Genomic DNA, 227,544 nt, shown 5'->3' with positions numbered 1-227,544 from the left:
ATCTATGTTCATTGTAAATAAGTGAAATATATCAAAGATTTCTTTTGTTTGTTTTGTTTTTTCCACATTAATTTAGATGACTGTGTCTTATAGCTCATCCCAGAAAGTTGATTCTGTTCATCTGGATGAACAGAATGGGTGGGAGGAACGTTTAATTTCTCATCCAAGAGGAAGACTAAGGAAGTCATTTGAATAAGTAACAAAATAAGAATAATATTTCTGAGATTTTCCTACCTTCTTACGGTAGGCTATTAGAATATTTTCTAAGATCAGTCAAGTATTTTCAATACAGCAATGTCCAACTTCTGAAAAGCATGTTCATTTACACACTCAGTACTTGGTTGGAGTTCTTTTACCATGAATTGCATCAGTTGTATCAATGTAGGATGGCATGGAGTAAGCAGGCTGAAGCTGCTGAAGAGAGTGAAACCCAAATACAGGTCGTCTGTGTTTTTCCATTGGGTGATTATTTTTTTTAAATATAAAAATTCCTCTTGACAGTACTCCATACAGTCTCTGTGGGTTATATGTGAGGTGAATTAGCTGGCCAATTAAGCACAGTAATTACATGGTCAGCAAACCATTTCATAGTACTTTTAGGACCATGGGTAGGTGCTAATTCCTGGTGGGGAAAAAAGTAGGCATTTCCGTAAAGGTTGTCAGCAGATAGAAGTGCTCTAAAATATACTCACCTTAAATCACCACAGACTAGGACCATGAGTTCCCAAAAAGAGGCAATTTTCTTTTCATCTGAAAAGAGAACTTCGTCTGCTAAGCAGCAGTTCAGTCTTTCAGTGCTAAAGTCTAAAGTCCCCAAGCAGGACAACACAATCACCAGATGGCACACCCAACTGTCCCCCACCTAGTGACTCCAAGAAGATGGGGGACAGTTCTTTTTATAAGTTGCAGTAGATATTTGATGCATAAAGGGTGTAACTAGCCTGATGATGTTCACGCCCCTGCAAGTCCACTCGAACTACATTTTGACTCAACTACTGTTTCAGTTATGAGTGCTCAGTAGCATAAAAGAATAAATCATGTTTTCATTCACACAGCACCAATGCTGCAGATATGTTTAACACTTGAGCACTTCACCCTATAATTTACACATCAATCTGAGCAACTGCAGGCTAATGGACTGGGGTTGGGATTTGGTAATGGAAATGACATTTCCTTCATTTGCAACAACCCAGCGTACATTTATGAGAACCATTAAAAGTGTTTATCACTAAATTATTCAAATCAATGCACTTGATTAGCAATATCAGGAAGTTAGATGTCAGCATTGATCTGTTAAAATCAATAAATTTTAAGTTGGTGCTTTTAGAACTGTTTTTGTAATTGTTACATGTCAGTGCTATGTGTCTTAGTGGTATACATTTGGTAGTAATAGATGAGAGGGATAATGCATAAAATGAAAGAAATGATATAAAAACATTGAATTAGCTAGGCTTTGGGGAAGGGACTCAAGAGAGAGTGCCTGGCAGCCAGGTCTTAGCCCATGGAGCCCAGTTGGGCGCAGCCTGAAGAGGCAACATGAGATTGACAGATAGTCAATCAATGTCTGCAGTGATGCAGATGCTGTATGAGTCTATTGTAATGAAGAGTGAGCTAAGTGTGATGGATGGATAAAAGACATTGCCTCATCTAAACTTTACTAGTGGTACAAAGTTAGCTGGAATTGTCCTTTATTCCAGTGAAACATAGTATCAAATGATTTAATAACTAGTGAACAGTAAAATAAACTTTAAAAAATTATAGTATTTTTGGTCATCTGGTTCCTCAGGACAGGGGGCTACAGCAGTGAGTTTAAAACCCTCAAGTTCTTTTGGTTTATCTGTACACCTTTCTGTGATACTTGCAGTCCATTACCTGATTGACTCTATAACATAGTTTCTTGTAGCTTTCTAGCTTTGTAATCCATTCCAGACTGATAGATGTCAATGACTCAGCTATTCCTCAGTTTCTTTAGATCATGGCGTTATGTGTTAACCTTTAGAATACTTCACTTAGTTAGACAGGTTTCATTTAAGCGATTTCTTGATTCAGTAGGTTTAACAGTGATCAGATATGTGTGTGGTTAATGAGCTTGAACACAGCTTTTCAACAAATGTGGTTAATTGCAGTTAATTCATTGCTTAACAAGGAAGGAAAGTGATTTTTTTTTATATAGGGCCAGAAAGGTTTGGGTAGCATTTTCCTTTTAATTGATGAATTTGAAAACCACATATTTGTTTTGGTCATTTTATCTTAATATAAACATTTATTTGAGGATCTTAAACATGTAAGTGTGCTAAGTCCACAAAAAAACTAAAATGTTGACAATCTGGCACTGAACAAGTGAGAAATAGGATTGCTTCTAATAAACTACTGTGCAATCTTTTTTGCAACCACAAGAGTTACCCCCTGCTGTCAATTACAAAGAAAGCAGTTTTTAAGCATTCACATTCATTTTTCATACACTGAATGTGAATATAACCATTCAGTTCGCACCGTGCATCCCCTTTCAAACACTGAACTCAATAGGCCTTTTGCAGTCACAGCATGGATTGACAGAAAAAGCAAAAGGTCAAGCGCACATCATTGTGGGTGGAAGTTCCTCATTTCTAAGTCATAGCTGCAGCATTCATGATAGCTCAGTAGGTAAAGTGGTCGCCCCATGATCGGAAGGTCGGCGGTTCGAATCCACTTAACGGCTACCCTGAGGTACCCCTGAGCAAGGTACCGTCCCTACACACTGCTCCCCGGGCGCCTGCTTAGTGGGCTGCCCACTGCTTCACTGAGTGAATGGGTCAAATGCAGAGAAAAACAAGTAATTTCCCCATGGGGATCAATAAAGTATCCATTATTATTATTATTATTATTTAGCAACCCAGTACTGACCTCTCGGTTGCATAGGTGAGTTTGATTTTTATCACTTAGTGAGCTCTTGCATGAATTGATCATTTGTGAGGCATAAAAACATAATGACGCAATTTTTAAACTTACTGCATGGTTGTGCATTTTGAGTGCTGTTCAAAAACTGCTATCATGAGTTCCTGCTCATTCTGACAGTCAGCAAATGACAGTCAAGCATGATGAGCACTGAGCATCACTTGAGGTAAGATGAGCTCAGAGCTCCACTCGCCATATTTCTACATGGATTTTTAAAAATTGTGTCCCGCAGCACTTGACACATAACTTTTTCTCTGGTGCAATTCCTGATTGACTTTCTTTCCATTCTTCTGTGGCTTAATGTGAGAATTTAACTGCAGCTTAGCTCCAGTTTAGAGCTTAAGATAAAAAAAATAAAAAAAATCCAAAATGATCCAAAATGAAAGTGATATAAAAGCATTTCACTGAGGTTGTGTTGTGGTTCCCCCTCACCTTCAGAGTTGTATTCTATAAAGGAAGTTCAACACAACTAAGCTTTCTTTGCTTAGCTAGCTCGGCAAATCCTGTAGTCCCAGTCAAAAAACAGTGGTTTTCAACTTTCTCTGTGAAGTCGGCTTTGTGTGTACGCTCCACAAAATTAGTGCCGCCTCCAAGTCATAGACATTAACAGATGATGATGATAAAATGGTGATTAAAAATGTATGAAGAAGATAAAACAGTAAAATGCAACACTTTTGCAAACAAGACAAGAGATTAATGTTGCAGAAAACTAATCTAGTGATTTAGTGCAGTGAGTGGTAAAACTAACATTTTAATTCAAGTTATTTCAAGTTGCACTTTCTGAAACTGGATACATTTAAACATTAAAGGTTACTGTCCCATTGCCTTACAGAGAAGCTGGGGGCATAGCTTTGACTGACAGGAACATGAACAGGTACACTTGGGGTGAGTTCTGTGTTGTAGTACCTGTAACTCCAGTAAAATAACAGACTTATGATTATGATCAAGTATAATAGCATTTATGCATTTTCTGCATCACAAAATTAATACACAATTTGCATGCATAATACATCATTTGCACATCCTTGTCAATACAACACACAGTGTGCATTTCATTCAAAGGTTTTAGCAAGGCACACTTTGACAACTCAAAAAACATGCATCTCTAGCACAGAATCTATCACCCTATTTTATATTATATAGGGAGTGCAGAATTATTAGGTAAGTTGTATTTTTGAGGTATAATTTTATTATTGAACAACAACCATGTTCTCAATGAACCCAAAAAACTCATTAATATCAAAGCTGAATGTTTTTGGGAGTAGTTTTTAGTTTTAGCTATTTTAGGGGGATATCTGTGTGTGCAGGTGACTATTACTGTGCATAATTATTAGGCAACTTAACAAAAAACAAATATATAATAATATAACATCTCCACATTCACAAATATACGTTTCTGACATTCAAAAGCAAAACAAAAACAAATCAGCGACCAATATAGCCACTTTTCTTTGCAAGGACACTCAAAAGCCTGCCATCCATGGATTCTGTCAGTGTTTTGATCTGTTCACCATCAACATTGCGTGCAGCAGCAACCACAGCCTCCCAGACACTGTTCAGAGAGGTGTACTGTTTTCCCTCCTTGTAAATCTCACATTTGATGATGGACCACAGGTTCTCAATGGGGTTCAGATCAGGTGAACAAGGTGGCCATGTCATTAGTTTTTCTTCTTTTATACCCTTTCTTGCCAGCCACGCTGTGGAGTACTTGGACGCGTGTGATGGAGCATTGTCCTGCATGAAAATCATGTTTTTCTTGAAGGATGCAGACTTCTTCTTGTACCACTGCTTGAAGAAGGTGTCTTCCAGAAACTGGCAGTAGGACTGGGAGTTGAGCTTGACTCCATCCTCAACCCGAAAAGGCCCCACAAGCTCATCTTTGATGATACCAGCCCAAACCAGTATTCCACCTCCACCTTGCTGGCGTCTGAGCCGGACTGGAGCTCTCGGCCCTTTACCAATCTAGCCACGGGCCCATCCATCTGGCCCATCAAGACTCACTCTCATTTCATCAGTCCATAAAACCTTAGAAAAACCAGTCTTGAGATATTTCTTGGCCCAGTCTTGACGTTTCAGCTTGTGTGTCTTGTTCAGTGGTGGTCGTCTTTCAGCCTTTCTTACCTTGGCCATGTCTCTGAGTATTGCACACCTTGTGCTTTTGGGCACTCCAGTGATGTTGCAGCTCTGAAATATGGCCAAACTGGTGGCAAGTGGCATCTTGGCAGCTGCACGCTTGACTTTACTCAGTTCATGGGCAGTTATTTTGCGCCTTGGTTTTTCCACACGCTTCTTGCGAGCCTGTTGACTATTTTGAATGAAACGCTTGATTGTTCGATGGTCACGCTTCAGAAGCTTTGCAATTTTGAGACTGCTGCATCCCTCTGCAAGATATCTCACTATTTTTGACTTTTCTGAGCCTGTCAAGTCCTTCTTGTGACCCATTTTGCCAAAGGAAAGGATGTTGCCTAATAATTATGCACACCTGATATAGGGTGTTGATGTCATTAGACCACACCCCTTCTCATTACAGAGATGCACATCACCTAATATGCTTAATTGGTAGTAGGCTTTCGAGCCTATACAGCTTGGAGTAAGACAACATGCATGAAGAGGATGAAGTGGACAAAATACTCATTTGCCTAATAATTCTGCACTCCCTGTATATCTATATCATACTTAAAATGTGCTATAAATAAAAGAGTCAGTGAATACAAAGTGTTTCCAGCTGGTTTTAAAATTTAAAAACCTGGAGCATAACCTGCTTCCAAACAGATTATGTGTTCAGCACAAGTTACCACGGTGATTAAGCCAGATAAAAAGAGATCCACTTTCATGACACAGAAAACTCTCACTTTAAGGTTGACATAGCTCACTAAGCCATTCATATTGATTCATAGTACACCCCTCAGGTGCAACCCCACCATCTCCCCATCTCCCTCCAACCTACTGCGTCTTTTCTCCCTGTATTGTGTGTGTGGGTGTGTGCTTACCTGGCTACCTAGGCTTTAGGTGATGCACCTGCTGCTCATTATACATGAGAATTTTTTTTGTCTTACATAAGCTGTTTGTCCTCCTCTGTCACATACCCCTCCCCAGTGTGTCAACCTGTCCCACTCAAAACTTCCCAGTGATTATGTCTGTGGAATCCAGGAAAGCCTCAGCTGTGTTGAAGTCTGAGCAAGCTGGACTCAAAACTAGAAAAGACAACAGAAGATTGATTTTCTAAAACTTGAAGTAGAATTCTAAGTTGCTATACTTACTTGTGTTAACAATTAAAAATCCTGTTGAATTTTTCCTGTTGCATCCATCAGTGGGTGGCATGGCATCGGATTTTTTTTTTTGCATGGTAAATGTAAATAAAATAATGCAAAATAGCACTGCTAGATTTAATGGATTAAATTTCCTTTTTAAACTAAATTACATGGATTAATTACAGTAGTTAAATAAAATTATCTGATTTCATTTCACGTATCAACACTTTCGAATTGAGCACAAGTTCATGCGTAGTTCTGTGAGGCACAAGTGGAAAGCTGTTTGTAAACAGTACAAGCCTAAGGGTGAATAAAGAATTTCATAACACTTTGTGAATAATAAGGACCATCAGAATTTTATTTTCACTTTAAAGTCTCTCTAGAATTTAGGAAGTTTAGAAAATGTAAGCCAATAAATAATTACATCAGTGTATTGGGAAAACTGAAAAAGAGCCCCTGTGAAAGTATGCTGTCATCTTTTTCCAGTTACATTCCAAACCAGAATCTATTTTTGTCTCTGTTGACCTGATATATATTTAGATATATTGACTCATATTTGGCTGCTTCTGCTGTCAACAGCTTGTGCATCTTTGCTGCTGATACAAGAGCAATAAATCCAGTCAACTCATGACAACTCAATCAGAAAAATGTGTCATCAGTGCCGTTTGAAGGTCTTGGATAGTAGACTGTATTGTTATTCCACAGAATCAGTTCCAGAAGCATCTATTTTTCAATCCCAAGTCAGGATGCCAAATTTTAAGTGCCAAAACAAAATGGAAAAAACAACAACAACCCCAAAGCAAACAAAAATCATTCGTCTTTTCTGCGGTGCTTTTGGCAGTTGGCTGCAACTGAAAGAGACATGCTTCCAACACTTCATTAGTACGAACTATGAAATTAATCCTCAAACGCATTCCACATACACAAACGCATGAAAGCATATTTTATGCACATAAACACAAACATGTAAGCAAACATAAATGCATGTTATGTAGTGTTTTTGTATACACTAGGAAAAGAAAATGGGATGGCGCCATGTCTGAGACATTAATATTGCACCATCTTGTAATATTTAATATGTTAATTAAAGTGCCCTGTGGGAATAGAGTCTTAAACATGCTTCATCAAGCTAGTGCAAAATCACCATCTTTTAACACAGCAAGGTCTGTTCACGCACACAGCTACATGGGTATAATAATCATTGTGTATGTGCTTTATTGTGTGATCAATTTTGTGTTGGTTTTACACACTGCGATCAGACCCCGTTAGCCACGCTACAATGCTGTGACTATTTATGTAGCCCCCTGTTGTATTAATATAGGATGCTTATTAATACAAGCAGTGAAATTAATTGTTCTATGCATGGCATGTTTGGAAAACAAATACAGGATGACACAGCTAAGCAATGTCATATGTTGCTCAATGAATTATGTATGTATAATAGATAATCCACGTTTTTAATTTTACCTCAATATTTTATAAATATAACCTTTATTATTTGTTACTATAATCTAAAAATATTGCCTATCAATCATATAACTAAACAATACATACACATAATGCAAAATGTTGAGAAACAAGCTTAAGCTTAACAAGCAAGTTAGCTTAAAGACACAAAAAAGGCTCAAAATTGCAGGTCTTGGTTTATTTTTTAATTATTTAGATGAATTTGATCGTCCATAGACCTGTTTAACTGACTGACATTAGTCTTGAATTCAGCAGTTTGGCACTGATTTCCAAATGGCATTAGCTATGCTACTTACCAAACTTTGTAACCGACTTTGAGGGCTCACTCGAGGCCTGGAGTAAAGCTTACATGGGGGGAATAAATTGCACAGACTTAAGTTAATTCTGTTCCCATGAAAGTCAATAGCAGTTCTGTCACTTTAGTTTATGCCTAGTTTTGTTTCAGTTGAGTGCACAGAGCAGGCTGCTCCTGTGTAATCTAAAAGAACAGAGATGCCAATTGCCCTTAACACCTACTGGTTTCAAGATATTTTAATAATTTCCAGATATTATTTCCTATCAAAGTGCAATCAAAAAGTTCCATGACTTTAACCATAGACATAAAAAATACTGGCATCGGCCTGTAGTATAAATTTGAAAGTCTTAGGTTTTTTTCAGAAAATGGTAAATGGCCTGTATTTATATAGCGCTTTACTAGTCCCTAAGGACCCCAAAGCGCTTTACATATCCAGTCATCCACCCATTCACACACTAATGATGGCAAGCTACATTGTAGCCACAGCCACCCTGGGGCGCACTTACAGAGGCGAGGCTGCCGGACACTGGCGCCACCGGGCCCTCTGACCACCACCAGTAGGCAACGGGTGAAGTGTCTTGCCCAAGGACACAACGCCCGAGACTGTCCAAGCCGGGGCTCGAACCAGCAACCTTCCGATTACAAGGTGAACTCCCAACTCTTGAGCCACGATTGCCCCTCGTGAAAGCTCCTTAGTATCTGTACTTGTGGGATGAATTTGAAAATACATATTAACCTTGACCTTGAGGTTGAGCTCACAAATTCATATGAGATTTTTAGAAGTTGCAGCTATGGGATGAAGTTGAAAATCCTGCTTCACCTGGTTATAGAGTTATCGCATTTGCAAACTTGGGTGTACATGCCACCCATCTGAAAGGGTGACAAGAATACCCCATCAGCCTTTTACTGTTGAGGGGTAAAAACCATAAGATTTTCGGTTTGTTTTGCCTTCAAGGCCATGTCCTTGTGGAACACTGTTAGCATGACAGCTACCTTTAGAGTACTCCTCAAATGCTCCATAATTATGATTCATTATGTTTGCCTACTATCTCCAACTTTCATGGTGAGGATTCCTAGTCATACATTTTTTCCAGTTATGGACCAGAAACCAGACAGGAGTTTTCAGAACAGTCTGCAGTGGCAACCTTCAAGGAAGGTGCATCATGAATGCAACCAGAACCATGACTTCTTATGTTCCACTTCAGCACCCTGAAGAAACTGAGGAAGAACGAGCTGAACTATGGTGAGTACCAGTGGGTTCACACGGTATTATAAAGTTACAGGACTTTTTTTTTGGGCACAAACGATACTAACTCACTTCATTCTCTGTCACAACAAAATCCAATTGTGGGGTTTGCTTTTATGACACTTTTTGTGCCTTTATGCAGAAGATGCAAAGTGCAAGTGGTCAGAAAGAAATTTCCACATAGCTATCAAAAGATCTAAGAATATAATCTCCAGTGAAAGCCACAACTGAGGAAACCTATCAGGAACACATAGGATCATTTTAAACCAAATATGGTCATCATATTATTACTGGCAGATTTGTGAAACTTTGTGATTACACGTCATTCAGAAAGGGTCTGATCATATACACTGACACCAGATTTGATAGATTTTGAGCGTGTTAGGTTGCTTTCATACTGCTGTGATTCTCACAGAGCAAGTAAGAGCTGTGGTAACTCTTACCAACGTCTATTCCATATACAACAGTTCAACCACTTAATTATTAAAGTTGTTTTTCTTTTTTTTTTAAATCGCTGAATTTAGATTTCAGTTCAAGACTTTATGATCATTGAGGATGTTCCACTTTACAAAAATCAGTGCAGCTGATCCATTTGGCACCCTTCTACAGCTCCTAGCTGTAAATAATCCAAAATAGTTGCTGCAAAGTCTGAAATAGTCTATGTTGTCAATAATGGGAACAGTGAGAGCAACATCAAATTGAATTCTAGCTAATAATGATGAATAGCCACCACACAGAAAATAGAGAGAGCCTGACAAGAGAAATCTGGAAACAGTCTGTTTTCTTTGTGCAGACCTGTTAACTGCTGCCAAGAAGGCCACCAGTGATTTTAAGGATGGAGAACACTGGAGCCTGCCAACATGGCAGCCCAGTTATTACCGTGTATGAAACCTGAAAGCTTAGTGTGGCTCTGTGGAGAGCGTAAGGGGTCGTTGTTAGGTTGGCAAGGTGAGTGCTGTTGAGAATAAGATACACTCAACTCCCCAAGCATCAAATCAGGGTCAGCAGCTCAGAGCAGACAGCTTCAAGCAGACAAATGTGTTACTTTTTCATGCGGAGAGCTCATTAGTTCTTTAACCTGTTGTATAGTGGTAAGAAATACAAAATTAATGTCAACTCAAATCCTTACAAATTGTAATCACAGCAGAAGTTCTTTTTTTCTCTCCATTATGGTGAAAGGCTTTATAATGAGCAGAAAGAGGCAGGGCTGGACTGGGACAAAAAATCGGCCCGGGCATTTTGACTAGAGACCAGCCCACCAAAAATCTGACGTCATTCAGGGGTAAAACCGCAAAGGATTCTGGGAACTTGTGGCAAGAGGTACTAGCGCATGCAGGCTTTCAATTGAACTCAGTTACACAGCGATAAAAAGAAAAACAAAAAATGGCAAGAAGCTGTTGTATTATTAACTGCAATAGCCGGTGTTGTGCCAAAAAGTGATTGTCTGCCAAAAACTGATTTCTGGTATTGGCCAAAAACTGATTGCTCGTATTTAAATTGCTATAAGTAACTTGTTGGGTTATAATATGTGAAACATATTATGAGACAAACTACAACTAAATTGCCACTATGACCGGCGGCCGCCTCGGGTCTCTCCTCCTCTTGCCTCCCCTTTCCCTTATCCACCTGCTGGCCTCCACCACTTGCTGATGTTGCTAAATCTGTGGAAGCGGCCGCCGGTCATAGTGGCAGAGGAACTGAACTTCAGGTAAGAAGTTATGACCTGCTGTCTATCTGTGTCAGATATAAACCAAGTTTAGTTGTAGTTTGTTTTACTTTTTACAGTCGCTTAGAATAACTGGTACTGCGTTCTAGCTAGCATGACGGAGTTTATATACTGCTGGGCGGGTGCTATGAAGTTACTGATAGTAAATTTTATTTTATGCTTAAGGTTAGTTTCTCAAACTCCTCAAAATATTAACAAATTGTGCCAATCCTTACATGTTGCACCAGGCTGATTTATCATCTAAAGTGGAAAAGTCTGTGACAGAGGAGACAGAAGAGCAGCAGAGAGAGATGGAGCAAGAGAGAGAAATAAAAGAGCAGGAGATGGAGATTGAGATGGAGAGATGACTTTATGTCATCCATGAGGGATGCATTTGACATATGTTTCACATATTATAGCCCAACAAGTTACTTATAGCAATTTAAATACGAGCAATCAGTTTTTGGCAAATACCGGAAATCAGTTTTTGGCAGACAATCACTTTTTGGCACAACACCGGCTATTGCAGTTAATAATACAACAGCTTCTTGCCATTTTTGTGTCTCTTTTTATCGCTGTGTAACTCAGTTCAATTGAAAGCCTGCATGCGCTAGTACCTCTTGCCACAAGTTCCCAGAATCCTTTGCGGTTTTACCCCTGAATGACGTCACATTTTTGGTGGGCCGGTCTCTAGTCAAAATGCCCGGGCCGATTTTTTGTCCCAGTCCAGCCCTGCTGACAGCCCTTTGTGCCAGTCAGCCATGTAACAGAAATTTCAGCTTCCACTTCTCTTTTTTTAGTTACTAAAAGTACTGAGTCAATGATTTTAAAATGACCTGATACTTGAGCCCGTTTAAGTAGTTTCTGAATTGTAAGCCAATCCCAAATTGCTGGAAAACTTTGGGAGAGCTACAGTTAGGTTTTTTTTTTTACCTGTTTACTGAAACATATTTCAGTTATAGTTATATAATAGAAATAGACATAATGTGTAGATGCTCAGCCTTCATTTGAGGGTATCCACATTCGAATTGGATGAAGTGTTTAAAGGTTTCAGCTCCTTAACATGTTCCGCCCTCTTTTTAAAGGGACTAAAGTAATTGAACAATTGACTTAATGCTTTCATGAGCAGGTGTGGCAATTCTTTCATTATGCCATCATGATTTAAGCAAACAAAAGGCCTGGAATTGATTTAAGGTGTGGTGCTTGTATTTAGAAGATTTTGCTGTGAACAGACAACATGCAGTCAAACGAGTTCTCCGTGCAGTTGAAAAAAGCCAGCCTTAAGTGATGAAAAAACAGGAAAAAAACATCTGAGAAATTGCTGCAATGATGTGTAAGTCACTCATAAGCCTCCAGAATAAAAAAAAGCTAGATTGGACTTTGCTAAAAACATGTAAAATGATGATGGACAGAAGCAGCCGAATTAATTCTGGGGTGTTCAGAGACATACTATCTGCTCAAATGCAGTTAAATGCAGTCAAATTGATTGGGCGCATTTCATAATAATAATGGATTGCATTTATATAGCGCTTTTCAAGGCACCCAAAGCGCTTTACAATACCACTATTCATTCACTCTCACATTCACACACTGGTGGAGGCAAGCTACAGTTGTAGCCACAGCTGCCCTGGGGCAGACTGACAGAAGCAAGGATGCCATATCGCGCCATCGGCCCCTCTGGCCAACACCAGTAGGCAAGTAGGGTGAAGTGTCTTGCCCAGGGACACAACAACCAGGACAGAGAGCCCAGGGATCGAACCGGCGACCTTCCAGTTACAGATGCGATTCCCAACCCCCTGAGCCACGGTCGCCCAAATACAAATGGACAATGACCCAACACATACAGCAAAAAAGTGTAATATTCCTGAATGGCCAAGTCAGTCACTGATCCTGACCCAGCTGAGCACGCATTTTACTTATTGAAGACTACACTTCGGACAGAAATGCCCACAAACAAAGAGCAACTGAAAGCCGCTGCAGTGAAGGCCCGGAAGAGCATTAAAAAAGAGGAAACCCAGCATCTGGTGATATCCATGAGTTCAAGACTTCAGGTTGTCATTTCCAGAAAATGGTTTTCAATCAAGTATTAGAAAAGACCATTTTAGTTTCAGTTACTTAATTTGTCTAATTACTTTTGACCCCCGAAATGAAGAGATTGTGTTAAAAATGCTTTAGTTCCTCACAATTTTATGCAATCTTTTTGTTTAATCCACCGAATTAAAGCTGAACGTCTCCACTTCAACTGCATCTGAGTTGTTTCAAATAAAATTCATTGTGGTAATGTACAGAACCAAAATTTGAAAAAAGTTGTCATTGTCCAAATATTTATGGACTTAACTATAGAGTGGAGAGAATAATAATTTGATTCCCTGCTGAATTTGTAAGTTTGCTCACACAGACATAAACAGTCTAATTTTTATGGTAATTTTATTTTAATGGAGAGATGATATCAACCAAAGATAAAAACAAAAACACATTATACATTACATAAAAGTTATAAACTGATTTGCATGTCATTGAGTAAAACTGTTGTAAGTATATAAGCAGTGTTGGGTATAACGTGTTTCTGTAATCTGTGCTGTTCTCTAGAAAAACTAGTTCCCAATAGTTTCATTCTTCTGGATTGTTAGTCTGCTTGCCTATCAATTCTGCTTATAGGTTCTACTTGCTAATCAGCTGTCCTGAAAGAGGAACATAGCTGCCTAGTCTACAGCGTGGATATTAACATTACTTTTATTTTTATTGTACATCAGGAGGAAGCCGCAATGGTAAAGTGCAAACTGCATTCGGGACAGAAAGAATGGGATTTTGCTGCTAACACAACTTCAGGTATTTGCAAGTATCTGCATGCTAATGCTAAGCTAGCCAAAAACCCATTGTGATGTTAGCTGAGTGCATACCGAGCCCAGCCCAGCAGCTAAAACCCTGAACTTTAATGAGCAACAAAAGTTTTGGTGAGCAGTCAGACTGAATCCTCTGTTTCTACACTGATTTTAAAAAAATTGTTCTGTGCAATATTGGTAATACATTGTCTTTGTCATGTCTTTAATATGCTGCCTAGTGATGGTGGTGACTCTAAAAGTAGAGCCAATGAGAACTCAATGAAAACCCAATAAGAATTGACAAGAGAATTGATAAGGAATTGATTCGATTAGTGATATTGATCATGAAATCGAAATCTTATCAATTCCCAACCCTTATTACCACATAACACTGAAGCATTAGCAAAGAGGCATTTTCCACACATTAACCACATTTGGCTTGGTTAAGTTTACAAGTACAAAATAAAACCTGCTTTTTTTGACATTCACCATTCCTAGGCTGTTTCGGTATTAACAATGAACAATGTGTTTTCATTTAAAAATAGACAAGACTGGACAGCTACAGTGCCACACCATTAAACCCTTGGAAATACCAATTAGGTTTATTCCATTCAGTGGTTTCACTGCCCTCAGTGTAATGCTGATAAAAATGAAGCTTTTTAATGGCAAACCAACCCCAGGCACCTCCGACATGTGATGCTTTCTTGCTACCACTGAGTGACAAATCGGACATAACAGTGCAAACTATTACGATAGCATGGCTGAGCTCTCATTTTCATCCATCCGTTTAAATTGGCTTAGTCAGGAATGAGATCTACAAGAAGTTAGATTTATCTGCACAAATTCAGCCAATCACATTTAATGTATTCAGTGATTAGGTCTGTACCCTAAAGAGATATGAATGAATGGAACAGACATTTCTGTTGACAAGGCTTCAGTGTTGTGGGAGAAATATTATAACAAGGCTTAACCCCATGATCTCCCCAATCCAGATGCCTGGGTTGTTGAAATTATTTTCATGGTTCTGATTCCATTTCAAGCTATCTTTCCCAATGTTTCTGCCAACTACCGTAGGACACCAATGCACTATGCCAAACAGTAATAGCCCCATGTAACACAGCCATTTATAAAAAAGACTTATCATTATTCAATGTACAATTTCCGAGCTTTTAGATATGTATTGGATAGATGACAATCCTTTCTTAGATGCCAGAGCAAATGGTTTCAATAAAATCTACCTTTTTAAATAACTGTGGTTTATTACTTAATGGTCCTTATTTTCACAGTTTTGTGTTTTTGTTTTGTTTGATGTTTTAATTACCAACGTAATTGGTAGTCTATGAAAAATCAAGGAAAACTCAAGTGAAAGTTTATTTTAATAAAGCATCTGAAACGACCTCAGATGACCAAAGTGCTTTGAAAATTATGTCAAATATACATATAATTAACAATCACTAAAACTCCAATAAGTACACTAAAATATGCAATAAAGCTTAATAAATCATCATCTGATAACCAATAGTAGAAATAAAGAAGACTGTTTGCACGACAAAAGTCAGAATACCCTACTGAAATCAAGCAACAAGTACATTTTTAACAGTGGTTTAACCCTTACAAAAATAAACAGGTCAAATTTGCCCTGTTTACAGATTTGACAAAAATAACCTAAATTTAATTCATTTTGCCTGAAATGTTATGACTTTTCCTAAAGTGAACCAAAATGCACAAGCCTGAAAACATTTTAGTATATTTTAGTATATTTTGCCTTGATGCATCCTCAGTCATCCAGATAAGTAAATCCCAAAAGGTTGATTCTGTTTATCTGGACGTAGCGTTTTGAGTGGGAGAAACGTTTCGTCACTCATCCAAGTGACTTCTTCAGTCTCAAAGAGACTGAGACTATGATTTGCTATTTGTCAGGTCACATTGCTGCACTCACTATCCCGGGTTTGTTTGTGTAAGCGTTCTGATGCCGGCAAATCAAACAGTCTGTAAATTAAGGCAAACACTCAGTTACATGTTTCTTTATATTTTATTATATCACAGATTAAGTAATTTGTTCATACTTACTTTGTTCTTTCTTTTCAGTCTTCATGTGGGTCAGGTGTGGGGAAATGCCCGCCTAGCATTTCCTCATTTTAAGTTCTGATGATGTCACGCATGACATCAGCAGGTCGAACCAAGTGTAGGGGTTTCTTTTTCCATAAAAATGCTTCCATTTGTTTGTTTCAAGGTCTAAAGGGATTTGTTGGATCTTTTTCTTTTCGTTAATACAGCCATTTAGTTGTGTAAATGTGCTAATTAGAAGTGTGAGGATTGTGTCTTTTTTTAATCATCTGTGTAGAGTTTTAGATCCCTCAGTTCAAGTGAGTGGTACTTCCTGGGCTAATTGAAGGGAAATTGATGGCCCTGTTTAAAGCCAGATTCAGCTAAGAGAGGAGAGGTAAGCTGTGTTACCAGATTCATGTACAGTTGAGTTTTGTTAATTGAGTTACTTTGGGTGGGAAGTTTTGTTAAGTTACACATTAAACTGAGTTCACTGTAAATAAATTGCTCACCTCTGGAAATCCGAAATGTCTGCATAGTCTGCTTCCCTACCACCTTCCTTGACGTTCAAGTCCGACTACCTCACAGTACAGGTTCAATTAAGGTGGCACCAAATTATCGAGTCTATAAAGACCAAGTAATACAATTTTTAAACTGGATCCTGAAATGGACTGGAAGCCAGTGCAGGGAGACCAGTACATGTGTGATGTGATCTCATTGATTCTTTATTCTAATTTGTACAACCTACAGGCACTGATCAAGATTGATCAAGGCCAACATTGAAGCAACTTAAAGACTTAACTGAAAAAAAGCTTGTCTATATCATCTGTTTATCAAGTTCTAAAAGCACAGTTAAAATCAAGTAAATTCAGCTCAGTTCGGTTTTATTTATATGGTAGCAGCTCACAACAGCAACATTAAGGAGCTTGATCACACCAAGGTTCCTTGCAACTGAGTGACAATGAGAAGCTAAAAAACTGAATGCACCATTTTACCGATGTAAGAGGGTTCTCCAAATAACATACATTTTTAATTGTTCAGGTTAACTAAGTTTATTTCCATCCACAATTTTACATGGCTAAGATAGTTTACCATGGAAGCCTGGTAAATAGATGAGCTCGATGGTGATTTGCTGATTATAATGCTACTGCTACTCCTAGCTAGCTAGGTGGACCCGGGTTTGTTCAGATTTAAATGTGTCGGGGTATACTTTGGTGTTTATGCATGTGAGAGTGTAACTTTTATTCTAGAAGAACTCAGTATTATGCATGCAGTCAAAGCCTATTCACACAATACAGCTGCTAGCTTAACTGACTGACTGGTAAGTAAATGACTTGCTGCATTCAGTCTAAAATAAGGCATTTTTAAAATATTCACAAATTCCACAGTAAGTACGTTATCTATATAACTAAATACATGGAAGTTCAGATAATCACAGAATTTCAGACATAAAATAGAGCGATACACTGTCCAGTTTTCTTTCTAAAGCTTAAGTGCTAGCATTCTATCCTCAACCTTATTCTTTAATGTATCTTTTTAGTTACAGCAGTTTGTTTCCATATCTGTGTTGCGGTAGGTGCATTGTCCTAGATTTCTCTGAATCTCATGTAACGATAAAAGTTTAATATGTTTTCATTTACATTCATGAATGAAACACTAAGCCACTTGTTCCTGTGGGCAATGGCTTGTAGTTTTACCAAATATTTTAGATTTCCCCACATAATCTCTTACCTGCCATGGGAAAGTAGGACATGTTTTTACTTTGTTGTACAGAAAATGGAACGCAAAAAGATGAACAGTGCAGTGTATTGCATTTGGCATTTGGTGACAAATACGTTATTGCTTTGCGCACAGCAGCAAACAATCCAAGTGCTGCTTTGGAGAGTGAGCTGTCACAGTCCCCGCACCCAGACAGCATCACACCATAAATATCAATAAAAGAGAGAAAAAGAGTTGTCCTCAGGGAGAAGCAACGAAGGTACATGAATTAAAAATGTCACCGATAACTTTTGGAAAAGGGGAGCAGGTCTGCGGCATGTCTCTCTATTCATTCATGCACAAAACAGATTTTGCCTTCAGGGAGTTAAAATTGTTGAATGCGAACACCTGTCACCTATAATGGGAACAACTGAATAACCATCAATCAAGAGCTGATTTTTTTTAACTAAATAAATTTAATGAACAAGTTGTCACAATAATAAACCACTCAGCTAAGCAGGTTATTATTAAAAAAAAAAAGAACACATATTGCATTGAGAAAAACTCATCATGTAGCCATTTTCACATGCATTTTTCTCTAATGGTTTTAGCTCTGCAATAAAAACTTCATGTGGACATGAAAATAGAATTGTTTTGTCAAATGAGAACATGCCCAAAGCACGATAAACAACTGAAATTAAATTTTACATCATATTTTATTTTATCTACAAATACTGTGACTAATGGCTAAGCTCCTAGTGGAGTGTTATATTAAACTCCAATTGAGATGCCGTAAAATAATGATGATTAACGATTGTCAGTTTGTGTATCTGGAAGCTTATTAATCAAAGTGTAACTCCACTTGCTGTAATGTATCATCTTTAAAGTCACAGACACAGGCTTTAATTAATAGCATGCTTGCAGGGCTTGCCCCTTCTCCAAAGGGTTAAATGCAAAAGCCCATCAAGATATGAGAACAGCTTGAACCCAAAGACCTTATCAATTAGCCGTGTTATTTCCCTCTTAGGCTCAAAATAAAATGGCATTAAGAGTCACACCTGGTAAGACAGATGTGTTGATGACAGTTATCTGGCAGCCTTTTGTCTTCCTCTGGTGACTTCACCTCTGAGACACACTCATAACTGAGACAGAGCAGCAGGTCGACTGGTTATTTATCAAATGCACTGTAACTGAGAGGCTGGGAAACTAAACCTTAACCTGTTCTGTTATTGGACTAAAGAATTACATGTCTTTTTCCTCTCAAGGTAACTGGCACACTTCGATATTACTGAAATGAACTGGGGTTAAAAATCACAGCTTTTAAACTGGCTGGTCGAAATGGGTTTTCTGCAGATTAGTAAGAATTTCATTTATCTATTTAGAAAATCAAAACATTTCTTCCCTTATGATTTTGCATTGGCCAGGCTAGCCAGAATGCAAAAGGACTATGTGAGTTTTTTATGTCCCTTGACCTATTTCTCCTTAGCTATTCATTTATTAGCTATCCACAGGAGAAATGTAGCTGCAGACCTCCTGACCTTTGCACCATTTTTGTTGTTAAGTCTCAGGCTTTTCCTTTCCATGTGGTTTCTCCTGTGGTTAACAAGCCATTTATTACGTTCTGTGTCCTTTCCCACTGGGAAAATACATGCAGCACCTCCTGACCCACAGCTCATTTTAGCCCGATGGACTCTGGGCCTAAAAAGAAACCTTACCATAAATTCATAACAGAGATGGTGGACTTGTAGGAGGGTATTTATGAGGCTCAATTGTCTTCCAGGCAGACAGTAGGGAGGCTTCGAGAGACACCTTTCTGACCTGCAGATTGATTTAGCAGTGCAGCCTACACTGTATACCCAAACTTCCAACAGCACTCTTCCAGCACAAGCAAACATGCTTAAAATGGGAAATAGCTCTTTTGTTATAGGAAGAAAAATAACATATATGTCCTGAAGTTTCATCTCATAGACATTTTGTTTCCATTTGAACAGTGTACCTGCAGTGCTTTGACACTGCACACTGTTTACAGCTCAGTCAGCTCCAACCCATTGCATTTATAGTTTTCTGTTGAATGTAATATAGGGAGTTTTTTTTTTTCTTCATGTTGAGAAATAATGTGTTAGTTTGTGTACTTGGTTCTTATTGTAGATTTTCACCCTATAATTATCTTTAAGTATTTAAGGTTATTTCAGATTATTTGTACACAATGTACAGACTGGAGACAGGGGAAAAAACTGAAACCTTTATCGCTAGACTGGTGATTTTGTAACTATGTTATGCTTTGGGACCATGTCTCTGTAAATCAATGCAAAGTTATTCTAAGTTATCGGTTTTATTGAATGGCTCCTTATGGAAGTCAGCTCTTCCAGTATATTAATGGCCACATCCATAAGTCACAACAGCTCAGATCTCAAACCCAACTGAAAACCTATTGGAGATTTACCACTAATATGTTAGACATTGCTCTTCACCACCATTATCAACACATTAACTGTGTATATGTCTTTGGGAGTAAACATCTTTAAAAGCTGCAGACTGGCCAGATCAATGCAAAGGCTCAATGAAAGTGTACAGATGCAATTTCTAACATACCTTGAAAACACTTTACTAATTGTTGCTAAATGTAATAAACTAGATATCTCATTTAGTGTGCTACTGATGGGTAGCAGTCACACTCACCCACTTCAGTTGATGTGTAGCAGCCAGTTACTGGCACCAAGGTGTGTAATTATCTATTTTAGCTGCCCCAGATAGGAGAATGAAGACAGCACCAGTACCAGCCATCTGGCTGTGTGAGAACTCAAGTCTCTGCTGGCAGAAACACAAATGTGTTTTCACCGTCCCCACTCAAACACCAACTGTAAAAACCTCCGCTCTTCTTGTTTTACAGATTCTGCATTTGTCACGGTCACTTGGACTGTCTCAGATTTTGTGTGCGCCTTTATTCCAGCTGCCAGTCAAATGGCCAGCGAGGCTTGTTTTACTTCTCCTGGCCTGACAAGCATTTATACTGTAGAATAACACTGTAATTTGCAGATGAAAGGCAAGTTCTTTTATATCTTTGCCATTCTCAAAATGATGTCCCAAATTGATGTCTCTTTGTTAAATTTTGGCAACAATTTAAATGCATGGACCTTATGGTACATTGTGTTAGTTCTCTATCTGCCCGTTTTGTGTTAGGTTACGCTGTCTCTTTCTAGTAAAACTTAGGGGCATCCAGAATGTTGGGTTTTCTCATTAGCATGCAGCCCTTCTATCATAGTCCTAAACTCATTCTTGAAACTGACTTTAATTGGAGCACATCTACACATGTAAATAATGCATCACCACATATTGCATAATTTCTGAGGCGGTGGCCGAGAATAACGTTAACTAATTCTAGCCTGCACACAGGCACTTTACATAGTTTCACTCAGGGGACTGATGTAGAGACCCAGAGGTCTCAAAATATCACATTATGCCAATAATGAGACCTCCATAGAAGCTGTGTTTTTTATTTGCAGTGGGATTTGGAAGATGGGGGAACATCAGCCTCGAAGACTCACTGTAGCCAGCTTCTCCACAAAACTGTGACATGGTTGACATTTTGCTGCCCATAGATGCCTGTAGTGGGGAAGGTTGGCACTGTCCAGGACTTGGTGGTGCTCTGGGACATTGTCATTGCGAACACTACATCACCCTGTGTCAGCATGTGGGAAATGAGGGTGCCTACAGAGCAAGATGTTTCCTGGCTCTCGCCTTCTGGTGGTCACCTCTGCATATCCCGGCCCACTCTTTCCCCTACACCCTCATGCAACACATCACTCATACACAGAGTCTCGATGGAGGGTTGTGGGTCACATAGGTCACAGTAGGTAGAGCTATTCACGTGACTCTGCTGGCTGAACTGCGTGCCAACCTACCCCTGTCCATGAACACCACAGCTTGCCGTGCAGCAGTGTGACATGCAGTTTCATTTCTTTAGATTTTGTTTCCAAAGAGCAAGACGTTTGGCATTTTTAAAGTGATATTTGAGCACTGGCTGCTTTTTCACTCTTTTCAGTGCAGTTCTTGTACCTGATCATTTTCAGAAGAATAATTTGTTTATTTGTTGAACTGACCTGTGATGCATCCACACTTAAAAAGGCAACTAACTCAAGGAATGAACCAGTGAATATGTGAACCAGTGGGGAAAAAAAGTACCTTGAGTATTTTGCTGTCAAATGCCAATGCCAAAGATATCACTGCTTGATAGGAATAAAAAAAGTATTTTTCCACAACAGAGATGTTTGCTGAAGAGCTATTACCTAAAATATGTATATCTTCCCATTGTGTGAAACGTGTTCTTAAAAAAAATCTGGACAAGTGGAGGACAAAGACGAAATGGCAGGCTTTCAAAAAAAAAAAAAAAATCTATAGCAGCTGAATAGAAATATGCAAATAAAAAAAAATAAAAAAATCCCGCTATTCCATTCACTGTTAACCAAAGTCTCACTGGAAAACATCTCCAAGGATGGGTGGCTGTCAAGAAGTGGGAAGGGAAACTATCTGAAAAGACTGAGGGATGCCAAATTACACAAGAACTGAACTAATCTATATACATATATTTCAGTTGCATTTTACTCAAAATTATTAATAGTCAGCATCTAAAGCCATCTGTAAAACAATGTGGAGCTCTGTCATGGTTTAGTTTCCATTTCAACCTGTGGTGTTGGAGGTCTGGTCAAAATTGGGAAAATCATGAATGCAGAAAAGTACATTAGGATTTTGATTCACTATTACCATATCATCTGGAAAGCATCTGATAGGTGTCGGCTTCATAACAATGACCCAAGCACACTCCTAATGTGTTTGGGATCTTTGTACACCTGAATAGAAGAACACAACTCCCCCGACCTCAGCATTATTAAAGCATTGTGGGATCATCCTGACAGAGAATGTCACAAACGGCAGCCAGAATCCAAAAAAAGAGCTTTGAATGTCCTTAAAAAAGCTAAGAAAATATTCCCAAAGACTACAAAAAATAAATCAAGCAAATTTGTCAGAATTGAACAAACTCTGTTTTTAACTTCTGCTTTTACCTTATACACTGTATTTCCATATAAGTTTTTGCATTTCAATAAATCACTGCACCTTTTTCCTAGCAAAATATAAAGAAATGAGGGTTGGCTCAAAACACAGTACTGTAATTCAAAAACAAACTCCTTTACACACAGGAAAACACAACCACTCACTGACATTCACAAGACCAAACTTGCCATTTTGATTGATCAACTTCTCTCTTAAGCTTTTCTATTGAAAGCGCTGATCGCTGAGTAGAATCAACTGCATATTTTAAATGCCTACACAACAAAACAATCTAGACCTGCTAGGGCTGTAACACTGACTCATATCCTGTAATGGTTAATGATAAAGTATATCACTAAAAGCCTTATTTTATCTGGATAAATGCACATTAGTACAAATATACCGCGTGGGTGTAATGTGCAAAGGTCTTTAATTCTAAATTAGATAGATACAAAACCTCCTGTAATCATTCGGCTTAATCAAATTTAACCACCACAAGTGCTACAAAATTACATTTGACACTTTGACTACATATTGATAACAGTGTAAAATGTAAACTTCTCTTAACGGTTTATCATTTTAAACTTACTTCTATATATTATGTAACATTAAGACAGCGTCTTTCCTTCAGTGACGCTTGCAGCATTATTGGTGGTTTATGAAAATGTAGGTAAGTCCCAAAACACTGTTCTTTGTACTAAGGTTTAAAATAATGAGGTAAACCAGAACCACTGTTTATTGAATTTCACTTAATTTGTTCACAACTCAATCAAATTGATGAGTTTTACAATTATTTTTACAATAACCACCACTGTTACAGAAAATGGACAGGATTATGTAAAAGTTTCATTATTTTCAGTCATCTTTATGGTGTGGGACATTTGACTTAAAAGGTACTATAATAACTGAAGACCTAAGCAAAAATCGAAGAAGGCAGGTAATACCAAATGTCAGATGCAGTAGACCTGCATTCCTGCATTCAGACCTGGGTAAAAGATGGATGTTGCTTTTAACCCTTAAATCCTTCAGAACTACAGTGAGGAAGATAAGCTGGAAGTGAGAAGGTTACAGGCTATGCACTCACAGCCACCATAACTGTAAATGCCACTACAGAACTGTGATTTTACTTGACCACTTGAAGGCGACGTGATGAAATGTCAAGCACTGTTCTCATTACCTTGATGAGGCAATCAAAAAGCCGTAAAAGTTTCTGTAATCATTTTCTTCTCTTTAAAAATCCATCAATCATCAATTACTCTTGTGTGTGTAGTATACATTGTGGATGTAACCAATATACCGAGTCTCTGCTGATCATAACTGCAGATGTTCTGTCATAAACTTCAGACGTAGACTTTCTTGCTTATACCGTACCAGGTGGTTGTTGTCTGTTATCAGCAGCAGCTGCCAGTACCCAAGCAGTCTGGCAGATGTTTCAAAAAATAAGAAAAAAATATCCAAATACTGGGCCTGACACCTTTAGTGGTTTTGTAAGAGGCAAGGAGAATGTTTCACAAAGTGAGCCTACTGAAAGTTGCTATATACCTCAGTCTGACTGACCTGTCTTAACAAGCAAGTTTCTTGTGAGTCTTCTTTAGTAATTTATCTGCCTGTATAAGATATTATCATTACTTCTCTTGCTGTACATATTAGTAGTGTCTCTTACCTGACAAAGTCCTTGTGGACACATTTTTTTAGAATGTAAGATGACAGTAATCTGTAAAAAGGTTAAAAAGACCTGTCAAATTCTAGAGTGAGTGGTCTTCTTTATTAATTAAAAAATGTTTTGCACAGCATTTGGCTCCACCAAATTGTTTACAGCAGAACAAAACCATATGTGATTTTTATGCTAAATTCTTACACCTGTACTAAGTTGCATACTCAAAAAAAAAAAAAGAAAGACTTTGACATAACCTTCAACCACAGTAGTCCTCAGGATCCTTGTCTCAAACTCTCTGACCGTCTTGAACTCCCAGTCCGAGCTGAGGTGATTTACATAATTACAAAAACTCATCTGACCCAGTGAAGGTGGTGTGTCAACATAATGTCAGAAAATAATTTCCATCTCAAAGACCAATAACAAGGGGAATGGAAGAGAAATAGCAAATTATACAAACGCCTTGTAAGAAATTAGATTATAATAAAAAATTGTTTCTATGTAAAGTTACATGTAAAGTATATGTGATATATATTACAGTATATTACATATAGTTTCATAAAATGAGTCACTAGTATTTTACATGTTTTCTTATTACATTTTCAATAAAATGATCAAGATTTTTCACATAAAATTATAAACAATAAAACACAACTAATATAAACAAACATCTGAGCAATTACGTTCAGGATCACAATCACGATGGCTGTTTATCATTAGATTTTATAGACCTCTTTTGAGAAATGTTTTCTTTTAAGCTGAAATTGATATTAAATGTTGTATGTAGTTTTTTAGTATCAAACAGGTCTAATAAATTTTCCAAATTTTTTAACATTAGGTGAAAAATACCAAATCTGGACAAAATAAAAAAAAGTGAGAAAATAGATTTGCTATTTAGAAAATAATGTTTTTGGAGTTATTAAAGTAAAATATTAAACAGATTTTGCAAGGTCAACAAATATGGCAGCTTCACATTTCATTCAGCTGCTGAATGATGATCACAGATCATTTACGATGAAGATGTTTTTTTTCTTTGTTGGTTTTAATGATATCAAAGTCTTCTAGAAACAAGTCGTGACACAATGCAGAAGTTTTGGTAGCACCTTTGGTCTATTTTTTTTGAGTAAAAGTCCCCAAAAGGCCAAGCTTTTATCTAATAGAAAGAGAGGATTGCTCTCCCCCCGCTTCAGGACACCTACACCAGGAGATGCCGGACTAGAGCAGCGCAGATACTGAAGGACCCGTCCCATCCTGGCAACAAACTGTTCCAACTTCTGCAATCTGGTAGAAGGTTCCGCATCTTCCGGGCAAGGACAGAGAGACTCAAGAGGAGCTTCTATCCCCAAGCCATCCGTGCCCTAAACACACACACCCGCCCGCTCACATCATCTATAATTGACTGAGACAGGACTCTCTTCCAGACACTAAACCAAGGAACAATGTACATTTCAAATTCCTTTAATTTTAAATATGTTTATATTGTCTATCCTGTAAAATAGTCAGATGTCTATTCTTATTAATGTACAGAATTCACCTGCTTGCTGCTACTACTGCACATTCACCCAATGTATATACCATATATATATATATATATATATATATATATATATATATATATATATATATATATATATATATATATGTTCTTCCTCTACAGCCCCCCCCCCCCCATTTTTGCACATGTCGAGGAGCGTGTCAGGCTACATTTCACTGTGTGTTATACTTGTATAACTATGCATGTGACAAATAAAGAACCTTGAACCTTGAATGATATGTTGTGTAATTAATTCTTGTACATGACCCTTTAAATAAAGATGGATCATTCAAAATTACACTAGCCCACATTATACTCTGTTGTGGACATGGATAGCTGAGGACAGGATGGTCAAAAAGTCATTACTGTTGCACTTCTTTGAAGTCCACCACCTAAGATGCACGAGTATTTGACGTATTCTAATGTAAATTGTGTGGTCACACAAAACAGGCAGGCACACGGATATCCACACAGACCCACACACCCAAAATCTGAGTGATTACGTCACTCTGACCCTAAAGAAGACTCACGAACATGGAAGGTATAATCAACCCTTAAGTGGTGGTCACCACAGCCTATGTAAAAATAAATTACTGCATTTTCCAATGATGCATGCCTTGTCAAATATGAGTCTGAGATTTTTTCTAGCTGAAGACCACAAATGGCTTTGAATTGAAACTCGAGTGTTAAATTTCATGTCACTGTCAGACTTCTGTTGATTTGCGTTTATTCCAGCTACTTTCCTTGTGATTAGAGAGGGCGCTGTTAGCAATGGCACTTAGTCCCTGAGGCTGCTACTGCTAATGATTCTGGTTCAAAAGGAGCAACACTTTCATGTCTCTTTTGATTAGTCAGGTTAGCTGTGACTCAGAGCTAGAAAACAGAGTGAAAGTGCGATGGTGTTGTGACCTGGATTATAATGTCCTTTTGGGCTGTCCCAAAAATAAACACCGTCTGCACAGATTGTTCAAAGTCACATCAGATATGCAGGCGTTCCAGCATGAATAAGCATTTTTTTTCTCTTATGGAGCTACCATATCTACTACTGCTTTTCTTCCACCATTAGTTATGATTGTTTACACCTCCAGGATCACAATTCGCTCAGTTCTTTGACTCGACTGAATCTTAATAAGCTTCAAGAAAAATTACTATAATATTCTTTAAACTTTTTAAAATTCCTTCGAGTATTTCAAAATATCAGTCATTGTTGCACTATGTTTGCGGGGTTGTATCCACTGTTTATTTGTGTCTTTCTAAATAAATCCTCAATTTCTCTTCCAGAGAAAGTGATCTGCTAAAATCAATGCTTAGACCCTTGGGTGAGACACACAGATGAAGGGAATACAAAATAATGTCTATGTTTATGCTGCTTAGTGTAAAATAAACCCTGGACTCCCAGTGGTATCAGAGTGCACAGTCAACACTGCTGTCTGAGAACTGTTGTAGTTTATCCAGTTATTTATTAGCTAGGTTTGACTGAGAACACATTTCTTTTCTCTGAAATGCAGATATCAAGCTGAAAAAGGTGAAAAGTTAACAACATGAGACACTAGAAAGAATTTAAAACCATTTCCCTTGATTGTGTTCTGCTTAAGGACATTGTGATTTCAGTACTTGAGGAAGAAAGATCAGAGGGGGGGTCTCTCTGCCACTTGATCCACTTTCCCAATACAACTAAAGGTCCAAAATATATATTGAGAACACTCAAAAACGGCAACGTAGCAGTCCTGTGCTACACATTTGCTACATAGTGGTCAGTCTCTGTAACACAGTTCATGTCTCACAAATTCTTGTAAGAATATTACTAATGTGGTTCAAATCTCGTCTTTTTTTCCAGCCCATCATGCTCGTATTTAGAATGAGGTGTGATTGTGTAATAGCTCTGTCAAAGGTCCTTCATGCAGTGAAATAATCACTCATTTGCCATTTTAAGCTGCCCTAGCATAAGAAAGTTCATGAATTATTTTTAGCCAAGATTACTTCCTTTTTAAATTAGTGCCTTCATGGTCAGGACACATAAGGTACTGTAATAACTCAAGACCTTACATAGTTTTTAATTTTCTTATATGGACGTGACTGTGTTCATCCAGTATTACTGGAGAATTGAATTTCACAGAGAGAATAAATTGAGATTGAATTATTCTTTATTACATTTTATCCTGAGATTACCTGAACCAGCAGAACAGAATAGATATTTAAAAGTGTCCGATCCATTCTCCTCTAGGCCCTGATATGTCATTGATATTGAAAGCTGCGTAATGTAATAGATTCAGCTAGCACACCATAATTGGTTCCCCTTGAAAACGCCAAATGGAGAAGAGCGACATGTAAAAGAAACACAGATGAGTTTATCTTCAGAGTCAACGAATTTGTGCCATTTTGCATTGCAATCGTGTATGTGTGTGTTTGCTTTAATCTTTCAGGGTTTCTCCAATCCAGAACATTTTCAAACTTCAGTATGTTATCAAAGGCTTTTGGACAGTTATTTTTAGAAACAAATGTGATATAATGTGAAATAAGTTTTTGATGGTTACATGAAGTAGCAGGTCCAGGTTGTGCTTATGGTATCTGCAAAACAAAAGCAGCTTCCAAGACCTTCCACTTGTCCTTTGGAGATCTGTAAAGCCCAAATGTCATTCTCAGCTTGTCCACTGAGATGATTAATTGGTCACATGTCAATCTTTTTAGTATATTAATTTACGCTAGAAGTGAGATGAGGGATTCACTTTTTTACCCTCTCCTTAAGATAGCACATACTGTATATGTAATATCACATATTAATAATAATGGATTGCATTTCTATAGAGGCCCTCAAAGCGCTTTATAATTCCACTATTCATTCACTATCACAGTCATACACTGGTGGAGGCAAGCTACAGTTGTAGCCACAGCTGTCCTGGGGCAGACTGACAGAAGCAAAGCTTCCATATCGCGCAATCGGCCCCTCTGGCCATCTCTAGTAGGTAGCAAGTGAAGTGTCTTGCCCAAGGACACAACGGCCGAGACTGTCCGAGCCAGGGCTCGAACCGGCAACCTTCCGGTTACAAGACGAACTGCCAACTCTTTGAGCCATGATTGCCCCGTAACATCACATATTACATATACATGTATTACAGTACATGTACGTACTGTAATAAAACAACTGTATAAATACAAATGTCTCACATTTAAAATGCAGAGAACCCAAGAAGGTATTCTAGAGGCATTAATTATTCAGTGGCTTGAAAAATGGTGAGGCAGGGGTCTGTTTAAGTGTTTGAAAAAAAGCTTGTAAAAACATCTGTTTCATCTAGAAATCCAAGAATGGACTTTGCAAATCTGTTTCTTCTTCTGGCAGTTGCTTCTTAAGATATCAACCAAAGGAAGTTAATTTGAAAAAAAAAAAAAAAACACACATAAAACCTAAAAAGCTGTAACCATGTTTGGGAAACAGTTTTCATTTTGTGCTTCTTTCCAGCTGGGCTCACAGCAAAATAATGAAAAGATTTAAAAAGAGAGAGAAAAAAAAGAAAATATTTTTAGGCTTATGGTGTTTCTCCAGCACTGGTAAGTAAAATGTTTTAAACTCTTTGAAGACATTGGCTGCATCCCAATCTCCCAACTTTACTAAAATAATATGTAATAAAATAAGATTTTCCATTTTTTTTGTGATGCTCTTGAAAAAACTGGAAAGACAAAACATAAATGACACATAAAATACAAACACAGACACATACACAGAGAGAGAAACAAATAAATGAATTACATTTTTCTCATTTAGTGGCATTCAGCATCCATGGGAAGCTGCACCTGGTATACCTGTAATGCTCTTGGAAACCACAGCTGTTACTGTGTAGGTGAACAGTATTGATGTTGATGTGGAAATGAGCCGCAAGACAAACTATGCACGTTCATGGGTCCCTGCATTTAAACATGACTATTGTTGTGGAAGTTTTCCATTTAAATAAAGCCTGCAGACGAGCGATGAGCGGTAGCTAATATTCTTTAATCAAAACAGACAAAGAACAGAAAACCAAGAAGGAGAGCCTACATGACCACGGGGCAGACGGTCAGCAGAGTCTCACTGAGCCTAACATGGCCCTCAGTTAAATACCTTCTCCAGGAACAAAAGGCAGTACACAGCTGTTTCACGCCTTAAGGTTCAAACTCCCTTGCTACCTCCCAGAGTCCTCGAAGAGACAAAAGATTCTTCCTGTGGAGTTGTCTGCTTCCTCCCCAACTTCCTTACTAGACCCCCACCATTTGTCTTAATGTATGAGTGTGAGACTTGTTAAAATCCAGTGGCACCAAGGCATTATACAATAAAATAATATGATTAATACATAAGTAAAAGAAATTCCTATACACTATCAGAGTACCAGAATGGCTGGGTGCATGGATGAGCCAACAGACATACAAAGAGAAAGAGAGCCTGAGATCTGATGCAGATCCGACAGCCACAGTTGAAAGATTAACTGTACTGCATTGTCTTAGAGATTATATTCATAGATTTTTTTCACCACTGCAGCCAACAGTTTTCACTGTCAACTCAGAGGCCAATATTATCGTCTCCTTAGAGCAGGAACAGGGAGTACTTTAGAGGACAGATTGAGCTGAATAGATGTCATGGCACGTGATACGATGATGACAGTTATTTGCAGGTGTGCTACAGGAGATAGAAGTGTACAAGGGGCTGTGAACAGTCCACATATTGATGTGTTTGTTAAGGTTTAAACACTGACAGTTTCAAACTGCAGGCGGATCAGAAACCGCTTAATACGCTGCATGGTGTGACACATTTTTCACGGCTACTAACTGAAAATAATCTAACTGGACTGCAGGATAATTAAACAATGTTGTACTTAAAACTCCTGAAAGATGATATGACCTGGGATGCCAACAAACATCATACAGTGAACAATTCATGTTATGTTTCAGGCACCGGGCAGCCATATGCATGAATCTAGTATGCTAATTATTAAAAACATGCCCCGTACATCAAAATTTAGTTGATTTTTAATTTCGAACATTTAATATTGTCCCACTGAGCAATTTTCTGTTGCCAAAATATGTCCTAATAGTACTGAAGGCAAAACATGCTAGTGACAATACCTTTTTGTGCTTTTCTAACATGAGTGGTAAAAATGTCTGTTGTGAAAATAAGGTGGTAGCTCAGTATTACCATGGTAATGATAGTAAGTTAATAATTACTACCCAAATCCAAGAATTAAGCACTTAAGCATTTTTACTATACAGGGTGGGCCATTTATATGGATACACCGTAATAAAATGGGAATGGTTGGTGACATTAAAGTCCTGTTTGTGGCACATTAGTATATGTGAGGGGGCAAACTCCTCAAGATTGGTGGTGACCATGGTGGCCATTTAGAAGTCGGCCATCTTGGATACAACTTTTGTTTTTTCAATAGGAAGAGGGCCATGTGACACATCAAACTTATTGGTAATGTCACAAGAAAAACAATGGTGTGCTTGGTTTCGACGTAACTTTATTATTTGCAAGTTTCTCTTTGTTCACAGCTATTGACATGTCGAAGAGGTTAACACGTGAGGAGCGGATCGAAATTGTGTTGATATGTGGTGAATGCAGTAACTGGGTCATTGCAGCAGATTTCAATGTAAGACACCCTACGAGACCACCCATCTCCCATGCTGCAGTTAGTAAACTGCTTGCTAAGTTTCGTGAAACTGGTTCAGTGTTGGATTTGCCAAAATGTGGACGCAAGAAAACTGTCACTAATGAAGAAACATCAGTGGCTGTCCTAGCTTCTTTCGGCAAGAACCCACAGCGTAGCACTCGCCGCATGTCACTGGAGAGTGGCATTAGTCGAATATCCCTTCAGCGGATATTAGCTACTCACAAATGGCACCCTTACAAACTCCAGCTACTGCAGCATCTCAACGAGGATGACCCAGATCGGCGCACAGAATTTGCAGAATGGGCAAAACAAAAATTGGAACAGGACCCTCAGTTCACGCAGAAGATTTTGTTCAGTGATGAGGCAAACTTTTATGTGAATGGTGAAGTTAACAAACAAAACCACCGCTATTGGTCTGGCACTAACCCACATTGGATGGATCCCTCCAAGACTGTTGGAACAACAAAAGTGATGGTTTGGTGTGGTATATGGGGTACAACGATAGTGGGTCCATTCTTCATCAATGGAAACCTCAAGGGCACTGGATATTTGAAATTGCGACATGATGATGTGTTTCCCTCTTTATGCACTGAAGCTGGCATGTTCCCTGAGTTTTTCCAGCAAGATGGTGCACCACCACATTATGGGTGCCAGGTCCGAGCATTCCTACACTGTAAAAAAGAAAAAGTTGAGAAAGCGTAAAATTTCAAGGCAACATGATGCAAGAGATTTTTGAGTTTTCTCAACTTTTGCAACTGTTGTTGACTTAACTAAGATTTACAAGTTCTGCCAACTTGGTTCTTCTTTATAATTAAATTATAAATAAATTAGGACAGTCTTACCTCCTCAGAGTAAAACAGCGCAGGTCATCTCTCCTGGACACACACACTGGACACCATAGGCTGACACTCTACAACCTCTCTCCGCCTGAGAGAAAATGTTTGCAATAATGAAACATTTCAATATAACAGAAAACAAAACGAGTTACGGATCGGACTCCCTGATCCTTACTGCGCATGTGCGAAGTCGGACCGTACAGATCGCGTCTACCCGTGGAATTGTACATAAAATCAATACTCCACCAACAAAAAGGCTCTCAAAACAATACCATACTTTCCACAGCTTTGAAGGATGGGTCAGGTGTATCCTTCGTGGCCCACCCTATGCCAGAATTCATAGCGCAGTCCAGCTGATTCTAGTCTCCAACAATGGCGGAAGCCACTTAGTTTTAATATTACTCTCATTACCCTTTCTGGGTCACAAAGTAAACTTTTAAGATATTTTCAGGCGAGAATGTAGCTGTGTAAATTTCAAATATCTGCTCAGTTTATTAAGACAACACATATTTGCAAACATGCTTCTATGTTTTCGGAGATGTCTGTTACCACCGGCTATGGTAGCTAGCTGGTATATCATTTTCAAACCCCCCACGCGGTCCTTCGCTAGCTTAAGCATGATATATAAGTCACTTAGATAACTTAAATATGTTATTGTTTGGCTTTTTTTCAGTGTTTTACTCATTCCACCCTCCTGGGTCCTGAGGAGGATGCAGCCTAGGCGCTTGTAGAAAATCCTAATAATAGATCTCGTTAGCTTACCTGCTAGGGCAAATAGTCAGCTTGTCCTGTTCAAAAAATACACTCCAACTTCAGACCAGGTAAAATCTGTAATGGTCGAAAAATTTTAATTTCCATCCAACTTTGGACACGTGTCTTCAAATTTTCTTAGCAGGTTTTCAGTCCAGAACACATTGACAAACCACTATCTATCACACAGCTCAGGTCTGCTCAGGCTCGTTTGGTCTAGTTCAAACTTGGCACAGACCACGTGTGCCAGTCATCTACGGGGTTTCCCACTGGTTCCCAACTTGACTCGAAAAATCTACTCAAAAGATGATAATCTTTGTTATGCTCTCTAGAAAATCTTAGTTAGGACAACAATGGAAGAAATTTGTTGGGCAGACATGCTTTTTCAGGTTGTAAATGGAAAGTTTTATTTCTAAGTCAGTTTAATTTGAAAACTTTAATCAAATCAACAATTACTAGTTATCGTTTTTACAGTGTAGATGAACAGTTTCCTGGAAAGTGGATTGGTCGTCGTGGGTCAGTTGAACGGCCCCCAAGGTCTCCCAATCTGACCCCCTTAGACTTTTATCTTTGGGGTCATCTGAAGCCAATTGTCTATGGTGTGAAGATACGAGATGTGCAGCACCTGAAACTATGGATACTGGATGCCTGTTCTGGCATTTCTCTTGCGATGTTGCTATCAATGTGTGAAGAGTGGGAGAAGAGGGTTGCATTGACAGCCCAACACAATGGGCAGCACATTGAACACAGTTTATAAGTGGGCAGAAACTTGTAAATAACTCATGAAAGAATAAAGTTACGTCGAAACCAAGCACACCGTTGTTTTTCTTGTGACATTACAAATAAGTTTGATGTGTCACATGGCCCTCTTCCTATTGAAAAAACAAAAGTTGTATCCAAGATGGCCGACTTCTAAATGGCCACCATGGTCACCACCCATCTTGAGGAGTTTGCCCTCTCACATATACTAATGTGCCACAAACAGGACTTTAATGTCACCAACCATTCCCATTTTATTACGGTGTATCCATATAAATGGCCCACCCTGTAGTTACTATAGTTAGGATTTTTCAATAATTATTTATCATTTATTCATGGTGGGAGGTTTTTCTTTATCTTTTGAATGTCGCTGGCAATGTCTGCCCCTCTTTCTCCCACCCCTCCCAAATCACCCGCCATCCTTCAGTTGACTCTCTCCACTTCACTTACCTACTCCTCCCTCTAGCTTTAATAAACCCCATCAAACCTCTCATAAACTTTGATCAAATACTTCAAACCATGTCTTTGACAACCTGCATACACAGTCAAGTACCATCAGTTGGCAAATGCGGTCATTCCCTTAACTTATTACTAGTCTATAATCCCCAGAAGGCAGCTGAATGGAGATTAATGTCTTGGTAATGGTCATTCAGGTATCACTCTGCATTTAAGACTGTAAAGAGGGGGGTATCCACCTTGTAGACTCAATCTGTTAAGGGTCACACTAGAGGGTTTAAATTGCTCCTTTCGAGAGATATCATCTGGCTTGAGAACAGTCACATGACTGATTGTGTTGTGGTTATTTTAGAGTTTAGCTCCTCTGTCTCTCTCTGCTTTCATCATTTCAGTTTTCTTAGATACAAGAATATTTCATTATGGCGTTATCTAAAGCCTCTAATTAAAAACTAAATGTTGAGTACTATGAAGCTCTATTTTGAATACACAGTAGTGTAGTTGTTTATTTTTATCACATAATCTGAGAAACCAGAGTTATGTATGAAAAAAAAATATCTAAAAACCTGTATTTACCCCCTGACATTTTAAAGCGTTTGTGGTTAGCATAGCAGCTCTGAGCTTTGGTTAGAGGGTTCAAGGTTTTAAAGCCAGAGCAATCTGAGAATCTGAAGAAACCCTTTGGGTTGAAAGTCATGCAACAGAAAGGTTCCAGCAGACCACTGGGACCCCAAATTTATGATTGCAGAGGCGAGCATGTCAAAAAGGACATGTAGAAAAAATTTCAGTTCTAAAAATTGTCACATCACTCAGCAAAAACATCACTTAATGAGTATTTGGACTTGTCTGTTATTATAAATGGAAGAATATCAGGTGATAGAAGTATGACCTTAAGAATCTCAAATCCTAATTGAACCCAGTAGTCCATATCTCTTTGTGGCTGAAGCTGAAGCTGTTTCCAGATTCTTGGCAGAGAGGCAAGCATGCTCTCAATACGCCTGGCTTTTTGAACACAATCTTGTTACTTAATTTATCAGTGAATTTCATGAATAACAGAAATTCGAGGCACCGCCAAGGGCTGAAATGTGTTCACTGCGGAGTTTGGGGTTTTTTGCATTTCTTTCCTTTTTGCTGTAGTTATGTGGCAATACACATAGTTTTATGATTTGCTGAGGATCACTGTCTCTAATTACTTTAACCCAGCCTTAAAACACTGAAATGCCTCCTTTATGTTTAGTTGAAAGCTTTGGTCCTTGTGGAGTTTCAGCTCTACAGTTACTGTAGGTGGCTGTTATGGTGAAGGAAGGACTGAACCTGAAAGTAAAGATCCTTTTTTACTGGCAATATACTAAAAGACACACAATTTGTGTTCCACTAGCTGATGTGTTTGTTTACTGAGTTAATGTGATTTGTAGTACGTACTGAGATTTGGTTTTCAGCCAGGTGTCATCCACATACCTGAACCAATGACTTAGAGGTGTTCTAGGGTAGGATAACAAAGCCCTCTTTTTCACTTCTTCCATGTAAAAGTTGGCCACAGTTGGTGAAACTGTGGAACCCATGGTACACCCATGTTTTTTCCTGTAGTAATGACCCTTGTATGTGAAATCTGTGGAATGAAGACACACTTGGTCCGTGCTGAGAGTGGTCCTGTTGCTGATGTTGGGGTCATCTGGTAATCTCTTATGAACTACCTCCAACACTTCAGTTACTCGAACACAACTGAGAAAAGATGTAACATCATACGAGACCATTGTTTCACCTGCCTCCATAACGACACCTCTCACCTTCCCAACAAAATCCAAAGTGTTCTGAATGTGGTGTTTAGAAATCCAAATTAACCACTGATTAGTTGTTATTGATAACTGGTCATTGATCAGTGGTTGTTAATCAATGGTCATGACCATATGCATATTAATGATCAAGAAACTGACCTCACAGCCCATTGTTCGTCAGTGGTGTTGGTTTCAGTCATTACCCACATAGCAAGCAGGTCTGGCCCGGATCTGGTATCAAGCCGGCACTGCTGGGTGACTTCTGGCATGATAAGATGTATGTCATGCAGATATGGGCCAGGCCTGGCATAGATGGCACTGTCTATGTGATGGCATTTCATATCTGGCTCGATTGTGGTTTGGGTTATGTGGCCCAGGCTCATAGAAAACAGGCCTAGCCCGGATCTGGCATCAAGTTGGCACTTCTGACTGACTGGTGTCATGGCAGGGTGTATGTCAACCAGATGTGGGCAAGGTCTGGCAATGATGGCATTATTTATGTTCCTATTTTCTTATTTTAGTTAGAAGACCCAAATGCCATGTTGCAATACTATACTTCTATGGTAGAAAATGTTTCAAATCCAGGTTTGACATGTTTGTGAGTGTACACTTTATCCAAAACCTAGTGACAGTTTACTCATCGTTGCCAGTGCGTGGCTGTAGCTCAGGCGGTAAAGCAGGTCACCGACTGATCAGAAGGTTAGTGGTTCGATCCCTGGCTCCTCCAGTCTGCATGTCAAGAGTGCAAATGTGTATGAATGTAGTTAGAAAGCTCTCAGTTAAAAGAAAGTGTGTGATTAGGTGAATGTGGCATGTTGTATAGAGCACTTTGAGTAATCTGGGAGAGTAGAAAAGCTCTATATAAGAATCAGTCCATTCACTGTCTGAACAGATTTTTGTTATGTTACTTTTGCATGTTCTGGCACATGTTGTTATCACATGGCTTGATTAAGATACACATTAGGCTGATATCTGGGGCCAGAGCTGAAACTGTTCAGGGCCAGCAGTGTGTCTGCAACTGGCACCGTGGCTGCACACCACTTACAGATGGCTAACATACCGCAAAGAATGACGGCCCTTTGGTGGCCCAGATCAGGTTTGCCTGATGTAATCCACACATGGGCCAGCACAGGACGACCAGTGTGTATGCAACTGGCCTTGTGCTGGCCCATGTGTGGGCCACCTCTGGCACACCAGGTCTGGGCCACCAAAGGGCCGTCATTCTTTGCAGTATGTGGGCCATGTGTAAGCACATTGTGTGGGCCAGATCTGGGCCATACCAATTTTGCTATGTGGGTATGTACTGTTTATATGGTTGGAGAAACATGCAGTCAACTGAAACTGAAGAAGTCACTTGGATGAGTGACAAAACGTTTCTCCCACTAAACGTCCAGATAAAGAGAATCAACTTTTTGGGATTTCCTTACCTGGATGATTGAGCATGCATTAAGATATACTTAACAGACCTTTGCTTAAAGCTGAGTGCTTCAGAATTGTGAAATATTTAAAAAGTCTACCATAACATTATTTAAGGTTTTCCTTTTATAGCCAGCATATAGGTTTGAATACTCTGAAATATTTGTCTTTGAAGCAATGAAGAGTGAAATGATCAAAATTCCATTATAGAATATACACCGAACATACTTTGATTTTAACTACACACTAAGCAAATATTGGTAAGAACTTTTACGCATCTTATCTCTGCATCCAGTCTCACTTGTCAGTGTCCTAGGTTTCTTCACATATGAGTGAAAATCAAGACTTATCAGTAGAAGTCAACCGATTAATTAACTAAGTTTTCATACCTATGGTGAAATAATACTTGCTTCAGATAGCTTAAAGGTGAAAAGATCTTCTAGGGAAAACTATGCCTATGTATTCTCATTAGTGGAAATGTACAAGCTACCAAGATTTGCACAAAAGCTGTGCCCCACTCTGAGAATACAAATAAGAAATACCAATAGTCCAGAGTTCATATACTGCAGGGAAAAGAACTTTCATGAAACATGTGAAGTAACGTTTAATTAAAAAGGAAAGGGGCCTTTTAATAACAAATCTAGTAATTAAAAAGCCAAGCCCCCTTGGAAACGTGGTGAAGAATGTTCTTGTGAAATAGCTGAATCCATACATTTACTGTGACAAACTGACACATACACACCGGTGCATGGGAAGAGGGATAAGACTGTGAGGGGATTAACATGTAGTGACATGAGGGTGCTTTCAAAATGGATTGTTTATAGTGAGAGAGGGCTGCAAACAAAAGAAGAACATCACATTTCTGGTGTATTGTGAATGTGTTTGTTTCTTAAAAGAGTGACAAAATTATGGTAAGTGGAGACAACAGTAGTCAGTGAGGCACGCCCACACTTTATTAACCTCTGCTTTTCTGTGTGTGATTTGAGAGATGCCACGGAAGAAACCATGTGGATCTCTGTGGGATGCTTGTCAAGGCACAAAGTCTGTCTCTGCATAAAGAAACAAAACTGAGAACAATGTGTTTCTCAGAGAGAAATATTGATTTTTGATTATTTCATTTATGAATAGGAAGCCATGATGGCAGGTGCTTAATTATATTGCATGACCGACTTTATGACTGATCCTTCTGTTTCTTGTTAGACAGAACTTTGCCTGTAATTATAATACTGCTGCATTAAGTGTTAACAATTTCCGTTAAAACTCAAACATTTCCAGCTAAGCTGCAAACAATAAGAATATAAACAAGCAACAAATATGTTTGCCTTATAGTTAAGTACCATTTAAATCCTTCTTTTTATATTTAATCAAAAAGATGTCTCAGAAGTTTTCTTGTGCAGGCTGTGCTTTGAGCGATTAAACCCCTAAATCTGTAGAATTAATTAACTCTAGTGTGATTTTACACATTGATTTAAACCACCTTAAGACCTTAAGGACTTTTACAAAAAGGATTGGTCAGTGCATTATAATTATCACTTGTGGAGGGATATATTGAGTATTAAATAGCAGTATTATAAATGCATGTTTGTTTACTAAATCCCTTTGTTTATGTTGCACCCTCAGAGAGACATGACTCCATTCTCCTTTTTCTTGCAACTTTATTCTCCTCAGTTCAGGTTTGGAGTTTACAGGCAGAATAGCGTATCATCAGCAAAACATCGCTCTCTCACGTCTCAGACACTGTTTTTTTTCTGCGCTTACTGATGACATCACGCATCTGAACTCTGACCTCCTGGAGCCAGTAAACTACAAAAATTAACTAGAAATGTGTCCAAAAACAAAAAACAATTAAATAAGAATAGTCTTTAAAGATTTTCCCCACAATTCAGAAAAATTTAAGTTTTATAACTACTTTTAGAGCGCAATATTTACAAAACTCCAAAATTCACATAAGTGATCATATCGGTGGTGATTTTTAGAAAACCAGTGCTCACTGACAACATGCAATCAATTTGGCCTGAAAAATAACGTGAAATAGTCATGAAAGAGCAATCTATTTGTTCAAATTGTCACAATGTTTTTCCTAAAAAAACAGCATGCCTTTGAAATTGAATTCTAATGAGAAGTGTACAACCGTTGCAAGAGCTTGGATCGCATTGCCGGCAATAAGTCGGACTCGTTCCTGGTGGGTGATGGGCTTCGCCAAGGCTGCCCTTTGTCTCCGGTTCTGTTCATAATTTTTATGGACAGGATTTCTAGGCGCAGCCAAGTGGCGGAGGGCTTTCGCTTTGGTGGCCTCAGAATCTCATCTCTGATTTTTGCAGATGATGTGGTTCTGTTGGCTTCATCGGGTGAAGGCCTCCAGCTCGCACTGGAACGGTTCGCAGCCGAGTGTGAAGCAGCGGGAATGAGGATCAGCACCTCCAAATCTGAGGCCATGGTTCTCAGCCGGAAAAGGGTGGAGTGCCCACTCCGGGTCGGGGATGAGTTCCTGCCCCAAGTGGAGGAGTTCAAGTATCTCGGGGTCTTGTTCGCGAGTGATGGGAGAAGGGAGCCGGAGATCGACAGACGGATTGGGGCTGCAGCTGCAGTAATGCGGACGTTGCACCGGTCCGTCGTGGTGAAGAGGGAGCTGAGTGTAAAAGCGAAGCTCTCAATTTACCGGTCGATCTACGTCCCTACCCTCACCTATGGCCACGAGCTGTGGGTAGTGACCGAAAGAACGAGATCGCTGATACAAGCGGCAGAAATGAGCTTCCTCCGAAGGGTGGCTGGCCTCTCCCTTAGAGATAGGGTGAGAAGTTCAGCCATCCGGGAGGGGCTCAGAGTAGAGCAGCTGCTGCTCCACATCGAAAGGAGCCAGCTGAGGTGGTTCGGGCATCTGACAAGGATGCCCCCTGGGCGCCTCCTGGGTGAGGTGTTCCAGGCATGTCCCACCGGGAGGAGGCCCCGGGGCAGACCCAGGACACGCTGGAGAGATTATATCTCTCGGCTGGCCTGGGAACGCCTTGGTATTCCCCCGGACAAGCTGGAGGAGGTGGCTGGGGAGAGGGAGGTCTGGGCCTCTTTGCTTAGGCTGCTGCCCCCGCGACCCGACCTCGGACAAAGCGGATGACGATGGATGGATGGATGGATGGATGGATGAGAAGTGTACTTCTTCTTTGCAAGGTGTATTTTTCCAAAGATTTAAAAGGAATAGCAACCATTGAATTTTAACCTAAAATTTAATGCATAACTGCATATTTATGGTGTCTAAAACACCAAGATTCAAGACACAACAAAAGGGAAAAAAAAGAAAACTATTATCACAGAAAAATAAAGCAGGTGGAAGAGACACCTGTGTCGCTTAATTAATGGCATGATTTGTGATCTCAAACTGCGAAGATGGCTTTGTAGCACTTCTGTTCCCTTTCCCCAAAAGATGACTGAGGAGCAACACTCTCTTTAGGGAAAAGTTGACTTTGCACTTTCCATAATTACCTCAGGTAAGATTCTGACCAAATGGTATGCCAGCTGACTTCACTAATTATCTTCTTTTAGTAGAATGTATGTTCTAAATGAACATTGCTTGGTTGACAATGTGCAGGGCACTGAAAATGAAGACTGAAGTTCATTCCTTGTCTTGTTAAGCTGTAATAAAAACCCCCAAAAACAAGCATTCTTTACAACTGAGACACGAGGCAGAATCAGATTGCTGTCTTACTATAGCAAACTTTTTAGATTAATCAAGGTTTAAAACCAGATTGCAATAGCTGCTACATTAAGCTTTGTGCATAATGTAGCAGCTACTGTAAATACTGCAGTATAAAGTAGTTTAATGGATTGCAGCAAGCCGCAAGAACTTTAGTGACAAAGAAAAGGAATTTCCTGAGCACAAACTTACTTATATCTTAGTGAAAGCGACTTTCAGCTACTCCCTTATTCACAAGGGGTTTTCACAGTGGGTAGCTCCACAAGTTTGATTTTGCAGACTTTTAAATCGATGCCCTTCACGATATAATGCCAAAGGAACTTGTACCCAATCCCAGATTTGGATTGGGTACCACTCGGCACATGTGTAAACACTGATTCATTGTACTGATGTTAGAACAATGGCATTCAAATAGACAGATATGAAGGAACAATAGTGGTTCTGCTACAATTAAATTAGTGCTAAAATGTTTGTAAGCAAATATCAAATTATGACAACAAAGATTACATTATTATTTAACTGTGTACTAATTAAGCACCTATAGTACATTTAATGGATGAGAAATTATAAAACCAAATTCAAAGGAAATGAGTCATATCAAAACATCTGCATTCTCTGTAAAATGAGAGCTGACATTTTCAGACATTTGCATTTTCCTGTCTTAATAAACGTACACAGCTTCTTACACAGGAGATGTGATATGGCTGATAACTGTGCATTCGCTTGATGCACAGCAGGTGTTAGCAAGGCAGCCTTTTACCATCTGTATAACACGTCCGAGATTGTGGTGACGTGCATTAGCCGGACAACACAATTCCTAATATCCCAGTGGCACTGGCCTTAACCATGTGCATGTTATCCAGCATTTAATTTCTTGAGTACTGAAGATATTTAAATCAGAAGATTAAGAGTCTTTATTTCATGGTAATTGGAACTGGTCTCTGCATATCTATCACTGAGTCCCACAAACATCAGTGTGGTACAGATGTTCATCAGTCAGCAGAGAATATTAGCGTGTACACTTCTTTGCTCAGGGACATTATTCTGTAATTAAGGAAGAATTGCAAACACATTGCACAAAAACATCATAAATCTGGGCTTTTATTATTTAAGAAGAAGACATTCAATGCAGTTCGTGTCCCAGCTGCGTATAGACTTTAAATTGTATGCAGCACTATGTATCAGTGTATTTGTGCATTACATATGCCTTTCACAACTGTGTATTCTGTATCAGGGCAACTGGGAAATGCAGATAAAGGGAAAAACAAATGTTCAATGTTTTCTTCATTGTGTAGGTGATGGGCATAAATTAAAATAGAAAAGGTTGGAATAAAGAAGATAACCTGCAGATAATATCCCAAAATACACTATTGGGCTATTTAAATGACATATGCAGTGAATTCAGAGAATAGTATTTGGGCACCAGTGTTGGTCAAGTTACTTGAAAAAAGTAATCGGTAACTAATTACTGATTACTTCCCCAAAAAAGTAATCCCGTTACTTTACTGATTACTTATTTTCAAAAGTAATTCATTACTTAGTTACTTCAAATCAAATCAAATCACTTTTATTGTCACATCACATGTGCAGGTACATTGGTACAGCACATGTGAGTGAAATTCTTGTGTGCGAGCTTCACAAGCAACAGAGTTGTGCAAAATACTTAGTTACTTAGTTACTTTTTAAAAACACGATTTACAACCTGAAGAGGTGATAAAGCGATAGATCTTTCAGCCCAATTCTACCTTTTCTGCATAATCCATCATACAAAATGTAATCAAATGGAAAAGTCTCTTTTTTTAACTTGTTTTATCAGTTTTAATCTTTTAACTTTATGCATCAAGCAAAAATTTAATTATATGCAACATTCTCTGACTGGAAGAAATTAGTTTAACATTTAAACCTATTTTCTGCACATTCCAGCACACAAAATAAAATATTTTTTGTGTTTACACTCACTCTTTCAAATAGATGCAAGTAAAACACAGCAGAACATAAATAAAGTCAAAGACTCAGCGGTCCTGTTGCTCTATTTTCACCTGTAAAGCAGGACTACGGTAGGCGGAGGTTTACCCTGGTGCAGGTGTGCCGCAGTCAGTTGAAGAATCCGCGAGTTTCTCTGTGAGTTTCCCATTACGTCGTAGCACACTCGGTGCTTGCTTGGAAGTTTAGGGGGTTTTTTCGCTGTAAAAAGAAGTTTTCTTCCCACGCACGATGGACGCTAATGTTTTTGTCACTTTTTATGGAATCAAACTCAAAGTAAGGTCAGTACTTCCATGCTTTAAACGCTGCATGCTCATACTCTCTCCCACAATCGATACGTGATCCATTGTTGATCTGCACACAGCTGTTGTCACAAACGTCGCACTCGCTTATGTCACTGTCATGAGACTTTCTCGCAAAAAAATCACGGTTTTAGTAACGCAGTAACGCAGCGTTCCTACGCGAAAGTAACGGTAATCTAATTACCGTTTTTGCAATAGTAATCCCTTACGTTACTCGAAAAAAGTAATCAGATTACAGTAACGCGTTACTGCCCATCTCTGTTGGGCACTTTTGTCTATTATTATATTATTGTATAACTTAAAACTGATATGCCCAAGTATCACTATCGATCAGCAATTAATAACCCATAACAGATTTTTTTTAAATTGGATCTTCAAGTTTAAAAATAAAAAAATTCAAATATCTAATAAAAAGTGTATTCATACCCTTTGCTGCAACATGCCAAATTGTAGGCAGGCAAGACTGAGAGGAGGAGCAGAAGAGAGTGCTGAAGCTTTCATTTATTAGTTCAGTCTTCAAAGAACTGAATCCCTAAGGAGAACTTCCAGGGAACTAATAGCTGTGAGCTCCTCTAAAAATGAAGATAGTGCCAGTGTTTTGATGACATACACAACAGCCTGCTACGAAGGAGGGAGACAGAAGTGCTAAATTATACAACAGCCAAGGCCCCGCTGTCAGGGTACAGAAAATGAAACGATTTCTTGCATTTGGTGTGCAAGAAATCCTACAAAAAGATGCTTGTCTATAAAGGGAAAATGTAAGATAAACATCCAGCAAAGAAGAGTTTGATGTGTTTTGTTTTTTTCATTATTTTCTAAGTGACCTGTTAAAAAGCAGAAGAATTCTTCACCGACAGAATGAGGCGAACAGAAAGATGAGTCAATCACATTTCTCTTTAGTGGTGGGCAGTGAAGAAAATACACCAAATGTTCTTCCTACATTAATTAAGCTTCTGGGCATTCTTTGTCTATTAATATTACTAATGTACTACAACTCTGTAGCATCAAATAAGGGAAATGCATATATCACAGTTACTAGTGGGATGAGTGCATTTTTTGCAAAGTGCATGAATCTTACCCTAAACCAATCAGGGTAAGTATGAAAGATTTTCAGTAGCACAAAACAATCCTTTGTTTCAATAAATTTTAAGCGCACAAATTGTTGAGAAATTATTACCGTTTTCATACTAGCTTGCTTTTGTGTTGCAATAAGGGACTTTGTGATTGGAAGACATGAAATAGGCAAGGTTGAATTAATAATATTTGCTAGTATTTCTAAATAAGTAGATGTCAGCAGAGCTGATTTACAGTGGAACTGTAAGTTAGATAGGTAGAGGCAAAAACTGAATGGGTTGATTAGTGAACTAATTCTATCTTGTATATTTCTGCTATTTTTGTTAGCGTTACACTCCCCTTCAAAATCCTGGAAAGCAGCAAGAAGATCACATACAAACTGTATAAATTCTTTTTTTTTGTTTTTTCGCTGTTCGAGAAACAGAAAACGATGCTTCCTTCCACAGAAAGATTATTTTGTCTTTGTGTTGGCTCTGTTGTAGTAGTTTAATATTTGTCAAAGTCCTTGAAGGTTTTCCATGTCTGGGGATGGGAAAAAAAGTATACACATAGACATTGGAAGACATCTGCCTTTTTTCCCCTTGTCTACAGTGAGGAATAGCACTATGAAAGTTTGATATAAAGTGAGACACACAGAGGTGTGAGTTCCAACACGTTTATTTTATTCACAAGGAAGCAAAAGCATACACAGTGAATGTCTATGCAATTGCTCACCAGGGCAATCCCATGAGTTTCATTTATATACTTCTCCGAATGTTATCATGGGAACAGGTATGTGTGTGATGCTCTTACAGAAAAGCAGTTACATGGTGTACTTGTACATGCCTCTAAGTGTGCTTTGGATGACAGACAGCAGACGAGCCACAACAAGGCCTGAGAAGAGGACAGATAGAGACAGAGAGAGACACATTCCTTTAGCTTACTATGAAGAGTGTTGCATAGCTTTAATTTCAGAGAGTATAACTTTTTTTTCAATGTATCAGCTTTGGTTAGCCACTGAGTGAGATTCCCTTACCTGTATCTGTCTGCATATGATCACTATGATTTTTAATGTCAGTTATTTTTATATTAATATATTTAGTTCCCAGTCCATGCTCGCAATGAAAAAGCGAATAACAATGAATGAATAAGAATCAAAAAGAATCTGGTCGTCTTGAGTAACTTATACTTAGTTATTTTGAGGCAAAAAGTTTGGATAGTTTAGTTCTGGGAACTAATTAGATTTTACAGTGCAGCCACCCAGTGACCCTAAATTGGATAAGGAACAAAATGAGAGGATGGATGGATGATGATGCTATAAATATGTAAATACAAACACTAATGACACTTATGCAAACAATTCTGATAGAATTTTTATCTTACAAATGAATATCTGCTGGAATATGAGATTTTACCCTCTGGTGCATCACTACTACAATACTGTAAGAAGTAGGGCTATTTATAATAGATAGAATACATTATAAATTACATGCTGTATCATCCCTGAAAAATTGAGTACTAAAACTTTTGACTGATTTTGTACAGCCCTCTCAAGTTGTTCTAGTGGATTGGCAAGCACATTGTAAGATGGCAATGAAGTGTAAAACAAAGTGATTTATTTTTAATAGACTTTGTCAGTTTGAGCCTCTAAAACTGCTTTTGGAGTTTGTTTTAAAAAAGCCTGTGTTACTAAACATGACTCGACTGATGACACTACCAATAATGCTGTGCTTCTGTCTTCAATTCTCCAGAAGTTTGAATCAATAATGAAACAGCGGAGGACCACAAAGTAGATATCATGTCAGTTGTGACCTTGACTTCCTCTTGCCTTCTGTATGTTTACTGAACTGTTGAGATCTGATCCAAAGGCTGATCAAAGACCAAACATTGGAGATGGTTTTAAGGAGGACTTCTGGTTTCAAATTATTCAAGATGATCTATGGGACATTAATGCCACACACAAATTCACTCCTCCTCTATTCCTTTTCCTCCTTTTGCTTTCGCTTGGCTTCCTTGGCAGTGTATCTCTGCAGCATTTCTATTGATTTCTAGGCAATTCACATACTCAGTTTATTGCATCTATTGATGTAGATGAACTGCATATCTGCATGATTATATATAGACTCACTGGCTACTTTATTAGGTACATCTGTTCAACAACTTGTTAATGTTACTATCTAATCAGCCAATCACATGTCAGCATCTCAGTATATATAGGCATATAAACATGGTCAAGAGCATCACAATAGGGGAGAAAGATGATCTAAGCAGCATGGCTTTAGATACCAGTCTATCTGGTCTGAGTATTTCATGAACTGCTCCTCTACTGGAATGTTTCCCATCCAACCATCTCTATGGTTTACAAATAATGGTCTGAAATAGAGAAAATATCCAGTAAGCTTTCTCTGGGTGAAAATGTCCTGTTGATTCCAGAGGTCAGAGGAGAATTGCCAGACTACTTCAAGCTGCTAGGAAGACAACAGTAACTCAAGCAACCACTTGTTACAGCTAAGTTATGCAGAAGAACACCTCTAAATGCACAATATGGTGTAAACAACCTGAAAATATGTTTAGATCCTGCCTTGTATAAACAGGTTAGGGTGCTGGTGGTGGTATGATAGTGTAGGGATATTTTTGTGGCACATTTTGAGCTTGTTAGTACTAACTGTGCATCATTTAAACAAATAGTCTGTCTGAGTATTGCTGCTTACCATGTCCATCCCTTTATGGCCATAGTGTACCCATCTTCTGATGGCTGCTTACAGCAGAATAACGTTTTGTGTCACAAGGCTCAGATCACATTAAATTGTTTTTTGAACATGTCACTGATTTCACTGTACTCATATGGCCTCAGCAATCACTAGATCTTAATGCAGTAGAGCACCTTTGGGATGTGGTGGAACAGGAGATGGATGGATGTGCGGCCGACAAATTTGCAGTAACTGTGCGATGCTATCTGGTATATGTGGACCCAAATCTCTGAAGAATGTTCCAGCACCTTGTTGAATCGATGCCATGAAGAATTAAAGCAGTTCAGAAGGCAAAAGGGGGCCAACCTGGTGTTGATAATGTGTACCTAATAAGGTGTTATAATAATAAGACTGTTTAGTGTATAATAAAATGCATGAAAACCACATGGAAACTGCATTTGCAATCGTATGGAAAAACTGTTGAAATGAAAACTTTTTGGAGTACTGGTACTGGTAAGAGCACCATGAAATTCAGTGTAACTGTCAAATGTATTAGTTATTTACACAGAACTACTGAGCTGACTGAGGCATCTGCTAAATGTGCCTTATTTAACTCTAAGTCTCAGCTGATAAAAAAGTCATTGGGTTCACAGTGTTTTTCGCTCATGAGTTTCTTCTACAGTCACACATCATTGTCTTTTACCACAGATAATTACTCCCATTGCTGCCCTTTATTCTGGTCTTAGCATGATGGATGCCTCTCTCCTTCTACAGACAACAGCACCATTTGGTTTTCTATTCTGCAGTATTGCCACCATAATTCTTAAATCATGTGAGTACAGCCCTGAAATAAGAGAGATGCATCTATAAAAGTGGCATGGGAAATAGCTCAGTGAGCAGCAGGATGGAAAAACATTGAATGCATTAAAAACAGAGAGATAGAAAACAACCCCTAAACACACTATGTTTATCTCTCTCCACAACATAGCATGAATTCAAACATCAGATATGGAAATTACTTCTATAAGTATGCACAGTGTGCCTTTGTTTTCACCATCTTTTTGTTATCATGATGGCAGCAAAAAGACAAGCATTTTTCCCCATTACAGTCTAAATTGGTGCTAGCTGGTGCTACATTGTCAATGCATATATATGAGAAGATCTCAGTGTTGTGTGTATGTATATGAATGGACCAAAGTATTTGCATGTCGTTGTACTGGAGAAAGAATCTATGTGTTCAAGAGGATTTTGATTTATTGTGAATGAGGTGATATGTCAGATTTTTGTATGTTCCTCATCTGCTGTTTCAGCATCTGTTTTGTTTTTGTCAAATGCCAGCTAAGTATGCCTCAAACTTAAGGCAGCATATCTATATAGTACAGCTGGGCGATAGAACGATAACGATATGTATCGCGATATAACTTTTACTCGATAGAGAAATTAAGCTATCGCGATAGACCTCGCCGCTCTTGTCCTCTTAAGAAAAAAAAAAAAAAAAAAAAAAAAAAGGTCAGCCGATCCAAATTCAGTAGCGCAGAGCTGAACCAATCACAGCCGCAGCGTCACGTCGCGTGACTTGCTACGTACAGCACAAGTGCCAAGCCGCACGTGTGTTTGTTTGGGAAGCAGCCAGCACATAATGGAGGAAATGAGTGTGCCGACTAGAAAAATCAACCGAGCGTGACCGAAGAGAAAACCGATGATGGTTCCAATGCCGGAGAGATTGTCGAACGGAAGAGCCATAGAAGTTCCGTAGTTTGAAGGTATTTCGGCTATTTCAAGTCTGACAAAAAACAGAGTAGCGTGCACTGTAAATTGTGCCGAAAGCAAGTCTGGAAATACAATAAACTGGTGCATGCATCACACTGTGCGCCGCGTTATTGTTTCGGTGAAATGAATTTCTACAATACTGTTACTGTTAATTCTACTCTCTGCAGTGTTTACATGCTTACATATACACACAGTTACTGTCCGTCCACACATACGACTCGGTTCTGCTTCTATGCCGCAGCTTTGTTTACTTTTTCCCACCGAGGCTTCTAGACTTCTGATTGGCCAACATTTCTGCACGGTTAGGAATCTAGCGCCACCTGCTGCTTTGGCATGTTCATAGCAGCGTTTTCCTTCATTTCTGCCTTTACATGTGAACGGGATTATTTTTTAAAACGAAAACGGAAAATCTCAGTTTTCAAAAATACCCGTGTACGTGTGGACGTAGCCTCAGTCTCTGACTGGAAGCGCTAATTCGTCATTCGGCTTTTGTCAGACTAAAGTAACTGTTAAAACTGTTTGAAAAGCTAAGCTATACAACAAGGAGAGATTGAGAATTTCCTTTTAGTTCTCAGTTTATTTGATATTGACAAAAGTTAGTCAGTTTTGTCTGTTCTTCTGTAAAACAAACTAAGATTTATTTTTAGAATTAATATTTTGTTTCTAAGTGGAATTGACAATTTAGTCTGTTTCATTTGTTCTATTTTGAAACTTAAACGCTTTAGCGGCTGCCTTTTGTGTAGTTTGCAATATTTGCCTTTATTTATCTGAAAAAGTCTCATGTTCCTTAAGTACATCTACCCTGTTGAACTTATTATGGGAAATAAATATTTAAAAACAAGCTGCTGATTATTTCACATTTTACTTGTGAGCAACGGCACATTTAAATCTTACAAATATAGTTATTTGGCTTATATCGTGATAGATATCGTTATCGCCTGAAATGAAAAAAACATATCGTGATATGAAAAAATCTCATATCGCCCAGCTCTACTATATAGTGTGAAGTACATATTTAGAGAACCAAGATTGAAAACTAATAAGTACTTTTTATGAGCAGTTCAAAAGTTTGGTAGAATGAGAAAGAATGAAATGTCAGCGTGGTGGAAATTTTTGGCAAATATGAAAATCTTTCATCTTTTCGTCTGCGTCTCAAACCAGTTGACATGTTCTGACATGTTCTGCCCATTCCTCCAGTAATTAGCCTCTGTCTTTAGCCACTCTTGACTCTTAAACTACTACAGCATTCTGCAGTAACTTTGCAAGACTGTTTATGCATGTCCTAGAAGGTGTTCTTTGGAGAATGATGCCTTCACACACCAGCCTGGAGATAATGACTCTGTTTTACAGGCTTACAAAGTCTATATTTGGAGTCTGGAGGGTAGCAGTTACAGGTCCTGATACAGTCAAGTTCTGCAAATCAGATGCACTTGATAAGCTGTACTCTACAAAACCAGAATTGTTTGGTAGTTCTGTTCATGGTAGTTTTGGTTTTGCTGGTCTGGAGCATTTAGTTGTGCGCTAACACAATGCCACACTTTTTTTCAAGAGTGGAAGTCCCAGTAAATTCCCCCCAAGGTCAGAGTGTGCAATGCTTACAGAATTTACAAAAAAACCCCAAGAAACCTACATCTCAGATGTAGCTCATTTAGCGTGTTATATGTTCATGACAGCAAAATTAGAAAAAAGATTGAACAAGTACACTCAACAAAAATATAAACGCAACACCTTTGTTACTGCTCCCATTCCCCATGGGATGGACGTAGAGACCTAAAATTCATTCCAGATACACAATAACCATCCCTCCCAAACAGTGGTCACAAATCAGTCCAAATGTGTGGTAGTGGGCACATCTGCTATATTGAGATAATCCATCCCACCTCACAGGTGTGCCACATCAGGATGCTGATCTGACAGCATGAGTAGTGCACAGGTGTACCTCAGACTGCCCACAACAAAAGGCCACCCTGGAATGTGCAGTTTTGTCTCACAGCAAAATGCCACAGATGCCACAAGCAATGAGGGAGCGTCCAATTGGCATGCTGACAGCAGGAATGTCAACCAGATCTGTCGCCCGTGCATTGAATGTTCATTTCTCAACCATAAGCCGTCTCCACAGGCGTTTCAGAGAATATGGCAGCACATCCAACCGGCCTCACAACCGCAGACCTCGTGTAACCACACCAGCCCAGGACCTCCACATCCAGCAGGTTCACCTCCAAGATCGTCTGAGACCAGCCACCCAGACAGCTGCTGGAACAATTGGTTTGCACAACCAAACAATTTCTGCACAAACTGTCAGAAACCGTCTCAGGGACGCTCAACTGCATGCCCGTCGTCCTCATCGGGGTCTTGACCTGACTCCAGCTCGTTGCCGTAACAGACTTGTGTGGGCAAATGCTCACATTCGATGGCGTCTGGCACGTTGGAGAGGTGTGCGCTTCACGGATGAATCATGGTTCACATTGTTCAGGGCAGATGGCAGCTGAGAATGTCCCAGTTCTTGCATGGCCAGCATACTCACCGGACATGTCACCCATTGAGCATGTTCGGGATGTGCTTGACCGGCGTATACGACAGCGTGTACCAGTTCCCACGAATATCCAACAACCTCGCACAGCCATTGAAGTGGAGTGGACCAACATTCCACAGGCCACAATTGACAATCTGATAGACTCCATGCGACGATGTGTTGCACTGCATGAGGCAAATGGTGGTCACACCAGATACTGACCGGTTCTGGGTCCCCAGACCCCCAATAGCGCAAAGAACTGCACATTCCAGGGTGGCCTTTTGTTGTGGGCAGTCTGAGGTACACCTGTGCACTACTCATGATGTCAGATCAGCATCCTGATGTGGCACACCTGTGAGGTGGGATGGATCTCAATATAGCAGATGTGCCCACTACCACACATTTGGACTGATTTGTGACCACTGTTTGGGAGGGATGGTTATATTGTGTATCTGGAATGAATTTTAGGTCTCTATGTCCATCCCATGGGGAATGGGAGCAGTAACAAAGGTGTTGCGTTTATATTTTTGTTGAGTATATGTTTTATTTGGAAAGAAAGAACATAGAAGCACACCTCAGGTTTGCAGTTGCGTCTGAATAAATCACAAGACTTCTGGAACAACGTCTTTTGGACAGATGATGCCAAAGTTGAAAATATTTGACCATCATGCAACAGCACCATGTTTGATGAATGCAAAACATGTATGTCACCACAAACACCTCGTGTCAACTGTCAAGTACAGCCATAGGACCTGTGTACCTTGAGTCGTCCATGAACCCCAAGCATCCTAGAGTCAAATGTGAGCCCATTGGTCTGACAAGAAAAAATTGGGCCAAATTGGGCTATGAAATATGACTGTAATCTCGAGCACATCAGCAAATCTACAACAGAATGACTGAAAAAGAAAAGATTCAGGGTGTTGCAGTAGCCCAGTCAAAGTCCAGACCTCAACCTTTCAATGCTGTGGTAAGACCATAAGAGAACTGTACATAAACAAATGCCCATAAACCTCAGTAAACACCTTATGAAGATGAGGGGGCCAAAATAAAAAGTCAAACATAAAAAAACCAACAAAAAACTTCAAGGGTACATTTTTTCACAGGACTGCATAGTCATAGGAAAACTTTCTTTTTCCACATGACTGTAGCTAACAGGTTTATCAGCCTGGACATTGTTGTTTGCATCCAATTGGGACTTTACTGTTTTTGACTTTGTTTTGGGAGTTTTCTTTCCCCATTTGCTGATTCCACTCAGTTTCTACTTTATTGTTTAATTTTTATTCAGGAAATTTATATTTATATTTATCAGTGATTTTTCAAAAGAAAAACATTATGGGGTAAAATACTTTTAATCACAGCAGTAACCCTGAACATTTAAAAGCGACAAATTAAGATGAACCCATATCACTGATGCCATAGCCTGATGTCACGAACTGTAATCTTTATTATCCAATCTATAATTTGCAACATATGTCATTGTGAAAGTGTTTCCACTGGTTTTAATGTTTCTCTGAAAGGTGCGCTCTGAGTTCCAGCTCATGAGGCTTTAGATCTTTGTGGATAGTCCATTCAACCAAATGATTAATTACAATGGGAAAAAAGACTGTGATTCTAACCATATGCTAATTATATGATCTATTATTGGTCTCAAATGAGCAGCCTACGTGACAATCCCATTCATTATTATTCTTTTCAAATGGACTAATTACATGATGGCTTTTCCACTTTTTCCCTTCAGTGAAGTCCTGCAGAGAAAATTTCAAAGTTCTTTAATTTATTCCTTACATGCTGCTCCTTGCAATGTTACTTTAATTGATTGGCAGAACAATTGATCACACTTTGTATTAGACGCTTGATCCTTGTGGTATATGTCACTGCTGATACCAAGAGTTCATCTGCAGTCAATACTCGAGGATTACCTGTTCTACCCTCCTGCCATCCAAATAATCTATTTCTCATTTATCCTCTGCCTGTTCACTACTGTATATGTAAACAGATGTCTGCTAAAAGACATGTAAACCACAAGCTGCGATGCATTAATACTTTTAGTCCACACCATTTAAAGGTTGAATCAAATCAATGTTGAAGGGCTCTGTACCTTATATATAACACTTGTTGCTTCAGCTAAATTTTTAATTTTGACGAAGCTCTTGCACAGGATAACCAGATTTTCTAGTCATTACTATTGAAAACAAAAGCTTGTCATAGCATGTAAATACCATCTGAATTTATCATTCCTGCTCTATAATTTATTTCTAGGTGAAATCTGTAAATGAGCACCAGTGGTGATGGAAATGACTTGATCATTTTCACTCAGTGGAGCCGCCAGAGCCTTCGTCCGCCATCTCTTTTCACATGAATTGTCTGGCCTGTTATGAAGCAGGAAATATTTATGAATTTGACTTGATAGCTAATAATAATCCTCAAAACAATATGCACACAAACACAAATACAGGGCAGTGAGACAAGGGAAGGAGAGCAGAAAAGGAGACAGGATGCGGGGGGGAAAAACAGTATGGTCGAGGAAAAGAAAGATAACAGAGGGAAAGAAATTCCATTATCCACTCTCATGGCAGAAAATAACATCACATCATTTCTGCAGAGAGAGGAGAAGCTCTTGCTAGTGCTGTGGTGTTCATTAGCATTTTCTTACCACAGGAAACAAGCATCAAAATGGACCGGTAAATCACAATATGAGACTCCCAGCAAGACACACAGTAAAACGCAGACAGAGAGGCTGGACCTTACTGAGAGAAACAGAAAAGTGTATTTCAAAACACATAATTAAAATAGTAATGAAGCAATCAATTCTTTTAATAACTAATTCCTGCTACAGCTTTGGGATTTTCTGTCATTATAATTTTTGCCATAACACATTACATGTGCAATTTTTAAATATTTTAAAGAGAAGAAATTCTTTTTACCTCTGTTGTGAAAGAGAGCTGACAGTGTTGGTGTCACAGTGGAAATCGAAACTACCTGTGATTGTTTAATACATCCATCCAGTCACTTAAAACTTAATTTTGAGCAAAGATTATTCCATCAAAGGACGTGGAAGTCAAGCCGAAAATCCTACCTGTGAAAATGTATTCAAATATGTAAAAATGTCCAAGAAAGGATTTAGGTGATACAAAGACTGCATTTCAAGAACTGTAGTCACTACATGTGACTGAGCAGGTTTAATTAGGCACAGAGACAGACACTCAGCTGCAGTCCCAAGTACACTCTTTCCCTCTGCGACCACTTCTCTTGCTACTAATACTAATTAAGTGATGTTTCAATTATTTCTATACTAATTCTGTTTGCTCAGCTGCAAACATGGTGCTGAAAGTTCAAATTGTCTCTCTGTGTTCCTCTCCGCCAAATTAAATACACTTTAGTGGGACGACTGGATAGCTGAGTGCCTTGGGTGGACATTTAAATGCTCTGAAAAGAGTTGCCAGTTTGATTCCCAGATAGCTAAAATGTGTTCAGTGTGTGTTTTCTCTTATTTCTAATCATTAATGAAAATATAAAATACTGAAAAGATAATCTCAGAAAACACATTAAGTCAAAAGCATTTGTCGATTGTACATTTAGGTCCATCGTTGTTTGGACGATGAAACTGTTTTTGTAGTTTTGTCTCTTTAAACCAACATGGTGGATTTTAAACCAAATGGTCAAGTTTCAGTTTATGTTCAGACTTTCAGCTTAATTAAAGAGACTTAACAAAAGTTTTGCATTAACATTTTATGATTTGGAGGCATATTTATACGCAGTCTCAAAAGTAATTGGACAATTGACTGAAAAGCAGTTTCCCAAAGCAAGAAAATGTCACAGAATCTTAGCCCAGCAGAGTGTCTTTTCAGTCAATAAATACAATATGCAATAATGACCCACAAATATTAAGCTACTGGCCTGGCAGAGGATTTTAAGGGAGATGCATTTGGTGATGTCCACTGGTTCTAGACTTAAGGCATTGATTGATTGTAAAATAAAATGCAAAAGCATTAAAACAAGCCTTTTATCTTTTGTAGCCTGTTTAAAATTTGGGGACTATGATAAAAAATATTTTTAAAACTTGTCAATAAACTTTGTGAACATGAAGTTTTATGCAAGTTTGCAGTTAAATCTATTTTTTCTTTATAAAGAACTTCTAGTTTCTAGTAATTCCATTGCATATATCCCTCATTTACTATTTGTTAAGCCATTACACTCTAGCAGCAGTTCTATACTTTCTGTGGTGGGGTTAAGGATATTAATTCAATTTTGTTTGTCAAAATGCAAAAAAAGAATTATGATACTAAGATTATGGATTCAAAGATATTTAAATACTGTTTGGTAGCCATAACTAACAGCCACTGCAACCTGACTATGTTTATGTAATTAACTTATCTTGCTTTCTCCTTTGTTTCGGTCATAAATATGATGGACACTAGAGTCAATGCCTCAATGAAATGTAACTGTGTGCTGAAGTAAGCTGCTCCAGTCTGCAATGCAACCCAGCAAGAATCACTATGGCAACCATTACCTGCACCTGGACCTGTTGACATCCAAGCAGCGTGACAAAGCCCACTATAATAACTAGGGTTACGTTGAATAACATTTAACAGTGACTTGTGACATTACTGCCATTAAAAAAGTACATTTCCTTACAATATAATATTACCCAACTGAGTAAGGTATTTTTTTGTACTTTTGTGTTACTGAAAATGAACACTTTTTATGCTTTCTGGTTACATTGTCTGGAAGGCATTACACTACTGCACACTTACCTATAAATGTATTGACTCTACCTGATTGCATGGACTGTTGATACTGCCAGCATGTCCTCCACCACATAATCAAGAGCACCCTCCTTAGTTTCGCTTGAAGTGACAGCTTTCGCTGAACTATATCCTTGCTGTTGCCATTTCAAAGCTGTATCACCAACATCATTCTCCTCAGTCACCTGCCACCTGCTTAGCTTGCAGGTGCTTCTTCATCTTTGAAGTAGAGCTCTTCGCAGCAGACAGACACTTATCACACTGGCTCAATTTGTATTGTGTATTGTGCCACTGTGATGTTGTTCTTTTCATGTGAGTACTTCCATGACGCAATGACTTCTCTCTGTCATTTTTGCTAGCTGGGGTACACGTGCACTGACACATGTGCAAGATAGGATACCTTCCACTACTGGACACCTACTTTCCAAGGAGTTGAGGGGAAATTGTATCACCAAGTGAGTGTCACCGGCCAGAAAGAAGACACAGTTTGATGATGTAGATTGAAAGTCAGAGCAAGACATAATAAAAAGGAGTGAGTAAGATAGGATATACGATACAGAACAATATAGTAAGCAGAGAGAAAGAGCTATAGAATATAGAGGAAAGAAAATAAATTGTTAAAGAACGAGAGAAAGGGAAGGGAGAGAGCGAGAGCGAGTCAAAGGCCAGTATCTTCAGAACAGCTGAGCAGCAGGTTAAGACAGAGGCAGCCTTCTGAGACTGAATGTGTTCTCCAGCTCTGGTGCCCTCGCCGCCTGCTGTGTCGGCCCACACAATGAGTGCCTGGTCAACCATAACGTTCTTCATCTGAACACACACAAACACACATACACACACAAAGTTCACACGGTTGTAGAAAAAGACTTCACTGCTTCTCTGACTTACAAGTTACCTCCAGCTTCTACCATGATGAAAATAAGTGTAGGCCTTTGTTCAGACCCAGGGGGACTGGTGTTTCTCTCCTTTCACCCTTCTTTCTTTTTTCCTCTTTTTCCCTTCCCAGTGTCTGCTCTGATTTGTTCTCATTTATTTCACTCCCTGTCTCTACTTCAATTATCTGTTCATTGTTTCTCAACTCCAATCACTGCTTCTTTGGTTGCAGCAACAATAAACTTTGAGCAGAAACATCACCGTATCATTACATTCAACTTCAAGTCACTCCAAAGGTGTAATTATGTGCGCACAATGTGTGACCACTCTGGAGCAAACCCACTTGAGACTCATAAGCCTGTCATGATTAACTTCAGGGCTCCCTTATTGTGAGGCAACACTGTTATCACAAACTATTATACAAAATATGTGGTTGTTCTTGGTGTGCATTGGTCTTCACACAATGAAGGTACACTCAGCTTATTTGCTTAAAACTTCTTTTAAATATTTAAGGACATGTTTTATAGAATTTCTTTTATCATATCAGTTAATTCAGTTTTGATCTATAACTAGACTGAGGACTGTTGAATGCACTGGCTGGGTGCGGGGAGGAGCGTTAAGTCTTCAGAGTGAGTGCATTTTTCAGGATGATTGATAATGAGAATAATATTCCAAAATCATCTAATTTTGAGTGTGTGTGCGTTTCGAGCTGTGACCATATTTATAAGCTTTGTTGAGTCTCTCATTCCTACGGGCCCGTGGTTGGTTAAATACAACTACAACCACTTCACTGACTTCTAAGACACCAACATTAAAATATAGCAGTCGACCTTATCACTTGATGCTTAATTCAGGTGTGTATGCAAATCTTTGTCCATTGCACGTATATTGCATTGCATTTGTGATGCTAGGCCTGGCTGCACGCTCTCTTTCTAGGTGAGATTATGCAGCCTGTATCCCCATATGGGTCGGCCCTGCCCCAGAAAAACAATGTGAAAAGGCCAGTGCATATCAGCAGTTTGGTAAACAACCTCCTAATTAGACTCATTGATTACACACACCTGGCTCAGCCACCCGTGAGATAACAGTGCCTGAGGGGTGGGCCAACATTCTGTCAATCCAAAAGCTTTCATACTGTAGTTTCTGATATAATGCAACATCTTAGAGGATGAGGAAGACCGAAAGGGAGATGTGTGTCTGTATTGTTTTCATAAGGGTATATTCAAATCTCTGTTTGATCACAAACACATTTATTCTTTGAGGATAACCAAAAGGGAAGGGCAGCAGTTATTAGTTATCCAACTACATAACCTCCAATTATACTTTCCAGTGGAGATTAAAAACCAAAAGTACCATTTTTTATTGTGCTTTTCTACTCTTTGCCTTTAAGCACTTTTTCTAGCATACACACACACACACACACACACATGCCGATGAACATATCAGTGGCAATTTGGGGTTCATTATCTTGGCCAAGGACACTTTGGCATGGGGACTGCAAGAGCCGGGGATGAAACCATTGACCTTCCAATTAATAGACAACCAGCTCTGCCTCCTGAGCTACAGCAGAGGCTACTAACTGTTTAAAAGGAATTATAAAACACCCACTTTTTTTTCCAGTCATGGTGTGCAAATTATGCGTTTGCACTAAAATCCTTTTTTTTTTTCTTGCCAAGCTAATCTGTGCCTCACATTAGAATTTTAGAGTTTTAAGTAGGTGAGTTTGCATCCACTGTCAAATACACGGACAATTGCAGGGAAAGGCCAAGCTTTTAACTATTTTATTAGCATGAAATGCCAGTATCTTTTTTATACTGTACATAAATGATGAAAAAACCAAGGGATGTGGCTCATACAGTAGCGAGTTTTTAGTTACAATATAAGCTCATCCTGAAGCATACTCTGCTTCTTTTTTGATCATGTTGACAAACATGTTGTATTCAGTGGAATCATATTCATCAGTAAGTGTTTTACTAAGCCCATGGCATTGTGGTAACCTAGTTTTGTTCACGTCACAGTATAACACAAAGAAGGTTAACATTCAGAGATATCAGCGATATGTCTTCCCAGTAATGAATCATAAATCACTGTCAATCAATTTCAACTGCTTTGGAGTAAGTGAAAATTACCAAAAGTGGACTGGAGAGGCAAGGCCAAGACAACAAGACCCCAAAAAGGGCAAGTTTTTGCAGGTAGTGGCCACAGACCATTGCTCTCTTTTCAGTTCTCCAGACTAATTTTTCTCTAGTTTTGCTTTTTGCTTGTGTCACTGTTGGTAGACTGAAATGGTAACTATAACTCATTAAGGTTGCACAAGTAATCCAGGAGATGGGCCATTACATGAGGAGACCTTAACAGGACCGTAAAAAGGTCTCAACCCAGCAGCAGCAGCACCAGTAACAGGAGGAGTGCTGCCAGTACCCTACAAAATAACCTCGACAGGTCGTGTGCATCTTCATGCTTTGTAACTAGACAGGTTGATTATAGTCATCCCTCAGCTGTTAACCATTATATCAGATTTGTGGAAAAATAAAATATATTTCAACTTGTTATTATAAATAATCAACTCTTTACTATAAATGCCAGAAGCCATCAAGTTTTTTCACAGCATGCAGAAAAAGCTACACACATATTTGACATTGTAAGGATTTACTCAATTTTACAAGGCAAATACATTACAGTATAATAAGCTTATAATAATCTTTGAGATGTTTAATTTTAAAAGACAGGAATCCAGGCAAGATATTAATCTGACCTCCCACTGATATACAGCAAAGGTGCGTATTTGGATATCTTCTTAGACAGCAGCTGGCTCAAGTTATTATCTTTCTCATCAGGGATTAGTAGCTAAATGTCCCTGGGAAAAAAGGGGCTCTATAGAAATACAGGACACTAAAATCTAATGTCCTTTGGTCAGAAATGCTTCATTTTTTAATGTAAGTGAATTAATGCATCGATCTGCATTTACAGTTCATTGGTTTGTATGTGAATACCTGAGTGAATGCATGTGTGCATGCAACACGCACGCACACACACACAGGTCACATATGTCTTATACTCATAACTAGGACATTGTTGTTGTTATACTATAGATAGGTAGCTAGGCTACTGCCCTGAAGCTAGCAGTAGTATAGAATAGTGTCACAGGAGGTAAAAGTTACCCATATGAAACAAGTCACAGTTATATTGATGAGTGCCTTCGGGAAGAACACGTCTTTGTTTCTCTCAGAGTTCAGATTTTTGAAGAGCAAGTATGGCTGCCTTCCAATCCAGTCTGCCATTTAGGTTGCAGTGCTTGCAGAAAATCTAATAGGCCTTTCCTGTCAGGTTAAGACTTTTTAAAATATATGTAGGTTTTTGCCAGAATTAAATATATATATACACACACAGAGACACACATAAATGTGTATTTTATGAATTCTTTAATTCCATAGAGGCAGATCTGTCTTTCCACCCTTTCCTGGAAAAACATAATTACACATGACCTTGGCACTTTTGTGTAAACCATACACAGTACAGAAGATGGACATGTTATTGTGATATCTCTCATTGATTGCTCATTTTTCTCAAGATAAATCATTTCGCCCTTAAAAAGTGGGGAGGGTGTGACTAGGAAATCATACACTCATTGGCTAACAGCTTATGACTGACGATTCACTGGCCAACAAGCATGAGGTTTTATACCACAGATATTTAATTTTTAACAATAGTATGACCAAGATTTATAAAGCAGGCCTAATTTTTTACTTAGTATGACCCAAAATAAATGACTTAGCCCATCAACTCAGCAGGAAAGACATTCCCTAATACTTCTAGGACCAGAAATCTTAACCACAGCTGTAACCATAACTATTGGTGGCCTGCATTTAGAATGCAGGTCTAAAGTGCTTAAGCCTATATAGGCTTAATTTTTCTGACCCAGAATCTATTTCGGTGTTTTATACCATCTAGGGTCTAAACTGAATTCACCCTTGTGACTAAGGCTACGTTCACACTGCAGGTCTTAATGCTCAATTCCGATTTTTTGATCAAATCCGATTTTTTTGTCTGCTTGTTCACACTACAAATAAAATGCGACAGCAAATGCGCTCTACTGTGAACGCTCAAAGCGGCCCGCATGCGCAAAAGAAGCGGTCACACACAACGCGCTCTGTTTAGACCCAGAGCAAACAGTATTGTTTGACTGTTTCAGACTTTACGTTTCCCAGTTTTGCTTTAAGTTATAAAGTTATTTTGTTATTTACATATGGCCTAATAATGATCCTTATTGCTGTTTTAGAGAGGAGCGGTGCTTCAAAGGATAGCTGCAGATTTCTGTCAGAATCTGCAGATTATACAGTACAAATAAAATGTTCACGTTTCTCCAACTAACATCTACACTGGATGGCCAGGAAGCGTTCACGATGTCTTCTCCGGCGCTGATAATTGGCGTGTCTTGCGTCAGTGACGTAAAAGACAGATTTAATGCGACTTGACCATTCAAACAGCAGTCGCTTTCTACAACATCGGATATGTATCGGATTCAGCACCACATACGAAAGTGACCCAGATCGGATTTGAAAATATCGGATTTGTGCCGTTCACACTGTCATACCATGATCGGATATGGGTCGCATAGGGTCAAAAAAATCGGATTTGATGCGCTTTCGCCTGCAGTGTGAACATAGCCTTATTTTCCTTTAATCTACAGGTTGTGTTTATTCACAAAATTTTAATCCTACAAAGACATCCATCGCACTATAGAGATGGCAAGTCATAATATTTCCTCTGCTTTATTTCACTGTCCATAATCATCAAAGATATTACATTGCCTCATCACTTTATAATGCATTAGCTCCACAGTTTCCTCCTCCTCTCTGCAATCTCATTATGAAAGCTAAAATTGTCATGGTCCGCGGCCCGGCGTCCGGGGTGCTGTTGGGATGCCCACGCCCACGGGCGTGGCTGCTAACCCCACACCTGCATCCCATCCCAGGCGATCACCAGGTGGACTATTTAATCCTGCCCTACCTGCTGCTCCACGCCAGTCCGTAGTCGCCTCTCAGCGATCACAACTCGGCGTTTTTGCGAGCCACCTGCCTGTCCACCTGTCCGCCTGAGATTCGGAGCACTATCAGCCTCGCCGTCTCGACCCCTTTGGAGCTCCCCCCCTCTGGTTCACTCAGCCCGGCTACCTCCGTAAGACGCATACTCCACCTTCCCTCGTATGCTGCCTTTTTTCCGCACCCCAGTAATCTGTTTCTCTTTTTGTTTTGCAGCTTCTCACAGCCCCGCTCTCGGCGTTCCCTGCGCGGTTCACCTCCCCAGTCCCTCGGTTTCTTCTGGTTCCACACGTTGTTTTTTCGGCTACCCTCACGGGACACCTTTAGTTATAATAAATTTGCTTTCTTTATTCCCTCCTACCCTGGTGTGTGTGTTCTGCTTCTGGGTCCAGCTTGCGCACGGAACCTCGGTTCATGACAAAAATAGCCATTGCACATGCCTTCAAAGCATGTATCAGCCATCAGTTTTGCCTCACAACTACTCAATCATGTAATTGAATATCAAGTCTACTGGGCTTTCATAACTGACTGACCCTCTGAACACACATCATTGCACACCCAATTGCAACTGTGGAAGCAGACACGTGCAGATGCATTTAGTTGGCTGCCTGATGCTCTTATCCACGGTAGCTTATAGTGAGTGTTCAGTGTCTTGCTTAAAAGCCACACGAGAAAGACGACATGAAATCACACAAGAGAAAGAGCAGGATAAAGTTGAACAGTTTTTCCCACATAGGCCTTTGATCTATAGATAGAAAAGTCCAGATAACTGGGCACCATAATACCACCAACAAAATAAAAATACATACAAACAGTGTCATTATCATCAGTAACATCAAAATCATAAATAGATTTGACATTTTAAAACTATCTAAGGTTCAAATGAGTGTATGGCGTTTTTGGCTTGCAAATGTAATCCCTGGATGAACCACAAGGATACAACTATCATATAGTTTGCTTTAAAATAAACTTGTGTACACATTATGACAATATGATTTCTATATCATTTTAAACAACCGAGAGTGCTAGTTAATATTTGTGTTTTAATATAAATATTAAAAACTGAGAAAATATTGAATCTCAATTTGCAAATTCACTTCATGTATATCTGACATGACGGATTTACATTGCCCATCTAAGCATAGTTTAGTCTTGTACAATTAATATAATCTTTAAGACTATTCAAGAATGAGTCAAAATGAATAAAATGACTCATTTTGAAATAAAAATAATTGTGTTTTTGCAAGCTCCACCCCTGGGAAGCACTGTGGTGAATTCACAATGAAGCTCTATGTTGGACGAGCGCTCTGTGACTGTGGTGCTTATGGTCAGATTTAGGTTACATCAAGTGTAGCAGAGTTGTATCTGCATTTAAGGTGCTTAGATTCATTCACTGAATTCTAACTTTATACCAACTGTATACTGTCTAATTTAAAGATAATATAAACTTAACAGTTTCAGTGTAATGGATCAACATCACCCACGATAGCTTGTGAAAGTGCATACTGTACATATATGGCAGTTCGTCTTGTAACCGGAAGGTTGCCGGTTCGAGCCCCGGCTCGGACAGTCTCGGTCGTTGTGTCCTTGGGCAAGGCACTTCACCTACTGGTGATGGCTAGAGGGGCCGATGGCGCAGTATGGCAGCCTCACTTCTGTCAGTCTGCCCCAGGGCACCTGTGGCTACAACTGTAGCTTGCCTCCACCAGTGTGTGAATGTATGGGATCGGGGGGGTTGTACTGCACTGGGTGAAAAATTATTTAAGTGACAGGAAACAATTTGTGAAGCTGGGTGTCCATTCCTCATCATGCTTGGACATTGCTTGTGGTGTTCCACAAGGCTCTATACTGGGTCCAAAATTATTTATTATTTATATAAATGATATTTGTAAGGCATCTGATATATTAAAATTAGTAGGGGAGACCGGGGATAGTTGTAACATTTTTGACATTTCTGTCTGTAAATTGGAGCTCTTTTAAGGTAGTGGTTTCATAATGTAATGCAAAGTATTTACATGTCTCGGCTATTAAATAGTGCAGCTATTTTCTCTGCAGCACAATTACCCACTGCATGGTATGGTCTCAAACACAAAGAGTGAAATGTTACAATTAACCCCATAGTCTGGGTTAGTTGTAACATATCCTGGGGTGAAATGTAACACAATGAAATAAGGGTACTAACAAAATATTAACATGTAATCTTTGTTTATTCAACACATGAATGCACTTAGAGCCATTAATGTAGATGTGTGTGTGTGTGTGTGTGTGTGTGTGTGTGTGTGTGTGTGTGTGTGTGTGTGTGTGTGTGTGTGTGTGTGACAGAATGCAGAAATCTAGCTTTTGAACATATTCCAACCCCCCAAAAAAGACAAATTATGGAATTTTCTGCAACTGAATATTTCATTAATTTTGGTTGGTCTTCCTTGAGTTTGGCCTCATTGGCTCAGTGGGCATTATAACCTACAACTCTTGCACCAATTTTAAACATAACAATGAAGCTGAAAAAATGTAGTTGTGCACCAACATCGCAATTCCATTACTTTTTATCCTGGCTTACCTTGGTGTGGTTTTCAGAGTGCTTCAGAAAGATGAGTAAATCTGTTTCTTGCACCCATCCTGATTTATTTCCACTACCAGTACTTCCTACTGGTCCATCTCTGACACAGAGGTCTGCATAATGTATGTGTGGGAACACAAACAGGCATTAACCGCATATACAAATGCGACCAGTGAACCTCTCTCTGCTGATGTCGTTGCCCCAACTTGTTTAATATAAGTTAAAGTAATAGTGTGGTAAGTTGTAACATCTGCATTATTGTTACAACTAACCCAGACTGTTGCTGTTACAACTGACCCAGACTCCTATAGCCATGAACTAGCTAACATTACAGCCAACGGCTAAAAGATTAGCACTAAAGACCTACACAGAATATATCCCCATAGACATACAAATAACATAATTTAAGTTTGATGAGTTTAACTGCTATTAGAAATTGAAATAAAGTAGAAAAACTTACTTTTTGGCATACAAATTACTTTTTTCGTGTTAAATTGTCTGTGTTTGACGAAATGTGCTGATTTTTCACATGTGATAGCAGAATTGAATTGGGCATGCACAGGATGAGTCACATCATTTGAAACTTAGCCCTGATTGGAGAAATTGGAAGTGTTACAACTGACCCACGTTACAACTATCCCCGGTCTCCCCTATTATTTGCAGATGACACAAATATTTTTTGTTCTGGGGGGAATCTAAAGGAGCTGCTGGATACAATTACTTCAGAAATGTGCAAAATTAAAAAATGGTTTAACAGGAACAAACTATCGCTAAATCTAAGTAAAACTAAAAAAATCTTATTTGGGAATTCCCTTAGAAAGGCACAAGTGCAGATTCATATAGATGGTGTGGAAATTGAAAGAGTACTTGAACATAAGTTTCTTGGTGTGATTATAGATGATAAATTAAACTGGAAGTCTCATATAAATCATATACATAACAAAATTTCAAGAAGTGTCTCAATCTTGAGTAAAGTAAAACACATTCTGGACCACAAATCACTCCACATTCTCTATTGTTCCCTGATTGCACCGTATTTGAATTACTGTGCAGAGGTGTGGGGCAATACTTACAAATGTTCGCTATCATCAATCTTTCTATTACAAAAAAGGGCCATAAGGATAATCCATAAAACTGGTTACAGAGATCATACAAATCCACTATTCTTAAAATCAAAAATTCTAAAATTCACAGATCTGGTTCATTTTCTCACTGCACAAATTATATATGAAGCAATAAATAACCTGCTTTCGGACAATATTCTAAAAATGTTTTCTAAAAGGGAACAGGGATACAATTTGAGGGGGGAATTAAATTTAAAACATCCTCGTATCCGTACAACATTAAAAAGTTTTTGCATCTCTGTGTGTGGAGTGAAGCTGTGGAACAGACTAAGTAAAGATATGAAGCAATGTCCGAGCATGGCACAGTTTAAAAAGCGGTTTAAGGATATGGTTTTTACAGGGTACAGGGAAAAGGTAGAGATTTGATAGGGTGTTCTTGTCCAATATTTTCATGTGTGTGCGGGTGCACGGGTATGTTGGTATGGGTATGTATATATCTGTAGGTTGTGTATCCTTTGAGGTGTTACTTGGGTTACTGAAAATGTGTATATGTGCGTATGTGTATATACGTATGTATGGATAGATAGAAACATATATGTATATTTATATATTTTTTTAAACATGAACAAAAATTTAAAAAAAAAAATACACATGACATATAATGTAATTGCAAGGAGGTATTTCTGCAGTGGAAAAGGGGTGGGATTAAATAAGCTTATGCTTCTTCCTGCTCCTTTTTGAACATGAAAGTTATTTGTAGTTGTGGTTGCTCGTTTTCCTTTTGCTTTGCTTTGTTCATTTGTCACTTTTAATTTTATGTTGTTGTACTTTTTCAACATGTTCAAAATAAAGATTCAATCAATGTGAGAGTGAATGACTAGTGGAATTGTACAGAGCTTTGAGGGCCCCGAAAAGCGCTATATAAATGCAATCCATTATTATTATTATAGATAGATAGACAGACAGACAGACAGATAGATAGATAGATAGATAGATAGATAGATAGATAGATAGATAGATAGATAGATAGATAGATAGATATGGTAATCAACAAATACACCCTGCTGGTCATCACATAACCTGCTGGGATAATAAGATGGCCAAAGTTAGAAGTCACTGACAACCTTACTAAATTAAATTACTATGTGTAGGGATGGGTATTGAAACCCGGTTCTTGTTGAGAACCGGTTCCCACTGTTTCAATTCCTTGGAATTGTTTGCCATTTTTCCCTTATCGATTCCAGTCGCCCCGAATGACATCGCCACGTTGCGGAGCGTCATTTACCTGACAGGAAACATGGCACCTAAGCGGCTCAAACGCTCAAACGTTTGGTTATACTTTATGAGAATGGCTGACAACAGGGCAACTTGCAAAGTAGATATTTCATTTAAGGGAGGAAACACTACGAATATGCAAAAGCATTTGCTCGCAAAACACACGATGACCTTAAATGAATGTCGTGTTTTAAATTCCGCTCCGGACTCGTGAATCTCAACCCAGCAGCAGCGGTAACGTTTGCACGTCCTCTCCTGTTAGTGCGGCAGGTAAATAATCAACTAACAGTGCATATTATGTTAGCGCGATCTGCCTTATTACAAAACCTGCCATTACTGTGCATTTAGGTGACCATGATGAGAGAGACAGACAGAGCCTGGCTGGCTCAGATGCTGGCAGTTCTCGCTGCAGTCTACCGTCAGCATCTCCTTTCAGGCCAAGATAGACGAATGTCACCGAGCAGTGACTAAGTTTGTGGTAAAAGGCTTGCACCCATTTGCCACAGCAGATGCCCCCGATTTTCGGTAAGTGAATGTGTTTCATTGTAGGCAGGGACATTACTGGATATTCTTGTGTAATTGCTACAGAATAATTTATGTTATACTATTGCTACAGAAGAATATTTATTTTATTATTTTACATTAACAATTTCTTTCCTGGGGACCCTGTGACACCCCATTGAAGAGCCGTAGGCTGTGGATCTCTCCCAAATGTCTGTCTTGTTCAAAGAGAAGATATAAAACAAAGTTCTAAGCTAATCGACATTAGTGTTCTCCTTTTTTAAAAATAAGAATCAATAAGAGAATCGATAAAGAATCGAATTGTTAAACAGAACCGAAAATGGAATCGGAATCGTGAAAATCTTATCAATACCCATCCCTAACCATGTGTGGAGGATTTCACCCCAAATCCAGCACCCTGAGACTGTACACTAAGCAGAAGGATAGAAACCCAGGACTAGTGAGAATCAGAAGCATGATACGGGATGAAACAACAAAGATCCATGAGTACAATACAAAAACGGTCAAGGAGCAAGAACAGGAACCATTATGGGAGGACAGGCCCCTGCACAGCAGACAGAAGAAATGGCTGAGATAAAGAAAATGACTGGACAGATTTGGCATTTGTTTGTTCCTTATACATTAAAGCAGTCCATATCAGATGTCTATATAGCTGCAGTATATTTGTCTGATCTTAAACTGTCCCCTTATGGGCCGTGTAATATTTGATCTTTCTTCTTTGGTCCAGCTTCTCTGCCTGAAACTCCCATGCTGTATGCTGCCCCCTGCACAAAGCCTCCAACATTTCACTATGCACAGTCAGCTGTAAGTGTAATTAATTTCTCATTAGTGTGGGCAATAATAACTCTTGCTTGCCCTTTCTCCCTCATGCTTCCGCTCTCACCCTCTCCCTGCATATGTATTCCCCCACACCTTGCCACACCTCCCTCATTTTTGCAACGCCACCGATTCCATGCTGAGGGGGACTCATGTGTGTACTCACATTTGTGGGGGAAAAAAAACACGCAAACAGACAGCAATTAGCTTCCTGTTGACATGGAGAATAGTAGACTCACCTCCTGCAAATTACCACTCACTGAGGAATAGGCAAGAGGGGCTTTTATTTTAGGTGTTTTTAATGGCCCACCTACATGGAAGCTAATCATGAAACTACACACACAGGGAAAAAAAAGCATCCACAGTAAGTAAGGCACCTCAATAAAATTGCTATCCTAATTGCAATCATTTTAAACTACTTGTAAAAGCTTATTAACTTAATGTTACTTGTAATTATTCTTCTTGGACCACTAAGTATCTTGCTTAAAGTCAGCATTACTGAACAACTTAAATTCACTTATTTGGTATCAGCAGAATAACAAGTTAGGCTGTAACGCCTTATTATTTAGGGTCAATGAGATAGTGCCTACACATTTATCACTATTTTCTTTCATTTGCTAAACCACACGCTGTCTCCTCATGTCTGGGGCAAACTCTGTAATCAGTTAAATAACTTACTGATGACCGAGTTCTTTCTCGCAGAAGAAGGGTTTACTTGTGTGAAGAAATATCAATTTTCTGGCAATCTTTAAACATTTATGCTTCAATACCATGACATTTGGAGCAGAAGAGCATGAAATGCTGTTCTTCCTGTGTTTCGCAGGCTAATGTGCCTCTCTCTCTCTCTCAATGCACATAATCCATCTACTGCATATTTTAGCTCTTTTTCTCTTCCTTCAGTTTCCTTCCTTCATCCTTACTGGTGTGAGTCCTTCTGTCCCTCGCTCCAACTGCAGTAATATGTCAGATAAAAGTTAGACTTTGATCGCTCTTTGACTTCGAGCACAGCTGTGCCCCTCACTTTTCATCTAATAGATTTACCATTTCACCACAGTCCAATTTCAAATCAGCTCAGAGCTTCTTTTCCACTCGTTCATTATGCATCACTGAAAGTTGAGAACTTTTGGGCTTCCTCTTGAATACCAAGTAGTGTCACAATGAAGCAACTCATTAAATACAACTTTTCACTTTGAAAGAGCAACATTTTTGTAGTGACACATTTTGAATTTGGTTGTAAATAACACTTTAGCTGTTAATTCATTAGATGCTAAGTGTGTTAGAATAGAGAATTAAGTAGTGAAACGCGAAAGAGAATGTTGAATCAGCATTTCTGTGTCACTTATCACAGCAGCCTCTATCCGTGTGAACACACCCGAGCTGAACTCCAGTAAAATGCGTGGTTTTAGAGGACCATAAAATCTGTTTTAACCAACTTCAAACATTTTCAGTGGGATACTACATTTAAACATGTAAACTTGCTGCATTTTAATATAGAAATGAATAAATTGTGAGCTAATAATTACCCAAACATGGATAGCTTTAAAAAAAATCCACATAGGCACAAGTAAAAATATGTGGATTGCATTTTTTTTCTAAAGGCTGTCCACAATAAGAGTGAAAAAAATCCAAAACTTTTACCTTATGATCCTCAAGACTTTCATATATGGCAAACGAAGGAAAAGATAGAAGGTGTCTAAGGGGAGGCAATGAAACAGGGTCCATCACATCTGAGCTGCTTTTATCCCAATTAAAAGTGGTACTAACGTGCACCCACACTATACAAAGTTAAGAATGCTAAATAATTTAACACCTTGCCTACTGTTATCATTTATTGATGAAATGCAGAAACATTCCCTATTATAAAGCCCAACCTTTGATATTACAGTGAAATGCTTTCAATCACTGTGTGCTCTCTTTAATTGGGTAAACAATACTGAGGCTTATTACAAGAAAGATCAGCCTATTAGAGGGACAAGGAATTAACCTGACATCGTTACCATTTCTTTTTCTCTTTGTACTTATACAGACTGAACACATAACACAATCATATGTGAAATCTTGCATTAAAGGATGAGCATGTGTCAATCAACCAAGGGAAAAGTAGAAAATAAGATCTTATATGAGCGACGGCAGAAATTACAGGTGTGACTCTCGGATGATAATGACTCTTTGTTCCTCCCTCCCTTCATTATGTAGACTTACATGTGTAGGAATCCTTAAAAATGCTGTTATTGCTGGTTTGTTATATGCTCCTGTCACTGAGTTTCTTAGCATATATACTATACATCCACCTCTCATTTTCTTGTTTGTCTTGTACTCTTGTTTCCTTACTCAAGCTTTTCCAGCTATTATTTCCCAGTTTTTGTGTTTCTGTTGCTTTGCTTGTATTTTCTCATGTGACCTTTGTTGTTTGAATGCTCTGCATTTAGCTCTGTCTGGTATGACCACTGCTTGTTTTTGATTAACTATAAGATTTCAGATTTTACACAGCCTCCATGTGTCCTGCACTTGGGCCCTCTCCTGTAGTGTGTTCGTCACACTACATAAACAAAAAGAACAACACATGCTCATGAATGCCAATGCATACATTTACATACATATATCCCTGTTTACACATTTATCAATGCAAATTATAAGATAAAAGTAGCTCCTGAGCTATAAATCAGTCAGAACAGTCAGAACAATCACGTTTAGCATCTCCTTTTTTCCATTTTCCCCCCTTTCCTTTGGATCCTACAAAGCTAAGCTAAGAGCACACCTTCACCCTGTGGGGAAAGGCTCCTCAACCCAATAGCTGCAATCAGAATATTCTTTGTTACTGAGAAAATCTTGGAGCTAATTGTGTAATCTTCTGTGCTGCATGTTGAATTTGCAAACAATGGAGAACACTGCGTTCTGCTCACAGCTGATCTCTGGGGACTGTTCTTGCAATAACCATTGCTGTCTTGTGGCTAATGGAACGAATAAAAGATGCATTAAAGAGGTTGTGGGAAGAAAAGAGAGAAGGAAAGGAAAGTTACAAGTGCTGGAGAAACAAAAACGAACAGCAGTTGAGTGTAGTCTCCAGCATACTTGATCAGTATAGGTCCGAAATCAGGGAGGGGTTGGAAAATGCCAGTATGGGCATGATCGATTGCGGCTTTATCGCCAGGAAACCAAACGGAGAGAGAGAGAGGAAAGCATCCTCTGACTACATTTGTAACTATGAGACTCTAAAAAGCAGAACTGCCATATAAATGTTACCTCAACCAGAAAGGAGTGATTGATTTTAAACAAAAAGAGAAACCCAAGGTGCTCTGAACTTTCTACCCAAAAGTATAAGAGTACTTCTTTTTACTAACGTAAGCAGCACACAGTCTATATTGAATCCCCAAGCTATATTTTTTTAATTTGACATTTTCCTTTTCTGGCAGTTTCACTTTACAAAGCCTCTCTGGTCAGTTTTCATCTGTGTTCTCAAGGACTGATTCTCTGAGTCAAAGAATTAGTAAATAGAATGACACAATTTATTTCATTACAAAATGACCTGTCAGTGTAATAATTTCTCGTTGTCGATGGTGAACGGTTAGGAGATTTTAGATTCACATTGCATTGCCACAGTGTTGACATGCAATTCAACATTCCTGCTTATTTGATTTGAGCCTCGGCAATACCTGCCCCCTCTCCTACACCAAAAGCCACAGTCTGGTTGTACATAGACTGCACACCACCAGCCTCTCAGCAATATAACTCTTGCTTTTTGTCTCTTCTGTAAAAATTTACTGACACTATGTGCAGCACAAAATCTAATCACGGTTGTTAGTGGCGTTATGGAAAAAAGGAAAGTTATTGGCTTATATCTTCATTAAAGCAATGAAAACAAAGTTTGTTTGGCTGCACTGTCTACATATATACAAACTGGTTTTCCGATGCATTTCTCAGCAGTATCTGAAAACCCATATTATAAACAGGAACCACAGGTGTTGACAGATCTGTCAGAAGTATCATCTTTTCTTTTTTTAGAAAAAGAACATGGTTTTTGAGGCCTTCACATAGCAGTTGGCAACACAGCAGATGTTGCCACTATGTTACAGTTCAAGAGCTTTAAAAAAATTCACACGGAACAGTTTTAAGGAATAGAATTTGAAAGCATATTGTAATAAAAAGTAGGAAACTGATTTAGGAATACTCCTTAGAAAGACATCATGTAGTCAACAACTGCAAAATCTCAGATGTGATTCCAGGTTTCTGGTGTTTGTCCAGGAACTGACAGCAAAATGATCTTGTATGCTATCTGTTAGTCATTTTGCATGTACACGGTGACGCTGCCACAGCTCAAGTTACTTGAAAAAAGTAATTAGTTACTAATTAGTGATTACTTCTCCAATAAAGTAATCCCATTACTTTACTGATTACTTATCTTCAAAAGTAATTAGTTACTTAGTTACTTTTCAAAAACATGATGCATAACCTGAATATGTTATAAAGCAATAGACCTTTCAGCCCAATTCTTTTTTTATGCATAATCCATCATATAAAAGTGAATCAAATGGAAAACCTCTTTCTAAAATTTTTTTATTATATATAGTTTTCCTTTTAATTTTATGCACATTGCATCAAGCAAAAATTTAATTATATGCAACTGTCTTTGACATTTAAACCTATTTTCTGCATAGTCCAGTATATAAAATAAAATAATGTTTTGTGTTTTTGTGTCAGTGGGGAGATTCGGGGGTTTCTCATTCCTGTGGCGGCTTGCAAGGTGCTTGCTCAGATTTAAGGTTTAATTTTTCTTTCTTAAGTTTTCTTCCCACGCAGAGTGTACAGCGGACGCTAATGTTTTTGTCACTTTTCACGGAATAAAACATAAAGTAATGTAAGTGCGTCCACGCTTTAAACGCTGCACGGTCATACTCTCTCCCGCACTCCATATTATCCATTGTTGATCTACACACGTCTGTTGCTACCGCAGACGTCGCACGTCATTGTCATGAGACACTCTCACAAACAAAATCATGGCAGTTTAGTAATGCAGTACCACAGCGTGTTAATTGGAAAGTAACAGTAATCTAATTACTTTTTGGCAATAGTAATCCCTTACATTACTTGCTACTTGAAAAAAGTTATTGGATTACAGTAACAAGCTACTTGTAATGCGTTACTGCCCATCTCTGCTTACAACAACCCTGGTATATGAGAAAAACTCAAAACTGGGGACAAATTAATTGCAGTTTTTCCAAAAAAGTCTCATCTCCTATAATCTATGAATCTCTGCGGTTCTGTTCTAAGCCATTAAAATGGAAAATAAAAAGAAATAAATTAAAATGGAAATAAAAACTGACACAATTTTAACATTGTGTCTTTGATCCAGCAGTGGCCTGCCAAACAATACAGTCTAAAATGGCACCAAAGCACATTTTGTGAGAGCGGATTTGATATCACTTGTCATCCAGTGTCATTTGCAACAGCAAGAACAGCAAGTGTAAATTGGGAATTATTGAGAGGTAGCCATACATTTACGATGGCCTTGTTTTTATTAGGATAACATTAGGATCTTTCTTTTATGCTTTTCTGCTTTTCTGTTAATGTTTTTATGTCACTAACCTGGGCAGCACAAGGCTTGGTGATTAGCACTGTTGTTCAGCTCCACCACCTGGCCAGACCCTTGCTGTGTGCATGTTCTTCCTGCGTCTGTCTGGGTTCTCTCCAGGTACTCCAGCTTCCTTCCTCAGTCCAAAGACATGCAGCTAGTGGGGTTAGGTTAATTGGTGAATCTAAATTGCCCATATTTGTGAATATGAGCGTGAATGGCTGACTGTCTCTCTGAGCCCATGCCCTGCAACCTGTCCAGGATATACCCTACAGCTGCCCCTCCCACAATCCTGACAACAATACGTGGAAGAAAATGGACAGATGGATGTTATGCACCTAAAGGGGTCCAAAAAGTCCTGAGATGAGCTAAAGCTTCCTGTTAGAGGCTAGATTTACTCAAGTTTAAAACAAACCTATTTCCCTCTCACACCCTATGACAATATGACAATACGCTGAAAGGCTGTTAAGGACTACTTCCCTGTCCAATGATCCTAAAACCATGTTGCCTACCCCTGCTGTAATGCACTCAGTGATATCATTCAGAGTTTAATTTAGATACAGTATATTGAGTACTTGGCGAGCTAACAGTTATGATTGCTTTGCTGTCTTCCCCCATTCAAGTACTATACCATCTACTTTCACTAATAGCGTTCATTTATAAAGCAAATGAGTTCATACCACTGCTGTTCACAAACAGAACACTTAAGTGTGTGCAAACATGCACAAACAGAGGCATATTGTCATTCATGTCACGGGTATTAATACATTTGCAGCTAATAGTCACACACACCCAAACTATAGTCACATCACTATTCTACAAACCTTAATTAATCACTTGTGTGCTCCTGGTCACAGTGATTCTTTGACCATCTGCACTGTCACTCGCTTCATAAAGAGGTCCGCACTGAGGAGAAGACAGGAAATGGGAGTCTATTCAGCCACGCAATACTAGCAAATGATGGTCTGGTGCGTTCCTGCAGACACTGGGTAATATGACCACTGCTGAAAATAGGATTCTAAATGAAAAATATATAGCACAATGAAGGACAAAGACATCAAAATCGAAGGACCACAGATGAAAAGAGTTTGAGAACTCCTTCAATTGACCATTACTAGTTTTATGCTGTAGTTCTAATAATACATTCCGGTTGTGCTCCTGTTGTTATTCACAACAGCAGTTTATGATGTGTCATGAATGTTCTCTCCTTCTCTTGGACCTGACAAATTTTTGTATCTTCTTACTGTCTTTATTCAAAAGAGACTCATTTGAATAAAGACAGGCACTGGACATGACAAAAGCCTGTTCTGTTTCTAGGAATCCTCTGCTTTTATTTGGCCCTTAAAATAAGGCAAAAGCTGAGACATAAAAAATTCACATTCAGCTTTAAAGTGATTATGTGGGGAATATGAGTATCATTATATATTGGTGTCATTCTGTAGTTATTTCCCATAAGGATAAAGGACTTAAAATAACCACTAAGGGCATATAGAATTCACCACTTCAAGTGGAAAAAAAAGTGCCAAACATACGCAAGAATGGACTTTAAATAAATACAGTTAGGGGTCATAAATATTAGGAGAGAGACAACTTTTTTGGTTCTGTACATTACCACAATGAATTTTAAAGTGAAACGACTCAGATGCAGTTGAAGTGCAGACTTTCAGCTTTAATTCAGTGGGATGAACAAAAAGATGAGGAACTAAGGCATTTTTAACACAATCTCTTCATTTCAGGGGCTCAAAGTAATTGGACAAATTAAATAACTAAAAATAAAATGTTCATTTCTGATACTTTGTTGAAAACCTTTTGCTGGCAATGACATCCTGAAGCCTTGCAATCATGGACATCAGCAGATGCTGAGTTTCCTCCTTTTTAATGCTCTGCCAGGCCTTTACTGCAGTGGCTTTCAGTTGTTGTTTGTTTGTGGGCCTTTCTGTCCGAAGTTTAGTCTTCAATAAGTGAAATGCATACGTATGTGACTGACTCTGCCATTCAAGAGTATGCCACTTCTTCACTTTAATAAACTCCTGGGTTGCTTTGGCTATAAATTTTAGGTCAACATCCATCTGTATTATGAAATGCTGCCTTATCAATTTGACTCCATGTTTTACAGATGATGTGGTAATGCTTTGGATCATGAGCTGTTTCCCGCCTTCTCCATACTTTTTACTTGCCACCATTCTGGTAGAGGTCTATCTTGGTTTCGTCTGTCCAAAGAATGAGTTTTTGTTTTTGTTTTTTTAGCAAAGTCCAATCTAGCCTTTCTATTCTTGAGGCTTATGAGTGGTTTGCACTTTGCAGTGAAATCTCTGTATTTACTTTCATGCAGTCTTCTCTTTATGATAAACTTGGATATTGATTAGGGCTGAACGATATATCGCATTTGCGATAATATCGCGACATGATCAAGTGCAATTTTCTAACCGCAAAGGCTGCGATTATACTGCGATTATATTATACAATTCATGGGCTGCATCCTCCTGAGGCCGCATTTGTAGACCGATTACGTCACAGCGACGCGCCGAAGGCTGTCCAAATTACTACCATATCCCAGAATTCATAGCGCCGCCCAGCCAAACTCCAGTTTCCAGCAATGGCGGCCGCTACTAAGTTTTAAAATTACTCATACTAATCTTTCTGGGTCACAAAATAAACTTTTAACATATTTTCAGGCGAGAAAGTAGTTGTGTAAACATCAAATATCTGCTCGGTTTATCAAGATATCCCATATTTGCAAAAGTGCTTCGACGTTTTCAGAGGCGTCTGCTACCCACCAGCTCGACAGCTAGCCGGGAGCTCGAGGGTTACTGATGCGGCCGAGAACGGCACAACTCCCGGCACATCATTTTCAGATCACCGCGGAGTTTCGCTGCTCGGGTTAAACGTAATATATAAGTCACTTAGACAACCTAAAAATGTTATTGTTGGGCTTTTTTCAGTGTTTTGTTTGTTCGTGAGTAAATCGGTTTGGCTGAGATTAAAGTTATTAGATTAGATAAAATAAAACTTTATTAATCCCCCGGGTGGGTTCCTCCTTGGTTTTCACACAGCTGACTAAACGTCAAACAGAAAACTTATTAAACAGAAGTATGAGACAGTCGAGAATTTACACCAGTGTCTGGTTATATTTTAGATAGCAAGAAGCAGACGGCCGAGTTTATTAAACTCCACCGAGACAGCGGTGACGCTAATCAGAACTAGCCTTCTGATTCAGAAGGCTAGACCGTCCAATTTCACGCCTTTAAACTTTAAAGGCGTGTTTGTGTGTGTGTTTATACAATTGCTATTATGTTTGCACTTTATGTGTAATGTTACTGACTGCAGAGATCAGTAAGATGTGTGTATTTTTTATTTATTAGTTTTATTTATTTAATATTATTTTTTAATTGAATGACTGTCTAGTAGTTCACAGATGTCGAAAAACTGAGTGTGGTAAAGCCACTGATTTTTTTTATGTATATTTCTGCAATCTGCACATTGTACTGACTTTCATTTTAATGTTTACACCAGGGTTCCTTGTCAGCACTTTATGCTCAGATGTTTGTAAGCTAAAAATAAACTATTGTGTATGTTCAAATATACTGTTGTGATTGAAGAAGTTAAATAAAAATGTCAGTCATCAATTCATGCATCACCTCATGTCATCATAACAGAGGTCTGTCTTCCAGGAAAGAACAGTTTAAAATTAATGTAATATAGTATTGGCCATACTATATGATGTATTGCTTGTCTTTGTTTAATAATACAGAAGACAAATACCTTAAAAAATAATCGCATATCGCATCGCAATCGCAATATTGGGGCAAAAAATCGCAATTAGATTATTTTCCATAATCGTTCAGCCCTAATATTGATACACCTACCTCCTGGAGAGCATTGTTCACTTGGATGGCTGTTGTGAAGGTGTTTCTCCTCTGTTGTCTACCTTGGAAGTCTAGGTCATTTTGCGTTGCTGAGTTCGCCAGTGAACTTTCAGTGAACAGGATGTATCAAACTGTAGATTTTGCCACTCCTACTATTGTATATACTTGTATAGTTTTGTACATACTCCTAATATTGTAGCAATTTCTCAGATGGGTTTTTTTTTTCTGTTTTTGCAGGTTAGGGATGTTGTTTTATCTGTATGGGGAGCTCCTTTGACCACGTGTTGGCTGTTCACAGCAAAATTTTCTAAATGTAAGCACCACACCTCAAATCAACTCCAGACCTTTTATCTGCTTAATTAATAACAACATAGCAAAGGAATTGCCCACACCTGCCCATGCAACAGCCTTTGAGTCATTGTCGAATTATCTTTGGTCCCTTTAACAATGCACAATGCACAACTCCTAAACCCTTTATCCAATTTAAATTTGAATTTGGATACCCTCAAGTAAAGGTCTACAGAGTCTACATAGCATGTCCATGTCCATTATATAACTATTACTGATATGTTTCTTTAAACATAAAAAAAAACAAAAAACTTGTCAGCGTCTAAATATATATGAACCTAACTGTATGCAGAACTTGCAAACACTGACAAATAACTTCTTTCATATGTCATATAATTTACCTTTTGTTAACTATTTATAGAAATTGCAGTCAAACCTTGTTTTGACCAAAGTTACAGGGATATTGTGTTTGCTGTTGGTAATGGAGAAATGACACTGTCATTGTTTAGCTTGGTTGCCTAGAAATCTTTTTTGAGGAAGTGTGTCACCAATTACACAAACCCAAAGCTCTACATTTTATCTTTATAATTTTGTAAATTGTTATGCTTGTTGTTGTCATTGCTTATCTGTATTCTGCTGTGTACAGTGTCCTTGAGTGTTTTGAAAGGCGCCTTTTTAAATAACATTTATTATTATTATTAGTATTATTATTATAATTATTATTATTATTAGCTGATAAACTGCAACCTGGAAACAGCTAGCCGTTAGCAGCTAACTATAGGTTTGCCTAATGATGTGAATTGTTTTCAGAAGCCAAAACAGAGCAGTTACTTATTATATAAAAAATTTTTGAGAGTCACTCATCAAGGTTAGGATGTTCCAGTGAAAAAAACAGAGAAGCATTAGTAGGCTAGTACTTGTTGTATAATATATACACAAGTGTGTTGCATTTTTGTTAAAAATCCATTCTCTGGATGGTGCTGGTGCTGATTTTTCTAAACAAGAAAAGGAAAAAAAAGAGATTTTGAGCTCCAAGCAGGGTGAATATCATGGTTTGAGCCGGGAGTTGATGCTGAATCATGGTCGGTTTCATCCATATTTCAGGATGTCAGTGGGGCAGTTTGAGCTCTCGTTGGCAGAGTTGGGACCACATTTAACAAGTCTGGAAAATAATTTGAGAGAGCTGATTGACCTGGAACGGCATCTAGCTCAATGCTTGAGGTAAACTAGTTTTATTTATACTATTTGTATATTCAGTAGCGGGGCATGCTTTGAGCTAGAGTGCAGTTGTTGCCAAATGCAGTGGTCAGATCAATTTATTCAGATCTGAAAAATCGAGCTTTAAAATTTGTCCAGAAAATTAGTCTAGCACCTAGCATCATGTGTCCAAAAAATATTTGTAACCCACTAAATATTTGCACAAATTTTATGCGTCTGGTGTGTAAATGATTCATATTTTAGACATTTTTGTTTTATTTATTTCCTTTTTTTTATTTGGCGTATAGATAATACATTTGTATAGTTAGTAAATATAAAGACACATGGACAGCAGTTTTATTATAAATGTATTTTAATAGCCCGTAATGAACAATACTCTTTATCATTATGGTAAACTGTCGTCCACTTTTAGAAAGTGTGTATTATGTCTCTCAAAGGGAACTTACTACATCATCTATCTAAACTCACTCAAGAAACCCACATAGGTCTGTGTCAAATCCAATGCCACAAGCTGGTTACTAGGCAAGGTAACCAGGTGGCGTAATTGAAGTGAGGCTATTATCCAATCAACGAAAAGAACAACTGAGCTCAGCTTTCTGTTACAAAACGTGCTACAAAAGAATTCATACATTTATTCAGGTCCTTTGGCAAGTGGAAAAGAGATCCCAGCCCACTCAGAAACACCCAGATAACACCACTGGATCACTTCTGGTACCAAATAAGTTGCAATTTTATTTTATTTACTGAACTTTTACTTGTTTTTTGCCTGTGGACGAAGGAGATGATTAATCTCAAAATGGTTAGTTATCTGTACTGCTAGAGCATTATCACTATAAAGCTGTATTTTCCAATGAAATTAGTACTCGAACCCTAATTTATTTTTTAATTGATTCTGTTTTTTTATTTGATCATTTGTTAATAAGGCCTAAGAATTTATTTAAAAGTTTGGTCTTCTTACATACCCAATGCCTCCATGGTAATGTCAAAGTAAAAACACGGACCAACAAACTTATAAACTTATACCTGATTTGAAAAAAAATCCTGGAATCAGACTCAAAATTAGAATTTCTATTTTTCATGACATTATATTTTATATACTTATATGCTTTTATAAAAAACTGCATTACTTATAAGTGATAGGCGGCACGTTTTTTTGAGTATTTGTCAGATAATGATGTGACCACTATCAAAAGCTGTTGCAAAAGATCACAGAATTTGGATAATTAAGTCTTTCTATCCTGCAGTACTGCGTAAAAAGAACAACACTTTGGACAAACTCAGGAAAGTGTTAAGTTCTCAGGATATATGCTAAAGAATATTACTGGCTTTCTGTTATATTTACATCGGCTACTAAGAAATTAAATTGAGGCAAAAAAAAAAGATAGACTAGCTCACCAGCTTCCAGAAATGTGAATTGCTCATGAAATTTTAAAACATAGTAGCTTCTGTCATGAGAAGTCTCTGATTGAATCCCACACCAGCTCTGTTCTCAGAAGTAACTCCTCCGCTCTCTCAAGCCTCTTCTGCTGTCACTTCAGATCAGCTTGCAAGTTCACTTTTAGCTGGATAGCTGGAGGTTAACTTGCAAAAGGGAGAAGTCAGAGTCAGCAGAGCACCCAGAGTGTCTGCAGACAAGAAGTCCATTTCTAAACACTCACACAGGGACAACACTCCATTCCTCGCTCGCTCGCTCTCCTCTCTCTCGCTCTTTCTCTCTCTGTCTCTCCTTTCTGCACCCCCTCCTGCTCTTTGAAGTATATAAAACAGATTCCCAACTTGGCAACTTAATTTTCCCAATTGTATCACACACTGAGCCTTGAGCTATGCATAATTTTCATAATGCACAATTTCACACTTAAAACTCCAGATGAATCTTAAACCAGAGTTGATCAAAAGTGTTGCAGTAGCCTGTGTGTGAGATAGAAAAGGAGAGTATATGAAGTTTTTATTCTTCCTCAATTTATCCATTTTATAGTCAAGTGCATTATGATGTAAGAAGTATTGATTGGACCCTTTTATAAGCGATGATACCATTCGATCACCCAGTCTTTGTTTACACAGCTACATCGGACAAATCACGATGCATGCTGGTGGACAGACTGACAGACAAGACCGTGTAAAAGTCTCTGTGAACTGTCATGTTAGCAGATGACTTTGTGATCCGTACTGAGAGCAGGAGTGTGTTTGATTGAGACTGAGGACAACAGAATATAAGGAACGAAAGTGGTGAAGGTGGTTGAGTTAAAATAGTCCACCTCTCTTCTGCACACCCTGAGGGTGCAGTCAGCGTTAAGTGGATGGATAAAAATCTCGGGAGTGATTTGGGGCAGAAAAAAAAGAAGCAAGAGTAAAAGAAAAAGTTGAGGCCAGCTGTGGTATACGGGTTGGAGATGGCACCTTTGAAAATAAGACAGTAGAGGAGCTTAAAGCAGTTGTGTTAAAGATGCTAAGATTGTCACGGTCTGGGTTGAGTGTTAGGTTTTTTGGTGTAATTTTCCACTTTGGTTCCTGTGCCAGGATTCGCTCTGTGGGGCGGAGTTCTGCTTCCCGCTCCAGCCTCCTCTCACCTGTAATGGATCAGCCGTAATGAGCAGACCTGCATTTAAGACCAGCTCAGTCTTCCACTCCCCACCGGATCATCTGCTAAACCGCGATGGTAAATCGGCCTTCGTGTTGAGCTCATACCTTGTTATTCCTTGTGTCTCCAGTTTCCTCTGCGTTGCATCTGTGACCCTTCTGGTTTCGCTGGTGTACTCTGCCATCCCACTACTGCTGAACACTTCCCTGCCAGCCTCTTCACTTCTCTCTTTGCTCAACGCTTCTCCACAGCACTCAGGATATAGCATAAGACTTTTCCTGCCTGCCTTCCTGCTCGCCGCTTCCCCTTGGAATGCTGGGAAAGACAGAGAAGGTCTGATATCTTGGTTCTTCATGCTCTCTGACACTCACTCCACCTCTGAATTTATTGCTCTACGCTTCTCTTCTAAGCATTCCTCACCCACGCTCTGAAGAAAAGGCTACCTTAACAGTCTTTGCCTGGCAATAATCCTCCTCTCCCTCTGTTGCAGTGGACTCCACTCAAGTGACACTCGCTCCCTGCCTCGCTTTAATCATTAAGACTCTTGAGGAGGTTTGTACATTGAGGTAGTTGGCATAACAGAAAAGACAGTAGGAAGTGTTCCCCTATGATCAGCTTTCATGGCCAATAAGAAATACCAAAAGAGAAAAAGAAGATGAAGGTGATGTCACTATTGAAGACAGGGAAAAGATAAAGACACTTAAAAGATCATTAGCACTCCACAGCCTTCTCTGCAGAGCAACTAACATCGCAGACCCCAGAGGATAGATACCCCCACCCTCAAGGACCCTACCTACCCTGACATGGGCTGTATACTTCTATCCTCAGGCCGAAGGGATAGAAGTGTGAAATCTAGAACCTGTATACTAAAGAACTCATTCTTCCTCACTGTCATTAGATTCCTAAACACCTGACAGGGGTTGATAACCTTGGTCTACCTCAATCTACGACTGTCTGTTTCTATGTTTGCACACACATAATTGTGCAGTCACTCCTGTCTACTCAGTGTGGTTAATTACATAAACAAGTACATCTCTTATTGCAGCTCAGAGTTTTTTATTTGTATAGTTATATTTTGTGAAGATCTTATATTTCTTATTTGCTGTTTTTATTGTTTTTAAATTAAATGATAAATATCATTTATTCTATTTATGTATTTTATATATGGAATTTTCTGTTACTGGTTCTGGACAGCAAATTAAGAGTTTCACTGTACAAGAAAACGTGTGTCTTTACAATAAAATGTTTATGACAGGAGATGAGCGGGTAATATGTCATACAATAATGCCATTTTGCCGATTTGGGTAATCTAAAATTTTAAAAAAAGACCTTAATTGAATTCAAAGTTTCCTCTTTCATCAGTAATTAAAAACTTGAATGCAGATTATTGTTCAAAAAGTAAACATTGCCAAACGTGACATCACATTATGCTAGCAGATAAGACTTACTTATGGGGAGGTATTGTGGAAGTTTGGATATATAATAAATATAAATAAAGACTGAATAATTACATCCATCCAGCACTGAACCTGGATAGAGGTGGTCTGTTTGTGTTGACTGACTCAGTGATATTAGATCTGAACACAAAATATTCTAGGCTCAGCTAGCTCCTCCTCATCGGTATCTTAGCATATTTGCTAAAAATAGGAATGATCATACTCTCCAGATACCAAGGTAGAACTTAATGCCAATATAGTCTAGCCACAGGAAAAAAACTGCTGCATTTGTGTAGTTTAAAACATAAATGAGACCGTTTGAGTTTGACAGTTGTTTGAGTAGCAGCTAGGTAGAAAATGCCACATTACGGCTGCAGGCTATCTATATGATACGATCGATCATCCTGTCATCATGTAAGACATTTGGAGAAGTCAAAGCTTGCGTCCACTCTGGCCTTCCTTTTATCTCCTTCTCTTTCTCTTACACACACACACACACACACACACACACACACACACACACACACACACACACACACACACACACACACATCGTGATTCACACATTATTTCATTACCTCCTTGAGGAGTTGTTAGATAATGAAGTCAACAGTCTCAGGGATAACTAGTGGGGCTTGAGTGTAAACAAGTCACTCTCACGTCTACTTTAGAATTCTCTTTATTCTATCAAGGATGTCCTCTAAAGGAGTCTGCAGGCTATAAAATTGGCAAGCTAGAAGAGCTTGAAAATTCACTTCAGTGCTATTTAAATTTAAAAGAAACTGAACAATTACCTGATTCGTGTGTTTGTCTCGATTCTAGATTAACATCCTTTAGTGAAGTCTTTCCATTTCCAACTAGTTGTTCAGTCAAAAAGTATATTTTTCTGTCACCAGTTGAAATACCACAGCTTGTCAAAAATCAGTGGATAATTTACGGTACTTTGATCAATAAGAAAAATGCTGTTTCTGCTCTTCAAGTACAGATCTAAAGATGGTAAACAGTCTCTAAACATTTTCCACAACAACATTTTCCCACTGCAATGGAAATTAAACAAACAGCCTAAAATCTATGTCTGACTTCATTTACAATTGTTAAAAATGAAATTTATAAAAAACAAAAACTAAGTACACTTTTACTGCTTCCATAAGAAGTCCACAAGTTCAAACTGATCAGAATGATCAGAGAAATTGCAACAAACCCAAGAGCTGCATCTTACTTACTCTCTTACTTTGCATGTATATGGTAAACGTCATGACAGTATAGTTAAAAAGAACATGCCAGAATACATCTAAGCAAATCACATGACTTGTGGAACAATGTTCTTTGGACAAGCAAAACCAAAGTGGAGAAGTGTGGCCATAATTCACAGTGCCATGTTTGGTGAAAACACAATAGCATATCTGCACAAACGCCTCATACCAACTGAAAATTACAGTGGTGGCAGTGGTGGTAAGACATTCATGGTCATGATTTTCAAAATATTCTAGAGTGAAGAAATCTGTACAAACACTAAAGCTTTGTACTAATTGGCTCATGCAGCAAAGCAATGATCCTTAGCACAGCGGCAAGTCTACAACAGAATGACTGTAAAAGAAAGGGAATAAAGTTGTTGCAATGAGGTCAAAGTCTAGATCGCAATCAGATTAAAATGCTGTAGCAGGAACCTAAGAGAGCTGAGCATAAACAAACACCCACAAACTCCAATGAACTGAAACAACATTATAAAGAAAGGTGGGCCAAAATGCCCACTCTGCAAGATGTTTCAGACTACATAAAGTCATGATGAAAATAAGTACTGTAATGGCCCAGTCAACAGCCCAGGCTAAAATACTGAGGTGGGACCTCAAGAGTGCTTTGCATAAGTGAATGCCAGTGGGTGAGCAAACCATCGATTGTATCATGATAGCGCAAGTCTGCACGCAAAACCACCACACACTTGTGCCCTCAACAGCTCCCCCAAAACTGTTCTTGTTACAGTCACTGCAATTCCCAACTAACGATCTTTCTGTATCAATCAGCTTTTCTCCCATAAGGTAATCTACTGCTACAGCTGCTTCCACCATCACAGCAACTCTCAGTCTCTGTGTTTCCACCAGTCTGCCTCACACTGCCTCAGTCCAAGACATGTTGGAGAGCGGCCCAACAGGGTGTGAATTGATGCCTCATACCCATCTCCTTTTCTGATTGGACTCCAGCTCTTCAAAGATGAGCATCTTCTCAGCAGCCGGGCAGAAGCTGCCAAGGCTGCTGTGATGGGATTATGGTGATTATTGTGTGGCACATGCAGCCAGTGACAAATAATAGCTCGGTTGACTGACTGTCGTTCAGTATGTGGCCATTTAGAAAATTGTTTTACAGGTACGATGTAACAAAAGTTTAATTTGTAAATGTATGTTATCATTTTTCCTTGTGATCCAGTCTTAAAAAACAAACATGACTACGGGAACGTTGTTTTCTGTTGTTCTCACTTCAAAAGTGTGGTGAGCTCAGATTAGTGCCAGTATTCTAATACTATTTCTCTTTAAATAGCAAAGTGTGTTGCTGCTTTATTAAAGTTTAAAATCTTATTTATAGAACCTTTAATTCGCAACCTTGCACCTACCCACACAAAAGCACTAACCTCATGCCTAATCAACTGAAATTAGGTAGGTGAAATTGCATGGTGAGATATACTGTTATTAGCTTGTCCTCTATTATAAATATTTTATATTTTTTCAAGCTGTGCACCATTTTCAACAACATGAAAAATAAAGAAAAACATTTAGCTTCTGTTTATTCACATTGGCAGCAGAAAGTGCCATTATTTTTCTTCTTTTCTTCTTCTTTGGTCACTTGATCACTTAACAAAAGAATGAAATCCTCAAAGAATGAAAATCTGTTCCTCTTTCTAACCTGCTTATCACAGCAGGTTTCAATGACGGTGTAATTAATGACCAATCAAGGTGTCTTCTGCTTCATATTTAAGTAAACATCAATCATTCACCTCTTTAATATTAGGAGATATAGTACTTACATTTCAAATTTGCCACAAAACTATTTAAAAAATAGTTTTTTATGTATCTGTTAGCTATATTTACTTACCCCTCAATTATTAGTAACTAAAAAGAATACGTGAACACGCTCCTATATGCTACATTAAATGACAGGATAATAAAAATAAATGATTTTACCTTCCACTCGTCTTTATCGGAAATACACTTTACACCATATTGCTACCATCATTAATAATCTATAAGTCTTGCCACATTTATATCACTGTGACACCAACTTTATACCAACCATCTTTACTGACTGTCTCAATAAAATAGATTGACTAAGGACCAAATAGATTTTTCAGCCTCTTGTCTTCTTGTTAGGAATGAAACGGTCATATTTTAAATACATTAAGTGCATTAAGGGGGTCCAGAAGAGCCATTACTTGCTAGCATTACCTGCTTATGTAGCAAAACACTATAATTATTTAAGCTGGCTGTAAGCCAGTGATCCCTTTCTTCTGTAGCCTTCTTTGTTGCTTTCAGTAGAAGATGTGCAGGTCCACTTATAAAGGGCTCACATTTGAACACACACAGTACAGTTGGGCAGTCTTTGATACAATTATCCTAAGCTCATGCAACAGTGATAGTTTTTTTTTTTAATTTAAGAAGATTATTTATTGTTATGATAGATGCATTTCCATATATACAAGCAAAACGTGTGTAATGTAAAATAAATAAATAAATAAGAGCCATGCATTGTGCTTTCCGGATCCTATTTTGGGATTTGTACACATTTCTAACCATAATGTAATATTAAGTAAATTGTAAAGAAGGCCAAATGTAACATTCTCAGAAGGAACAGAAAAATAATATAATGTATAGAGGAAAGAACAATAGATTTGTTTTCACAAGATAGGGTGAAGATTGTGTGTTTCTTGTGATTTTTATGATTTGCGCTTAAAAAATATTCCAACAAGTGAACACGCCAGATAGATCTGCAAATGATCTGATTTTTTTGTCATTGTTAGTAATAATACTTTTGTCATAGTCAGTAGAGCCGTAGGACTCAATATGCAGGACTTGGAAGGATCAGTTACAGTGTGTTTATTCACAGAGCAATAGGGAACAATGTTAACAATGGAAGGTTTGTTAGTAAGTGGGTCCAGGCCTCCAGTATTAACAGGTTCTACAGAATGAATGTTGAGCTGCAGTCCACGAAGAGCATCCTCAGGCCTTCAGACAGGTGGGAACCGTGGCATGAGTCAGGGAGAAGTTGAACAGCCTGATGAGAATCCCTGCCAGTTGGTCTGGGCAGGCTTTAACCACAGCCCCTCGGTCAGGGCAGGCAGCTCTCCTGGGGTTCGCCACTCTCAGGGGGTTAGGGGGCTCTGGGCTCTTCAACTTGGGTGTTGAAGAGAAAGTCCTATATCCTCCTCCTGTAGCTCTCCTTGCCTTGTTTGAATCCCCTCCTCAGGTTGGCTCTGGCAGTGCTGTACAGAGAACTGTCCCTCTGCCTGAAGGCTGAGTTACTTGTTTTGATCAGAGCTTGTACTTCACTCATCATCCAAGGTTTCCGGTTAGGTTTTAGTCAGTGTCAAATCCTCTACAGAGCACTTAATGTAAAAAAGGACAGACTGAGTGAAGGTCTTCAGGTCCTGCTGTTCAAAGCTGGACCAGTCTGTCAGATTGAAACAGTCCTGTTACTGGAGGAGAGCATCATCTGGCCCCATGCTTTAATGACCTGGGTGCTTGGTAGGGATGGGTACCGGTATCCGGTGCCATGATGACGGTTCTGACATAAACGGTAGTAACCAGACCGAAAAGCAGCGCACATTTCGGTGCTTTATTTTCCTGAGATGTCATACACTTTGAATTCTAGGCAATCATTTTACGTTTCCGAGGATAGTAGGCGGGTCCAGGTACATACGTTCTTTTAGAGCAGAGCTACAGATTAAAAATGGCCAAGGCGAAGCGGTCAAAAGTCTGGCTGTACTTCACAGCAAAATATGCAAACTCAGCAGCCTGCAACAAGTGCTTTAAGCTGATACTGTGATACTGTCAAAGGAGGTAACACCTCAAATCCGATGAAACACCTGGCGACGCATAGCGTTTTTTTTAAAAGCCGAAAAATGCGCCGTATTTGATAGCTTACTGCGAGACCTCACACCGAGCGCATCTACTGCGGGTGTGGTGCCTGTTATCGGACCCGGAGTTAGCAGCATCCCCCAAAAACCCGAAGAGGAGAGTCCTGGCCCCTAGCCCTGCCAGTGTAGCAGAAATGATGACGGATGATGATGCAGCAGCAGCCGTTCTTCTCTGCGTGAGTAGCTTAATGTTGTTTGTGTATAATTTACGTTGAGTAGGTTAACCACGTTATTACATTAATGCATGTAAGGTGAACTAGCAAACACCATGGTAGTTACATGCAGCTGTCTTTTTGTGGAAAACAAATCAAATCAAATCACTTTTATTGTCACATCACATGTGCAGGTACATTGGTACAGCACATGTGAGTGAAATTCTTGTGTGCAAGCTTCACAAGCAACAGAGTTGCAAAATACAAGAATGGCTACATCTGAAACTAATAAATATATGTACAATATATAATAGTATATGCATTTCTGGATGTGTATACTAAATATTTTTCTACGTGTGTGTGTGTGTGTGTGTGTGTGTGTGTGTGTGTGTGTGTGTGTGTGTGTACACATATTTTACAAATTAAATAGAGTCAACAATAAATAAAATATATAAAAATATACAGAGTGAGACATGTGCAAAACAGTGGTATTACTGTACAGTATGGAGTGCATAATGTTAAAGTTCCAGTAGTGAAGCTGAGGTGTCTATGACGTGTTCAGCAGTCTGATGGCCTGGTGGAAGAAGCTGTCTCTCAGTCTGCTGGTACGGGACCGGATGCTGCAGAACCTCCTTCCTGATGGAAGTAGTCTGAACAGTTTAAGGCTGGGGTGACTGGAGTCCTTGATGATCCTCCCCGCTTTCCTCAGGCACCGCTTCCTGTAGATGTCTTGGAGGGAGGGAAGCTCACCTCCAATTATCCGTTCAGAGCACCGCACTACTCGCTGGAGAGCTTTGCAGTTAAACATGAGAGGTTTTTGGACAAAGTTTGTGTTTTTTCCATTGTTTAAGCACTGCTTCCAGCCAAGAGTGATACCATACAGTATATGCCCTATAGCTGCAGAAAAGGCTAACATTGTTATCTTTTTACAAAAAAAACAGCTGAACATGAGAGGTTTTTGGACCAATTTTGTGTTCTCCATTCTTTAAGTACCGGTTTAAGCACCGTTTAAGCATCGGCACCGTTTCAAAAGTACCGGTTTGGCACCGGTATCGGATAAAACCTAAACGATACCCATCCCTAGTGCTTGGAGGAGTTTGTTTCCTGAGAGGGGTGTGGCCAGGGATGAGAAGCAGAGAGAGTTGGTCAGGTTGTCATAGGTGGGGGAGGGGTGTCGCTCTGTAGGTATGCTTGATGTTACTGTACACATGGTCCAGTCTCCTGCCCCCCTGCAGGTCACTTAACATGCTGGTGGAATTTGGGGAATACAGAATGCTGAGCTAACATTAGCACTGGTAACAATAGCTACCGTTAGCTAGTAAGGTTCAGCAGGAAGACGCAGTGAAAAGGCATGAGAAACACAAAAAAGGTGTGCAGTATTTCTTGAGGGCACAAACGTGTGCTGACATTAAATTTATAGTGAAGTAGCAGGTAATGTACAACTTACCAATATAAGACATGAGCTACAGGCAGAAACACAAAAACAAAGACGTCTCACTTATCTATCTCACTCATTTGCATTGAATGAGATAAATAGTTGTGGGACCTCATATAATTTGCAGTTTAGTAATAAAACAAATGTAAAATTCTTCCAGTAAGGCAGCATCAGAGTTAATAACATATGAGCCATGACAGTGATTCTGAAAGAGAACCGTAGTCACACACCTCAAGCTGATCAGCGTCAGGTGAAACACAGTCGTCAATCACGTTCAAACAAAACCAGTCTTCATCATCAGCTTTCACTCCCAGGTAATGGAACCCTTCTGGTGATTTTTTATTTATTTTTTGATTGGCATGACTGATTACTCTGTCCATCAGTGTGCCTGTTTCAGTTCTTATTACTGCACTGAGTGATCATTTCTCTCACTCTGTGAATTTTGTGTATCACATATCTCATGTGACACTGAGTCTTTTGGGCTCTGCTCCGCGCAGCACAGTGCAGATTGCTCCAGCCCTGGCCGATTCATACTCTGTGTTTAAACACACTGGGGAGTGCCTTCAGGAGCAGAGCCTATTTCATGATATGAAAAGCCCCGCCTTTCCTCTATATACATCTCCCTCTCTGTCTCTAACAAGAAGGTTGTGTGAGGACCATTTTTGTCTTAAATTATAATTGGTAGATTTAACTTTGCCTTTACTGTGTTGCTCAGTGGTATTTGCACAAGGTAGTTTGTAAACAACAGGAAATCGACAGAAACAACATGTGGCACAGTTCACTTTACACTAAAGGATTGTTTACATACCGAGAAAGGAATTAATTCTAGTTTGCTGTTGCATAAATGTTTGCTTGCTAGCTTCTCAATTCCACTTGGGAGATGCTTTAGGACTATAAATTGATTTCTGTTCTGACTGATAAATATTCAGTATATGATGAAATGTTTGCATTTGTTTCACCCTGAAGCAGCAAAGCTAGTTCAGTCAGGGAGATATCATGCTGGTCTGCATTTGCCTAAGGGAGATATTTTGCTGTCTGGCTTTTTAAAGAGAAACGATTAAACCCACTGTTTGGATTCAAGACACTCTGCATGTTTTAGTTGCCCTTCTAACCGCTTTGCTGCATCATAAAACCTGCAGTGTCTGAATTATTTCTTTTTAATCAAATCATGGCTGTGAAATTAGTTGGAAACGCACTGGATGGTGCAAAAGTTTTCGATGCTTTGGATGTTGAAATGTTGAAAGGCTTTTGAGTCGTTCTAAATTCGGTCTGCAGCATGACAATGACCCTAAACATCTGTTGTCTATATAGAAAGAGACAGCAAAAGGATGACGAGGTGTCCCACAGACAGTGGAATTGCCCCCACAAAGCCAGTCTGGAGCTAAATGAAGATGCCACTGAACCCACCGAGACAGCTTAAAGACGAGCTCCGCCAAGTTCCCCAGGAATATTGTACATTAGTCAGTCACCACCGAAACAAAATTTCCTGGAGTTAACATGAAGTTAAATAAGAAGAATATTCTTGATGTGACTTTAAAAAGCATCCTCACTTTGTTTTTAATGGCAAAAACTTTTGTGTGCTTGCTAATATAAGAAAATGTACAGGCTCTGAGCGGCAACCTCGAGAATCTGCTACATGGATGAAGTACTTCTTTTTTTTTTCAATCCCTTTAAATAACTGCAGCTAAATGTGGTGATGACTAGCTAGTGAAACTTTTTTAAAAGTCCTAACTGTATATGAAAGTTGGCTGCTTCCCTCTTTTCTTTTCTTTACTTTTCTTTTCTTTTCTTTTCTTGAAGGCCAATAGGGTGGAGTGGTACCTGTGTTATCAGGTTTATGAGCAAGCATTACACAGACATATACAAAAAATGCTACTTGGATACATTTCAAGAATGTCACTTATTAAAAACAAAAGTGAATAAACTTGCAGTCATGTGTATATATCGTTATTTTCCATGTTTCAAAAGTGTTGCTACCACTCAGCGAGTTGCAGGCAAGTGTTTGTAGACACGTTGCCATCTTCTATACAAACTACAGGCTGTTGCAACAATTTGTTTGTGACCAAAGTATTCACAGGGACATTTTTAGTCTTTGTGACCATTTACATTTCAGGATATACACTCTTTCCTATTGCAAGCTGAGCTATAGGCCTGTGTGACTGGGCCCTAAGAGATTGCTGTCACATAAAGTGGCTGTGCACCTGTTTTTGATTTATATAGGTTTCAATCTTATAGCTCAAGGAGCTATAAGGTTGTCATTATGTTTCTTTAAATTTAAATCTAAATTTGGGGATTTTGACATGGAGACCTATGGGGTTTGACATGATTTTTGGCCATTTGAGGAACTTTTTTTTGGCGCCTCACACTGGCTTCAGCTTTCAGCCACATGGTTTAAACAGACCAAAACGCATGTACCACAATAACGTGTTAGTACTTCTCATTTGTGATGCCACCTTCCTGAAAGGTGCCACCTTCCTGAATTAAAAATTATTACACTTTTGATTTAGTTTAATTCAATTTCATTTTTATAGCATCAGTTTACAGTATTGGAAGGTAAAGACTACAATATTAGAGAGACGTCCCAACAATCATAATCATTCCAATAAGTAAACTCTAGGTTTTAAAGTAATTTCTATCTTTCTGTTCATATTTTGCTGTTGCACAAATGACCATTGCCACAGGTCTGCAGTGTAGTACAGCGGCTAATACCTTCACCTCACACTAAAACTCTAAAAAGGAAAGCAGGTATGGCTAATGCTGTGGTACATTTGCCTTAGTGCAGACTTTTAAATCAGTCCACTCTACTGAATTGACTTTTTTTTTTGATGGATATGTTATGTAATAAGCTGAAAATTCTCTCTGATATCAGGCAATTTAAAGTGCGCTGCAGCGCTTGTAATGGAATAGGTCAACAGTTTTAGGAATTCAGTCCATGAACTGCAGAATTCCCCATCCTCGGTGTTTTGCGGTAGTTTAATCTTTTGTTCCTAATTCCGGTGAACGCGAAATTTGCCAGCAAAGCCTCCAGAATGAGGAATTAGAGGCAGCAAAAAGAGCCATGCTCAACTGTCGTTGAAAAGCCACAAAAAGACTTTAATTTGTTCTCTAACTTTCTGGATCTCTCCCACACATGCATGAGCAGGTGCGCATGCTGGGAATGGATAGAGTCATTAGAAGTTTCCACAAACTTGGAGGTGGACTCCAGGGATGTAATTCGAAAGATTCGTCACAGGTTTACTGTCTCTTTGACACCACAGTCTAAGAAAGCTTTTAGTATTCAGGATGTTTCCATATAGACTGCTTTGGGTGGCAATAGGCCTGGCCAGCCGATAAGGCAGGTGGAAATCACATGACACAAATTTTTATGGGACTGATTTATAAATTCGGGTTTTAGCTGCACTCTCACCCTTAGGCAGTACCGAAAGAGGGCTTTGGGTGTTGGACATTTGATGGGTTTGTACAAACAGATTTTTATTTTTCTCATTTGCTAACACAAGAGGGGGGGAGAGTGCTGTAGACTACTGCACATAAACTGAAACTAAGTTGCAGCAGGACACACAGGAATACATAGTTATATATTTACATGATCTAGCACTAAAAACAAACAACTACGGGATTCTGACTTGATGCAGGAATCATCCATGGATGCTGGTGTTCTCAGACAGTGCCAAGAGCATTGCATGAAGTCATCCTGTTTTGATGGTGTGCAAGAAGAAGACCATTGCTCACAGAAGGGGAAAGAACCCTGTTGGACACTCCCATGCTTTGGTCAGATGGAACCAAAATGAATGTATTTGGATTAAACATTAACATGAGGCAAAAACGTGATCTCAGTGACTTACCGTGGCATTAGTGTTGGATCAAAGATGTGTGACACTCTTCTTTGATGCTTTCGTTTTTGGATTTTTAACAGTCCACAAGGTTTACTCAGAAAGGTTTGGAAAGAAAAAAGAAAGAAACACTTTGTTGATGAGAGAGGCCAGAGGAGAATGGCAAGGCTGGCTGAAGCTTAAAGAAAAGCTACGGTAACTCAGATAACCTCGTCTTATAAATGTTGTGAGCAGAAAAGCATCTCAGCATTCACAACACATCCTTGAGGCAGATGGAGCTTCAAGAGAAGTGGAAGTTCACTTTGGGTTACACACATGTCAGCCAAGGAAAGAAATCTGAGACTGCAGCTGCCAAAAGCTCGCCGAAATCGGAGTTTTTATCCGAAGAAACAGATTAAATTGAGATGGTTGTAGCATTAGATATTTCCAGATAGATTTAATTTTATTGTACTTTGCTAGAAATATGACTATCATACTTATTGCTGATGGTAATTTTTACTTGTTTATTTCTTTGATTTATAATCACTAATTGTTGTGTTGTTAAATGTTAATTGTATTTGAATACTTTTTGTAATTAAAAGGAAAATGTGATTGTTACTCTCCCTGCAGAGAGGTCAGAGGTTGGGAACAGCTAATAGACACTGAAGCCAGGGCGAGTGGGTTGGAGTAGCATTTCGCCTGACAGAGTACATACTTGCTGTGATGAAGGTTTAAAGCCACAACAGCTTCTCTAATCAGCTTCTCTCTAATCACTACACAATCACTATCCTGCTGCTGTGATCTAATAAAATGAGGCTGTAGCCAGATAATATTCTAATATTTAGCTACTGTTAAGACATTATGCTGGTAAATGGAAAGGAAAAAAGGAAAAAAAAAGCACCAAAATAAAGCACCGAAATGTGCGCTGCTTTTCGGTCTGGTTACTACCGTTTATGTCAGAACCGGTGCCAGATACCGGTACCCATCCCTAGTCAGCATCGGTGTCCTTTTTTCATACCCAGAAGTTGCTCCTATTTTTCATAAAGTCTGTAGTCATGAGGCATCACAGACAAAACACTGTGATTCAGTCTATGAGTACATGAATTGAATAAGTTCCCAAACCTAATCAGACTCAATCATACAATTATGATTGTTTCGCTAAAAATAATTTTTTACACACTTTGATTTCCTGCGCTCAGTGATGCCAGAAATTTGAGTGATTGGGACAGGTGAAGTGGGATGATATTTATCAGACTTAATGGGCTGTATTCCTGTTTTTGGGTACCTATGCATAATTACAGTGCATGGAGGTCATCACTAATTCTCGGTGACTGGCTGGAGCACGCGTCCAGCTCATCTATATCCCTATAGAAATCTTTTAATAATTATGTCTAAGACTCAATAAGAAGTGCTAATTTTTATTTTTGATTTTTCTTTTATAGTTTCCTTAGTTGTACTGCAATAAGACCTGATAAACATGACATTTTTTGGATATGTGTTGATATTACCTCACTAATACATCCTGGGACATATAATCAAATGTACAAGGGCATTTTCTTTACCGAACTTTTCTTTACTTTTCTACACTTATTAAAAGTAACACTTGTACACACAGCTACCCTTTTTGAACTTACAAAGTGTGTGATTTCCATTCCCCAGTGAATATCATCTGTCTCAATTCCCCTTTCTGGAGTCCTATAAACTTACGGTATTTAGTGTTACACTTGAGTGTTTTTGCCTTCTCCCTTATCACTGTAGGTCCTGCAGGATAGAGGCCAAGAACAGTGGCAGTGACCCAGTTTCCCCTCACTCTGGTTTACCCCGTGGAATACTGAGTGAGAAGCGCTAAAATGACAACGTTGGAAAAACACAATTTTAACTTCTGCATGGGTGGCAGATTTTTTAAGCAGAGAAAGAGAGTGAGACAGAAAAAGAGAGAATATAGAGTGAAAAAAGAATAAGAGTGTGGATTTGGGCTACCGTGGTCATCCCAGAAATAGACAGAATCTGATTGCTGATGGGGCTTTTGACCAGGCTGTTGCTAACCCTTATAGTTTCCTTTTAAACAGAATAAAATAGTTGAAGCCCAAGCACAAATATAGGTGCAGAGGCAGGGATAGAGGGCTCTAATGGTGCTTGTCTGGCATGACTTTTTGCCACTGACATCCCAGAAGATGTGGTCAGTGCTATTGAAAAAGAATTTGATTGATCATCTCTGCCTTGCCAAATAAAGGTAGTGGTGAAAAATGCTACTTCAGCAGCCACTAGAAAATGTCCTGGGGATCATTGCAGTTCAGATTTGATTATAAAGGCATACTAAGGGGAACCTGCTGTTTTGAACTGGAAACTATAGTCAAATGCACAGACATGAGAAATCCTCTGATTTTGGACTTTAAAGTTAAACTTTAAAGACTTGAAAAAACCTCATGGGTAGATTTTATTAGCGCTTGCAATGAGTTGATGTAACCTTGCAAAAATCAAATGCATGAAGGTGATCACTCAAAGCTGACAACAGCAGTGTCAGAGCTATTAAAAGCCTTTCCCAGTGAGGCAAAAAGATTTAATTTTGTTAAATCATCCTCAAATGTCATGATAGAAAGTAATATGGTTGATTGCCTTTGATTTGAGGTGCAATGAATACGATGCAGAGACTGGGGATTATGTGGCGTGTTGCATGTTTCCTATTTTTCAAATTTGTAACAATAAACAACTAACTCACAGTAAAAACAGCCATCTGAGGAAAGACTTTAAGGTAATCATACATGTATGATTGGAGACAGAGAGTGATGCATAAGGCTCAGTTAAAAGGCAGGAGACTTTTAGGAATAAAGTCAATAAAACATATGCTCACTGCAAGCGTCACTGTTTTAATAGATGAGATCTGAAATGTTGCCATGAAAACATGTCTCCATGGGGACCCTGGGATGTGGATTATACAGAGGACAGAGTAATCTGATCCATACAACAATCCTTTTTGCATCAAAAGCTAAACTTTAAAACAATAATGAATAAAATTAAATAAAAAAACATTGAAAAGGTATTCAGGTATTTTTATTTAATTAATTCACCCCCCAAAAAATGTGTAGACATATCTTTAAATGATCTAAAAGTGTTACAAAACAAACCCAATCTCCTGAGCTGGTCTACAATAAATCATTTCTGTCATTTAAATCATTATTTTCATTCATATTTTCATCCATAACACCTCTTAGACTTTTTATTATTAACACACCATCTGAAATCAATACTGAGAATGTCAAACATTTATTATCTGTTGAGATGAAAAGTGGTTTAAAAAGTTTGCATATTTACCCCCCACCAACAAGAAAAGCACGCACATCTGTGTTGCAGTAACAACGTTATTTGGGGGGAACTCACATTAAACATCATCTCCTGATTATTGCTGTCGCCGTTTATCAAACAGTCCCATTTGTCTCATTCCTCTCTGTATTTTTCTAAAAAATAATAGCATCAATTATCCCGGTACAACCCATTATGTTCAAGTGAAAAAGGTTTCAGTGTCTCTGGTGAATAGACAGGGGAGCTATGAACAGGGAACCCTTCCCAGTAGACACAATAAACTGTGAAATGTTTGCATCATTTTAATTAAAATGATAACTCTGTTGTGGAACCAGGTTTTATCAGGATGAAGGCAGCAGATGCAAAGTAACGTGACAACAACAAAAAAGCGATTATGTATTTGTGTTATCGCAAGCCATGTTCACTGCACACAGTAATTGTATTTTATGATTTTGTGCCCACAGTCACAATCCCCCTCTCCAATGTCCAATGATGGCTTATGTTTCCTAGTAGTGCACCCCACCAAGAACGTTTTGGATTAGAGCAATACTGCCACTGAGACAATTCTGACAAACCCGTAGCACACTGGGCTTACACTCACTCAGCCACACACTCTCATTCACTCACTCACACGCTCGCTCTCTCACTGCCAGATATGGGTGTCAGCCAAATGGTGCTATTTATTGGAGCAGGACTGGCACTTCTCCAGACCATAGGGGTAGCAGGCTTGGCAACGCAGATCACTGATGGACTCATTGAAGCGGTTCGCCAGCATGGACAGCTTGCTACCGTGACACAGAGAGCAGGGAGCGGAGCCTGAACCACCACAATGCTGGCAGCTGTCAGCCTCCTGGAGACAGAAAAAACACATTAGGAGATGGAAGAGGGGTCCTGTGAGGTGAGCAAAGGGGTCACAAAGGGAGGAAGGGGTGAAAAGAAGAGGGGATGCAGGGATAAAGATTGAGCTGAAAAGGGGAGTCGGTCAAGTTTGAAGGAAAGGCTCACGTCCCCCATATCTGAAGGCCTGTATGAAAAATGTGCGCAAATGTTTGTTGCTTTTGAATTACAAACATCTGTTTCTGATAATAAAACACATTTTTCCACTTAAAGTTAACACAAACATTTACAGTGCCACCAAAGGCCGCGTCATAATCAGCAAACATTAACGCCGCTATCATGTATAACTGACGTGCCTGCTGGCAAAACACTAGAAACCTTAATGATACAAAGAATTTTTCCAATAATATTTCTAATTAAATGGCTGTGGTAAGTAGCTGTGCTGCAGGATAATGTCCAGCCAGTCTGTCATTTATTATACCCAGTTGGTCATTATTGCAAAGTTTACAGTAATGAGCAGCTGCTCTGTATGTTATCAACCGAATGATGACTGAACAGAAACAGAAGCTGAGCTGTGAGGTTACATTTGAAACAGGATAATTAAAGAAAACAAAACATATTCACTTAGATCCTTCATGAGTCCCAAATTGTTGTAAAAGGAAGAGCTAGACAGCTTGGTATGCAAGGGTCAGCCAGAAAAAAGTCTATAACACAAAAGAAAAAAAGTCAACAACAACAAAAAACCCTCTAAAGGTGCTGCTTTAGTAGGGCCCATTATTTGCTTCTATATGAGTGCAATACAACAGAGTCGTATAAAACAGGACACGGTATTTTGCAGCAGAAAGCAGCTACAAAAATAAAATGGTGCTGAAATTCACAAGGCAAAGGGGCAGGTAAGGTTTGTCTTTCAATTACAGTTTATGTTCTCACTTATAGCTTTGGTGACTCCAAGATAAACATAAGGATGCTTGTATATACAGCCATTATTATTTCACAATCAGGTTCATGTCCAGATTGTTGTCCAACAGTTGCAGAAATTTTTCATGTATAAAATCAAGTGTGAATCTAAGCTCTTCTTGGAAAAAAATGAAGACGGTGAATATAATGAATTGCCGCTGCTAAAGATGGTGAAGAAGAGAACGGAACAAACAGGAGTGAGATGACGAAATATAAAACAAAAAACAGGCTGAGAATGAACTTGTATGGAGGCGGAGAAAATGCGAAAATAACAAGAGAGCTGAGAAAATGATGGAGGGATAAGAGAGAAGAGAACAGTAATCATCCAAGGAGGTGAGAGGGAGGGAATAATAGCGACCTGGGTATCCTTGCTGGCTGGTAAGCAGCAGGCAGATGCTGCAAGGGCAGAGTAAAACTGTGGACTCATCAGTATTTGTTCACAGTTGTCAGATAACACTAGGACAATAGGTTGGTGGCTGTTGCAGCAGGACGGTAGAAAAGAAAGCGAATAAGGATACAAACAAGTTTGCATTTACAAGGAAACAGAGGAGACTTTGGTGTGAGGCAGAAACAGAAGAAGATCCTGCAGTTGTTTTCTTGAAAGCAAAGATAAAGTGAAGAAAAGATGGCTGAAGACACATGCAGAGAAAGTGGGATGGGGAGGAGGACATGGCGAGAGTGAGAAAAGCAAGAAACAGAAATGGGGTGATAAAACCTTACCACACCACTGAGAATAATTTGACCAAGGATCATTACCTTGGTATCAGTGTCGCAGATCTGTTTCTCCTCCTTCTCCGCCTCCTCCTGTGTGAAAACTGCTTTAGCCCTCCTCCTGCTCCCCCTTTCCTTGGCCTTTGGGTATCCTTCCAAGTCAATGAGAGGCACTGTGTGCTGCCGAAACATTTCAGGCTTCTTCTGCGGTGCTTTAATAATGCGCAGATTGCTGGTATAGATGATTATCTTACCAAAGTCCAACACTGGGGACTGAAAGAAATGTAAAATATCAGATAATCCTGCATCATTTTCTATTAACAACATCAGTGCCATGTTGTTGTCTGTGTCTGTCTATGTCCATATGTCTCTCTTCCAGAATTATGAGTTTTGTTGGTTCATGATTTCTTTTTGGTTTTTAGGAAGGAATTTATGATTTTTAGTTTTTGTGTATTCTTGTAAGCTACAACATTAAAGTTGATTTTATTTCATTCATTCACATCTCCCCAGTCCTGCATCTGAGTCTGCATTCTGTCTGCCACACAGCTGTTTCATGACAATTAGGCCCAAACAGACAAATAATTTTAATTAACTTATACATATGCTAGATGTCATCTACATTTCCCAACTCCAACTGCTCTCTGATATTAAGAAAAAAAGATTTCATGTTGAAAAGTGTCATCGCTTGTCTAGAAAAACATGCACATCCGTAGTGGTTATCTAGACAATGAAACAGTGTATCTGAACAGGGCAATAGCCCTAATCAATGCTAACAGCTGACCTAATTGTCTACCTACCGGCACTGTTTTGGGGGCAATAATGTGCAAATATTTATTCTTTAATCTATTATTCATACCATTTTTGTACTTTTTATCCACTTTAAAGTTTACTGTGTTGTGTCTGACGTGGGATAGTTTTCCAGTTTCACTGTACTATTGTAAGTATGACTGTGCAATGACAATAAAGAGTTATCTTATCTTATCCTATCTGTAATAATGACAAATATTGATACTTTTTACATACATTATATTCACTGGCCACTAGTATCTGCTTGGACCCCCTTTTACCTTCTGAACTCCTTTATTCTTCATGGCATGGATTCAACAAAGTGCTGGAAACACTCCCCTGAGATTTTGGTCCATATTAATCTGACAGCATCACAGAGTCGCTGCAGATTTGTCAGCTGCACATTCATGATGCAAATCCTATTCGCTCTGTTGGACTGGGCTCTAGTGTCTGTGCAGGCCATTTGAATATATCAAACTCCTTGTTACTGTACGTTTAAGATTCCAGTTTGAGTTGATCTGAGCTGTGTGACATTTTATGCTATACTCCTGGAAGCAGTCATCAGAAAATGGATACACTGTGCCATTGATGGACATGGTTAGAAAGAATACTCTGGTAGGCTGTGGTGTTGGTACTAACGATCCCAAATTATGCCAAGAAAAGATCCCACATACCATTATACCACCCCCGTTTGGTTATGCCAAATTCTGACCCCTATAATCCGGATGCTGCAGCAGAAATCGAGACCCATCAGACCAATCTTTTATCGCACAGTTTTGGAGAACCGCGCAAATAGACTCTGTGTTTGCAGCTGACATGACTGGATCCCAGTGTGGTCTTTATGCTTTCCATAAAGCATCATTGAGATGCTAATGACTCAATTTCGTTGCCAGTATGTTTTTTTGAGAATAAAAGTTAACTAAATCGTTCATGAAACTCTTAATAGCGACTGACTGTTTTGGTTCCAGCTCATTTAAACTGACAAGGGAATTAGAATCTTTCAGAATTTACAAAATCTGAATTATCAGAACCAAATGGACAGTGTCCAAAAACGTATTTACTAAATTAATCTTTTTTTTGGCAAAACCTCGAACAATTATATACAGTTTGCATATAAACACATTTTAACTGCAGTGTGTCATAACAGCAATGATGGGTGGCAGAAAACATGCAGCACAGATGCCATTGCATTTAAAAAATGCTACAAAATTGTTCACATTTGTTGCTAATGACATGATAAAACCAGTAAACACCAGTTTGCAGTGCACAGACAGCAGTGAAAATAAAAAGACACTAAACACTTATATTAATTCATTAAAAAGAGCATGCTGCTTAAGAGATTAAGTGGTGTTGTATCTACACATCACAGATAACTGATGTGCTAGTACAAAAAAACATGCATAGTTACCATCTCTTTTTAAACAAAACTAACAAAGTTTCATAGCATTTCTGCACCAACAATGTGATTCCCATAGAGCCATTGACTGAAAACTTGTCATGCCATAGCATGGAGTGCACCCAGATTAATGTGAAAACCAAACAGTTGCAGTTTCACGACTTTCAGTAGTCCATAAGATTAAAAGCAGTCACACTGACTTCTGTGTTTTCTCAACCCTTTAAACGGACTTAGACCCAAATTTCAGGTCCTTATGTAGATTATTGCAGGAACAAGCAATGTTTTTTAACGTTTTTTACACATGTGTACAGTCCTGAAAGTACTTTGACACACTCAACCCCCTCAACTTTTTTCTGGCTGTCCTTCAACTCAAGGGGGGGCACTCATTAAGCAAGTGTAAAACACAAACTTAGAACGATCAAAGATGGGGTCAAAGCCTTTTCTCTGGTATTCTCTAGCTCAAAAATGTGACGCTGATGAATAACTATCTTATTTACCATATGCTGTAAGATGCAACAAGTCAGTGAGTCAAAAGTGAATGTTTTACTTGTATATGCGAGTAAAGCATTGATCTTGACCGTCATATATGATTTATTTGTAAGTTGGAAAATAATCTGTAGTTCAGCAGTTAACACGTTTGCTTAATTCACAAAAGTTTCCCAGCTCAGGATCAGGGAGAAGACACGAATGCCTGGGAGGCTTTCGTCAGAAAGGGCATCCGGCATAAAAAATCTGTGCAAATCAAATATGCAACCCCTTGCAAAAGGAGCAGCTGAAAGAATCTTTCTTTTTTTTCTCATGACATCTTCTTATGTTACAAATGAAGCACCTTTCATGAAATCTGACACCTCAGCCTAGACCTATGCATAAAGCACATTCCTAGCCTCACAATTCATGCCCAAACATAGAGTTCTTTAAATTAATGTAGTCTGAAAACAATGTGTTTAAAATTTTGAGAAAAACAGACATATATAATTGGCACTGTTAGTGAAAAACCTACAATAACTCAACTAAAATATAATATCAAATTCTGGATTTTTACCTTGCTGTCTCCCTCTCCTTCCTCAGTCTGGCCAACTGCAGGTTTGTAGCTGCCCATTCCTCTATATACATTTATTCTCTGGGCTATGAGCCCTGTTGGAGGATAGACACCTGGGTACAGAATAAAACATGTTGTCAGGCTAGAGTGAGAACTTGTATACAGTATTACAGACTCAAGTGCAGTTTTCATCTGTAGCAACAGCATGTGCTCTATTTCTAACACATCGATGTGCAGTGATCACATAGAGCCAACTACTGAAACCAAGCCTATAAACAGTGGTATCCAAAGTGGCTGGTGGGAGTGTGGACCAGCCAAAGACATCCAAAGTGGTAGAGTCCATTTCCTTAGAGCTGTTTTTCTTATTGGGTGTGGATAAGTTGTGGAACACTTAAAATATTGCGACCGTGTCCAATCAACTTGCAATCGCTCTGCCTTTGAAATGGTCGCTTTGAAGAGGGAGACGAGGCTTGAGGCCACTCTAGTCAGTTGCCCTCTTCAAACCAACTCTGTTGCATCAAAACAGTGATAAAATGGTGATAAAGTGGCAATAAGATGGGTTCAGATTGCTATCTGATTTCCCCAATCTATTTGTGATAATACAGCAATCGGCTGTGACAAATAATGCATTTGTTGCCATCTGTTGCAATTCTTTTGCCCTCTGATGTAGATGGCAACCAGTAGACCATGCAGAATTCACAACTCTCTCAGCCACAGACTGAGACAGATGGAAATAGGACAATACAATTTATAAATTTAGAATATCTAAATTTATGTAAAGTACAATCAAAGATGAAGATACTTCATTTAATCAATGACCATAAAAACTACTTAGAGAAGTGTACAGTTGATCTGCATAAAGCTTCAAGATCATCAAGCAAGAAACAGATGACTAACAGCTGACTAATCAGCAAAGTTAGGGGGTGGCTGTAGCTCAGGAGGTAGAGCTGGTCACCTACTGATCGGAAGGTTGGTGGTTCAATCCCTGGCTCCTCCAGTCTGCATGTTAAGTATACTTGGGCAAGATACTAACCCCAACTTGCTCTCTGAAGCATCCATCGGAGTATGAATGTGTGTGAATGTACTTAGAAAGCACTACGTATAGATAAAGTGCTTGTGTGATTGGGTGAATGAGGCATGTTGTATAGAGCACTTTGAGTAGAAAACCGCTATATAAGAATCAGTCCATTTAGTTAGCTGGTTATAAACTCCCATTATACCAGCTAATCTTAAACTTAAGTGTCCTAAAAATAATCACACTTTTCCTCTGATAAATAGTGTGATTACATTCTCAGATCATAAGTTTATTTGTTAAGTGTTTGAGTCCCACATTGTTAGCTCCACTTCAAAAAGAGTTTTACTAACGCCAGCTAATAGCAGCAAAACCAACAATGCTAACCGACATAAACGTTCAGGATATTCTCAACAACTCACTTCAGTATCACTGTCATGAGACAGAAATGAGCTTCATCTACTTGTATTGTACACCTTTCATAAAGTTTTACAGCCTCCTCCAGCACAAATAGAAGTGGAAACCTGGCATATTTGCAGGTGAGGTAACACTGACACCTTACGATCACTACAGATGAACAGCAGCCAGAGAATTCTGCACTACAGCAGCCGCTATAGTTAGGACTATGCATTTGAACTGGGAGGGTAAGAAAAGAGAATTCAGCTGACTGAAACTACTGACATCTAGTGGGGAAATTTTACACACAGTACCTTTAAATACATTGATTAGGCAGTCAAATAATCATCTCGGTCACCAACATCAAAATGGGCTTTAAATTCATTTTATGCTACTGGATTCATGCTACTGGATTAACTGTGCATGTTTTTACTTTAATGGGGAAAAAAAGATCACTTTATGCAAACTACTACACCTTGCTTGCCTTGCCTGCTCCCAGTTTACATGCAGTACTGCCCAAACAAATAATCCTAAGGGCAACCATGCATATAAAGTAAAAACCCACTCTGTTGGTCTCCATGAGTGTCCTCAAATCCGCAGAGCTGCTCCATCTCGAGGTGGCTGGGAGGGATTTTGCGGTGGATAAAGCTGTGAGGGTATTTCTCCTCGGGGCTGTCCAGCTCTTGACCGTCCTCGTACACGTGCTTCAGCACTCGGCCACTGTAGGATGATGCCAGCTTGAACCTCACCTGTAGTTTGGAGTGGAAGGTAACATCTTTGATTCCACTGCTTGTTGTTGCTTGTCACACCAAAAACATTAATTAGTAACTAATGAGTGATTAATAAGTAACTGTAGAGTTTCTTTTATCTTATAGTACAAAGCACATTGAGGTGATTGTTGCTGTGAGTGGGGCTATATAAATAAATAGAATATAGGTAGGTTCATAAGCAGAAAAATATGGTATCTGACCATGTGTGCAAATATTTGCAGAATGTTAATACACACATCAACAGTCCTGTGTCATTCTCTATTTGCAGCTTCACAACATGAGCTGCAAACAGAGAACTCTTTAACTATGTGCTTAGAATCACCTGCTAATAGTTTTGCAATTGTTTAGAAAAAAGAGAGAAAGAGGAGGCTTGATAATTGAAACGACCTTAACAAGTCTTTTCCTCTGAAACATTTATAACGGTGAAACCTATAATTTCAAAATAAAGTGGTGTCATAAGAACTCACCTTTCTTGGTTTGGTGTCTTCGTAGCGCTGATTCAGTTTTCTCTGGAGTTCCTCCATGATGGCTGATTGAAGAGTGGATGCAGAAAGGGGGTCACTCCATCCAATGAGCTCCTTACCTTCTTCTAGCTGGACAGCGTGGAGCCTGCTGTGCTGAAGGGTTGTTTGTAAGGATGGATAAATTCAAACTTGGATTAATATACAGCTCGATGGAAGCACAGCAGCCGGACTAAAGAGCTGTAAGTAAGGAGTGGGCGGATGACAAAGATAGGATGGCAATGCTCTCTCTCTGTGTCCTGCTTCCAGAGTTTGCCTGTACCTGCTGTTTTAAGGGACCCACCTTTCTAGCTCTCAGTGCTAAATTATTCACAGATAGATCGAGTGTACAAAAGGGTGGTTGCGAAACCAGAAGCCCTGTCATCAAATAATTATGATCACAAAAATAGAAAGCATTTGGAGCCTGCGTGTTGCTCTGTGTGTTTGTGTGCAAAATGGAGAGAAAGAGAGAGTAAGGCAGTGAGTATGGGTACATGTGGGAGTTGTTAGATAGTTGTAGCTGCAGCCTGTCATTGGACAGGAGCCGAGAGTATCTGTGGTGGAAAGTAAACATGGCATTTGATGTCTGTTGCTGTCATAAAGAAAACATTTAGCCTTATCAAAATATCTCTATAATTAGCGAGCTTCAAGTGGCATCTGACTGAAATAACATATTACTTTTGTAATGTGTCTTCACATTATTAACAAATTGAGTGGCTCATCCCTGAAAGTCTAATCTGAAGTGCCCTGGAAGTGAAACACTAGTGTTCTAATTTATATGTGCTTGGGTCTGATTGATGGAAATTTCATCAACAAAGAGTGAACACAAGGCTCCAAGAAGACCTCTGTGTGACCTCTCAGTGTGAGTCTGTGCTACCTGCAATATGAAGGCACCTTCTACATATGAGTCTTTCAAGTGGACTATGCAATAGGATTATAAGAACTTTCCCATTATATCTGTTATCCATGTCTGCAAATTGAGGGAATTCTGGCATGATGTGCCCAGAATCACCACAACCTCAAAATCACCTTTGCTCCATGAGTTAAGACTTCACAGACATTCCAGAAGATTTTGGATACAGAAATATCAGCTTAGGCTGCTGCCCCCGCGACCCGGCCTCGGATAAAGCGGATGAAGATGGATGGATGGAAATATCAAATATCCCAAATGTTAGTCCTTCACAAAAAATTGAAGGTTACTTCAATGCAGACATGAAATAAATATTACTAAACATTGGTTTAGGCTTCAACATTGTGATTTACAGACATGAACTTAGAGCAGCGGTCCCCAACCTTTTTTGCACAACGGACCGGTTTATATCCAACAATATTTTCACTGACCGGTCTTTAAAGTGTCGCGGATAAATACAACAAAATAAAACCCAGTACCGGTACCAAAAAAACAGATTTGTTTTCATAACACACAGGAAAAAACCCAGGGAAACCGAGTTAACGATAAAAATGATTTAAAAAATAACGATAAAAACTCTGAAAACCATAAATTTCACATGCGAGCCTCAACACTCGTGGCCTGGTACCAAGCGACTCATGGGACACGGACCGGTACCAGTCCATGGCCCAGGGGTTGGGGACCGCTAACTTAGAGCACTCCTCTGTGCCTTTTCTGGACAAACGTCAAGCATGAGTAAGTTCAAATGGTACAGAAAAATGACCACAATGATTTTTTATATGAACATTTTATTGATAAAGTAATATGGGATTCAAATGTTTTGCTTTATTGATGCAGAGATCTTTTTGCTACCTATAGTTATAGTATAGTATAGTGGAAAAAAGTTTTCATAGAACTCTGTGAAGTCCAGTGAAAGCTAACCCTGCTGCTAAACAAATGAACTTGATTAATTGGTCATCTGCAAGTATGAACATACATCTTTTTTGAGTGTATGATAAAACAATGTCACAATCAATGAACTACATCACAAACTCTACAGTCCCTTTTCTTTAAAAAGAACATGGCAACATAACTTAGGTTTGCAAAGTTGCATCTGAACAAACCACAAGACTTCTGGTATAATGTCCTTTTGCAAACCAGAGCAAAGTGGGAATGTTTGGCCATAATCCACTGCACAGTGCAAAAAAGAGCACAGTATATCAGCACAAATACCTCATACCAACTGTCAAGTACTGCCATAGGACCTGGGAACCTTGAGGTCATCGAGTCAACCATGAACTCTTCAGTTTATGTTCCAGAGTCATATGTGATGCCATCTGTCCAATAGCCAGAGTCATGTGACAGTACGATGACCCCATTATTAACAAAACATCTATAATAGAATGGCTGAAAAAGGCCCAGGGAAGGTGCAGACCTCAACCCAATTAAACTGCATTTAATCAACAAGATTGATAAGCATTAGTGAGACCTTAGAGTTGTGAATAAACAAATGTCTGCAAATTTCAGTGAATTCAAACAACATTGTAAAGAATAGAGGGCCAGAATTCCTCTACAACGATGTGGCAGAGTGATGAGGTCATACAGAAAAAGATTGCTTCAGGTTATTGCCACTAAAGATTGTTCTACAAGCTACTGAACCATGGGTTGAGTTAGTTTTTCACAGAACAGCACAGAGCCCTAAAAAATGTTCACAACTTGCCCAATTAAGCAGTGCTGTGGAAGTTTTCCTTTTAATAGATATTATATCAAATCCAAAACAGTACATTATGTTACACTGTCCACCAAACGGAGCCACACACTTTCTCAAGCTTAAGCCTTTCTAAGAGGGTCTTTGATATGAGCAAAGGAATACACTGCTTTCCAGGAGAAACTGAATTTTACACTATGTACAAGACTGATATTTGATGCCTCTCTAATGCCTTTGATAAGCAATGTTTTTCTGTTTTTCAAATGATCCCATCATATAAAGGGGTCACTCATATCTCTAATTGTGTTCTTCATCTTTTCCAGAATTGGCCCATCAGACTATTATTAGGACTAACTGAGTGTGATCAGCATTCATTTAAGCTTTATCCACAAATATAAAGAGTAATTTAAGATTTCAGCCACAATTTTTAATGGGGATGTACTAAAAGAAAATTCTGCATCCCCTCTGTGGGACCTTGTGTGTATCTGTGTGTCAGTGAGTATGTGCATCTATTTTCCAAAAACCTGTGTAAATCCTATGTAAACAATGGATCTGGAATATACCGATAGCTATTTGAATTGCTCTGTTTACACAGTTTTCTTATTCAAAGTTTGAAACTGCTGACGGCAGTGACAACTTTTTCCCTGCATCTTCAAGAAGCGATTTTACAGAACAAACACTAATCTAACAAATGGATCTCATTTACTCCATGCATATCGAGATCAATCTCACAATTATCCTTACAGATGACTGTTATTAAATCGAGAGGGAATGGATGGTCTTAAAGTAGGGGGTGAGAGCATTCAGATCACACAGAGAGCCTCCCTTGTCTCTTCCGTGACCGAGAGTCAGCTTAATCAGACTGCAGAACAAGCAAGTATGCCTACTCAGGCGAGAAATTGTTTTGGGTGCATCGCAATGAAGGAATCATTTAATGTGCCAGGATTCTTGCTGCTTTCGGTTTAAATGATTGCCACTGTAAATGCGTATCTCTGTGTCTCCACATTAACAGTTCATGTATATTCTATTATCCCCATTAAAGCTCCCCCAATACAATATTCAGTATGAGCTTCATCACTCAGGTGCAATGCATGGTGTCTATCTATAAATCACCTAATTCATTTTAGTGCTCTAAAGACAGTGATCAAAACTGGGAAATAACAGTTTTGTTTTTACTGTACTGGTGATAATGCCCTTTGACTCAGGTGAATAAAAGAAGCTTCAATTGAAATCCAAATAGAGGACCAGCCACCCAGATGGCCTGATGCAACATCTATGTACTAAATTTGGATTTGTAAATTAGAACTACAACTATAACTTGTATTGCACCAACAAATCAGTAATTATTAAGATGAATGCATGTTGTTCCTCTGCAGATCTTTTAATCTAATTCTGGTCTGTTACACCCCGTGTACATTTAATGGCCTCGTCTCAGTTGTTTATGCCTCAAACCCTGCGCAGCTATACCACATCTTACCTTATGCTACATCAATCATAGACACTTTGTATTTAAGTTATCGTGTGTGGGCTAAGTTCGATTATCCACACCCCCAAACCCAAAGAATCCAAGCGCACTCAAAGGAACTTGGTGTGTTTTACTAGACAAGTCTCACTTTCAGGGCCTGAGGGCAGCATATGTCCTTGCAACCCTTTTTTGTATACCCTCAAAGTTTCCTCATCTTTGTCTCTCCAGATGTAAGTGCAACAATAAAATGGAAAAAAAAAAAAAAAAAAGAGAGAGAGAGAGGTGAAAAACTCACTCACAGGAGACATACTCATTATTTTTTCTTTTTCTGACACCCTCCCAAGGGGGATGTTATTGACTGACTCTCACACGAGCTGCCTATTTTCAAGCAACAATAGAATTTCTCCACCCTGGTCGTGATCGTGAAGGCAAATGGTTAGGGCAAGGTGGAATTAGTGACATTTAAGGAGTATATAACTATGAAAAAAAAGGACAGGCGCTTTGCCATTTTTAATGAAACCACTTATATTCTACAGCCTCGCTCTCTTTATCTACCCGTTTCAGTACCAACCTCACATTTTAACTCTACTGCTCTGCCCTTAGCAGACTAACAGGCAGGAGCATTGGAGGAGGAAGAGAAAAAGACAGAAATTAAAAGAATTGAAAGGCTGAAATTAGAGATGGATGGGACTATGAGGGTGGTACCCAAGAAGAGATAAAGGAGGAGTGATGAAGCTACAGATGAATTTGAAAGACTGTATTTATCTTCAGACATTTCCCAACACACTAATGTCACATCTTTCCTGAAGGTTACAGACAAAAAGAAAGAAAAAATGGACCCCAGACAATAGACTGGGACAGTTTCTTCTGTGTTAACTGAATGGAATACAATTATCATATGTTCACTGTAGAAAGAGATCACATTTACGATTTGCAGATGATATAACATGTTGTCTAGACACATGAAATAGTATAACTAAAATTTGTCACGGCTCGGGGCAGCAGCCGTGTGAAGAGTGGAAGGAGGACTCAAACGCAGCACAATTTCAGATGTGAAGGGTGATTTATTGACAATACTGAACATAAAGTGGAGATGGCAAACAGAACTAAGGACGAACTAAACTGGGAGAAACTACACAAAGGAGTGGCAAACCTGAACATGAAGGGAGACCAGCAGGGAGAGCACGCAGGGAAATTCACCGGGTATGAACACAGACGACGCGACGAGGAACAGAGGCAAACACACACTATAAGTACACAGAGAGACACTGGGAAATCACACACAGGTGGGAGACACAGCTGGACCTGATTAACCTGACGAGACAGGGGAACACTAACACCAGGGACCAATAGAGGGAGCACAAACCCAAAACCCAGTATCTAAAATCCCAAAACACAAACCATCCCAAAACAGCCCAAGAATAATAAAGAGAATAATAACAATAAGGAACACAAACACAAAGTCACTGAGTCATGGCCGCAGGACCATGACAAAATTACTGTGTGAGCAACTTCTTGTTTTCTTCATTTTTTTTTGATGAATGTCATTGAGTACATCAGGAAAAAACCCTGGTTGATAACTTCACACCACAATTTTTAGCCTAACAGTAATAAAGGCAAGTGTATATTATAAGAATCACATTTTTTTTAAAACACATGAGAGCTAGTGGTCCAAGGTTACAAAAAGACTTGATGACAACGCATAAACCTTTAACACTTAATTTAATTAAGATGCTATTTAAAAAAAAATCTCTTCCACAGCAGCAATGCTTTAAATAGAACTACTTATGCATTTAAACTTCATTATCTTAATTACAGTGTCTATCAAATGATAAATGTGGCAAGTAACACTGAAATTAATATTTAATATTTCACTGGGACTGATTTTCTATCTCGTTCTAATTAGCTGTTCGCTGGTGATGATGGTGTGTGCAGCTTTCATAAAAGCTTATGCACATGCAGAAACACATGTCTGGGATGTTTCAAAGGCCTCCTTCTGTGACCTCTCCACCCCACTCTAATTTCATCTTCAGGAAGAAAAAAAAAAGTCTCTGGACTCTGAAGCTGGACAGGAAACTGCAGGATCTAGGACTGAGCAGCTCCCTCTGCAGCTGGATCCTTAGCTTCCTGTCTGACAGACGCCAGGTGGTCAGACTGGGCAGCATCACCTCATCCCCCATCACACTGAACACTGGTGCTCCACAGGGGTGTGTACTGAGCCCTCTCCTGTACTCACTCTACACCTACGACTGCACAGCCACTAACAGCTCCAACATCATTGTGAAGTTTGCGGACGACACTACAGTGGTGGGTCTTATCACCAACGGTGATGAGACGGCTTACAGGGAGGAGGTCAGCGCCCTGACCCACTGGTGTCAAGACAACCATCTCACCCTCAACGTCGCAAAGACAAAGGAGTTGATAGTGGACTTCCGGAGGTGCAGAGAAGTACACACCCCCATCACCATCAACGGCGCTGCTGTGGAGAGAGTGAGCAGCTTCCGGTTCCTTGGCGTACACCTGGCTGAGGATCTTACGTGGTCAGTACACACAAACAAAACAGTGAAGAAGGCCCAGCAGCGCCTCTTCTTTCTCAGGAGACTGAAAAGATTCGGCATGAGCCCCCACATCCTCAGGACCTTCTATCACTGTGCCATTGAGAGCATCCTCACTGGATGCATCACCACCTGGTATGGCAACAGCACCGCCTACAACTGCAAAGCTCTCCAGCGAGTAGTGCGGTGCTCTGAACGGATAATTGGAGGTGAGCTTCCCTCCCTCCAAGACATCTACAGGAAGCGGTGCCTGAGGAAAGCGGGGAGGATCATCAAGGACTCCAGTCACCCCAGCCATAAACTGTTCAGACTGCTTCCATCAGGAAGGAGGTTCTGCAGCATCCGGTCCCGTACCAGCAGACTGAGAGACAGCTTTTTCCATCAGGCCATCAGACTGCTGAACACGTCATAGACACCTCAGCTTCACTACTGGAACTTCAACATTATGCACTCCACACTGTATATAAATGCCACTTGTTTTGCACATATTCAACTCTGTATATTTTATATATTTTATTATTATTATTATTATTATTATTATTTTATTTTATTTTTTTACTATTTAATTTGTAAAAATGTGTATACACACACACACACACACACACACACACACACACACACACAGGAAAATATTTAGTATACACATCCAGAAATGCATACACCATTATATATTGTACATATATTTATTAGTTTCAGGTTGGCCATTCTTGTATTTTGCTCGTTTGTGTTGTTGTGTTTGCACATCTCTGTTGCTTGTGGGGCTCGCACACAAGAATTTCACTCGCATGTGCTGTGCCAGTGTGCCTGCACATGTGATGTGACAATAAAAAGTGATTTGATTTGATTTGACAGCGGCAGGGAAATCATGGCCAAGAATAAGCATTCCACTCGTACTATGCTTTGTATTTTGCTGCAAGGCCTATTTGATTACATTGTCCAGAAAATAATTGAAGGTGGCTTGAGGTGGTGCCCACAAGCAAGACAAGTTAGTCTCGCAAGACAAGTTAGTTCAAGTGGAAGAGGGAAAGAATTAAAGTACAAAAGTTCAAATATATTTAGACGCCTTTTACACTATACTTATAGAGAGAAGTGCTGCGAACAAAGATTTATTATAAATCATCACTATTTATTTGTCACCATCTCAGTTTAGTGTGTTAATGTTAAAAGCACAGATGGGGCTGTGATTAATTTTGCACTTTTTATTTTATTTTATTTTTAATATTAATATAAAATACTGGCTTTTTTACTTAACCTGCATGAACTCACTCAAATGATGCAACAACGTAACAGCAAGCAATCCATCTGACAGAACACTGTCGCTAGCATGGCTAAAAATACAGAAGTATTTTGAGTAATTGTTACAAGTTGTTTTTCTTAAGCAAACCTATTGATGTGAAGGCTAAGAATCCACCAATAGAATTATGTGTCACTGATAAATCAGCCTTGGCTGACAGAACCAGCCCAGTGGGACCTTTTCAGGTTGTCTAGCTAAAGTCCTAAGTAACTAAGTTAAGTATGTAAGCAAAATTCATCATAAAGCACGATTCAAGACACCTTTTTACTGAACAAAATGTGGTACATAGTAGTAGGAAATACGGTGCTTAGGAATAACTCATTTACAGAAAACACAAATATTTTACAAATCTGTCAAAAACTTAATAATTAAATTGATGTTTTGGCACACCGGACTTCTCTGAGAAATGAGAAATTATTCAAGCATCACACTCAACCACAAAAAACCAACTAATTATTCTGTTCAGGAATACAAATAAATAACTGTAATTTGGCATCTTGATCAAAAATGTTAATGTGCTTTACTGCTTTTTTCAGCTTGTAAAGCAGTAAATTTGAAAATTAATGAATGACAATAATTACATGTCAGTATTAAAAATATCATTTTGATTAAAGTGACTGCACATGCTAATATAGTTAACATTACAGAAACATGAACAAAATTATTTTGGTTATTAGCAACACTGTTGATTTAGTGCAGCTGTGACAGAAACCTTACATTGACTGATAAGACAGACAGACAGACAGACAGACAGACAGACAGACAGACAGACAGACAGACAGATATCCATAAAAATATGAAAATATTATAGATAAATACATAAGACACAGATTAAGAGACCTTCACCAGTATACTGACAGCAACAACCAGAGAACAGCGAAGGAGAAGCAGAGTTACAGACATAACAACAAATGGGAGATTAGTGGGCTGGAAAGGACAGGGAATAACGGTGAGTGTTGAGCCTAGACTTAAAAGCAGAGATGGAGGCAGCACTGAGGGAACATGGAGGGAACTTTTGATTTGATGCGTGACCTTGGGGCATGTAACTTTCCCAGTGGAGCTGAGAGACTGGAGGCAGAATGTAAACAAATGGGGTTGGTGGTATATATTAGAACCTGCCTGTTAAGAGCCTTAAAAACAATTAGTAAAATATTGAGAATATTGAGTTGAGTGCAGAGAAGCCAGGATACGAGTGATGTGCTTCTATTTTCTAGTACCAATGAGTAGTCTTTTGCTTGTATTCTGCACCATTTGCGGGGGAGACCAAGGTCTAAGAAACTGTAATAGGTGACTTTGGCATAGGTGACTTTTTCCAAATCATGATGAGACAGAATAGACAAACTTATCTGGTAAAGTCATATAGAATGACCTCATACCAAAGCCCACAAGACAACCTGGACATAATGTTGTTGGTACATCCCATAGAAAGGCAGACATTGTGATTGAAGTTGAAGTTGTATATAATCTGCAGAATATGACAAGGACACCGGAGACTGAATGAATTCAAACTGACTGAGATCACTTGATTTTAAACCATCTACATAGTAAATACAGTTTTTCTCAGTCATCTTGGTGCTTTTCTCAGATCAGAATAAAAATTCTCAAAACCATTAGTGCAACCTCCAAACATTTAGTCGTTTTTGCACATCATAGTAGCAATGTCTCCTTCCTCTGAACAAATTGCAAATGCTCTTGGACATGTATCACTTGCTTTCATACAATTATCTGGCGTCGACAGCATTATCATTTGCTTATGTCATGTCAGTCAAAATGAACTATACTTCTGGATGCTGAATAGTCATTCCCAATAAAACTAATAGTCTTTATTTCATTGCTTGAGGCATCACATACAAAATTGGTGAATTCGTTTTCAAATGCTGTCTAGCAAATGTTATAACTTTTTTTATCATTATTTTTTCCTGGAAATGACGCCGAAATTGAACAATTTCTTCAACTTCAGCTTTCACTGACAAGGAGGTGTGTGAAGTATTAGTTGTAACCAATGACAAGCCACTTGTTCACAGTCACTCATCGATCAATCCCATGAACCCTTAATTGGAAAGCATATATGAATCGAGCAGGACATAGTGTGTAGGTCAGCATCGTGGAAGTGGGGTGAGGATGCGCGGGGGGGAGGAGAGAAGACGTCAAATACATAGGCAGATCCATAATGAAATTAGGGCAACACTTGTTGACCATGTTGTCAATCACGGCCTCACAATGGATGATGCTGGTCGGAGGGTGCAACCAAATCTTGGAAGAATCACTGTGAATTCAATCATTCAAACATTTCGTAGGGAGAACAGGTATGCATAGTATTGGACAGTAATCCAACATCTCATAATATCTCATGTTTAGTGTACATTACTGTAATTTTACTATACACGGCTGTACAAAAAGTGTATAGTGCTGTCTTGAGCATTTTCAGGTAGTGTCACCGAATTCTGACCTTTTTTTGCGTTGGAAAACACTGAGAGAATACTGTGAACTGTCATAATGGAAACATGACAAAGCCATTTGACTATCTTGTTCATCAAGATGATGTCAAGACTTCTCATTTTGATGACAATGGCAGTTTCATTGACATAAATACTTGCTTTTGAAGAATGGATTATCGATTTTGAGCAAGTGACCTGCTTTTGCAGGTTATCCAGTAGGTTTTGCAGCTTGCACCAATTGTTTTGCGAAATACACTAACTGCTGTGGAAATGTTAATAGTTATGTGAGAAAATCACCAAAGCAACTGAGAAAAACTGTAATACACTTTCATTCCCCCTTGATAGATAGATAGATAGATAGATAGATAGATAGATAGATAGATAGATAGATAGATAGATGCTGTGCAGAGATACAAGAGTTTTGTTGTTTATTCTCTTGGTTCCAAAAATAACTAAAGGAGCAAAGGAAATTGAGGCAGCATGTGACTGCATCAGGCTCCATCTAATACTTGTCACTACTTTGGAGCAGCCCTTCTTTTCAAGAGGATCTGGCTGTACAGCAAAGAGAGAGATGGCCATGGCAGATGTCACTTGAGTAGAGGGAATTTACTTTGGAGTGAAATCAAGTAAACAGACAATTATTAATCCAATATAAACACAATGGCTTCACAAAAAGCTAAGAATTAAAACGAGGCTGTGCACCACCAAATGGAGGCTTTGAAAAACCAGAACCGTGTTATACATTATCAGGAAACTTTAAAAAAAAATGTGTTGTGCAAATTCTAAAATAACTTTTTTTTAGTATGTCTCATCAGTTTCCAGTTTCCATCACGGCAGGCATGGCAGGTGGTGAATAAGCTCACACCCATGTGTTGAAGTGTATTTTTGAGATATTTTTAGACAAGTGACACACACGGATTGGCTGCATCCACTGTTTATTAACCCATCACTAAAGCTGTGTGTAAAATGATTTCTAAAATCAGATTCATGACTGAAAGAGACTCTTTTTTCAGGCTTACATTTTTAAGTCTCAAATGCTCATATATAGACATAAACGCAACTGCAACTCCTCACATCTTTAAAAAGAAAATGCTGTTCAGTTTTTAATTAATGCTTATAGGAATTTGATGTTTTCTGTGTTAGTTTAATTAAATAAGAACCCATCAAATGTACCATGTTTTCATTACAAAACCTGTTACCATGCCTCCAGAGTAGGTGCAGTAGGTTAAGTTAAGTGAGCACATGGTGCAACTGGCTCCTGATGAAGAGATCCATGTACAAGGAAGCGTTGCACAATGAATGGGAAATTAAATGTCAGAAAATAATTAACTTAGTCATGAACTCCTCATACCTTTTTACATTTCTCTTCCTATTGTTGTGCATAATGTACCATAACAAGTCTGCAAAGTTCTGGAAATGTAGTTATGATTATGCAATTTTTGCAAATGAATTCCCCGAGGTGTCACATTTGTTTTTCATCTTTGCTGTCTTCCCCAATCTCTCTTCCCCCTTTCCCATCCAGCATGATAATTGGACTAATAATGGCGTAGACAGCCTGTGGCTGTGACTCTGCACTCGGTGTATTCACTCTAACTCGGTGCTTCAACCTGTCATAGATTTCCATATTCCTATAGGCAGAATTCATAGTGCTCTCTGTGCATGCCCCTTTGTTCAGATATTACTTCTCTCTGTGTGAGTTCACTGACATAAAACTCATGAAATTCACTCTCTTCTTCTACTCCTTGAAAATATTGGTGAGTGGTAAAATTTTGGATTAGTTTTCTTCTGAGGAAAAAAAGGCAAAATGTGATCATGGATCTCACAGCGACTGAGAAGAAAATGTAATCTGAATACTCTTCTATGCCACACGAGCACCTAGATTCTGGTGACTCCTGTATGACGCAGCAAATCTAATGGTGACCTTTAGAGGGATATCACTGTACATTTATAAAATAGGCACATAGGATAAGGCCAGAGAAATGTCAAAATATTCCTCTCCTCATATTTATTATAGCTGTCACTGTTGAATATTATAGCTACAGATGTTAGAAATTAAAACCTCCACAAAAACTTTTCCAAAGCCCACTGCAAAATAGCCAACAATAAAAAAGTACACCAAGGTAAACTCAGTTACTTAATGGAGCAGGCTAGACGGCCATGCATTGTCTAATGTTATATTATGTATGATATATAGCATAAAATTCTATGCTTGATCGGTACAGCAGAGAGGCAGCAATAGAGAAGCGCTGCTGAAGCCCTGAACCAGGATGCTTGACTGGTTTGCAGAGCGAGCAGTGAGGCAAGCAGTTTACTGCTTTTTGTACTCTGTGTCTCTCTCACTTGTGCTCTCTCTCTCAATCTGTGTGTGTGTTCCCGTATGTGTGTTCTGCTATCTATCTTTTTTTTCTGCATAACAAAAAGCAGCTTAACATCATGGCTGGCTCTGTTGTCTGCCTGCACAGTCTGGTCTACTTAGCCTGTCCATCTCCTCCTGAATCCTGTATGATAAGCACAAAACAAGAGAAACATTGCCAAACAAACGCAAATACACATGCACAAAAGAACATTTGAATGAAATAATTCAGAGTCCCACAACAATACAACCACTGGAAAATAACAATTTTGACATGCCAAAAACAAATTGGTGCATCTGCAATCAAAAGCTACTGCTTAACAGAGCAAACAATGCTGCTGCTGACATACATGTAGTAGTTCTGCTTCTAATAGTAACAAGAAAATGTACAAGGACCTCAGAGACTAGAACACCAAGCAATGAAACCTGAAGACAGTGCAGTGTAAATTTGAAAACAGTCAATATGAATGTGAAAGAAATAAACACATATCAGAGGAGTCGTGATCTTCGTTTTGTAGAAAACTGACAAAACATGCTAAGACATGCTAACAAGGGAGTTTGAGAACAGCCATGATGCAGTTTTTACCTCGTGCGTATCCATTTGCACGTGCTTGTGTGCATTTGGTCATTTTTCCACGACAAATGAATTGATTTAGTCACCAATGGCCTTTGAGCAAATGTTTATGCTTCAGGCATCATATTGCAATTCTGTCAGCGACTTTGGCATCAAAGCAGTCTTTAACAGTCTCGAATTCACAAAATATATGTACGGCATTTATTTCACTTACATATTAATGTCACTTACACTGAAAAAAATGAATTCTGTCAAATAACTTATATAAAGCTCAAACTCAGTTTTAATAGACATTCAGTAATTCAGTAAGTCTTGATTGGATCCTGCTTCTAAAATCAAAATCCTGGCTTCTTTCCTTCTGGAAAACTTTGTGAAAATCCTTCTTCTCCTTCTATTTCTTCTTCATCTCCTTAGGGGTCATCATAGCATATTATCTGACCCTAGTATATTCACTTGCTGCATAACCTCTCTAACTGCATCCATGAATCTTCTCTGGGGTCTCCCTCTCTTCATATTCAACATCCTTTGTCCTCTATATTCACGATCCCTTCTGGGCACATAACCAAAACATCTCCAACTTACCACTCTAACTTTATTTTTTTCCAAAGCAGTCGGCCTGTTCCTCTCCTCATCATGTCAATCCTACTCACTCCCAACAAAACTCCAAGCCTCTTAAACTCTGTCAATGAAAGGGTGGGCTGGCGTTCAGTTATTAACTTCTTCTTTTTTAGATTAAGTTGTATTGTAATGTTATTTCCAGTTAATAATATATGAAAAACATAATGCAGAGTATGCATTCTAAAATCCTTCAAGCTCCGTTATAAGTAATTATGATGTAATTATTATACATAATTCTCTTTGACCCCGTGGAGCTTTGACCCAGGGAGAGTATACCCTCATATCAGCTATAATAGGCTCCACCCCCTCCACACCGCTAGGTTAAATAGCCAATATTAAATAGTAAGTAATGACAAGCCTACCAAGAGCCAAAAGAGTCAAAATTTCTTAAGATTTAAAAACAAATGCTTATACTACTAAGAATATATGTTAAAATTGACACCTGTCTGCTTACATTTCTTGAAGCTGATTACAAAATGCTGCTGTTTATCATCTTTCCAGGCCACTGATGAATTTTGACAGCGCTGAGCTGAACACACTCATGTAGCACCCTGGCGGATGACATCGTCTCCTAACTCTTTTCCGCTCCACACTTCCTCCCCCGCATTGACCTCCATCTCTGCTCCCCCTCTCCCTTCAGTCCCTGATCTTCCTCTCTTCTCCTCCCTCTAAGCCTGATTTGTCTGTCACACTGTCACGTCCCCCCGGTCTCTCTCTTTCCTCCCTTCCTCCCCCAACGTATTCCACCTCTTTTTAACTCTCGGTAACACACAGCCACTCTGCCTTCCTCTGACTTAGCTAACAGATTTATTTGATACCATGAGTATTCTTTTACAAAGCAGAGTCTTCCTGAACCAAGGCCAAGCATTACACATACAACTCTCCTGCACAAGCAGCTTTAATTGCACACGGCTGTCTGCACGACGACCGAGTGCATATAGAGCATGACACAAAGCCACAATGACAGAATATATAAGGACGGGAGGAGGGAAGGGTGAGGGAGAAATGAGGAAGGGAACAGCTAATAAAGAAGCAGTAAAGGATGGCTGATGGAACAACATGGAAATATCAGGTAATCTTGGATCACTTCAATTTTCACAAAACAATATACAGGGTTTGGCACACCTGCTCAGCAGTTGAGGATATTTATGTCTCTAAAACTGCATTGACAGCCACTCTCAGCAGACTGAGACAATGCTCTAATCATGGCAGACATTAATATCACCCTAACCAGATAAAGTTATTTGAATTAATGAGAATATATTGATTCTGTCAATTACTGGCATTCAATTTTTAGCACATCATGGCGGAGCAGGTAGACTGGTGTCTGGAAATAAAAAGGAAAACACAGCATTTGTCTATTGTAGCAGGAAACAGCTGCATTTACTTTGTTGTTTTGCTTTGCTCTGCTTTTCTTTTGGCAGGAAAAAGTAGCAGAAGACATACTTTTATGGAAACCTTCATATTAAACATAATTTTCACTGTGTTTGTGTTTTACTTCCTGTGTGTGACAGTCAGAGATGGGCAGTAACGCATTACTGTAATCCGATTACTTTTTTCAAGTAAGGAGTAAAGTAAGGGATTACTAAGTAAGTAAGTAAAACTTTATTACTATTGCAAAAACGGTAATTAGATTACTGTTACTTTCCCGTAAGCACGCTGCGTTACTGCGTTACTAAAACCATGATTTTTTTGCGAGAGTGTCTCATGACAATGATGTAAGCGAGTGCCACGTTCGTGACAACAGCTGTGTGCAGATCAAGAATGGATCATATATCGAGTGCGGGAGAGAGTATGAGCGTGCAGCGTTTAAAGCGTGGAAGCACTGACCTTACTTTAAGTTTGATTCCATAAAAAGTGACAAAAACATTAGCGTCCGTTGTGCGTGGGAAAAAAACTTCTTTAGTCTAAGTTTAGAACCCCTTAGCTTCCAAGCAAGTACCGACAGTACGCTACGACGTAATGGGAAATTCACAGACAAACTCGCAGATTCTTCAACTGACAGCTGCGGCACATCTGCACCAGGGCAAACCTCCGCCTGCCCCACTCCTGCTTTACAGTTGAAAATAGAGCAACAGGACTGCTAGTCTTTGACTTTATTTATTTTCTGCTGTGTTTTACTTGCATTTATTTGAAAGACTGAGTGTAAACACAAAAAAATCTTTTATTTTATGTGCTGGAATGTGCAGAAAATAGGTTTAAATGTTAAACAAATTTCTTCTGGTGAGTGAATGTTGCATATAATTTAATGTTTGCTTGATGCATAAAGTTAAAAGATTAAAACTAATAAAACAAGTTTTAAAAAGAGACTTTTCCATTTGATTACATTTTGTATGATGGATTATGCAGAAAAAGTAGAATTGGGCTGAAAGATCTATTGCTTTATCACCTATTCAGGTTGTAAATCGTGTTTTTAAAAAGTAACTAAGTAACTAAGTAATTAATTACTTTTGAAAATAAGTATTACTTTTTTGCGGAAGTAATCAGTAATTAGTAACTGATCACTTTTTTCACCAACACTGGTGACAGTATGGATTGTGACAAAGACTTCATGATCTTTGCAACAGTGAATATAAATGCTAAAACTGAATATATTGGATAGTGTTCCCCCTGCACCATTAACAAATGGTTCAGCCCATAGCATGACCGTCTTTTTTCTTGTTTTCAGTAGCAAGCCATGCTTATGACTGTGTCAGAGCACATTTTGAACAACACCTTGGGAATTTTGCTTTTTACACAGGTGGTTGGATGTTACACTCTGGAAATGGAAGGAAGGTGAGTGTTATTAACCCTCTGTGGTCCACCGACAGGCTGCACCTCCAAGTCACATGACTATTTTCAGCTGACTCGATGACGCAGACTGGGGCATGTTCAGAAACAGCTCCGACGATGACGTCAACGTGTTTACGGAAGCGGTTGTGGGATTCATCGGGAAACTAGCGGATGATACCGTGGAGACAAAGACTATCACAACGTTTCCCAACCAGAAGCCGTGGGTGGATAAAACCATCCGCGACGCTCTGAGATCCCGCACCGCTGCCTACAACACGGGACTCAAGACGGGGGACATGGACCCGTACAAAGCCGCGTCATATAACGTGCGGAGGGCGGTGAAAGAGGCGAAGCAGCGCTACGGGAGGAAACTAGAGTCACAACTCCAACAGAGTGACTCTAGGAGCCTGTGGCGGGGACTAAGGACAATAACGGACTATAAAGCACCAACAACCGGTATGACGAACGCGGCCGTGACTCTGGCAGACGAGCTGAACACTTTCTATGCTCCCTTCGAGGCTGCAGCTAAGGCAGGGGTGGGCAAACTTTTTGATTCGTGGGCCACATTGAGTTCTAACATTTGACAAATGGGCCGGAACAGGAGTAGATAGATGGCATGCTTTGAAAACATCACCTCATTGGGGGAAAAATACACATCTTGGGATATGGAGAAAACATGTGCTTTAATTTCATTTTTTTTAAATGAAGAAAAGCATTACAATAAAATCTCTGACTTCGAAATGAGCCTTTAAACACTGAAAATCAAATAAATGAACATTTTATTTTAAAGCACTGAAAGTTCTGTTATCCTTCAGGATATCACATCACTCTCCTCCTAACTTTTTTTTTTTTTTTTTTCCAAAAACGGTAGGAGATGCAGATGTACTTGTCCTGTTCCTTTTATTCAATTTGTTTCCCCGGTGCCAAAAGTCAACAACGACCAGTGCAAGTTCGAAACAGTTGCAGCAAGTCAGTCTTGTGAAGCGTTATATTTGATCTGCGCGCACTGTTCATTTTAACAACGTGCGTATCACGGAGACACACATTTTAATGGGAGCAGTGTTGTTGGTCTCCTTTTTTAGCCAGCGCATCAAAGTCTGGAGTTAGTTTTGTTGTGGCGATTCTCAGGATTGATCTGAGGTGTAGGTCTGTTAACTTGGATCTGTGGCTGGCTTTGTTGATGTTCATGACGCTGAATGTCTGTTCACACACGAAGGTAGAGCCGAACAAAGCCAACATCATCTGCGCTTTTCGCCTTAGATTTGGAAACGCGGCATCATTGAGTGAAGCATAGAAGTCATTTAGTTTCAGAGAGCTGAATTTCTCTTTTAAGGCAGGGTCGGACTGAAGGTCGATGAGTTCGAGCTGAAGCTCCTCTGGAGCTGTTTCGGGGTCTTGTGACAGAGGAAAGGCCACCAATTGAAGTGACTTGTCAATTTTATCGAAATCCAAAAACCGACGGCAGAATTCTCCGTGCAGTGCATCCAGTGACTCACTGTATTTCTTTACTTTTGCTCCGGCCTCTTTCAGCGTGGCTAGTGTAGGAAAATGAGTGAATGACTTGTTCAAAATCTGCCTGGAGAATAAAGCCAGCTTGGATTTGAAGGCTTTCACGTTTGTGTGCATGTCATGCACAAACTGCTCCTTCCCCTGCAGTTTCACGTTGAGCTCATTCAAGTGTGAAAATATGTCCGTAGCAAACGCGAAGTCACACATCCAGCTCTTGTTGCTCAGCTCAGGAAATTCATCAGTCTTCCCCTGCCGCTCCAAAAACATGCCAATCTCCTCTTTGAGCTCCCACACTCGTTGAAACACTTTGCCCAAACTCAACCAGCGGACACGGGAGTGATAAAGCAGGTCCTGGTGATCCGCATCAGTTTCCTCCAGGAACGCAATGAACTGACGGTGCTGAAGTCCCCGTGCGCGTATGAAATTGACAAGTTTCACCACAGGATTCACAACATGATTCAGCTGTAACACCGATTTACATAGAGATTCCTGGTGGATGATGCAGCGGAGGAAAATCACATCCTGGTCAGGGTTTTCATCTTTCACTTTATTCTGGATTCTCCTCAGCAGGCCAACGTTTTTTCCCGTTAAATTTGGAGATCCATCTGTGGTGACGTTAACAAGCTTACTCCAGGGAAGCTTCATGTTTTCGATGGCAGCAGACACCCGTTCAAACAAGTCCTCTCCCCGTGTTTGTCCTTTCAGAGACTCCATTGTCAAAAACTCCTCCGTTATTTCAAAGGTTTCGTTGATTCCTCGGATAAAAATGAGGAGCTGAGCAGTGTCTTTGACATCATTGCTTTCATCCAGTGCTACAGAATAAAAAGTGAATGACTTCGCCTTTTTGTTTAATATGCTGGTGATATCTTCATCTATTAGTTCTACACGGCGAGTCACTGTCCGCCGTGATAAACTGATTTTCTCAAATTTGTCTTTGGTCTCCGGGCACAAAATACCTGCTGTCTCTACCATACATTCTTTTAAAAACTCGCCCTCTGACAGTGGTTTGCTGGCCTTTGCTATTTTGAATGAAAGCATAAAACTGGCCTTGGTACTTGATTCTTGAATGGCAGTTTGACGGTGAAAAAAACTTTGCTGAGCCTTCAAATTAGCTGCCAACTTCTCAGCAGCAGCTTCCCGTTCTTTTGTTGAGAGCTTGCTAGCATAATTTGTGTGCTTTGTGGCAAAGTGACGGCTAATATTATACTCTTTAAAAACCGCCACAGTTTCTTGGCATATCAGGCAAACAGCAGATGATTGGTGTACAGTGAAAAAATATTTAGTTGTCCACTCCTTTTTGAACACTCGACATTCTCTGTCCACTTTCCTTTTCTTGGGTCCGCTCATCTTCATAGAGGGGCGGTAGGTCACAGGGTAAAGTGCAAACGTGGAGTAATAGGCCTACGCCGCTTCACCTCAACAAAGCCAATATATCTAGAGTGCGCCATCTAGTGAGGAAACATCAGAATTGCAGGGGAAATAAAACATTAACAAGGTTAATTTATTACATTTTTTTTTCAAGTTTCAAAACGTTTAACGGGCCGCACGTGGCCCCCGGGCCGTAGTTCGCCCATGCCTGAGCTAAGGTCTCCAACAATGCTAGTGTTAGCGGCGCTAACGGCTGCAGACAGGAAGATACTGCCAGCACCGGAAACGTGCTCGTCATCTCCGAGCATGAAGTAAGGAGAGCCTTCAAGAGAGTGAACACCAGGAAAGCAGCAGGACCAGACGGCATCCCAGGTCGTATCCTAAGAGACTGCGCATACCAGCTAGCTCCTGTGTTCACTGAGATATTCAACATCTCTTTATCTCAGTCGGTGATCCCCACATGCTTCAAAGAGTCCATCATTGTTCCTGTCCCGAAGAAACCCCACCCTGCTTCTCTCAATGACTATCGCCCTGTAGCCCTCACCTCAGTAGTGATGAAGTGCTTTGAACGCCTGGTCAGAGACTTCATCATTTCTTCACTACCAGACACACTGGACCCACTACAGTTCGCTTACCGTCCAAATCGTTCCACAGACGATGCCATCTCTCATCTCCTCCACACATCACTCACTCACTTGGACACTAGAAGGGGGAATTATGTTAAAATGCTCTTCATAGACTACAGCTCTGCATTTAACACCATAATTCCCTCCACACTCACCACCAAGCTGGAGCATCTGGGACTCAGCTCATCTATGTGTCAGTGGATCTCCAACTTCCTAACTGGCAGACCACAGGCAGTAAGGATGGGCGGACATGTCTCAGCCTCCACCACTCTCAGCACTGGAGCCCCCCAGGGGTGTGTTCTGAGCCCCCTGCTGTACTCTTTGTACACATATGACTGTGTGGCCACTACCAGCTCCACCACCATCATCAAGTTTGCTGACGACACCGTCGTGGTGGGCCTGATCTCTGATAACAACGAGACGGCCTACCTGAAGGAGATTAGGAATCTGGAGAACTGGTGCCAGAGGAACAACCTCCTTCTAAACGTCAGTAAGACAAAGGAGCTGATAGTGGACTTCAGCACTAAGCAGGAGAGGAACTACAAGACCCCCGTCATCAACGAGTGCCCAGTGGAGAGAGTGGACAGCTTCAAATACCTCGGAGTTCACATCACGCAGGACCTGTCATGGTCCTGTCACATCAACACCGTGGTGAAAGGCCCGACAGCGTCTCTACCACCTCAGACGCTTGAGAGACTTCCAACTGCCCTCCATGGTGCTCAGGAACTTTTACTCGTGCACCATAGAGAGCATCCTGGCGGGAAACATCTTAACCTGGTTCGGGAACAGCACCATGCAGGACAGACGAGCTCTACAGAGGGTTGTGCGGTCAGCTGAGCGCACCATCCGCTCCGAGCTCCCTGACCTGCACTCAATCTACAGCAGGCGGTGCTGGACCAAGGCCAGGAAGATCGTGAAGGACCTCAGCCATCCCAACAACAGACTGTTCTCTCTGTTGAGGTCAGGAAAGCGATTCCGCTCCCTGAAGACCAACACAGAGAGACTGAGGAGGAGCTTCTTCCCGCAGGCGATACGGTCTCTCAATCACACCACCACACAGTACTGACCCACACATACAGTTCTTACACACACACTGGACTTTCTGGACTTTGGTTTTGCACAACACTGGTCACTATATTCTTCATTTCCGGTTAATACTTGTACAGCTGCTGTTATTGTGTATATATTTATTTATATTTAGATTTCTTCATACATTCTTATATAGTTCTATATTGTGTATTGTGTATTTTGTTGTAGAGATGGACCGATCCGATATTACGTATCGGTATCGGTCCGATACTGACCTAAATGACTGGATCGGATATCGGAGAAAAATAAAAAATGTAATCCGATCCATTAAATATCACGAAAGCACCTCACAAAACTTGCAACACGCCATAACTCACCTCAGAACGTTAGCATGTCGGAGCAGTATGCATCACATGATAGAGCGGCTGTGGCATGCGGGACCTGTGGTCTGGATAGCATTTGGAGCTTCGCTAGCAACCTGGCATTTCATCTCCGACAAAGTTATCCCCGAGAGAAGTAAAGCAAGTGTGTAAGTCCATCTCTGAATGTTTGTAAAGCATTCCTGCGTTAAGCTTAACGAGCGACTGCCTCTCGCTCTCCGGCTGCTACTTCAATCGTGAAACTGCTTAAATGATCAGCTGATCGGCTTTTCTGTCGTGAGTCCCTCTTTGTTTTTGGCCCACTTTGCACCAGAAAGAGGAAACCAGCGGCTGAACAACAGCAGCACGTTTAAGCTTGATCAGCTGTTGTTAGAATTTATTTAATATTACTTTCTACTCGAGGATCTTTTTCTACGTAGCTGACGCTGGTAACTGTGCAGGGGCGGATCTAGCAAAGTTTAGCCAGGGGGGCCGATAGGGCATTAACTGGGAAAAGGGGGCACAAAGACATACTTTTCTTTCTTATTTTCATTTAAAATGTCTAGCTTTTAATAAATAATTATCTGACACACAAAGTTTTAATTTGATGTAAAATGAATAGAAGTCAATTACTGTATATAGTGACTATTAAGTCTAATATATATACCCTAGTAAGCTATAGTACTTTTTCCTTTGGGAAGGTACCATCTGTGCAGTCTGCAATTTTGTTGAAGAAAGATGTTGAATCTATTTAATATTTCTTGAAAAATAATTGATTTCTGTGCATTTTTTTTCACACTGCATCAAATTAAGGTTGATTACGTCGATTAAGCATCATGAGGTGGCGCGTGAGGGGTGGTTCCCTATTTTTTATTTATTTATTTTTGTTGTTGCTGGGAGTTGGAACCCTATTAGTTAGGTTGCTTAATATTTACGCTAAGTACTCTTTAAAATACCAGAATAGGGAGGATGGTGTAGGTCTAAGTTTATTAGATTGATCAGTATTGCTGAACTATGAAATATTTTTTTTGTATACAGGTATAACAGAATAGCTTTAGTGTAGTTGTTGTTTTAAACTTGAGTATGAACTTGCAGACTTGCAAAATGCAGCAAGATATTTTAAAAAACAGTTTTGTTGATTAAAAAACACTATATCGGATTCATATCGGTATCGGCAGATATCCAAATTTATGATATCGGTATCGGTATCGGACATAAAAAAGTGGTATCGTGCCATCTCTATTTTGTTGTACAGTTATTTTATTTTCAACTTTAATTTATATATTTATCTTTATCTTATTCTTCCCAGTTAAATTTACCCTTCATTCTAATTTGTGTTGTACAGTTATTTCATTTTTAACCTTAATTTATATTTTATTCCTTCCTAGTTAAATTTACCCTTTTTAATTTTTCATATTTATTTCCTATCTTATTCATAGCCTTTTCCTTTTTTGTTCTCTTTAGGTCACGAGCAGTTGTCCAAGCATTTCACTACATATCGTACTGTGTATGACTGTGTACGTGACAAATAAAATTTGAATTTGAATTTGAATTTGACATAGCAACAAGCTGCAGCCACGCTGAGTCTCTATTTCAACCCACACTGAAAGTTCGGACTTCAAAGTTTTTAAATTTTAATTACAGGCCAGTAAATCCAGAGTTATGATAATATAAATAAGCCCCGCTTTTTTCTAAATACTGTCCTGTTTTAAGCTTTTTCTAAGGACAGCGCGAAAACAGTAAAGAAAGCAAAAAAAGCCACCTCTTTCCTATCGGTGGAAAAATGCACCATGTCGACCAATTAGAAAAAAAGTAAACATGTGGGATTTGGTTGTTCAGGAAGAGGGAAAAGTTTTGGGAGTGACGAGACAGAGCGAGCGAGTGTGTGTGTGTGAGAGAGAGAGAGAGTTTTTAAGTGTGGGAGATTTGTGACGTTTACTGTGGAGTGTATACTTAGTGTGTTGTGTTGTCTTGTGTAGCTGTTCTGTTGTGTAGTCGTTTTGTTTTGTGTGTCAGTGAGGGCACTAATGAATGTCACAGAGGCACATTGCAATGTAAACACTGTCACTGCGTAGAAAACCAGCGGAGTGATACACCTCCTCTTGTCAGGCCTGCAGGTTTATCCCTGTGCTGTTCTCCTCTGTCTTTTGGTGGACAAACTTCTTTTTTTTTTAACTGCCACACGTCATTTGTGGGGCATCTTATTGCAACACCGGATTGTTCTCTCATTTTAGTTTCAGTAATATTTTTAAATGGTTGTACAAAATGAAAAAAAAAACAGCAGGTGTATTGGCTGCATTTTTAGATAAATAGTTGTATATGTTTACAAAATGTACAATTTATATTTGCATTTCAAGTTATAAAAATTTACTCAACATGTCTGTTTTGTTTTTTACAGTAAAAAGGATTTTAAGTTCTTTGTGTGATTTCAGATCAGTAATAGTACTATTAATAGTAATAGTAGTACTAATGCAGTATGTCAGTGAAAAAAACAACTGAATTCAGTTGAGCTGAAAAGAATGATACCAAACAAGCCAAGGAGGAAAAAATAAAATGAAACAATCTGAGGGTGAAATACAAACGGTTGTATTTCAGACCTCAGTGGGTTAATCCAACAAATCATGGAAAATTAGGTTTAAATTTTTGTTCATGACAGTGCAGATTTCTGACATTTTGTGTAATTTAAGCATGTAACAATTTGATTGTTTTCTAACAAAAAACAGTGTGAAACTTAAGTTAGACTTGTCGTTGTAAATAAACCACCCCATGTTGTGTAGGTTTCTGGATTTTATACTTATTGGGCTACATATTTATTTATTATACAGGCTATACAGTACATAACATCACAACTCACATGTTTTATGTAACTAAAGTGTGTAATTATGTGGAGTACAGACAATAATTAAGTTATAGACTATATTTATATGAAAAACGTGTATACTTACTGCATTTGAATCATTTTAATCATATGTAACCACCTGCATATGTATTTGGGGGGGAAAGGCTTTGATTTTGCCACCCCATTTGATTTCTTTGCCACCCTCACGCCACCCTAAGAAAAGTTCTCTAGACCCACCCCTGATCATCTGATGGAACTGCAGGAGAGATGGCTAATGTGCACATCAGACAGATTTAACACTAAATGGTATTTAGCCTGTCAGCTGCCTAGTACAAACAATGTTGTTCAATGATGTTAGTTTGTGCAAATGTGAGAATCCTGCCTCCCACATGTTCAATTCCAGCAGCGAGAGCATGTCTGAATTCGACTACCGCTTGCTGTGTGCTACATGTGAAAGAAAAATGATTTAATAATGTCCCATCCTGATTCTCTCGACATTATCTTGATATTATTGTGCATATTTACACATGTATATTATTTTTTCCAGCAAGTCCACAAAATATCCCTGCATGACAACAAATTGCTGCTGTTCTTAAAACTTCTTCTTGGGTTTTGATCCGTTTTTGTGCACGTTTTGATTTATTCGTCCTCACATCCTCTCTTTTTTTCTTTTACGTTGACAGATCATACCATTAGTGTGCCTTTAGCATCTCTGCCAACATCCTGTCCCTCAGGAGCAGGACTGGGAAGGCAGTATTCATATTTATGGAGCTCAACAGAATTCTGTGATACACTGCTAAAGAAAAAAAGATGAGTATCTAAACCTAAAAGTAATAAATAATATAGTAGCTGTACAGAAACAGTCTGTCGAGGTTCCAGGTTCTCTGCTGTGTAGCTGTGCCAATCCTCTGCAGCATAATGCTGAACAAATCATTGGGGCTTGTGTCAATACCTCTAGTCCTTCTCCTTTCCATATTTGTACATGTTCGTGGATGATGTTACCCTACAGAATCAGCAGAGTACAGTTTGTAAGAGTCTGTGTCGCTGAACTTAGATGTTAGCAGTTAACTCCGACCTCATACCCTTAAAAAGCACCTAACCTGACCGAGTAATTAGGGTGGCTAAAACTAATCAAACAGCCCATTAAAGAAAAAGTAAGCAGTGCTTTAAAAAAGTAGCTGAAACAGATGAGCCATGAAAGACACATGAAGCTACTATTACATACTGGCAGCACCAGTCAAGTGACAACTATGCGCTAGAAGGCAGTGGAAGCAGCTTAAAGACAATATGCATGAGACTGATAACTAAGAACACCCATTTAGTGAGTTGACAACATTTGAAATGGGGTTCCTATACACCACACACCTATGTGCACTCACTGTACACTTTATTGAGTACACCTGTCAAACTGCAAATATCTAATTAGCCAATCACATTCAAGCAACTCAATGCATTTAGGCATGTAAACATGATCAAAATGGCCTGCTGGGGTTCAAACTGAGCATCAGAATTTGGAAGAAAGGTGATTTTAATGACTCTGAACATGGCATGATTGTTGGTGCCAGATGGGTTAGCGAAAAGTTGTTGATCTACTGGGATTTGCCGACACGACAATCTCTAGGGTTACAAAGAATGATCGGAAAAAAGAGAAACTATCCAGTGAGCTTGAATCAAATGCAGCCTACAATAGCAGAAGACCACACTGGGTACCACTGCTATCAGCTAACAAAAGCTTCAACAAAATTAGACAGTGGAGGACTAGAAAAATGTTGCCTGCTCTAAATAGTTTAAATCTGCTACTACATTAAGACGGCAGGGTCAGAATTTGGCATAAACAATATGAAAGCATGATCTTTGCAGTATTAAGCCTGCCTTGTATCAGTGGTTCAGCCTGCTGGTTGTTGGGTAATAACATGGGGAATCCCATGACACAGTACCAAGTGAGCATTGTTTAAACCCCATGTCATGGACATGTCGGCAACATTGTTGCAACCTTGTTGGTGACATGTCCACACCTATGACCACAGCATACCCATCTTCTGATGGTTTTTCCTGGGTTTTTCCCAAGTCTGCCCTTGACAAAGAAATATCTTGTGTAAAATCTTGTACCTGTGCTGTGACTGCTGTTTTTCTCCAGTCTTTCTTTAAGTATCTGACTCAGCTAAAAGACAAGTTCTTCAGGCTCTTCTCACATACATTTCTAAAGAAAAATGGGTAAAAATCTGGTCAGGACCTTGGTCAAAGCTGTTGTTTCTCACATGACACACACAGCAAGAGAAATCTGCATCAGCGCAGTTCTAATGGACATACTTTGTTATTCCTGCCAAAACAAGCCCAGGAGGTACAGACCTCCAGTCAGGGAGGCAGAAAACAGTCAACATCCTGCATGACAAATAACACTTTCTCATCTTTTTGCTTCTAGTATCTTTTAATTAATGGCACTTGGCACAGAGAGTAATTATCTAATAACTACAGACTACACATGATTTCAAGTGATGAGCAGTCTTTTTTCTCTTTATTTTTAAATTTCCTTAGTTCTTTACTGTCTGTGAGACATTGCACTAATTTGTGGCGATGGCAGGGGACAGACAGCCAAATGTCTTCAGATGTCAGATGGCCTTGCTAACACTGCTGCTTTGATTGCTGAACACCAAATGCGCTTTTTCAGGAACTCTACTTTCCAGTTATTTGTGAAGTTTTCCACTGTGATTTGTGATTTTTTTCCTTTTGTTTACAAAGATGCATCTACCTGATTGTAGTAAGTAAACAGCACCTTAATTTTATAATTATATGTGAAGCGGAAGACAACAACATGTACTCCACACACTTTTCTCTTTTCTGTTTGTCAGAAGCTAGCTCACCAAGCTATGTGTCATATTTCATTTTACTCGTCTTCACTGACTGAAAGGTTTGGCACAAATACACTATCATTTAAAAAAAAAAAAAAAAAAAAAAAAAAAAAAAAAAAAAAAACAAATACACTATCATGATGCTTACACAACTTTGTATAAACATTTATCAGTCAATAATCTGATACATCTATGTGATTATCAATCATTTCATTAGCATATTGTAGCCAGTAATGCAAATTCACACACATATAGATATATCACTGGTCAGTTTGATTAAGCTAGTTTGCTAGTTTTAGTTGCTCCCTTGTTTATAAGAGGTCACCAGACTACACCAGATGCCCTTCATGACAGAACATCAAAGGGATTTGTTTCTTCTCCCAGAATCACACCGATGATCGTGTGTTAGGCAAATTTGTCATCTGCATTGGGGAAAACTCTTCTTTGATGTTTATTTCAGCCAAACTATTCCGATGTTTTCAAAGATATGTTTCCATATATGAGAGTGAGACCAAAGGTGATGGATGTCATTATTCACAAAGAGCTTCCTGCACTATAATTGTCATGTTCATGACCTTACTTGCTGAAACAAATAGTTCCCTTGTATCACCTTGCCATGCCACCAGATTTTATGTACTGTACAGCTCTGATACAAACCCTGAGAATGATAATCCCATCAATGAAACAACTGCATTTAAAGCACTGCATGCAGAATAGTGCATGCAGAATGAAACCCAAAGGTATTAAATGTGTTTATGTCTTCACAAAAGCAGTTCCTAATGAAATTGAATATGTACTCATAGCTTATATTTAGATTTTCAATTCAATTCAATTGTCAATTCCACCTTATTTATACTGTGCAAAATCAGAACAGCAGTCACCTGAACATGGTTTATTTTGCCAGGCAGAGACAATATAACAAAACCCCCTCTGAACAAGGACATGGCAGCATAAAAATTATGGCAAGAGCAGGTTTTCTTCAGAAAGGTGAACAGCATATAAATTCATACAAATACATACATTATGGAAATTACTTCATATCAAGGGACTTACACTATTATTTGTGTTACACCAGATATCAACATCCCCATTGAGAAGTCATAATCTCACACAATTTCCCACACCCCATCTGAAGTCTACTCTCCAGATAACAAAACACAATGCGCATGTCAACTTTCAAAAAGCAGCTCGACTCTCCTCAAGACCCTAAAAGTAGACAAAACAAATATTGCCACACCTAAGACGAGCTCCAAAAGGTTCCATCATATCTGACCATATTCAGTTTCTCACTGGATATTGAAATCTCAACAAATACAGGGATAACCCAGAAAAATCCATTTCCCTGACCACTTACACTCGTGCAATGAACACTAAAACTCCTTAAGTGACTTTAAGACTTGACTTTTTGGCCAGTGCCAAATGTGGCAATGAGGGTGGGTTTTAATCAAAGAAAGCATGAAATTTGTTTTCAGTGCAGGTGATAGGACATCAGGAGCACATGGACATTGCCCAGGGGCCTGAGGGTCATTTTGGCCTGCCGAGCACTTAAGCAGATAATATAAAAGCAGGAAAGAGTAGACGGGTGCCTCAGAATGCACCGATCAGGCTCAACTCCATCACACCCCAGAGACGCACATGCATGTGTACACAAAGCTTATCTCTCTCTTCTCAACACATAGTGTTGGACAAGTCCCTGGTGTAATGAGTGCTCAAAGAAATGTTGGAAGTGAGAGAGAGAAAATCATTTATTTTTAAAAGAGAATGATGGAGCTAAATGCTGAAATGTCAGTCAGAGACCAGGCCAGTCAAGGAAAACAATAAAAACTACCTAAAGCACAATTGTCTGTCTTTACCACCCACCACTCATATATTGTGTGTCATTCATTTTCCCAAAATAGACAAAATCAACATCCCATAGGACTGTTTTTTTTTTTAGTTTTTTTTTTTTAATAATAGACATCTGTAATATCACAACACATAAGTGGCTGTGAATGGAGTCAAATTCCCAGCCTGAGTTACTGTTTCAATCCATCCCTGAGCAGTTAATCTGGTTTTAGTCCTGACCTGAGGCATCGCAGTCAGACCTGGTAACTGTGGACTCTTTAACTGAAAATTTCTCTTTGGTCTCTGAATCATAGCCTGAGACCTAGCTCTCATCACCGGTGATGATCTTCAACACAAAGTCAGATCAGTCTGACAGAAGTTGATGTTGGCTCTCATAGTTGTGCAACTATAAGTCGTGCAGACGTGTCTCCTGGGGAACAATCTAAAAATAACAGACTGGCTGGAAACTGTCAAGGGGTGCACAAAGATACAACTTTGAGGAAGCCAAAGTTAAGTCAAGAGATGTTTTTTTTTTTTATTTGTTTTAGAGGCAGTTGTTTCACTTCATTTTTTAAAACTCACTTTATATATTGTTTTTATTTACTCTGTACGATGTTTTGGCAGCTTTATGAGCTGAGATTTGCAATTTCATGTCTCTATTTTCTGTCAACATTTATAAAAAATAACAGTCAATAAGTGAACAAGCACAAGTAAGTATAATACTTTATTTAACAAACACTCAAGAAAAGATATAACCATACTTTACCCTTACAGAAAGATGCAGTTATAATAATTTCTTTCTAAAGGGCTAATCAGGGTAACTGCTACAGGGATGAAAGATCATGTTCAAGGAGGAAGAGAGAAGATAAGAGTGCTCAAGGACAGACTGTTTGAAAGGTACTATTTGAAGTTATTGATTTTAACTGCCTGTTTGAATGACCTTGTTGTGCCGTCGCATCCAAGAAGGAAGTGGTCATCACAGGATGCAGATCCCCATGTATGTTAAGTATAAAAAATTTAATTAAATGATTCATCTCAGCAATTTTTTTTTGTCAGCCAGCACACCCTCTGACACTTTAATATCAACATCTTTCTCCACTTTGTTTATTTAACTGACCTCTCATCAAATAAATTTCTTATTCTTTGCCCACCTTTTGTGTATATCTCTCTCAGTTCACCATTACTTTGCCACATTGAGGGGAAAGGTGATTTCATTGTAATATATAACAGAATAGGGCAAGCCATAGAAGCATTAGTCTAACATATCTTGCAGCAGCAGAGCAAAATCCATATTTCTGACATGGTTGTCTCCAATGGAAAATAGACCTGAAACCCTTTGGTGCCACATTCTCTCAGTTCAGCTACATTTGTCATGGAAAGTGCAGCAGTGCAGTCTTGCAAGGCCGGCCATATCAGTGAGTGTGTTTGCAGTTGTACATCTGGAGTCAAATGTGGCTGATTTTAGCCCAAGTATGGGTGGAAAGGGCTGATTGGATATTTTATGCAACACCTGGAGAAAGCGGTACAACATAAAAAAAGAGAACAAACCTATTCCATGCCAGCTGTCTCCCAACAGATTTCTTTACCTTAATCGTATATCTAATTGAATTTCACGGTGCTCTGTACTTGGTGCAGCATGTTTGAGCAGCTGACAACGGCAATATTGCGGAATCGTTTCATGCAGTCACCATGTGGCTAATCACAAAATGTGAGTAATTACATTTTATCTGGTTTATTATCAGTGTTTCAGTCTTGACCCATGCAACACTGCATCATAACCATACACAACATCAAAGATCTACTATTGCCATGTAAGAAATACTGGTGTAAGTTAGACTTCGGCTACCTTATAGTATTGGAATTAAAGAAGTGGATTCTCACAAGTCAAGACTCTTGTTTTTATCATAATTATGAGATAACTTCAAGTTGTGATGGTGCGTGGGAAACAGAGGAAACTGGAGAGTACAATCGCAGAATCAGCTTTGTTGACGAGCTTATTAAGTAATTGGGTTCCAGCTCTTTATTTGTTCTCAATGTAGGTAACAAAATAGACAACAGGATTTACTGACAATAGTAACATGGCACAGACAAGAACAGCACATATAGCATGTTTATATATAAGGTGCAGACTTCAAAGACGTTTGAATAAATCATGGAATAAATAAGAGATCGATTACTTGTTATTTTATATACAGTTTATACATGTGGACTGGCTATAAATATACAGTATATAGACATGTACAGAAAAGCTGGTCCGGCAACAATACCTGATCACATCTTAAAGACTGCTTAGGTAAACACTGACTCTCATCATCATGAAGTCCTGGTCATGCCACACATATGAGCCCTCCTTCCTCTGTCCCCGGACCATTTTAGTTTTCATATCAGGCTAACTGGTCAATACTCTTCTTCTGTCCTCCTCATCCCTTGCCCTAGACATGAAACATCCTATGTTGGACTGCTGTTCATAGATTTTAGCTCAGCATTTAATACACTGATCCCGATGAAGCTTATACACAAACTGGACCAGCTGGACCTGTACACCTCTCTCTTTAACTGGCTGCTAGACTTCCTCAGTGAGACACCACAAGAAGTTCTGGTCAGCAACAACATCAAGCACCATTATGCTGAGTACTGTTGCTAAGGGGACTAAGCACTCAAGTATGTGTGCTTCGTCCCCTGGTCTTCACTCTGCTGACCCATGATTGCACTCCACACTACAACAATAATATCTTTAATAAATTTGCAGATTAGACAACTTTTGTGGTCAACTTAAGAGCAATAGTGAGACACATATAGAAGCAAGGTGAATCAACTGGCCATGCGGTACAGTGACAACAATTTCTCCTTAAATGTGGAGATTATCAGTGATTTCAGAGTGCACCCAGCATTCCCTCGCTCACGATCGGTGGTTCTGCTGTGGAGAGCACCAAATCTTTGGGTGTGCACATCACACTCCTCTCCTGGACACACAGCACTGCATCACTGGCCAAGAATGCAAAGCATGCTTCTACTACTCCTGCAAACTGAGAAGAGCGAGGGCCCCAGTTACCCATCATGTGCTCCTTCAACCGAGGCACTGCTGAAAGCATACTGACCAGCTGCCTCACTGGGTGATTTGGAAACTCCTTTGCCGCCAACCACAGAACCCTGCAGCGCATAGTAAATACAGCAAGAGAAATCACTGGTGCCTCGCTCTCCTCCCTCCTGGACCTTTATAACACGCACCAAGCCTGCCAAGCTATCAGTATTGTGTGCCAGTCCACCCACCTTTCATACAACTTTTCCAGTCCCCTGCCTTCAGGGAGAAGGTCCTGGAGTCTCCATGACTCCTCCAGCAGACTGAGAAACAGCTTTATCCAACAGGCTGTCAGGATATTGAACTCCCTTTCCTCTCTACCAGCTCCCCATTCTCAAGAAGACTCACACGCACACACTCACAACAGCCACTTCACTTTACATAAAGAATATTACTGCATCGGCTGTACGGACACTGCAACCAGTTTTTAGGGATTTAATATTTTATAATATTGGCTGTATATATCAATAACAATAATTGTATATAATAGTTAAATAAATCTTTTGAGCTTGTGTACTGTACTCTTATTTCCATATTGGTATCACATAATTTTATAGCTCTCTATTTTGCTTAGTTTTATTTTTGATTCATTCTTGTTCTACATCAGGGGGAAGTGGCATTTCGATCTAGCGTATGTAATGTACATCTTGTAGCATTGACAATAAAGTTTCCTTTGACTTTCTGTTCTTCACCCGACTTTTATTTTTTTGCAAATTGTTACACTGAATGACAGGGTCAAATTATTCTCCTCTTCAGACAGTCAGAGTAACCCTGAGAGTTTGGTGCATTAGCAGTTTCTTTCTTTACATAAGTATTTGTCTGGTTTTGCTTCTGCCTGCTTCCTTCCTTGCTATTTTTATTGCAGCTTTTTTTTTTAAATTTCAGTCTTTTCTATTGGTCTCCCTTGTCACTTTTCTGTCCTTTTCTTTGTTTCTCTCAATCCTTGCAGAGCTCTCAGTGTACTAATGAAAGAATGAGTGATGTGGGTGTTAGCTTGGAGATGGAGCCTGTCATATCTTTGCCAGTTATCTGGAGGGCTTGCCTCGGGCCAGGCTCACCTCGACCACAAAGGCTGTTACCGCCAGAGCGTTTCGTTCATGCTGAGATGGCACATAGATGTAACTAAGGTACAATGTATTCATACATATGCACATACTGACTACACACACACGCGCACACTCCTCCCATCCTGCTGTTGACACTGACAGACTGATGTTTGCCGGTGTCTCAGGGAGTGGGAGTCAGAACAATACTCTGTAATTGAATCCCTGTTGCCACTGTGTACCTTCCTCCCTCTTCCTCATTGTGGCAACAATCTCTTACATACAGTCAATCTCTCTTGAAGAGTGTTTGCTTCTTGCATGTCTTTGATTTTCTGTCTAAATCACCTTTTTACATGCTCCTCTCTACCTGTCCCCTTTCCAACCCACTCTTCTCCTTTTCCTTAAAAAGTAGTGTTCTTCCTGTGCATGCTTTTCATAGATTCCAAAGGATAGAACACAGAGGAGTTCAGCGTCTTGGTTGGGTAACTGTATTTAAATCATTGTGATCCTTTATATTATGCAATTTCTGAGTACAATATACAAATATACAAATTGTCATATGTTTGTTTGCATGCTTGTATCCTCTCCCTGTGTATCCTTTGTGCACTGACTGACACCTCAACCAGTCGATCTCCTCCATGCCTCATCGCTTTTCATTGTTTTCCTGTACGTTTGACTGACATGTCATCCTCAAAAGATGTTCGCATCGTCTAGGCACTCTAGATTGGACACGCTTGCGTGATCCCAGCCGGAGCTGCGTTTGAAGAAAGACAGGCAGTTTGGTTCTGGTTTATTTATAGTCTCCCATACTTGTTCACACTCTGCAGACTATGTTTTGATTAGACGCCTCACATGGGGAGATCAGGGCCTCAGTTGTCTCACATTATCTGTAATATTTGTTGCAGTGTTCCAAGATTGCTGAGGTGTAGCAAATCAGGACAAGTCATATAATTTCTTCAGAAGTTTTTCCTTATTGACAAAAAGCACTAAAGCACAAACATAACTCCAGTGCATGCCATATTGCAATGGGACAAACCACGCAAAATGAAATACGTCATTGCAGTTAGGAACTATATAGAGCTATAAAAAGAATAAATAAATTAAAAAAAACATTGCAAGTAGGCCACGGACATATAGACGGTAGACGGGGCCTGAATTTTCAACATCCTCATTCACTTCACTTCAGAATATGAAGTGTCGAGGGAGATTAATCCAGGTCAGTCCCAAGATGCTGAAAGATAGTACTGAGCCTCATTAAAGAATATTTGCTGAAATTTAACTGAACTCCCAGGAAATTACTGCCAGGTTTGTAGTCTTTTTTATTTTTTTGTAGATCATCCCTGCAGCATTTTGCTGTGGATGGTGATTGGTTAGAAAGTCCACCCCTCTGGTCAAGAAGGAAAAAATAATAATCTTGATAGATTACGATGAAATGTTTCCCAGGGACATCTCCACAATATGGACTATCATCACATTATGATTGCTATTCCCATCAGGTCAAAATTCCACTTTTTTTACTTTGCTGTGGTAAACTGTGCCAGCTACGAAATGTTTTTATAAACTAGTTATTTTCATGCATGTACTGTAGCTCTGAACTTTCCAATAGATTATCTGATAGAGGTACAAAAGTACCCAATCAAAATGTTTTGTGTCACCCACATTTCAAAAAGGAGAGATAATTTGGAAGAACTGAGACTGATTTATTATGATACAGAATTCAGCTGTGCTATTTGGTGATTAGACTCTGATGACCCAACATAGTAGAGCAGAAATTATAGGAATTTCTGGGGTCTGGATGCTGGTTTCACAGTTTCTGCGTTTTGAGATGCTGTGAGTTGATGTTTCTTTTTAGATTGTGAGAATGGTTTATGTTTTACTTTTATTCCTTGTCTCTCTGGTGAATAGGGTTGTCAGCTTCTTTATTATTTATTGTTACCGTTCCTGTAGCCTGTTTGTATTTTGCCTGTTTATTGAAGTCCTGCATTTTAAGTTATCCTTGGGCTTGAGTTTCTGTATTCCTTGGTTAGCCTGTATTTAGTTATTATTTAATTATTTCGATTGTTATGTCTTTCATTTTCAAGTTTTGTTTATTTCACATTTTGTATAATTTCTTCTGTTTTATTTAATAGCCTAGTTATTTGGGTCCAACCTGATATCAACTCGAAGCGTGTTATAGACCCACTGGTCCAACATGTGGATGTCACGCATGGCCTCTCCAGATGTGAAATGGACGTACATGTTTAAGTTGCAGTGCCACATGACAGATGGTTGGATCTACACTGTTTGCCCTGATCTTTCTTTTTTACATCGTTTGTTGAGGCTTTTCTTGTTAGTTTTAATTACTAATGATATTTGCTTTAGTTGGTTCCCTTTTGTGTTCTTTTTTGTTTCAGTCTCAACTGTGTTTTTGTCCTTTGCCTTTCTATTTTCATCTGTCTAGTAATTCTGTCCTCCCCTTTGTCAAGTTAACCCTTGTTCCCCGATTGCTTGTATCATCCCGTTTTATTCTGGTAACTGTTATTCTCTGTCTTGTGTTACATTTTATTTCCCTGACTTCATTATGCCTAGAGTTTCTAGCTTTGCACCGCCCCTGCGTCTCTCCTCTTCTTACCCTGAATATTGTCTCTGGCTGTCTCGTCCCTCATGACTTTGAGCCCTGGTTCTGTGTATCCCTGTTCTGAGTTCCCCTGTGTTTCAGTATTTCCTGGCATTTCAATACTGTTATTCAGGTCCCCATTTGTTTCTGCATTTTTAGACTAATCATAATTAAATTCTCAGTTTGGGTTTACTGCTGCTTCCTGTACTTTGTGTTTAGCTCACATATCTCCATTTCACAGCTGGAGGTGGTGAAGATAAAAATGGAGGCTTGGGCGGGACTTTGAGAGACCAGGTTGAGGCAGAGATGGACAGAGGATGGTTGTATGAATGAGAGTCTAAAATGGAGACTGGGAGAAGAGTATTGATATTTAAAGTAAGCAGAATGGAGGATGATTGGCCTGAAGAAGGTGATGATCGGAGATGATGATTGGATTAAAGCAATGATGTCAGAATTGAGTTTGAGAGTGTGGGAAAGTGAAAGAAATGTAAAGAACGCCCTGACAACCGAACACCAAGTGAAGCAGCCAGATGAGCGATTACAGAACTGAACCTAAACATAATCTACATATCTTTATATTTTGCTTCCAAGGGGCCAGACTTTCTTTAATTTTTTCTTGTCATTTGACCTTGAAGAGGCCTTCTGATGGTCCTTCAAAGTTTTCCTTTGGACATTGGCTGCTTTTTCACTCACTTTGTACCAGTCCATGTACTTGACCACTTTTAGAGGAAGGATTTTTGTTTTGTTTTATTTTCGTTTTTGAATAGTTCAAACATTTTTTAAAAAGGACACCAAACTCAAGGAATGAACCAGTGTTGTGTCTGCACAAAACAGACAATTTAGCGAGGAACCAATTTTAAATTGTTAATTTAAAATTAACAATTTATAGTTAATTTAATTTCTTTAATTGAATCTACGAATATTGCCAAAGTCAACAGAGTTTAACAGGTGCAAAATAGTTGGGTTTTTTGGTTTGCTTTTTTTTCATCAACAAGGTGATACCCAGAGAGCTATTAGCTGAAAACTTGTTAGATATTGGCATGGTGTGCAGCATCTCCGTCCGTGGTAACATTTCTGCCCTTGTCTAGGAATGGTTCCATCAGCCTCATTACTACATTTTCAGAAAGTCTCTCCCCACTGGGACGATTGGGGTCCTTGCCAAGATATGGGAAGACATTGCAAATGTACTTGGATTTTAGGTCGCAAGCCACCCAAAACTTGATCCCAAACTTGTCAGGTTTACTTGCAATATACTGCAGGAAACAGCACCAAGTCTTTGATGGGAAAAGCTGTTCATCAACGGTGATATGTAGACCAGGGTTGTAGCACGTGATGCAGTTGGTGACAAATGATCCCCACACACTGGAAATGCAGACTACAGATACCATGGCAGTGCCAGGATTGTGAGTGATTGCTGAAAATGTTGAAATGTACTCACTCACTTTTTATTATTATTTGTAAATATGTGTACAAATGGTCGGTTTTTTGTACTGTTTTTATCAATAAATCTCAGCAACAAAGGACATACACCCATGTCTGTTGATTTCTCCCTAAGATGGCAAACTGAAACACTCCAAGTTGGTGACTTTTGGAGATTTATTTCCCTGGATGATTGAGAATGCATCAAGACGAACACAAAAGGAAGTTCACAGCTTTTAGCAGCCCCCCCCCCCCCCCCCCCTCCCCCGACAAACAAAGAGGCAGTTGGCAGTTAGAAATTAGCAATCATTCACACACACCCACTCCCCTCCAGAATTCTCAGGTAACAACCTAATTTACATATGAATGACTAGCCAATTTACCTTCCACTTGGCTGAAGCTAAAGCCTAGCTAAAAGCCATTTGGCTGGTAGGCGGGTTTTAAAGGTAGGTTTTAAAGGTAGAAAAGCCAACTGGCTGCTCTCGGGGGCTCTAAGTGTTTAAAGAATTGGGGAAAACCGAGCAAGTGGATGACAAAAAGAAAGAAATTGAAGGGTCTTAACAACAGATAAACAGTTTCTGAAAGTCATGTCCTTAAGAATTAGGAAAGATTCCACCAAAGATCTGACACAGGACCTGGGCGACGCACCTGGATCTGCAGTTGATCTAACTGTTCACTGAAGGCTCATCAGAACCGGTCTCAGTGGAAGGGTGGCTGTCAAGAAGTCATTCTCACAGAAGGGAAATGGAGACAAAAATGCTGAGGTATGCCAGATTATCAAAGAACTGGACTAAAAATCTATAAAGCCATCTATAGAAGATACTGGAGGCTTTGTCATGGTTGGGAGTTAAAATTTTTCGTGGACTAGCTGTGTAGCAGGTAGGAAGAGGATGCCAGACTTGTTAGACAGCAAATAAAGTTAAATATGGCTTTTATTTGCAGAATCTGTTTAATGCCACAGGGGAAGCAAAACTGACCATAATGCACACAGGATTAAAGACTATCAAAATAAGACAGGAAGTAACCAGCACAGGGACCAGGACCAGATATTACTAAATTGACAGAATGAAAAAGGGACCATGGAGAGACAGCACAGTGAGACCAGACAGACACAGGGACACAACTGAGGATACAATCACAGACAGGCTAGATTTGGAAAAACAGGTATGAAGCTCCAAGTACAAAACCAGAGCCAAAAAGACCCATAAAAGAGAAAGAAAACAAAAAAAGATAATCAAAAATATAAAACTAGAAAAACCCTAAACATCCCCAAAATTCAAAACTCTGGGTCCTAGACCTCCAAACCATGGCAGAATTTCTTTCAGTGATGTTGGTGTAGTACTTTAAAGCATAATGTCCAACCAGAGTCTCTGGATAAAAAGACAGGCCTCACCGTGAACAGCTTCCACTTGGAACTACCCTCTTGTGTCTATGGGAACACCCAAATCCCCATAAGTCTTATTTAATAAAATCACTCTGATTTTGTTAAATAAGACTATCACAGAACACCGTATATATTTTCAATATATTTAAAGGTATTTTGGTTGAGGGAGGGTTACAAGTGGAAGATGTGGACAGGTAAATAAGAGAAGCTTATACAAACCCAACAACCTGGAAAGGAAGTTTTAAGGTCATATCTCAAGTGACAACTGCGACAAGCAAACACATACTCATCCCAAGGTCTGTGATAAGGTAATCCATTCACCGGTACATGCTACTATCCTGCTATAATGCTGAATGATGAAAACCATGCTTTCATCATTCAGCTCTTTCCCTCTCTTCCTTGCTGTAGCTCACTCAAACCGAGACACATACCTTATCTTTCCAAGGATTAATCAGCTTAGGGGTATATGTAGGTGGTGAGGAGAAAAACGTAACCTTACACAGATCAGCATGTTTTTACTTGAGCCGCTAGGCAGGTGTAATTCATTCACATATTCTGTATTCGGTTTGTGTTTGAGAGATCCTTTCTTTGACAAAGTTTTGTACATTGTGATTCTATCGACACGTCAGACTTCTCCCCTGTTCAAATATTAGACAGAGGTTTAATGTTACTGAAGGACATTTCAAAGTGGTGCAGATTAATGCTTGTGCAGTAAAACAGTCTCTACCTCTGGTGTTTGGAAAAAGAACAGCTTTGAAAGGAAAGAAGAAGAAAATCAATTAGGTACTGCAATCTGATACGCAAATACACACACACACCCAAAAGTATGTATGCTGTTTGCACACACACCTGTCACAAAAGAACTTCTGATATTAGGAAGTCTGAGTGTGTGTCTTAATGAGCTCCAGAGAGCTAGATGTTGTTTTGATGTCTTTTTAAACTTCCAGTGTTACTGAAATCTAGCGCATTTGTCAATTATCTATGTACTTTGTGTATAGATAAACGCGCATAGGCATTTTATTTGCTGCTAATTAATCATTTTTATATTTGGACAGTGAAGCTGATCGACTAATGTTACACTTGGTCTCTGAGGAAATTCAAATAAACAAACAAGCACCTTATTCCAAAAAACATTACACAGGCTGGGTGCAGTGTTTTTTTTTTTCTCACAGCAATTCTTTACTAAATCCTTAAAGATGCAGTGAATCCGAACACTGTATGAATATCCTCCCTGAATATCCACAAAATCCGCATTAGAACAAAAAAAATACAAAGTAAGTATGGATAAAAAGTGGAAAAATGGGCTAGATAAATGCTGACTATTGACAATTACGATATCCATCAGTGTTGGCTTTGTGGCTTTGATTTGACTTTTTACCTACACTTTAGAAAATGTTATTGTTATTTTATTACTGATGATGATAATATAAAAATGTATATCAAGCCAAGAAAACTAAGAAATACTTTTTATCCCATATTTCATCAATTATCTTGTTACATGCCATCATAACAATAATAATAATAATAGGATTATTATTATTATTAATAATAATAATAATAATAATCCTATTATTATCAATAATAATAATAATAATAATAATCCTATTATTATTATTATTATTATTATTATTATTATTAATAATAATAATAATAATAATAATAATAATAATATAAGATAGTTCTAAATTAGCAAAGCAAAACAGAATTTTCTGTGTTAAATTGAACAGCTGCCTCAGGGTGCTTGAAGTCTTCACCACAGGTTTAAAAGTGTGTAGCCAAGGGTAGCCAATCCCAGAGCCAGTGTTTCTGATCAGTTTATTCAGTCTGTTGGTGTCACCAGCTCCAATGCTGCTCCCCCAGCAGACCACTAGTGCTCCTCACTTGCCCATCACTCCAACATACATCCATTGCAGGATTATCAGAGTATTCCTGCAGGTGGCATTAGCTGCAGTCTCACGTGACAGAGCACCGCCCAGTCTCATATCTTGCAGCCTCTCTATCAGATAGTCAGTAATCCACAAGATGGTTGTGTTCACTGACATTTCCCATAGCAACATCTCGAAAGTATTAAATGCCCTCTAAGAAGGGCACTCTGTAGCCATTAGCATCTAGCTGTGGCTACACTCTCTGTACCATGTAGATGATTGCATCATCCACTCCCCGATTTGGTCTATGTGCAATATAGAAGGTGTTTAGAGATGTTTCTACATGCCGTCACTTCAGTACCTTCATCACATCCAATATGAGAGCAACCGGTCGATACTGATTAAGCTCTAATGTTGTCAGCTTCTTCGCTATGGAAACTAAAACGGATATTTCCACAGTGCCAGTGCCTTCTCTGCTTCAGATTACTTCAGGCTGTAATTGTGACTCAGGATCACAGACAGCTGGCAAGCACAGGTCCTCAGAACTTTGGGGATGATACTATCAGGGCCTGCAGCATTCACTCTGTCCTTTACTATGTTTCATCTTTTATTAATACTCTCAGGGCTACAAACCAACATTCTGTAAGAGTTGCTATGGGGAAGTCTTTTCTGAAAGACATCTCTGTTTATATTCCACAGTACATAAACTACAGTTAAATACACCATCGTTCATGGATGTTGTGACGAGGGGAGAGTGTGGCACAGTGAGTGAAACATTAGGTTGTTGGGTTGAATAAAGGAATGACACTGACATTTTAGTGTTGCAGGAAGAAACCACATTCAAACATTAAGTGCAGGCTGTAGCATGGAAAAGGGAATATTAATCAGTCAGTCCGGATAAACAACGTAATTGGAGTTGTACCTTGCTCTAATAATCCTATTATCGTGTGCATATAAACACAGCCTTTGTCAAGTTTGACTTCACCTCATTAATTTTACTGTTCTTTAAGTGACTAATAGAAAATTGGCTTCAACTTAAGTGAGCCATAAACAGAAACTACCACAGCTACTTTTCTTCATTAGAATAGGTCACCGCAGTGTATCATCAGCTTCCATCCAGGACCTTATGATCTGGTATGGAATTTTTCTGGTTCACATATTCAACCCTCCGACTGATTTCTGATAGAAACCATAATAAAAACAAAGTAAAATAATTAGTCGGGCTCAGTTTAAATAAAAAAAAAATATCTTGTGTCTTCTGATACTTTAATGAGGGAATTATAAAAGTGTGAGTAGGCTTCTTATCCAGTCTGGTTGCTACTCATTGTTTCTTATGCCAACCCAGGCAAATTACCACCAATGGTAGACCAAAACTCTAACTCTGGGAATATACTGGGTGTGAGTCTTTGACATTTCATGTCCAACTGCACTTTGTTCTGCTATTGCATGGCTTCAAATTACACCAGGGGGGTTTGAGAAACTGATTCATTCACTCTGCACAGGGTCTTTTATTGCAAAGACTGGATTCTCTCTCTGTCTGACTTCCTCCCTTCCTGATTTGCTTTGCGCTGCTTAACAGGACTTTGGTAAAAATAAAATCGAGAGCCACTTCGCAAAACACACGGTGAAACATTACAGTTAGAACGCAACACAGATGCTCTCAGTGTTAAATTGCTAGTGTAAGCCCTGATCCATAACAATAGAAATGATAAACCCAGTGCTTATGTGCGTATTAGCTAAAACACAACATGTGTTGTTGGCTGTATATAAATTCCTTCTCTTCCTGATAATTATTATGTCAAAAGTTGCAAATATGAATCAGAGGGTTTATAGTTAAATCATTAATGATCTGCAGCTGGGGAAGTTACGATGAGAAATGGGTCAAGATCCCCTGTGATCACAAGCATAGGAGGAATAAGGGGGGGAAGATGCAGAAAAGAAGTGCATAAAGGTTGCAGGATAGAGAAGAATCCCCAAGACTTCATTCACACTCACTCTTTTTTCCTCTCTGGACCACTGCAACTGGCTTCACAGCACACACCTACACATTTTCTGCACTGCAGCCTTTTGACATGTAGTAATCACACACAGACACACAGACACACACACACACTTCTGAGGTGCCAGTAGATGAAAGAACACCCACATCAATGGCAGGACTGTGGAAGTGTGTGTGTAATAGAGATAAAAACATTATGCAACACAAGCCACAAGCCTGTTATGTCAGCTATTAGGCACAGCTACATATATTATCGAGTGAGCCGGTGGCGGACTCCCTCAGGTGTCGATGTGTTGGTGGTTCTTTGTGTCTGGGGGTGGGCGTCCGGGTACACACCGGCTCACTCCTTGGCGGCCGCTTGTCGGGGCCTGGGGCCTGGGGCTCGCTCGGGCCCCTTTGGAGGTGGGGTGCCCCCGGCCTCTCGGCCTGGGGCTCGGTCACTCAGGCACAGCTGGGGGCCGGCGGAGCTCACGGGCGCGTCACTGCAACTCCCCCTGACTTCTGCTCCGCGGCTGCTGGGCGAGCCCTCATCTGGGACTCTCCTCAGCCCTTACTGGAACAGTGGCGCGGCTGCCCCTCTGTTGGTCTTCCATGGTCTCTTGTGTTCTGGGGGCCTCTGGATGTCTGGAGTTTTGATCTCCTCCATACCTGCTTCATACCCTGGAGGACGGGGCTGTGGCTCCCCACACTCCCTAGCAGATCGTTACAAGGAGAAACCTTTGGAATGCAAGCATGCTGATCCACACAGGTGTACACACGGGTATTCACAGACGCGGACTACAGCTTTCTTGGCTGCTGCCTCAAAGCACACTGTGCGCTGTCTATCTTGCGTGCTGCACAATATCGTTTATTATTTAGTATCTACTGATATCTACTGCTAGCTAGTTTATTGTGATGGTGCCGTTTTTTGTTTTTTTTTACTATGTTGCTCTTTGTTGTTTGCTTTCTCTTCTGTTTTTTTTCTCCATACAGGTGACCCAGATGTTTTTTTTTGTTTTGTTTTGTTTTGTTTTCTTTCTTCCCCCCCTTCTCACCATCTCTTCTCCCCTTTGGTTTTCTTTCTCTCCCTCTCTTTCTTTCATTCTTTCTCCCTGTCCTGTCCCGTTTGTAGCAACTGAAAATAAAATAAATTCATAATTATAATAAAGGTCAATCAAATGGACCAATATGGCAAGGCCATGATGATCCACTTGGTAAAATAAATCCGCTTGGCATCTTTCTTGGCCTTAAGACAACAATTCTGATGGCTAAAGATCCAAACGGGACACACAAAAAAAAAAAAATTTGTTTTTTAAAAGCATTTTTCCTCCTCATCTCACTGTATATACATTTATGTATCAATAAGAAGTACTGTTCCATATAAATAGTTATACTTCAGAATACAGTAATGTTAGGAAATGATGCTATATATCACTATATAATGCAGTATTAATGCAATAGTTTTTTTTTCCTTTTTAAGACTAACACAAAACATATGTTAATAATAAGGTAGAAGTTGTCCCATAAATTTCAAATTTCCCAATTAATTCTTCATTACTTATAATCTCTCCCACTATATTAAAAATTATATTTTTAAGCACCAAAAATATTTGCTAAACTTGCTAAATCACTTTCCTTAAAATTCCTATTTGCCATTTTTATTTTATAAGAAGAAATTATTTCTGTGTAATATTACTGACATGTGAAGAGGCTGGTGAATTATGTTGATGCACTGCTACAATGGAATTAAAAAGTAATTAACTACATATCTTACTATAATACACAAAATCTTGGTTTGTTTAAAAGACTAGTTGAAAAAAAAGTATATTTTCTTAACTCTGATTTTCACATGAATCTAACATCTGTGCATAGCGTACTTAAACTGGTGCCCCGAATTACCTCAGCTTAGCATAAAGGCTGGAAGCAAGTTTAATTCACAGGTTACAGGTCAACCAAGGGTGAAGTAACACCTGCATGCAAGGGCCTCTGTTGAAAGTCTGTAACTTGTAGCTGTCAAGTGAAATGGCAAAATGTCCTTCTGGCAAACTGAAGGAATGACCTAAACATTTACTTTGAAGTTGGCACAAGAAAGGAGCCATCATGACACTTTCAAATGGAAGGGTTATCCCCTACGGTTTTCTGTTAGCTGTTAAAAAAAAGGGGGGGAAAAAATAGTGCTCCCAACACAGTATGGACCGTCTAAATCAGCAGGGAGGAATTCAGAAGGTGACCAGTAGCAGTAAAAGAAAGCACTTTATAATCGATGTTCACATAAAAAAAAATATGCTTTTACCAAAGGAACTGTGGAGGGAGCAGTGCATTGTGAGCACTTCAGTTTATATATTGTAGCTCCACAGTGGATATGAAAACACTGGAAACACTTTGACGAAAAGAGAGAGAGAGAAAGAGACATAAGTGCCGTATGTAAATCACCACCCTGACACAATAGATAGATTCATGCAAGAGCCCCTTCTCCAGGGTGCTCAAATGAGAATAGATGACATTCTTGACATTCATCAGAGATGCCTTTCTGACTAAAAACACAGGCATTCAGTTCCCACAGATGTGCTAGGAGGCCATAGATATTCCTGCCATTTGCCACTCTGCTATTTTTGTACATTCAAATCTTTAAACGTGACAGTTCCAGTTTTGATTGGTGTACGATTCCGGTGATAGCTTTTTATACTATTTTTGACTATTTTTTTGCCATGATCCTGTTTAATATCATGTTTTATTTCCTTTTTTCTTGTCTGTTTGTTTTTTGGAAAGAGGAACTTATTCCATAGTTAGAAAACTTTTTTCCCCTGCAAGAAACCTCACAATCTTTTTGAACTCCTTTGAGTTCAATCCCTTGCCTCATGTTGCTTCAGCTCACACACAAGATGTGGTCACATCAGACCGTGTTTGAAGTTGACACATACTGTACATCTAATTGAAATTTAACTTTGAAGTTAGATTTTTCTGCCCTAGCTTAGTTATATAAAAATGATTTATGTCCACATTTCTTCTAGCTTCTAGGTGACGTGCCATATGACCAATACATTCACCACAGTACACAACGTATTTTGTTGTTGCTAGATTCATTATCACATGTTTTAATGCTTTCGAAGCCTTTTTTTTAAAAACAAATTCAGCCATGTAATTCAGTATGATCCATGGTAAAACTGTAAACATGGCCATATTTGTTTATTTTAATTAATGCTGGATGAAGTTCTGGCAACCATCACTGTTTAATGACCTCGAATGATGCATAGCTTATTTCATGAAAAAAAAAAAAAAGGATCCTCCCTTTTCTTGCCAAGCAAATGATAAATTGATAAATGCATCAGCAGTACATATTCAGTCATAGAAGAAAATATATCCTCTTTGAGTTCTAAGGTTTTATATATCAGGACCTAATAAAAGTAGAAGCAATAATTTGAAGTAATCCTTTTCTGACTTTATCAGTCTCTCATATCATTATGGAGGAATTTTGGCTCCTTTTTTCTTTTTCCTTCTTTCTTCAATATTTCTTCAGTTCATTATGCCTTGCAAGGAACTCGATTTTGCAATGCTCTCCTACCACAGTATTTGCATGAAATCTGGACTTTTCCTTGGGTTTAGCAAAAGAGGACTCAAATACAGATGCATGGAGACAGGATCTTAGCAAAAGGTGAGATGTTTATTTGGCTGAATGTCCAGGTACACAAACAGATCATGACATACAAAGGAAACTAACAATGTCAAATCACCGGAATTGAATTAAGCAAACATTAGGAGACTCAAGGAGCTAGGAAACACTGAACAAATGAGCTGATGAAACTGAAACAATAAATACACAGCCAAGTGATTGGTGAGTGAGTGGAGACAGCAGGGGAATACAGTTGGAACAAATCAATATAACGAGACAGGGGAAGCAAACGTGAACAAAAAAGACATAATACAAGGACTATCAAAATAAAACAGGAAACATAATAAACACAGAAACATAGACCCAGACTCAAAACACAAAATTAATGAATTAATGAAAACAACACATACTCCATTAACCTGATTATGGACTTGCATCATTAAATACAGTGAAACTATATAAAAATAATATGCTATTATATTTTTAAAAAAAAGTTCAGTATTACTGTAAATTACTGGCAGCTGTGGTTGCCAGAATTTTACTCTGGAAAATATAGTAATGATGCAGAATACATAATGGTATACTTTGCTAATAAATGTAACATTCACAGTGAACTGTTGTTTTTTGCACAATAAAAAAACCTGTTAAAACTTGTCAAAATACATTTTTTAATAAGCCTGATTATCGTCTCCTATTGAAAAAGCAAAGAAGAGCTGTATAATATGATACATGATTTTTTTCATTCAAAAGTTCTTATTTGTATTCAATTACTGGCAGCTGCACTGAAACATAATACGGCTGATTGGCATAAAATTTACATTCATTGACTTTTTGTTATAATTTGCTAGAAACAATAATAAAAAAAACAATAGAAACATTGATTTAATATTAAACTTAATACAACCAAAAACAAAAATGTACATAATAAACAGTCAAATCAAATTTGAAACAATTGATACTTCCAGTGGTTTCACAAAGTTTCTTTTTAACCAGACTTGACAGTAGAGGGCTTTCAAGTCTCTGATGGTGTCGTAGGAACTGGAACAGGTTTTGGATCAAACGTGTTTGAGGACTTGCATTTGTTATTCAGATGCACAGTGTAGATTAGCTTTCTTTTCTTTTAGCCTGAAAGCAAATACAAATACTAATTTTAGTAACTGATTGTATTTACTATTAAGCTATAGTGTTTTATCAGACAATCTGAGCTTGTTAATATTCACATTTATTTTCATCATAATTTTCTCAATAATTCTAACACTGTTTTGACATTTTGTTAAAGTTAAAGTACGATATGTTTTGAGTGATTAACCCTTTAAAACCGGTCGGAGCAGGCACACTCCGTTTTCCGTAAATCCCTGTAGAACTGCAACCGTGTAAGCTAGCGCAATAAATTTTTTTGCATATGAAACCGGAGGAGTTTTACTTACATCTTATGCCATCAGCTTGTCCTAGGTCCTGGTTTCCTTCCACATATAGCTTTGCAAAAACTGTGACGTCATTTTCACGGAAATGTAGTTTTTTTTTTACCATCAGGGCCTCATAAGCCTATACTGGTGTTTTTAAAAGTTATGTTTAACTTTATGACTTTCTTTGTTGTTTCTGGGATGCTTAGAACTCAAATTGCACTGCTGGAAATAGTTTGTTTCGATGCATATGCTGTTTTTTTGCAAATTTGCACTATAATATTTATCTTCGTTTTTCCTGCAGTATATAAAAATTGGTGTATTTCAAAAATAAAACTATGAAGACACTCAAAATAAATTTCCTGTGGTGGGAAACTATTTTGTGCAACTTTTTTGTATTTACAGTTTTGAGGGATAAGCCCCTTAAATTTCTCTAACTAGAAATATATGTTAAAAAAAACAAAAACGATTTTCAATTTTTTTTGTAGTTTATTGCACTTTTTTGCAATTTATGTAATTACTATGCACTTAATGCATACATATTATTAAAATTTGGGCTATAATGGTTGCATTGATGTATAGCAACTTGATATGCTCCCAAAAATGGCACTACAGCATGTAAAAATATAATAGCTCTGGCAGACTTGGTTCTATAGTAGGTCTTAAAGGGCTAATATACAGTTGTAAATTCAAATGAAAAAAAGCAGGAAACATTGTCATTCATACAGAATTATGTAAATTGTAGGGTGATTAATTATAAAGAATGTTACAGATTTCTCCTGTTGTTTTGAAAGACAATGTGCCGTATCACTCAAAATTTGTTTTTTCAATATATTAGCAGTGTAAAAATAAAATCAATTTACCATTTGTCTATTAACAGAAATTTAACATACATATTACAGTAATTTACTAGTTTTGATTTAATGGTCATTTACCATTTCCATTTCACAGTTATTTACTGTAATTTTTACAGACATTTTTTACAGTGAGGGAGTACTGTAGTCTTTTCTACCTAAATTAATTTACATTACCCTAGAGATACATAATATAACAGAAAACTCATAAGCACAAGGAGACTAAATTATACCAACAGAGTCCCAAAAAAGTTGATTCTTCAGTCAGACTGAAGGAGTCGCTTGGATGAGTAACATAACATTTCTCCCACTGAAAACGTTACGTAAAGAATCAGCTTTTTGGTGATTTCCTTACCTGGATGGTTGAGCATGCATCAAGACATATACCAGCAGAGGCTAGGAAACATAAATCACTCCTTGCGATAAAAAAAAACAAAAAAACAAAACAATGACCTTATAATGTTGAAAAAGTCCAAAAAACACAAAACACTGACCAAGAACCATGGCATTTCCTGGGTCATTGCAAAACCTTGATTGTTTTCTTTTTCAGCCATTCTGTTGTAAATTTGCTGCTGTGCGTGGCATCACTGCTTTGTTGCATAATCCAGTTTACCTGTTAGATCAGGGGTGGGTGATATCTAAAACCTCCAGGCCTCAAGGGTCCTGTAGGTCTTAGATATCACCTGGGGTCAACACACCTGAATCACATGATTAGTTCATTACCAGGCCTCTGGAGAACTTGGTGAGGAGGTAATTTAGCCATTTGAATCAGCTGTGTTGGAGTGGCTGTTTGGTCTCTCTAATGCAAAGGTCTGGGCATTCCTCGCTACACTGTACAGCATACACCACATTGTTAAGTTGGAGAGATCAAACATCCACTTCACAAGCGCATGGCACAACATAGAAGAGCCACCTCCAAGGGACAAGACTCGGCGGTCTATCTGCATCTAAAGGACAAAGGTCACTCCTTCGAGGATGCCAATGTCCACATTTTGGACAGAGAGGACAGATGGTTTGAAAGAGGAGTGAAAGAAGCCATTTGAGCGAGGTCCACTGTGAGCGACCATCTTTGAACAGAGGCGGGGGTTTACAACACCAACTGTCTGCCATCTATAATCCAGTTTTGAGATCCCTTCCCAGACGCCTTAACGCCCACTCACATCCTGGGCCATCTGACCTCAGGAAATCACATGATAGGGTGGGGCCAGGTTTCACAATGAGCGTACCCGAAACCCTGGCTGATTGTGACCCACACCCGCTTTCACACCTTGGCTCATGTTATTAGGTAGAGGATCATCAGGGGGTCCTTTTGTCCCTCTTTGGGGGGTTACTCCCAGGGGGGTTAAATTTGGGACTCTCCACCATGTGACCTTAGAACTGAAGAAACTTCTTGGATGAGAAGCGAAACATCTTCAAGCAAGAAGTCCAGATGCTTTTCTTTCCAAGCTCTTTAGACAAAGATGACCCGGATGACTGAGAACCTTCACAGACAGATTATCTTTGTCCAGAAACTTTTGGCTTTTTGTCACAATTTCCTGCTGAGGGACAAATATTGAAAAAGCAAGAAAATCTTCAGTATTGTAATGTTTTGTTGCTGTTTTATTAAGTCAAATGAAACACATTTGATACAATTGAAAATAAAAAATTTTCATTGGCATTTTTAAACCTAAATTCTGAGTCAATACATAAAAAATATACAACCCAAAACATGCCAAAGCTTTTAGCTTTAGGCTGAACAGCAGCTGAATGCCCTCCACCTCCCCGTGCCTCCCGTTTCCACAATGGTAACGTGCGAGTGAAAGAATGAAAAACACAGGGAGACAGATGAAGGACAAAGATGAGCAAAAGGGTATCACAGAGAAAGTGATATAAAGACAGGGTATGAGGAAGTGCGTGTATGTGTGTGTTATGTAAACCCCAGGTAGTATTTGTTGTCCTGGATAGAAGCATCACCAGGGGGATGGCTGCTCCTGCTAAGCAGGTCTCACCACACCTCTTTCTTTCTCTTTTTTTCCCGGATACACACCAGTAGGAGTAAGAAACAGAAAAAACATTAACAATAAGGGAGAAATTATAGGATGAAGGGAAGAAGACTGAGCTTACTGACAGAAAGGGGCACTGGATTTAGCTGGTGTGAAAATGGTAACGTAAAAATGTGCGAGATGGAAGAGAAAAGCTTGATCATTTGAGAAAAGAAGAAGCAAAAGGGGAGGTGAAGTGTATGGTAATGTATGTCAGATATGTGGTTTATGAAAGCCCAAACACGCCACCCTTAGCTTCTTGTTTTTGGGAGCACATTTTGTATTTTATGTGTCAGTATAATGGTGGCGTTTCTGTAACAGTTCATTAAGAGCACATTAATGATACACCTGCATATATCACACAGACATTTCCACATCCACCCACACACGCACACAAACACAACTCCCTGAGGGGCTGTTGTCAATAACAGCCTGTGCTCTGCACCTGATGCATCTGTAGGGATAGTCGTCTTCATGCTGAAACAGCAGGAAAGAGCATCAGCAGAGATATATTTTATGGTTCCTGTCTGACTGCTGACTTAGATAGAGCTCCACTGTTCCAAATCTTGACCTCTACTACTGCTCTGGAAATCCCAACTGTGACCCCAAATCAGCACTAAAGACTGATTTCACCCCACTGAGAAGCTGCAGGAATCACAAGCAGACAGATGCACCGTGATCTGGGGCAACACTGTCCCCTAATGGCTCAGACCTGGAGCTGTATCTGGTAGAGATGACGTAAGGCAAGGCTGTGCTCGTTGATCTAGTCATGGGTTAAAGATGTATTTGAGGTTTAACTGTAAGCCTGTAACGTTTAATTGATACCACTTGACATTTTGTGGCCTGCTCCATAAAACAACACTAAGTAATTCATTATACGGTGAGTTGCCATTTTATTATGTGCACCTAACTGAAAAGAATGCAGTCAGATCATACAGTCCGGCAGTAAACCTTTCATTTTGTGAAGGTCATTTTGTTCAATTTCTCTTGCAATTGTTTTACTCAGGTGCTGATTGTCCTTTATGGTTATTTCAAATGAAAGTATAGTGAGCCCCATTTATCCTTTCACTGATACAAATGGGGCTGACAAAATAATAAAGTTTATCAAAAGTTTATTACATTTAAAGGACTCTAAGAAAATGCACTAGCTCAGCTGAGTAAATCTGGCACAACAGAAGAAATATTAGCAGCACTGCTACTACACAAGTATGTAAGGAAATTACAGTAGTGCTTCATTGCAAGTTGGCTCGAGGCAGTTCCAGTTCACCAATAGGTACTGAGCAGCGAATCCGTGGGAGGATTTATCAATCTCTGCATGTAATCCAGACATAAAGCAAGTAAGACTGTACTAAGGTGGCAACGATTTTATGGTGCAGTTGTAATAAAAAACAAAACAAAAAAACAACAGAGCTACTAACAATGTGGGTGTTATCAATTATAGTACAGACTTGGTATTGTTTAGAAACAGGGATGGCACCAGAGTCTGCGTCTGCAGCAGAATGATATATTTTAGGCTGAAATGGTTTTATTTATTTTATTATTTTCAAATGGGACTTTGTAAGCTTTGTTGCCAGCGTTCATCTGTTTTCTTTTGTTTCTTTGATGTGCTTGGGTACACAGAAGCAAGGTTCAAGCTGTTTTTATGGTCGTCTGTGTAGAATGTGAAATCACAGTGTCCACAGTAGGATGCACACTGGCAGGTAACCCCAGCAAAATGCAAAGCAATGTTTTGTTTTGTTTTATATGCAGCAATTATTGGCAGAAAATGCTTGCACATCATTGTGTTTAATCTATTTGTTCCTGCTTTAAAATGAATGTGCAAATCTTCTATGTAACAGGCACTATTCCACTCTTAGTCTAATAGTGATTAATTAAGTGTTGGTTAAGGAGAAGGATTGGGAAAACATTAAAAATGCACAAAATACAATCCAAAAAGAAAGACGTGGCTGCTTAAGAATAGCAGTGATATAAGAAAATGTATTTACATTCAGCAAATTAACTTATTGAAATGGTAATTGGACTTTGTGTAATATATGATTACATTTTAATATTCACATCGCTCCCTTTAGAAAGCAAATCAGTTTCTCTATTCTCCTATTTCCTTCGAGGCTGCTGCCAGGTGGGAGACCACATCGGAAAGCCTTAACAAATTTGCCCTTTGAGGACCCATCTGTGTGGCGGATAAATAAATTTTCATATCCCTTCTTTCTGGTTGGCATTTCAGGTTCAGGGAGCCACTGCAATCAGACTAGATTAATAATATGATTGAATGCCAGAGGAGGAATCGAGGAATACATGGATAAAAGAATAACAACAATATGGAAATCACATTCCATTAGCGGCCCAGAGGTGCAAAAAATATCAACATTTCACAACTACGGAACAGAAAACACAACATCCCCAGACGGAGCCCAACTATAAGGAAAAGGATACAAGAAAACCACAAAAGCAACAACATTGCACTTTTCCTCTTTGTGACTGGACAGAACCTGAAGTTGATGTTGAGAATTAAAAGAACATTGTGTATGTGTATGAATGGCATTATTTATTTTGAGCAATTTAATTCAGTTCAGTTCAGTTTCATTTTTATAGCGCCAAATCACAACAACAGTCACCTCAAGGTGTTTTATATTGCAAGGTAAAGACGGTACAATAATACAGAGAAAACCCCCTATGAGCAAGCACTTTGCAACAGTGGGACAGAAAAACTCCTTTATAACAGGAAGAAACCTTAAGCAAAACCAAGCTCAGGGAGGTTAAGAAACAAAGCATTTGAATCCGTTCTTTTAAATAATTTGACCAGTTTTCAATAACTTTAGATACTTCCAGGTGATTTTACTCAGTTTGAAACCTGGCTGAGCTAAAAGAACTTTTAAAATGCAACCCAATGAAATACTAGAATCATAAAGGAATATTTCAACAAACGACATTTATTAATGAGGCAGTTGGCTGTGTTTATCAATTGGACTCACACACTTGTTTCATCCTGTACACGGAAATATATTTTTCAAACTCTTCAAAGCAATTATGTTTACTTAAGTAACCAAATGACTCCTTGGGTCAGACTTAATTGGCTTACAGCTTTCTGTTCTTCCCTGGCTTTACTTGGATTTAGTTTTAAATGGGACATTAAAATGAGATTTGCAGATAGGGTCCTCTGCTCATTGCACAGTTTGTGCCTCAAGGTCTGGGAAGCATTATGTTTCCTCACTTCATCTTTCCTTCACATCTCAGGGGGACTGATCACATTAATGGGTCTGGTGACCTTTGGCATTCTAGACACAATTAACCGGGTGAGTCACACATATCACATACGAGATTTCACAGTTACTTAATTTATAACAACCTTCAAGCTAAAAAATAATGAACTGTTATCAGTGAGCTACATCTAATATCCAAAACACGAGGGACATTGCTTTTGGAAAGACATCGTGCCTCCTGTTGTATCCTATTTTTATAAATGACAACCCGACTGCAGCCAGTATTTAATATATATGTGGCTCAGTGTCAGTGATTTGAATTTGGCTTTAAATTTAGAGGTGCAATCAAGCAGTTGAAGTAATACAGAATAATAAATTGGTTCGGAATGTGTTTAAAAACAAGAAGCTTGAAACACATGACTTCAAAGCATTATATTACAAAGAATTGAACTTTAAATATATTCATATATTAAATATATGTCTATAAATGTATTGAGTGAGAATTAGACTGCTCTCCTACATAGACTGTATATGAAAAATGGATATGGTAAAAAATTTAAGCCAATGTAGTGCTCGCTACCCTGGAGGGCAAAACATTACTCCATCATGCTGGCCAATAGTGGACAGTTGGTAGTACTGCGGGACAAAAGTGTTTTTGGGGGCTTTTTTTGCCTGTATCAAGCCAAGAATACTTGTACCATCTATCCATGGAGGAAATATTAAGATATCAAGAGAAACTAGGAATTTTGGCGCTTGTGATCCATATTTTGCCCTGAAAGTGGGATGTCTCTCTCAGAGCTCCAGTTCAGTGACATCTAAGTGTATCTTGAAAAGAATCACTCACCTTACACTGCTGCGACAAAGAAAGCTTTCAAAGTACAGACAGCTACATGTTTTTTCGATCTGGATGGGTAAATAATGGCTCCATGTGGGAGGTAAAGAACAAGATCTAATGTTTTGTTTATTTTGACACTTACACTGTAGGGCCAGAAAATTCCAGTAGTATTAATTTGTCACATTAATGTCGTGGTGTCCCAGTAGCTTTGATGTCATGTGAAAACTATGAATGAAGCAGGGGGCAACTCCTGATGGGTTGCTGATGGGGGTTTTGCTCTGAAATGCAAATAAACATTTCAAAAAGGAGGACAAAGCAAGGCGAGCTTTACTTTTTAAATGGCAAGTTGCTGGTCAGTAAGCTTGCAGTATTCTTAAGGTTCTTAGTCAGAGCCACCTAACTCTATGCCACTAAATATGCAAACAAACAGACAAACAGTTAGGTTCCCATAGTGAATGACAATCCTTGACCCATCTGATCCTGAGGTTTCCCCTCCCTCAGAGGTCTGGGTGTTACATTTGATTAGGTGTTCAGGTTTGATAAAACATGATGGTTGTCTTGTATGATACTGTTTTTATCATCTGCAGAGCATTGCCCAGCTTTATTGCATTGTGTTTCATCTGATGTGGAAATGATCATGCTTTAATTCCATCACACCTCTGTTATTGAAAGTAATTATTTCTTTGTCCGAGCAATGGTCCAGTGTTCCTGCGAGACTTTGGTGAATACTTTCACAACTCCTTATGTTCAGATTAGTGAGCTTTTACATCCTGGTTGTACCACTCACTCCCACTGGATCAGTGGACACTACTGATAACCAGCAAGTCTGCTTTTTGTCATTCTATTGATCTATATATAACACCCTTTCATCTTTTTTTAAGTTATACTGTGACTTTTCTTCTTTAAAAAATGCAGTAAAATTGCATTTTACATACTTACATCAACCATCAGTCATATCTGGTTTCAAAACACCCAGACAGTAAAAGCATAAAAAAAAAAACCACTCAGTTTGAAGCTTCACAATTTTTCTGCACTCACCAGGGGGTGACTTCATGTTCAAACATATCTTTTATATGGAGTCTGTGCTTTCATCTCATTATTGCCCAGCAATAAGGTTTAAAACATCAAGAAATTGCAAAAGGTACAAAACATAGCAGACAGTGTTAAGCTTTGTTGTGAGTAGAACAACCACTGGAACAATGTTTAAAAGTCTAGACTGGTTACATGTAAGAATATATTACTATAGTCAATGAATGTATTGATTACAAACATTATATTAATCTTGGATAAAATCATCTTTCAGTTTAGACAGGCATGATTATGCACTAACAGAATGGCCGCATGAGGAAACATTACATTATCAAAAAAAAAAATAATAATCAGCCTGTTATGTGCCAACCTGTGCAGGGCTGGTACTTAGCACCAACACCAGTAAACAGTAAAATTCCCTTACATATATAAAAAAAATTAAAAAGTAAAACTGCATATTTTGACAAGAGATTACGAAAACAGAAAGAATATATTTAGTTTTTTTTTTTAAATGAATGTGTGTTTTAGTTTGTTTTGATGTGTTTTGTTGTTCTCCATTATTAAAGTTTCCCAATATTAAGTACAAATTCCTAATGCAATCACACATCTTTTTTTTTAACTGTAAGGAGCTCATCTTGTTTCTGTGTGTGTTCTAGTTATTGATGTGTTAAAAGTGTCTGTGTGATAGCGGCTTCAGTGGTGTAGGTAACAGGCATTGTAAAAAGCTAAACTTACTTGAGTCTTTCTAAATTTTCATTATGTAAAATGGCGCGCAGTTACCTCAGTCACAGAAGTTAACCCAGGCTGTTTCTAAAACCAAAATTATAGATGATTTAAGAATTATAAGTGCCGGAATTTAATGCTGCAGTAAAAAGTTGGTTAAGCTGATCTTTCAAATATAATTAATCGGATCAATACCTTCATAAAAAAACTGCTCTGCATTATTCTATATGCATTAATCCAGATTTAATGGCTTTTAACGATCTTTGAACTAACTACATTTAAAAATATCTGCAATTGAACAAAGGCAAGAAACTCATCTGTGTTGGTTCACGTTTTACAGATGTACCTTTAACACAGTGTATGCCATTACTTTAAGTTTTCCCTTTTCTATCACTTTTAAGAATTTGTATCACAGGCTTGTTTTTTATTATTCAAGAAGCCCTCAGGGGCAAGTTCAAACCTCAGAGTAATGATTCATCCTATTGTTCATACCAGTAATCTCTGCTGCTCTTCACACATTTATGATAAATTGAAAAAAAGAAGAAAAAAAAAAGATCTCATTTGCTGTTTCTTTAGGAGCATTCGAGTGTAGTAGACACATGATATGTCTGAGTCTTCATCCTCCACTTCATTTCTCTTATCATCTGACATACAGCCAGAGGGTAACAGCAATACACTGTAGTCCAGTCCTCACACACACTTCCCTGTGGATAAGCATGCAGGACAGATGAGTGCATGTCTACATGCAAACACATACAGAAGCACACACACACAACAACAATGTAGTGGGAGCAGGATGGGTACACGATAAGATGAAAAATGCAAACACAGAACTTCATTTACACAAATAACATGAATATTTTACTGATAACCACTTAGAAAGAAGCAGCACAAGGGTCGATTTTCCATTTACTAGAGTTGGAGTTTTAAAAATGGCTGAAACGTCACAGCACTAAAAACTGAGTGCGGTGGTGCAGTTTCTGTTTCATTGAAAACTTTATGGTGTTATGAACAGGGTCCATTTTGACAAATTTGCCTTCCTCTGTCTTCAAGGACGCTCTCACAACAGTACAGCATACTGTATACCTGCACACACATAGACACACACTCACCCGTATCTTGTAGCGCTCTCTGATCCCAACTCGAATGGCAAAAGTGGATCCTGGTAGTAGAGGCATGCACAGACACTCCCCGTATTGGTGAGCTAAACTCAGGTCTAAACAGCACGGCACGAGAGCCCCGAGAATACCTGCGAGCACAACGCAGCACATCATGTGGGTACATGAGTGTTTGTTTACGCCAGACAAAATCCTTCGTATATGTCTCTGTCAGATCCAAAAGTACATTTAGAAAGAGACAATGATGATGTATTGGCTCTTCATTTTGTAGAAACAAGTTAAGTGAAAAGCAAAATATTCCCAATCATTTTCAGTTTAGAAAAATCTACGCAATCTTAATTAAAAGAAAAGCTACTTAAAGCAGTTGTGCTGAAAATAAATAATCTTGTGATAAAAAATGCTTAAATACTAAATTGTTTTCGCAAGAGATGAGTTATTAAAAGTTTGTTAAAACTGAAATGATGCAACTGAACTATAAAATAAATGGGTAATATTCATTAATATTAATATTATAATTATAGTATTAACTATATCTCAATATATTGACATAACGCAGAATGCAAAGCACCGCTGGAAGAAGAAAAAGGTAGTAAATGGATATCTGAAACTGCTGCTATTTGAAATTATTTGCACTTGGCTCTAAACTAAGACTAAGTTTCAAACCTTTTTTTTTCATATATGAATTGTATGCTATGGTACATCTGATGGTTTAGCTGAATGGAGTTCTGGATAGCTGGTGAATGGTCACCTAGTTCCAACGAGACTGCACCATCAGCAGCAGAGGCTGAGTGATGATCTGAGCTGGAATAATGCAACGTGAAACAGTAAAGCCCCTTAGGATCTCTGAGGGTGTCAAAGTGACCTCTGTGAAATATTTTATGTATTACAGACCATTTACAGCCACGATATTAAAAAAATATATATATATTTTCATGCAGGGCAATGTACCACCCTATACTGCATTAAACGTCTGTTGCTATGGGAATAAAAACAGAAAATAAAGGCTTGGTCACCATAATTCCCAGCCCTCTGTCCAACTGAAAGCATGTCATTAAGGGAGGTCTATGTAGAAGGGCAACAGCATACCTCTGGAGAGCCTCCTCAAATGAGTTAATGCAGAAAGTGTAAGTTTATTGCAGTGGGGCAGAGGGCTGGGAATTATGTCGATCAGGCCTTTATTTTTAGCTTATATTACCATAGCAACCCAAGGATGGTCTTACAGTTCAAGAAGTTAAAGTTCAAAAGGTGGAGGAGCTGCTGTTAAAGAAGAGCTCTTATATGAGGTGTGACCATCAAGTTCTGTGACCTTATAGCGTCTCCCTTTTAATGGTCTCTTTGGACAGCATGGCCATTACTTTTAGATTGCTCCATATTTTTATGAGCTGAGTTGCTGTTTTTGTGTATCAGGTGTTTTTTTTTACCAAAAGCTAGACAAAAATCTAATATGAGTTGAACCTGTTATGGCCTTCATTCGGCATTATTATTTAGAATAATCAATATTTATGTTTTTTTTTTAATATTATTGTGTTTATAAAGTAATCTAAATTATTTAGGGTTAAAAGGAAATGTCACATTTGCTTACTGTCTTGTGGATGAGAGGCCTGGGCTTACATAGGAATACAGTATCTGGCTGTGTGTCTACATTACATGTTGTCTTGTCTCTGCAGACATCAAGCAGGCCAGTGCTCCAGTCCCCTCCAGTCTGAGTGATGGTGGTGATGGTGGTTTTGGTGATGCCAAGGCCGGGCTGCGTCACTACTGGTTCCAACGCAGCAGGGGCTTTGTTTGACCCCCAATTATCTTCACTTCCTGTGGTGACCCGCCCCACTTCCTTCTCTTGAAATGCTATTGCTGAGTCTGTGGTGAGCACCCCCACTTCTTCCCCTTCTTCCTCTTGTAATACAGATGTTGAAGGTGCAGTGAACACCCCCACCTTTTCCCCTTCTTCCTCTTGTAATACAGATGTTGAAGGTGCGGTGAACACCCCCACCTTTTCCCCTTCTTCCTCTTGTAATACAGATGTTGAAGGTGCGGTGAACACCCCCACCTTTTCCCCTTCTTCGTCTTGTAATGCTGATGTTAAAGGTATGTTTACTAACGGTTCTGCACTGAAATTAAATTTTGAATAAATATATTGTTAGATGGGTTCACCATCATCTAAATGTCAACTGTTACTCAAGTGCAAGAGAAACAATTTCAAATCAGCAACCTGGCCTCGTGTTTTTCTGCATTAAAAGCAAACATCACATTGAGCTTGGCATTTTAATCCAAGAAGTGCAAATGCAGGAGCTGCAGTAACAACAGATTCAAAAGCTTCTGTTTCTTTTTTTTATTATGATTTATCATAGAGGCAGAAGAGAATAAACACAGCAGCATTATTAAGTTGGGTAAGATAAAAGAGCTGTTGGCTGTAATTCTATTGTGTTCAGCGCTGACAACAATGTGTAGTGGTGGGGACAAAAAAACAAAAACAAACACTTACTCGTGTGTGACTGTTGCATCCTCCATGACTAGCAGCTACTGGCATCCAGACAGGGGTAAGACGACGAGGCGAGAGAGGACAGCGAGCAGGGAGTCAGCAGGAATGAGGAGGTGGAGGAGGGGGCGGAGTGGCACTTTCCCAGTGAGAGGGTGTGCATCAGAGCAGATAAACCAGCAGTCAGATGGCTCGGCCAAAAGCTGTGTGACAGAGATAAGTCTTGTAGTTTTCTTCCGTCTGAGACTTTGCCGTGCACCCTGCTAATACAGCAAATGCAGACTTGGCAGATACACATCAGGGTGCATGAACATGAATGTCTGGAATAAAATAATGTGGATGCAAGCGCGCACTTAATACGAACACGCCAGCAGGTCAGAAGACCTCAAATCTTGCAGAAAGAACTGAAACCTACCAAAAACAAACTGAGAAAATGAGGGAAATGCAGTAAGCAGGAATTATTTTATTGTTTGATAAATGGTGGAAGTTAAGAATAAGCTCAAACAAGAGAGCAAACCTATTCTTTTGTTTGACCTGTGACTGATGAATTTAAAACCACTTACAGTAAATGTTACGCTTACCCTTAAGGTAGAAATACAAGTCTATAGAGTGGAGTGCTGGGAAGTGAGAGATACAATGAATTACTTGTGGTTTATGTTTAGAGGCAATGTGTTCATTTCCTGTGTTCTCTTATTGACCTTTATATTTAGACTGACATATTTCACGTCTGACAGCAGGTAACGAAAAGCGAAAGAGGGAAGCAAGCAGCACTTTGTACGTGGTGGAGAGACATGTAGTGAAACTAATGATGGTTTGGACGCCAAGACGGTTCACACAGAAGTACACCCGAAGAGAAAAGTGAAGGGGAACATAGTAAATTACTAAAACATTATACTGTTTAATTTGAAGTCCACAGGATTAAAGCAATGCATCATTTTCTCATGATTATTTTCACTGTCATCCCTGATTAAGTCATTCTGTAAAAGCCTTTCTAAGAGATAAAGGCCTGAAGCTTGTGCTTTTCTGTCCACACTGGAATGTTTTAAGTTTACCTGAACAGTGGTCTCAGCTTGGATCTTTTTTTAAATCAAATTCCATGTCAGTCTATAACGCCAGCTTAGTTTTTTGGAACAAGAAGTTACCATCCTTGGGCAAGAAGGTAAGACTGGCAGGCTTGGCTAGCACCATGCACAAACACACATATCTGCCAATTAGTTCTGCATCACAAAACGATTGATTCCACTTACCTAAACCAAAACTTCTTAGATGGGGGGCAGAACTTGTTTCTCTGTGGAGTTTACATGGTAAATGGTAAATGGCCTGTATTTATATAGCGCTTTACTAGTCCCTAAGGACCCCAAAGCGCTTTACATATCCAGTCATCCACCCATTCACGCACACATTCATACACTGGTGATGGCAAGCTACATTGTAGCCACAGCCACCCTGGGGCGCACTGACATGTTCTCTCTGTTCCTGTGTTGGTTTCTCCCACAGTTCAAAAACATGGCTAAAATAACTGGTGTATCTAAAAAGGCCATGGATGTAAGGTGGACACATTTTTTTAAGTGTAAAGAATAAAGTGCTGCATGAATGTATAGTTAAAGTGTGACTTGTAGTTAAAAGCTCTTTGAGTGGTCTGGAAGACTAGAAAATAAATGTGATTATATTATATTACCTTTGCATCAACAAACACCAGAAGCATTACAGAATAATCTAAAAGGAAACAAATTACAGTCATTTTCTTCTGAGCTTACTGAGAGCAGAACTCAACAGAGTGGTTGAGGGAGGTCATAATATTAGAGTGGGAAATGTATTTACAAGTTCCACACATGCAAGATGTCCTGTTACTGCGTTGAGTGCACAGATTTACTCGCAATAAGCAATTTTTGTTCATTATTGATAGTTGTGAGGATTTTTGCAATCAGCGAGCATAGAGTTAAATTATTATAATGGTGATAAATATTGAATTCCAATTGAATTTTCTCACCATTTTCACTTTAAAAAGCTCTGGACTATATTGTGAAAGCATTAAATATGAGCAGCCTGTGGAGGTAAATTCCATTAAAAATGTTCCAAAAGGGACCAAAAGCACAAATGCAGTGAGAGCAGTTTTCAGGCCTGACAAACACCTTGGATGGTGTGCTGGGAGACCTGTCAATCAAATCTATTTCCATCAGGCTGTAAAAAAGATTTTTTTTCCCCAAATATTGCACGTTTGACATTTTAACATGAGACTCTCAGACTCAATTTTTCAGCTGCAAGATTGTTGGTTGATTCTGACAAAGAGGTAGAGTAACCTCATGCACAGTGTGTTTATATTTTGTTTTAGAACAAAGATTTGGTGAATTAACAGAAGAGATATTGGCTGTACAGTAGTTGGATCCAGGCTGCTTTACTCCTCAAATGACCTCTAACCTTTCACTATAGACATCTAGATTTAACTCATGAATCTTAATTTTAACACTTGACTAACACTAACACTTTAGCTCCCTGTGAGATGTGATGGAGTAGAAGCTAACAGAGGTGTGAAAAGCACAGAGATCTCAAACATGCCCATAAGTATAAATCTTAAGTAAACATATTTTGTTTTATTGCGCAACTGCCAGCATAGGGGTTAGAGGGAGACAAACACCACAGAGGTTTAATGTTTCATAGGTTTTATTATTCATCTGGAAAAGCCAGACAAGCACCATCCACAGCTAGAAAACAGGAATGCTGTCTGACAGGCTGACAAACATAAGGGAACGATGCGCCTCACCTTGGATGTATAAAACAACACAAGGCACGTTACCCTCTGTATGAAACCATCAGGCATTCTGGAGGATGCAGGAGCAGTCTCACAACATAAACATACATCAAAACAGTGGTTTTCTGTGACGAGAATAAACTCTACAGACGATTTTAATATGGACACCGCTGACTGAGTTCCTGAGTCCTGCAAAACAGATGACAAATTCTAGTGCTGTCCTTGATTGCAACCATGACAAAAAAGGTCAAAACTTTTAGGATAAGTTTGCAGTATTTTGTTATAACTGTTTTGCAATACTGACTTCTTAAGGAGAAAACTGTACCAGAGGGATAGCCCAGAGGCAGATGTGGATGTACTACAAATATAGAATTTGTTTTAAAGAAAAGAAGACAGAAGCCATCATTTTAGGTCCAGCAAGTTTCAGAATTTCCTGATGTCACACTCATCAGTTTACAAACAGAAATATCAATTATAAAACAGATACAGCTTTGAGTTGCTGCCCTGATGCTTTAAATCAAAATGAGTTGTTTTGCTGTAACATTTCTTGATGCATTTGAATCTTCAACAAAGCTCAACAACTACTGAACATGCCCCCTCACCTCTGTGTGTGTGTGTGTGTGTGTGTGTGTGTGTGTGTGTGTGTGTGTGTGTGTGTGTGTGTGTGTGTGTGTGTGTGTGTGTGTGTGTGTGTGTGTTCAATGTTATTCTAATGAACCAGATAAACCAGAGTGTCGCCAATGTCTACAGTTAGGCCGTTGTCAGCCAGAGTGACCTTCTTCTCCTCCAGATTGATGTTGAACACAGATTTGTTGGAGATGAGCAGTTTGCCTTGTTCCTCCTGTCCCAGGACAGGCAGCCGGCGAGGGCCGAGCAAAGGGTCCTCATACCTCATCAACTTGACTCTGGACAGATCTGGTGGAGTGAAAGTGGAAGGAGACAGAGGTGAGGCAAAACAGACAAGAAACATGGGAAACAAAACAACTGAGAAATGCAGAAGTACTGGAGGTGGGATAGATAAACCAGTACAGAAACAGAAAGCTATGCTTGAGATTGGGGAAATTGGAGAATATAAAAGAAGAAGCAGGATGGAAAAATGAAAAGAAAGAGAGACTTCACTGAGATACACAGAAAAAAAAATTGAGATGAGACATTACAGGCAGAGAACAGAGAAGTGAAAGAAAACAGGCTACAAAGAAAATTGGGTCATATATTGAACTGTTCTAAGCCAACATTATTCAGTTTTTCTTTTCAAATCTGAAAGCATAACACAAAACTAAAGCCAAACATAAAAGACAATATGGAAACAGCAGAAGCAGAACCTCTCAAAAGGCAGAGTGCCTGGTGGTGCAATCACAGCGGAAAGCTTTCTCAAGCGGTTCGCACAAATTTGATGAAGGATGGCTGGTGGTTGTTGTGTTAGCAACACACTGGCAGAGATATTTGCCACAGTTTTAACGGCATGATATGGCTGTCAGCTGTCATCAGAGAGCTCACATAAATTAGCTTGGAATTAAAGATGACTGAAGCGAAGGTAAATGAACGCTCTACAGTAAGTGTCTTTGTGCAGAGACACTGAGGCTGTCTAAATAGCTGAAAGAGAGTGAAAGAAAGAGAGCGAGGTGGTGGATCATCCCAATGCTACTTTGCTCAGCAAAGTTGTTAATGATATGAAGGAAGTTGGGACCACAGTCACCAAGAATACCATTGGCAACACACTACGCCGTAATGGATTGAAATCTTGCTGCGCCTGCAAAGTCCCCGTGCTCCAGAAGGCACATGAGGTCATGAACTGTAAAATCTTGGATGCAAACCTCCTTCCCCCACGCTGGGTCTTCCAGCATGACAGTGACCCAAAACATACCACCAAGGCAACTAAGGAGTGGCTAATGAAGAAGCACATTAAGGTCATGTGACCTAACCAGCCTTCAGATCTCAGTCCTATAGTAAATCTATGGAGTGAGCTGCTGAAGATTCAAGTTACCAAGCACCATCCAAGAAACCTAAATGATTTAGAGACTTTCTGTAAAGAGGAGTGGGCCAAACTCCCTCCTGAGATGTGTGCAAACCTCGTGACCAACTACAAGAAACATCTTACCGCTGTGCTTACAAACAAGGGTTTCTCCACTAAGTACTAAATCATGTTTGGCTTGGAGATCAAATACTTATTTCACACAATGACATGCAAATCAATTTATCACTTTTATGTAATTTATGTAAAGCTTGGGTTGGTATTGTCTCTCTTTATTAAAATGAAATTTTCATAAAATTAGAGATTGTTTATTTCTTTGTAAGTGAGTAAACTTACAAATTCAGCAGGGGACCAAGAAATTATTTTCCCCACTGTTTATTTAACCCCCTGTGATAAAGGCCCTTCTAGCTCAGTTATTCAGTCATGTTATTCTAAACTTTTCACAAATGTTAAGGCCACTGTGTACCTGGGGACATTTAAAACCTGAGGTATGGTTTCATACCCATCACACTGGCCCAGTCAATTCACTCTGTCACTCAAACCTTCCCCACTCCTATATGATTACAACAGGCTGGGGAAGAGTAGAAAAGATGGGTCAGAAAGATAGAAGAAAGATATAAGACAAATGTGTGTTGAACATCGCATGATGTTGGTTAACTGAACCCAAATGCTTTCAACTAAACTGAGCAAATACTTTTATCCTCTTGATTTAGTCACTAAAAGTCATTTTGGCTTTATTTATTTTTGTCTTACTAACCTTTAATGAGTCTGTTGACCTTGGCTAGCCTGCGGACGATGCTGTCTCTGCTGTCCCCCTGTCGGATGTCAACCTTTGTAGAAAACATGCCATTGCACGGCTGAGGGTTGACCAAGGACACAGAAACTCCAGGCTACGGGGATTAAAAAACGAGGAGAAAAGAAAAATGCAAAACTGGCTTTTTGATATGAGTATAAATAAAATAAATTTCTTTGTTCATCACTGGCTGCTGCACAAAATGAAATAGGTCAGTAAAATGAGCACAGCCATAAAGAACATATGAAAACTGTGGACAAACGTGTTAGTGAGGAAAAAAAGCTAAAAGTGATCCTCTAACACGCAAGTCTGGCCAAAGCTAATAAGCATTGAAAAGTATTTACCTCTGATCTGAAAACACTGAACGGTTTCCCTGGGCAACAGTCCTCCTTCACTTTGTCATCAGCCTCAGAAGCAAACAAGATGTCAATCTGCTCCAACTGTCAAAGAGAAACGATGGAGGGGAAAAAAGATAATCAGCTCAGCAGTGTAGTCCACAGGGAGTATGTTTACAGGTGCGTTTGGTATGCACACTGGCAAATGCTGGGCATACTAACCATGCTACAGTAATGGGAGACTAGTTTGTACTTGGGTCTTTAAAGAAGACCACAAATGGCAACAGACAAAGTGCTTCTCTCCTCATCTGTCCTATGATCTACAAGCCTATTTCAAGCCACACCAGTTAACCCACTTCTTAGAGTTGGTTTGTGAGTAAGGTAATGTATCACGCTTTTTTAGTCCTACATGATACAGCGTATTTCATTTCATTATGTCTTCCTTGTCATCAACTTATCTTTAGCTATGATCTATCAGAAACATGAGAATTTAAGCCGAGCTTTTGCTTTGATGTACATTAAGTGCAATTTTCCTTTTCTGTGGTTAAATCTGCTGGTTTTGCAGAAGTATCCTGGGGACTTTGGGCTTTTTTCCCCCGCCTAGGCTAAGCTTTTGTGCAGACAGTGGTATTAAGGGGATTTTCTGCAGAGAACTGAGCTCAGGATTTCCTCAACTTACTTCTGCAAAGGGAGTAAAACTCAGCTTTAAAGCATCTCTGTGCGAGTTTGACATTTATGTGAAGACACACTGAACCAAAGTTCTGCACACTTTGCTGCACAGTTGTTGTCCAACAAATTTTAGACACCAACAACGTGGGGTAAAGGTTGGATCATAAAGCTTACCTCCAAAGAATTAGTCAAGTAGACCAGGTTCTCCATGAGAACTGCTCGCTCATCAAATTCCAGCTCCAAATCCAAAACTCTGGGTCCATTCTTCTCCAGGTTCTCCTAAAGAAAAAAAGAAGATCCCATCGTACATGATAAGAATCAGAGCTATCATCGCGAATGATCAACAAGGCAATGAATAATAACTCCATTGAGGAAGTGCAGAGGATTTCCTTGGTATAATTTTACACAGAAGCTGAGATATTTGGAAATATAAAAATTCATCTCATTACTGAGGCAATCGTGCTTTCGTTTATAATACAGCGCGCACACAAAGTTCATTGCTATGTTGATGCCACCACCACAAGATTATCAAGAAACAAATGTTTATGAGCCAAAAAAGTTAAAAACAAACAAATAACGCAGGGAGATAAATCAACATGAAAGATACAAGACCAGCTTGAGAGACAGACCGTGGATGAATACAAAGCTCATCATGACTATTTATTAGCTTCATTCTTTTTGATCACTGCAGTGAAAGAGCGAAACCTGAACAAAGCCCAGAGCACAAGAGATGTGGCTTCTAAAATTTTAATAAGCAACAATGCTTCTGATCATTTATTAGCACCACTTGATCTTGAGTGAATATGTAGCTTTATATAACAGAAACAGCAACTGCAGGCATAATGTTATTTGTGATATTTGTATCATCTGGTGGCTACTGCTTTTAGAAACGTTTTTGTAACATGAAAGGTGGGGATGAAAATTGTAAATTAAGACATGCAGACCTGCGGCCGAGACAGTGAACAGAATTTTTGTGGATGCTGCAAATAAATGGAAAGTGGTTGACACAGCCCATCAAAAGTGTTTTGTGTTCTTTTCAATCAATAAACACGTTAAACTGTGCAGAACAAGTATTCCTGAAATTTCTCTGTAATGTCAGTGTAACACTTGTTCAAATTTTTCATTGTATTGTCTACAGTTTTGTTATTGTTTAACACAAAGCACTAAAAAAAAAAGAAAAAAAAAAAAGAAAATAGCTTTTCAACTCCAATCTTCCCAACAAATTATCAGGGAAGACTTTCCACCAATCAGAAGTTGATCAGTGTGAAAAAACAGTCAACTTATGGGTTGGCTGTTGTGTAAGAGACTTATTAAAAAGGAAATCACAAGTGAAAAAACATCTCTGGAAAATTCCATCTATGTGTAAAGATGACAAAATGGTTTATGATCATTGGTGGAGAGTGGGCTGTGTACGTCTTCATAGTGAAACATTAATGTTGGCCTTTCAATATTTTTACCTTGATCATGGCTACAAAAGGCATGACTCTCTTCATGTATTTCTTCAGTTCTGGCAGAGCGCCTAGTTCACTCGCTATCACTTTGTTGTCCGGAAGGACCCCGTTGTTGGTCTAGACATACAAACAGGAACAGAAAAAGAAAAAAAGAAACAATTAATAAACTTAAACAAACAGGAGCATCGATAGGAAGACACAGAGAAACTGAAAGAATTCAATTACATAATCATTTAATTCTGAAATTACTGATTTACAGAAATAAGCATAATATTGCACCACTAGGCAGACCTGCAGTTCTTCAGCAAACAATAAATCTTCAAACCTAATGCTGTGAATAATGTTGGGCTTTGTGTGTTCGTTCCCTACCTTGTAGTGCTTGCCGAGCAGGGATAAGGCACTGTGCTGCCATGGAGGGTAGCTTTTGGCCACGTAGATGGTGCAGTGGGAGGGCTTGGCTGGAGGCTTGGAGTCACCTTTCTGTTGGAAGGAAAACAGGATTAATGTTTGTGTTTATAAGAAGCCTTTCACATTCATCTTGTTTATTCATACATCAGGTCCACAAAACAAGGTGGCCTCAATCAGATTCCAACAGGGTTTGGATTATTCAAGGAAAAAAGCCAAACAAACAAAAAAGCTGTTGTGTGTGTGTGTGTGTGTGTGTGTGTGTGTGTGTGTGTGTGTGTGTGTGTGTGTGTGTTTGTTCTTTAGCAGACATAATGATCTGTGAACTTGTATTACATGACAGCTGACAATTGCACTGTATGTTTGTTTTCACAAATGTACCTTCATATTATATTGTCACAGTATGTAAAAAGTTGCACAGGTATTATTCTATAATGGGAAAATACTGGATATATGCGGCTGTGGGAAATGATTTTACTGTATGTTACTTGATAAAATATTCCATATTTTCTACGTGGGGGTGGGGTTTAGGGGGCCTGGAGCCTATCCCAGCCATCATAAGGTGAGAGGTGGAGTATACCCTGGCCAGGTTACCAAATTTATTTATTTTTTTTGGTTTTATTACTTTTTGGTTTTATTATATTTTTAATTTTTTGTACATACTCACAAATCCCCTTTTCTGGGCAGATTTAGAACTCACATGCTAACAACATAGATGTTGCTGCTGAGAACGCTTATGGTATGAAAAAATAACTATATTTAAAAAAGAAAAAGAAAAAAAACAACCTTTTCCTTTCTCCTTTTTCTTCTCTTTTCCCATCATCTTTCCAATCCTACCTCAATGGCAACAAAGCATTTCCAGTAAATCAATAACGGGGGCCTGGAAACCTGAGATATTGCCTGTCTTAGATGTTGTCAATACTTGTTTTGCTTTTCTCTAAGCTGCCTACAGCCACTTATTGAAGTGCGGAACTGTTAACAAACAATAGACTGGCTTTCCTGCTGTGAACACAGAGATAAGCTCGCAAGTGTATCAGAAAGGATATAGGATGCTGCTGTAGAGTTACATCAGTCTGTTTTATGTTGCAACTCAAAAGTTACAGCATATCCACGAAGGCAAAGTGTACAGACAACTTCATATCTTACCTTGCTTTTAGGCGGAAGCATGTAGGCTTTGAGGCGAAGACGAAGGTCGTGAGCAGTTTCCATCAAATATTGAGAGGAACGAATCAGAACCTCGTCCACGGGCCCAGCCACAGGCCATGATGCCTTCATCAGAGAGCCAGTCTGTCAAGCAGAAATAGAGAAGAAAAAACAGTCACTTAGTGAGCAGTGTAAACTTTTAAAAACTTTCATGGCTGGGCCCAGCTCCAGAATATCTGCTGGGACTGCTGTTCTCATACCAAGTAGTACACAGCCTCAGATCCTCAAGTAGAAACCTGTTAATTGTTCCCTCCTCAAGTTTAAAGACAAAAAGGCAATCAAGTGTTTGCTGTTAGCCCTGCCCAGGAAATCTGGCTTGCCTCATTAGTGTTTTCTTATTAATCATTTATTTAAAAAAAAAAAAAAAAAAAAAAAGCTTTCTGGAAAAAGAAAAAAAAAAAGCTCATATGTAAGGCTTTCTATAAAATATACATTTTAGTATAGATTTGATTTCTTTTGACATTTTTAACTCCATCGTTTTCTTTTTACTTTTAGATTTGTATGTTAATTTGAAGTTATTAATTACAATTGGAATCACACTGTATCTTATTCCAATTTTGAAATTGCAGTTAAATCTTGCACGGCCTATGCTAAATTGATTAGTAATTTCTTTTTAAATTTTCTCCTAGTTTGTTCTCTTACTCTGTGTTTCTGTGAAGCATTTGGGTAGCATTGGTTTTGGTGACTGCTACACAAACTTTAGTGTTATCATAACTACACAACCAGAGGTCACAATGGTATCATAACAGTGGCATGTGTAAGTTCTCTGTGTACCGAGTGCCTCTTAGCTCTTTAGTTAGTGGTAGTGAACACATGACTGGAGAACATACTGGTGTTGGGGCTTTTTTTGTTGCCTAGCGACAGCCAAAAACCCATTTCCATCACAGCTGCACTCCTTCATATTCATAAATTTGAGTGTTAAAAATATATTTGTCTCCCTGTGCTATTTGAAGTGTGCACCTGTGTGTGCATTTGCTTCATGCTGCAGTGAGAAAAAGATCCATAGTGCGAAGATATGCTCCCGGTGGATATGTACATCAACAGTGAGAAAGTCAGTAACCATTTCACACAGGTAATAAGCAGCGGGCCCAGAGCTACCCAGAGGTCTACCTAAAGCTGTAGCTTTCAGCTCCTTGATCCCAATTCTACTCATGAATACAAACAAACACTGGATGTTAAAATGTTTCTTTTGACTGTATTCCTGTTTTACTCTAAAATATACAAGACAGATAAGAACTAAGGACAGAAAGGAGAAGTTAGATATGAGTCAAGTCAGAGCACAGAGCCAACTCAGAGCCTGAAAACAGGAATACGACGCTAAATCCATGTGTTTCTTACCTTGCCAAGCAGACCCCAAGTGTATTCACAAAGGTGCGGGCAGATGGGGGCCAGCAGCAGAGTTTGCCTTTCTATGAACTGGAAGACAAGGTCTCTGTGCATGCCTTCGATGGCCAGCTCCCGATACTTATCTTTGGCTGCCTAAATACACACAATAAAACAACACAAGGTTCATCAGCGAAACTCGAGTCAGTCTCTTCTACTGATTTAACGATGACCGCAGTATCTGGAATCTAAATGCTCTACTACTGTTGTAGATTATGGGTACTTGAAATCATGCTACATTGTCTCTTATATGATCTCATCAAATTATTAAGGACTCTCAGAGGTGGAATTTTATCAATTTAATTTACCTGAAATTCGAAAAAGCCACTTTTCAAAGCCTCCTTGTACATCATCCTCTCATAGTGCTGCTCTGTCTTCAGGATGCCTGAATTCATCTCACTAAACAGGAAAGAAAATTATTTTTTAAAAATGTACTTTCAAAACATTTAACCACAATCAGGCTTTCGCCTTACATTTATTAATGCAGACATAGCTGTGGATTCTTTTGCTTTATCAAGGCTGAAATTCAATAAATTTCAGAACTTGTAAATCCTTTTCATTCCAGACACTTTTAAATCCTCAGACTACCTGGAAAAAACCCGATCATTAAAGGTGTCTGCAGGTCCCGTCCTCAGGTTGTTCTGGTTGGCAATCATCTCCTTCACCCATTCCACCCAGGTGTAGAGGCGCAGGATGCCAGCATCAGCCATGGTCTCTACAAAGTTAGCATCCTCCACTGTGTCTCCAGCATCCGCTAGAGCCAGACGCATACCTGAGAATGGAAATGAGAACATGTGTTAAAACAGCAGAATGTACAGGTACAATATAATAGATGTAAAACTGATATACGGTCACTCTCACAAACGCAACTGCCTTTGTAATTTGCTCCAGTTTAATATCCAATTATCTGAATCCTCTATTCAGGATATACAATGAACACAGCACTTTTTTTCTATTCTGCAAAATAGTTCAACAAAAGGTGAAGTACAGAGGCTCTGTGGAAAATTCCAAAGCTTGAGAAAACGTCAGTTATTCAGCAGACATCCCTCCTAGCTTTAAGACAGGAACAACTTTATGTGTCTATCTGCTGGCAGACCATGAAGCTGTTTCCTCCCACAGCAGGATATCTTCTATAGAAGCATGAACTATCCATCTATTCTTCAGCTCACTGAAGATATATAAAAAAAAAAAAAGAAGGTGGAAATTATCCATCTATCCATCGCTAACATAAAGGAAAAAAGTAAACATATAGAGAGGAAAAACACAAGTCTTCAATTCCCTGTGGATAATCAACATTATACCAAACATATAAGTTGTAATGTTCTCACTTTCCAGCCATTTCTAAAAACACAATTTATCTTCCTCTTATATTCTTCTAAATATTTTATTTGCTTTTTATCTTTTGAAACCGCATTCCTTGAATATAATACATCTGTAAATACATAATACATGAATGATAGAGGCAATTCTTTTGCAACAACAAAACAAAATGTTGAACACTAATTAAAAGCTTCTCATCTTAGAACACACATTGATATTGAGAACATCATGCATTCTCTATTTTAAAGTGTGCATATTACATAATTATACAGAAATGTCTTACTTACAGTCCACTGACTGACCTGACAAATACAACAACTCATAATACTCAACATCAAAACCTCATCTATCTTATCAAAATGGGTTCATTTTCTAAACACCATCACCAGGGGATAAGAGATGTTAACAATATAATCATCCATAACAGCCCATGCACTGGGAAAACACAGTTGAAATCTGTTCCAAATGTACACCTGAAGTGTTTTCTCCCAGGTTTCATGGTAAGATGAAAGCGCCATTGAGAAGAAAACTATGAAGAGGGAAAGAAATAAAAAAAGACAGAAGGAGAGATAAATCAAGAAGAAACTGATTATACCGTCTGCTGAAAACTTGTCAATGGCTTGGCTGAGAGTGAGGAAATTTCCAGTTGATTTGGACATCTGGTCGATAAAAGAAACAGATGTTAGCAGCCGCAATCTTTCAGGTCTGCCCACCCACACAGTCTTTCTGTGTTTAAAACCACAAAAGAACCCAACTACAAAATACAATCAGCAGCAAAAACAGAAAATGGCATTCCTAAAACCATTCAGAACTTAAAGCTTATTTGAGAAATGTTTGGCTGTTATGTTTAAAATCTGTCGGTCAGTCAAGGAACACAAAAGATCCCATCAAATGAAACCAGAAAGAAAGCGAGATTTCATGTTAACCAGGTAACTTTAGCCCTAGCTTTCCTGGACTGTGAAGGCAGTTCTAACGGGGGGGACCTCTGTGCGTAGAGAGTAGCAGAGTCTAAAATTTTTCTATTGTATCTAATATCTTTGTATTTCTATGATGAGCATTAGTGGTCAAGGTAGAGTGGTCAGAGGCTCTCAAGGCCAATCCTTTCATGACAACAAGCACTTAGCTAGATTGGGAAACCCTGTGTTATTTTAGTGAGATGATAAACTGCTTCATGTGACCTGCTTGACTAAACTGACTAAACTGCAATAACAGAAAGATATTTTTTTATTAGTCCTTCATTTATCCAGGTAAAAAAAAAATCTCATTGAGATTAAAAATCTCATTTCCAAGAGAGACCTGGTATCATGGCAACAAAATATCCTTGTTTGTTTATATATGGGGTATGTTAGACTTGGGGCATGGTACAGGGTCCTAAACTTACAGGGTTATAACCTAATAGCAAATTAAATGATTTTAAAGTAATACATACAGCTTAATACTTCACATACCTTTTCAGAGTTGAGGAGCAGATGTCCATTAGCTCGCACTGCTTGTGGCCACTTCTCGCTGTAAAAAAGAAAAAAAAGAGACAGAGAAAAAAAAATATTTTTTTTAGTGTTATCTTGTTATTTTCATCATTACTGCCATTATCATAGGGAAGTTTACCCAAATGCAAAGCTGAGCTCAGTTTATTAAAAATAAAAATAAAAAAAATTCAGCAAAACAAAAGGAAGATTGGCAGTATGTTAAAAAACATCATTATGACACTGATAACATTACACTGTATTGTGATTATTGATTTACATCTTAAATGGTAAAAAGCACAGTATTATCACATTCTGATAATGCAACATTACCAAAACCTTAAAAAAGGCATATAGTACACCTGACATAATTATAAATATTCTATTACTGAATCTGAATTATTGTCATCTCACCTTACTGTAGTGTCACCGTAACATAATGTAAAAAAAAAAACCCCAAAACTTATTTTAACTTATGTACATAAATACAGAAAGAGTTACGGAAACTACGGCAAAATAAGATCAAATCCAGTGAGTCCGAGCCAAGAGTGACATCAAATAAGGGTATAAAACAGACTCAAAAGGACTGTTTCCATGGCAACCACTAGAAACTCCAAAAAGTTACTCATCTAAGCCAAGAATTAGACCAGTGTACCAGTCGTGAACTGCTGAAATGTTTTTACACACTTACTTTTGCATGTATTAAACTAATGGGATATAATGTGTTAATTAGAGCTCTTTAGAGATGCTTGTTGTGTTGGGCACACTTGCCAAAAATATTCATTTAACTGTCAATCACATTTTTATGGAATATCAGCTAAGTGGATGTGAAAAAAATGTCACAATTAGACTAGAGAACATCATTTTTGTAGCATGATAAGAGTGTCATTCAAAGCTGATAGCTGGAGGTTCGAAATTTTGTTTGTCGCCCCTCATTCCTGTCCTCTTTTTTTGTTCTGGTCAGTCCAGTGGGCAAACTTACTTGTCTTTGGGCCACATGGCCACATGGTTGTACAGGTAATATGACAAATGGTTGGGCACCAGATCTTTGCCAGATACACGGACATCCACGGGGTACCAGTACTCAAACTCCCTTCTAAGCCTCTGCAGATGCTCTTTAGGGATGTTGGTCTTAGGGAACGGAGAAGTCTTAAAGAAGATGAAGTCCCACACCTCTCTAGTCATCTGCTCTGGCCTGTGGTAGAGAAAAAAAGAGAAAAGACATAAATGAGGCTAGAAACAGAGACTTATTGTGTTCAAGTGAGGTGAAAAGAAGAAATTGAATGCTTGGTGTGACTGTGTGCATTTTATATAATTCAATAGCTGACTGTACATGCTTCATTTTAATTTGACATTTATTTTAGTGCAAAAGAAGGGACGAGACTTAAATGAACAATGATTTGGAATTACTGATTTCTGCATATTTGTGTGCACATGCATGTGATGCATCCATACTTGATTCCCAGTGGTGACTCTCCTTGGCCGTTAAGCACACCTCCCTGCAGAAGGTGGGCTACGGTGTAGTAAGCCATGTAGATGGTGGAGTCTGACAGGGACTCAATCAGCCACTGCTCGTCCCAAGGCAGCCGCGTTCCTATGGTAACCAGGGGATGTACACACACACACACACACACACACACACACACACACACACACACACACACGAAGGAGAAAGAAAACCAAAATTATTCATTTTATGACAACCGACATCTCATCTGTTTTAAAACAATGTTTTCTTGTCAAACTGTACACACTGGTGCCAAATATTGAGGAAATGTAGAACAAAGTCTTGGCTTTACTGTGTGATCTTCTGTACACAAGCCGAAATGTAACTCTGTTGTCAAATAAACCAAATCAAACCAGACACCAAAGTAACTTGTGCTTTCACACAAATAGTTTGACACTTTTTTCCACAGATTAGATTTTTAGGATTTTGGAATCCCTGTTTAGAAGAATTTACAAAAGATCAACTATTTAAGCAGCCTGAGATCAGCTAAACTCAGGTTGGTGACAATGTTAAACGTCTTACAGGCTAATTGTCTGGTAAAATGACTGGATAGACTTTGTGTTTTTTATTCTTAAAACATGTGGAGAGATTTATACAGTGAGGAACAGTTTACAGCTAGCCTAGACTGTACTGCAGTGTCCTGCGCTGAATGCCAGCTGGCCTTCAGTCTGCATCTATTCTTATAAAAACCATCAGAGATGGAGTGTTGCTAGGTGTCCAATCATTAGTCCTTTGTCTCCATCTATAGACCAAGAGCATCGCTCAAATACAAGTTCAAATCTTTATATAAAAAAAACTGTTTCCAATTAGACAATCATGATCTTAAAAGTGCCAGAAAAGCTAAAGATAAATAAGAGTGATGGTTAGTTACCGTATAAATATTTACTGAACACACACACACACACACACACACACACTGAAACCACCTACCAAGACCATAGGTACGTGAGCAGGCATGCTCCTGCAGCCAGTCCAATGTTGCCTCAAAGTTTCTTCTGGTCTCCTCACAAAATCTGTATGGTGTTGCAAAATGAAACATAAAAACAAAACAAAACATGAATTAGACAAGACTTTGGACTGAAACATTTTATTTCCAGCATAAAGCTTATAGGCAAATAATAAATTGGTGTTCTGAACCTTTACAAGATCCCCCACAAAAACACTAGAAAAGACAAATTTGATATATAATGCAAATCAATTGCATCAGAGATCTTACGTTTCCAATGACTTCAGGGCTTCGTTGGCCTGCTGCTTCCACTCAGCATCCCCATAATCCAAATACCTGTGGGATAAACAAATAATATTTGCATAAGGCTTATTGAAGACAGTAAACACTAAAAATGTTTTTAAAAAGTTAAAATTACAAGAGTTTCATGACCAGAATGACTGAAACTAGTTTAAACTTAACCAGCTGTTAACTTTTTGTCACTTTGTAATTCAAAGTATCAAACACCAACAATTATAACTTTATTTTACAGTTCCAGCAGCACTCACCACTGGTCACAAAGAGCCACCACACACTCGTCAGCTGAACGTGACATGACCTGCTTTTCTGGCTCCATGTAGATCATGGCTTCTCCCTGGAATACATGAAAATAGAGTCAATAATAATAATAATACAGAAATAAATAAACAATAACTTTTTGTGACTCTGCAAATATTTTTTTTACCCTTTCAACCATCATCTTCTGGATGGGCTTCTTGACATCCTGGACCTTCTGGCCCTTGTAGCCTTCCACAAGCATGATCTAGGACAGAAGATTATTAGCAGAAAGTCAAACACACTGATGCACTGTTTGAACTATTTACAAGATTTACCAGCAAATGAGCTATGCCTCACAAATGGTTACAGAACTTCTTCTTGCTTCAGTGTTTAACGATGGTAAACAGAAGAAAACTACCTGAGGGTACCTAAAAATCCACAGACAGTTGATGAATGATTTAGGCTAGCCTTAAGCTTCGAACTACTTGATTTGTGCCTGGGAGATAAACAATACAAGCTTCAAACCTAAAACGTATACCTGCAGGGCTTTTGCAGACAGACCACATTTTGTTAACTAACATAGATGCTTTGAATGCTAATGGCACTCACCCCTTCATAAAATCCCTTCAGATAAACCTTCTCCTTGGCTTCAGCCAGTTTCTCCTTGTCATTCTGGCTCTGAATCTTCAGCTCATCACACACCAGAGGAGCAGACAGGTTGCCATATCCTGGAATCTCAATGATAGGGATCTGCACACAAATAAAAGCACAATGACTTTGCATGGTGACACTGAATGCATGAATTTTGTGCAGCATAAGTAAAATGAATGGACTTTACTAGTTCAGCTTACCGGCTCAAAAGGCAGAACCATCTTGTCCTCAATTCCATACTTCTCCCGCAGCGCCTTTTATTCCAAGTCCAAGAAAGAACAGTGACATCAACAAAAAGGATGTGAGAAGAAATGACTACATTTTGCCCACAAAACTAACATCAAATTAAAATATTACGCACTTGAACTTATTGCTGGATGGTATCAGAACCTTTATATTTCTTTTGATTCTGATATGGAAATGGTAAATAAGTGTAGTGATTTATTGATACATCTGTACACATAAATGGAAATACAGCAGATAAGGCAAAAACAGAGTCTGCACAATTCTAATGAGCTATTCAATGCAACTTGAACTCTCTTAGGCAAATTTTCTTGTCGTTTCTTTAAGTAGCCTTTGCAAATAGTTCTCCAGGCTTCTTGGAGGACATTCAAAGCTCTTCTTTGGATGCTGCCTGTCTTTTGTTTTGTTCTCTGTTAGTAGGATCCCACAGTTTCAATAATGTTGAGCTCCGGGCTCTGGGGAGTCCATCACTTGACTGATGGCGTTCCACTTGGTTTTATTCATGATTAATTTACTGAAATGTGTCTGGGATCATGGTCATCCTAAAACATGACGACATTACCACAGAAAAAAACCTTTCTGGGTTTTTTTGTTTGTTTGTTTGTTTTTTTGGTGGATTAAAATGTCATGATACTTTTTGTATTCATCATTCCATCAGTTTTAACAAGATCACCAACATCACTGGCTGGAATGCATGACAGAGCCTCCACCGTGTTTTACAGATTTACAGCTATTCACACTCTCTGTTGTATTTGTCTCCTGACACCAAAATTCCAATTTGGATGAATCACTTCCTAAGACCTGCTGCCACTGATTCCATCATGTGGTGTAATTTGGCATACCTCAGCCTTTTCTCCCTGTTTTCTTTAAAAATCTTGAAAGCCACCTTTCCTGTGTCAGGTTTTTGCTGTAGTTTTTCACATTTCTTAAAGAAATGACTTTTAAATCATGTTCAACTGCTATAGATAATTTTTAGGACTGCCACTCCTTGTTGTGTTCTCCACTTGTCCAGATTCCTCAAAAAGCTAATTTCAGAACATACTGCACATCATGTCCAGATATGTTTTCCTCTAAAAGCTTATTGTAAATCACCTTGTTGGTACAAAAATAATATTTTATGACTGTGAAACTGTTCAATCATTAGCATTTTTTGTGTTTTCAGAACACGAGAAACTCGTTTTTTTGACAAGCTGCTAGTATCAAAAATGCCTGAAGTAACAAAGTTCTTCGATATGTTGACTGTCATGTGTAGACACAAAACTATTCATCCCTCGAGTTAGGTGCCTTTTTCCGCTTTGATCAGATCAGACAAAAAGACTGGATTAAAAAATGAGTGCAAAAGAAGTCAATATCCAAAGAAAAACTTTGAAAATTACAAAGAAATGCAGGATGGCTCAAGACCTTTTCGTAGGTTTATATCGTCACCTGTTTTTTCTTGATGTCCCTGAGAGCAGCAATGTCATCAGGAGCATCAGATGGTACACTGGTAACAACCCCAGTACCTAAGACAGACAGGAAAGACACAACAATGCATAAAATCTATAAAATGATAATGCAGTTTTTTATTCTTTTCCCTTACCCTTCATAACCCTCAGAAACATGATGACACAGGGGGCATTTATTATTAAAATTGTGACATATCAACTTAGTCATTGAGAAATTCCAATTATTACTAACTCTACAGAGATTCATCAATAGGACACATGAGTACAAAGAGACAAACTACTACCCTGGAGCAACACAGACAAGAAAAATAGAGAAGTCTGACTTCTAACAGAATAGAAACACACTGCAATAAGTCGATTTTAAATGATTGCAAATGTTATGCGCTGGAGGGAAACAAGAACTATAGCATCCATCCTTTGACATTGCAAACAATGCTTCTGAATTCTACCTTGACCTTGTCCTGCTATTTTGAGTCCCAAGAATTTTTCTATATAGCTCAAGCAAAATAAGACAGTGTTATAAATGAGGATAAATCAAATTTCAGTCAGATTCTGTGCAGAAGACAGCAAGAGGTGGAAAAACTGAACTATTTAGAACTACTTGTGATTAGGGCTGTGCGATATGACCAAAATCTCATATCCCGATATAAGAATTCTATCGTCGATAACGATATAAATCACAAAAATGTAACATTTTCTGTAAATTCTGTGAATCTCGGGCAGCTCGACTTGCGTGAAGTGTTTCCAGCTGCGCGTCATGTAGCTGGAGTCGAGTGTTTTAACCGATGCATGAAACTATACATTTTTAGACATAAGTTGTAAATGCCGCCGTTTTCTTTGTGAGCATTTATTACACAGCGTGCTGCGGGGAAAAGCCTGTTCTAACGTTTGAGTCTAAAGGTTTATTTTTTTTAGCACCTGGCGGCTCTTTTTTACTTCTCATCCGTAAATAATCTGCTCTTTCACGTGATTCAGTTTATTTTGAAAAGTCTCAACAGGATCTTGAGCTTTATTGTGAAAGGTTTATGTGGAACATAAACAAGCGGACACGCGATGGTGTTACCATCCTTGTTGCTAACCACAACGCATAAAAAGAGGCGCTTGTCCGTCTGTAGTGTGTTTATATTAAATATAAGAGAAAGAGAGAACTTTAAGAAATTAATATAGTCACTACAGTGACCATCAAAACGATGAAAAAATATTACAGTAAACAGTTTATTTTGCGACACCACGAAACAAACGATAGCGTAAAATGAAACATAGACGTTTTTATATCGTCATCCGATATATATTGTTATATCGAACAGCCCTACTTGTGATTGCCAAGTACATAAGAGAGGAGGGTGCCACTCCTCAGGAATATTCCTGCTGTTTTGAGTGCAATCAGCAACAGCGTCCATCTACAACTATGATGCTTAAATGTGAGAAATTTCTGCCTCAAAAGAAAAGGCACAATTTCTCAAAAACAAAAATGTACTGAAATTTAAGCTACAAATCTAATCCTAGCGTTTTGGCTCATACCTTTATCCTCCTTGATGGTGAGCATAGGGAGAGCATAGATGATGTTATAGGAGGTCAGAGGAGCACTCAGGGCACAGCCGAGGATATCCTACAAAGACCAAAAAAAAAGAAAAAAGGCCACTGAATTAGATACACGAACTGCTGGTTTAATATTAGATAGCATTTTATTTTTTATTCCACTGAAATTAAATAAATCCATCTAAATGATCTGAACTTATTTGCTGTAGCTGGAAGCAGCACATGAAAAAAGTAGTACCTGTCCCAGTACTTCCATTATTACTGGCACCACTCCATTTTCCTTGGTGAAGCCCTGGAAAGACATATTCCTGGCAGCCCTTCTGGTGGAGATGAAGACGTCCCCACTGGTTGTCTCAAAAGCAACATACTTCATGTCAGGTCTCACCCAGCAGTTGGTCTGACCAAACATGGTCTCTGGTCTAAGTGTAGCAGCCACCAGGAAGATGTTTTTGCCTTTCATACCGCTGTGGGAAGTACCGAAACTAAGGCTTAGTGACAGGATTTAAAAAGGATGACAGTTATATTCAAGGGGATTAAATCAGTCTTTCTTTGTAAACCTGTCATCTCCAAGAAAGTTTTGTTTTCTTTTTTGTGGAAGTACAGCATTAAGTATTTGTTACCTGCTATAAAAGACCTTGGATTTGAATTTTGCTGTGTAGGGTTCAACGACCTTCATCTTGATCAGGGTGTATTCCTGAGGTCCAACTCCCTATAAGTGAAGAACAAATGTTAAGGAAGAAAATTTGATAAATAAAAGTTCCTCAATCACTACAATTTAAATTGTAAGAAAGTTTTGTGGTAAAATAAGTAAAACAAACATTTTTAAGCATTTCCTGCAGTAAATCTGTGGTTAAATACACCTCAACATTGTCACTTTATTAGGTATTAAGTCACTTTGAATGTGGCATTGTTGTTGCTGCTGTTATTAGTCTACTTGGTTTTTATGACACAACCATCTCTAAAGACAGAATGATCCAAAAAGTAGAAAACTGCTTCGACCTGATAGGAAAGCAACAACAACTGAAATAAGCCCTTGTTACAGACAGAAGGACATCTCTGGATGCACAACATATCGAAACTACGAAGCAGAAGACCACATGGGGCCCCACTCCTGCTAGTTCTTGTTCTGACAAATCTGCAGCAACTATGTGATGCTATCATGTCAATATGGATGGGGCCAACCCTGACACTAGTGAGGTGTACCTAATCTTAAACAATACTACAGTTTCAGAATAAATAATTTTTTCTGTCAAGCTGAGGACGTCTACCTCTCCTGTCTGTCTGTCATGGTCCATGCATGGCTGTCCATCCTTGGGACAGTAGATAGTATACCTGCAGGGGAGTTCAGAATAGTCACGATATAGACTCAATAATATAAACAGAATATACAGACTCAGAATAGACTCAAAGAAGACTAAAAGGAAGACATCAAATTAAACAGAATTGGGAAAGAAAGCCACTTGAAAAAAACCAGTCATATATAAACTATGATGATTTTTTCCCTATATCATAAAAAAAACCAAACCTTGTGGTAGACGACAAGAAAACCTGAAAGCATCTCACCTTTTACCAAATTTGATCTTTTTCCTCTCTTTTAGAGTAACAAACTGCCACCTGACAAAGGAGTCGTAGAAGGGGTTCACGTCTGTGGTGATGAATGAACGCCTCCAGTCCACCTATGAGGTAATGACATAACAGCATGTCAGCACAACTGAATAAATTCAGTGCCTTCCTTTAGCCATGAAAACATGGATGCATCAATGTCACTGTACTTTTTGTGTCTCTTATTTAAAAATTACAATGTTTTGCCACATGAAACTGCATGAATGTTTAAAAGGTATGTGCAGTTTAGTCTTAAAAATAATTTTAATCAAACCACAGACAGATAAAACAAACAAACAGAGAAAGCCACCTTGACTCCCATCCCTTTGAGATCTTTGACAGCCAAAGGAGGGAAGTAATCCAGCCAGTGTTCAGCATCAGCAAACTTGACAATCTCCTGGTCAGTTAAGCCCAGAGACCTCATGATGTCCCACTGGAAAGCGGTGGATCCAGATTTGGCCATTGCTTTACTCTGGCAAAGAAACAAGAAAGAGATTGCAGAATGTTAACAAACTTTCTTTTATCTGAAAAAATGAAGCCATACACTACTTAGATAACAGACTAATTTTTTACACCTTCAAACCAAATTTTATGGTACTGCTTTCATCTTAACTCTGCAAATTCTGTCCTGGGTAATAAAGGCCTTAAAAAAACAGCTCAAGCTTTTGTCATAATAGCATAAGTATAATAAATTCATTTTGAAAATAGCATTTCTGCCCTGTGATCCTAACCTTTTTGCCCTTTGCTTTGTCCTTGATAATGATTTCATCAGATGTTGTTTGCTGTTGTTTCTCTTCTTCCTCCTCCTCTGGAAACTGTGGAGGGTTTCCATACAACTCCATCTCTCTCTTCAGCTTGTCTGCACAGGCCTGATGGATACAATTATTGATTAAAAATATCAGAAAAAACACAAAGATCTGTTTAAGAGAGATGGATTATGACAGATAGCTAGTAGCATAAAACAGTTATGTTAAAAGTTGATTTTGGGACAATAAGAACAAACTGTAATTGCATGTTTATATGATGAAAAGTGATAAGATTATGTCAGATTATAGACACCTAGAAATCTTATGAAAAGTTTCTGAATAAAAAAAACAAACCCAACATTACTTACTTTGATCGGCATTCCTGTACAGTGCAACCCGAATGGAAAGAGGCATTTCTTTCCCTTAAGAGACTGGTAACCAACAGCAAACTGCAGGAAGACAAATGAACAACAATCGGTAAGAGACCACATATCAAATTTCTCAATCTTAACTTATTTGCAACAGGTGGTGACTCAGGTCGATGTCTGCCTTTAAACTTACCTCACATTTTGAAAAACTGAATGTATGGCCAAGGTGCAAACGGCCATTCATGTAAGGATAGGGAAAGGTGACCAGGTACTTGTTTTTACTAGAAGGTAAAAAAAAAAAAAGGTAAGGTAAAAAACAAACAAACAATTTAGCTGCAACCCAACAGGTTTTCCCAATATTGTAGTGTGAACTATGAAACAACATCAGACAACATGATTCAGCAACAAAAATGTACTACATACCTATTACAATATATTTAGTTCTACAAGGAAGTTCTACAGAAACTACTTTCACATTCCAGTGTGCTGCAAATCTTTGGAAATCTTTCTTTATATATGGGCTTACAGTTGCATATTCTCTATCTGGAACAATTTGAGAAATACTGTAAAACTGTTCAGAAAACTGATCACGTAGTTGTTCTTGAAAACTGAAAAGATACTCACTTTGTACTTTCCCCGACTGTTGTCGGTGCATCTTGCTCAAATGTTCTCTCCCTCTCCCATTTCTCCTGGATTTCCAATTCAATCTTTCTCAGGAAGTCCAGCTTTGCTGTTCCTTTCCGCTCCTGAAATGTACCGTCGAGCAAATAATCACAAACTGAATGTCATAACAATAACAGCCGCAATATCCAGCTTAACAGAGTCAGACTTTTTTTATTTCTGTAATTGTCTCAACAGCTCATGTTAGCTAACTTTGCTAACAGCCACATTGAATTAATGCTCTAAGGCAGAAATTTTCTTTTTTACAAAAAACTAGCATCAACCATTTCATACTGCGAGTAATTAAAAGATTGGACCTACCGTCATTTTGTCTAAAACTGCAAGTAATTAGTTATACTGTTCAAAAAGAAGAAATAGTGTCTAGTTTGACAAGAGAAACCCACGCCACCGGTGCCTGGCTGATGACACCGTTCGCTTGGTTTTCTGGGAAATGTAGTCCATCTGACTTTTCAGACGTATCTTAACCTATCTGTTGTATTTGCACATTAATTAGAATAGCTAAGATTTATTAATCTTAATTACTTTGATAAACAAATACAAGCCCTCATATGTGCGGCTTTTTTTTGTTTGTTTGTTTGTTTGTTTGTTTAAATGCATAATAAACATCCGCCGTCGTGCTTGCGTTACGACAATTTGACCATGTTGCCATGCCGTAAAATATTTTGTACGACCTGCCTGTGAAGAGAGACAGAAGGCCTTAAAGCTTATAAATTTATAGACGATGAAAGTAGGGTTGTCAAAACGCTCTTTCTTTTTGTAGACAGTATTGTAGTCCTTCTCACAATGATCATAGAAAATGTTGAAGCCTTGAAATCGTGGCTGGCAAAGCTCCTGGAGCCGATGTGAGTATTGAAATGAAATGACATTTAGCGTGCATGCTACGTAGCTGCTTTAGCCTGCTAGCCGCTGGGTTAGCCTTGCATCAATGGCAGATTCTTGCACGAGTAGCTAACCATCGCTTGTTAGCCTTTCGAAGCACAGAGAGGCACTTTTACTTTTCATTAGTAATGATTGTGCATGATTTAGCGAGTTTGCTTGCGTTTGATGCACTGCGAATTCTTGATTCTGACACTATGGTAGTTAAGAACGCAGTTGGCGCACGGTAGTGTAACTTTATCACAGTTCTGTAGCAAGCTCCTAGCCTTCAACGTGTAGCCCCTCTTGCCTAAAACAGCTGTTGTATCTCTGGGAAAAGTTACTAATTAAAACTGTAGCTATTAGCTCGACATATTTCATAGTTAAATGCACACAAATACTTTGCCTTTGGAGTTTCCATAGTAACACATGCTTTGTAAGCGTTACGCTTTGTCTGTTTTGCTAACGCGAGATCCTAAAATTCTTTTAAATATGTTGACGAGCTCAAATGGGTAATGGAGTGCATTAAAGGATTTAAGTTACCCCCTCCCTCTCTTTTTTTGTGCTGTTGGGACAACACACAGTCACTGTTTAATCAACTAATGGAGTAACTCCACAATATTATCGTTGTGTGTCCGAGGTTCATCCTCTAAAAATAAGGAGTTTTTTGCATAGGGGAGAAAAAGTCCTTGCAGAGCCAAAGTGAGGCGTATTTAAGCTGCTTTAACTAAAGGCTGGAGTTCAAGTAGGCATAGTTTCATTCACATTGTTATTACATTTATATTGTTGGTAATTATTAATCATTGGGAATTTCCATGGTCAATGATCCTGTAGTTAAGGGTCAAATTTGACTGTAGCTTTAGTGAGTCAGCAGTTAATTAACTACTAGCAGCTTGTTGCTTGAACTTAGGGCTGTTCGATATAACGATATATATCGGATGATGTTATAAAAACGTCTATCGTTTCATTTTACGCTATCCTTTGTTTCGTGGTGTCGCAAAATAAATTGTTTACGGCAATATATTTTCATCGTTTTGATGGTCACTGTAGTGGCTATATTAATTTCTTAAAGTTCTCTTTTTCTCTTATATTTTATATAACCACACTATGGATGGACAAGCGCCTGTTTTTATGCGTTGTGGTTGTTTATGTTCCACATAAACCTTTCACAATAAAGCTCAAGATCCTGTTGAGACTTTTCAAAATAAACTGAATCACGTGAAAGAGCAGATTATTTAAGGATGTGAAGTAAAAAAAAGAGCCACCAGGTGTTTAAAAAATAAACCTTTAGACTCAAACGTTAGAACAGGCTTTTCCCCGCAGCACGCTGTGTAATAAATCCTCACAAAGAAAACGGTGGCCGTTACAACTTATGTCTAAAAATGTATAGTTTCATGCATCGGTTAAAACACTCGACTCCAGCTACATGACGCGCAGCTGGAAACACTTCACGCAAGTCCAGGTTCCAGTAGTTCCATAGCTGACAGTCTCGGAGATCTTTTAGCTTGATTTCTATTTTTTAAGTTTAAAAAAGCAAATGTTGTGTAAGTGGAACTTTTAAACTCATAAATTATTTTGAAAAAGTGCAGGTAAACGCACTGAAATCGTTTTACCAGGCTTTATATTAAATTTAAAAAAGGCATTCGTGCTCAAACTTTAAAGATTACTCTGCTGTTAATTGATTTATTGAGCTTCATAATGCATTGGTCCAGTGCTATATGTCTGATAACTTTGATACTGAAAACCAGCCACAGACTTTTACTTGCATTTTGCAGTGAAGTATAACAAATTCATCCTGTCAGTTTGCATAAATACAAATTACTCTTAAGAAGACAGCGGTCGTAACTGCAGAAGAAGCCATCTAGTTAAGATGCATACATCTTTTCCCTAGGAGACTGTAATGTTTCAAACATGTCAAACAAACTCAACCATTGGCTCAGTTTAAAAGAATAAAATAGGTTTGATGGCTAATAACTATTGTGAGCACATGATGCAAACTGCAGCAAAACTGTATACCAGTGAGCATAAGACGATAATGATTGTGTTTTACGCTTTATGGGCTCTGAAGCTTACATATTTTGTTGTTTTTGTATTTTATTTTGTATCACTTTTGTTTTCCTGTACTTAATTTATGTATTATTTTCTGCATTCATTTGTGTGTTACTAGTTTATGGAACTTAGTTGATTTTGCAGCTGTCTGTCTTGGCCAGGACACTCTTGTAAAAGATATTTTTAATCTCAAGAGTCACATTTTCCTGGGTAAGCAAAGGTTAAAAACAGTGTAGATAACACTGAGCTTTTTATTTTATTTTATTTTATTTGAAAAGCTAGCAGTAAGTTAGACAGACACACCTTGACATGTCCCTCATTTTGTCTTGACATTTAGCTTACTTTGCAGGAACATCTGAGCATTTTTTTATGCCCACAGAAAGGGTGACCAGAGTGACCAGCTGTAACACAGTGAATTGCAACGCTTGTGTAAAAAGCCAAACCACAACGACACTTCAGACATAGTCACTGCCCTATGTCATTTCTTTCACATGCTCAAAACCCCCTACATTGCATGCATTGTAGCACATCAGAGTTTTCAAAGAATGTGCAGAGTTTTCAAAGAATGGTCATCAAACTTAGTTGTAATCATAATTAGGGCTGCCACGATTAGTCGACTAGTCACGATTACGTCGACTATCAAAATCGTCGACGACTGATTTAATAGTCGACGCGTCGTTTGAAGCTTTGTAAGATCCTGAAAAACGCAGGAATAAGTAGCAGGATTTAAGAGTGTAATAACGGACTGAAACAGAAGATGGCAGCACTGCATGTACAAGGATACCAGCTGCCGTTAAACCCCGAAGAAGAAGAAGCAGCGTCCCAGAATTCATAGCGCAGCCCAGCGCAGTTTCCAACAATGGTGGCAGCTAGTTAGTTTTAATATTGCTCTTATTATTCTTTCTGGGTCACAAAATAAACATTTAACATATTTTCAGGCGAGAATGTAGCTGTGTAAACCTCAAATATCTGCTCAGTTTATCAAGACACCGCATATTTTCAAAAGCGCTCCGACGTTTTCGGAGACGTCTGTTACCCACTAGCTCGATAGCTAGCCGGGGGCTAGGCTAACTAGAGCCGTGAGAACACCGGACTCCCGGCAAATCTTTTTCAAACCCACCGCCGTCTTTCGCTACTCAGGTTAAACATGATATATGAGTCACTTAGATAACTTAAAAATGTAATTGTTTGGCTTTTTTTAGTATTTTATTTGTTCCTGAGTAAATCGGTTTGGCTGAGATTAAAGTTATAGTTTTTACACAGCTGAATAAATGTCAAGCAGACAGCTGATCATCAGAAGTGTGAGATGCTCGAGAATTTACTCCGGTGTCCTGTTATATTTTAGATAGCAAGGAGTTTATTAAACTTCACCGAAACAATCTGCAAATTTCATTAAAATTTAATAAACTATCATCTTGTCTTTATTTTTAGTTAGCACATACCTTAAACAGTTAAAGCTGTAAGCTAATGATAGTTATATAAGAGCAGATGCTGCTGGTGCAATAAGCTGTACGTTTTACCTCCAATGGATGATGATCTGATTAGTCGACTAATCGCAAAAATAATCAGTGACTAGTTGACTATCAAAATAATCGTTTGTGGCAGCCCTAATCATAATTAAATTTTAAGCTATATTACCAATGTTAAGAAATGCTACCATGGAAACCTGTACTCCTTTCCTTCCTATAAGAATAATAACCTTTCTTTTACTTTATGCATTTGGTGGATTGTTTAAGTTTTGTGGCAATGATCTGTCCCCCTTTGAATTTTACGCTTTGCATACATAGATATGTAAATGAATTTGATATGCATTATATTTCAGTTGGTTCAACTAAAACATTTCTCTCAGTTTTAACAGTTTTTTCTTATTAGATATATGAATGAGTGTGTGTATAGATAGATATGTTTTAATATATACATTTTAATCTGCAGATGTGATGCTGACCCCTCTGCATTAGCCAACTATGTAGTTGCTCTTGTGAAGAAGGACAAACCAGAGAAGGAACTGAAAGCACTTTGTGCTGATCAGCTTGATGTCTTCCTACAAAAAGGTATACATTTTATTTTATTTATATAAAGCTTTTCTGCTAATGTGTCAGCAGGCAATTTTGACATTTTGTAGCTCTTCCTGGTTAAGGTGGAGGAAAAACTTTTGCTCCATCATTAAGCTAACAAGGGATTTATTCGTACTCCCCTTGCACATGTCAGACAATAGAGGCTTTGCAGTTAGGTCACAAATCCTTTGGGAATCAGACCTGGTGGCATTGTCGAGGTCAGTGACTAAACTGATTATTAAAAATTAGTTGCTAAGTTTAGACAGATCAGAAGTTTTTTCCCTGCATACAAAAAATGCAGTACCCCTGCAGAGGGGATTTAGTTTTCTTTTTTCCCCTCATATGCCACCAAGACTGTACTATATAGTTTAAGTAGCTCAAACATGGAATACATGTGGTTATCATAAATAATATTGAAATTATGCAACTTGTTTGATATAGTAAAACAGGCTCTTTGTCTTAACAATGTTAAAAAACTTGATTGAGGCTAGAAAATGACCAATATGGAAATAAGTTGATCAGAAGCATTTGATCCAATTGATGTGTCATCTTGGCTTCAATTAAACTGATAATGTTAGCCATTACCTGCAACACAAACTGCTTTTCAGCCCCCAGAACTCATATGTATTATCCATTAACAGTCACACTGATGTAGCCTGCATTCTGTAACAGGCCATGTTAATGAAATATCACCTGTATAAATATAGTGAGGCAGGCAGAATACAATGAAATGTATAGAGTCTTAAATTTGAAGTGGAACATCAGCAATGCTATCTTCCTCGTGGATGCCATTTGTGGACCCCACATGTGGCCACCAGAGGGAGTGTTGCATCGTTTGATAGTGACTCTGTATCCAGTGTGATGTGTCCTGATTCAGTCTCTTTATTTTTAGCTCTACACTATTAAAATTAGTTTAGGGGTTTAATTTAGTTGGAAAACATGTTGATGGTTATTACATATGTCTCCTGGATCACTTTAGAATTTTTTAATGTTACATTTTTTTAATCAGGTAGCTTTCCCACATGTCATGGATGCAGTGTTCATATGTGTTATTTTTTATGTGTGTGTTATGCTTTTAGACTTTTGGCCCTTTTTCACAAGACTGAAAACTGCATGCAGTTTTTAATGTGTTCTCGTGATTAATTTTGTCCTTGCAGAGACGGTGGGATTTGTTGATAAGCTTTTTGAATGTTTGACGACCAAGAACTACCTGGGAAATCCTGCTGCCAAGGAAACTCCCAAAGAGGAGATTAAACTGCCTGCAATCAAGGCTGAAGTTGTTGAGGTACACCCTGAAATTGAATAGCTCTCCTTTTGAAAATGAGTGCGCGCACACACACACACACAATTTTTTTTTTTTAAACTGGTTGAGTGGTTTTGTTGGAATGGGCATTTCAATTTGAAATCAAAGCTTTTGATAAAATCACTTATTTTGAATGCTTTTTTGTTTATTAAGGCTACGTCCACACGTACATGGGTAGTTTTGTAAACTGAGATTTCTCATTTTCATTTAAAAAAAATATCTCGTCCACACGTGCAGTTTTCTAAAATTATCTCCGTCCACATGTAAATGCAGAAGTAGCTCACAAAGAGCCAAAGTGAAATCCTCGACCTGTGAAAATTATCTCGCCATTCTTCTGGAAGAAACGCGTGTGAAAGAAAGGCCCAAACGCATTGAAAAAGCTACGTTTTTAAAAATACCCATGTATTTGTGGACGTAGCCTAAGTTTTAAAGTTATATTATAGCTGATGTTTTTTGTTTTGTTTATTTTGTTTTTTCCCCCTCAAGGCTGAAACACCCGAGGAAGAGAACAGGCGAAGGAGAAGTCCTCTGAGAAATCGCTCTGACTTCAATGAATCCAGGTATATGGCTTGCATTTAACTTTGTCTTTATAAGCAGCTAAAACATTTGCAGGTAGGACACACTTGTTGAACTGTTTAGTACATATTGATGTTGTGTAGTTGTATAGCGATCTTACCAAGCAGCTATATTTCCAGCCCTCCAAGTCCTGCTTTTGGCTTGATTAGGCCCTCGTGTCCACTAATGTGTCCCTTGGCTGTGGCATATCTAGTGTTGGGTGCAGATGGGAGAGTTCATTCACTGATATACGATAATTAACGTAATTTGAAAAGAGTTACGTCTTTAATATGTAGGGTATATTTTCTGCATATTTTTAGAAATTAAGTTGTTATTAATTAATTTTTTTACTTTATTTTACTTTCTTGAGCTTCTGCTGTGAAAAGCTTCTGTTAATGAAACTAAGCACTTCCCAATAGTTTTAACACAAACAGCCCATTTGGGGACTTAATGGGATTGTGCACACATAAAACAAAGGTAATTAAGCCTTTCCCTAATAACTTGTTTCAGATAAAAGCGTACTTCTCTCAAACAAAGATCATTATTTCAGGGTTCATGTTATGTTAAAGACACACAGAAAGAAATGATCCTTGCGTCTTCATTTGTTATAAGAAGACCCACATTCGTGTCTGAAAACCTGTGAAGTATTCCTGTGTGATTTATACATTTAAAATCAGCAACGCCTCTAACTTCTCATCATCCACACAGGAACCGCGATGAGAGGAGGCGAGACGAGCGCAAGCGCCGTGACTTTGATCGGCACGGGAAAAGCGGCAGCGACTCCCACCGGGAGCGCCATGAGCGGCGCAGGGGCAGCCCCCGCGGGAGAAGCTACAGCAGGAGCCGCAGCCGGAGCGGCAGTCGTGGAAAGAGCAGGGATAGGGAGCACAGAGGAGGCAGAGGTGAGAAAGTCCCCCCTCCCACAACCAATAACAACAACAGCACAGGGGAACAAAGATTGAGGCGCGAAGAAGCTCCTGAATCTCTCGTCAGCACTGCTAAACGGTGCATTAGTGACGGTGACGTGCTGTTGGAGACATGCTGGTGTGAGGCGCTTTAGATGAGAAGACTTGTAGAAATTACGGATGTAGCCGACTCTCGTTTTTATTCCTGTCGGATTGTTGGACAGTGTTGCTGGGAGTTGGTAGAAAGGAAGGGAGAATGTGGACAGCTTTGCAGTCCTATCACTGGGGGTTCAACAACATGGGTTGGGATTGGTCTTCTTACCACCAAGGTTAATCTGCTCATCTTTGTCATTACAAGTTTCCCTCTTTTTGTAATCTATCATTTAATGTAGTGCTTTTAAAAGTCAGCTATGATACAGTACACAATGATTTATGTGATTTACTTGTTTTCAACAGACTTCAAGTCAAAGTTTGAGGCAGAAAGGAAGGACACTGACGGATACAACTCTTCCACCACATCTGGCTCTCAGCAGCAGCAGCAGCAGCACCCGCCACCTCTCCTGCCCTTACACACACCTCTGCATCCCTTTTCCTCTTCTTCCTCGTCTTCAGGAGCTGGGGGTGTACCGGTAGCAACACTGGCTCACTTGCCCGACAGCACTACAGACAGCTGGTCTAGCTACTACGGAACGAGGCAAGATGGTGTTTGCAAACCTTTCAGCAAGGCTGCTTCACTCAAACAGCGCTGCAGGGATTACGATGGTAGGAGCAGAGTTAATCATCCTGTTCTCAATTCCTTTGATTCCTTCTTTCTGTCATTTCGTGTGTCTGCGTGTCTTTTATTTTATTTTTTATTTTTCCATCTGAGAGCCTTTTATCTGCTACAGCCCAGTAGCATTAGGGAGATGTTTTCTGTGCATTTCAAAGGGGATCAGAATAACACTGGAGCTTTTTGATGAGATTTAAAGGAAATGTTAAGTTTATGACGGCTGTTGTACAGTTTGCTCAAGTCTCTAGTTTAAACACTACCTTTTTCTTCCCCTGAGGCTTCTGTGCCTTGTTTGGTCTCTTCACTAATGACCACTGCTTAGCACTCATCCTCTTGTCCCCAGTGAAAGGTAGAAAAGCAAGCTGGTTCCCTCTCACTCCCCTCTACACTGAGGCTCAGGAGAGTTTAAACTTACCCACTGTCCCTGAAGTACATTGCTTTCTGTCACCGTGCTCAAACACAGCCACTTGGGACCCAGTTCCTTAATGAGGCTTTGGTGTAAATACATGAACTGTGTGACTTGGCTGCTTTAAACTTAGATGTTTATTCATTTTGTTTAATTCCCATGAATTTTTTATGTTATTGTGTGTGGTGTCTTTTTGTTTGTTTGGCTTTATTAATGTGTGTGTGTGTGCATGTGTGTTTTGTGACTGTAAAGCAGCAGTTTATATAAACTCCATGTTGTGTACGATATTTATGAATAATCACTTCTCTCCCTCACACAGAAAAAGGATTTTGTGTCCGTGGTGACCATTGTCTCTATGATCACGGCAGTGACCCCCTCATAGTCGACGATGTCAATCTACCAAATATTATTCCATTCCCACCCCCACCGATTCTGCCACCCGCCGGGCTGCCCATGCCCCCCATCACTGAACCACCTCCCAACCTCAGGATGCCTTCTATGCCACCCTATGGCCAGCCACCACCACCAGGTGTTTTCCCTATGACAGGTGAGTATTAATGCTCCTCTAATCCATAAGTTTGTGCTTCATCATATTGCGAAGTTTTACAATTTGCATCTACAAAATAGTGAAGCCAGAAGAACCGTGTTCCTCTCTCAAACATTTGGTTTTGTGTGAGACGCGTTGTTCTTCCACTGGCCTTTTTCAGTCTGGTCACAATATACATACCTTTCCTTTGGCCTGTAGTATCATTGATTTATGAAGATATTTTTGCATGAGTTTCCCCAATGTTTGAGAGCTAACAAACATCTCTTTAATATAATAGAAGTAGGATTAAATCATAAATCGTTTTCATTTAGAAACAATTTTGTCCCCACTCACAACAAAATCCAGCTAACTAATATGGTAAATAAATGGTAAATGGCCTGTATTTATATAGCGCTTTACTAGTCCCTAAGGACCCCAAAGCGCTTTACATATCCAGTCATCCACCCATTCACACACGATGGCGATGTGTTGAAAGTGTAGCAGGTCACATGTAAGACATCGTGGCCTCAGTAATGTGACACTGTACTCCTTACTCTGATGGCTGATTTGACGACACCAGAGGTTTTAAATATGTAAAGATTCAAATGAACGGTATATTGGAATTAGAGCAGGGCGATATGGCCAAAAATATTTATCACGATATATATTTGAAAATTTGCGATAACGATATAACTGACGATATAATTGATGCGAGACAAAATACAACTCCACAACATTACTAGCGCAAAAAGACAACCTATCATTTATTTTCACTTAAACAAGAAGCTGTTTTTTATGTACATTAAAGCTTTATAAAAATGTAACAGTGCAAATGCAAATTCCTTGCTGAAAGTTTAACCAAAAGGCATTTCCAGTAGAAATGGGCTGACATATCCTGAGCATAACCATGTATAATATTCACTGAAGTTAAAAAGAGGTGCTTTGCAACATTAAACTGCAGTGTGCAGTACGTATTTTTCGGACCATAAGGTGCACGGGATTATAAGGCACATTAAGCGAAACAAAGCAGTCAGATAAATCAAACTTTATTAAACTCATTCTTCTTGCTTCCTCCACTTCTGTACCATTGATTCATTAATGTTGAATTCTCTGGCAGCGGCTCTATTCCCATGTTGTTGCAGTATATTAATGACTAACCTCGTATTGTGGATGGATTATCTCAGTTGTTCTCCTGACTGAAGATTGGTCCTTTTACAGCATCCTGCCATGCGATTGCATTTGTCTCTAACCATGAGGAACCTTCACGTTAACTTTTATAAGTGGAAAAGTGTTAGTGTTCGTCCTCCAGCTTCACTGTTTATGTTATGCTAACATAGCTGTGTCGCTAGCGATCACGTAGCACATAATTATATACCAGCTAGCCCAACTTCAGTAACCCTACAAACGTCACTGCTGTTTAGTTTCCTGTCTTCATTTATGTTGGAAGTGATAGCAGAGCTGTACGTTTGATTTTTTTCAGAAATCTCTCAGTCAGAACATGCAATATCATGCTTAGGTAACTAGCGAAACTAGCGAGCTAACTTCCGCTAGCTTCCTGCTAGCTTCTAACTCCGTTAAATGTAATGCATTTTGTTTTCATGGATGCCTGGAAGTTAAACTTCATAGTTACACCTGGTAAAGCAGCAATGCTGATCGTTTTATTAAAGATGAAAGAATTTAGACAGTTTTTAACTCTTAGTGATGCTGCAGTGTTCGTTTGACCTGAAGTATACGGAGTTTAGGACCCAGATTACTCCCAGATTTAAGGGCATCTTAGTCCGACGACCGCTTGCATGTTCTGCAAAAAAATGTGCTTTGTCGTGTATCTGACGGACAAACACCAAACCAGTTCCACATCACTGAAGTTGCACCATTTTTACAAACCAATTCTGGTTCATCTGTTTCACTCAACAATCGGCCATGTGCGTATGAAAACAAAGGCACTGCGCATGCGCGTTTTACTCATATTCTATCGCGATATTTCATTTTCCTATCGTTGCCTAACATTATACCGGTATTACCGTGAACGGTATAATATGGCCCAGCCCTAATTGGAATGAGATGTCACCACTCTGGTGTGTAGAAAAGCAGCTGTCTTCAATATTATATGTATGTATATGTGTGAGTGAGTGAAAACACTTGCCCGACTTGACAACGTGCTCAGTTGTAAATAGTTTTTGTTGAATTTCTCAAGGGAAGAAATCAACCTGTGCAATCTTCCTGCCTTTGAGTTGCACTATTGCCGATCAGTTTCACACTGGCTGTGTTTTGTTTTTGCAAATCATCATGATGATTTAAAAAGATGTATTTAAATCCAAAGCGCAAAAATCTTATGTATCTACATACGTTTAGAGTAGACGTGCTACACAGTAGATAGCTGCCCATTGATCATAAACAGTACATAAAAAAAAATATTTTGCCTTTTTTTTTTTTTTTTTAAAATATATATTTCAAACATGGGGGGTGATGACTGAAACATTTGACCTGATAGGCTTTTATTGTTTCAGCTACTTTTTAAGGCTGTTAAAGTTATGAGATTTCTATCTTCCACTTGATAAATGGATAGTGTGTCATAAAGTTTAAGCAAATCTATCGAGAAGACGCCGCAGTTTCCTGGTGCATCTGCTTTTATATTAAAGCAGTCAGATTTTCACTGAAATACTTCTTTAATACTATACATGTAATATACTATAGAGTCATTGCAAATTTGCATTTTGTCATTTCCTATTTTTTTTTTTTTTTTTTTTGGTAATTTTTATTTCATTTTGATTTTTTGGTTTTGATTTCAGTTGAGTTTCATTTAGTTTCCAGAGTTGATTTTTCTCATTTATTAGTTTTATCGCCACATTTAGTTTTTGTTGTTATATTGACTCCATTTTATTTCATTTTAATTTTCCCAGTTCACAAAATAATTTTAGTTGGTTTTAACTTTGTTTTGTTTAATCTAGTTTTTAGTTTTCATTTAATTGACTAATTTATTTTCTTTCACATCTAGTTTTAGCTTTTAGTTGTAGTTAACTATAATGACCTTTTGTACCTGAGACATCAGCTTGGGCTTGTGTCTCCCTCAGGACCCCCACTGATAGCAACCAGTGGGATTGATACCCCCAACCACCAATCTGCAATCACTTCTTCTCCTCCCGTCGGACCGCCTGGTGTGGGCCGACCTCCTACACTTCCCCCTCCTCCTCCACCTCCTTCCTCGACCTCATCTGTGTCTCTTCGTCCCCAATATGTCCAGTCTGAATGTAAGCAGGGCTGCTTTTGCTTTTCAGATTGGGACTGTGCATTTGGAAGAGATTTTGCTGTGTTGCTTTTTATTTGGGTGTTCCTTTTAGTGTGTTTATGTTGTTGAGTTGTTATTTTTTACTTCTCATTTCTGTGTGCTTTAATAGTTACAGTATGATAAAGGTTAGTTTACTAAATATCTAAAATAACTAAGATGGTAAGGGTTATTTAAAACAAAACACTTTTTGGTTCTGTTTCTGTTTCCTGTCACTGTAAAGTAGTTGTTGTATGCCGTGTGTGTTTGTGTGCACAATTGGCATGTTTCTTGAGCCTGCAGTAACAGTTGTGGACCAGAAGGTAGCGCTGTGTATTAACCTAAAAACAAAAAAACCAAGCATCTCTGGGAAATTTTGTCATGACTCATTTAGTTGAGTGCTTCCTGCTATGATTATGCACATGAGGGTTTCAGTTACAGACTTTAAAAGACTTTAAAGAACTAAAAAGAAATTGGTCTATTTGGTATTTGCAAACTTTGGGTTTGTGATCTGTTACCACAACTGCCGTGAAGGGCCTCTTTCTGATAATTTTGCACTTGTGTGTCACAAATGTAGATAAGAATGAAAAGCATCATCTTGGTTGTTAATTTTTATCTTTGTTTGTTTCTTGCTGGGTTATTTTGCGCACTTACAATAACTGTAATTTTTATTTCTCGCATTTTGTAGGTTTTGTTTATAAATTTTATCCTGGACTACATGTTAAACTCATGTCACAGGTTGCTACCTATTCAGTGGTTACATTTAAAGTCAAAGATTCTTTTTTTATTAATATGTTTGCTTGTATTCACTTTTTCATATTTTTAAATGTTTTCATATTCCCCCCTAACGGTATGTGCGTCTGTTCACTTTTACACATTAGACAACTACGATGCAGAAGGCTACAACCCAGAATCTCCAGGCCTGACTGTAGCAGGACGTAACCCATATCGTCAGTTTATTCCCCGGGTGCAGACTCAACGCTCCAACCTCATTGGCCTCACCTCCAGTGAAGGTCAAGGCTCCAGAGGTAACAACCTCATTTACAGGGTTTTTTTTTTTTTTTTTTTTTTAATTCAACCTGATCCTGGGAAATTGACCTTCTCAGACTGATTTGACTTCTTGCGTATCTTCTAGCTGCCAACATAGTGATCCAGACAGAGCCAGCTACTGCACCCAGCACTCCTGGAAGTAACGTGTCCCGTTTCAACACAGAGCAGGACAGCAGGAAGAGGACCATGGGACCCAGTACAGCTGAAGGGCCAGCACCTAAAAAACCCTGGATGGAAAAGTAAGAGATTAAAGAAAAAAAATCTACATATTTGATTTAGGATGTCATTTATTCTGCACAGTGTTTTGTTTTATGTGAAGAAATTGGAGTACGGTAGCCAGCTGAAATGTAATCAAGTTGGTGCCTCACCCCATTACTTATTACTGCTCAGGAGGTCAGCAGCAAGTGTTGTCTCAGTTGTAAGCAGGTAGATACAAGCATCCCAGTCATGAGGATTTCTTTGCATTACCTCTACTTGGAGTACATTTAAACTGTCATACAGGTTGTAGGTTGGAAGTAGTCTTCTTTAAATAAAACCATAATATGGCCAAAACTTGAATCCCAGATCATCAATCATTGCTAAATTTTGATTAACTCATCTGCTTTTTTCCTTCATTTATTTATTTTTTTTATGAAAACAAAACTACCAAATTAGTGATGTTAGCACTGAAATGTTCTTTTTAGGCCAAGCTTCAACAACCAGCATAAGGGTGCTTTTCCCAAGAGGACTTTTTATGTGAACACAAAGTTGGAGGTGCGCAGGATCCCGCGCGAGCTCAACAACATCACCAAACTCAACGAGCACTTCAGCAAGTTTGGAACCATCGTCAATATACAGGTAAAATGCATCCAGTTTTGGTTGTTGTTGTTGTTTTGCTTTTTTTAATGAGTGCTCCCCACAAAGTTCATAGACATTAGGCCTGCAGGAGAATGAATTCAAAACATTTACGGACTTGCACGTGCACTCTCAATCCAGGTTGTGTTTGGCGGAGACCCAGAGGCAGCATTGATCCAGTACACAAAGAATGAAGAAGCCAGACGAGCCATATCCAGCACAGAAGCGGTCCTTAACAACCGCTTTATCCGCGTGTACTGGCACCGCGAGCTTGGTGCTAATGCCACAGGCCTTCAGCAGCAGGAGCAGAGCTCAGGGAGCCAGGTTGCCGGGTCAGTGCCCAACCAGGGGCTGCAGCACAGCAACATGCATAAAGTTGGTATTAACAGCGGAGACATTGAGAATCCTTTGATGACAATTTTATATATATTTTTAAAATATCCATTGATTTACCCTCACTCGTTTTATCTGCAGGGGATCAAGCAGCACAATCCAGCTGCTTATGTGTTGAACAAGACTGTACCCAAGCATCATCTGTCTGCAACAGCTGGGGCCACGACAAATGCCAAGTCGGACAACCTGAATCCAAACACGGACACGGCTGCTGTATGTTTTAAGTTTATCTGGCAGACAATATCAGGCAAAGTGGATATTATATAATATACAAAAGTATAATATTATGATGGCACGTGTGTTACAACATTTTCACAGTGATTTATGTGTGTTTGTTAGCTAAAATTGTATTTGTAAAGAAATTAATTATATATTAATTTTCCTTTTTTTGCCCCTCCACCTTTCTCCTTAGGTGGTGCCTGCTACTACGAACACCCTGAAGGGACACTACACTTCCACAGCCGCCAAGTCTTCCTCAAAGAGCCTTGGGAAAACGGGAAAAGCACTGGAAGCACATGAAGCTCTCAAGAAAAAGCAGGCACGTTGCTTAACTTGGTTACGCATTTTGACGATTAAAAGAATAGCAGAGCTAAGCCATTTCCTTCTCTCAGGAGCCACAGCTAAGAAGGCTACTACCACTGAGAGAGAAAACTGTTTGGGGGGTTTTGAATGTTTTTGATTCCCTTTTTCTTTTTCCCCTCCTTTAGGAGGCACTAAAACTCCAGCAAGACATGAGAAAGAAGAAACAGGAGATGTTAGAGAAACAGATTGAGTGTCAGAAAGTAAGACATTTAACATTGAAACTATTCTTATCTGTAATCCTTCCTCTTTTTCTCCAGTGTACTGTCAACGTTCTTTCTGATACCATTTTTCGTGCCCTTCCAGGCGCTGATAAGTCGGCTGGAGAAAAACCGAGGCATGAAACCTGAAGAGAGGGCCAACATCATGAAAACGCTGAAAGAACTAACGGAAAAGATCACCCAGCTCCAGAATGAAATGAACCTTGCCTCCCAGGTCTCAAGCGCCAAAACTAACCACAGCCAGCCCAAAACCAAGACTGATGTAAGTTTGGCTTCCTTTTTGTCTTTGTACGTAACTGAGAGTAGGGGCGGGAAATTTAGGCCGAAAATTATATCACACATTGGTAGAGTTGTTTATTTGCCTTTTTTTCACACTTCACAGGTCCTTTTTAAAAAGGCGTTTCTTCACATAAAAAACATTTTTATATGAAGAATAAAACTGCATACATTGAGTAGGTAGATGTTTATGAGTTTAAATTTTTTTATATACATTTTGTGTACTCTAAACCTTAGATGCTGGTGGATTAATGTATTTATGGGGTCTTTATTAAGCAGTAGAAAGAAAGACCCTCCAGATCTCAATTTATAATATCTTAAAAATATTTGCTGTGTGTTTTCTAAGTTTAAGAACTATATAATATCTCTGAGCCACTGGTAAAGGAGAGGGGGGGAGTACATTTCTTTCTTCTTTTTAGGGTTAGACAGCTTGCCTCGAGTGTGCTGACCGCATCAAGGGGGGGGGGGGGGGTGAGAGTGCGTAGGATTCCACTGATGTTAAACCAAAATGTGTCAAAAAACATTCTCTATAGGCTCTAAAACTACTTGGCCACAAGGTATAGACATTTACGTATATACAGGATATGTGCACACAGGCTGTCCTATATACCAAGTGAATAACCAATAACCGCTCAGCCTCAACAAATCTTTGCTGTTTTCACATTCGTTTTCTCCTCTTTGCATGTAGTTGTGTCCTAGTCCTAGGCCCTTTTCAAATTTCAGCTGTATGAGTTCCTATACCTGGGATTGGGTCCTTTTTAGTCTGAATGCAATGAAAAAAATGGTTCTTTTGGGGGGGGGGGGGGTTGTTATTTTTCCTGGAAATTCCAAGGAATGCTTATCTTTTAATCCATATTGAAAGAAACGGTTCTTACACTAATCTTAAGTTTGCAAAAATTGAAAAAAAGATCAAAAAGTCAATGTTGGTTCTGTACAGGACCGAAGTAGAGGATCTGTTTGAATATTGGGTGCATAGGAATAAAGTTTTTTTTGGGGTTTTTTTTTTGGGTTTTTAATCACAATTTCGATTCACACAGTTTTGTCTTGATTGACCTTGTTAGACCAACAAGCACGCTCCACCCCCCCCCCCTCCTTTATTTGTAAACACAAGTTGATATTTGTGTATTTAATTGCTTCTCTGGATTAAGTAAACAAATTTCTTTTCTATGACATGCGATCAGGCCCACAAGGAGCTGCTAGATGCTGAGCTGGACTTTCACAAGAAGATGAGCTCTGGAGAGGATACAACAGACCTCAAAAGAAAACTGGGGCAGCTACAGGTGGAGGTAATACTCTCTCTCTCTGTCTGTCTGTGTCTCTCTCTCTCTCTCTCTCTCTCTCTCTCTGTCTGTCTGTCTGTCTGTCTGTCTGTCTGTCTGTCTCTCTCTCTCACACTCACACTCACACTCACACACACTCACACACACATTCTCACACACACACACGCACAGAAAATACACATGGATAGAAACAGACACAAAGTTAATCATTGACAGCATCTTGCATCATCAACACTTTCGTTGAGAACTGAATTAGAGGATGTGATACCAAGAAATGCCTTAGAGGAAGTGTGCAGATGAGATTATAGTCGCAGCCTGTTCTGCAAGGGGTGGAAAGAGATGGTATCTGTCCACCGATTAAAATAAATCAAATAATATATTAAATTCATTAGTTTATTTGTGTTCTGTCAGACGTGTCAGGCAGAAAGGTTTTTTTTTTTTTTTTAAACCATCTATGTTCTGTTTGTTTTATTTGACTGTGATAACTGGAACCTGATCCTGCAGTTTCTGCACAAGCTCCAGATCCGCTGTGTTTAGTGTTATTCGCTCAGCTCGAAGCTTCGTAAGAGTCCTAATGAATCTGATGCGAACGTCTTGGTGATACCACAAGACACCTACACAAGATGTAAATGACCTATTGCTTCCTTCCTGTTAAAAGGGAGTTTCTCTTTCCCGCTTACCCCAATCGCTACTCATAGGGGACAGACTGTTGTGGTTTGCACACTATCGTCACAAGGTCTTTACCTTGCAGCATAATTGCCTTGAGGCGACTGTTTTTGTGAACTGGCCTTATATAAATAAACTTGAATTGTATTCAGTAATGAAAAAAAAAAAAAGAGTTTTATGGTAAATTTTCAGTTTACCTCTGTACTGTTATCTTAGTCGGCTCCAGTAGTTGCCAGACGCACTCCTCCAGATGCTTGCTTTGTAGTCCCCTCGGGGTTTTGACACATCAGATTAAACAGCATTTTATTACTACACTCCATCAAAGTGTAAGGAGGTAGACTTACACACACTTATCTACTGAATTGGTGGCTTTTCTTGAGGTAATTAGTATTGCAGTTTTGTTTGGAGTATTTGTACATTATATTTCATGTTCTATAACTTGCATTTAACCTCATCTTTGTTGCATTCATTCTGGATCAGGTCTCTTGTAAGTTAGCGTGGTTTCCTGGTTAAGTGAGCAATGACACATAAATAACACATCTTCCCAGTGATTCTGCCAAAAGTCATTAATTAGGTTTCAGGTTAGGTCATGCAGCCCATACAGTTATTTATTTGTATTTTTTGGTGTTACACACAGTGTTTTCTTCTTCTTTATCCTCTAAATTTGCTGTGCACGCAGACGGCTTTGGCTTAAGATCAGGCTAACAACAACATAGCTTTTGTTAGCAACAACCTGCTTTGCATTTTTTTTCCTTTAACCCCAGGGTCTTAAATTGGCTAGTTGTTTAAAAATGGATATGCATCCCCCATCCATCTAAACTCGGCCCGCCTTCTGCACATTAAACTGCAGCCACTTAAGCAAGCCCAGAGGAACATCTGCTAACGAAGCCAAATAAGACACACGTCCTACACTGATGGAGCTGCGCCTCATTAAAGTTTGAGACACTGGTCCTTGTAAGAAAATCGCAGGATGACAATTAAAGGGAGAGTGGTTGTGAGCTTGTGGAGTGTCTGAGAAGGAAGGAGATGTTTTTAAAAATGGAGGAGTGACAACTAGTGGTAAAGGGCAGAAAGTGAGAGAGTAAGGGTGTGTAGAAAATGTTTCAGCTCTGAAGGGTTGTGATGGCCTGCTCCTTTTTGTTGTTGTTTTTGTATTTTTCCATAAACTTTTTTTTTTTTTTTTTTTTTTTTAAGTTATTCAATATATAAATTAGACACACAGTGGTGTGTAATTGTGTACTGAAATCAAACAGCGTCCAGTCAACCACCCTTTCTGTCCTCCTTTAGGCAACACGTTTGGGTTTGATCTGGCCTCCAGCAGGTCGAGGTCGCGGCCGAGGAAAGCTGGGCCCAGATCCTGGTGCGATGCACGTGGGCCGTGGCCGGAGTCGAAACCGGGAAATGATGGCGCGCGGCGGGGCTGTGAACCGTATGGTGGTTGATCACAGACCCAGAGCCCTGGCTATTTTAGGGGTCACTCAGGAGGAAAAAGAAGAGCTAATGCCGCACTTTGTGGTAAGAATATAGCAGGATCTCTCCCTCCAGTAATACAGCACGATGTTATTGCTAAGTAATAAAAACTGTAGTAATAAATACCACTTTATTCCCTCTTATATCTTTTAGATATGTTAAGTGAATCATTTTCCCTGTGATAAGTCATAAATGTTTTGATGTGTATAAGTATATCCTGATTGGCCAACTGATATTTTTAAACCTAGAAATTTGGTGAAATCGAGGATCTCCGTGACCAAGACGCCAACAGTGTCGTCATGACCTTTAAGACACGGAGTGAAGCAGAGAATGTAAGTCACATGGCTCCAAATGTGTATGGGCTACATGTTCTCTTAATCTTGCTGCTTTTCCTCTAATCCTCTTCTAATAATAATAGAATAAATTAATACATTAAAATAATTAAAATACTCCAGTATAGCATCTAAAAGAGCTGTACCTCTCTTTGGTGTTCTAGGCAGCAAACCAGGGAGCTAAGTTCAAAGGTCGTGTTCTGCAGATTTCCTGGTACAAGCCCAAGACGCCCTCTGTTACAACGGAGCCCGAGGAAGAGGAGGCTAAAGATGAGGACAGTGCGGTATGACAAATACACACACAGCTTCATGTTTTCCCAGTAACTAAAACAAATTAAGGAAAGGGCGTTGTGTACGACACAACTTGAAAATCTGAGTTGGGGAAACTTTTGAAGTTTTAGTTACATTCACAAAATTTTACTTGGTTATTTCTTTCTGCTGCTTGTTAATTTTTAACAGCAGCTCCCAAAGGAAAAGGAGTGCTAGCCTCTCAGTACTAAGAGCATCTTAGCCCCATGAGTAAAACTGCATTACTGTCAGGTGAAATCCTTATGCTGTATTTATTTAAGGGGTTTGTTTCCTCCTTTGAGGTTGTGCCATTTCTTATATGTAACTTTTGTTTTTAAAGGTACGGTTGCCATTCTGAAAATGTGTCTGTGCACAGGTAGAGATTTGTGGTCAGATTTCCTCTGACTGCAGATCTACTTATAGCCACTTCATGCTCATCACGTTTTATCACAGGAGCTGAAACAGACAGATTTCTGGACAGGTCTACAGACTAGTTTGACTGGCAGAGATTAGGATTAATTTCCTGAGACTGATCAGCAGGTCACCTGTCATGGTGGATTCACCGATGGCTAACCAATAGAATGGAAGATGTCTAAATCTAAAGCATAAGAAATATCAGAAGCAGGCAGTCTGACCACTATAGGATTTTTAAGATCAGTACCAATATTTGGTGATTTTAAAATCTGATATTCCAGTATATTTTTGGATTGTTTTTTTTTTTCTTTAAACAGTTACCTAACATTTTTTATTTGTTACAATATTATTAAAAATAGCTAATATCAGACTAAATAATTTCCCTCTGCTACACTTTGAATCACTTTCTGTTTGCTGTGTTCTAAACATGCATGTTGCCAGGAGGAAAGCTGACTTAAAGTTTCCAGAAAAAGCATAAATATAAATGCTAACATGGTATTTATTTCTACAGAAGGAAGCTAGCTCGTATTTACCTGGGGAGGAAGAGGAAGAAGAGGAGGAGGAAGAGGATGACGATGAAGACGATGAGTACGAGAGTCGATCTTGGAGGCGATAATGACATTCGTCATTATCATTAACTGCTCTCCGTCAGAATCAGTGGTCCCCCACTCCCACTCCCACGCAGATTAAAATTGATGTAAAGGAACTCGCATTTTTTTTTTCCCTTTCCAGTATTTTCAAAGTAATTTTAGACTCTAATCAAAGTAAAAGAAAAAAACGTCTTTACTTTATTGTACATGAAAAGAAGTGTAGATGGTCAACAGTTTTTTGTATCCCTCAACTAAACAGTTGTTTAAAACATCTCACTTTTGCTGAGAAAGATACATGTTTAGTTGTTCTTATAGCTAGAAAAACTTATGTAAGTTTCTGTGTGCTTACCAGATGGACAATATCAGTAATGCACAACATTTGTGTCGACTGTGAATAGGTATTTTTATACATACTGTATTTAAGCTCTTTTTCTCACCAGTTTTTGTAGAATCTTGTCCTCCGTTCAGGGACAGCCATTCCATCACCAACAGAACGTTCTCTGCCGCTACCACAGAGAAATTTATTTATTCTTTTTCCACACTGCATAAATGCACTGTGCCGTACCGATATTGGCAAAGTATGGTACAGCTTTCACTTCGCTCATAGTTTTGATGTGGTAAAGCCCAACGTGTTAAAGGATTGCATCTTTCTTTTTCCCTAAATGTGTGCTGGTATGAATATTTGCCAGTGCACATGCATGTTGGTGTTCCTAATAAACAGACAGACCCATAGAGATGCTGCACCGTGGCCATACAGCCAGTGCAGGTACAATAGGATACCAGTGCAATAAAAAAAACACAATCAATGTTTACAAACTTCCATGCACTTCATATACAGTCATGTAGTCATGTTCGGGAAAAAATCGCCCCCACACACTTGTATTTTGTTGCTCACTCAGTTGTCCAGTGCCACTCTGTGTAAATACACACCCAAACACATGTTGTAATGTTCATCTGCTAAGAGTGCGTAACATTTTCACTTGTTTTCTTCTGTCACTTGGTCATTCAGAGGCCCTGACGGGACAAAGATCAGATCACCCATTTCAAAAATGTGAGATCCATAGACAGGTGTTTGAATGTAATGCTTAAAAAGAAAAAAAAAAAGAATATATAAATAATTTCTTTGCCTTACACAGTCAGCGGATTGCTGAGTTTTTACAGGACGTGATTTACTTTTGTAAATTTTGTAAATGCTTGAAAGAGAAATTACTGATCTTTTTTTTTTTTTTCTTTCTAAGTTTAATATTTTTTTGTTTTGTTTTTTCCCCCCTTTTTTTTTTTTTTTTTTTTGGGGGGGGGGTTTAACGACTGATGAGGTTGTGTCAGGTAGAAAATGTTGAGCAGGAGAGCTTAGTATCTCTGCTTTAGTCGCAAGAATTTTGTATTTTCAGTTTTCAACCAGTTCATATTGTTATTTGACTAAACTTGTCATTTAAGTAGGTTTTTGTTTGTTTGTCTGTTTACAAAATATAAGAGCTGCTCCGAGCTGTGGAAAACACTCTGAAAGACACTGAGTCATGCCCGTAACAACATTGATTTAGCTTAAGTGCAGCTTTGCCTCTATCTGAATATTGTCAAACTGTGCTCCGAAGCCACTCTGTGAGTAAAACCACAGTGTGTGAGTTCATGATAAATATTTTTATTTTCTGTTTTGCCTTTTTTTTCCCCCCCATATACTGTATTTTAGAATCCTCAAGGTGGGAGGAATCAAAAACCATTAAAACTCACATACAAATGTATTTGGTTAAAGAATTAGTCCTGTCCCTTCCACCAGATGCATTTACATGCAGCTTAATGACGTTTTGTTTGATTTATGCTTTTTGTAACTCAGCTAAACTGATCATATCCAGTTTGAATGAAGCACCATAGGAGAAGAAAGACTTTAACTTATTACTGTGCAGACTTTACACAAGACATGCGTGTAGAAATGTGCGCATATATATATATATATATATATGGTCATATATTCAGTCAGTGATTACAATTGGTTTTCTTTGCTCCCTAATGCACGCTGGCACCACATCTAAAAGGGTGCAGATCTTCCTCCCACCTACAATGTTGGTAGTGCTCTTGTGTGGATTGCATATCTGACTGTTGACTGATACTCAGACGCCTCCTGCCAGCGACCTCATTGTCCCAAAGCTGATGTTTTTACTTCCAGCATTAGCGTCAGAATGATGTGTGTGTGAGAGGAGAGGCTGTTGCTTTTCCCTTTGTACTTCATTATGATTTTCTCATGTGATGTTTTTGTTTTGTTTTTTAAATTTAATGAGGTCACTGGCAGGTTGAAGGGATAAACCTATACTGGCGAGGTTCTTGCTTTGTGTGAGTGAGGATTCAGAGAAGGTCTCCCACTTTTTGTACTATCACACAATGGTGTAAAAAATGTAAAGTGTTTATTGGATAATAGTTTTGGATTTGTTACTGTTTATATTTGCAGGATGTGGATGTATTTTCTTCATGTATTTTGTTTGTAAAAATGGATTTCTAATTTACTAGCATGTTTGCTTTTGCCAATAAAGATGGAGGAATTGGGTGCTTATAAGGCCATAAAAAAAAAAAAAAAAAAGAGGTGGGGGAAAAAAACAGAAAACATACATAAATATAAATTGGATCTGGGAGGGAAAAGAAAAGGTAAAGAAAATGAAAACATGTCAGCATTGGCAAGGGGGGGATTTCCAGGCAAAAGCATTCCAGAAAATATGAACCTATTCTCTTGTGTGGTCTCATTCTTCTTGCATGTGCTCGGTAATTAAATAATTCACACTGCAGTATTAGTACTTACAATTAGGCTATAGCATTAAAGATTATACCTGTGCTTAAAACACATCAAATGTTATGACTAAACAGTGGAATTACTGAAAGCCATTAGATTTTTTCCTTATACTTTAAGTACTTTGATGCATGAGTGCATTAACCTTTTTTTAAATGGTGTGTTTATCAAACCTTCTGACAATTTTGTTTTGCTACATCTGGCATTTTTTGCAATTTATGCTTAAAGTTCGGGGTGAAGGCACTGATGACGTACAAGTGTCAGAAAAGCATATCACAAATGACACTTAAACCCCTTATAACACTGAATTTACTTATGGTAGAACCTACTTTGAAATTCTACTCTACGTGTGTATTCACATTTATCCAAGTGTTATTGGGTCAAAATTTTAGCTCTTTTTATTGGGGGTGGGAGAGCTCGAGCCTATCCCGGCTATCATAGGGTGAGAGGCAGGCTGCAACCTGGACAGGTCATCAGCCTGACACAGGGCTAACAGAAACATGGACAATAATTCACACCGATGAGCTATTTAGAATCATCAGTTAACCTATCTCCACTGCATGTCTTTGGACTGTGGGAGGAAGCCAGAAGAGAACCCAAACAAACAGGGATGCCCCAGGCAGATTGTGGGGTCGAACTCCCGACCTTCTTCCTGTAATGCAACAGTGCGTGCCACCATGCTAGTCTGGGAAGTGTTGTGGGGTTATTTCCAAGTATTTTGAAGTCCATCATGCCATCAACATGATTATTCACAAGTGGAAAATATTCAAGATAGCTGCTAATCTCAGGAGTGGAGGTCCCAGCAAGTTTATCCCAAGGTCAGACTGAAATACACAGAGAAGCTGCAAAAAACACGAGCTACATCTCCGACTCTACTGGCCTCAGTCAGCATGTTAAATAATAAAGTTCATGACAGTACAATTAAGAATAAGACTGAACAAGTGTGGCTTGTTTGGAAGGGTTGCCAGGGGAAAGCCTCTTCTCTCTGAAAAGAAGATGGCAGCATGGCTTAGGTTTGCAAGAAATTGGATCTGAACAAACCACAAGATTTCTGGGGGGGAAAAGTCCTCTGACCAGGGGAAACAAAAGTGGAGTGTGTGCCCATAATGCAAAAAATTAAGCACAACATATTAACAGCATACCAACTGTCTGTGCACTTTGCAGTCACTTCTCTGTATCCCAAAGTATTCTAGAGTAAAATGTGAAGCCATCTGCCCAACAGATAAAGCTTTGCACAACAGCTGAGGAAAAAAAGAAGTGAGATTCTGCAACGGCCCAGTCAAAGTCCAGATGTCAGCTCAACTGTACAGTCATGCATAAACAAACGACAACCCTCAATGAACTGAAGCAGCACTGTAAAATCGAGCGGGCCAAAAAATTCCTCCAAAATAACATGAAAAACTGAAATCATACGGAAAACGATTACTTCAAGTTATTAATTGCAAAAGTAGTTTGATTCTAACAGATAATTAACTGTGCGACCTCAGAGTAAAGTGATTCATTTAAGGAACAGTCAAGTTTGAGAAGCATCCTAAAGAACATTAATTAAAGTAAGATGGGTCAGCGCCCCAGCGTCGCTATGTGATAATGATAATGTGAATAAGTAAATGGGATTTTTTTTCATAAATTTCCAGAACACATGAAAACAACTTTTGCATTTTTATTTTTGTAATATTACACAATGAAGGATAATATTAAAAAGAAAATTTGTAAAGGAGATCGGGTTACATAAAAGTAGGGTCAAAGCTGATTTATGGCTTAATAATTAGCCAATAAGACAAGCCGTTATGGTCATGGGCGTCCACTTTGATACGTTCCCAAGCAAATCCCAACGCATCTGAGTGAAGACACCACAGAGCAGCTGCGACATATTAAAATATCACTGAATAATGCATGACCATTTCTTACTTTAGGAAGTCAAGTGAAAACACTCAGAATCTGTTTAGCTTAATGCAAGAACTTCCAGCTCGTCCCAGGGGAAAGGACTTGAAGGGCTTGACAGTTCAACATTCCAGATTTCATTCTGACCTGGTTACTGGGAGGTGAAGGAACAAGCACTGGGAGAATTGACTGTGCTTGTGTATTTAATTATATCATCAAAAGTAAGCTGCTGATTGGTAGCGCGCTTATTTATTTATTGTTTCTTTCCTGAAATTATTCATCACGGTGTGTAATGAAGGCTGTGACAGTATTTAGATCGTCTGGTGGAACTGAGCTCCAGATGTAGCCTGGCCAGATGGATGGGCGGTGCTGATGGCGTGGTGTGGGGACACGTTGGAGAGGTGGTGCTGCAAATATGACAAAGCTCTTTATAAAACACGCCAGGGCATCTTCAAACTATGAAGAGTGCAAAGATGACATAGTACAATGACCACTAAATTATGAATAACCCCAGCAGTGTAACAGCAAGCAGGGGTTTCATGCTTTCTACAGACTAATGCGGAGATTCAGGTTCTTGTATCTGATTTTTATTCTCACGCTGATGAAAAATGATATCTTCTGGTGAGATCTCACGTGTTCACAACTCAGTTTAAATAACACGTTGGGTAACTAAAAGTATCGCACGAGCGATCAGACTCAAAAAAGCCAATCAGGGGTCAATCTCTTTAATGCATTTAAAAGGAAGAAACTTTGAGGGCGTTTCCTTCTGCTGAAAGTGAAAAGTTTCTCAAAGTCTGAGAGGCGTGCTTTGTGACATCACGCTTCAGCCAGAGGCTATGTGGAAAGCCTGTATTCACATACAGTGCGGATAGTCTGTCAATGATGCAGAAGATTATAGTTAAATTTTCGAAACTAAAAAATATTTAGTTTAATATTTTAGAATATACAACAAATTATCGTTCAAAGGACGTATATCTGCGTTTGAATTACGCCAGGAGAAGATCATTAAAGGTATTTCTATGAGTCTGTGTTGAGTTATTTGAACGCAACACTCGCAAATATGAGTTAAGGCCACATGCTCTTCGCAACCAAGTCTGAAAGTCAAAGTTTGCCCGGGTCGAGAAGTCCTTGGCTGTTTTAATCTGTGTAATGTATAAGAACCTGCCAGTGTGGTAATGGATGCCTGCCACGGTGGTGCTAAATTATTCACAGTCTGGGGAACCAGAGAGGCAGCAGGATCGGATAGACTAGGCTGTGTCATCGGGAGCCTCTGCCAACCTGGCTCCTCTTTCGGACCGTCCAGGCCGGCTTCGTGAGTTTTATCCAGGCAGCCACATGAGAAGACCGTGAAACAGCCCGAGGACTGGCGTTCACAGTGGATGGGACAAAGCCAAGGCCGTTGGGTCGACCGGTCAACCAGCAGGCCTTAGATACAGTTTGGAGCACGCAGGACCAAATCCATCCATAAAGTCATCCAAACATATCCATCCACGGTTTAATACACACTCAGTACTACTACTCAAAATGCTGCGCTGTCCTCGGTGCTGAAATGATTGAAACGGTCTTTGTGCTGCATAATAATTGCTACATTGCAGCCTGCTGTAAGCCTTTCACTCTGCTTGTCACCTATGACCTCATCGTTGGCAATGGTGGGGAGCTCGGAGGTATCCTGCATGAACTTAACACTGGATTTATAGAAATAACATAGGCTGTAAATGTCGGTGTGATAATACACATCTATATCTCAGGGGAAAGGAAATTACACGACTCCAAATATCAAGGATGCCGTCGATAAATAGCCTTTTAATTAAAGAATTGTGGGGCTTTTTGGTTTTGCTTATTCTTAGACGCTTGCGCACAGAGTCCACGATTCTGCAACCTGTAAGTTGAGCAGAAGAGAGGGTGGGTGGGAGGAGGGAGACTGAAAGAGGAGGAGGGGAGAGGGAGGAAGCGGGAGAGGGGAATGCCGGGAGGCGCTGCTGATGTTAACTGTTCAGTCTGGTGAAGGAGAGCAAAGGAGCCGTGTAGCTGTCCGTGCCCCAACTTTTATGTCAGGGGCCACACTGCTAGCGAGGTGCTTGCAGGGAGGATGATGATGACCATGAACGGCAAGCAGCACTTCTCCATGCACCCGGCTCTGCACGAGCCCAAGTATCCCGGCCTGCACTCAGGCTCGGAGGGCATGCGCAGAGTCTGTCTGCCCGCCCCACAGGTACGTTCAGGTCAGGGGAGAATGACTGGAGTATACTGGGTGAGAGAAAGGGGAAAATATCACACTGGAAATGTCTGTAAAGTTGATTTGACAGGACTTTGTTCTATCCGCTATCTCTCCCTCTCTCTTCTGTCTGTACCCCCCTCCCCCTCCCAACCCCATCCTCCCCATCTCATCCACATGTCTATTCAAGCAATGCTCTTGCTTTCATATTAATTTTTATGACCTGCGCTTTGAGGAGGGTTCTCTTCTCTCCTCGGCGCTGCTTGCCTTTGGAAAATGTTTTTTAGATCCTGAGAGCTGCCTGACAGAATTCCCCACTGACTCCAGTATGCGCACTCTTGCTTGCAGCTGCAGGGCAATATATTCGGAGGCTTTGATGAGAGCCTGCTGGCACGGGCAGAGGCTCTGGCGGCTGCTGACAGCATTGTCTCTCACGGCAAAAGTCACCCGTTCAAACCAGACGTGACTTACCATACCATGAACAGTGTCCCCTGCACCTCAGCTTCATCTTCTTCCTCTACTACCGTGCCCATCTCCCACGTTCCTTCTACCATCGCCTCTCATCACCACCACCACCTCGGACAGACCCTGGAGGCCGGAGACCTCCTGGACCACCTCTCCACCAGCCTGGCTGTGACCGGGATGGGTGCCCCAGAGCCTCCAGGGATGACCACGCCGGCGCACCACCACCAGCACCCTCATCACCACCTGCAGACTATGGGGCAGCTGCACCAGGCGATGGCCACTATGGCCCACCCTCACTCCCTGTCCGTTCACGGCGGTATGGCTTGTGTCAACGACGTAGAGTCGGATCCCAGGGAGCTGGAAGCCTTCGCCGAGCGGTTCAAACAGAGGAGGATCAAACTCGGGGTGACCCAGGCGGACGTCGGGTCAGCTCTGGCCAACCTCAAGATCCCAGGAGTGGGGTCTTTGAGCCAGAGCACCATCTGCAGGTTCGAGTCCCTCACCTTGTCCCACAACAACATGATCGCGCTCAAGCCGGTTCTCCAGGCCTGGCTGGAGGAAGCCGAGGCTGCCTACCGGGAGAAAAGCAGCAAGCCGGACCTTTTCAACGGGAACGAGAGGAAAAGAAAGCGCACGTCCATCGCCGCGCCGGAGAAGCGCTCTTTGGAAGCGTACTTTGCCATTCAGCCCCGACCCTCCTCGGAAAAAATTGCGGCGATCGCCGAAAAACTGGACCTGAAAAAGAACGTGGTTCGAGTGTGGTTTTGCAACCAGCGGCAAAAACAGAAACGAATGAAATACTCTGCGGTGCACTGAGTTACACAGATCATGAATAAAATAGCCTACTACATTTTTGATCGAGTGATTAATAATAGCCTAAGTAACCTAACTAACAGGGATTTTGCAACGTGTCTCATTTTGGATTGCTCCCAGAAAGACTTTTACTTCATCCCCATTTCGTGTCACGCACTCTTCATTGTTGCACTTTTTCGATTTTGTTATTAATACGGGACTGATAAATGTGTTATAGATCTGTAAGGAGGATGACTTTGATGTTGTTTGTCTTGTATCTTGCACACTCTAAATGTGGATTTTTAGGAAATTCACCCTGACAATTTGTCACATTCAGGGATTATTAACTCACTTTTTATAAACCATTACTTGGAGTTCATGGAGGCTGAATTTATGGGCTGTTTAAATGTTAAACTGATGTTATCTGAAGAGACAGACAGAGTCTTCAGGAATTCGAGAAGAAAAGAAAAAATACGATTTTGTAAGATAATTGGTTGAGACCTGAGTTTGTCCTCCACATCACTGGCTCATATACACTGAACTATATGTCGTTTTCACCGCTTTCTTTTTCACCTCTTTTCTTTTTGAAAACTTCAGTGGAATGTGTCCTCAGTGTGTTCACCTTTTTAAATCACTATTTTTTCTCGGTATTTTTCTTTTTTGCGAACTAATCAGCTCTCTTCGTGAACTGTGTGAAGGTAATTTACGCACAAGCAACAGTGACTCTTTCACAAGGTATATGACACTGTGAGTCTGGATATCTTTAATTATTTAGAAATGAAAATGACACCGTCTTATATATATATGAGGCACAGACGTGTGGCTTTGGCTGCTGCTATATTTTAATATTTTGATGTGAACGTGTTTTGGACCATTACAGGTGAGCTGTATATTTATCATATTGGTGAGATATATCCAGTATACAGGCCTCCATCACCTGATCTAACTATTTATTTTTTCTCACTCTTGATTTCATTTGGAAAAAACATGTGTGAATTTTAAACTTAATAAATTATCAGTTATTTTTTAAAATCCCACTGGGGCGACTTTATTTCTGTGACTTATGAAGCTGCATTCATTTACTCTTGAAGTTACAGCGCGAGAGCCGTTACCGTGACGAACAAATCGCAGGCCGAACCAATGGGCCATAACTTCATTGTAAACAGTTTGTTTTTATGGGACCTCGCCAGACTGTTTTATTTATAAATCCCCAAACCTCTGCTGGAATTAAATATGTATCGTTGTATATGATAGCCGACAAGGACCAAAGAAAGAGACGGGCCTCCGTTTCTACAGCGATGTTCACACCGCAGAGCGCTGACTGTGTGCGCCCTCTACACGCTACTTATGGCCCCTTTCTCTAATTAGCACGGTTTTAATTATGGATGCCCTCATGTCACCGTGCATGGGCTTTGAAATTATTAAGTAATGACGATGCAATATTAATTATATATTGGTATAAAACGAAGTAATGTGGAAGAGTTGGAAGTAGAAGCCTGACTGGGAACTCTGGGAACTCTAGGGAGACATTGGCTGTACCACAGTTTAACGCAGGAAAGATGGGAATGGTTTTTATGATTTTCTTTTCTGTTTATCTAAGTAAGTATTTAATTTTATTTTTTGCTATTTACATATTTTGTGTAGTTTAAAACAAATATTTTAATATTTTGATATAATTATTTGGGGGAAGCGCGGAATAGCCTATCGCACCCAGCGATTATTATTATTATTATTATTATTATTATTATTATTATTATTGTTGTTGTTGTTGTTGTTGTTGTTGTTGTTGTTGTCATATTTCTATATGGAAAATATCCCAGTGCTTTTAAAAATAGGCCCAACCAGTTTGTTTTAGTTTTAACAATAGTATTATTAAATTAAATTAAAATAAAATACATTTGTTAATAGTTTCGGATCAATTTACAAATACACGGAAACGTTTTGGGGTTTGTTGATGAGAAGTGAATACTCACAGTGTAATTTACGGGGAACAAAAAGAACTTGAGAGAAGACGGTAAAATAAAATGCAAATTCTCGCCCAGTTGATTTGTGACCTGTAAACGTTAATTTCATTTAATTAAGTGTTATTTTATTGGCCTGTAAGAAAACATTTCACTTTAATTGTTATTAAAAATACTCCATTAGCGTGAAACTCTTTTCAAGACCAGAGCCAAATTTCTCTCTAACGGCCGGCACGTTTGTGGCATAAAAATGAAGATAAAACAAGAGCTTGGCGGTGTGAATAATTCATTTTTGGAATACCTGCATTGATATCATAACGTCGTCCCTATGCGGTAAGTTGAGCTGAAGGCTTGTGCGTTAGCGACATGTGGCGACTGAGGGCACCTCAATTATTCAGCAGCAGCTGAAAGGTATATTGCGTTTTCTCGTGCAATAACAGAGACGTGATCAGGGGCAAATTCATGCGTCATCTGCAAGGCTATATATATATGTGTGTGTGTGTGTGTGTGTGTGTGTGTGTGTGTGTGTGTGTAAACTCACAGCTAAAATAGTGACGGGTGAAGGACTTGAGACTAGTAATAATAATAATGATGATGATGATGATGATAACAGTGGTAAAAAGAAACAGGGCTAACACTGCGATAAAGGGAGCAGAGCTCTGTGAAGATATAGTGAAGATGTTTTCATGCTGGGATGACTATTTTCAGAGGTGGCTGTACTTAAGTAAAATTTTCAGGTTTTTGTACTTTACCTGTGTATTTATTTTTGTGACAGCTCTTTATTTTTACTCACTACATTTCTAAACAAATATATGTCCTTTCTACTGCTTACATATTCAAAACAGGCTCGTTACTTTGGTTTAACACATTTGAGTGGAGTTATTAGTTCACGTCACTGTGGGTCTTCAAACATCAAACTGATCTGAGTCTAAACAGTAACACATGACAGGCAGTCCCGTTTGTGTGTTAGTTACCACGGAATGAAAGGTGCAAGGCCGTGTGCGTGTGCCATAGTTAAAGGGGTTAAAGGTTGTTTTCGTTTTGTTTTTTTGGCACCGGAAGAACTGCAAGTGTACATAAGTTGCATTATCGTGATACTTCAGCATCTTCAGCACTTCAGTCCTAGGAAGAGGAGCCAGCATAAACATACAAACATTTTTTAAGCGGCAGGTCATTTCAAATCCAACGTTTCCATCAGCTTAACAAACATTAGTAGTTTGTCTCACAGTGTGTTGCTAGCTAAAAGTCCAGCTGCTGTATTTTACAGGGAGGGAAAAGAAAAAGAGCTAACTTCACTCAGAGATGGAGAAAGATAAGAAAGACAGGACAGGAGAGGAAGAGAGGTTAGGTTCAAAGGTAAGGCTGCACATTTAAAGCGTACATTAAGTCCTCATGATTTTAAATCCGATGTATGTTTTTATGTTATGTTTTTTCATATTGTGAAACGTGCTGTAAAACAAATTGAGGCAGACTGGATGGAAATCCGCTGCAGGTTAGTGCAGGGTAAACAGGTTAGTTTGCTGTACTGTGATGAATTTAAAGTAAAGAACAGCGTGAGACTGGTGCACAGCTGCTGTGGGTTAATGCTCAGAGAAACGTTACTCTAAGTGCCTCAGAGATGAGTTTGAAGTTGATGATTAGATTCATTGATTGAATTCCACCTTCATACCAACTGTATACTGTCTAATATAAAGACAGCATATAGTACAGTTTACTGTCAGGGTAGAGGATGGAACTCAGCCAGGGCAATTCATGAAACATCTGTATGACATCTGGTTGAATATATATATATATATATATATATATATATATATATATATATATATATATATATATATATATATATATAAAATTGTTTTTATTGTTTGTTTGCCTAAGCCTAGGCTGCTGCCCTGGCGACCCGGCCTCGGATAAAGCGGATGAGGATGGATGGATTGTTTGTTTGTATTGTTTAAGTGAATATATTTACGAGAATCCAAATTTAGACTCATATAAAGTTTGTAATTCCATCTACTAATATAAATTAATTATTACATTAATATAATATAAATAGGTTCAGTTAGCTTTGCACAAAAACAGGTGGTAGAAACTTCAACTTTTACCTGAGTACTTTTCTAACATTAGTATATGTACTTCTACTTAAGTACAAACTGTCTGACTATTTTTGACAGAATGAAGATGAAAGCTCTGTTTAATTGCTCAAGAATAGGTGCACATATATGTACCCCCTCTCTCTTTGTCTCTCAGTTTGCTTTAAAATACGCACTCTCACAGGGTGGCTGTCATCCGTGGGAGCACACTAAGGGAATGTGAAGGGAGGGTAAAGCCAAGACACCCCAAACTCAATAATTCATCCCATGCCAGTAGCAACAAATGAGAATGTGACCAGAGCGAGGGAAGACAGCTACCTCTGGGCTCTCTATTAGTCACCTTCTATTATCATCAGAAGCCAAACCGCTGCTACACACACACACACACACACACACACAGAAATATACACACACCTGTGTGCAGCACAGACCTGGATACACATGCTCACAGGCACACAATGAGATTGTGTTACTCTCTAGAAACTTGAAGCCAAGATGATGGATGAATGTCTTTTAAAGGTACAGCAGGTGATGCTCTCTGCAGTTTCTGTCGCTTTTTCCATGGTTGGATCCACATTCTTTCTGTTTCGCTAATGCTACATTCTTTCAAATAACTCATTGCATTAGTGCAGTTCTGAAGTCCTTTTGTAATTAATTGTTTATTTACAGGGTAAGAAAAATCTACAGATTTTATAGTATAATATACTAAAGTCCATTTTTTGTTATAAAGCAAATTAAAGTATTTGCATTTCTGCAGTACTGTGCAAAGGTTTTTTGGCACTTCAGATTTAGATTCTTATTCATTCCATTAGGGACACAACTGACAGTCATGTATCATTGCAGTATTTTTAGCAACAACAATAAGAGTCCTGCAACAGATGTAATGTCCTCCACAGAGACCTTATCTCAACATTATGGAGTCAGTCTGAAATCACATAAAGAGACAAGACACTGAAGTGACGTAAATCCACAGACACATGGCAGTCATGTTGTGTGTGTGTGTTTACTGTACTTCATATAAAAGTAATAGATAAATAAACAGAAAATACATCATTAATAATGGGGATAATCTTTTAATTCCACTGCCTGATGTGAGAGTGCTGCCTTTATTTTCTCTTTTTTGAGAATGTTTTGTACTGCTGGTCAGGCAGTTTGTGAGAATGGCTGACAGGTTTCCAAAATAATGGAATAATAATATTAATGGAGACAAAGTTATAGAGGGTAGGCTGAAACTAAAATGAACTTGCTTATAGCACTTCCTGTAATTATAGTAGTCTCTTGTTCCAAAGGAACTCAAATCAGTAATTTGACTTTAAAATACAAATATTCTGAAGCACCAGCAAACTGTCATTGCTTCCACAGAGAAAATTAGAAATGTAGGATAGAAAGAAATTTAGACTCTAACACCCTGTGCTTGAGGCCAATCGTATGCAGATACGATTCAGTTGTGGAAACATGTCTGAATAGTCTGTGTAGAAATGGCAACACTGGAGGCTGCAGGCGAGAGATCCTTCCTGCCTGATGACAGATGAGAAGCAATTAAAAAAAAAAAAGAAATAGCAAAAATTAAAAAACATTTCTAGCAATTTCATTTCTTTCACAGAAGAGCACATTCATGTTCCAGCTCCAAAAATAGAAATAGAAATGTAGGGGTGTATATTAGAGGCACTCACAGAAACTCACTTATATGCACTTGCTAAATTCATTCAGCGGGTCTGAAGAACAGTATTATATACCCCATTCATTATTCAAATCCTCTCCATTATCAAAGTGCCCAGAGAAATAAAACTAACCCAGCCAGAAATAATTCACTGTGGCGTGATTTTTTTTTCCTCTACAAAGCACTTAGCTGGTCAGAAGATGAGCTACACACAAACCCAGATTAGAGTGTAAGAACGCATAATCACAATAAGGTCTTCTGAACATAATCAAACTCCATAACTCCACTCACATGTGGCTGTAGTGTGGCAAGACAAAGGAAAGGAAACGGGAGAAAAGGACTTGTGGGAGGCATAAGTTAAGAAACAGACTAAGGAAAGAGAAGATGGAGGAACAAAAGACAGAACATACTCAGAGAAAATGAAATTAGGATAAAATGAACGGTAAGAGGAAAATAAGGTAAAAAGAAAAAAATGGAATCAGCAGAGAGAGTAAAGGAAGGTTGGCAATGTGCAAATGAAAAAGGAATGTAAAGAGAAATAATGTAAAGCGAAAGTGAGGAAGAGCAAGAGTGAAAAGTCAGGAACGAGCAAAAATATGAGAGAAGGAAGGAAAAAATCCCTAATGGCTGACATGTCTGTTACCCTGACTGTCTGGATTTAGTTCTTTTCATTTCAAGGTTGATCACGTCAAGGTAAGCGCGTCCCTGCTGGCCACGGACAGTTTGACACTAAACACCTGTGACAGCAGGAGCACCAAGAGGGTCCACTATGAACAGGAGGACGGGAGGCGGGGCATGAGGAGCGTATACCAGCCAGCAGAGTACTGTAAATGCAAAAATAAAGCTAGGGGGAAGCTATAGTATGTGACTGACCTAGAGCTATAAAAAAGAAGAAATGAGTAGAAGCATGCACTACATTATCTATTTATTTGATTAATGATGCAGCTAATTAATATTCCTCAGATGTACAACCTCTCAAATGCTGCAAAAGTGTATTTTAAAGTTGATAACTGTGAAACCAAAATGAATCATTTGCAGTGTATGAATGATAATCATGCCACAATTAAAGTATACATGCCATAGATAGATAGAGAAGTGAAAAGCAGCTCAGAGTTGACATGCTCCATCATCCACATATTGTGTATTAACAGAGGGCACATGGGAAACTAACAATGGCAGTGCCACTGCCGATGTACTGTCTTCTCTCTGTTTCTCACCACAGGGCTGTGCCTTTGAAGACAGACATGAAAACTGAGCCAGGCCACTGCGGGGCCCCTGAAGGAGGTCCCCTAGCAGATGCAGCCACCCGCCCTCCCCCTGTCTGCTCCCACCGGCCCCAGGCCCTGAAGACAGCCCCGAGGCTAATCGACCAGGAACACAATAAAGAAGCAGCAGAGGAGCATGTATGTCTGTGTGTGTACAGATGAAGGGGAAGAACATAAAACGACATCCATCAAGCCCCTCTAAAGACAAGTAATGATCCAGAATCAGCATGGTTGTCGCACACTTAAAGAGTTTTATGTTTACACGAGCCTGGTCAATGAACAAAGAAGCCCTATTGTTCGCTATGAAGCAGAGAGGATTCTTTGAATGACAGCACGGTATCTCCTACATCCCATCAGATCTGCCAGGAAAAAAGCCGGTTTGTATCGTAGCAGAATAACAGGTTATGTTGCCTTAGGCTAAATCAAGCTTATTTGCATGCCTGCAATGATTCCCACATGGAGTTTTTAATTTGTAGTCCTGATAATGTTTTCTTTAACCCAAACTAATAATAGTCAATAGGCTTAAAAATCGTATTTTATTCTTTGATGACGATATAATAGCAGTATCACAGATTGCTTAAAAATATGGATTTTCCAATATTTCCGAACCTTTTTTATTGTGATTTTTTTACAGTATGAAATATTGTAATAAAGATTTATGTAAAGCTTCTACAGAAACATGATAAATCTGGAGAGAGAGTAAGTAAATAGATAAGCCATTAATAAAGATGAATAGTCTTAAGACTAATAACCAGAGTTGGTTAGAAAAAGGCAATATATTGGAAAAAAAGAGAGAAATATCTAGACATTTAATTCATTTTTCCAATTTAAGGCATTTTTCATGAGATAATATGAAATAAAAAATAAACTTAAAAAACAAACCATACAACTAATGGCCACATACAAGCCTCAGCTCTGTGGCTACATATGTTTTAAGTTTATTTGGTTAGTTTGTTTGTAGTATCCAAATCTAACATAAAATATAGAACACATTACACAATGATTGTTGAAGGGAATTAATGCAAATGAAATCAAACACATTCAAAAATATTTTTAAAGCTTGCTCTAACATATATACACACATGTTTACAAAAAATAGCCCTAATATTAAACAATGTATACATGGATTTTTAAAGACAATTATATACCTCATAAAGCAAATCCTGGTTATTTAATACTTACGAATCAACACCTCTTGAATGTGGATCTGTTGTTTACAGTGGATAAAATATACTAATTTCCTACTCAAGTTCTGCATCTCACATGGATTTGAAACTTTACCTTTTGGTCCAGGGGCAGTCTCCATATAAAAAAATCCACTACTTTACAAAAACATTTAACATAAAAGAGAATAAATCACCAACAGAATTGTCCAGAATGCAGTGGAGTGAATTTAGCCTTTTCTTACTTTACATAAATACTTAAACTGGGCTCCTCTTGACCTGCAAAAACATGAAATAATATTTAAATAATATAATGCTTTCAAAATTTAGTAATTTTAAGTATATAATAGTAAGAGATAAAAAAAAAGTCAACTTCTGACCCCAACATACTGTGTCGCATTAAAATGGTAAAATACTGTAGAAAGGATTGCATTCTTGGCAGCATTTTCTGTTTCTAGTAAAATACTAAAATACACCCATAATGTTTTTTTTCTTGTTTTTTGCTTTATAATGGAAAGCAGTAATTTAACTGGTTTCTCACAGCACTTTGTCAAACATTTTTTGTTATTTATGTAACACTGCGATTGCTGGACTTGTGCTTATGCGTCTTGTACTTAATCAAAAATGGTATTTATTCCACTAAAGGTTAGTTGGGTTAGTTTATATCTTATAAGAAAGTTATCACGCAGTGTATTGCCTCTGTTTATTCTCTTTACACAATGTTAAATGAATATTAGAGCTGATCTGTCCTTCAAGAAAAAATGGGTTACACATAGTTTTGGGAATATTTCAACAGTTCTATAAAAAGAACTGGAAAAGAAGAGTCTCTTTATAATTAAGTAATGAGGGAGCCATGGTTCAGTAGTGCACATACACACAGCTGAAAGCCACAAAGAGACCCAACCACCACCAACGGCAAGCCTCCCCATAGCTCTCACATTGCATCAAGTCACTGAGTGATGGGTAATTGTGTAAGGCAAGAGGGAAAAGAGTGGTGAAACGTGTTTCTTTCAGAGAGGGTACCAGCATTTGCACAAATGTATTTCTGGGGTGCCCCGATTAGTTGAGTGCATTCTACTAAAAAAAGAGGGTTCTTTAGAAGT

At 38.9% G+C, this 227,544-nt stretch overlaps 6 protein-coding genes across 10 annotated transcripts; 2 read left to right on the top strand and 4 right to left on the bottom strand.

The window, feature by feature from the left end:
* Positions 1–96,556: 96,556 nt before the first annotated feature.
* grxcr2 (glutaredoxin and cysteine rich domain containing 2) lies at positions 96,557–127,237 on the bottom strand. 2 transcript variants are annotated; one of them, XM_086309178.1, is made up of 6 exons: positions 126,965–127,237; positions 105,357–105,506; positions 104,685–104,868; positions 102,715–102,824; positions 99,536–99,763; positions 96,557–97,835 (listed from the first exon to the last, which is right to left on the bottom strand). In XM_086309178.1, exons 2-6 carry the CDS (start codon positions 105,411–105,413, stop codon positions 97,662–97,664), a joined length of 753 nt encoding a protein of 250 aa, XP_086165304.1. In that variant the 5' UTR covers positions 105,414–105,506; positions 126,965–127,237; the 3' UTR covers positions 96,557–97,661. The 2 variants fall into 2 exon arrangements, with proteins under 2 accessions (XP_086165304.1, XP_086165303.1); XM_086309177.1 differs by lacking the exon at positions 126,965–127,237 and having other exon boundaries at positions 105,357–105,888.
* Positions 123,096–124,911, bottom strand: LOC147320921 (general transcription factor II-I repeat domain-containing protein 2-like). Its single transcript, XM_086307369.1, has one exon. The coding sequence runs from the start codon at positions 124,909–124,911 to the stop codon at positions 123,103–123,105; it is 1,809 nt and encodes a 602-aa protein (XP_086163495.1). The 3' UTR covers positions 123,096–123,102.
* Positions 127,238–158,113: 30,876 nt separating the features above from the next.
* Positions 158,114–165,212, bottom strand: plac8l1 (PLAC8 like 1). 2 transcript variants are annotated; one of them, XM_086309175.1, is made up of 4 exons: positions 165,098–165,212; positions 164,227–164,723; positions 162,610–162,746; positions 158,114–162,201 (listed from the first exon to the last, which is right to left on the bottom strand). In XM_086309175.1, exons 1-4 carry the CDS (start codon positions 165,121–165,123, stop codon positions 162,070–162,072), a joined length of 792 nt encoding a protein of 263 aa, XP_086165301.1. In that variant the 5' UTR covers positions 165,124–165,212; the 3' UTR covers positions 158,114–162,069. The 2 variants fall into 2 exon arrangements, with proteins under 2 accessions (XP_086165301.1, XP_086165302.1); XM_086309176.1 differs by having other exon boundaries at positions 164,263–164,723.
* A 2,522-nt stretch (positions 165,213–167,734) lies between these two features.
* On the bottom strand, positions 167,735–189,523 carry lars1b (leucyl-tRNA synthetase 1b). 2 transcript variants are annotated; one of them, XM_086309174.1, is made up of 33 exons: positions 189,400–189,523; positions 189,043–189,164; positions 188,612–188,699; positions 188,419–188,499; positions 188,036–188,173; positions 187,615–187,776; positions 187,266–187,378; positions 186,971–187,034; positions 186,323–186,411; positions 185,941–186,166; positions 185,685–185,772; positions 184,144–184,220; positions 182,676–182,729; positions 182,434–182,574; positions 182,012–182,089; positions 181,836–181,921; positions 181,558–181,623; positions 181,272–181,354; positions 180,290–180,428; positions 179,817–180,029; positions 178,820–178,877; positions 177,967–178,030; positions 176,640–176,823; positions 176,360–176,450; positions 176,007–176,147; positions 174,612–174,752; positions 173,430–173,540; positions 173,067–173,177; positions 171,784–171,888; positions 170,950–171,045; positions 170,570–170,702; positions 168,539–168,755; positions 167,735–168,470 (listed from the first exon to the last, which is right to left on the bottom strand). In XM_086309174.1, the coding sequence occupies exons 1-32, from the start codon at positions 189,403–189,405 to the stop codon at positions 168,550–168,552; spliced, it is 3,555 nt and encodes a 1,184-aa protein (XP_086165300.1). In that variant the 5' UTR covers positions 189,406–189,523; the 3' UTR covers positions 167,735–168,470; positions 168,539–168,549. The 2 variants fall into 2 exon arrangements, with proteins under 2 accessions (XP_086165300.1, XP_086165299.1); XM_086309173.1 differs by having other exon boundaries at positions 167,735–168,755.
* Positions 189,524–189,761: 238 nt separating this feature from the next.
* Positions 189,762–210,292, top strand: rbm27 (RNA binding motif protein 27). Of its 2 annotated transcripts, XM_086309171.1 has the most exons (21): positions 189,762–189,941; positions 193,936–194,054; positions 195,215–195,342; positions 195,847–195,920; positions 196,624–196,817; positions 197,277–197,582; positions 198,315–198,542; positions 201,593–201,769; positions 202,665–202,811; positions 202,919–203,072; positions 203,517–203,670; positions 203,809–204,042; positions 204,142–204,273; positions 204,473–204,598; positions 204,768–204,842; positions 204,946–205,122; positions 206,318–206,422; positions 208,370–208,597; positions 208,801–208,884; positions 209,049–209,168; positions 210,098–210,292. In XM_086309171.1, exons 1-21 carry the CDS (start codon positions 189,883–189,885, stop codon positions 210,200–210,202), a joined length of 3,126 nt encoding a protein of 1,041 aa, XP_086165297.1. In that variant the 5' UTR covers positions 189,762–189,882; the 3' UTR covers positions 210,203–210,292. The 2 variants fall into 2 exon arrangements, with proteins under 2 accessions (XP_086165297.1, XP_086165298.1); XM_086309172.1 differs by lacking the exon at positions 201,593–201,769.
* Positions 210,293–216,841: 6,549 nt separating this feature from the next.
* On the top strand, positions 216,842–219,530 carry pou4f3 (POU class 4 homeobox 3). Its single transcript, XM_086309170.1, has 2 exons — positions 216,842–217,042; positions 217,394–219,530. The coding sequence occupies exons 1-2, from the start codon at positions 216,920–216,922 to the stop codon at positions 218,324–218,326; spliced, it is 1,056 nt and encodes a 351-aa protein (XP_086165296.1). The 5' UTR covers positions 216,842–216,919; the 3' UTR covers positions 218,327–219,530.
* Positions 219,531–227,544: the final 8,014 nt, after the last annotated feature.

The sequence above is a fragment of the Aulonocara sp. 'chitande type north' Nkhata Bay genome, linkage group LG10 (assembly GCF_057382095.1).
Source record: "Aulonocara sp. 'chitande type north' Nkhata Bay isolate Kocher_YH1m ecotype deep benthic linkage group LG10, A_spYH_male_GT1.1, whole genome shotgun sequence".
Taxonomy (NCBI): Eukaryota; Metazoa; Chordata; class Actinopteri; order Cichliformes; family Cichlidae; genus Aulonocara; species Aulonocara sp. 'chitande type north' Nkhata Bay.
This window is presented reverse-complemented; position numbering and strand designations above follow the sequence as displayed.

Bases quoted from the DNA above. Each gene is read 5' to 3' on its own strand.
- grxcr2 (XM_086309178.1), bottom strand. From the start codon at position 105,413: ATGGAGGAACTCCAGAGAAAACTGAATCAGCGCTACGAAGACACCAAA. The intron at 102,825-104,684 runs GTGGGTTTTTAC...TTCTGTACCCAG, and splicing joins CACTCATGGAGACCAACAGA to GTGTCTATCCTCCAACAGGG. The intron at 97,836-99,535 runs GTAATGATCCTT...TTCTGTCTCCAG, and splicing joins TCTGCGACACTGATACCAAG to GAGGCTGACAGCTGCCAGCA.
- plac8l1 (XM_086309175.1), bottom strand. From the start codon at position 165,123: ATGGAGGATGCAACAGTCACACACGA. The intron at 162,747-164,226 runs GTAAGCCCAGGC...TTGTGCTCGCAG, and splicing joins GCCAGATACTGTATTCCTAT to GTATTCTCGGGGCTCTCGTG. The intron at 162,202-162,609 runs GTGAGTGTGTGT...GCTTATCCACAG, and splicing joins GAGAGCGCTACAAGATACGG to GGAAGTGTGTGTGAGGACTG.
- pou4f3 (XM_086309170.1), top strand. From the start codon at position 216,920: ATGATGATGACCATGAACGGCAAGCAGCACTTCTCCATGCACCCGGCT. The intron at 217,043-217,393 runs GTACGTTCAGGT...TCTTGCTTGCAG, and splicing joins TCTGTCTGCCCGCCCCACAG to CTGCAGGGCAATATATTCGG.
- rbm27 (XM_086309171.1), top strand. From the start codon at position 189,883: ATGATCATAGAAAATGTTGAAGCCTTGAAATCGTGGCTGGCAAAGCTC. The intron at 197,583-198,314 runs GTAGGAGCAGAG...TCCCTCACACAG, and splicing joins GCGCTGCAGGGATTACGATG to AAAAAGGATTTTGTGTCCGT. The intron at 208,598-208,800 runs GTAAGAATATAG...TTTTAAACCTAG, and splicing joins AGCTAATGCCGCACTTTGTG to AAATTTGGTGAAATCGAGGA.
- lars1b (XM_086309173.1), bottom strand. The intron at 184,221-185,684 runs GTATGAGCCAAA...TGTCTGTCTTAG, and splicing joins CACCATCAAGGAGGATAAAG to GTACTGGGGTTGTTACCAGT. The intron at 181,922-182,011 runs GTAAAAAAAATA...CATGTATTCCAG, and splicing joins AGAAGATGATGGTTGAAAGG to GGAGAAGCCATGATCTACAT.
- LOC147320921 (XM_086307369.1), bottom strand. From the start codon at position 124,911: ATGAGCGGACCCAAGAAAAGGAAAGTGGACAGAGAATGTCGAGTGTTC.